Source organism: Narcine bancroftii, chromosome 5 (genome assembly GCF_036971445.1).
Source record: "Narcine bancroftii isolate sNarBan1 chromosome 5, sNarBan1.hap1, whole genome shotgun sequence".
Taxonomy (NCBI): Eukaryota; Metazoa; Chordata; class Chondrichthyes; order Torpediniformes; family Narcinidae; genus Narcine; species Narcine bancroftii.
The window spans coordinates 204,566,370-204,770,975 of record NC_091473.1 but is presented as its reverse complement, the minus strand read 5'-3'; the positions used below and the strand labels follow the sequence as shown (position 1 = coordinate 204,770,975).

Genomic DNA, 204,606 nt, shown 5'->3' with positions numbered 1-204,606 from the left:
TGAGAGAGACAGGAATTGGGAAAAGAGAGAGACGGGGGTTGGGGAAAGAGCGAGAGAGGGACGGGGGTTGGGGAAAGAGCGAGAGAGGGACGGGGGTTGGGGAAAGAGCGAGAGAGGGACGGGGGTTGGGGAAAGAGCGAGAGAGGGACGGGGGTTGGGGAAAGAGCGAGAGAGGGACGGAGGTTGGGGAAAGAGCGAGAGAGGGACGGGGGTTGGGGAAAGAGCGAGGGAGGGACGGGGGTTGGGGAAAGAGCGAGGGAGGGACGGGGGTTGGGGAAAGAGCGAGGGAGGGACGGGGGTTGGGGAAAGAGCGAGGGAGGGACGGGGGTTGGGGAAAGAGCGAGGGAGGGACGGGGGTTGGGGAAAGAGCGAGGGAGGGACGGGGGTTGGGGAAAGAGCGAGGGAGGGACGGGGGTTGGGGAAAGAGCGAGGGAGGGACGGGGGTTGGGGAAAGAGCGAGGGAGGGACGGGGGTTGGGGAAATAGAGTGATAAAGCGAGAGATGGGGATGGGGAAAGAGGTAGTGAGACTTGGGTTGGGGGAAGAGTGAGAGATTTGGGTTGGGGAAAGAGCGAGAGAGGGAGGGGGGTTGGGGAAAGAGCGAGAGAGGGAGGGGGGTTGGGGAAAGAGCGAGAGAGGGACGGGGTTGGGGAAAGAGCGAGGGAGGGACGGGGGTTGGGGAAAGAGCGAGGGAGGGACGGGGGTTGGGGAAAGAGCGAGGGAGGGACGGGGGTTGGGGAAAGAGCGAGGGAGGGACGGGGGTTGGGGAAAGAGCGAGGGAGGGACGGGGGTTGGGGAAATAGAGTGATAAAGCGAGAGATGGGGATGGGGAAAGAGGTAGTGAGACTTGGGTTGGGGGAAGAGTGAGAGATTTGGGTTGGGGAAAGAGCGAGAGAGGGAGGGGGGTTGGGGAAAGAGCGAGAGAGGGAGGGGGGTTGGGGAAAGAGCGAGAGAGGGACGGGGTTGGGGTAAGAGCGAGAGAGGGACGGGGGTTGGGGAAAGAGCGAGAGAGGGACGGGGGTTGGGGAAAGAGCGAGAGAGGGACGGGGGTTGGGGAAAGAGCGAGAGAGGGACGGGGGTTGGGGAAAGAGCGAGAGAGGGACGGGGGTTGGGGAAAGAGCGAGAGAGGGACGGGGGTTGGGGGGGGGGGGGGGAAAAAAGAGCGAGAGAGGGACGGGGGTTGGGGAAAGAGCGAGAGAGGGACGGGGGTTGGGGAAAGAGCGAGAGAGGGGGATGGGGAAAGAGGTAGTGAGACTTGGGTTGGGGGAAGAGTGAGAGACTTGGGTTGGGGGAAGAGTGAGAGACTTGGGTTGGGGAAAGAGTGAGAGATACGGTGGTAGGGGAAAGAGTGAGAGGGGGACGGTGTTTGGGGAAAGAGAGATGGTGGTAGGTGAAATAGAGTGAGTGAGCAAGAGATGGGGATGGGGAAAGAGGTAGTGATACAGGGGTAGGGGGAAGAGTGAGACGGGTGTTGGGTAAAGACAGAGAGATATGGTTGTAGGGGAAAGAGAGAGAGACGGTGGTAGGGGAAAGAGAGAGAGAGGGTGGTAGGGGAAAGAGAGAGTGACGGTGGTAGGGGAAAGAGAGAGAGACGGTGGTAGGGGAAAGAGACAGAGACGGTGGTAGGGGAAAGAGAGAGAGACGCAGGTTGGGACAAGAGAGAGACGGGGTTGGGACAAGAGAGAGACGGGGGTTGGGACAAGAGAGAGACGGGGGTTGGGACAAGAGAGAGACGGGGGTTGGGACAAGAGAGAGACGGGGGTTGGGACAAGAGAGAGACGGGGGTTGGGACAAGAGGGAGAGACGGTGGTAGGGGAAAGAGGGAGAGACGGTGGTAGGGGAAAGAGAGAGTGACGGTGGTAGGGGAAAGAGAGAGAGGGACGGTGTTCGGGGAAAGAGAGACGGTGTTCGGGGAAAGAGAGACGGTGTTCGGGGAAAGAGAGACGGTGTTCGGGGAAAGAGAGATGGTGGTAGGTGAAATAGAGAGAGAGTGAGAGATGGGGATGGGGAAAGAGGTTGTGAGACAGGGGTAGGGGAAGAGTCAGAGACTTGTCTTGGGGAAAGAGAGAGAGATATGGTGGTAGGGGCAAAAGAGAGACGGTGGTAGGGGAAAGAGAGAGAGACGGGGGTAGGGGAAAGAGAGAGACGGTGGTAGGGGAAAGAGAGAGAGGGTGGTAGGGGAAAGAGAGAGAGAGGGTGGTAGGGGAAAGAGAAAGAGACGGTGCTAGGGGAAGTAGTGAGAGAGACGGTGGTAGGGGAAAGAGAGAGACGGTGGTAGGGGAAAGAGAGAGAGACGGTGGTAGGGGAAAGAGAGAGAGACGGTGGTAGGGGAAAGAGAGAGAGACGGTGGTAGGGGAAAGAGAGAGAGACGGTGGTAGGGGAAAGAGAGAGAGACGCAGGTTGGGACAAGAGAGAGACGGGGGTTGGGACAAGAGAGAGACGGGGGTTGGGACAAGAGAGAGACGGGGGTTGGGACAAGAGAGAGACGGGGGTTGGGACAAGAGAGAGACGGGGGTTGGGACAAGAGAGAGACGGGGGTTGGGACAAGAGAGAGAGACGGTGGTAGGGGAAAGAGGGAGAGACGGTGGTAGGGGAAAGAGGGAGAGACGGTGGTAGGGGAAAGAGGGAGAGACGGTGGTAGGGGAAAGAGGGAGAGACGGTGGTAGGGGAAAGAGGGAGAGACGGTGGTAGTGGAAAGTGAGACGGTGGTAGGGGAAAGAGAGAGAGGGAGACGGTGGTAGGGGAAAGAGAGAGAGGGAGACGGTGGTAGGGGAGAGAGAATCGGTGTTCGGGGAAAGAGAGATGGTGGTAGGTGAAATAGAGAGAGAGTGAGAGATGGGGATGGGGAAAGAGGTTGTGAGACAGGGGTAGGGGAAGAGTGAGAGACCTGTCTTGGGGAAAGAGAGAGAGATATGGTGGTAGGGGAAAAAGAGAGACGGTGGTAGGGGAAAGAGAGAGAGACGGGGGTAGGGGAAAGAGAGAGACGGTGGTAGGGGAAAGAGAGAGACGGTGGTAGGGGAAAGAGAGAGAGACGGTGGTAGGGGAAAGAGGGAGAGAGGGTGGTAGGGGAAAGAGAAAGAGACGGTGGTAGGGGAAGGAGAGAGAGAGACGGTGGTAGGGGAAGGAGAGAGAGAGACGGTGGTAGGGGAAAGAGTGAGAGAGAGACGGTGGTAGGGGAAAGAGTGAGAGAGAGACGGTGGTAGGGGAAAGAGTGAGAGAGAGACGGTGGTAGGGGAAAGAGTGAGAGAGACGGTGGTAGGGGAAAGAGTGAGAGAGAGACGGTGGTAGGGGAAAGAGTGATAGAGAGACGGTGGTAGGGGAAAGAGAGAGAGAGACGCTGGTTGGGACAAGAGAGAGACGGGGGTTGGGACAAGAGAGAGACGGGGGTTGGGACAAGAGAGAGACGGGGGTTGGTACAAGAGAGAGACGGGGGTTGGGACAAGAGAGAGACGGGGGTTGGGACAAGAGAGAGACGGGGGTTGGGACAAGAGAGAGACGGGGGTTGGGGAAAGAGAGAGAGACGGGGGTTGGGGAAAGAGAGAGAGACGGGGGTTGGGGAAAGAGAGAGAGACGGTGGTAGGGGAAAGAGAGAGAGACGGTGGTAGGGGAAAGAGAGAGAGACGGTGGTAGGGGAAAGAGAGAGAGACGGTGGTAGGGGAAAGAGAGAGAGACGGTGGTAGTGGAAAGAGTGAGAGGGAGACGGTATTCGGGGAAAGAGAGGGATGGTGGTAGGTGAAATAGAGTGAGAGAGCGAGAGATGAGGATGGCGAAAGAGGTAGTGAGACAGGGGTAGGGGGAAGAGGGATACGGGGTTGGGGAAAGAGTGAGATATGGTGGTAGGGGAAAGAGAGAGAGACGGTGGTAGGGGAAAGAGAGAGAGACGGTGGTAGGGGAAAGAGAGAGAGACGGTGGTAGAGGAAAGAGAGAGAGACGGTGGTAGGGGAAAGAGAGTGAGAAAGGCGGTGGCACGGGAAAGAGAGATAGGCGGTGGCAGGAGAAAGAGTGAGAGAGAGGCGGTGGCAGGGGAAAGAGAGAGATGGTGGTAGGGGAAAGAGAGAGAGACGGTGGTAGGGGAAAGAGAGAGACGGTGGTAGGGGAAAGAGAGAGAGACGGTGGTAGGGGAAAGAGAGAGAGACGGTGGTAGGGGAAAGAGAGAGAGACGGTGGTAGGGGAAAGAGAGAGAGACGCAGGTTGGGACAGGAGAGAGACGGGGTTGGGACAAGAGAGAGACGGGGTTGGGACAAGAGAGAGACGGGGGTTGGGACAAGAGAGAGACGGGGGTTGGGACAAGAGAGAGACGGGGGTTGGGACAAGAGAGAGAGACGGTGGTAGGGGAAAGAGGGAGAGACGGTGGTAGGGGAAAGAGGGAGAGACGGTGGTAGGGGAAAGAGCGAGACGGTGGTAGGGGAAAGAGCGAGACGGTGGTAGGGGAAAGAGAGAGAGGGAGACGGTGGTAGGGGAAAGAGAGAGAGGGAGACGGTGGTAGGGGAGAGAGAATCGGTGTTCGGGGAAAGAGAGATGGTGGTAGGTGAAATAGAGAGAGAGTGAGAGATGGGGATGGGGAAAGAGGTTGTGAGACAGGGGTAGGGGAAGAGTGAGAGACCTGTCTTGGGGAAAGAGAGAGAGATATGGTGGTAGGGGAAAAAGAGAGACGGTGGTAGGGGAAAGAGAGAGACGGGGGTAGGGGAAAGAGAGAGACGGGGATAGGGGAAAGAGAGAGACGGTGGTAGGGGAAAGAGAGAGACGGTGGTAGGGGAAAGAGAGAGACGGTGGTAGGGGAAAGAGAGAGAGACGGTGGTAGGGGAAAGAGGGAGAGAGGGTGGTAGGGGAAAGAGAAAGAGACGGTGGTAGGGGAAGGAGAGAGAGAGACGGTGGTAGGGGAAAGAGAAAGAGACGGTGGTAGGGGAAAGAGTGAGAGAGAGACGGTGGTAGGGGAAAGAGTGAGAGAGAGACGGTGGTAGGGGAAAGAGTGACAGAGACGGTGGTAGGGGAAAGAGTGAGAGAGAGACGGTGGTAGGGGAAAGAGTGATAGAGAGACGGTGGTAGGGGAAAGAGAGAGAGAGACGCTGGTTGGGACAAGAGAGAGACGCTGGTTGGGACAAGAGAGAGACGGGGTTGGGACAAGAGAGAGACGGGGGTTGGGACAAGAGAGAGACGGGGGTTGGGACAAGAGAGAGACGGGGGTTGGGACAAGAGAGAGACGGGGGTTGGGACAAGAGAGAGACGGGGGTTGGGACAAGAGAGAGACGGGGGTTGGGACAAGAGAGAGACGGGGGTTGGGACAAGAGAGAGACGGGGGTTGGGACAAGAGAGAGACGGGGGTTGGGGAAAGAGAGAGAGACGGGGGTTGGGGAAAGAGAGAGAGACGGGGGTAGGGGAAAGAGAGAGAGACGGTGGTAGGGGAAAGAGAGAGAGACGGTGGTAGGGGAAAGAGAGAGAGACGGTGGTAGTGGAAAGAGTGAGAGGGAGACGGTATTCGGGGAAAGAGAGGGATGGTGGTAGGTGAAATAGAGTGAGAGAGCGAGAGATGAGGATGGCGAAAGAGGTAGTGAGACAGGGGTAGGGGGAAGAGGGATACGGGGTTGGGGAAAGAGTGAGATATGGTGGTAGGGGAAAGAGAGAGAGACGGTGGTAGGGGAAAGAGAGAGAGACGGTGGTAGGGGAAAGAGAGAGAGACGGTGGTAGGGGAAAGAGAGTGAGAAAGGCGGTGGCACGGGAAAGAGAGATAGGCAGTGGCAGGAGAAAGAGTGAGAGAGAGGCGGTGGCAGGGGAAAGAGAGAGAGACGGTGGTAGGGGAAAGAGAGAGAGACGGTGGTAGGGGAAAGAGAGAGAGACGGTGGTAGGGGAAAGAGTGAGAGAGACGGAGGTTGGGTAAAGTGAGAGACGGAGGTTGGGGAAAGAGATGGGGGTTGGGGTAAGAGAATGACGGGGGTTGGGGGAAAAGCGAAACGCAGGTTGGGGAAAGAGAGACGGGGGTTGGGACAAGAGAGAGAGAGACGGGGTCTGGGGAAAGAGTGAGAGAGACGGGGTCTGGGGAAAGAGTGAGAGAGACGGGGTCTGGGGAAAGAGAGAGAGAGACGGGGTCTGGGGAAAGAGTGAGAGAGACGGGGTCTGGGGAAAGAGTGAGAGAGACGGGGTCTGGGGAAAGAGTGAGAGAGACGGGGTCTGGGGAAAGGGTGAGAGAGAGACGGGGTTTGGGGAAAGGGTGAGAGAGAGACGGGGTTTGGGGAAAGGGTGAGAGAGAGACGGGGTTTGGGGAAAGGGTGAGAGAGAGACGGGGTTTGGGGAAAGGGTGAGAGAGTGACGGAGTTGGGGAGAGTGAGAGAGACGAGGGTTGGAGGGAGGGAGGGAGAGACGAGAGTTGGGGCGAGGGAGGGAGAGTCGAGGGTTGGGGCGAGGGAGGGAGAGTCGAGGGTTGGGGCGAGGGAGGGAGAGTCGAGGGTTGGGGCGAGGGAGGGAGAGTCGAGGGTTGGGGCGAGGGAGGGAGAGTCGAGGGTTGGGGCGTGGGAGGGAGAGACGAAGGTTGGGGCGTGGGAGGGAGAGACGAGGGTTGGGGCGAGGGAGGGAGAGACGAGGGTTGGGGCGAGGGAGGGAGAGACGAGGGTTGGGGCGAGGGAGGGAGAGACGAGGGTTGGGGCGAGGGAGGGAGAGACGAGGGTTGGGGCGAGGGAGGGAGAGACGAGGGTTGGGGCGAGGGAGGGAGAGACGAGGGTTGGGGCGAGGGAGGGAGAGACGAGGTTTGGGGCGAGGGAGGGAGGTAGAGATGAGGGTTGGGGCGAGGGAGGGAGGGAGAGATGAGGGTTGGGGCGAGGGAGGGAGGGAGAGACGAGGGTTGGGGCGAGGGAGGGAGGGAGAGACGAGGGTTGGGGCGAGGGAGGGAGGGAGAGGCGGGGTTTGGGGCGTGGGAGGGAGAGGCGGGGTTTGGGGCGAGGGAGGGAGGGAGAGACGAGGGTTGGGGCGAGGGAGGGAGGGAGAGACGAGGGTTGGGGCGAGGGAGGGATGGAGAGGCGGGGTTTGGGGCGTGGGAGGGAGAGGCAGGGTTTGGGGCGTGGGAGGGAGAGGCGATGTTTGGGGCGTGGGAGGGAGAGGCGGGGTTTGGGGCGTGGGAGGGAGAGGCGGGGTTTGGGGCGTGGGAGGGAGAGGCGGGGTTTGGGGCGTGGGAGGGAGAGGCGGGGTTTGGGGCGTGGGAGGGAGAGGCGGGGTTTGGGGCGTGGGAGGGAGAGGCGGGGTTTGGGGCGTGGGAGGGAGAGGCGGGGTTTGGGGCGTGGGAGGGAGAGGCGGGGTTTGGGGCGTGGGAGGGAGAGACGGGGTTTGGGGCGTGGGAGGGAGAGACGGGGTTTGGGGCGTGGAGGGAGAGACGGGGTTTGGGGCGTGGGAGGGAGAGACGGGGTTTGGGGCGTGGGAGGGAGAGACGGGGTTTGGGGCGTGGGAGGGAGAGACGGGGTTTGGGGCGTGGGAGGGAGAGACGGGGTTTGGGGCGTGGGAGGGAGAGACGGGGTTTGGGGCGTGGGAGGGAGAGACGGGGTTTGGGGCGTGGGAGGGAGAGACGGGGTTTGGGGCGTGGGAGGGAGAGACGGGGTTTGGGGCGTGGGAGGGAGAGACGGGGTTTGGGGCGTGGGAGGGAGAGACGGGGTTTGGGGCGTGGGAGGGAGAGACGGGGTTTGGGGCGTGGGAGGGAGAGACGGGGTTTGGGGCGTGGGAGGGAGAGACGGGGTTTGGGGCGTGGGAGGGAGAGACGGAGGTTGGGGAGAGGGAGAGGGAGACGGAGGTTGGGGAGAGGGAGAGGGAGACGGAGGTTAGGGAGAGGGAGAGAGAGAGACGGTGTTTGGGGACCTTGAGGAAAGGAGAGAGGGAGATAGGAGAAGGGTTATTACTGGGAGGGGGTTTCGTGAACAGAAACCAGAGAAGTCGATGTTCTTGCCATTCGGTTGGCGGGTGCCCAGTTGGAAGGTGAGGTGTTGTTCCTTCAGTGTGTGGATTGTTTCAGTCTTGCTGTGCATGAGACCATGGACAGAGATGTTGGCAAGGGAATGGGATGGAGAATTTAAATAGGTGGTTACTGGGAGATCCCCGCTGTTGCAGCGGACAGAGCCAAGGTGCTGAATGAAGCGATCTCCTGGTTTGCATCCTGTCTCACTGGTGTAGAGGATACCACAGCGGGATAACCTGATGCACTAGATCACCCCTGCAGATTCACAAGTGCACTTGGAAGGAATGTTTGAGGCCCTGAATGGTGGTGAGTTAAGAGGTGAATTCAGGTAATGTCTTTACAATGAAAATGGGAATCAGGACAGTGGCATGCTGCTCTTGGAGGATGTTGGAAATCTGGAACAACACAAGTGTCCCTGATGCCCTCCAGCTGCATCTCCACACGGACCGAGTTTAAGGAACATGAGCTAGATCTGAATGAGCTCTGGATCAGTCGGGAGGCGGAGGGAGTGATAGACAGGGGTTATAGGAAGACGGTCACCCCTCGGAGGCAGTAAGTAGGTAGCTGGGTGACTTAGGAGAGGGAAAGAGAACGGGCATTCAGTGCAGGGTGTTCCTGTGGCCCTTCCACTCAACAAGGTTTGCTCCTGTTGGTTGATGGGAGGTACTGGTGGTAGGGACTGACCATGGAAAATCTGCAGCACCAGGACTCTGCCACAGACTGGCTCAGAAGGGGAGTGAAGTGAAGGAGTGTGCAAAAGTTGGTAAAGGGAAAAGTCGAGAGATTCTGTTGAAGTGGTCAAGGCACTCGGACGGTATGTTGCCTCTCAGACAGGAGATAGGTGCCCATCGAATTCTTGAGAGGGAGGGTGAACAGCCATATGCCATAGAACACACTGGTACCAAGGACATAGATTGGTCCTGAAGGGTGAATATAGGGAGTTGGGAAGCTAAAGAGCAGGACCTCGAGTTGTAATCTCTGGATTGCTATCTGTGCCACAGGCCAGGAAGGGCAAAAATAGGAAGTTATGGTGGCTGAGGGGTTGGTGGAGAGGGGAGGGGGGCATCACTGGGATCTCCTCTGGGGAAGGTGCGATCTGTATGAACAAGGGCAGGTTGTACTGATATCACAATGGTGCTGCCACACACAACACTTTTCCAGACACGTGGCTCACAACAATAAACCTGATTCTGATCCTTGCAAAGAAGTTTGATTGAGCTTTTGGGGAAGGCTTAAATGAGCTTGGCAGGGAGATGGGAACCAGAGTATTGGGTCAGATGATGGAGCAGTTGGTGCTCTGGTCGTTGCTCTGTGTAGTGAGACTGTGAGGAAGGACAGGCATTGGATGAAACATCAGTGCAGCCAGTTGGGTGTGTTTAATGCAAGGAATTTTAGCAATAGAGCAGATGAAATCAGAGTGTTGGTCATTGTGGCCATTTCAAAGCTTTTATTGTCTTAGCACCAGAACCAGTGCAGTCTAACCAGAGTTTTTTTTTAATAGAGCTGCATCATTACCTTGCAGCTCAAACTCAATCTCTTGATTTATGAAAGCCACACTCCATAAGCTTCCTTAACTACCCTGTCTACCTGTGAGGCAACTTTCAGGGATCTGTGGGCATGGACCACCAGATCCCTCTGTTCTTCCACGCTACTAAGAATCTTGCCATTAATTGTACCCTGCCTTGGAGTTTGTCCTTCCAGAGTATACCAGCTCATACTTCTCTGGATTGAACTCCATCTGCCACTTCTCAGCCCAGCTCTGCATCCTATCAATGTCCCTCTTCAATCTTCAACACTCCTCAACCCTATCCACAACACCACCAACCTTTGTGTCGTTTGCAAACTTGCCAACCCACCCTTTTACCCCCTCATCCAAGTCAATAAAAAAAATCACGCAAAGCAGAGATCCCAGAACCGATCCCTGTGGGACACCACTAGACACAGCCCTCCAATCCAAATGTACTCCCTCCACCACAACCCTCTGCTTTCTACAGGCAAGCTAATTCTGAATCCACAAGGCCAAACTTCCCTGAATCCCATGCCTTCTGACTTTCTGAATAAGCCTAGCATGTGGAACCAAGTGTCAAATGCCTAACTAAAATCCATATAGACCACATCCACCACACTACCCTCATCAATATGTCCTCAAAGAGCTCTATTAGGCAAGTGAGAGATGATCTGCCCTTCACCAACCACGCTGACTGTCCCTGATCAGACTATGATTCTCTAAATGCTCAAAGATCCTATCTTTAAGAATCCTTTCCAACAGCTTGCCCACTGCAGACATTAGACTCACTGGTCTGTAATTACCTGGACTTTCCCTACTACTTTGCATCATCACTGGGAACGGGAGAAGTACCAGGGATTGGAGGGTTACAAACGATGTGCCCCTGTTTAAGAAAGGAAGCAGAGGTAAATAACGCAGGAAATTATGGATCAGTAACTTGTTCTTCAGTGGTGGGTGAGGTGTGGGAGAAGATCCTGAGAGACAGGATTTTGAGAGGGATAATTTGATTAGGGATGGTGACCATGCCTTCTTCATCGGAAGGCTGCGTCTCACGGGCCTGATAGAAGTTTATGAGGCTGTAACAAGGAATGCTGATGAAGGTAGAGGAGTGGATGCAGTGTGTATGGATTTCAGTAAGGCATTGGATGAGGTTCCCCATGCAAGACTTACTTTGACAGGGAAGCCAATGAAGCCTTGCTTTGTGGACACAGAATTGGCTGCCCAGAGAAGGGAGAGGGTGGTGGTAGATGGTTCGTTTCCTGTGTGGAGGCCAATGACCAGTGGTGTTCCACAGGGATCTGTTCTGGGGTCTCCTCTAATTTTTATAAATGGCCTGGATGAGGAAGTGGAGGCTGGGTTAGTCATTATGTGGATGACACAAAAAGTGGGTCGTGTTGTGGATACAGAGGGACATTGATAGGATACAGAGCTGGGCTGAGCAGCAGACGGAGTTTAACTTAGAAAGGTGCGAGGTGGTTCATTCAGGTCAGACAAATTCAAAGGCAGAAAACAATGTCAATGGGAGAACAACGAGCAGTGTGGACAGACCGAGAAACCTTGGGGTCTGTGTCCGCAGGACTGAAATCTGCTTCACTGGTTGATAGTAATGTTAAGAAGGCTAATGGTGTGTTGGCCTTCAGTAATGGAGTTCAAGAGCTATAGGATAAAATTACAGCTATCTTTGGTTAGATATTGTGTTCAGTTCTGGTCACTTTAGCACTGGGAGGATGAGGATGCTATAGAGAGAGTGCAGAGGAGATTCACAAGGATGTTGCCCAGATTGGAGAGTGTGCCTTATGAGGATAGGTTGGAGCGATGGAGGATGAGGGGTGACCTGATGGAGGTGAATAAGACAATGAGAGGCGTTGATTGTGTGGATGGACAGAGCGTTTTACCACAGTGGTGAAATGGCTAACACGAGGGGACGGAGTTTTAAGGTGCTTGGGAGTTGGTACAGGGGGGAATGGAAGAGGTAAGTTCTTTACACTAAGAGTGGTAGGTGCATGGAATACACTGCCAGAAACAGTGGTGGGGTCAGGTACAATGGGGTCTTTCAAGAAATGATTAGATAGGTGCATGGAACAGAGAGAAATGGAGGGTTGCACAGTTGGGAAATTCTCTGGAGTGATTAGAGTAGGTTATTAGGTTAGCACAACATTGTGGGCTGAAGGGCCTGTACTGTATTTTGGATTTCTTCATTCTATCCAAGTAAGCTGATGGGTCTGCCTCCACAATTTTGTCTGGTAGTTTATTCCATGTCCCCTTCAACCTCTGAGTTTAAAAACTATGTCTTCTAAATTCAGCCCCTGCACTGACGGTTCACCCAACCTTACGGTTCCCCAGCCCCACCTGATAGTTAGGCCCTTTCACGCATGAGATTCTCCCTCCAGGAAACAGACAGTTGATATTCACCTGATCCGTGCCCCTCATTATTTATATCATCCTCGTGCTTTCGCACTGAGGTTCCACTAAATGGGCAAGTCAACAACTCGTGTTTAGGGTCAGGTCGGATCGGACCGTTCACACTGAAACAAGAAAAGCCAGGTCAATGTGACTTTTTACATAGGGAGGTGGGACTTGCAGCACTTACAGTGTTGGTTTCCCGGGAAGGCAGTTAAACCTTACACTGAAGCCAATGTAAAACGCATCAGCTCTGATACAACCTACCTTAGCAGGCAAGTACCAGGATGAAAATGACCCCACCCCCATCCTGTAATCATCCCAATCATACTGGTAAGTGAAAGAGTTAAAAGGCAATTGAATACTGGCTTTCAGGGGCAAAAACAAAAACAAGGACCTGATTGTTGACTTCATGTATACAATCCTGTGATCATTGGGGGATCAGAGGTGGAGAGGGTGAGCAGATTTTAAATTCTTGAGAGTCACTATCTCCAAGGATCTTTCCTGGACCCAACACAGTACCTCTACTTCCTAAGGAGTTTGTGGAGGTTTGGTAGGATACCGGAAACCTTGGCAAATTTCTGCAGAGGTGTGGTGGAATGTATGCTGACCGGCTGCATCATGGTCTGGTGTGGGGTCACTAATGCCCCCTTCATGGAAAGCCCTGAAAAAGGTAGTGGCAAAACCCTTCCCGCTATTGAGAACATCTACAGGGAACACTGCCGTCAGAGAGCAGCAGCAATCATCAAGAATCCACCCCACCCAACACGCCCTCTGTTCTCACTGCTGCCATCAAGAAGGAGGTGGAGGTTCCTCAAGACTCTCACCCACCAGGTTCAGGAACCCTTTGATTGTTTTTCTTTTCCTCTCTGTATTGCACAGTTGTTTACATCTGTTTATTTGATTTGATTATGTGTACAATTTTTTTTGCACTACCATCACCCAGCTCCCCACCATGACCACCAGCCCCCCCACATCTCCATCGGGCATAGAAACCTCAAAACGGTCAACCAGTTTACCTATCTCGGCTGCACCATTTCATCGGATGCAAGGATCGACAACGAGATAGACAACAGACTCGCCAAGGCAAATAGCGCCTTTGGAAGACTACACAAAAGAGTCTGCAAAAACAACCACCTGAAAAACCTCAAAGATTAGCGTATACAGAGCCATTGTCATACCCACGCTCCTGTTCGGCTCCGAATCATGGGTCCTCTACCGGCATCACCTACGGCTCCTAGAACACTTCCACCAGCGTTGTCTCCGCTCCATCCTCAACATTCATTGGAGCGACTTCATCCCTAACATCGAAGTACTCGAGATGGCAGAGACCGACAGTATCGAATCCACACTGCTGAAGATCCAACTGTGCTGGGTAGGTCATGTCTCCAGAATGGAGGACCATCGCCTTCCCAAGATCGTGTTATATGGTGAGCTCTCCACTGGCCACCGTGACAGATGTGCACCAAAGAAGAGGTACAAGGACTGCCTAAAGAAATCTCTTGGTGCCTGCCATATTGACCACCGCCAGTGGGCTGATATCGCCTTAAACCGTGCATCTTGGCGCCTCATAGTTCGGCAGGCAGCAGCCTCCTTTGAAGAAGACCGCAGAGCCCACCTCACTGACAAAAGACAAAGGAGGAAAAATCCAACACACAACCCCAACCCACCAATTTTCCCTTGCAACCGCTGCAACTGTGTCTGCCTGTCCCGCATCGGACTTGTCAGCCACAAACGAGCCTGCAGCTGACGTGGACAATTACCCCTCCATAAATCTTCGTCCGCGAAGCCAAGCCGAAGAAGAACCAATAAGTAGTAATTCTGCCTGGCCCGCAGAAAAAATGAATCTCAGAGTTATATGTGATGTCGTGCATGTTCTCTGACAATAAATCTGAATTCATATCAAATCCTTTCCCAACCTCCATTCTAAGGAAAAAGGACCCAGTTTCTAATCTCTCCTGGTAACTCAACTTTCCTAATTCCAAAAAAACCTCTCCTATGTTCTCTGACAATAAATCTGAAATCATATCAAATCCTTTCCCAACCTCCATTCTAAGGAAAAAGGACCCAGTTTCTAATCTCTCCTGGTAACTCAACTTTCCTAATTCCAAAAAAACCTCTCCTGTGCCCTTTCCACCTTCCTTATATCCTCACTATCCTCCTTATTCCGACCGCAGCCTAGAGGAGTAACACGTGGTGTTCCGTCAGGCCCTACCTGGTCTCCATCAGCCTTTTCACATTGCCAACCTGCTAAATAGGCGGGTGAATGAGCTGTTTTGAAATACCGATAGGGCCAGTCACACTGGACCAAGAGAAACCGGTTCCGTGCCCCCTTTCATATTACCTATTTGGAATTGCAGAGGGAAGGGGAACTTGACCTCCAGCGGTGACATTCTGCATGATGTATTACATACCCGCAGGGCAGCAAAATTGGAGCATGAATAAAGCACGCGCACAAATTTATGAAAAAACAGACACAATTTAATAAGACATACATGTATAATGAGCATGGAAAAATACACACAAAATTTATAAAAGAGCTTGAGAAAATCTACTGCAGGGGGCTTCAGTCTGTTCAAACTGAGGACAAACCCACAGACCTGCTCCCTCGTAATCTGGCAGAGCCAGTGTCAAATCTAGGCCCCTGAGCCTACAGGCCACCTCTCATATAATGGGCTTGTATATACGTTTGGAGGTTTTCTCCATGCCCCTTACTGAGAGGACCACCATTCTTTTTTGATTAATGGTAAATCAGAAAAATCTAACAATACCTGCCCTTTTCCACCACCTCCACAACCCCCCTCACCGCAGAAGGAGACACAAATGCAAGAACGTCGTCAGCGCATCACTAATGGGTCCCAGCAGACTGGGTCACCTGTTCATTCTGGAGCCGATTCGATTTGGACTCCCACCACACACCCCCCCCCCCCCCCCACCCCCATACCGGTTTGGGAGCGTTCATACTGGCAATTTGTTGCTAAATTCCTGGCTTCAAGGGCCAGTGTGTAAAGGGCTTAACTCTCTTTCCCTAGCCCTCGTCTCCTTTTGTTCCGCTCCCCATCTTTCCTCTCCATTCAGAGTTATCCCCCATCGCTCCCCAGCTTTTATTCTCATCTGCCCTCCCACCTATATGATCTCTTGCCTGTGGGCCTGTGCCCCTCCACCTGCCCCTCCCTCCTCTCCTCTCCCCCTACCTTTTAAATATAAAATCTAGACAGACAACATGGTAACAGGCCGTTTCAGCCCACTAGCCTGTGCCACCCAATTACTCCCATTTGACCAACATTTTTCCTGCGGGGAAAAGACCCATGCAGACACGGGAAGAACGAACAAACTCCTTACTGACAGTTTGGGTTTCGGATGCTGGTCCTGATAGCTGGTGCTGTAATGCATTGCATTACCGTGTTTCAGGCGCCTGCCTGCTTTCTGCTTATACCTTATCGAGGGACCGGTTACTTTGCTGTATACAGATGCTGCATGACCTGCTGAGTTTCTCCAACATTTTGGGTATTAAACTACAATCGCAGCCTCTGCAGACTTCCCTGTTTATCGTGATATTCCAAGTTTGACCCAGTATGACAACCACATGACCTCCTATTTCAGTGCCTCTCCAATGGAGGGCTATGGGCTAGGTGCAGGTCAGTGGGACTAGGCAAAAAAAATGGTTTGGCACAGACTAGAGGGGACGAAGTGTCCTCTGTTTCTCCGCTATAATTCTACTATGGTTCTTCACTTTTGGAAAACAATGTCACCATTCACCTCATCAACACCACTCATGCTTTTATCATCCGCAGTACGATCCCCAGTAAAAACCTATTTGCCTGTCTGTGGCTGTATAGTATATCTCAATCCTTTCCGATGCCCCAGTATACATATCTTGGACACTTTGCCATTCTTTACCTGTATGTTGCATTTCCTCTGAGGTGAAGAAGGTGCCTACTCTGCTCCCCTCCTAATCTCCCGCTCATCTTAATCCTGTGCCCCCCCCAACCCTGGAAGGAAAGACTATCCCCCTTACCCATGCCCCTCCTGATTTTTATAAACCTCTTTCAGGTCCCACCCCTCCAGCCTCCGATACTCCAGGGAGGAACATCCCAGCCTCTCCTTATAACCCGAGCCCCCTGCGATCCCCTGGCCCATCTCGGTGAATCTTCCCCACTTTGGCTCAGTGACGTCCTTCCTACAGCCTGGAGACCAGAACTGCGCACAGTACTCCGAACACAGTCTCACCCACCTCTCGTCCAGTCATGATGGGACGTCCCAGCTCCTGGACTCGGTGCCCTGCCTTCCCTGTTACCCACCTCCCACATCTCTCAATACCCTTGGGACAGAAAAGTAATTTGCATTGTCCAGGATACTTCTCAAATGTCTGGGTACTTCCACATTCCACTCACCCACCCATGGGTGAAACCTCCACCCCGTCCTGAAACATCATGTCCTAAGGCTTCGGCCTTCCCCACCCATGGTGGAGAAGATTCTAACCATCCATTCTATCTGTGTTTGCCAGGATATCGTTTTCCCCCAATGAATATTTCACCGAGTCACTGTTTCAGAATGCCAGTGATGAGCCTGGCCTCCAGCCAGCCCATTCATCTGATGGATGCAACCCTCCAATCTTCAGGTAGGCAAGGGATGGTGGTGGGACAGGGGTCTGAGGCTGTTGTGTTTGCCAATGATCGTGAGCTCAGTGAGATGAGTGACTCCTTCAGAGGTTTGACTCGGGTGTAGAGGGCACTGGGTGGGTCACATCTCCAGAATGGAGGACTATCGCCTTCCCAAGATCGTGTTATATGGCGAGCTCTCCACTGGCCACCGAGACAGAGGTGCACCAAAGAAGAGGTACAAGGACTGCTTAAAGATATCTCTTGGTGCCTGCCACATTGACCACCGCCAGTGGGCTAATATCGCCTCCAATCGTGCATCTTGTGCCTCACAGTTCGGCGGGCAGCAGTCTCCTTTGAAGAAGACCGCAGAGCCCACCTCACTGACAAAAGAAAGGAGGAAAAACCCAACACCCAACCCCAACCAACCAATTTTCCCTTGCAACCGTGCCTGCCTGTCCCGCATCGGACTTGTCAGTCACCAGCGAGCCTGCAGTCGACGTGGACATACCCCTCCATAAATCTTCGTCCGCGAAGCCAAGCCAAAGAAGACAGGGGTAGTGGAGTGACGGAGACGGGGGTCAAGCTTCCCCCGCCACCAAATCCACTCCAAAGTGGGAGGGGAGAGCAGTCAGAAACAGCAAAATGAGCCTCGTCTGCATTCTTCTCTCTCGATCCATTCTTCCCCTCTCTCTGCACTCCCACCTCCCTCAGCTGCTGCCTCTCATTCCCTTTCTCCTAACACCTTGATCTCCTCCCACTCCCTCTCCCTGCCTCTCATTCCCTCTCTCCCAGCCCCTCGTTCTCCTCTCTCACTCCCTCTCCCTGACTTTCATTCCCTCTCTCCCAGTCCCTCGTTTTCCTCTCATTCCCTGTCCCAGCCCCTCTCTCACTCCCTCTCTCTCTCCCTCTCTCTCTCCCTGCAGCTCTCACTCCCATTCCTTCTCCTCTCGCCCGGCCCCTCTTGCTCTCATCTCACTCTCTCTCGCTGCCTCTTTCATTCCCACTTGCTTGTTTTCAATCCTAATCTCATTCTCTACTTTTTCCCCTCTCACGTTCCTCCCTCCCTGTTCCGTGGTTCCCCCGTTCCTCCCGTTGGGTTCCACTACCACCATTCACACTGTATGTCCCACCCTTGTACATAGATTGGTGAGGCGTGATCTGACTGCTGCTCACCCATCCATGATTGCCAGGTGTGTCTGGACGCTGACCCAAAACTCTGCACCACTCCATTTGCGACCCTGCCACCGATGGAAAGTGTCAGAGGCCCACAATCCCCCGAGTGCTCCCTGACTCCCTTCTGGCACCAGGAGTGAATCACAAGTCCTCTGACTACCAAAATGACACCAAAAACAACAGATCTCTGCTAATGCCCTGACCAGTTGCCAGCAGTGCATCCGAGTTCTGATCTGCAAGGAGTTTGCACAGTCATCCCCACCCCACACCCCCCCCCCACGTGACCTGTATAGGGGGGGTTTCTTCACCTGCTTCGGTTTCTTCCCACCTGCCAAAACTGTAGGGTAATAAGGCAGCACGGGTTTCTTGGGCCTCAATAAACTTCTACCATGCTGTGTCGTAAAACACAAACAACACCGTACAGGCCCGTCAACCCATGATGATGTGTCAAATTAATCACCTAGTCCTCCATGCACCCATCACTCTGTGTGGAAAAACTTTCCTCTTCCATTCCCCAAGCTCCTTAAAACTCCACCTTCTCATGCCAGCTATTCAGCCCTGGGGGAAAACCCTCCGGCCATCCACATCTCATCGTCTTGTTCACCTCCACCAGGTCACCCCTCATCCTCCATCACTCCGAGGAGAAAAGACCAAGTTTAATTAACCTTTCCTCAAAATCAATCCAGTCAGTATCCTTGTAAATCTCCCCTGCCCCCCATGGCATTTACTTCCTTCCAGAACTAAACACAATATTCCAAGAGGGGGTCTACCATTTGAATTAAATTAAAATCTCCTCTCTTGCCTCCAAGATGTGTCCTGCCAGGGCCTTGAGGAACCGTCCATTGGAATGCTCCTGACAAAGCCCAACACCAACTCTTCTTGACCCCCACATACGAGTATTCCCCACACGATGCTCCCTGTCACTGCCCATGCCCTCCTCCCTGGTGCACACTAATGCAACATACGCACTTCCTCTCATCTCGAGCATGAACTCCCACCTTGGTCTTTCCGCCATCCCCTCCTGCCCCTGCCCACCCTCTGGTTTTGAAGGCCAGTGGTAAATGCCTCAGGCATCAATGATTGTCTTTCACCTGCAGTTGAGGGAGTGAAGGGCGGTGAAATGTTGGCAGGAGTCGGTGATTCCCATTATTTCTCAGATGAGGAGGAAGATGTGTGCTATCCGATTGTGAAATGTGAAGCCTTGGAGTGGAACGACGATTCCGAGGAGAAGCAAGGTGAAGAGACAAGCGGGGGGAGGGGGGGATGGTGGAGACTGTTGTTACATCTTCCACAAACCCTGGTTATCCCCTCGTCCCATCTCCCCTTGTCCCTCTCTCTGGGTGTTCTCTATGTCCAAGGATCCTTCACAGACTGTGATATGTGGTGAGAAACACACACAGGCTGCCACACAACACCAGAGAGGTGCACGCAAGCACGCGCACACACCCCAGAGGCACATAGCAGAGGCACAGACATGGTGGAGGGAAAGGGGGGAGGTAGGGGATAAGGATGGTGGGGGGGAGGGAGGAGAGGAGGTGGAGAAGAGGGAGGTAGGGTGAAGATAGTGGGAGAATGTGAGTAGCGGGGGAGGTTGGAGGTGATGATGGGAGGGAGGGGCTGGACGAGGGTAGAAAGGGAGAGGATCATCAGGGTTGTATGTGTGTGTGAGCATGTGTGACTGTACTGGTACGTGTGGTTCATGTGGTGTCTGTGTGTGCTTGTACCTGCATGTGTACACTTAAGCCCATTCTTTGTGTACGCACATGCGTGACTGAGGTGCATGCTCCATGATTGGATGTTCAGCTGGGCAGAGGTCCTTCATTTGCTCAGCATGATCCTATTCCCCCACCCTATTCTCCACATCCCCTCTCCCTGTCTCCCCTTCCCCACAACCTCTTCCTCCTGTCTACCTTCGTCCCTCCCCATTGCCCTCCCTTCTATTTCTCCCTCCCAGTCCTCCCTCCATCCCCTCCTACCCCTACCCCACTCCACCCTCCAGAGGAGTCCATGATGCTAAAGCTGATCGCGCTGCAGAATGCAGATGGATCGTGGGGCACAGATGTGGGCCTGGAGCCACTGCTGGGCCTGAAGCTTGAGCAGGCCAAACAAGCCCTCCCCCGACAGGTAAGGCTGAGATTACCATCATCAACCGGATCCAAGGTGTCAGCAGGGGGTGGGGTGGTGGGGGGGGGGGGGGGGGTGGAAATGATTCGGAGATGGTTCCCTGGCTTGAATTCTGGCAGCCTGCTTGGAGGAGTGTTAGGTGATTTGGGAGAGCGTGCAGGGGGACTGCATCCCATCCCATTGGCCTTCACTACTGGAGGTATTGAGAACAGGGAGGTCCTGCTGCATGTGTACAGGGCACTGGTGAGTCCACACCTGGAGGGCTGCAGGCAGTTCCAGTCTCACCACTTGAGGAAGGATAGACTGGCTTTGGAGGGGGTGCAGAGAGTAGTTTACCGGGTTGATTCCGGAGGTGAGTGAGTGAGCCTGTGAGGGGAGATTGAGTCACCTGAGACTGAACTCACTGGAGTTTCGAAGGATGTACAGGGTGGGAGAGGGGAATCCTGTAGAAATCTGTAAGATTAGAACTGGGAGGGGGGGAGGGGCCAGAGCCTCAAGATTCTGGTGGGGGGCGGGTGCAGATTTAAGCAGGGGGTTGTGAATCTGTGGAGTTTTTTTGCCCGGGGAATTCGTTGAGGCTGCATCATGCAACGTGTTATATGTTTGCACAGTCGGTGGGAGGGGGGGGAGTGGTGTGGGAGGGGGTTAAGGGTTGTAGGGAAGCAGAGCCAAGTCCACAGCCAAACCAATGGCTATCTCATTGAATGGAGGAGCAGCTGTGACGGGTCGTATGGCCGACACCTGCTCCTGATGTTCTTATCGTGAGTGGAGAAGGTCTCAGCAGGATGTTTCCTCTCATGGGAGAACCTTGAAGCAAGGGAAGGGCGGGTCACCATTTAAAAAAATGAGGGTGGCTGAGGGGAGATATTTTCGCTTTCACGGGCTGGGCTTCTACCCATGTAACCCTTCCCACCTCTCCAAGTTCTCGCAGCTCATTTCAGATGCAGACCCTCTGGTCCCTATTAAATCTCTTTCCTCTCACCTTAAACCTGTGTCTTACAATTATCAACCCTGGGGAAATAGTCTGCAAGCATTTTGTTAACCTCTCTCAAGTACCCCCTCAGTCTCCAAAACACCAGGAAGAAAAGCCCCAGCCTCCCCTATAACTCAAGCTCCTCCTGTTCAAGAAACGGCCTGGTGAAACTCTTCTGCACCCCGACTGACTTACTGGTTGTGTGACTTAAACTGCGTTTGGTCTTACCTGCAGCATGAGGTCCCAAGGTCTCACTGCCTTCATCCCAAGGTCTCACTGTCTTCATCCCCACTCTTCCAGGCAGAAGTTCAGCTTAGCCAGACCAGCAGCTGGTGAAGCATAGACCCAGAAGGGAACCTGTTTTGACCAAGATGTCTCCACACTGGGCCACTAGATGGTGCCAGACCCAGGAACAGAGGCAGGTTGAAGCAGTTAATGGTGCCTGACCAACCCCAGAGCCAGTGAAAACCTTCTATCAGCACAGTTGGACGTGTCTTGGTTTGTCTACAATGGGTGCAGTACATTTTGGGGAAGAGATGGGACGACCCAGAGGGAGCTTCACTCTATGTCTGACCCTGTCCCTGGGAGTGTGTGAGGAGATGGTGTGGGAGGAGTTTCACTCTATGCCTGTCGCTGGGAGTGTGTGATAGAACAGTGCGGAGGGAGCTACTCTCTGTGTCTCCAGGAGTATGTGATGGGAGCTTTACTGTGTCTCTCTCTCGGGAAGTGTGTGACAGGACAATGCAGAGGAGCTTCACTCTGTCTGTCCCTGTGGAAGTGTGTGATGGGATGGTGCGGAGGGAGCTTCACTCTGCGTCTGTACCCGGGAGTGTGTGATGGGACGGTGCAGGGAACTTCACTCTGTGATCAGCCTGTGCTCTGGCCCTACCAGGAAATTGATTTGAGCATCTGGCTGACCATCTTGGCAGTGATCTGGCTGCACCACTTTGCTGCAGACTCCAAGAACGAGTGGGAGTTCCTAGTAGACAAGGCCATTTCCTGGATCAAGGCCAAAGCAGGTGAGGTTGGAAGGAGAGACCAGGAGAAAATTTCAACCACTGGAGGAACTCAGCAAGTCGGGCATTTACCATGAGGCAGAAGGATTGAAAGTGAATGGGGTTGGGACCCAAGGTCAAGAGGGAGAGATGTGAGGGTGGGGAAGGGGAGGTATGGGCTTAAAGGTGGACTAGGTGGGGATGATGGATGGGTGGGGGAGGTAAGAGGTAGATGGTGGATGAGGTAAGGTGGGGATGATGGACAGGTGGGGGAGGTAAGAGGTAGATGGTGGAAGGTGATAGGTGGACAGGTGGGAGGTGGGTGGTAAGAGGTAGATGGTGGAAGGTGATAGATGGACAAGGTGATGTGGGGTTGATGGACAGGTGGGGTAAGTGGGAGGTAGAGGTAGATGGTGGAAGGTGATAGGTGGACAGGTGGGGGAAGTGGCCAGTAACAGGTAGATGGTGATAGGTGGACAGGTGGGAGGTGGGTGGTAAGAGGTAGATGGTGGAAGGTGATAGGTGGATGAGGTGATGTGGGGTTGATGAGGGAGGTGGGAGATGATAGGTGGAGGAGGTGAGGTTGATGGACAGGTGGGGAGGTGGGAGGTAAGAGGTAGATGGTGGAAGGTGATAGGTGGAGGAGGTGAGGTGGGGATGATGGACAGTTGGGGTAAGTGGGAGGTAAGAGGTAGATGGTGGAAGGTGATAGGTGGAGGAGGTGAGGTGGGGTTGATGGGGGAGGTGGGAGATGATAGGTGGATGAGGTGAGGTGGGGTTGATGGACAGGTGGGGAGGTGGGAGGTAAGAGGTAGATGGTGGAAGGTGATAGGTGGATGAGGTGAGGTGGGGATGATGGACATGGGGGTGGGAGGTGAGAGGTACATGGTGATAGGTGGATGAGGTGAGGTGGGGATGATGGACAGGTGGGGGAGGTGATAGGTGGGCAAGGTGAGGTGGGTTGATGGATAGGTGAGGGAGGTGGGAAGTGATAGGTGGACGAGGTGAGGTGGGGATGATGGACAGGTCGGGGAGGTGATAGGTGGACAAGGTGAGGTGGGGTTGATGGACAGTTATATGAACTCTCTTGTCTGCTCACCAGGTCCTGACCTTGCAGAGTGTGTGAATGCTGGAAACAACCTCCTGAAAACCACGGTGGGTCTTGAGACCCTCGGACTATGAGAGGTTGACGGAATGCATCATGTCTGGGTCTCCCAAGCTGTGCCTTGTCAGCCTGCCTGCAGTGTGTGTCATTGGTGGGACCCTGCAACGTAATTTGCCTTTTTAATCCTCTCTCCGTTCTCCACGGGATGTTTTGATGAAGTTGTTGGTGTGGCGATGACCATTCTGTTCCGAATTAGGGTGTTGTCCTTGTCGCTCTCTGCAGTTCCTTTCTATGTAAATAAATCCATCTCAGCATTCAGAGGATGGTTCTCCTCTCCTTACCAGGCTGATCAGTCCATCAACATGCTACCGGCCCACTGAGAATGATCCTTTCCACTCCCCACCCTTGCGTTCACCCCATTTCAGGACATGGGGAGAGGAGGGAAAACCAGAGTTGTCTGGGGGTGTGGGTGGGGAGAGTGGAACCAGAGGGTTCCGGGGGTGTGGAATGGAGGAAAGCAAAGGGTCTAGGAATGTGTGTCGGCGGAACTGGAGGGTCCAGTGGTGTGGGACGACAGGGAGTATTAGAGAATCCAGGGGTGTGGGATGGGGAGAACAGGGTGGGGTGGAACCAGAGGGTCCAGGAGAATGGGGGTTGATGATGGAACCAAAGGGTCCAGAGATGTGGGATGGGTGGGGTAATGGGGGGTGGGGGTGGAACCAGAGGGTCCAGGGGTGTAAGACGAACAGGGAGAACTGGAGGGTAGAGGGGTGTAGGATGGACAGGGAGAACCAGAGGGTCCAGGGGTTAGGATGGATGGGGAGAACCAGAGGGTCCAGGGGTGTAGGACAGATGGGGAGAACCAGAGGGACCAGGGATGTGGGATGGGGGTAACAGGGGGTTGGGGTGGAACCAGAGGGTCCAGAGATATAGGATGCGGGGGGGGGAACCAGAAGGTCCAGGGGTGTAGGATGGACGGGGAACCGGAGGGTCCATGGGTGTAGGACGGACAAGGAGAACCAGAGGGTCCAGGGGTGTAGGACGGACAGGGTGAACTGGAGGATCCAGGGGTATAGAATGGGGAATATGGGAACCAGTGTGTCCGGTGTATGGGACATTAGGTCCTAATGTCTGTAACTCAGAACCCTGCCAAATGAAGGCTGGTAAACGCCTCCTTCATTGCCCTATCTAACTGTGTCATCATTCTCAGGGATTGATATGCCTATTATCCCCAGGTCTCTCTGTTTTACACCTTCCAGGGCCCTCCCATTCATTGTGTGGATTCACATCTTCCCTTGAGGGAGAATATAGAATGAGGGAGACTCTGTTTTTTAAAAAAAACTGGTGTGGGGATGCTTTATTTCCCCCTAATGGGATGGGAGAAACATTGGGGCTTCTGTTCTACAAAGGGGGCATCTGTGGATTTTCGTGAGCAGGTTCTCCTTCAGCTGGGGGGTTCAAAGTTTGCTGGGAGTGGAACTTTGGAGCTGAGGTCACAGATCAGTCTGGTCGAAATGGGAGCAGGCTGCGAATGGCTGAATAGTCATCATGTGACCTTGTTGGGAAAATTGGTGATGAAAGAACAATGGAAGGTCCAGCCAGACTTCTCCATTTTATGGCAGAGGGTTTATTTACTTTGCAAACATCCAATGCCTGGAGTTGGGGGGGGGGAGGGGAGGTGGTTGACTCACTATGGTCATCCCACCATGTCCCCACTCTCCCAGGCAGATGTTCAGTTGAGTCAGACAAGCAGCTGGCAAAACATGGACGCAGATGGGAACATGCTTTGACCAAGATGGTTTCACATTGGGCCAACAGAGGGCGCCATACCCAGGTCCAGAAGCAGGTTGGAGCAGATTATGGCAGCCAAACAATTCCAGCATACACAGGGCCAGAGAAAACTCTATCACTGCAGTTGGTAAATTTTGGTAAGAGATGGGATGGTGCAGAGAAAGCCTGGCACTGTGTCCCCGGGAATGTGTGACTAGAGGATGTGGAGGGAGCTTCTCTCTGTGTCTGTCCCCAGGAGTGTGTGATGGGACGATGCAGACCGAGATTCACTCTGTGTCTGTCCCTGGGAGTGTGTGATGGGACGGTGTGGAGGGAGCTTCACTCTGTGTCTGTCCCCGGGAGTGTGTGATGGGACGGTGCAGAGGGAGCTTCACTCTGTGTATGTCCCCGGGAATGTGTGACAGGACAGTGCAGAGGGAGCTTCACTCTGTCTGTCCCCGGGAGTGTGTGACGGGATGGTGCAGAGGGATCTTCAGTCGGTGTCAGTCCCTGGGAGTGTGTGATCGGACTGTGCGGAAGGAGCTTCAATCGGTGTCTGACCCCATCCCCGGGAGTGGGTTATGGTGCAAAGGGAGCTTCACTCTGTGTCTGTCCCTATCCCTAGAAGTCTGTGATGGGATGGAGCAAAGGAGAGAAAAAAGGAGAAAGCGAGAATGGGAGGAAACAAAGGGGGAGAGGGATAGAGGGGACAGAGAGGAGAGAGGGAGAAATATGGAGGGATAGAGGCAGGGGGTCTGGGATCAGGGGGTCCCAGTGAGTTTAAAGGGGGTGTGGGATCAGGGGGCCCTGGTGAGTTTAAAATAGGTGTGGGATCAGGGGATCCCGGTGAGTTTAAAGGGGGTGTGGGATCAGGGGATCCCGGTGAGTTTAAAGGGGGTGTGGGATCAGGGGATCCTGGTGAGTTGGGGTCAGTACACATGTTCTGGGACAACAAGGAGGTGGACAGGAAGTGTGAGGGTCCAGGTGAATGGACATAACCCACCTCGTCCAACCGACTGTGATTCTCAGCTACGCTGAACCCGTTTGCCTGGTTCCCCTGACCATATTAAAGAAAACCACCACCCTGCCATTTACTCACTGCCCCCTCCCCCTTCCTGTGGGGAAAACACAAAGGATCCGATTCAAGGGCAATTCCTTTCCTGGTGTTTTCAGGCTCGTCAGTGGACCTCTCCCTTGCAACATTACAGCATAGTGCGACCCTTTGAACTGTATAAACCAATCCCACCCTTCTACACCCAGGACCCTCAATTTTTATTGCATCCATGTGTCTGTCGACGCGTCTCTGAATGCCCCTACTGTCCCAGACTCCACCAGCACCCCTGGCCATGCATTCCAGGCCCCCACCACTCTCTGTGGAGGGAAACATTTCCGCTACACTATCTTCCACTTGCCTTGTCCAGACTTGCTACTGTCACCCCGGGAACGGGTGCTGGCTGTCCACCCGATTTGAGCCCATCGTAATCTTGTACCTTTCGTTCCCAAGAGAAAAGCCCCAGCTCAGCCAACCTTGCTCCGTGAAACACGTTCTCCACTCCAGGCAAGGTGCTGGTAAACCTCATCTGCCCCCCTCCCCTGACCAGAACAGAACACAATCCTCCAGGAGAAGGTAGGGAAAAGGTCAGAGAGAACAGTGACCAGGGAGAGGTCCATTTAAGGATCTGATTCCTACCCCAAACCTCAGACCCGATGCTCACCTGGTTGGAGCAGGAGGGGAACATTGGGGCTCAACCTTCCCAAGCATCTGATACAAATGATCAAACCACTTTTTATTCGTGGAGGGACGTGTTGGCCAGTATGGTGTCGACTGGGGCTGCCCGCGGCCTGGCTTGGGGATGGGGGTGTTCGACTCCTGGGCTCTCTCCCCTGCCCTGGGGCACATTCCGGGGGTTCCGCAGTTCTGTGCCCGCTCCCCTCCACCCCTTCCCTCCCCTCCCTCACGTCTCCTGCTGCAGCATGCACTGGAGCAGGAGCAGGCCAAGGGGGATGAAGAAGATGGAGGTGACGACCAGGCAGCTGATGTCCCCGCGCCGGCAGAGAGAGGGGGCCCGCACCTCACAGTCCGGCCTGGAGTCCGTCTGAGCTGCACGCAGGGCCACCCGGCTCAGCACCAGGGGCCGGATCTGGGAGATGCTCTCCTATGGAAAAGGCAGGAGGGAAGGAGGGAGAGAGAGAAGATGGGGAGAAGGAGGGGGAAGAGAGAGGGAGAGATGGAGAAGAGGAGAGTAATGGGAGGAAAAGGGGGAGTAGTGGAGAGGGAGCAGGGGAGGGAGGGAGAGATGGGGAGGATAGAGGGAGAGAGAATGAATGACAGGTGAGGGATATAGAGAGGACAGAGGAGGTGAGGATGAAAGGGAGGGGAGAGGATGGGAAAATAAGGGTGGGAGGGAGAGCATGGGTTAGTGATTGAGTCATATAACATTGAAACAGAACCTTTGGCCCTACTCATTTGTGACGACGGGTCTACCCAGGTTTAAGTGTGTGTGTGAGAGAGAGAGAGAGACAGACAGACAAAGGGAGAGGATAGAGGAGGTGGGAGCAGAAAGAAGAATGGAGTGAGAAAAGGAGGCAAGAGAATGGAGGGAGATGGACAGAGTGGTCTCCCCCAAGTGAGGATCCCAATAACTGCCTCAGTAGTAGGGAGATCTCCCTTCCATTCCCTGTAGGTGGTCCCAAAACCGGCCTGAATTCAGTCCCAGGCAAGAGCTCGGCTCTCTCCCTCACCCTCCCCTTCCCCCTCCCTCACCCTCCCCTTCCCCCTCCCTCACCCCTCCCCTTCCCCCTCCCTCACCCCTCCCCTTCCCCCTCCCTCGTTCCTCACCTCGCTCCTTCCTCCTCCTCTTCTCTCCTCTCTGTATCTCCATCTCTCTACTGCCTTTCCCATCCCCTCCCTCTCCCTTTCACCCCTCCCCTCTCCACACCACTCTCCCTCTCCCCACGTCCCCACACCCTCCCTTCTTCTCATCCCCTCCTGTTTTTCCATCCCTTCTCCCTCTCCCCTCTTATCACTGAAGCCACTCCTTTCTCCTGCCCCTCCTCCAGTCTCTCCCATTCACCCTTCCTTCTCCTCCCTCACCCTTTTTCAAAACGCTACCTTTCCAAATCTCTCCCCCTGCCCCAACTTTCCCCTCTCCTCCTCTCCCCCTCTCTCTTCCACCCGATGCCTCACTTCCTCTCTCTTTCTCTCTCTCTCTCTCTCTCTCTCTCTCTGACCCTGCCCCACACTCTGTCTCTTCACCAGCCCTCTCCTCCCTTCTCTCTGTCCTCCTTGCCCCCCTGCTGTTGGAGGACTCTATTGTGTGTGGTGCAGGGGGTCCTGGGTGTAGGTGCATGAATCAAAAAGGTTGATTTGTGGATGCAGTGGGTTATCCAATGGGAAATGGGATGTTGGATTTAGGAGCAGGGAGGTCCTGCTGTAAATGTACAGGGTGCTGGTGTGGCTGCACCTGGAGTACTGCGGGCAGATCTCGTCTGTACACGGATCTATTCTGGGACCCCCACCCCCACTCCGTGGTTTTTATGAATGACCTGGACTAAGAAGTGGAAGGGTGGCAGATGACACAAAAGTTGGAGGTGTTGTGGACAGAAGGATGACAAAGGTCATAACAAGATGCAGAGTCGGAACAAGAAGAGGCAGATGGAGTTCAAGAGGGAAATTATGCACTTTGTTTGGAGTACATGGTTTTCTAACAGTGTGGACAGGCTCGTGGATGCAAGGGAAATGGGGTGATGGCTGTGAGGTCGGGAAGGTTTAGATTGTTGAGTAGGTTTGTACAACATCATGGGCCTGAACTGTGCTGAAATGTTCCATGTTCTCACTCAACTGGTTTTGGAGGTGGTGCAGGAGGAGGGAATTCTGGAGATGAAGGGAGATTGAGTCACATGGAACTACTCTTGGAGATTCAGAAGGGTGAGGGAGGGGAATCTTACAGAAACACAATGAAGCAGGAAAGTGGTTTCCACTGGAAGGTGGGACCAGGGCAAGGGGCTGCAGCCTCAAGGTCTGGGGGGTGGGGGGGGGTACCAGAATAGACTGGGGATGGGGAGGAACCATGGAATTGCCTGCCAACAACGAAAGCCGGACGGACTTCTCCACAGTGAACCGGTTTTTGGAATGGTCAACTTCACTATAAACATGGTGGCATCGCCAAGTTGAAGGGTGACAAGGTGGTTGATGTGTGGGGAAGAGGGAGGTGGAGAAGGAAGGAGAATGTGGTGAGGGAGATGTGGGGGGAGGAGAAGGGATGGGGGTCCCTACCTCAGTGAGAGTCCTGAGCTGAGGGTCCCAGTGACGGGAAAGGGAGGATACGGGGATGTAGGGGAGGGGTATGGAGGTTCCTACCTCGGAGAGGGTCCTTGGCTCACTCTGCGGGTTGAGCTGTAGGTCCCAGTGGAATGGCTTTGTCTGGCTGCAGCTCAAATCATCCTCACTTTCTGTGGTGTCCTGCTTCACCACCTTCGGCCGCCGTCTCCTCCTGCAGCAGGATCGGTGGGCCGTGTCCACTCCTCTCCGCCTGGGGTGTGGGAGGAATGGGGAGGGGTGAGCTGAAACATCCACTGGGAAGGGGGCAGGGCCTTCTCACCACTCCTTCAGGGATGACTGTATTTCCGCTGCCCCCACCCACACCCGCTCTCTCAGCTTCTCCACTGAGGGGAGGGGTTGTGGGAATGGAGAGAGGGTGAGAAAGGACGAGGGGGAGAGAGAGCAAGGGTGAGGGGAAATGGAGAGAGAGGGGTGGGGGAACAGGGAGAGAGGGTGGTGGGGTAGAGAGAAGGGGTGGGGGAACGGAAAGAGAGTGAGGAGGGGAAGGGTTTTGGGTACAGAGAAAGGGGAGAGGATAGAGAGGGTGGGGGAGAAATGACATAGGGAGTGGGGGCATGCGGGAGAGAGGGTCTAGAGAAGGGGCACAGGGAGTTGGGGCACAGGGAAGAGTAGGGGAGATTCTGGGGATAGGGTAGGGAGCGAGAGGGAGAAGAGTGGAGGTGGAGAGAACCAGCATGTGGTAGAGAAGGGGTGGGGAGAGAGGAGCTGGGAGAGATGTGGTGGGGAGAGGAGTTAGGTGGGGGAGAGAGGAGCTGGGAGAGATGGGATGGGGAGAGGAGTTGGGTGGGGGAGAAAGGTGGTGGGGAGAGGAGTTGGGTAGGGAAGAGGAGATAGGGTGGGGAAGAGAGGAGCTGAAAGAGGAGGGGGTGGGGGAGAGTGGATGAGAAGAAGTTGGGAGGAGGGGATGGGAGAGAGGGTAGATGGGGAGGAAGAGGGTGTGGGAGAGGAAGGTGTGGGAGAGGCAGGGAGAAGGGGTGGGGAGGGTGGTGGCAATGTGGGCGTGAGGGCTTGGGGTGGGGGAAAAGTGGGGGAGAAGGGTTGGGGAAGAGGGTGGGGCTAAGTGGTGAGGGAGAGGTGTTGGGGTAGAGGGGTTAGGGAGAGGAGAGGAGGGGCAGAATGCATAGGAGAGAGGGAGTGGAGGAGAGGGTGGGTGGGGAAGAGGGTGGGTGGGGGAAAGGAGCTGGGAGGAGGGAAATGGAGTGTAGGGGTGAGGGAAAGGGGATGGGAGGGAGAAAGGGTGGGGTGTGGGGGAGAGGATGGGGAGAAGATATGGGAGAGAGGATGGGCAGAGTGAAAGGCTAGGAGAGGGTGTGGGAAAGGGAGGGAGGGTGAGTAGAGAGGCATTGGGAGGAGACGGGTTGAGTGGATGCAGAGAGGGTATGGGAGTGTGGGAGGAGGGTTGGGATAGGCGTGTGGCGAGGCGATATGGGGCAGAGAGAGCGTAGGTGTGAGAAGGGGTGGGGGAGAGATGGCTGGAGAGAGAGAAAAGGAAGGTATAGAGGAAGATGAGTGAGCCAGTAATAGGGAGTGGGAGAATTTGAGTTGGCCACATCAAAAGGTGCCAGATTGGTAGGGGACAGGTAGAAGGGAGGGGGAGTGTTGGAGGGTGTGCATGTGTGGAGGGGGGAGTGTGATAGAGGGGGGAGTGTGATAGAGGGGGGGAGTGTGATAGAGGGGGGAGTGTGATAGAGGGGGTGTGTGATAGAGGGGGGAGTGTGATAGAGGGGGGAGTGTGATAGAGGGGGGAGTGTGATAGAGGGGGGAGTGTTCTGGGCAAGAGAAGGTGGTATGCTAGGAAGAGTGTGCTAGGATAGAGAGGTGAAGGCAAGAGGGGTCAAGAGTGGGGGAGAGAGGAGAGGGTTGGAGAAAGGCAAAGAAATGGATCTTGGGATGAAGGGGTGGTGGGAGAGGGGCAAAGGTGCATGGAGAGTTGGAAGAAAGAAGTAGGGGAGAGGTGAAGGGAATGAAGAGAGGGAGGAAGAGCAAGGAGGGCAGGGAGTGAGAATGCAGGGGAATGGGCCGGAGGGAGGATAAGGGGTGATGGGCAGGGAGGGTGGAAGAGGGGGAGGGAGAGTGGGCTGGAGGGAGGTGGTGGATGGATTGTGGGGGGCGATGGAGGCATTTGGAGTCCAGGTCCAAGACAGCTGAACCCCTTCCCTGTGGTGATTGGTGGGGGGGGGGGTCTACCTCTGACTGACTGCATCCTCCACGTCTGCATCTCCATCACTGCCACTGAGACGACGGTCTGGATGTTCTCCCTCTGGCTCCGTGGTGAGGTCCTGAGGCAAAGGAGTGGATTGGAGACTGATCAACCAGAGGAACCGGGGATACCTGTCCATCCCAGGACTGTGGTGGGGGGGGGGGGGGTTTCTCATCCTCCAAGCAGCCTTTCCCTTCACCCCACCCGAAGGGATAGGGCACCAGGAATGGGAAGGGGCGGAGAGTTCATAGGGGAGAAGGAGATTTGTGGAGGGGGGGGTTAGGTGAGAGAGAGAAAACATGATGGGAGAGAGGGAAAAGGCAAATGAGAGAGGGTGAAAGAGATGGAGAAAGAGGGAAAGAAGAAAGGGTTCAAGAGGCAGAAAGAGAAGGAGGTAAACAAAGGAGGGTCAGTGCAATAGAGAGGAAAGGGAGTTAAAGAAAGGAGAGGGGATGGAAAGAGTGATGGAGAAAGAATGTAGGTGAGGAAGAGGGAGAAAGGTGAAGGGGAGAGATGGGGTGAAAGGGAGATGGAGACAAAAATAGAGAGAGAAGGAAAAAGGGTGTGAAGAGGAGCAGGGAAAATGTTGGGCAGGGTGGGTCAGGCCTCATAGGTGTGTGAGAAATCGTGTCTCACCAACATGATAGAGTATTTTGAAGAGGACTGCCAAAGTTGTCTACATTGTCTGGGTCTTGCAAGGTAGACTGCTCTGGAAGGTTAGAGGGTGTGGGATCCAGGCAGATATATGATTAGCTTGGTAGACAAGGGGGTCGTAGGGGGCTGTTACTCAGGTCAAAGGCCTGTGGCCAATGAGCTGCCACAGGTGTCAGTGCTGGCCTCCTGCTGCTTGTTGTCCACACCAATGGTTCGGATGGGGTAGGTGAAGTGATCAGTGAGGTTTGCGGGGACACCAAGATTGTTGGGGCCATGGACAGTGATGAAGGTGGTCCAACACATCGAATGATCTCCCACCATTGAGGCAAGGAGGGGCAGGCGGTGCTTAACCTGGATAGGTGCAGGGTGCTGCACTTTGGGAGGTCATGCAGGTGGTAGAACTTGGCAGGGGAGCAGTGGGATCCTGGAGAGTGTTGAATGGTGGAGGGAGACGTTTGGTAGAGGGTAGCAGAAGCATTGTTCCCTGACAACAGGGACACAGGTTAGTGAAGGAGGGGTTTGGCACTGCTCTCACTGGTTGGTGGCTCCAAGTCATAGAGCTAGGACTTCCCGTCACTGGACGAGGTGGGCGAGACTGCACTCAGCGTACTCTGGTCTCCTGGCTGTAGGAACGATATCACTGAGCTGGGGTGTGTGATAGATTCACCAAGATATTCACCTGGACTGGAGGGGTCGGGCTATAAGGAGAGGCCAGAGAGGTGGAGGCTGCAGGTGGACCTGAAGGAGGTCTATATAATCAGAAAGGGGATGGCTGAGAGGGATGGTCACTGGGATGGGATAGAAGAGAGGGAGGGGAATCTTTCCAATTCTCACCTTCCCCCCCCCCCCCCCCCCACCACCACCCCTGGAGAGAACAGTGGATGCAGAGTCACCAGATATAACCCAGGTCCAGACAGATGGGTGAGTTGAGGGTGAGGGGGGGATCAGGGCAGGAGATGGGAGGGCTAAGGTTTGTGAGATGCATCCCAGGTTGAGACAAATGAGGAGTCGAGGGTGGGGGGGGAGGGAATTGGGGAAGGAGAGGTGGGGTCTGAGATTCGAGAATCACCAGGTTGGAATGGATGAGGGGAGTCAAGGGTGAGGGGGGAATATGTCTGAGGTTCAATATACCCCAGATTAGGACAAACAGTTGGATGAGGGAATTTGAGAATGAAGGGGAACCAGGCAGGAGGGGAGGGTCTGAGTTTGAATATACCCCAGACTGGGAGAGGTGGACAGTTGGGGGGGACAGGGTGTGAAATTGGATATACCCCAGACTGGGATGGGTGGGAGGACAGGGTGTGAGATTGAATATACCCCAGACTGGGATGGGTGGGGGGACAGGGTGTGAGATTGAATATACCCCAGACTGGGATGGGTGGGGGGACAGGGTGTGAGATTGGATGTACCCCAGACTGGGATGGGTGGGGAGATGAGGTATGAGATTGGATATGCCCCAGATTGGGACAGACAGATGGGTGGGGGATCAAGGGGGGGTGGGGGATCAAGGGGGGGTGGGGTCTGAGATTGGATATACCCTACACTGGGACTGGCAGATGGGTGGGGGAGTCGAGGGAGGGGGACAGGGTGTGAGATTAGATATACCCCAGAATGGGATGGGCGGACAGGTGGTGTAATCGAGGGTGAGGGCATTGGGAGGGGCTCCTTCACCTCTATCCCACAGGGTGCCAACTGCTTGTTGCCATGAATCAATCTTTGCCCCACTGGGTCAGGACCCTCCTCCTTCTCTCCCATTTTTGCTGGTGGTGTAACCTAAAGGAAGAAAGACCACATGTCAGCTATTTAATAGGCCATTTGGCCCCTTGTCTTTCTGCTCCCCTCGCTGCCATTCTGCTCTAATCTTCACACAAGAGAACAGGCCTTTTGACCCACTTATTCCATGCTAAGCATCACATCCCATTCTATCCCATCCCCTGCGTCCATTTCCCATCGAGATCATAGAATATTATAGCACAGTAGAGGACATTCAGCCTTTGATGTTAAGCCAAACAATACTGGAAACTCCTTCCAAAAACACAAACCCTCCCTACCCATAACCCCCTTTTTTCATCCATGTGCCTGTCTAAGAATCTCTTAAAAGGCCCCCAATGTTCCATCCTCCACCACTATCCCCAGAAAGGCATTCCAGGCCCCCACAATTCTTTGTGTTTAAAAAAAAACTAATCCCTGATGTCTCCCATAAACATTCTAATCCTCACTTCGTACACATGTCTTCTGGTGTTTGCTGTTCCTGCCCTGGGAATCAGGTGCTGGCTGTCCTATGCCCCTCCTAATTTTGTTGACCTCTATCAAGTCTTCTCTCATCCTTCTATGCTCCAAAGAGAAAAGTCCCAGCTCTGCAAACCTCACCTCATAAGACATTTTCCAATCCAGGCAACATCCTGGTAAATCTCCTCTGCCCCCTTTCAATGGCTTCCACATCCTTCCAGTAATGAGGTGACCAGAAACGAACACAATACTCCAAATGTGGTCTCACCTGAGATTTGTAGTTTCACAATGACCTCTCGACTCTTGAACTCAGTCCCCTGACAAATGAGCCCAGCAACTCATAGGCCTTCTTAATATCCTATCAACCTAAGGGATGTATGGATTTGGACTCCAACGACCCTCTGTTCCTCCACACTAAGTATCTGACCAGTAACCCTGTACTGAGCCTTCTGGTTTGACCTTCCATAATGCATCACCTCACACTTACTTATCCTACTCTCCACAGATTACGCCTCTCCCCTACACACAGGGGGGAAAGGCACCTACTGACACACTCAGGTGGAGGTGGGGATTGAACCCCATTCTCTGGGCCCATGCGAGCGGCTCTGACCCCCCCTGCACCCCATGGAGTAATGGGAGCAGGTGAGTGTAGACCTGGCAACACCTCAGCTTTTCTGGCTCCATCCAAGTCCAGGAGTATCTCTTTCCCCAAAGCAATGGAGGGAAAAGGGCAAGGGTGGGTAATGGAGGGAGGATGGGGCGCATTTGGTTCCTCTAGCATTGTAAAACCCCACTCACTTGGCCCTCTTCAAGGCATGCTTGCTGTCAGATGTCAGAGGGTAAAGGCCTGTCCCCACCAGCCATGTATCAATCCCACAGCCCTGCTTTCTCCCTGCTACCCTGAATCAAACAACACAAATTCTAATATACTCACACTCTCCAGTGATCCATGTACCCCTCCACTGGCATTACATCCTCCCTCAGTGACACCTCTCCCCAGTGCCCCGTGTCACTGACTGTATCCCTCCACTGATGTTACCCCCTCCCTCAGTGACCCCTCTCCCCCATCACTCCATGTCACTGACTGTACCCCTACTGATGTTACCCCCTCCTCTCTCCCCACCACCTTGTATTACTGACTGTACCCCCACTGACATTAACCCCTCCCTCAGTGACCCCTCTCCCCCAGCACCCCATGTCACTGACTGCACCCACACAGACATTAATCCCTCCCTCAGTGACCCCTCTCCCTCAGTGCCTATGTCACTGACTGTACCCCCACTGACATTATCCTCTCCCTCAGTGACACCTCTCCCACAGTGCCCCGTGTCAGACTGTACCCTTCAACAGACGTTATCCCCTCCCTCAGTGAATCCACTCCTCCAGTGCCCCATGACATTGACTGTACCCCCAGACATTACCCTCTCCTTCAGTGATCACTCTCCCCCAGTAACCCCTCTCCCCAGTGCCCTGAGTCACTGACTGTACCCCCTGACATTAACCCCTCCCTCAGTGACCCCTCTCCCCAATGCCCCGTGCCTCTGACTGTAACCCCACTGTCATTTATCCCCTCCCTCAGTGATCCCTGTTCCCCAGCACCCCATGTCACTGATTGTACCCTCACTGATGTTACCCCCTCCCTCAGTTACCCTTCTCCCCAATGTCCCCTGTCACTGACTGCACCCTCACTGACATTAATTCCCCTCCCTCAGTGACGCCTCTCCCTCAGAAACCCCTCTCCCCCAGAGCCCCATGTCTCTGACTATACCCCCACTGTCATTACCCACTCTCTGAGTGATCCCTCTCCCCCAGTGTCCCCTGTAACTGATTGTACCCCCACTGACATTAACCCTTCCCTCAGTGACCCCTCTCCCCCAATGCCCCTTGTAACTGTGTACCCCCACTGACATTACCCCCCTCCCTCAATGCCCCGTGACACTGACTGCACCCCCCACTGTCATTAACCCCTCCCTCAGTGACCCCTCTCCCCCAGTGCCGCATGTCACTGACAGTACCCGCAATGACATTACCACCTACCTCAATTACCCTTCTCCCCAGCACCCCGAGTCACTGATTGTACCCCTCCACAGACATTACCCCCTCCCTCAGTGACTCCTCTCCCCAGTGCCCCGTCCACTGATTGTACCCCTCCCTGTACCCCTCCACAGACATTACCCCCTCCCTGAGTAACCCATCACCCCAGTGCCCCGTGTCACTGACTGTACCCCTCCACTGACATTACCCCCTCCCTCAGTGACCCCCCTCCCCCAGCACCCCATGTCACTGACTGCACCCACACAGACATTAACCCCTCCCTCAGTGACTCCTCTCCCTCAGTGCCTATGTCACTGACTGTACCCCCACTGACATTACACTCTCCCTCAGAGACCCCTCTCCCCAGCGCTTTGTGTCACTGACTGTACCCCCAGACATCATCCCCTCCCTCAGTGACTCCTCTCTCCAGCACCCCGTGTCACTTACTGTAACCCCACTGTCATTACCCCCTCCCTCAGTGAACACTCTCCCCTTGTAACCCCTCTCCCCCAGTGCCCTGTCACTGACTCTACCCCCCTGACATTAACCCCTCCCTCAGTGGCCCCTCTCCCCGATTTCCCGTGTCTCTGACTGTAACCCCACTGTTATTTATCCCCTCCCTCAGTGATCCCTCTCCTCCAGCACCCCGTCACTGATTGTACCCTCACTGACATTAATCCCCCTCCCTCAGTGACGCCTCTCCCTCAGAAACCCCTCTCCCCCAGCGCCCCGTGTCACTGATTGTACCCCCACTGACATTAACCCTTCCCTCAGTGACCCCTCTCCCCCAGTGTCCCCTGTAACTGATTGTACCCCCACTGACATTAACCCTCTCCCTCAGTGACCCCTCTCCCTCAGTGACCCCCCTCCCTCAGTGACCCCTCTCCCCCCGTGCCCCTTGTAACTGTGTACCCCCACTGACGTTACCCCCTCCCTCAGACCCTCTCCCCCAGCGCCCCGTGACGCTGACTGGACCCCTCCACAGACATTACCCCCTTCTTCAGTGACCCCTCTCCCTCAGTGTGCCTTGTAACTGTGTACCCCATTGACGTTACCCTCTCCCTCAGCGCCTCATGTCACTGACTGCACCCCCACTGTCATTAACCCCTCCCTCCCTCAGTGACCCCTCTCTCCCAGTGCCGCGTGTCACTGACAGTACCTACCTCAATTACATTACCCCCTCCCTCTGTAACCCATCACCCCAGTGCCCCGTGTCATTGACTGTACCCCCACTGATATTAATCCCCTTTCCCTCAGTGACCCTTGCGAAACCTAACGCCCGCCGCGTGGGGTAAACCCTCTCTCCGTCAAACCCCCTCCTCCTCCATCACGCTGGGGGAACAGGTGACCTATCCTCCCGAGTGCTTTGTCACACAAGGTTACGTTGCCCCTTACCCTTTTTCCAGCAACTTCCATGCCAAGGCCTTTCCACTCCCTCGGTCAGCACAGCTGTGTTGTCAGATAAATATAGAAGCACTTGCTCATCCCGGCCCGGATGTCGGTCCCACGTCTCCAGTCAGCGAGCGCCTGACGCACGGTGGCAGCGGTCGGACTGAGCACAGTCCCAGACAAGGACCTTCCAGACTCCGGCATTTCTCGCTGCAGGAGCAGCGTTTCAACATGAAACGGGGCCAAAGTGTTCCGAGATTCCGCTGTTTGGCAGCGAGAAGCGGAGTGGATGAGAACGGTCAGCTCAGGAAACTCGCACCGTTCCGTCACACACTCCCGGGGACAGACACAGAGTGAATCGCCCTTCACATCGTCCCGTCACACACTCCCGGGGACAGACACAGAGTGAATCGCCCTTCACATCGTCCCGTCACACACTCCCGGGGACAGACACAGAGTGAATCGCCCTTCACATCGTCCCGTCACACACTCCCGGGGACAGACACAGAGTGAATCGCCCTTCACATCGTCCCGTCACACACTCCCGGGGACAGACACAGAGTGAATCGCCCTTCACATCGTCCCGTCACACACACCCGGGGACAGACACAGAGTGAATCGCCCTTCACATCGTCCCGTCACACACTCCCGGGGACGGACACAGAGTGAATCGCCCTTCACATCGTCCCGTCACACACTCCCGGGGACGGACACAGAGTGAATCGCCCTTCACATCGTCCCGTCACACACTCCCGGGGACGGACACAGAGTGAATCGCCCTTCACATCGTCCCGTCACACACTCCCGGGGACGGACACAGAGTGAATCGCCCTTCACATCGTCCCGTCACACACTCCCGGGGACAGACACAGAGTGAATCGCCCTTCACATCGTCCCGTCACACACTCCCGGGGACAGACACAGAGTGAATCGCCCTTCACATCGTCCCGTCACACACTCCCGGGGACAGACACAGAGTGAATCGCCCTTCACATCGTCCCGTCACACACACCCGGGGACAGACACAGAGTGAATCGCCCTTCACATCGTCCCGTCACACACACCCGGGGACAGACACAGAGTGAATCGCCCTTCACATCGTCCCGTCACACACTCCCGGGGACGGACACAGAGTGAATCGCCCTTCACATCGTCCCGTCACACACTCCCGGGGACGGACACAGAGTGAATCGCCCTTCACATCGTCCCGTCACACTCTCCCGGGGACAGATACAGAGTAAAGCTCCCTCCACACCGTCCCGTCACACACTCAAATTCCCTATGATCTTCGATACAGCTACATGGAGAGACCGGAGCCCACTGTGGAGTTAACTAATGACACTTCATAGTGGGAAATGAGCCTAATGTTTACCCTTCACTATCAAACCCTGTCCATTTTCAGTAACACTGGTCTTCCGCCAGCATGCTGGGATTGATCAAATGGCATGAACCTACTTGATTGACTTTAGTTCTGATAAGAGGGATTTTTCTCACATACAGAAATGCACACACAGTGAATTGATTTGAATTTCTTACTGCCATGCACACCAACATTCAATAGAGTGTGGGGTGGGGTGGGTGGGAGAGGGTTAATCCCCTGTGATGAAATGTATCAAAGAAGTGTTAATTGTATCTGAGTGCAGTGGGTGAGCTGACAGTTGGTAGAGCTCAACAAATGGTGGCATGAAGTTATCTTCAGAATCGCTGTCACAGAACTACAGGACAGTGATGGAAATTCTAGGGAGCCGGAGTCAGTCCAAACCCCAGGTCTCTGTGCATGTTACAGAGTGTGAGAGATAATAGAATATAGGAAGTAAAGCTAGTATGAATTAAATAAAGAATAATAGACTAGACTAGAGGAAGTTAAATAAGTGCTGAGTAGGGATGAATTCCGATAAGAGTGAGGAAGGGTTACACAAGTATAATAGAATAAGGGTCTTATAGTGATAGAAAGAATTAGCAAGTTCTGCTAGAATTAGTAAGTCCTGGGGGATGAGATGTGTGAATAAGGACAAAGGCAGATTCATGAATAAGGACAATGACATGATGGGACCCCGACAGGATACCCCATGGCTGACAAGTCCGATGCGGGACAGGCAGACACGGTTGCAGCAGTTGCAAGGGAAAATTGGTTGGTTGGGGTTGGGTGTTGGGTTTTTCCTCCTTTGTCTTTTGTCAGTGAGGAGGGCTCTGCGGTCTTCTTCAAAGGAGGTTGCTGCCCGCCGAACTGTGAGGCGCCAAGATGCACGGTTTGAGGCAATATCAGCCCAATGGCGGTGGTCAATGTGGCAGGCACCAAGAGATTTCTTTAGGCAGTCCTTGTACCTCTTCTTTGGTGTACCTCTACACTGAAATGAACTGTATAAAAGTTGGGTGAGCCCCAGTATGTGTGTCTATTCCCAGGGTAAGGGAAAGCTCCCAACTTTGCACTGTTGTACAATAAATGTTCCTTGTTCTCAATTTTTGTCTCGAGCGAAATCTGTGAAGGTACTTCTGTTTCTCACAAATGGGAGCTCGTACGGGATCGCACTCCCTCCACTGACAGAGTGCCCGACGACGGGGATAGGTGCACCCCGGCTGATTCAGCTGGACTCCCGGATGACGGGTGACTGGTCAGTGGACGAAGCGAGTGATATCCGAGAAGAGGCATTGAGAACAGACGATGGGAGAACGATAAGGAAGCGCGTTAGGAATAGCTACTGGATCCCGGTAAGAGGAATTTTATTTACCTGCTAGTTCTTCTTTGGCTTGGCTTCGCGGATGAAGATTTATGGAGGGGTAATGTCCACGTCAGCTGCAGGTTCGTTTGTGGCTGACAAGTCCGATGCGGGACAGGCAGACACGGTTGCAGCGGTTGCAAGGGAAAATTGGTTGGTTGGGGTTGGGTGTTGGGTTTTTCCTCCTTTGTCTTTTGTCAGTGAGGAGGGCTCTGCGGTCTTCTTCAAAGGAGGTTGCTGCCCGCCGAACTGTGAGGCGCCAAGATGCACGGTTTGAGGCAATATCAGCCCAATGGCGGTGGTCAATGTGGCAGGCCCCGAGAGATTTCTTTAGGCAGTCCTTGTACCTCTTCTTTGGTGCACCTCTGTCATGGTGGCCAGTGGAGAGCTCGCCATAAAACACGATCTTGGGAAGGTGATGGTCCTCCATTCTGGAGACATGACCTACCCAACGCAGTTGGATCTTCAGCAGTGTGGATATGATGCTGTCGGCCTCTGCCATCTCGAGTACTTCGATGTTAGGGATGAAGTTGCTCCAATGAATGTTGAGGATGGAGCGGAGACAACGCTGGTGGAAGCGTTCTAGGAGCCATAGGTGATGCCGGTAGAGGACCCATGATTCGGAGCCGAACAGGAGTGTGAGTATGACAATGGCTCTGTATATGCTAATCTTTGTGAGGTTTTTCATTTGGTTGTTTTTCCAGACTCTTTTGTGTAGTCTTCCAAAGGCGCTATTTGCCTTGGCGAGTCTGTTGTCTATCTTGTTGTCGATCCTTGCATCCGATGAAATGGTGCAGCCGAAATAGGTAAACTGGTTGACCGTTTTGAGTTTTGTGTGCCCGACCTCACCAAGGCCTTCAACACTATGAGCAGGAAAGGACTTTGGCAAATACTAGAGCGCCTCGGATGCCCCCCTGCACGAAAACCAACAAGGTCGGGTCAGATACAGCAATGAGCTCTCTGAACCCTTCTCCATTAACAATGGCGTGAAGCAAGGCTGTGTTCTTGCACCAACCCTCTTTTCAATCTTCTTCGGCATGATGCTGAAACAAGCCATGAAAGACCTCAACAATGAAGACGCTGTTTACATCCGGTATCGCACGGATGGCAGTCTCTTCAATCTGAGGCACCTGCAAGCTCACACCAAGACACAAGAGCAACTTGTCAGTGAACTACTCTTTGCAGACAATGCCGCTTTAGTTGCCCATTCAGAGCCAGCTCTTCAGCGCTTGACGTCCTGTTTTGCGGAGACTGCCAAAATGTTTGGCCTGGAAGTCAGCCTGAAGAAAACTGAGGTCCTCCATCAGCCAGCTCCCCACCATGACTACCAGCCCCCCCCACATCTCCATCGGGCACACAAAACTCAAAACGGTCAACCAGTTTACCTGCTAGTATGGGAGGAGTAAGTAGCAAGGGAAACAGTCCTAAAGAAGGACAGAAAGATCAGATACCTAAAAATAGTCCGTTAGGATTAATGTTATCTGATTGGGGTGCGGGGAAAACCCGTGGGAAGGATAAACAGACCATGGTCAGGTATTGCTATCAGGAATGGGTTAAGAATCCGATAAGAGGGAGTTCGGTATATTGGTCAAAGTTCGGATCCGACGAGGACTGGATGTGTCAGGCATTGAACATCTGGCTCTACCAAAATCAAGGAGGTAATACCGAGAGCAGGGAATATGCAGCCTGTTGGCTCAGTGGATCGTTTGATCAAATGATTTTGAGTGAAAAGGAATGTAAGAACAAGAAGGATGAGGAACCTTCTGCCCCTGAAATACAAGGATGGGATGTGTTACATTCCCTTCCTCCACCTTATGCTCCCCCTGTGCCAGCTACTATCTTCCCCCTCTCACCTACACTTTACCCTTTTTCACCTTCCCCTCTTCCTCCACAGTTGGAGAAAGAGAAAGAAAGTAGGAGTGGTATGATGACCCGCTCACAGAGTACAAGATTACCGCCTCAATTGACAAGAGAGGGAGGAGACTTTGGTTATGAGGGTCATTCAGAACATCATAGAGGAGGGGATAAGCCAGAAATTAACTGGATGAGACCGTTACGAGAGGTTCCCTTGGGAGGGGATGTGGGGGGTCTCGGGTTCATAAATGTGCCTCTGACCAGTACGGAGGTGCACAATTTTAAGAAGGAAATTACCTCTCTGATAGAAGACCCTCAGGGATGTACAGAACAATTAGCTCAATTTTTGGGACCTAATATATATACCTGGAATGAATTAATGTCTATCTTTAAGACTCTGTTTACTTTGGATGAGCATGTAATGATTCGCTAGGCAGGGATTAGAGTCTGGGATAGAGAACACCAAGGGGGACCAGAGGCGATACCTGGAGAAGCTAAATTTTCCCTGGTAAACCCAAATTAGAATAAGACTACTAATGATGGTCGCACGTGAATGGATGAGTACAGGGTTAATCTAGTAAAAGGAATGAAGGAGTCTGTTCCAAAAGGACAGAACTTTAAGAAGGCATTTGAGGTTCCCCAAGGTCCCGAGGAGACCCCCCTCTGCATTTCTGAATAGATTGCGTGCGGCCATACAGCAATATGGGGGGGTTGGATATAGAATCCCCAGCAGGTGAACAGTTGGTATTGACGGGCTTTGTTACTAATTCAGCCCCAGATATCAGGAAGAAATTACAAAAGACAGAGAATTGGCATGAACAGGGAATAACACAGCTTTTACAGATCGCACAAAGGTGTAGTGCACACCTTTGGAAAGATTTGGAAAGAGAGGGGAATGATAACTGGGAAAGGACAAAAGTTGATCCATGAAAACTTAATTGTTCAATCCTTAGACGCTCTTATGTTACCTGAGGAGATAGCTGTAGTTCATGATTGGGGCCATCAACTTATTGACAGTCCTGAAGCACAGGGGAACAGACGGGCAGATGAAGCTGCCAAACAGGCTGCACTCACAGAAAAAATAGACATGCAGCTGTTACTCCCCACCCCACATGAGGTTCAAAAGACTCCCATCTTTTCACGAGAAGAGGAGGTTTATATGAAAGACCAGGGAATGTGTCAAACTGCCGATGGGATGTGGTGAACAAAGCTTTGTCTCATCAGATTATTGATCAGCTCCACCAGCAGACACATTGGGGAACACAGGCACTTGTTGATGCTTTTGTACGGTCCTTTAATTGCTTGGGAATATACACCATAGCCAAGGAAAGTACTCGGGGGTGCCCAATCTGTCAGCGAGTGAATAAGAAAGTCATACGCCAGGTAATGCCTGGCGGTCGTGATATAGCCGTATGCTCATTTCAACTAATACAGATTGACTTCACGGAATTACCTACGATAGGGGTTTATAAATACCTCCTGGTGATGGTGGATCATTTTACTTGATAGGTTGAGGCTTTCCCGACCCCTAATGATCGTGCTAGCACCATTATCCGGATATTACTAGAGTCTGTTATTCCGCGTTATGGCATTATTCAAACCGTTGACTCAGATCGAGGTACACATTTTACCTCTCAGGTACTCCATGGTGTGTGTAAAATAGATTAGCAGTTACATACCCCATGGCACCCCTAGAGTTCAGGCCGTGTTGAACAGATGAATCAGACCCTGAAAAATCAGCTCACTCGACTTCATGAGGAAACTGGCCTCTCCTGGATTAAATGCTTACCCTTAACTTTAATTAGGACTCGCACAGCTCCTCGTAAGGACCTTGCTGTCTCACCATATGAAATGATGTTTGGTCTTCCTTACATGGGATTCCACACTGATACCCCTATCCCTGAGTCTAATGACCAGTACATATCTAAATATTTACAGGGACTTTCTACTTCTCTGTATGACTTACGACAGAAGGGTTTATTAGCTCAAAACCCACCCTTGGACTATCCTATTCATTCTGTTAAACCTGGTGATTGGGTATATGTAAAAGCGTGGCAAGACCATAAACTAAAACCGATATGGGACGGCCCTTATTGTGTACTTCTGATTACAGACACTGCAGTGCGAACAAAAGAAAAGGGGTGGACTCACATACAACGCATTAAACAAGCTAACCCATGAACTAAAGATATTGATAATACACCCTCCACCTGGCGTGCAGTCTCGCATCCTCCTGGTCTGAAAGTTACGCTATGCCGGGAAAAAGTGCTGTAATGTTATTTTTATTATTTGCTGTATTGTTTTTCTGCTGGTTCCCAATTTTTGGGAAACCACCCAATTATACACAATGTATTAAGTCTTCCTGGAATAGGGGCAGCAGAGGTGATAATTACTTTGAGGAATGGACGTTTACCTTTAGAATGCAGACAGGGCACAGGTATAGACTCTATTCATAGTGGGGTACCTTATTTAGTATGGTTTAATTTAGGATCCCAACATGGACCAGGGAAACAGATCTGCCCTAGGGGAGTGGATTGGGTTCCTGCCTCTACAGATATTAAAGAGATGAATGCTAAAAAAATGGTAGAAAGAGGATGGTGGGAAAATGATAGGCAGAACATTAGTCAGGGCTATACCTGGAGTAGGGATAAAGGGGGTAAGAATGCTAATGCTCACAGACAAGCTGCTACTCACAGGTTAGGAAACAATAAACGCCCCCAACTTGGCATCTTGTAAATCATCCTTTGGGTCACGAATACATTCAGTAGGCTAAAGGCCATCACTATAAAGGGGATTCCAGTTGTAAACGGCTCAAGCTGCTCCAGAGTACCACAGCTGTTTGGCATTTAAACCGTTTAATCAGACTCCAGGCAGTTTTGGAGATTATCACCAAATAGACAGTGACGGCCTTGGATTTATTGGCTGAAGAACAATGACAGATACGAGCTACAGCTTATCAAAACCGCCTGGCTCTCGATTACTTGTTGGCTGCTGAGGGCGGCATTTGTGGATGATCGATTGATGACAACGGTCACAATGGTCAGGCGGTTGAACTTTTTACTGGTGACTTATAGCAGTTGGACTCGTTATTTTAGCCATCATGATACTTCCCTGCCTAATGACTTGTGTGCAGTGTTTAATTCAACGGACCCTTCGTCAGATCACTACAACCCAAAGGATGTAAGTTTCCCAAACTCCGTCTGATGATGCTGAGATTGCAGTTTGTTTGCTGACTCGCTGGGAAAAAGACCAAACTTCCAGTTGAGAATTTACTAAGCGTACTAAAGAAAAAGTGTGGATTGTGAGAGATAATAGAATATAAGTGTTAGTATGAATGAAATAAAGAATAATAGACTAGACTAGAGGAAGTTAAGTAAATGCTGAGTAGGGATGAATTCCGATAAGAGTGTGAGGAAGGGTTACGCAAGTATAATAGAATAAGGGCCTTATAGTGATAGAAAGAATTAGCAAGTTCTGCATATAGAATTAGTAAGTCCTGGGGGATGAGATGTGTGAATAAGGAAAAGGCAGATTCATGAATAAGGACAATGACATGATGGGACCCCGACAGGATACCCCATGGTCTTTCAAGTTTACAGAAACTGCACGTAGGCAGACAGAATTACCAAATGCCAAACCAATCCAGGAGGCAGAAGAATATTAGGGGTGGGGGGGATGGTACCTCTCTTCTTTGGCTTGGCTTCGCGGACGAAGATTTATGGAGGGGGTAAATGTCCACGTCAGCTGCAGGCTCGTTTGTGGCTGACAAGTCCGATGCAGGACAGGCAGACACGGTTGCAGTGGTTGCAGGGGAAAATTGGTTGGTTGGGGTTGGGTGTTGGGTTTTTCCTCCTTTGTCTTTTGTCAGTGAGGTGGGCTCTGCGGTCTTCTTCAAAGGAGGTTGCTGCCCGCCGAACTGTGAGGCACCAAGATGTACGGTTTGAGGCGATATCAGCCCACTGGCGGTGGTCAATGTGGCAGGCACCAAGAGATTTCTTTAGGCAGTCCTTGTACCTCTTCTTTGGTGCACCTCTGTCACGGTGGCCAGTGGAGAGCTCGCCATATAACACGATCTTGGGAAGGCGATGGCCCTCCATTCTGGAGACGTGACCCACCCAGCGCAGCTGGATCTTCAGCAGCGTGGACTCGATGCTGTCGGCCTCTGCCATCTCGAGTACTTCGATGTTAGGGATGAAGTCGCTCCAATGAATGTTGAGGATGGAGGAGAGACAACGCTGGTGGAAGCGTTCTCGGAGCCGTAGGTGATGCCGGTAGAGGACCCATGATTCGGAGCCGCACAGGAGTGTGGGTATGACAACGGCTCTGTATACGCTTATCTTTGTGAGGTTTTACAGTTGGTTGTTTTTCCAGACTCTTTTGTGTAGTCTTCCAAAGGCGCTATTTGCCTTGGCGAGTCTGTTGTCTATCTCGTTGTCGATCCTTGCATCTGATGAAATGGTGCAGCCGAGATAGGTAAAACTGGTTGACCATTTTGAGTTTTGTGTGCCCGATGGAAATGTGGGGGGGCTGGTAGTCTTGGTGGGGAGCTGGCTGGTGGAGGACCTCAGTTTTCTTCAGGCTGACTTCCAGGCCAAATATTTTGGCAGTTTCCGCAAAACAGGACGTCAAGCGCTGAAGAGCTGGCTCTGAATGGGCAACTAAAGCGGCATCGTCTGCAAAGAGTAGTTCACGGACAAGTTGCTCTTGTGTCTTGGTGTGAGCTTGCAGGCGCCTCAGATTGAAGAGACTGCCATCCGTGCGGTACCGGATGTAAACAGCGACTTCATTGTTGAGGTCTTTCATGGCTGTATAAAAGTTGGGTGAGCCCCAGTATGTGTGTGTATTCCCAGGGTAAGGGGAAGCACCCAACTTTGCACTGTTGTACAATAAATGTTCTTTGTTCTCAATTTTTGTCTCGAGCGAAATCTGTGAAGGTACTTCTGCTTCTCACACAGAGTGAAACACAAAAGTTTGCAGATGCTCTGATTATCATCAAAACTCAGGCTGGAGGAGCTTGGCCGGTCTCCCAGCGTCCACAGGAGGTGAAGATGTATTACTAATGTTTCAGGCCTGAGCCCTTCCTCAAGGAATGTGTGAAAATAGACAGGTGTCTGAATTGAAGGCTGGGGAAAGAAAGGGGGAAGAGTAGATTCGAGAGACTGGGAGCTCACTTCTTTCACCCCTTAGGCTCTGTCCACTGTAATAGCGGGGATCTCCCAGTGGCCACCCCATCCCATTCCATGCACTGCTCGACTGAGAAAAAAGACTGGAGGAAAAACACCTTCTGACTGGGCATCTCTCCTTTCACAGCCAAAATCAATCCTCACCTTTCCCTTTATCAGATCCAATTTAAATCTTTTGTCCATGAGACGTACACCTCCCCCTCCCCTCCCCACTCCCCCCCACCCCCCCGCCACCTTCCCATTTTTCCTCGTTTCTTTGTCTGGCCTTTAATTCAGGCTCTTGTCTATTTTCACACATCTTGAAAAGGGGCTCAAGCCAAAATATTGGTGAAATATCTTTACCTCCTGTGGACGCTGCCAGAAACAGTCGAGTCCCTCCAGCATTTCTGGAGGTTACACACAGCATGCGTGTTGTGTGCCGGAGCTGTTCATGAGATATTCCTGTTGTATTTGTGTGTGTCTCTGTATGTGAGTGCGTGTGTGGATGTTTGAGAGTGTGTGTGTATATAAATGATTAGTATGCCTGTATCAACCCCACACTAATCCCCTGACCCACCTCCCCCTTACAGCCCTGTATCAGTCCCACACTAATCCACCAACCCACTCTCCCCCCACAGCCCTGTATCAACCCCACACTAATCCCCCTGATCCACTCTCTCCCCACAGCCCTGTATGTCCCACACTAATCCCCTGATCCACCCCCCCCTTACAGCCCTGTATGTCCCACACTAATCTCCCACCCCACTTTCCCCCTAGTCCTGTATCAACCCCACACTAATCTCCCACCCCACTTTCCCCCTACAGCCCTGTATCAGTCCCACATTAATCACTCTGCACCCTCTCTCCCCACAGCCCTGTATCAGTCCCTCACTAATCCCCCTGTTCCACTCTCTCCCCACAACCCCTTTATCAATACTGCTGGCCACTCTCTCCCTCTATTTAAAACACAAAAGTCTCATTTTAAATTGTCATGGTTTCTTTAAACAGGAAAATTGAGGATGTTTGGCTGTGTTTCATTGTTGCCATGGTGACACACCTGATGGCACAAATATTTATAGGCAAGTGCCTGAGAACCAGATCCCCAAGCATCTCTGACCCGCCATGGGTCGGGAGGAAGGGCTTGGTCTCAACAGGCGAGTATCAGGATGGGGTGGTAGAGCATAATTTCAGGAATATTTTGCCAGCTGCCTCCTGATCCCCAGCTGGGATGGAAAATGTTTATTGGAACAGTGGTCCAATGAAAACATTCAGGAGCGGGAATTGAACCTTTGAGTGAGAGGGTCTCATGGCTCCAGAGACACAGGTTCGATCCTCACTTCCATCGCTCTGTGTGTTTGTGTGTGCCTGAGACTGTGTGTGTCTTTGTGCATGTGTCTGCCTCTGTGTGCGTCGATGTCTTTGTGTGTGTGAGTGCATTTGTGTATCTGTGTGCACTTGTGGCTGTGCATGCCTGTGTGTGTGTATGTGCATGTGTGGCCATGCCTATCTATGTGTTTGTGTGTATACATGTGTGGATGAGCGTATGTGTGGCCATGTTTATCTACATGTCCAGGGGGGAAAGGGCTTCACTGTGTAGGATGGGGAACACTCTGCTCAAGACTGCAACTAAGAGTGGTGAAAAGCTCAGATGCTCACACAAACTCTCCCTCCCCTCCATTGATGCCCTCACTACCTCCCCACCAATCCTTGTCAACATTGCCCCCCCCACCCCCCATCTAGCCAGGAATGTGATTCATGAATGAGATTCATGACCCACCAGATTATTTCCTCACTGTTATTAGGCTCCTGAATGAATCCCACAGCAGTAAAACACTGTTCCAACTGATCTCTCTCTACAACTCCGTGCAGTGTTTCTAACTGCACAAGGGCTTCCAAGATGATCCAATCATAGGACAAACCTTTCCACTGCCCCTCGGCACAATCAAAGTAAACTTGAGTTAAACAGGAAAGTCTGGAGAGACTGGGGTCAGGTGCGTATCGCTACACATGTTGGAGAAACTCAGCAGGTCATGCAACGTCCATAGGAAGCAAAGTGTAACCAACAATTCAGGCCTGAGTCCTCTGTCAAAGTGTGAGCAATAAGCAGGCAGGTGCCAGATAAAATGGTGGGGGGGGGGTGAGGGGCATGGAGGAGAGGAGGGAGGGAGGAAGGGGAAGGGGGAGGAGCACAGGCTTACAGGTAAGAGGTCATCAGTGGATGCAGCTGGGAGGGTAGAAAAGAAAGAAGTTGTTCATTTTAATAGAATTAATACGACCAATCATTGAGAGTGATAAAGGCGACCAACTCGATAATAATAATTTAATTACCTACTGACATGGTCTTTGCCCTCAGACAGCTCCAAGAAAAGTGCAGAGAACAAAACCTCACCAAAGCCTTCGACACCGTGAGCAGGAAAGGGCTTTGGCAAATACTAGAGCGCATCGGATGTCCCCCAAAGTTCCTCAACATGATTATCCAACTGCATGAAAACCAACAAGGTTGGGTCAGATACAGCAATGAGCTCTCTGAACCCTTCTCCATTAACAATGGCGTGAAGCAAGGCTGTGTTCTCGCACCAACCCTCTTTTCAATCTTCTTCAGCATGATGCTGAACCAAGCCATGAAAGACCTCAACAGTGAAGACGCTGTTTACATCCGGTACCGCACGGATGGCAGTCTCTTCAATCTGAGGCGCCTGCAAGCTCACACCAAGACACAAGAGAAACTTGTCCGTGAACTTCTCTTTGCAGACGATGCCACTTTAGTTGCCCATTCAGAGCCAGCTCTTCAGCGCTTGACGTCCTGCTTTGCGGAAACTGCCAAAATATTTGGCCTGGAAGTCAGCCTGAAGAAAACTGAGGTCCTCCATCAGCCAGCTCCCCACCATGACTACCAGCCCCCCCACATCTCCATCGGGCACACAAAACTCAAAACGGTCAACCAGTTTACCTATCTCGGCTGCACCATTTCATCAGATGCAAGGATTGACAATGAGATAGACAACAGACTCGCCAAGGCAAATAGCGCCTTTGGAAGACTACACAAAAGAATCTGGAAAAACAACCAACTGAAAAACCTCACAAAGATAAGCGTATACAGAGCCGTTGTCATACCCACACTCCTGTTCGGCTCCGAATCATGGGTCCTCTACCGGCATCACCTACGGCTCCTAGAACGCTTCCACCAGCGTTGTCTCCGCTCCATCCTCAACATTCATTGGAGCGCTTTCATCCCTAACGTCGAAGTACTCGAGATGGCAGAGGTCGACAGCATCGAGTCCACGCTGCTGAAGATCCAGCTGCGCTGGGTGGGTCACGTCTCCAGAATGGAGGACCATCGCCTTCCCAAGATCATGTTATATGGCGAGCTCTCCACTGGCCACCGTGACAGAGGTGCACCAAAGAAAAGGTACAAGGACTGCCTAAAGAAATCTCTTGGTGCCTGCCACATTGACCACCGCCAGTGGGCTGATATCGCCTCAAACCGTGCATCTTGGCGCCTCACAGTTTGGCAGGCAGCAACCTCCTTTGAAGAAGACTGCAGAGCCCACCTCACTGACAAAAGGCAAAGGAGGAAAAACCCAACACCCAACCCCAACCAACCAATTTTCCCCTGCAGCCGCTGCAACCGTGTCTGCCTGTCCCGCATCGGACTCGTCAGCCACAAACGAGCCTGCAGCTGACGTGGACTTTTACCCCCTCCATAAATCTTCGTCCGCGAAGCCAAGCCAAAGAAGAAGAAGAATCTGTACCAATTTTCATCCCTAAATCTTTTTTTTTATTCACTCAACTTGATTATATCTTCCTACACAGGGCAGGGTAAACTTCCTCACTTAAATAAAGCTCTTCTTCAACAAACTAAAAGTAACGGTGGACTGGCTTTTCCCAATTTTTGATCCTATTATTGGGCGGTCATTGTCATAAGTTAATTCTTTTGTTACATTTGGTTGTCCGCCCTTCATTTCTACCCAGAAATGGAATCAAATTTTAAAAGAACACTTCTTTGATGGCAATTTTAGGGTCCTTTTTGCCTTCCTCTTTATCTAAGTTAATGGATAATCTGATATTTAAACATGCTTTGAGAATGTGGACTCAATTTAGAAGGTTTTTTTGAGTTTGGCATTTTTCCCTTGACAGTCCCATTATATACCTTTCATTTCATTTTATATACAGCTTTTAATGATGGCACAGATTGGGCATTAAAGACTTTTTTTTATTCAAAATATGTTTGCTCCATTTGAACAAATGGTGGTAAAATTTAACTTGCCAAACATGCATTTATTTTTTAGATATTTATAGGTTAGACATTTTGTCCAGTCTCAAATCCCTGATTTTCCTCAAATTCCAGAGGCAAACATCCTTGATTTACTTTTTGATTTACAACTTTCTCATAAAGGTTCAATATCTCTTATTTATAACAATCTACTTGATTTAAGAATGGCCTCGCTAGTTAAGATCAAGAGAGACTGAGAACAGGACTTGAATTTCTCATTTTGTGCACGACCCTGTTGCAATTTAAAGTGGTCAATAGAGTAGACATGTCTAAAGTTCAATTGGCTCATTTTCACTTTGATATAAATCCTCTATGTGACAAATGTAAAATTGCTGAGGCTTCTTTAGCTCCTTTTCCAGGGTCAGTGCCAGTTCCAGGGGGGCATTAGCATGTTAGAGGGGGACAGTGCAATGCTCATAAACTCACTCACCAGGGGGGTTTGCTGTTGGTTGCTGTGACCTACCTGGCAACAAATGTTAACACTATCCACCTTGCCCCAATGTAGAAGACGAGGGTGCTGTGCTTATTGTGTCAGACGCAAGCTAGTGACGCCAAAGGGGTTTGGGGCGGGTCTGTCTGTGAGCGATAGCTGCAACCATATGGGGGCATGGCACCTTGCTCAGGGGGCAATGCCTGTGGATTCCCCCCCCCTTGCTGCTGACCCTGACCTTTTCCACTGGAATTAGCTGGGAATTTACTGGGACAGGGTCTAGTGGAAAAGGAGCACTGTCCAAACGCCAATGTCAAATTATGTCATTTCACACCAGGGATTAACCACCTCGACCCCTACTCATATCCCCACCGTTTGTGGGCTGATAAAACTTGTGGAAAAGGGACAGCAGAAAGTCACACGGTTACAATGGAAGGTCGAACACACTGATCCCCAGGGATGAGTTGTGTCCCAGTTAAGGGTGGCCTAATGGAAATGGCACAAAGGGCTTCCTATCCCCGGGAACACTGCACGGCCAATTAACTGGGATGCCAGTGGAAAAAAGGGGCTTTTGATTCACATGTTCTGGACTTGCCCTAGTCAAGGTGAAATTGGAACCTTGCCCCTTTAACTGCTCTGTTCAAATCATTTCAGAATGATGATGTTTTAGTCACTTCATCTCAAAACCCAATTTTTATCTTTTACTTCCTTGAAGCAAGACGTGCAATTTTGACAAATGGAAAGATAATTCTCCACCTAGACACGTTCAATGGTTAAATGATATTATGTTTTGTTTAAGTTTAGAACAAATTAGATATTCCATTAAAAATTCAGATCCTAATTCCCTAAAAACATTTCATGGATCATTAAGCACAATCTAAAGTTTTAGGGTGGTTGTCCCCTTCGACGCTGCGCTCCCATCACTTGATACCCACAGGTTAGGTTTTCCCCCCAACCTTGTATAGTGGTTGGGGTTTTGAATGAATGGGGGTAGGGGATTTTTGTAATTTGTATTTCAATGTGTAATTGTCACGGTGTAGAGGCTCACCGGAGGATGTGATGGGATTATTTGGAACGCACAAGGGTTTTAAAACCCTGTTTGAGTAAACGACTTTTATCGAACTTCGACTCGACTACGTCTGATCATTTGCGACACAGTTTACTACAGTTGTTTGATTTTTGTACTATTGCAAACTTCAATAAAAAAATCTTAGAAAGAAAAGAAAGAAGCTAAGGTGATGGGTGGAGGGGGTAACTCTCTGAAAGGAGAGGGAGTTGGAGCAAAGGAGATGGATGGGAAAAACCTGGGGGAAGGGTTTCATGGAAGTCGGAGAAATCAATGTCAGTGCCGTCCGCTTGAAGAGTGCCCGGACGGAAAACAAGGTGCTCTTCCTCTGATTTGCAGTGCATGTCGGAGTGGGAATGGCGTGCGTGGCGTCGTTTGTATCGGGGAGACCTGGGAGCAGGCTGGGAGGCTGTTTTGTTGAGCACCTTCTCTCTGTCCTCTGCAGATAACAGGAACTTCCCAGGGACCAGCTATTTTAATCCCACACCCCATCCCCACATGTGGGGGGTAGAGGCTGGGACCCAGAGGGTACAAGCTCAGAAGAAAAGCACCAGAGACAAGGAGAAGGTGGTGAATCTGTGGAATTTGTTCTACAAGACAACTGTGGGGGCTAAGTCCTTGGGGAGATTCAAAGTGGAGGCTGATAGGCTCTTGATTAATAACAGTGTCTAAGGTTATGGGGAGATGGTAGGAAAATGGGGGTGAAAGGAAAAATGCAGCAGCCATGATTCAAATGGCAGGACAGACTCAATGGGCCAAATGGTCGAATTCTGCTCCTATCTCGTGATCTCCTCACTCCATGGGGTACAATTTACTCTATTTCTGTCCCTTTTTCTCCCCTCTCTTTCTTCCTCTGTCTCTCTCTCTCCCTGTCTTTTTTTCTCTTCCGCCTTCTCTATTCATGTGGAATTCTCGTGTTTCTCATTCACTTTTCGGTTTGCGTTTTTATGTCTGTCCGTGTGTACACCCACGCGTTGGAATCTGCCTGTGTGTCGGTGTCCGTGTGTACTTGTGTCTGTGAGTTAGTGAGTGAGTGTCTGAGTGTGAGACTGTGAGCATGAATGTGTCTGTGATTGTCTGAGTGCCTGTTTGTGTGTGTGTGTGTCTGTGAGTGTGTGACCTTCACATTCTCTCTCTATCTCCGTCTGGCCCATCCCTTCCCTTCCCCTCACTGTCCGCCCCCCCCCCCCCCCCTTTGCCTTGTTCCCTGTTTATCCCACCTTTTGTGGCACATTCATCTCCTGGGGTCTCTTTCCCCATCATAATCTCACAGAGGGAACCCCCAATGACCACCCCTTTTCACTTCCAGCGTGCCTCCCCCCCCCTCTCTCTGTTGCAGTAACTCTCTTACCCTCTCCCCCCCAATCTTTTCACTCTGTCCCGGCTTTGGTGGGATCAGGGGTTACAGTAATTGGGCGTTGGACCCGGAGGGGCCAGTCTGCTGTGATCGTGAATCTCTCGGTAAAAGGGAGAACAGGAGAGGGAAGAATGGAGGGGGAGGGAAGAAAGGAGGGGGAGGGAAGAAAGGAGGGGGAGGGAAGAAAGGGGGGGAGGGAAGAAAGGAGGGAGGGAAGAAAGGAGGGAGGGAAGAAAGGAGGGAGGGAAGAAAGGAGGGAGGGAAGAAAGGAGGGAGGGTAGGTCTCGGCCCCTCCCCATCTCCTCCCGCTGATCTGGTACACCAACAGGGTCTGAGGAATCGGTTCCGCCTCGTCCACCCGCCGGCAGCAGCGACTGGACCCGTCCTCGCAGGTACCTCGTTCTGCTGCAGGGCGCCGGGCTTCCTACTCGCTCTCATTCACTCTCCTTACCCTCCTCTCCGTCATGCCCCCCCCCCCACCCTCTCTCCATCTCTCAACTCCTTGGCCTCTCTCAGGGGGACCTCTCCTCTCTTCAGTCTGTTTATTCATGTTTCTCTGCATATCTCTCGCTGCCCTTTTCTCTGCCCCCTGCCATTCCCACATATATTCTGTCCGTCTCCCTTTCCCCCGCTCCATCATTCTCCTTCTCTCCCTCCCTCCTGTCTCACAGCCCCTCCCTGCCTTCAGCCTCTAAGGGAGTTTCTCGTTTCCCCTTTGCTCCATTGCCTCCCACTCCTCGATGATTTCTCTGGCTGCCTCCCTCCATGCACCGCCCTAACGCTCCCTGCTCGTAGCGGCAGTCGCCCTGTCAGGGAACTGAGTCTTTCCACAGGTCGGTCTGTGTTCGATGTGTCCGTGAAACATCCCCTGGGTGGTTCGGATAGCTGTGTGTGTGTGTGTAAATGAGAGGGAGATTTCCATGTAGAGCATGTAGCCGTGGTATATCCCCGAGGGCGTGAGTGCCTGTGTGTATATGTTGATGCATGTTCATGTGAGCGTGTGAGAGATTGCATACGTGTGTCAGCGTATGTAGAGTTCTTGTTAATGTGTGCATGTGTATACAGTATTAGTGTGTATAACAACTATTTGATTTAGTGTGTGCATTGGCTTGTTTATTTATGTATTAGTGTGTGTATTGGCTTGTTTATGTATTTGTGTGTATATGCATCGTTTGTATTAATGTGTATTTGAGTGTGAACATTAGTGTGTGTGTGTGTATTAATACGGATTTATGTTTATATTTGTGTGTGCATTAATGTGTTTATTTGTGTGTGTTACTAGATTTGTCCATTAGCATGTGTGTGCATGCTTTGTTTGTGCATGCATGGTTTGTGTATGTGCATATATTCCATGATACTGTGTATTCTTTCCCATTATGTCTGTGTTTGCTGCTTTTTTATGGCACTTGCAGCAGGAACACAAACCCTTCAGCCACTGAGAGCATTGGCCATTCACACACATCTTTCATGATCTAGTTTCTCTCCCTCAGGGGCATATCTATACACTGATAAGTATCTCTCAGTCCCTCTCCCTCAGGGGGGATATCTGTACACTGACTAGTGACTCTGTCCCTCTCCCTCATCTTTCAGTATTCCTTCCACCTCTTTGCCTCTTCCATTTTCTCCTCCTTCCCCTCTCCCATTTAGTACCCTATTTCTCCCCTCTCCTCCATCTCTCTTTATCTCATTGCTCATCCCCGCTTTCCGCCCTACCCTCTCACCTCCTCCTCTACAAATCCACCACAGCTTGGGGGGGTGGGGGAAGAGAATGATGGAGAGGACGACAAAGCCTCTGTTGTCACTCTGCCCCTCCCAGAGTGAAGAATCTGTGCCGGGCAATTCCCGGAGAGGGTCGTGGATCACGGTTCGGGAGAGGGTTGGGAGTTAGTACGGATGGGATTCCCCTAACCTCAGCTCTGTACCCAGACAATGGTCGCTTTATCTTCTTGATGGAAGAAAATACTGCTTGCCCTGTGCTCAAATTCAGCTGTTGAGCTGACTGCCTGGCCAACAGCCCGTGACACCAAGCTCTCAACGAGTGAAGGTATCCCTTTCACCAAGGAAAGTAAACAAGAGCTTGCCATGCAGAGGGATTCCTGAGCCCACAAGGCAGATTCACCAGGGTGTGGGTGCACCCATCACATTTGGGGATGTGAAGAGAATGTTTCTTGAGTTCAATTTTGAAAAGAGCAGAACCCTTCCAGTCAGTAAGCCCACGGCACCTCGATGCACCCCGGCTGATGCATTGGCCTGCCAGCCCCATTCGTCTCTGGGGTGTGTGAGGACACCAGAGGGAACTCGCGAGGGCATGCAAGCTCCTCGCGGATCCGACCCCACGGTGTGCAAACCATGGGGTGAGGGAGCTTGGATGCAAAAGTGGTGAGGCTGCTCCTTCAGTTCCCCACCCGGGGTGGGGGGGCGAGGGGGGGCAAGGGAAGAGCATTGGTGCCTTGGGAGCTGTTCAGAGAAGGTTCACAGGAATTAGACTCAGGTCATGGAATCATCCCAAACACCTGCAGAAAGCTTGCTTTGCCCTGTCTGATACATCATACAATGTAAGATGATGCCAGGACTTCCCGTGACCAATGGAATAAATACAAACGTGTGGTCACTTCCTTTTCAAATCTGCACAGATTGTCGACCACATTTCCTCCATCAGTTCAGGGGAAGGGGAGAGGAAGAAGAGAGGGAAGGAAGGAAGGAAGGGGGAGAGGAGGAGGGCTTGGAGGCTTTGTGTACTGGTTGCAAAACCCATGTGTGTGCACACAGCTATGATCTCATCTATGGGCTCTTGCTCCCCCTAACATCAAAACCTGGTTGCATCCCTGCACAGGATGGTTACCAGCAGAATGGAGGTGGGAAAAGTCGAACTGGCCAGGCTTGGATTCGCCAGAGGTTGCACAGAGCATCGGACAGGGCTCCAAGTTGGACAAGCCCTTTAGTCTGTGCTGAGCATGATGCCCAAATCTGAATTAAAACTACTGTCTGCTCCTGGTGGATATCCCTCCACATTCAGGTGTCTGTCTGTAAGACTGTTAATGTTACAGCGCCAGTGACCCAGGCTCCAATCCCACTCTGTCTTAAGGAATTTGTACCTTCTCCCCGTATCTGCATGGGTTTTCCCCCCAGGGGCTCCAGTTTCCTCCCACTGTTCGAAACGTACCAGGGTTGTAGGTTAACTGGGCGGCATAGGTTTAAATGGCTGGAATTGGCTTCTACCATGTTGTAAAATAAAATGTACAGGTAAGCTCTAATATTTCCACTGCTGCCGCTGGCAGTCCATCGCGACACCCTACCCCTCTCTGTGCAAAATGTTTCCCCCACACGTCTGCTTTGCCCCAAACACAACCCCTGGCTCTCACCATGGGGGGAAAGATTCGGACAAATGCCTCACAATCTTATAAATCTCTCTTCCCTCAACCTCCTACGCTGTGGAGAAAACAGGTTACCTCTCCTCGTAGCTTAACCCTCCCCATCTCCCAGTCACCTCTCTGCACCTCGCTAAAGCCCCCACACCCTTCCTGTAATGGGGATGAATGAGTGGGGATGGATTGAAGCAAGCCCCACTCTGAGGGGGATCCCCACGGGGTGGGAGGATGCTTCTTGAGGGAGAATCTCAAAGCTGGAGTGTGGCGGAGCTGTGGGTCATGGTTTAAAATTAAAGGTGGTTGACAGCTCATGGGGATGAGGGGAGATTTGTTCTCCAGGAAGTTTGTGAGGCAGAGGGATTCACCCCTAGTGAGGGGGTAGGGGTGAAAGGTCACTGCACAGAATGAAGCTCCCTACACATCATCTGTTCCAGGGACAGACACAGAGTGAAGCTGCCTCCGCACCGTCCCATCACACACTCCCGGGGACAGGCACAAAGTGAAGCTCCCTCTGCACCGTCCCCTCACACACTCCTGGGGACAGACAGAGTAAAACTTCCACCGCACCGTCCCCTCACACACCCCTGGGGACAGACACAGAGTAAAACTCCTTCCGCACCGTCCCGCCACACACTCCCGGGGACAGACACAGAGTAAAACTCCCTCCGCACCGTCCCATCACACACTCCCGGCGTCAGACACAGAGTGAAGCTCCGTCTGCACCGTTCCATCACACACTCCCGGGGACAGACGCAAAGTGAAGCTCCCTTCGCACCATCCCGTCACACACTCCCGGGGACAGACGCAAAGTGAAGCTCCCTCTGCACCGTCCCCTCACACACTCCTGGGGACAGACACAGAGTGAAACTCCCTCCGCACCGTCCCATCTCACACTCCCGGGGACAGACAGAGTGAAGCTCCCTCCGGACCGTTCCGTCACACACTCCCGGGGACAGACGCAGAGTGAAGCTCCCTCCACACCGTCCCCTCACATACTCCTGGGGACAGACACAGAATGAAACTCCCTCCGCACCGTCCTGCCACACACTCTTGGGAACAGACACAGAGTGAAACTCCCTCGCACCCTCCCGCCATACCCTCCTGGGGACAGACACAGAGTGAAGCTCCCTCCGCACCGTCCCGTCACACACTCCTGGGGACAGACACAGAGTGAAACTCCCTCCGCACCCTCCTGCCACACATTCCTGGGGACAGACACAGAGTGAAGCTCCCTCTGCACCGTCCCGTCACACACTCCTGGGGACAGACACAGAGTGAAACTCCCTTTGCACCGTCCCTTCACACATTCCTGGGGACAGACACAGAGTGAAGCTCCCTCAACCGTCCTGACACACACTCCTGTCAAAGACAAAATAAAGAGAGGTGACTGTTGCTACTCCGACTGTATATTTGTAAGACACATCATCAACATGGAGGTGAATATCAGAAGTTTGATGAGTGAGCCTGCAGTTGAAGTATTCTTTTGTGGTGTGTATGGTGAGGAAGGTTGTGTCAGATCACTGTGACTAAGGAGAGTTGGGTGAAGAATTAGCAGACCAAACATACTCCCAACAATTTTTGGAAAGTCAAATTAGGGTCGGATGTTCCCTGGAGAATCAGCTAAATGCAATTTGCCACACCAAGAAAAAGGTGCTGGCTGTCCACTTTGGGCCCGGAACAGGTAGGACGTGATCACGCCCGGAGAGAGGGGAGGAGATGTTCACTGGGCTAGGGAGAGGTTGGACGGGGTCACATCCAGAGAGAGTGGAGGAGATGTTCCCTGGGCCGGGGAGAGGTCAGACGGGTCACATCCGGAGAGAGAGGGGAAGAAACATCCCCAGGGCCACGGAGAGGTCAGACAGGGTCATGCCCAGAGAGAGAGGGGAAGAAACATCCCCTGGGATGGGGAGAGTTCAATGAGGGTTTGAGGGTTAATATATTGAACTTTGCTAAGAAAAAGGCTAGTTGTTGATGTACTTCTCAGGCTCACTGTCCCTCATTGGATGGGGGCGCTAAGCACAAATGTTAGGACCTAATGATATAAGGGCTCAAAGCTATCTCCCATTCTGTGTCCATCTTCTCCAATGTAGAGAGGCCACAATGGGAGCTGGGGACACAAGGTGCCCTGGGGACAGTTTTGTTATGGATTATCTTATTGAGGGCAGAGCTGTAATTGACAGGACATTCAGTCTTCTGTGGGGGATGGGGCAGTGGGGAAAGAAAGTCAAGATGGTCCCTGGACACCAACAACAGACTTGAACATCCCCAGAAAAGCCCACTATCCCCACCAGGAGTGGGTTGGGTGGGGGGGTTTCTGAGCCTTTGCATTCCCCTCTGGGAGATGCCCTTCGAGGTGGAGAATGGGAATGGTGAAGGAGGGGTGAGAGTGGGCTGCTGGGGTGTGATCACCTTGAGGGGGAGGAGGCTTCTCTGTTCCATGGGAAAAGGGGGAGGAGGAAAGGGGATTCTACTGCAATCCCCAACCCATGCTTGGGGAGGATTGCAGGGTGAGGGTTGACCTGCTATTGGGGAGGAGGGGGAACCCTGCTTCTGGTTTGGATATGGGGCAGAGCACAGGACCAGCCTCTTTGACCCACCTCGGCCAATCATAGTGGCCCCCTCTCCCTTTTCTCTCTATTCCCCCCTACCTTTTTCCTCTCACTTATTTCCTCTCTCTCATTCCCAAATTCCCTCTGTCCTTCCTCTCCTGTCTCTTTCTCACTTCTAAATTCCCTCTTCCTCCTCTCCCTTTTTTCTCATTCCCCTGTACCCCTTCTTTCCCTCCTTCACTCCCCCTCTTCCTCCTTTGCTTGTCTCTATTTCCCCTCTCCCTTCCCTCCCTTCTTTCTCACTCCTCTGTCACCTCTCCTCTCATCTGATTCCCTCTCTCCCTTCTCCCCCTTTCATTTCTCCTCTCTCTCGATCTCCACCTCCCTCTCCCCTCCCCTCCCCGCTGTGAGATGAGGGAATTTTGAACCCTGCCTGGCCTGGGGCAGAAACATTTTTCCTGTTGGTTGACAAGCTGTCTTCACATACAATGTTGCTGGGACAACCAATTCAACACACAGGACAACACTGGGTCACTGGTTTCCTTAGCGACAGCAGGGAAATAGCCTCTTTTTGGGGGAGGTGGGTTGCAGTCGAACAGACAGTGACAGAGAGGGAGAGTCTGCAGATGCCTGTTTAGTGAGCAACCGTTGTCCCATCTCTGAGGCCTACCCTGCCCTCCTCTGGGGCCTAGTGAGGCTGGGTGAGTTTGGTACCGTTCCCAGCTGGGACCTTGAGTTTCAAGGCCCCTGGATTTGAGATATACTCTTGGGAAGGAGCAGGGGGAGCTAGCTCATTTGGTGGGAGAAAGAGCTCAGGAAGCTGGGACATGGGGTGGGTACCTGGGAGGGGCAGGTCTGGTGCTGGGCAGCTTGTGCGAACGGTTACAGATCAATGCACCCATGATACAGACCGAGTGTGCCTGCGTGTGCGTGGATGTGTGACGCTATATTCCCCAGGTTTATTCCATTCCCCAGGTGTGTTGAGATTCCTGTGGTAGGGTATACTCCAGGTAACACACCTCTCCAGATGTGCATGGTACCTCAGGTGTGTCAGCATTCCTGTTGTAGGCAGTGCAGATGTGCATGGTTATAGTGTCACACAGGCTCTTCAGCCTGACCTGCTTAAACCAACCATAATATCCACCCACCTGCATTTGGCCCCTATCTTTCTAAACCCATCCTATCCTTACATCGATCAAATTTGTTGCAATAGCACCTGCATCCAACACATCCTCCAGCAGCTCATTCCATGCACCCACCACCTTGGTATAAAAAAACTTACCCCTCAGGTTCCTGTTAAATCTCTCTCAGCACCCCACTCCCACCTTAAACCTATTTACATGAGTTACCAATTCATCTACTCTGGGCAAAAGACTCTCTGCATTCACCCAATCTATTCCTGTTATGATTTTGTACACCTCTGTGAAATCACCCCAGATCCTGCTGCACTCCCTGGAATAAAGCCCCAGCTTGCTCAACCTCTCCTCGTCAAGCTCTGCACCTTCTCCAGATCAGTGATATGTAGCATAGTGACCAAAACAAACACAATACTCCAAATGAGGCCTTATCTCCAGAATCTCCAGATGGGCTCAGTGGTTCAGTGTGCCGGAATTCCTATTACAGGTCATTACAGGTGTGCATGGTTCTCCAGATGGGTACTGTATCTCAGGTGTGATGGGAAATCCAGCTGTGCACCATGCTCCAGAAGTGTGCTGTTCTTCAATGTACCAGGATTGCAGCTGTTTGCTATAGTATGGATGTGGAGTACACCAGATGTGTGCTGTGTATCAGTGTGCCAGGATTTCTGCTGTATCTTACTCCAGATGTGCACTGTTCTTTGGCATACCAGGATTCCAGCTGTGCTATACACCGACTGTGCTTCAGATTTGCCAGGATTCCAGCTGTGTTGCCGGTCTCTAGATGTGCCCTGTTCCTGATTCCAGGTGTGCATAGCCCTCCACGTGAACCCCGAGGCAGCCGCTGGCAAATCTGGGCCAAACTCTACCCCCTTTGCCAAGGTGTCCAAGGAGGAGCGCAAGTGGGAAATGGCAGCGGGGAGCTTGCCTGAGCTGGAGTTGTCATTCCACAAGTTCGCTATCCATGGCGATACCAAGGCTACAGGCCAGGACATGACCGGCAAGAACTTCGTCAAGCTCTGCAAGGACTGCAAGGTGATCGATGGGAAGAACATCACCAGCACTGACGTCGACATTGTATTCACCAAGGTCAAGTAAGTAACTCTCTCTCCTATCCTTCCAAAATGTCAGCTATACCCTGCTAAGGCCTTGTGGGAACCATCCAACACTTGGGCCTGGTTGCCATGGTGGCAACTGGGCTACAGGTGATTGACCCAGAGGCCAGGCCTCTTCATGCTATTGTGACATCCAGCTCTCAAAAGTCTTTCAACTATTTTAAAATACTGATTGTTATTTTTCTTCAATTTGTCTTTTGATTTTAATGAATTTCCCTCCTGGGTAGGGCACCAGGGATAAATTTCTGACATCTTTATAGGCTTGTAAAAATTGCTTTTACACTGACCAGTGTCTCCATTCTCTCTCAGTGAGGATCTGTACACTGACTGGTGTCTCTCTGTCCATCTCCCTCAGGGGGATATCTGTACACTGATCGGTGTCTCTCCGTCCCCCTCCCTCAGGGGGGTATGTGTACACTGACTCGTGTCTCTCCGTCCCTCTCCCTCAGGGAGGTATCTGTACACTGACCAGTGTTTCTCCGTCCCTCTCCCTCAGTGGGATATCTGTACACTGACCAGTGTCTCTCTGACCCTCTCCCTCAGGGGGATATCTGTACACTGACTGGTGTCCCTCAGTCCCTTTCAGTGAGATTTCTGGATAACACCTGCACCTTTCCAAAGCTGCAACTGGGCTAACCAAGACTCGTCAACAGGGCGAAGTCGGCTCGAGTGATAACCTATGAGGAGTTCAAACAAGCTCTGAAGGAGCTGGCAAGGAAGAGGTTCAAGAACCTGGGGGAGGATGAAGCTTTAGATGCAGTGTATACCCTCATTGCCGGCAAGGAACCAGTGCTAGTCGGGGTTACGGTAGGTAAAGTATTTCACTACATCTTCTGCTCCTCTCGGGGACATTGTTCAGGATTTGGGAGGGAAACCTTCAAAAGATTTTCCACTCCAACACCATTACAACTGATGCATGCTTCATGGAATTTTATAATGGTCCAGCTGATTGGTCTGATCCCCAGTGGCTTACTGATGACACCATCTCATTCCCCATGTGATGATGAATGAGGTCTAAACCTTAGCTTGCACAAGCCTGGCAGGGACTTATTCCTGTCTGGTGGAGGTGGGAGAAGAGGGGTTTGAGTTTGAATCCCATTGATGAGAAAGTCGCCCAACCCTTGTTTCCTCAGGGGGGGATATCTGTACACAGACTGGTGTCTCTCTGTCTCTCTCCCTCAGGAGGATATCTGTACACAGACCGGTGTCTCTCTCCCTCAGGGGGATATCTGTACACTGACCGATGTTTCTCTGTCCCTCTCCCTCAGGATATCTCAACACTGACTGGTGTCTCACCGTCCCTCTCCCTCAGGGGGATATCTGTACAGACTGGTGTCCCTCAGTTCCATTCCCTCAAGGGGATATCTGTACACTGACCAGTGTCTCTCCGACCCTCTCCCACAGGGGGTACCTGCACACTGACCAGTGTCTCTCAGACTTTTCCTCAGGGAGACACTGACCGGTGTCTCTCTGTCCCTCTCTCTCAGGGGGGAAATATTGGTACATTGACTGGTGTTTCTCAGTTCCTTCTCCTCAGACATATACAGTGTGGAGGGAGCCTCATTTTGCATCTGTCCTTAGGAGTGTGTGATGGGTGGTGTGGTGAGAGCTGCACTCTGTGACTGTCCCTGGAAGCGTGTGATGGGACGGTGCAGATGGAGTTTCACACTGTGTATCGGCATGTACCTGGAAGTATGTAATGGGATAGTGAGGAGGGAGCTTCACCCCATGTCTGACCCATCCCTATGGAATACATGACAGGATTGTGCGAGAGGGATCTCTGGTCTGCTTGACTGATGCAGGTTCTGCCCGCCCATTCCCCCACCATCTCCTCCCCCACCATCTCCTCCCCCACCCCTTTTACAGAAGGCAGCCAAGGCGGGGGCTGTGGACCGTCTGACTGACTCATCCAAGTTCACTGGGTCGCACCGAGAGCGGTTTGATGAGAGTGGCAAGGGCCGAGGTCGAGCCGGCCGAGAGGACCTGGTGGAGAACACTGGCTTTGTGGCGGCCTACAAGGGTGTGGGCACGTATGATGAGAAAGTCAAAGGCTCCAAGTGATTGGATGGGGTTTTGGGGGGGGGAAGAGTGGTGCAGCGGTGAATCTCCCCACACCCCCAAAACCCACCGTGACCTACAGCCTTTTCCTCTGAACCCTCCACCCTGCCATCACTTCTGATCCTTTCCCAACTAACCCTTGCTGCTCTGCATTGCTTCCAAACCATCAAGGGGAAGTTACAACTGGTTGTAGTCAGAGGGTAGTTTTCAGGACAAGGAGGATGAGGGAGGGGTCCCCCACATTCCTGGTGACTGTGCCCCAAAGGGAGCCCAGGAAGTGTCCACAACACTCCTGGTGACTGTACCCTAGGGGGAGCCCAGGAAGTGCCCCCTACTCTCCTGGTGACTGTACCCCAGGAGAGCTAGGAAGTGCCTCCTCCTCCACTTTCCTGGTGACTGTACCCCAGGGGGAGCCAAGGAAGTGCCCCCTACACTCCAGGTAACTGTACCCCAGGGGGAGCCCAGGAAGTGCCCCCTACTCTCCTGGTGACTGTACCCCAGGGGGAGCTCGGGAAGTGCCTGCCCCCACTCCTGGTGACTGTACCCCAGGGGGAGCTTCTGGATATCAATTCCAACAATCATTCTGTTGCTCCTCCACATTCATCCCCACACAACGACATACATGTCCAGACACAAAATCTCCTGAATGCAGACAACACCCCCCACACCTATACAAACCCCAACCACATAGACACAATCCTTTCCCCCTCACCCCCATAGACACACACACACACAATCCCTACCTCCCCACACCACACACCCCACTCATCGCTTCTTCCTTCTCCTACTTCCTCTTGGTTTTCCCAAGTCCTGTCTCCCAAAGGTATCAACTCAGAAAAGCAACTCAAGTGATCACCATCTTCCCACCTCCCCATCTTGAATCCTATGTTGGCCCAAAGATATGAATACAGAATATTCTAATTTTAGACCAGGCATACCTCTTCTCTCCCTTCCCCCTTCCCCACACATCTAACCGCTGAGTTCTTCTGCTGTTTTTTTCCTCCACTCTCCTCAGTTCCATCTGGTTACACTCCCCCACCTCTTCTCTTTCCCTCCTATCAGAACCCTGCCCTGTCCCTGCAATCAGCGCTCCTTATTCCAGTTCCTGGCCCCTTCTCTTTCTTCCTCCAATCAGATCTCCTTCATAGTAAATATAGAAAGGCTGTTTCCCACGATGGGAGAGTCTAGGACAAAAGGACACAACTTCAGGATTGAAGGGTATCCGCTCAGAAGAGATGTGGCATTATTTCTTTAACCAGAGGATGGTGAATCTGTGGAATTTGTTGCTGCAGGTGGTTGTGGAGGCCAAGTTCCTGATGAGCCCAGAGCATTCAGTTATGGGAGTGGGAGAGTGGATCAGCTCATGATGGTCATTCCATCAGGTGGGGAAGGACTGAGTAGCCTATTTCTGCTCCGATGTCTTATGGTATAAGGGTAGGCACAATATCGTGGGCTGAAGGATCTGTACTGTGGTATGCTGTTCTGTGTTCTTATTCAGGCTTCAGCCTGTAACATCAGCGGCCTCTTGCTTTCCATGGACATTGTCTGATCTGCTGAGTTCCTTCAGCACTGTTGTCATCTAATCCCTCTTGTCCTCGATGTGGCTGATCTTTTTCCATCTCCTTCTTTTTTTCTCTTGTCTCTTCCCTCCCTCCCCCACCCACCAGATGTACCCAGTTCCATTATTTCTGTTGGGTCAGTCACAGTCCCCTCCCACCCTTCACATTTTGCCTGCCTCACCCAAGCTGACTATCAACACAAGGTCGATAAAATCGGCGCCAACAACACAGGTCTGTATCCAAGTTCTCGCCATGACCAGTTTCCTCATGCCCTCAAAAGTGCACGGGGTTAATGGGGTAACACAGGTCACGTGGGCCGGAGGGGCTTTCTGTCGTGCTGTTTCATTATAAAACCAGAATAGCGACTGTCTGTTTTCTGGTGTGGGAGCATTTTAAGATGAAAAGGGACACAACAAAGATGAAGGGGTGGGATTACTGGGCAGTTCTTCACTCTGCTGGAAGATAACACAAGGAATGAGCTGGCAGACAAAGTGGTGGAGATAGCTCCATTACCTTCCTTTAATAAACACTTGGATTAGAAGGAGTTGGGGCCCTAATGCAGGCAAGTGGGACTAAACCAGGAGGGCAGTGTTCACATGGACCTGATTCCGTGCTGTCAAACTTCAGGTGGAAACAGCATCTCTACATCAAGTGATACTTCTGTTAACGTTAAAAGACCTCAACTAGTTTCTACCCTCCCTGCCCCTGCCCTTCTCACACCTCACCCCAAAAGCCTTCTTATTTAAAGCAGAAAAAAAGTCTGGAGTCCCAAATTTCCTCCATTTCCTCCTGGGTGTAACCTCTTCCATTGAAATGAGCTTCTTGGTGACATTTCTCACACTTTCCAAATAGGATGTTTTTGTTGCAGAAACAGATTGAATCTCCTGCGTGGAAAGATCAAAACTTAGCTTGTCGAGCTTAACTCTTAAGTTATTTCGTTCTACATCTCGTAAGAGTGGGTGTGCCTGAATAGAAGATTGCTTTGGCCGCTTGATGACCAGCCCTTCAATTCTTGGGGGAATACCACAGATTCTGTTGAACAGGCGGGTAGAGGGGTGTCACTTCCAAGATTATAGTTGGGCCCCAGAATTGTTTTTCTCCAGGGTCATGAAAGCTTCCCCAGTTATCCCATCCAACTTCCTCATTCACTGACCACAATATGCAAAGGGTAGGGGGGGGGGGGGGGTGGACCTTGTTTAAACAAAGAGGAGAGGAGTGGGGAGACCTCTTTCCCATGAGGCCCTCTGCCAGGAAGACCTGGTACTGGAGATAGTTCGGCCAGTAATGTAGACATTAGCGCGCAATAAAACCAATGCACTGTAAGAATATTGCATGGAAGCAAAATAAAAATAAGGTAAAGAAATCCTCTTTGTTGAGTGATGTTTCTCTGCAAAGTTACAAATGACATTCAAGCACAGCTTCTTTTCCACTGGAACCAGACTCTTAAACAGAGCTCCAACTGGTAAAAGATGATGCCCCTTCCACTGTTTTAACTACTGTTTTTGACCCACTGTACGGTCTCTGTAATGACACCCCACCTGACACTCTGTCACATCATAACCCACCTCCCCGCACTGTCTCACCGTAACACCCCACCCCGGACTCCGTCTCACCGAAACATCCCACCCCGCACTCTGTCTCACCGTTACACCCCACCCCGCACTCTGTCTCACCGTTACACCCCACCCCACACTCCGTCTCACCGTATTACTCCACTCCACACTCCATCTCACCCTTAAACCCCACCCCGTACTGTCTCACCGTAACACCCGACCCCACACTCTGTCTTACCGTACCCCCCACATTGTCATCATTAACACCCCACTCCCGCACTCCATCTCACCCTTACACCCCACCTCGCAATCCGTTTCACTGTAACACCCCACCCCACACTGTCTACCCTAACACCCCATCCCACACTCTGTCTCACCGTAACACCCCAACCCCACACTCCGTCTCACCATAACACCCCACCCTGCCTCACCCTTACACCCCACCCCGTACTGACTCACTGTAACACCTGACCCCACACTCTGTCGCAGTGTCTCACCCTAACACCCCACCCCGTACTGTCTCACCCTAACACCCCACCCCACACTGTCTCACCCTAACACCCCACCCCACACTGTCTCACCCTAACACCCCACCCCACACTGTCTCACCCTAACACCCCACCCCGCACTCCGTTTCACCATTACACCTCACATTCTTACTCATTGTAAAGCAGTGGAATTCCTTCCTGAAAACTCCGTTAGGATGTTCCTACGGTTTCTTCTGACGCACGGGTTCAACATTGCTTTTGTGAGTAATCTCAGGGTTGTCCATGCTGACCAAGTTATCGACACGAGCTGATCCCACTTGCCTGCATTCAGCCTGTATCCCTCTAAACCAAGGGTTGGCAAAGTGCTGTATATTGACTCCTGGGGGTCGATGGGTCTATCCAAGGGGTCAATAAATGACTAGGCCCTTGAGAAATTTATCTTTGACAATATTTATTTTACATGCTTGGGAGTTGATGAGAGATCAAGGATTCCATGAAGAGGTCCAGGGTTTAAAAAGTTTGCTGACCCCTGCAATACTTCCCTATCCATATCCCTGACCAACTATCACTTAAACGTCCTTGCCTCTACCCCTTCCTCTGGCAGCTTGTTCCACACACCCACCACCTGTGTGCAAAGAAAGTGCCAATTTAAACCTTTCCCCTCTCATCTTACACCTGGATTCCCTGAACTGGAGGGAAAAAGCCTGTGACCATCACACAAGCCAACTCCCACCTCCCCTCCATCATTGATACTTGCTGCTCTCTCAGGAAGTGGGGCATCATATTAAAGGACCTGGTGACCAGCCACTTTAAAATCCCCTCATCATTCCTGTCTGCTGTCCTCCTCCTCCACTGCCAGGGCGAGGTCAAATGCAAACTAGAGAATCAGCTTCTCATATCTCACTGGGTTGTCCACCACGCAACAGCACAAGTGCCAAATTCTCAATTTTCAAGTCACCCACTCCCCTTTGGTCCCTTTTTCTCTCCTGCTCCTCCTAGCTCCTTTCTTACACACCCCTTCTCTCCAACATGAACATCCCCCTTTTACCGAGTTCAGTTCCTTTTCCCCTTACTTGGAGCCAGCACATCAAGGCAACTGTGACGAAGGTGCACCTACTTCCTAATTAGTTTGATTACCTGGTTGCAACCTCTCCTCGCTGCTACCTTTGGGCCGGAAGGCACAGGAGTCCAGCACCTCTAGGTTCAAGAACAGCTTTTTATCCAAGAGCTATCCTGATGATAAACAATTCTAAGATCTCTAAAGATCTGTCTGCACTACTGACATGGAACATTTTTTCCACTACTGACCAATTGTGAATATTTTGTAATTTATCTCTTCCTTTTATATTTTTTACCCTTTTTATGAGTTAGTACATAGACAAGAGAAGCACAGTATGAGCCCTTCAACCCATAATGAACTGACCTATTGCACAACAATCTAATCCTTCTCTTCCTTCCAGGCCAGAACCCTTGATTTTTCTTGCAACAATCTGCCTATCTAAGACTATGTCCCTATTATACCAGCCTCCACCACCACCCACTGCAATGCAACCCAGGCACCCACCTCCATATAGAACATTTACCTCTGACGCCCCCCCCAAACTTTCCTCTGTTCACCTTACAGAGGTCCTCTGGTATTTGCTGTCATCACCCCAGGGAAAAAGGTGCCGGTTGTCCATCTGATCTGTGCCTCTCAAATACCTCTAACAAATCATCTCTCATCGCTCCAAAAGAAAAAAAACCCCAACTCACTCAACCTTTTCCCATGAGACATGTTCTCCAATCCAGGCAACATTGTGGTCAATCTTCTCTGCACCCTCTCTGATGTTTACACATCCTTCTTATAATGAGGTGACCAGAACAATACACTAAGTGTTGTCCAGCCTGAGTTTTGTAGAGCTGCATTATTACCATGTGATTATATTTGTGTAAATTATATTGAAATTGTTAATTTTTATGTTTCTGGGAAGATACAGCAAGATTACATTGCATCTGAACATTGTATTAATGTCTCTTTCTCTTTGGCTTGGCTTCGCGGACGAAGATTTATGGAGGGGGTAAAAAGTCCACGTCAGCTGCAGGCTCGTTTGTGGCTGACAAGTCCGATGCGGGACAGGCAGACACGATTGCAGCGGTTGCAGGGGAAAATTGGTGGGTTGGGGTTGGGTGTTGGGTTTTTCCTCCTTTGCCTTTTGTCAGTGAGGTAGGCTCTGCGGTCTTCTTCAAAGGAGGTTGCTGCCCGCCAAACTGTGAGGCGCCAAGATGCACGGTTTGAGGCGATATCAGCCCACTGGCGGTGGTCAATGTGGCAGGCACCAAGAGATTTCTTTAGGCAGTCCTTGTACCTTTTCTTTGGTGCACCTCTGTCACGGTGGCCAGTGGAGTGCTCGCCATATAACATGATCTTGGGAAGGCGATGGTCCTCCATTCTGGAGACGTGACCCATCCAGCGCAGCTGGATCTTCAGCAGCGTGGACTCGATGCTGTCGACCTCTGCCATCTCGAGTACTTCGACGTTAGGGATGTAAGCGCTCCAATGGATGTTGAGGATGGAGCGGAGACAACGCTGGTGGAAGCGTTCTAGGAGCCGTAGGTGGTGCCGGTAGAGGACCCATGATTCGGAGCCGAACAGGAGTGTGGGTATGACAACGGCTCTGTATACGCTTATCTTTGTGAGGTTTTTCAGTTGGTTGTTTTTCCAGACTCTTTTGTGTAGTCTTCCAAAGGCGCTATTTGCCTTGGCGAGTCTGTTGTCTATCTCATTGTCGATCCTTGCATCTGATGAAATGGTGCAGCCGAGATAGGTAAACTGGTTGACCGTTTTGAGTTTTGTGTGCCCGATGGAGATGTGGGGGGGCTGGTAATCATGGTGGGGAGCTGGCTGATGGAGGACCTCAGTTTTCTTCAGGCTGACTGGACTCCCAGAATCACAGTGCGGCTTTCGCGCAAATAGAGGAACTACTGACATGGTCTTTGCCCTCAGACAGCTCCAAGAAAAATGCAGAGAACAAAACAAAGGACTCTACATCACCTTTGTTGACCTCACCAAAGCCTTCGACACCGTGAGCAGGAAAGGGCTTTGGCAAATACTAGAGCGCATCGGATGTCCCCCAAAGTTCCTCAACATGATTGTATTAATGTATATGACAATAAACTCTCAATAGTTCAAATCAAAACTACGAACATCAAAGCAACGAGAAACACCAGGTTGACCCCTGTCCCCCCCCCCCCCCACCATTTCCCTTTATAGGCAAGCTTGAGTTACAAGGAAAGACAGGATAGGCCGGGACTGTATTCCCTGGAGCTTAGGAGGCTGCGAAGTGACATTTATTAAATCACGAGGGACAAAGATTCCAGGTTGGGGACACAGGTCTAAGGTGAGAGGAACATTTTGAAAGATCTGAGAGGCACCTTTTTCCACACAGGTAGGTATATGGAAAGAGCTGCCAGAGGAAGGGGTCGCAACGGGGACAATTGCAATGCTTACAAAACAGATGGTAGGAAAGGTTTGCAGGAATATGGACCAAATGGGACAAACTCAAGCAGCCAACTTGGCAATGGGACACGTGGAGCTGCAGGTACCTGTTTCCATGCTGTAAAATTACAAATCTATCTTTGGACACCTCTAATTCAGACCTCATGCTTTCAGCTTTGTACATATACAAGATTTCAAGCATCCAAACATTTGTTTTTATTTAGTGTTGACACTTTCAGGTTGGGCTTGGGAGAATACAAATCCAGCTACCAGGAGCTTGAGGAGGGGTGACAGAAAGTTGGTCCTTTGCCACCAGGTTTGGGAACTGCTGTATCTCATCATCAGGCATTCAACCTGACTCAAATGACAAACTGTGGTGGTTGAGGGTCATTAACAACTGTTTTTATTCACATTCTTTCAGGGCAGCAGGAGCTCAATCACCTGGTCCATTGTGACATCATAATCACTGCCCAGGGTGGGCGTTGGAAGGGAAGATGGAGTCAGAGAGAAACCTCTGATGATGCCATTTCCCCATGGCTGCCCCGCCACGTGGTGATACAAGCAGGGCCGGTTCGCCATGAGGATGTGCGCCGCCACACAACCCACCCCAGAACCGGCTACGCGTCCTGTCACTTTGGCAGCTGGCCCTGGTGCTTGGGCGCAGCCGTCTGCACTGGCTGTGATAAGTCCAGATGGGCCGCCTTCAGGCAGTCCACCGTAAAAATTTCCTCTCTCCCCCCCAACGTCCAGGGTGAAGGTTCTGCCAGGCCGGTGCAAGACTCGTACGGCCGCTGTAGCAGTGGACCTTGTGGTCCCCTCCGCACGAAAACAAACTGGGTCAAGTCGAGCTCTTTGGGGAGAGGAAACGGCTGGGTGCCGTGGCATGCTGGTGGTTGGGGAGCTAGGGAGGCTAGTCCCCTGCATAGGTCCGCCAGCAGGTTTTTGTCTGTGGCCGTGGTGTCAGGGTCTGGGCCGAAAAACTCACCCGGCAGGGAAAGCGGTGGCCATAGACCATTTCTGCTGCTGAAGCCTGCAGGTCCTCCTTGAATGCCGTCCTCATCCCAAGGAGGACCCAGGGTAGTTTGTCCGCCCAGTCTAGTCCAGAGAGTCTGGCCATAAGCGATGCCTTCAGGTGCCTGTGGAACCTCTCCATCAACCCATTGGACTGCGGGTGGTATGCTGTGGTGTGGTGGAGCTTGACCTTCAGGAGCTTCTCCATCTGAGTCCACAGGGCAGACGTGAACTGCGGCCCTATGTCACTAGTGATGTGTGCCAGGACTCCGAAACTGGCAATCCATTGGCTGACCAGAGTCCTGGCGCACGTCTCCGCGGAGGCCTCTTTAATCGGGACAGCCTCCGGCCACCTTGTGGCCCGATCCACCACCATGAGGAGGTAACGAGCCTCCTTGGACACCAGCAGGGGCCCGACGACATCAATGTGGATGTGTTGGAATCTGCGAACCGCTGGGTCAAAGTTCTGGATGGGGGCTCGCGTGTGTCACTGTACCTTGGAGATCTGGCACCTGGTACAGTTTCTGGCCAGTTCCACCACCTCCTTCTTCAGCCCGCCACACAAACCACTCTGCGACCATCCGCACAGTTGTCTTTACCACTGGGTGAGCGAGGTCGTGGATCAGACTGAAGATCTTCGCCCTCCAGTGTGGTGGGATCACCGGGCACGGTGTGCCTGTTGAGACGTCACAGAGCAATGTGGCTGGGCTGCTGGGCAGTTATAGGCCCGAGATGGCGGTCCGCAAGGCCTGCATCCCCGCATCGTTCCTCTGTGCCTGAGCCAGTTACTCGTAATCCAGGCTGCGTGCGAGAGTGTTGATGGCTGGACGGGAGAGCGCATCTGTCACTACATTGTCCTTGCCGGCCCTGTGTCAGATGTCGGTCGTGAACTCAGACACGTACGAGAGGTGGCGCTGCTGTCTGGCAGACCATGGATCCTTGGCCATCACCAGTGCTTGAGTGAAGGACGTGATCTGTGAAGGCTGTGAACGGCCTGCCCTTGAGGAAATAGTAGAAATGGCAGGTGGCCAAATACAGTGTCAGGAGCTCCCGGTTGAAAGCGCTGTATTTGAGCTCTGGTGGGCACAGCTGCTTGCTGAAAAAGGCCAGTGGGTGCCATTGTCCATCGAGCCACTGTTCCAGAACCACCCCCACCCCCTGCTGTAGTTGAAGCATCCACAGAGAGTGACGTGTGCGCCTCTAGCCGCAGGTGCACAGTGTGGCGCTGGCTAGAGCCTCCTTTGTCGTGATGAAAGCCCTGTCTGCCTCCTCTGACCATGATAAAGTCTTCTTTCATGGCTATGAGCGCGAACAATGGACACATGGTGCATGCAGCTCCGGAGATGAAACGATGGCAAAAATTCATCATCCCCACGAACTCTTGGAGGCATTTCAGGGTGGAGGGTTTGGGGAATCATTGAACAGCCACTACCTTCTCCGGCGCTGGTGTGGCCCCAGCCGCCGAAATGATGTGCCCCAGGAACTGGAGGTATTCCTTGCCGAACTGGCATTTGGCCACATTGACCGTGAGGCGAAGCCAGCCGGGCAAAGAGTGTGCGGAGGTGGGCTTTGTGTTCGTCACAGTTGCGACTGGCAATGAGAATATCATCCAGGTAAATGAACACAAAGTCCAGGTCTTTTCCAACGGCGTTTGGTGGTTGAAGGCATGTCTGGGGAAATAGATAAGAAATGGTGTCCATTGTATGCAACCCCCATTTCTCTCCTTGATTCTCACTGTCCTCTCCTGGATCTGAGCCTACATCACGTCGCTGGTGCAGGCGCTGCCGCCGATGTCGAGTGTGGATCTGTTCCTGGGTGAGGGCCCGCAGGATGGCAGTGCTGATCAACTCTGCGTGGCCATTCAACCTCAAGTGATGGAGTATGGTGGTGGGACTGGTCATATTGTGCCAGGCCGGGGGCAGAGCGGCGTTGCAGATCGCCGTCTGGCCAGAGTTGCTGCCGGGGGTCAGCCTGCACCCTCCTGCCAAGCCAGCACACATGTTGCTGATGACCACGCTGGACAGGAACAGCAGGCCAAACTGCTGGGGCCAGCAGACCGGTTGCATGGCGGCGTTGTCAACGATGATCTCGATGAGGGGCGGTTGGCCAGCTTACTGATGCTGGCCTGATGCACGGCTGTCGGGATCCAGCCACCCACAGGCGGGCCAGGCCACAACCCTCAGGCTCTACACCGTGTCTGGGGCGCTCTCATGCTCCAGGGGCGCATTCTGACCCTCTGTGCTCTCCCCTGATGCAGACGATGTGGATGCCCGGCACGCTGTGGCAGTGGTTGACATTGACAAGGAGGTCGAGGCGGCTGCAGCAGTGGCGGTGGTCGAGCACCTCATGGCCTTCAGCACCACTGAGTTGCGTGGCTCCAAGGCGACGGCATCGCTGATGCCTGCCGTCGCCCTTGCTCACCCGCACCACCTCACACAGATGGGGTCCTGCAACGCCCGCTGCACATGGTGCATCGGCTCAGGCTCAATTACTCCACCTGGGGTCACGGCAGGTCAGCGAGTGGGCCTCTCACAGACAGCGGCCCGGGCGCTCAGCTCCAGCCCACCACATGGCCCAACTGTCACTTCAAAATAGTCGCCAGACACAGCAGCGACATCACAGTTAACGGCTGCCCTGCGAGCTGACATCATCAACAGCCCAGCTCGGCTAATCACCATACTGGCAGGTGCCATCGGCGGCAGGACATTTGGCATCAGCTTCGTGCAAGCACCGTAACGACGGGCGGTGAACCACTCGGTGGCCAAGATTGCCACATGATGGTCCGAGCTGCTTGCTGACAACACGTCAACCGCATTAAGCGTCAACCCGCTTTGGTGTCCACGCCTGTGATGTAGAGATAACGACCATAAACCAACCCATGACATTTGGCCCGTTACAGACTGGCAACGCAAACTCACGGCGGTGGCAGCCGCCACCAAGCTGCATAGTGCCCACGCAAGTAATGGCAGCCTGTTGGCAGATACGTGACCAGGATTCCCCAGGACGTGGGCCCACAGACAATGGGCGGAATGTTCTCTATTCTACATGAATGAATGTGAAGCCCAAGGTAATGAATCAGGAGTAAAACCATCAATGGAGCCACTGGAGAATGAGTTCAAGATAAAGAACAGGCCTGGAAGCACAAGGTGGGTTACAAGTGGTACTTTCATAGAATACCGTCACACATCCCAGATCAGGGTCTCACACAGAAAACTCTCACCAATCCAGATCAGAGTCTCACAAAGAACAACTTCACAAATCCCAAATCGAGGTCTAACACAGAACAACTTGACCAATCCCAGATCAGGGTCTCACAGAGAACACCTTCACCAATCACAGATCAGGGTCTCACACAGAACACCGTCCCATTCCCAGATCTGGGTCCCACACAGAACACCGTCCCAAACACAAGTCTGGGCAACACACAGAACACTGTCACCAATCCCAGGTCTGGGTCTCACACAGAACACCATCACCAATCCCAGATCAGGGTTTCACACAGAACACCATCACCAATCCCAGATCAAGGTCTCACACAGAACACCGTCACCAATCCCAGGTCTGGGTCTCACACAGAACTCCTTCACCAATCCCAGATCAGGGTCTCACACAGAACGCCGTCACCAATCCCAGGTCTGGGTCTCACACAGAACTCCTTCACCAATCCCAGATCAGGGTCTCACACAGAACACCATCCCAATCCCAGGTCTAGACCTCACATAGAACACCGTCACCAATCCCAGATCAGGGACTCACACAGAACACCATCCAAATCCCAGGTCTGGGCCTCACATAGAACACTGTCACCAATCCCAGATCAGGGTCTCACACAGAACACCTTCACCAATCCCAGTTCTGTGTGTCACACAGAAGTCATTCAAAGAGTACAGGGTGTGATGTTACAGTGAGTCAAAGCATGAAGTGAAGTTGTAGAATGAGCTCAAGAGTTTGGCGTGTGATGTTAACAGTGAGTTTTAGATGTGGGGTGTGGAGTTAGAGTGAGTCAGAGTGTGGGGAACGTTGTATCCCTGGTCTTGGTGTATTGGGTACACACCGCTCCCAGTCTGGGTGTACGGGTTACACACCGCTCCAGGTCTGGGTGTATTGATTACATATTGTTCCCAGACTGGGTGTACTGGGTTCACATTGCTCCTGGTAAGGGTGTACAGGGTACATACCGCTCCCGGTATGGTTGTACGGGGCACACACAGCTCCCAGTCAGGGTGTACAGGGTACACACCAATCCTGGACTGAGTGGAAGGGAACAATCACCACTCCATGGTCCATGCGTGCCTCTCACCTCTCCCGAATCATATCTTGTCATTGAAGTCGTCTCCTTCCCCGGAGATTATTTCACATGAATCCTGTTCCTGTGAACTCAACAAAGTTATGTTTCCTATTTTGTGTAACCGTGGCAACCTGATGTTTAGTTTTGATTTGGATGAATCTTGGGTTTCTTTCATCAGATTTGGCCTTCGGTGCGCCTCATTACTCCTGAACCCGTGCCAGGTGTTGTTGTTAACACTGGGTTGCCTCGGTGACTGAAAAGCAGAGTTGTTTGTTTTTGAGCAGACTGTTGCTGTGTCTCTGGAGAAGGCCCCAAGCCAGGCCCTTTAGCTAAGGTCAGCCACCGCCTGCAAGCTCAGTTCTGTTGGCTTGAGGTATACGGGAGGTCTGCGGTTGGATATTTAAGAGGGGAAACCTCAGCTCCTGAGGCTTGCTTGTTGAGAAATGTCTTCTGTGATCCAGCCTGCCACACTCCATGGCCTATGCCAGGCCATGCTCTTCTTGTCAGACAGATCAATCATATCGATTCTGAAGGCTCCAATAAAATGGCCGACAGCCTCTCTGAGCAGTTGACAAAATGGCTGACTGCTCCCCTGATCAGTTGACAAAATGGCTGACTGCCCCTCTGAGAGTTCGTTAAAATAGCTGACTGCCCCTCTGAGGGGTTGACAAAATGACCCACTGCCACTCTAAGGGGTCGATGAAATGGTCAACTTCCTCTCTGAGGGGTCAATGAAATGGCCTACTGCTTCTCTGAGGGGTTGACAAAATGACTGACTGCCCTTCTGAGGGGTCGATGAAATGGTCGACTGCTTCTCTCAGATGAAGACAAAATGGTCGACTGTCCTCTAAGGGGACAATAAAATGGCTGACTGGTCCTCTGTGAGGACAACAAAACATGCAACTTTCTAACTGTGGTAGAGCAATGAACTTGTTCAGAGCGGCCAACACAACATCTACCCATCTCTCAGCGGTGAACAAAAAGGTTGCCTCAGAGCAGCCTATAAAGTGGCTCACAACGGTGTGCCAACTCTTTTGGAATGTCCAACAAAACATCCAGTCGCCTGGAAGGATATAACAAAATGGCTGACCGTCCAGGAACAAAAAATGAGGATGGCCAATAAGAACCTCATGGATGAGGTGTGTGGTCATTGTCTATTTCCGCCCAGAGTTGGGGAGTCTAAAGTCAGACAGCATGGATTTAAGGTGAGAGGGTTGGAGATTTAAAGGGAATCTGAGGGGGTTCCTTCTGCACTCTGACGGCAGTGGGTGTATGGGACGACCTGCTGGAGGTAGAGGAGGGAAGGGGAGAGCAATTAGAACAGTTAAAATACACTGGGACGGTGATGGTTCAGAGGGGTACAGGCCAATGGGACGAGTTCAGAACTTGGGATGAGTTGATCTGAAAGACTGTTTCCATGCTGTAAGCACCGAGGAGTAGCAACCAAACTGATGGTTTGACTCTTCTAGAATTGAAAGGAACTGAGATTCTGCTTCAACAGAAACCAAGAAAGATCTCTTTCCAAAAATTCAATTTAATTTACACAGTTTGTCTATAAAATACATCTCTTTGTCATAATAAAAAGCTCTCTTTTAAGTTCCGAATTCTCCTGAACACTTTTCCCTTTGGTGTAAGGGGATGGGGGGTATATGGGCAGATTGGAGGGAGCCTTGAGAGATAGGCAGGAGTTGGGAGGGCCTTCACCATCACCTCCCTCCCCGGGAAGTGGTAGTGACCTTTCTCCGGACGTTTGACGATCCCACACCATGAACGCCTGGGCTGCCTTAGAATGCCCTTTGATTTCTGCTCAGCTCCTTACCCACCTGTGCACCTCGTCCATTTCACTCCCTCTGATGTCGTGATTGGGCCCTAAGCCCTTGAAGCTCAGGGCCCTGGATTCCCAGCTCCCCCACCAGAATTACCCCTTCCTCTGACCTCCAGTTCTCTCCTCACCTCCACCTGACTCTCCTCAACCTCCCATCCTCCAACCCACACTGTGACATCAGGGCTGGCTCCCAACTGTACTTCCATCCTGATGGCATAGCTGGTCGAGACATGGCCTCATGGTTCCAGAGACCGGAGTTTGATCCCCACTTCCCCTGCTGTGTGTGCACATGCACTAGAATATGTGTGTGTGCGTGTATGTAGTTTAAACCTTTTCCTGTGACTAGATGAGTTTCCCCTATCCCCTGGGGTCTCCAGTTTCCTCCCATGTTCCAGACGGTACTGTAGAACTCCCCCTCCCCCAAGTAGGTGGGTCAGGGGACAGAATCCAGTGGGGCCAGCGGTTTGGTGGGGGGTGGAGTAGCATTGTCAATGAAAATGCAGGATAGCTGTGAAAATGGGCAGCAAACAGTAGGGAGCGGAAGGACCTGCACTCCGCTCTACACAGACAACCATCGCTGCTCCATGCACCCTTCCACTCCAGGGATGGTGGTGGGTTAGTGGGGATGGGGTCCCTCCCTGCAAACAGCCCAGATATGTGCTGGGATTGAGGGAACCCACATGAGGTACCAAGGGAATTTTCCACACCTCCCATCTGCAGGAGGGAGGATCGACCAGGGAAGGGGGATCGACCAGGGAAGGGGGATCGACTAGGGAAGGGGGCTTTCCCACTGCTTCTCCCTCCCCCATTCCCCAACATGGCCTAGGGGCAGCAGGGGGGGTCATATTCTTCCCCAAGCAGCCCGTCAAAGTACAGAGGAGGGACGTCCAGACTCTCTTGGTGATTGGCAGTGGTCCCAGTGCTTCAAGAGCTGGTCAGGGACAGTGCAGGCTCATGGGTTGGGCTAATCCTTTTTAGCTGAGAGGGGAAAGGGGAAGGAGACTTCCCTCGTCTCCATCCCCTCTGGTGTTTCCTGCTGGGGTTTAGGGAGATTACAAATTGTTTGGGTCCTCGAGGGGCCAGGGCCTCATTGGGAGAGGACCTCGAGGGAATAGGATTTAGAGGGGCCGGATTCTCGAGGGGTCTGGTTCTTCACGAGGATGCCATGCTGATTTTTTCACCCCCGGACACGGTTAAGAAGGGGAGAGAGGAAGGGTCTCTGACCCTGGGACTGTGGTGAAGGTGAGGTGAGGAGAAGTTCCGTCTGGGGTGGTAGGAGGTGTCTTGAGACAGGGTGGTGAGGAGAGAATGCAGGGTCTCCGATCCCTGGGATTGTAGTGAGGCTGAGGAGTCCACTCCTCAATGAAGTATCTTCACTGATGTTCCTTCTCCGAGTGATGGGGGGAGAGAAGCGTTGGGCTCCTGGCCCAAATGCCACAATCAATCCAATGGGTGGGCCCTCTGTCCCAGTTGTGAGTCGCTCCACGTACTTGTACGTTTGTCTGGTCACTCGTACTCCGCCTTCCCTGCAGCTGTTGGGAAATGCAGTCATCACTCTGTCCTCACCCGCAGGGACATATGTACATCGAAACAGTGTGCACTGTCACATTCCTGCACTCGCACATTCACCAGCCCACTCCTGCACACACACTGATTGAAGCACTGCTGTACACACTCCCACAACACACATCTACGCAGGCACAGACATAAAAGCAGTACGCAAACACTGACACATTCCAACAGTTATGGGATAAATGGAATTGAAACAGGTGAGACTGTGGTTGAAGTACTGTGCGCAGTTCTTGTCTCCTGGCTGTAGGAAGGAAGAGGGGGTGGAAAAGATTTACTAGAACATTCCCAGAGACTAGAGGGGGCTTGGGTTATGAGGAGAGGCTGGGACTTTTCTCCCTGGAGCTTCGGAGGCTGAGAGGGGAGGCCTAAGAGAGGTTGATAAAATTAGGAAAGGTATGGAAACAGGGGGGGATGGTCATTGTCTTCCCCCCACCGCCACCACCCCCGGGTCGGGGCACAGGTGAGAGGGAAGGAGATTTAAAAGGCACCTGGGGGGGCGGGGGAGGCACCTTCTTCATGCAAGAGTGTGGTGGATGTCTGGGACGATTGTTGCGGGTGCATCATGACTGATATGCAGTTATTGTGTGGGATGGGAAAAGGTGTCCATTTTCACCCCTCTCCATCTCATCAACTCCACACAGGCCTACGAATGACTCTCCCAGCCTTTCCTTGTACCAGCAATCACCCCTCTGCATTCTGGGTCCTGGCCTGAAATGCTCTCTCCCATGCATGCTGCTCGCCTCACTGATTCCCCAGAGAGGCTCCATGCATATGGGTCAGTGTGTATGGGATCATCCCCCAGTGAGGGTCAGTATGTGGAACCAGTCTCCCAGTGACAGTCAGTTAGTGGGACCCATTCCCACAGTGAGGGACAGTGTGTGTTGGACATCTCCCCCATTGGGGAATCAGTGTAAGTGTGGGTCCGTATCCCAGTGAGGATCAATCTATGTGGCCTCCATCCACCAGTTAGGTTCAGTGAGTGGGACCTGTCCCCAGTGAGGGTCAATGTGTAGGACCCATTCCCCAGTGAGGATCAATGTGTGCATGACCAGTATCCCAGTAAACATCAGTGTGTGACCTGTTCCCCAGTGAGGTTCAGTGAGTTTGTGACCCATCTCCCAGTGAGGTTCAGTGTGTGAAACCTGTCCCCTTGTGCAAGTCAGTGTGTGTGTGTGTGTGTGTGTGTGTGTGTGTGTGTGTGTGTGTGTGTGTGTGTGTGTGTGTGTGTGTGTGGGGGGGGGAGGAGGAGACTTGTCCTCTTGTGTGAGTCTGTGTGTGGACCCATCCCCTCGTCTGAGTCAGTGTCTTTACCCCAGCTTTGTTGCATGGGACAAGGTACTGGGTATCTCGCATGGAGCAACACTGCCACCTAGTGCTCCATAGTGAAGTGGAGGCAGCAGCAGCAACAATAGTAACTCTCACTTATGATGCAGTTTTGTCGTGTCACAGTAGTTCTCCATGAACTGCTTGGATTTTAAAGCAGTTAGGCTCTTGTTGGCAGGGCTGAAGGTTATTGACCCAGACAGCTCCATTACAGTGCCATCAACACTGTCAGAGAGCCAGACAGCACCGTCACGTTCCTAGAAAGCACTCAATAGAGCAGCAACAGCCCCTTTGGCTCACTCCTTCAAGTATTGTTTGCTTCGTCCTTCTTAACACTTCCTGTCCCTCAGTGCCCTTTAGCTGTTGTAATTCTGGCAGTTTGGTTACAAAGTCTGTGACTGTCCACTTTATCCACATTCCTCCTGATTTTATAAATCTGTTTCAGGTCCCGCCGGCGAGAAATGTCCCAGCCTCTCCTCCTAATTTGATCTCTTCAGCCCCATCTGCACTCATTCCAACTCATTGATGTCCTTCCCACAGCTGGGTGACCAGAACACCACACTTGCTTCAAGTGTGGTCACACCGACACCTGTATCGTGATACCCTGACCAGCGCTTCAAACTATATGCCTCAACTTCCAATGAATGATGCTCCTGTTACCTCCCCAGGTCTGTGTCCTTCAGCATGCCCTGGGTTCCCATTATTCACTGGGTGTCCCTCCCCAAATGACAACACCTTGCACTCCATCCCCACCTTCTGGTCTGGTCCTTGTCGTAAACATCCTCACCGTACAGTGCGGAGAAACAGGACTGCAGATGCCAGAATCAATCTGCAAAATGTAGAACAGCCAGAGGGGACTCAGAGAGTCTCCGTGAGGGAGAGATGGTCAGTCAATGTTTTGGATCAGGATCCTTCGCCGAGAATGTTGACTGGGAAGCTGTCCCACCCTCTGAGACCCTACCAACTGCTTTCATGTGCTTTGGGGGAAGGAGAGGTGATTGATTGAGAAGTACACTGTAAATAGTAGGGGACTGAGGAGTGCAATGGAACAAAGAGACCTGGTAATTATTCCCTGAAAGTAGCATCACAGGTAGACAGGGTATCAAGAAGGCTTTTGGTATCTTGGCCTTTATAAATCCAAGTATTGAGTGTAGGAGTTGGGATGTTATGGTGAGGTTGTATAAGGCACAAATTTGTGCAGTTCTGGTCACCAAACTACAGGAAAGATATCAGTGAGATTTAAAGAGTGCAGAGAAGATTTACCAGGATGTTGCTGGGTCTTCAGGAGTTGAGTTACAGGGAAAGATTAAACTGGAGCGTAGAAGAGCGAGGGGAGATTTGATAGAGGTTCACAAAATTATGAGGGGATATTGACAGAGTAAATGTGAGCAGACTCTTTTTCCTGAGATTAGGAGATATAAATATGAGAGCATATGGCTTTAGGGTGAAAGGGAAAGGTTTGGGGGAACTTCTTTGGTGGGAGTGTGGAACAAGCTGCCATCTGACGTGGTAAATGTGGGCTCACTCTTAAGTTTTAAGAATAAATTGGATGGGAGAGCCTGGAGGGTTATGAAATGGGTGCAGGTCAGTGGGACTAGCGGAATGATCTGGCACAAGCTGGAAGGGCTGAATAGCCTGTTTTCTGTGCTGTAGTGTTGTATGGTTTTAAATGTTTGAGGGGGAAAATCCAAGGATGTACATTGTAAGGACCTTCCCCAAGTGAAGGGCTCCAGATCTTAAAGGAGGTAGTGGAGGTGGAAATTCCAGAGCAGCCCGTTTCATATGGAAGGAAAGTAACTCTGCCTGGGTCAGAAACTCGTGAAGAGCCACAAGATCTGTTCTGAAACCCTTGCTCTTTGTGATCTCTATAAATGACCTGAATGAAGAGGCGGGAGGATGGGTCAGTAAGTTTGCAGATGACACAAAAGTTGGAGGAATTGTGGATGGAGCTGAAGGTTACAAAATTAAATAGACAGGATGCAGAGTTGGGCGGAAAAGTGGCTAATGGAGTTCAATCCAGATAAGTGTGAGGTGATGCAAACCAGAAGGACAAACCAGAAGGCTGGGTACAGGGTTAATGGTCAGTTACTTAGAAGTGTGGGGTTGAAATCCAAACATCTTTCAACGTCACTGCATGAGTTGATAAGAAAGTCTATGGGCTTCATTAATAGGGGGATTGAGTTCAGGAGTAGAGAGGTCACGTTGCAACTCTACAAATCTCTGGTGAGACCCCACTTAGTATTCAGTTCTGGTCACCTCATTATCAGAAAAATGCTGAAGCTGTGGAGAGGGTGCAGAGGAGATTTACCAGGATGTTGCCTGGATTAGGGAACAGGTCTTATGAGGCAAGGTTAGCAGAGTTGGGACTTTTCACTTTGGAATGTAGAAGGATGAGAGGAGACTTAATAGAGGTCAACAAAATAATCCTTTAAGATCTGGAGACCTTCACTTGGGGAAGGTCCTTACAATGTACATCCTTGGATTTTTCCCCTCAAGCATTTAGAACCATACAACACTACATGAGGCATAGATAGGGTGGACAGCCAGTGTCCAATTCCCTGGGCAGGAATAGCAACCAGAGGACATATGTACAAAGTGAAGGGAGGGAAGTTTAGGGGTAATTTATTTTTTTTTATTTTTTTTTTACACAGAGAGTTGTAGGTGCCAGGATTGCCTTGCCACAGATGGCGGTAGAGGCATTTAAGAGACTCTTAGACAGACCCATGGATGGAAGTAAAATAGAGGGTTACGGGTAGGAGGGTTTAGTACTTTTTTAAGATATTTATGGCTTGGCACAACGTCAAGGGCCTGAATTGGGCTGCAGTGTTCTATGATCTAGCTCAAGTTCCAGCTTATTGTTACATGGATGGAAATATGGGAACAAAGTGCATTTTGCAAGCAGTCCAGACCGTCAACCCAACCCAACCATTACAAGGAAGAGAGAGATCAGTTAGAGCAGACCAGAAACAGTAATTTCTCTGGTCATTCAGGAGTCCAAGAACAGCATCGGGTGGCTGGGGGAATCTCCCCCTTGTGAATCTCCTGCCTGAAGGGTGGATGGGGTGAAGAGAATGCCGTCGGGGTTGGGGGGGGGGGGGGGTCCTTTAGTATCTCAGCTGCTTTCCCGAGGCAGCGGGAGTTGTGAAGAGTCGATGGAAGGGAGGTAGGGGTTTGTGTGAGGGTCTGAGAAGCGTCCACAATGATTCAGAGGGAGACGAGCAGTGTCCTTCTCCACCCCCATCCCATTACAATGCTCCCCTCCCTCAGTGGGGGAGAGACATACATGACACCCCATACACTGTTGGGAGGGGGAACAAGCCCCTCCACTTCTTCAGGGAGGAGACCCCCACACACTGCAGGGGTGGGCCTACCTTTCCTGGTGGTGGGAATGTCGGTGATGCCGGTTGGCGCTTGCAGGTCCAGGAACTCCTTGCTCCCCAACCCCATGGATACCAGCTCCTGCTGCCGCAGCTCTGCAGGGGAGGGAGGTCACCGGGGTTAGACCTCTGGCGTTCCGCCCTCAGACACCTTGTGATTGACCTTTCAACATTTGGTGACCATGGGATCAGGTTCGGCCCTGAGGTTCTGATGGTGGATGAGAGGGGATGGGGGGGAGGGCAAGGAAAGGAGGTGCGTGGAATGAAGGTGAGGGGACAAAAAGGGATGGGGCAGGAATGGAGGGGAGAGGACAGGAATATGCAGAAGGCCCATTGTCCCCTCCCCCACCTGTTAGCCCCTCATCCTCCCCTCCACCTCCCCACCATCCACCCTTCCTGCACACCCTTTTCCCCATCCACCCCTCCTCATCTACCCCTCCTTCCCCGTCCTCCCCCCACCTTCCCTGTTATTCCCTCTGTCCCTTCACCCTGCTGGGCTCACCCTTGTTCCTAGAGGCCTGCCGCCACAGGATCCGGGCAATGTCTTGGGTCCACGCCTCCTTGGTGTGAGCTGACTCAGCCTGGAAAACGTAGGCTTCGTTCGACCTCCGGCGCCGAAACCACACTTCAAAACGCAGCCCTGTGTCCCCAATGTTTTCTGTCAGTCCCAGGTCTGCTGTCTGTGGCAAAGAGAGAGGAGGGGTTAGCGAGGCTGGGCAGCGAGAGATCCTTCCCCCTCCCTCCCTCCACCCAAGGCCTGTCACAGTGTCTGTGTCCTGGTCAGGTCCGGAGCTGGGCCCAGGGTTCACCATTCGACTGTTTTGACATCAACCATCAATTTCTGTGGCATTACAAAGTCCTTCACGGCTTCTGCTGAACTGTTGCATTGTAGCCTGGCTTGGGAATTTGACTACCCAGGGTTGTACAAGGGAGCAGAAGGTGGCACGTGGACACTAGGTCTATCACAGGCTCCAACCTCCCATCTACCATGGACATTGAAGTCAGGCACTGCCTTAGGAAGCCAGCAAATCTCCTAAAGGACCCCTGGCACCTTGTCACAACTTTTCCTCACTGATATCTTCAGGAGAAGGTACAGAAGCCTGAAATCTAGCACAGGTTGAAGGACAGATTTAGAACCGTAGAACATTTCAGCACAGAAATAGCCCCCCCTCCCCCTACCAGGTGAAAGTAGGGGAATTAGTAGAACTGGTATTTCATACCCACAAAATCCAGATTTTTATTAGGGAACGTGGAAGAGACAAACCCTAAATTGGAAGTTTCGTCAAATCTAAGGAGGTTTGTTAAAATAGTATTGATGGTGGCAAGATAGTGTGCTGCAGTCACTTGGACATCAGACTACTGTCCGGATAGCAACAATTTCTGACGGAAAAAATTTACTTACAATTTGAAAAATAAGTACAATACATATATACAAATATGGAGCCCGTAAGATAGGTACTGTGGCTTAATTTTGTCTCTTCCAATCACTGATTCCTACAACCCCACCAGACGATGTAGATAACTACTTGACAGTTAAATCCTTGGTGTCCCTTGGCCTATCCTAGTACGATCCAGCAGTCTTATTCTTTTGTTCTTTTCTTTTTCCTTTAATATGTCATTGCATAATATTAACATGTTTAAGTAATGATTGATTTATATTATGGGGTTGGAAGTTAGGGGTTTTAGTTTTAATTTTAAGGGACAGGGTGTAACTTTTTTTGCAGTCAAAGTTAATTTGTACTAAAATGATGGAGGTAAATGAATGTTTATACACATGTATGAAAACTTTGAAGTATTAAAAAAAAAGAAACAGGCCCCTTCAGCCCTTCTAGTCTGTGCCAAACCATTTTTATGCCTGTCCTACTGACCAGCACCCTGACCACAGCCCGCCACACCCCTCCCATCCATGTACCTGTCCAAATTCCTCTTAAATGTTAAAAGTGAGCCTGCATTCACTACCTCAGCTGGCAGCTCAGCCCACCACTCTCTGCGTGAAGACATTTCCCCTAAACCTTTCCCCTTTCACTCATAACCCCATGCCCTCTGGTTTGTTTTTTAAATTTTTCCTTGCACTCTGGAAACTGTAAATATTTATTATCCATCTCTCATTTGAGAATGAGCTTTTTTTTGAATATTATGTCAGTTTTCAAACTCAAACTTGTTCACTGATCAACGTTCATCCAAACTTACAGGTCATCATTCCCTCCCTCCCTCCCTTATCACACATGACGGACCACGTAACATATGACATTCAAGATGCCTGCAACAAAGGTCAAAAACATAAATTGGGTATGCGGATTTGTTACACCCCGACAGCCTGCGACCCGGCCAATATCCTATCCATGGCTCTTTTTTATTTGGACTGGGATGGAGTTAGGCTGCGAGGCTTGAGAATGAGTTTACTGCCATACGCACTATAAAATGTACACATGCACCAAAAATCTTACTCACTGCAGCCGTTTTAAAAAAAATATGTGAATAGTCAACAATTTTTTTTTTTGAATATTTTACTCTTCGTTTTCTGTCAATTAACAAAGAAACAATGTCAAAGACTGCTTCAAGATGTACAGGTATCCCCCAACTATCTACATATATGTAGTGTTCCCCTTTCCGCTCCATCTCCCAGGTGAATGGCCAACCTGTTTATTCCAGTGACGTCAGCATTTGCGTGTGTGCGTCACCAGGCAGCCAGCATCTGAACGTCCGGCAGTACTTCTGGTGAGTGTGTGGCACGTCATGGTGGGGGTGGGGTGGGGGGGGCGGGATCCCCCTTAAATCGTCGGCTTAATGGGCCAATCCCCCTGCGATTTGAAATGTGCTTCCACCACCTTTGCCCCAGTAATCACACCCGGGTCCCAAGAGGGCTGCAATTTGAAAGGGGGCTTCTGTTGTCACACTAGGCCTTTTCACACTGCATTGTAAAATGGAAATTCCCTGGAAATTTTCACAGGAACCCTCCTGTGAATCTATGAAAAGGTTGGTCTGGGAATTTAAAATGGGTCTGTGGCCTCGTAGGCAGGGCTGTGGCTTTGGAAAGTTTTCCTGGACTGCCATCTCCCTATGGTGTGAAGATCCAAATGGCCAAGCAGGGAAGCCTTGTGACATCAGCGCTCGCGTGCTGTGTCACGTAGGCAATTAAAATTAAAAGATACCTACTGCCAGCCAATAGCAGGCCACTTCGACTCGTCATGACGGCAGCACAATGCAGAATGAATGGCCATCCTCGTTAACCATAATCCCTCACACAGCTGCTAATTTCCCCTATTGCACACGTTTACTTCTGTAGCCTCTCTTCACAAAGATCTGTTGAGCTGCAGTAAGTGGGAATGTCGGTGCTCGTGTACACTGTACATTCTGCATGACCATCACCGGGCCCTCAATTATTACGCCCCCCTGTACCGCATGGTTGGAACCACACATGACACTCTGAGCTCAGCCTGCCTACCCCTCCACCTTCACAGGCTCCTAAATAACAAACTCAATCAGACTCACAAGGTCATAAGAAAAGGGAACAGAAGTGGGCCATTGGGCCCGTCGAGTCTGCTCCGCAACTCTGCCTTGGGCTAAACCACTCTCACATCTAGTTCCAAGTTCCGGCCTTTTCCCATCTCCCTTGATATCCTGATCAATTAGATACCTATCAGTCTCCCCCTTAAACTCCCCCAATGATCGGGCCTCCATTTGTACTTGGCAACGAATTCCACAAATCCACGACCTTTTGGCTAGAGAAATTTCTCCTCATCACTGTTTTAAATGGGTACCTTCTAATTCTAGGACCATGCCCTCTTGTCCTGGATTCACCCACCAAGGGAAACATTTTATTCACATCTCCATTTAAGGATTCTTGAACAGGATATTGTTATTGAATATTTATTTTCTGTATTGCAGTTCGTTTGCACTGCTTCTTGTTTACATTTCTCTTTCGTACATCTTTTCTTGAGTATAGATCTTTTTTGTCCTGAAAATAAGAATCTCAGGGTTGTATGTGGTGTCATCTATGTACTCTGACAATAAATCTGAACTTTGAGGGGAGACAAATGTGCCTCAGGAGCTGAGAGATGTAAGCGCGTGGGCAGTGGGAGAAACCACAGATGCTGGGACTTGGTGCGACCTGCCCTGGGGCCGGTCAACGTCCATGGGAGCAGGAGGACGGGGGCTGAAGTTTCAGTGTTGGAGCCCCTGGGTTGGCCTGAGATCTGTCTGAGGTGGGAATCACTCCAGCTGCTGGTGCTGGAGGTCTCTCCTTGGCGCGGAAAGTGCTGGAAGCACCTTCTGCGTCCTTGGAGGAAGAAGGAGCCCAACATCCAGTCAATGAGATTGCGGCTGATCCAGTCAGGGTCCAGCTCCACCTCACTGCCTGTTCCCATGATCCATAATCTCCCGACTGTGCAAACATCTACCTATCTTTTACTTAAATGCATTCAATGAGGTACCCTCAACTGCTTCATAAAATATTAATAGAGAAATCCACAGCACAGTACAGTGCAGACCCAATAACCTACTCTAACAACTGTCTAGAACAGTAGTTTTCAAACTGTTTCTTCCCACTCACATACCACTTTAAGTATTCCCTGTGCCATCATGCTCTGTGATGAGGTCTGTGGGTGGGAAGAAAAATTTGAAAACCACTGTTTTAATCGTACCTCATTGACTCGTTATGTGCATGGTTTCATAACTCCAAAGGATTGGGCCAATGACAATATTTCTCAAGCAAAATATTTCAGTTACAATTAATTGCATCTAGAGCAGTGATTCTCAACCTTCCCTTCCCACCCACAGACCACCTTAAGCAATCCCTTACTCATCACAGAATGGCATAGGGATTACTTAAAGTGGTATGTGAGTGGGAAGAGAAAGGTTGAGAACCACTGGCCTAGAAATTCCCCACTGCATAACCCTCCATTTCTTCCAGTTCCATGTTTCTTAATAGATCCCATTGTACCTGCCTCCACCACCGTTGCCGGCAGTTCATTCCATGCACCCACCACTTTCTGTATGAAAAACGTACTTCTTGTAATCTCCCCTCCCCTCCCAGACTTACTCGCAAGCACCTTAAAACTCTGCCCCTTTGTGTTTCCAGCCCTGAGAAAAACTCCAGCCATCCACACGATCAATGCCTCTCATCGGCTTGTTCATTCCAAGGAAAAAAGACCAAGTTCACTCAACCTATCTATTCAAGGCATGCTCTCTAATCCACGAAATATTTGTGTGAATCTCCTCTTCTCCCTCTCTGTAGCATCCAAATCCTTCCTGTAATGAGGTGACTAGAATTGAACACATTATCTCAGGTGGGGTCGAACCGAGTTTCTTATTTAGGTGCTGAATTACCTCATGACTCTTGAACTCAGTCCCATGGTTAGTCAGTCAGAATTTATTGTCATTTTTAAAGCTGTAAAACAGCCATAAAAATGAGATTGCGTTGCTCCAGGACAAGGTGTTTCTTAATAACATAACACTATACACAAGACCAAGCAAAGAAGCAGGCAAAAATGGCACCATAGCAAGAGGCCACTGTGACCAACTGCCACGCAGCCATCACGAACCAGCCTCCCAGTTACAATTTAATCCCTAAAAAATTAACAACATAACATTACATTCAACTTTAAAACAAACTACTTCAAAGGAATGTACAAAATAACAGTGAATGGAACATGTTTATAGACCGAGTCTAGTCCATGGCTCAGTAAGACTGGATAGCAATGTCCATATCAGCATAGTGACTCCTGGCTCAGGCTGTTCCTCCCGTCCAGAAGCTGCTGCAGCCTTCCGCTGTACTACCGTCTTGAGGTTTCCGACCACAGATAATAGTGAGAGTTCTCCAGCCTATTTTTCAGGGAAACTCCCCTCAGTCTACAGTTCCTTGGAGCCTTGGCTCCACTGTACCCTGCACTCCTGGTCAAAATGCCCGCCGTGGGTGCCCAAGCCAGCACGTGGCCCATTGCTCTAGACTCTCGGACTACTTCCTCAACTCATCGCTGTTCTTCCAGCCCGACGCAGCACCACCACCAGCGATGCAGAAGGCCCTCGCAGCCGCTCCCCACATTGAGGCTGCTGGCCGCTGTCCTGCTGATTCCATCCTCGAGGTACCTCCGACTCCAACCTTCACCACTGATTCCTTCTCACCACACCACAGTCCCCGACACAGAGGGTTCATCCATGCCCATCCAGGCCGCAATGAACTCTCCGCTGTCAGCACCAGCTGTTCGAGTCGGACCTCGGTGACTTCTCAAGAGGTCTGGTTCCTTATTGATGTCTCCAGCATTGCCCTTCCCGTTCCCCATCATTCCAGAGACTGTCCTTGATCCATTTCAGTGTTCCTTCACTTAGGTAAGTGTAGCACCCATGCCTGGAGGGACCTCTGCGGGACCGTCTTGTATGGGTTAATGAAGCACAACACACGTTACGCCTTCTTAAGAACACAATCAACCCGTGTAGCAGCTTTTGAGATTCCTTTACTGTCAAAACATGTAAGACAGGACAAAGAGTCACCATTAGTGTCGCCCAGCACCTCTTACAGTAAGAGGAAAAGAGAAGGAAAAGAGTCCCTTTAGAGCTGCTGAATGTTCGTGGATTCACCTCCAGCGCCTCCCACAGCTTTAGTGGCTGCGCAGGCAAATCCTCAGCAACCCAAGCTTCAGATCCAAAGTGACACAATTAGGAAGGCTTCAGCACCTGAGTCCCTTTGAGATCCTTTGCCCTCAGCACCCTCTGGAATCCTGGTTTCCATAAGCCAGTCACCAACAGCCACGTCTGTACAAGTCCTTTGACTGTGAGTCACCATCAGCACACAGCCTATGTGGGTCCTTCAGCTGCTGGGCCCTGTGCTGGTCCACTGCCATGGTCATTGTCCTGTATAATCGTCTCCTCTGAGTCTCCTTCTCAACAGGTTTTTTGGTGCCCTGCACCAGTCTGCTGCTCCCCTGGAGTCTGCAACTCCTCATGGCTGGTGCCAAGCACAGGCGCTGCCATCCCGAGGTTGCAGGATTTTAAAATAAACACAGTCGGCTCCTTTAACAGGCAGTTTAAAGCCTGTACAGAGCCGTCAGTATTCAGACCAGGCAGTTGAACCCTTTGAAGCTGCACTGAGTCTCAGCTTTCCATTCTCCATTACAGCAGGTTCAACGGAACCACCCTTTTTCATTGACTGTCCTATGGACATGCTGCTCAGAATCTTCCCATTAACATTGTACTTTGCCTTCAAATTTGACCGACTGAAACAAACCACTTCACACTTTTCTGCGTTAAACTCCATCTTGATCACTAGTGACTCCCCCATTGCCCACCCCCCCCCCCCAACACCCCTTCCCCAGTCATCGACATGATCTTTGTCTGAAGAGGGCACACAAAATCATTGAGGACCCCTTCCATCCCACTCACAGCATCTTTCAGCTGCTCCCATCGGGGAAGAGATACAGGAGTAGGAGAGCTAGCACCACCAGGCTGAGAAACAACTTCTTCCCATGGGCAAAGAGAATGCTAAACGACCAAAGGAACTGCTCACACTAACCATCTGAGACCCTCATATTTATTTATTTGTATAGGTGGAAAAACCTGTCATGCATGTGTATTATTTGTCTGTATGTGTGTTATGTCTGGTTGTATATCTGTGTACTCGAGCTGGCAGAGTCCGCAAGCATCAAATCCATGCTGCTGAAGACCCAACTGCGCTGGGTGGGTCACATCTCCAGAATGGAGGACCATCGCCTTCCCAAGATCGTGTTCTATGGCGAGCTCTCCACTGGTCACCGAGACAGAGGTGCACCAAAGAAGAGGTACAAGGACTGCTTAAAGAAATCTCTTGGTGCTTGCCACATTGACCACCGCCAGTGGGCTGATACCGCCTCCAACCGTGCACCTTGGCGCCTCATAGTTCGGCGGGCAGCAACCTCCTTTGAAGAAGACCGCAGAGCCCACCTCACTGACAAAAGACATAGGAGGAAAAATCCAACACCCAACCCCAACCAACCGTGCCTGCCTGTCCCGCATCGGACTTGTCAGTCACCAACGAGCCTGCAGCAGACGTGGACATACCCCTTCATAAATCTTTATCCGCGAAGCCAAGCCAAAGAAGAAAGAAAGGAAGATATCTGTGTGTTTTACATCGAGGACCAGAAAACGCAGTTTCATCGGGTTCTACTCGTACAATCAGATGACAATAAACTTGACTACTCAGTCCTGCTCTGCATCCTATACACTTCTCTTTGCGAGCTCGGGCAACCCTCCAGACTATCCACATCACCACTCACTGTCATCCACAAACTTACTAGCTCACCCCTCTGCTTCCTCATTCAGGCCATTTATAAAAATCACAAAGGGAAGTCCCAGAACAGATCCCTGCAGAACACCACTGGTCACTGATCTTCGTGCAGAATACGGCCATCCTCTGCCTTCTCTGGGCGTCAATCCTGCTTCCTTGGGCAGAGAGTTCCACAGATTCACCATTCTCCAGGAGAAGTTCCTTCTCATCTCTTCCTAATTGAATTTTGAGATTCTGTCCCCAGTTCTAGTCTCACCAGCCAGTGGAAACAACCTCCCTCCTTCTATCTTCTCTATTCCTTTCTATCTATCTATTTCCTTCTTGAGGAAAGATATAAAATTAAGAAGTCCAGCGAGTGTAATCCCAGGACAACCTGATCAATCCTCACAGGCTAACCTCCCTCATCTCCAGAATCAATCCTCTGCAGCCCCTCCAAAGGTAGTCTCTCCCTTCTCTAGTGAGGAGACCAGAACTGCCCACAGTAACAACTAGCTGAGGTTTCAAGGCAAAATCCTGACCTGGGAATTTTGCACGCCATCCTCGCAGATTGCTGCCCATGGGACAGAACATCGTGGGCTGGACTGCTTGCAACACAAACTTTCTCACTGCTCCCCAGAGTGCGGGGACAATGAACTCAACATTGGCAGAGATGAAGTGGCTGCCAGCAATGTTTCTGGACCTGCAGGATCTGTCCAAATGTCCACTAAACCATGTAATCCTACCCACCTCTGCATGTAATCCTACCCACCTCTCCATGTAATCCTAAATCATGTAATCCTACTCACCTCTGCATGTAATCCTAAACCATGTAATCCTACCCACCTCTGCATGTAATCTTAAACCATGTAATCCTACCCACCTCTCCATGTAATCCTAAACCATGTAATCCTACCCACCTCTGCACGTAATCCTAAACCTTGTAATCCTACCCACCTTTCCAGCTCTGTCTGGAAGTTTATTCCCAGATATGAACCTGCCTCTGTCACCCTTGGATCCCCTTTAAATCTTTCCCCCATCTCACCTTAAACGTGCCCTTTGGATTTGGACTCCCTGACCCTGGGGGGGGGAAAGAAAGGAACTGAAAGGAATCACTGCTACCACACCGAAGGTCATTAAATCCTCCTTGGCCACCGTCCTAATCCCAAGGAGAACCCAGGGCAACTCGTCTACCCATTCGGGCCGGAAAGTCTTGCCATTAGCACGGACTTTAGGTGTTGGTGGAACCTCTCTACTAACCTATTAGGCCATGGTGTGGTGCAGTGTTACCCCTAAAAGCCTTGCCAGTTGTGACCATACTGCGATGTAAATTGGGTGCCTCTGTCGCTCGTGATGTGTGCCGGCACGCCGAAACGAGCTATCCACTGGCTGACCAGGGTTCTAGCACACGTCTTCGCTGACGCTTCATGGCCTGGGATGGCTTCTGGTTGCTCTGTCCACAATGGTAAACAGGTAACAACTCCCTGGACACCGGCAAAGGGGCCACAACATCCACGTGGATATGCTGGAACCTCCACATTGCCGAGTCGAAATGCTGAACATGGGCCTGCGTGTGCCTGTGGACTTTAGACGTCTGGCACCTGATGCAGTTGTGGGTTAGTGCTGCCACCTCCTTCTTGAGGCCATACGCACAGTAGTCTTTACTGAGGGGTGGGCGAGATCGTGGATAGAGCTGACGACCCTAGCCCTCCACTCCTGTGGGACTACCGGCCGAGGAGAGTTGGTGGAGGTGGGCGGAGTCAGGAAGCTGAATATCCTCGAGCTGGAGACCTGAGATGGTGATCCAGAGAGCTTGAGTTTCAGCGTCATGCTGCTGAGCCTGCGCTAGTTGCACGTAGTCAAGGCCGGGAGCTAGCATGCTGATGGCCGGGTGGGAGAGCGCATCCGCGACTACATTTTCCTTGTCCGCCCGGTGCCGGATGTCTGTAATGAATTTGGACACGTAGGACAGGTGGCGCTGTTTCCTGGCCGACCACGGGTCCTTGGCCATAGCCAATGCTTGGGTGAGGGGCTTGTGATCTGTAAAAACAGTGAAGTTCTGCCCTCCAAGAAATATCAGAAGTGGAGGATGGCCAGGTACAGCGCCAGGAGCTCCCAGTCGAACGCACTGTATTTAACTTCCGGCGGCCACAACTGCTTAATGAAAAAGGCCAACGGGCTTCGTGGTGGAAGCGTCAACCGAGAGAGCCATGTGTGCTTCCGGGCACGGGTGCACCAACAAAGTCTCCTCTGCGAGGACTTGTTTCGTTGCAGTGAAGGCCTTGTCCGCCTCCTCCGACCAGGTCTTCTCTTTCGTTGTGATCAGCGCAAAAAGAGAGCGCATGATGTGGGTAGCGTTGGGGATGAATCTATGGTAAAAATTTACCATTCCCACAAATTCCTGCAGGCCCTCGAGGGAGGAGGGTTTGGGAAAATGCTGGACGGCTGCCACTTTCTCCGGTGCCGGAGCTGCCCCAGACGCTGAGATAGTGTGCCCCAGGAACTGTTTCCCAAACTGGCATTTGGCCTTGTTACCGTGAGGCCGAATTCTGCCAGCCAGGCGAACAGGGTACGGAGATGGACCTTGTGCTCTTCACGGCTGCGGCTGGCTACCAGGATTTCATCTAGGTAGATAAAGACAAAGTCCAAATCCTACCCACTGCGTCCATGAGGCGCTGGAATGTCTGGGCCGCGCTTTTCAACCTGAATGGCATCCGGAGGAATTCGAACAAGCCAAAAGGGGGGATAATGGCAGTCTTTCCAATGTCATCAGGGTGGATCGGGATCTGGTGGTATCCGCGCACCAGATAAGACTTGAAAAGAACCGCGTGCCAAGGAGGTTGGCTGTGAATCCTGGATATGCGGGGCCGAGTACCTGTCTGGAGTCATGGCGTCATTTAGCCGTCTGTAATCTCCACAGGGCTTCCAACCCCCTGACAAATTCGGGACCATGTGAAGTGGTGCCGCCCAAGCGCTGTCCTACCGCCGAACGATGCCCAACTCCTGGAGCCTGGGGAATTCCTCCTTTGCCTGTTTTAGCTTCTCCAGTGGCAGCCATCTAGCTCTGGTGTGCACCTTTTCTGGAGATGTGATGGAAAACTCCATGGCGGGGGGAGGCAACGTTGAAGCGTGGCTCCAGGATGGAAGGGAACTCACTGAGGATCTTGGCGAACTCGTCTGTGGTGGTGGCTACCATGGCGATTTTGGGTCTGTCATCATCCGCTGTGCCCAGGCGCACTGAGCGAAAGGTGCAAGCGTTGAGCAGTCTCCTGCCCCTCACATTCACCAGTAGACCATGAGCCCTTAGGAAGTCAGCCCCTAACAGCGCGGTGCCCACTGAGGCCAGGACGAATCTCCAATGAATATTTCATCCCTGATCTGTATCTGTGCCCTACGGGTGCCATAGGTCTTGATTACGGAACCATTGGCAGCCTGCAGGGTTGAGTTTACAGCGGTATACTTGCCTACTGCTGGTGGCTGATGAATGATGTCGTCCACCCTCGCCGCCATGTCCTGCTCTAGCGCGCCCATGACAAGGTAAAATTTTGTGGCTTCGGCTGAGATGTTGCGGAGGTGGAATTGTGCCTCCGCCTGCCTGAACCACGTCCGTGGGCGATGGGGCCAGAAGGAGGGGGGGGTTTTGAGGGCTACGGCGTTCACCTCGGCTGCGTCCATCGTTCGCTGGGTCCAGAAAGAGGTCTGGGCCCGTTGGGGTCACCACTGTGGCGCTTGCAGGAGCTGAAGGAAATCACAGCTGCCACACCAATGGTTGTTAGCAACAGTTTTTATTAAAATTCAGCGTGCCCCTTTAAGGGCGGCATGAGCTCAGTCACCTGGTGCATTGTGACATCATAATCACTGCCCAGGGTGCAGGCTGGAAGGGATGCTGGAGTCAGAGAGAAACCTCTGACAATGCCATTTCCCGATGGCTGCCCCGCCACATGGCAATACAAGCAGGGCTGGTTTGCCATGAGGATGTGTGCTGCCACACGTCTACCTTATCCACACCCCTCCTGAATTTATAAAACTCAGGTCCACCTGTGTGCGCCCCCCCAGCCTCCAACACTCCAGGGAGAAAAGTCCCAGCCTTTCTTGATAACCCAAGCCCTCACCAGTCCTCAGTGATGTCCTGGTGAATTTCCTCTGCACTCCTTCTGACTTATTGACATCCTACAGCTGGGCGACCAGAACTGCACGCACTGCCCCAAGTGTGATCTCACTGTTGCCTCTATTATGAGTTCTTCACTTTTGTACTTAGTAATCTGCCCAATCTTATTCACTGCCCCATCCCCAACCGAGTCCCCACTTTCACTTCATTGAGAGTGATTTTTGAGTACAGGGAACAGAATGCCTTGTCACAGTTCCATGGGGACTTCATGGGTCCAAACCTGTTGGCTCTCTTACCTAGGTTGGGAATCACGGGTCAGAGTGAGAATGCAGGAAGGGCCCATCAGGTGGCCACAAATGGGTGCAGACCATGTTGAGATGGAGCTCTGAGGGACAGTGTGAGAGAGCTGAGGTAACATTGGGGGGTGGGGGGGTGGTTCAGTGGCACAAGAGTGGTAGAGGGGTCACTGAGGGAGCTGGGGTAATGTCGGTGGAGGTAGAGTCAGTGATACAGGTTGATGAGAGAGAGGGGTCTCTGAGAGCCAAGGTGTGAGGGAGCTAGAGTACCAACAGTGGCAGGGGCACTGGGGGAGAGGGGTCACTGAGGGAGCTGGGGTAATATCAATGGGGGTACAGTCAGTGATATGGGACGACAGGGAAGAGGGGTCACTGAGAGAAGGTGTGAGGGAACTAGGGTAACAACAGTGGAGGTACAGTTAGAGACGGGGTGCAGAGGAGAGGGGTCACTAAGGGAGCTGGGGTAACGTCAGTGGGGGTACAGTCAGTGACACGGGAGAAGGATTCTTTGGGGGAGAATGTGTTAATGTCTGGTACAGTCCTTAGTAATCCTGCATCCAATTCCCTTTGCTGGGCCTTCCTTGCTCTCGCTCTCCTGACCACTGGAACTGACAGAGAGAGTGGGTGTGCTCGGTTTGGGATTGTGTCGATAGAAGCAGTGGGATTTCCTGTGCCAAATGTTATCACTGCCTCTTTCCTCCATACCTCCACTTTGGATCGTGGATACAAAGCATGATTTTCAGGCAGAATCTCTGTGCCAGAGACTCTTGTCAGAAAGGGGTGTGGGGGGAATCTCCCAGACCTTTGTGTAGGACCGGGTCTCTTATTCTCTCACTCTTCACAGAGGAGACTACTTTTCGGGGGGAGTGTCTCTCCTCTGGAGCCAAACCTCCCTGTTTTCTCCACAGTCCTTTCCCTGCATTTGATGCAGTAAGTGCACATTTTACACTTTCTCCTGCTGATAAAGGGTGGGGGGGAGGAAAGAATGGAGCAGATGGTGGAGCAGCTCTATTCCCTCTGTTTTTCAACGCCAGAAATCAGCAGGGTCCACCCCACCACCAGCAAAGGGAGGGTGTATGTGTGTGCGGTTTGTGTGAGTGTGCAGTTTGTGTGGGTGTGTGCGTATGTGCGGTTTGCGTGAGAGTGTGTGGGTACTTGTGTGTGTGCGGTTTGTGTCGGTGTATGTGTGGTTTCTGTGAGAGTGTGTGAGTATTTAGGTGTGGGTGTCTGGGTGTGCGTGGCTTGTGTGGGTGTCTGGGTGTTGGTGTGGGTGGATCTGTATGTGGGTGTAGATTGTGTGGGTGGATCTGTAATGTGGGTGTGGTTTGTGTGGGTGGATCTGTAATGTGGGTGTGGTTTGTGTGGGTGGATCTGTAATGTGGGTGTGGTTTGTGTGGGTGGATCTGTAATGTGGGTGTGGTTTGTGTGGGTCTGTATGTGGGTGTATCGGTGGGCTTTGTGCGCGCGAGCGGGGCTTTGTGCGCGCGAGCGGGGCTTTGTGCGCGCGAGCGGGGCTTTGTGCGCGCGAGCGGGGCTTTGTGCGCGCGAGCGGGGCTTTGTGCGCGCGAGCGGGGCTTTGTGCGCGCGAGCGGGGCTTTGTGCGCGCGAGCGGGGCTTTGTGCGCGCGAGCGGGGCTTTGTGCGCGCGAGCGGGCTTTGTGCGCGCGTGCGGGGTTTGTGCGCGTGTGCGGGAGTGTGCGATTTGTGGGAGCGTGTGGGAGTGTCCGGTTTGTGGGAGCATGTGGGAGTGTGTGGTTTGTGGGAGCATGTGGGTGTGTGCGGTTTGTGTGAGGGTGTTTGTGTGTGCGGGGCTGTGGTTTGTGTGTGACACTGATGTGACTGATAATTCCAAATCAGCAGTCTCCAACCAGACGGCATCTAGATCGACCTCCAATTTGTGTTAACCCCCTCCTCCTGGTCTCTCCCTTTCCATCACAGTCTGCTCCAGCCCTCCATTGCCTTCCTTTCCTTATCTATTCTGCGCTATCTCCCATAGCCCTCTGCCCCAACTTCTCATCACCTCACCCTCGCACCTTGTATCCACCTCTTACCCAGTACCTGGGCTCCACCCCGTCCCTGACATCCCCCCCTCCCCTCCCCACTTCTCTAATTGGGGCGTCTGCCTGATAAAGGACCCAGGCCCAAAACTTTGATCACTCTTTATCTGGCATGGACCATGGATGCTGTGTGAGCTGCTGAGTTTCTTTAGCACTTTGTTTACTGCAGTGTTTGACTTCCAGCAGTTTCAGACAATCAGCTGTGCCTATGCTTTGAACCCAGCAGTTAATGTCCTCTTCCTTCCTTTCTCATCCCCCACCCCCATGCTCTCTCCTTTGCAGAATGATATTTCCCTATTAACATGCTCCAGGCAGCATTTTCTGCCAACGATAAATTTCACGGATACAGGCATGACCGTTGGGCTGGGCTGGGGAGTGTGGGCACTAGGTGTCCACCCTTGATGAGGATGGGTGGTGGGGGGAAGGGGAGCCACTTGCTTGGGTTAGGTGGGGAAGATGGTCCCACTGTGCCATCAGGCAGGTAAGGTCTGGAGTTCACAGCTGACTGTGGTGAATGGCAGAGGGGTTGCCCAGGTTGGGTCACCAGAGGAGAATCTGAAGCAGGTGGTGTCGGGGAGGGACAGAGATGAGAGGAAAGGAAAGGGAGACTGGAACAATAAAGAGGTGGGGGAGAGAGAGAGGTGTTTTTATGGAGGACCTCCGCTTTGAGGCTGGCTCCATCCGCGGAAAAAAATTTCAATTTACCTTTTTATAGAGCAGCCCTAAAAGGCTACTCCAGCACCAGTTTTACGTGGAGTGGAGCCTTGGTGCACCCTCCAGAGCTGCTGTAGGTGGGGCAACTGTTGCTGTGGTGCCACCCGTCATAAATACGCAGCGAGCAATGGCTGTCTTTGTTACCCATAATCCATAAACACAGAGCGGTTCCAGCTGCTTGTGGAATTATGAGTAAAGAAATCGGCCATTGATCATTTTCACTGTGCTTATATTTCACTCTCATTCACCTGTGAGTTATTGGTTTTGGATATTGCAAATCATCAGTGAAAATAGTCATCATCGGTGTAGCCGTCGCCACCCGCCTCTGCACCTTCGAAGCCCCGGCCTCGTTATCCTGATCTGCCACAACCGGGAGATTGAGAAGAGGGAGCGGAGCAGTAAGTTCAGGGCCCCAAAGGTGTGACAGCAGGTAGCAGTGGTGGACACACTGATGATGACTATGCCGCGATACTCTGGCATAATATGTTCATTAAACAGTCCTGGGTCGCAGGCTGACGGCGTCATCAGCCCACCCCTAGCTAGCCGCTTGCAGTGGCTAGACATTTATGGAGCAAGGCGGAGCGGTCCGCTCCACCTCTAACACAAGCCTACAGAAGGATCAGAGTCGGCACCCTGGAGCTGCTCACAGACCATTTATGACAATAGGGTTTGCATCTCGAGGACAGAAAATCTCCGCCTTTACATTCGGATTGTTTTTGCTTTATAAAAAGCCTAGAGAGGTGGGGAAAAGGGAGACTGGAGAGAGGGAGGGAGAGAACGTGGCAGATATGGAGAGACAGAGAGAGAGAGAGACACACAAACACACAAAGGGAGAGAACAGCAGAGGGAAAGGAAGTGAGAGAAAGACAGAGTATGCAAAGAGAGAGGGAGATAGAGACAGAGACAAACAGACATATACACACTCAGACAAGGAGAGCGACACAGACACACACACACAGAGTAAGAGAGAGACACACACAAGCAAAGAGTGACGTGAAGAAATAGGTAGAAGGAGAAACAGATATGAAGAGAAAGCTATTGGGGCAGAGACACAGGAAAAGAGAGTGATGTGTAACGAGGGGGAGTTAAAAGAGGGGGGAGACATAGACAGTGAGACACACAGCGAGATAGGCAGAGAGTGGGACAGAGAAGGAAACTTATCGAGAAGGGTATGCATACAGAAATAGGGAGAGAGAATGAGAGAGGGAGACGAAGAATGACTGAGCTGGAGACACAGAAAGGGAGAATCTCTGCAGAAGCTCCTCAGCATTGTACAGCCCTGGGGACTCTAAAGTAGGGGCTTGGACCCACAAGCCTGCCTCAGAATAGGAAAGACCTATCAAGCCCCAGATGAGCATGCACTAGGTGCGCGGTGGTGGGCAAAGCGTGAGGGCACAGTAAATGATCCTTCATGACTCCCCCATGGCCCAAACTGCCTTCCTGCAGCCACCAACACTCTGCCTCCCTCCTCCACCACTGTGGCAATGTGGAAGCTTACCTTGAGGGAGGTCTTGTACATGTAGGATTCGAAGCTGCCTTCTGTCTTCTTCAACTTGCTGAATACCACCAACTCCTCAAAGAGAAAGACGTGACGCTGAGATTTGCGGCGGCCACAAGATATGGTGAAGGGATCACAACGAAGGAGCTGACCCTGTTCCTTCAGGTTCACCTGCTGAGGCACAGAGCAGTCAGCGGAGCTACTGAGCATGGGGACCCCTCCTTCTGGGGGATATCCATAACTCTCCCTCAGGGGCATATCTGTACACTGACTGGTCACTCCATCCCTCTCCCTCAGGGGGATATCTTTACACTGACCAGTGTCTCTCCCTCCCTCTCCCTCAGTGGGGTATCTGTACATTGACCAGTGTCTTTCTCTTCCCTCTCCCTCGGGGGGGGGGTTACTGTACACTGACTGGTGTCTGTCCGTCCCTCTCCCTCAGCGGGGTATCTGTACACTGACCCTGGGTCTCTCCATCCCTCTCCCTCGGCGGGGGAGGGGTATCTGTACACTGACTGGTACCTCTCAGTCCTCACTCAGCAAACCCCTTTCCCTTCCTGCACTCACATCACAGCCCCGGATGGCATCCATGGCGATGAGGTCATTGCCGTGGCGCAGCTGGAAGTCTACCATTTCGGCAGCGTCCCGCAGTGTCCTCCTCTCGCAGGTCGCATCCTCTCCGCACTCCCCTAGCAGCTCCTGCAGCAACAGGCTGTAGCTGGTCAGGCGCTGAATGGGCTTCTGCAGGTGGCTGGCCAGGTCGGTCCGATCCCGCAGGAGCAGCTGCCTCCTCTGGGTGGGGGGAGGGGGGGCAGAGAGCCAGAGAGTCAGGCAACATCAAATAGTTGAGCTTCAATCAGGCCCTTCGGTCCATTGTGTCTGTGCTGTATGTGATCCCCAAATCCATATCCCTCCATTTCCTGTTCTTCACGTATCTATCTCTCAAACATTACCATCCGATCTTGAGCCACTGCCTCTATTTCAGCCTCCCACCACTCTACATCGATACCCCTCTCCCCACGTAGTCTAACATGTCAACTCTGGCATTTGCACAGCTGCGTTAAGTGGAAGAAATGGCGTAGCAGATTGCTGTGGGTGACAAAAGGACAAAGTTGGAATGTAGGATTGGGCAGAAAAGTGGCAGATCTGGATAAGTGTGAAGTAATGCACTTTTGAAGGTTTAACTTGAAGGTGGAGTTTGTGGTTAATGGCAGGATTCTTAACAATGCGGAGGAACAGAGAGATCTTGGTGTTCAAGTCTATTGATCCCCCAAGGTTGCTGCGCTAGTTGATAGGGTGGTTATGAAGGCGTGCGCTGTCCTGGCCTTTATTAGTCGAGGGACTGAGTTCAAGAGCTGCAAGATAATGCTGCTGCTGAGTGTTAACATGGCCAAGAAAAGATGATTGTGGAGTTCAGGGGGTCCAAGGTTGACCACCCTCTACTGCACATCTATAGAGTGGAGAGCACAAAGTTCCTTGGTGTGCATCTAATGGACCCACGACACCTGCTCATAAGTCAGGAAGGCGCAGCAACACCTACACTTCCTGAAGAAGTTGAGACTACAGGAACACAATTTGAGAGTGTTCTGTCTGGCTGCATCATTGTGCAAGACGGTAGCTGCAGAGCATCTGACAGGAAGTCAATACTGAGGTTCATCAAAAGATCATTGGGGCCTCCCCTTCCTCAACCTATGACATTCACCAGGAAATAGGTTAGATAAGGATGATTGGTGTAGCGGTCAGCATATCGCCTTTACAGCACCAACGATCAGCACCAGGGTTGAAATACTGCACTGTCCGTAAGGAGTTTGTACCTTCTCCCCATGTCTGCGTTGGTTTTCCCCAGGGGGCTCCGGTTTCCTCCCACCGTTCGAAATGTACTGGGGGTGTAGGTTAATGGGGTCTAAATTGGGCAGCATGGGCTCATGGGCTTAAATGGCCCGTTACCGTGCTGGATGGCTAAATGAAATAATATTTTCTTCCAGAACACAGTATCTTTGATCTACTACAAACAGGAAGGGAGTACAGGAGCATCAAAATTGGGACTAGCTGGCTGGGGAATAGCTTCATTCCACAGGATCTGAGAATTGATGAACAGTATCCTGTAACTGAGTAATTAATCCAAAATATTTATATAGTTTTTAAAATTATACCTTGATGTATGCAGTATATGTAATTATTATAACCATCCGGTACCGCACAGATGGCAGTCTCTTCAATCTGAGGCGCCTGCAAGCTCACACCAAGACACAAGAGAAACTTGTCCGTGAACTACTCTTTGCAGACGATGCCACTTTAGTTGCCCATTCAGAGCCAGCTCTTCAGCGCTTGACGTCCTGCTTTGCGGAAACTGCCAAAATGTTTGGCCTGGAAGTCAGCCTGAAGAAAACTGAGGTCCTCTATCAGCCAGCTCCCCACCATGACTACCAGCCCCCCCACATCTCCATCGGGCACACAAAACTCAAAACGGTCAACCAGTTTACCTATCTCGGCTGCACCATTTCATCAGATGCAAGGATCGACAATGAGATAGACAACAGACTCGCCAAGGCAAATAGCGCCTTTGGAAGACTACACAAAAGAGTCTGGAAAAACAAGCAACTGAAAAACCTCACAAAGATAAGCGTATACAGAGCCGTTGTCATACCCACACTCCTGTTCGGCTCCGAATCATGGGTCCTCTACCGGCATCACCTACGGCTCCTAGAACGCTTCCACCAGCGTTGTCTCCGCTCCATCCTCAACATCCATTGGAGCGCTTTCATCCCTAACGTCGAAGTACTCGAGATGGCAGAGGTCGACAGCATCGAGTCCACGCTGCTGAAGATCCAGCTGCGCTGGGTGGGTCACGTCTCCAGAATGGAGGACCATCGCCTTCCCAAGATCGTGTTATATGGCGAGCTCTCCACTGGCCACCGTGACAGAGGTGCACCAAAGAAAAGGTACAAGGACTGCCTAAAGAAATCTCTTGGTGCCTGCCACATTGACCACCGCCAGTGGGCTGATATCGCCTCAAACCGTGCATCTTGGCGCCTCACAGTTTGGCGGACAGCAACCTCCTTTGAAGAAGACCGCAGAGCCCACCTCACTGACAAAAGGCAAAGGAGGAAAAACCCAACACCCAACCCCAACCAACCAATTTTCCCCTGCAGCCGCTGCAACCGTGTCTGCCTGTCCCGCATCGGACTCGTCAGCCACAAACGAGCCTGCAGCTGACGTGGACTTTTACCCCCTCCATACATCTTCGTCCGTGAAGGCAAGCCAAAGAAAGATAACCATATAACCACTTACAGCACAGAACAGGCCAGTTCGGCCCTACTAGTCCATGCCGTAACAAATTCCCACCCTCCTAGTCCCACTGACCAGCACGCAGTCCATACCCCTCCAGTCCTCTCCTATCCATATAACTATCCAGTCTTTCCTTAAATGTAACCAATGATCGCGCCTCGACCACGTCTGTGGGAAGCTCATTCCACATCCCTACCACCCTTTGCGTAAAGAAATTTCCCCTTCAATCTTAAACCATGTCCTCTAGTTTGAATCTCCCCCACTCTTAATTGAAAAAGCCTATACACGTTTACTGTCTGTCCCTTTTAAAATCTTAAACATCTCTATCAAGTCCCCTCTCAATCTTCTACGCTCCAGAGAAAAAAGCCCCAGTCTGCACAACCTTTCCCTGTAACTTAAACCTTGAAATCCTGTCAACATTCTCGTGAACCTTCTCTGCACTGTCTCTATTTTGTGACCAAAACTGTACACAGTACTCCAAATTTGGCCTCATCAATGCCTTGTACAATTTCATCTCACACAAACACACACACACACACAAACACACACACACACACAGTGGTCCACAGAAATACTGTTACGTCTGGTTGTATGTATATAGGTAGAAGAAAATGAACTTGGATTTCAACTTTTGTAAGTGATATTTTTATCCAGGAACAAAGCCGTCCCGTCAGGACTATACGAGAGATCAGTGAGACTGCACTCGGAGTGCTGGATGCAGTTCTCTTTGTAGGAAAGACTTCAATCAGCTGGAGAGTTGGTGGAAAAAAATTCACCAGGAATTTCCCAGGGACTGGAGGTGGCTCGGGTTATAACATGAGGCTGGATTGGCTGGGACGTTTCTCCCTGGTGTGACGGAGGCTGAGGGAGGTTTGTAAAATCAGGAGGGGCGTGCATAAGGTGGACGCTCATAGTTTTTTTTCCTCAGGGTCATGATCTAAAACCAGAGGGTAATGGTCTTCAGGTGAGAAGGGGGAGATTAAAAAAGGACCGAGGATGGTGGTGTGGTACCTTCTTCACACAGAGGGTGGTAGGTGTGTGGGATAAGCAGAGGAAAGGGTAGAAGGGGTGGGGGAAATTACAATGGTCAAAAGACATTTTGATAAGGACACAGAGAGGGAGGGATATGCATTGGATGCAGACAAATGGGACCAGCTTGGGTGCAGAGCTGGAGTGGCATGGATGGGTTTAACCGCAGGGCTGACTTTCCTCCTGGAGAGCCTGGTGACACTGTCAGACAGGCTGAGGTTTCCTCACCTTGAAGAAGCTGTGTCCATGGCTTGCGAGCAGGGCATCCGAACGTGGCTTGTTCTTCACGTACAGGGCGTACAAGGTGAACTGCTCCTTCTGTGGGAAAGAAGGGACATGGTGAAGGAGTGCAGGTGAGCAGAGTCATATCACAACTGCGGTGGAGTGGGGGCAGTTCCCAAACCAGGGTACTCATGGATAAGAGGGTCCCAGGGCCGGGAAACATCTCCTGATGGAAAGAGTGAAACACGGAAGTCTGGATACGCTGTAATTGTACTAAAAGGATACAGTAAATGCTGGAGGAACTCAGCTGGTCTCGCAGCGTCCATAACAATATATTACTAACATTTGGGCTGAACCCTTCTTTGAGGTATAAATAAAAAGCTAGCAACCATCTCAATAAAGACAGGGAGGGAAAGGGGGAAGAAGGGAGGGGGAAATCCAGCCCAACAAACAAAAGGTGTAAATTGGATAGAATGAGAGGAGATGTGAGAATTGATTTTGGATCTGTGAAAAGAGAGAGAGAAAAGGTGGGGGGGGGAAGAGAGAGAGAGAACACTAGAGGAAAAGAGACAAGGGAACAAAAATGGGGGGCAGGGAAGTAACGATAACTGGAGAAGTTAATGTTAATGTCATCAAGTTGGAGGTTGCTCAGATGAAGACAATTTGTGGGAGGTCTCAGTCTGACAGTGCACAAGACCATGGACGGACATGCCAGCAAGGGAATAGGACAGGGAAATGAAATAGGTGACAACTGGGAGATCATCCAAGATCTCCCAGTGATAGTAGACCGTAACTCCCAGTGAAGCCGGACCGATACTCCCAGTGAGGCCGACCGATACTCCCAGTGAGGCCGACCGATACTCCCAGTGAGGCCGACCGATACTCCCAGTGAGGCCGGACCGATACTCCCAGTGAGGCCGGACCGATACTCCCAGTGAGACCGGACCGATACTCCCAGTGAGACCGGACTGATACTCCCAGTGAGTTTAGTCCGAAACTCCCAGTGAGATTAGATTAGATTTAACTTTATTGTCATTGAGCCAAGTACAGATACAAAGCCAGTGAAATGTAATTAGCATTGAACCAGAGTTTAAAGAATAGCGCTGTTTACAAGTAACTGTGAATATTAAACAAACAAGTATAAGAGTACTGACAGTACGATAGGGGTGCCAGACTGCTCAGCGCTGTGTGATGCAAGGTTCAGCAGGGTCACAGCTTCAGGAAAGAAGCTCTTCCTGAGGCTACTGGTTCAGGAGCAGAGGCTCCAGTAGAACCTACCGGAAGGAGGGAGAGTTAAAAAGTCCATAGTTAGGGGTGATCCTTGATAATGCTTTTTTCCCTGCCCAGGCAGCATTTCTGATAGATGTTCTCAATGGTGAGCAATTGGACCAAACCAATACTCTCAGTGAGACCGGACTTGTTGGCCCTGCTGCAATAAGGAGGCCCCAGAATTACACCCCCACATCTCCCCACCATCCCATGACTTGAACCCCTGCATCTGCTCTTCCAAAACCACTCTGGGTGAGGAAATTCCCCCACCCCCCTCCAACCATTACCCGGTGGGGTGGTCTGGTCCCCAATACCTACGTGGCGGAGGAAGCAGTCCCCAAGCCGCAGAGGGCAGGCCATGCATGCCTCCATTGCTGGCAGCAGGTGGTCCCGGTGGAAAGATAAAAGCTTTTCCAGGTTTCCAAGCACCTGGTCCCTCCTGCCCCTCAGGTCCGGAGGTGCATCTGGGTGGTCCAGCTCTGGCCCATAGCCCTTGGCCACCAGGTCCAGTGAGCCCACATACTTCCGCTCCTCTGCCAGCACCTTGGATAAGGCCCGACGGGGTCTGCTGAGGGAAGGAGGAGGGGATAGAATTCAGTGGATGAGCTTGCAGTGATGGGGAGGGGAGTGGGGGGTACTAGCAGATCCACAGTCAAGATGGTAGCCTGCCCGGGAGGAGTCGAGGTAGAGGCAAAGAGCGACATACAGAGTTTAACTGGAGCAGGATTTGCCACATGAATTGTGGAGTCCTAGGGAAATGATAGGGTCCCGGGGAATGTTTAGGGTGTAGAGGCCTTCAGGAAGAGGGGGGAGGGGAAGGTGAGGTAACAGGTGCATTATTCCCTGACAGCAAGGACACGGGCAGATGGGGAAATGAAGGAGAGGTTCAGCATGCCTGCCTTCCTCAGTCGGGGGCACTTAGACCAGGAGCTGGGCTGTCCCATCATGACTGGACAAGATATGGGTGAGAATGTCTGAGGCTGACGCGGGTCCTGACCACCACTTCATTTGTGTGAAGAATTTTCCCCTCATGCTACCTTTAAACTTTCATCCTTAACCCATGTTTTTTTAGTTTTTCTCTCTCCTAACCTCAATGGAAAAACATACCTACATTTACTCAGTCTATCCCTCTCATAATTTTAAATATCTTTATCAAATCTCCCCTCATTCTTCTATGCTGCAGGTAATAAAATCCTAACCTGTTTAACCTTTCCCTGTAACTCTGTTCCTCAAGTCCTGGTAACGTCCTAGTAAATCTTCTGTGCCCTCTAATTATTATTGATATCTTTCCTGCAGGTAGGTAACCAAAGCTGCACACAATACTCCAAATTCGGCCTCACTAATGTCTTGTATTTCACCATAACATTCTAACACCTGATTTTTGACAGGCAATGTGTCTTAAGCTCTTTTTTCATCCCTTTCTACCTGTGATGACCAAGGAAGAAACATCCCAAAGAGAGGGGACATCGGAGGGTCTCGACAAGCATCCAAAGCTACAGGCCAGAGGTCAGCAGGTGCCTGACCTGAGATGGTAACTGACCACTGCTCTCGGTGGACGCTGACCAACCCACTTAGCCCCTCACTCAGCTTGCTGGTGTTTGCTCAGCGGCCTGCAAATGTGCAATCTGTGTGTTTCCCAGGGGAGGGATGGGAGGGATCTGGCTGGGGTTCTGGAGTGCTGAGCAAGGTCAGAGAGAGAATACAGGGAGCAAACTCAGGCTTTTTGGTCCATTGAGCCCATAGCGACCATCAGCTACCCAGTCCACAAAGATCCTATTTAATTCTTCACGTGTTCCCGTCAACACCTTCCCAACCCCCCACCCCTCAGGCACTCCTCCCTCACTCACACAATGAAAGTGGGGTTCACCCCCTGACCCGCAAGCGAGCTCTGGGATGTGGGAGGGAATGAAGACCCCGGGGGAGTGAGGGAACCTACTTGATCACAAGGAGAAGTATAAAGCACACACACACACACACACACACACACACACACACACACACACACACACACACACACACACACACACACACACACACACACACACACACACACACACACAAAGAGACGTGGAGATGGGGTTAGAGACAGCAGAGGGGAGGGAGCAGGAAGGAGGACTGGAGGATAAAGTGGAGAGGAGGAGAGTGGAGAGGAGGAGAGGGGAGAGGAGGGAGGGGGAGTGAGAAGGGGACGGGTGAATAGCAGGAGCAGAGGGTGGGGACTGGGGCGAGGGAACACTTTGTTGGGAGGTTTTGAGTTTGAGGTAGGTGGCGATGGAGGGGTTGGGAAGGAGTGGGAGGGAGGGAGAGAACAGGGTAGGAGAGGAGAGATAAGGCAGAGGGAGAGGATAGAGAGGGGGTGGAGGGAAGAGGCAGAGGGTGGGGCAGAGATGGGGTGGAGAGAAAGTGGAGGAAGGTTATGGAGGGAGGGGGTGGAGAGAGGATGAAGGGAGGGGTGGAGCTAGGGAGTGGAGTGAAGCAGCAGAGAGGAGAGGAAGGAGGGGGTAAAAAGGGAGTGGAGGGAGGTGAAGAGGGAACGAGTGGAGAGTGGATTGGAGGGTAGGGGTGAAGAGAGAGGTGCAGAGAGGGAGCAGAGGGAGGGAAAGAGGAGGCGGAGTGGGGGTGGAGAAGACAGTGTGAATGGAGGAAAGGGCAGAGGCAGATAGTTGGTTGAGGGAACAAGCAAAGAGAAGGGGGTTGCCCCACCTTCCCCCCCCCCCCACCGCTTCCATCACCCACTTACCTGACCTTGCAGTGTTCTGTTGTCCTGGGAGAGCCACCCCAGGGGGCCTCGGCTAACCCCTCACCCCGCCGGGCCAGCATTACATGCTCCCGGGGTGAGCAGGTCTGGTCTACCAGCTGGGTGCTGCTGACCTCCAGCCCCCTGATCAGCACCCCCGATCCACCCCGGAGCCGCCCCTGTGACTGCTCGGTGCTCAGGACCATGGGCCGAAGCTCACCAGGACTGGCCAGGGGTACGATAGGGCTCTGCAGGAGGGGCATGGCAGCCCGGACGTCCGGGGTTGAGCAGGAGGAGGGTGGGGAAAGGGGAGGCCTCTCGGGGCCATCTCCCAATGACCAGACGCTGAGCCACTGGGCCAGTGGGATGCGGGGAGACCTCCGCTCCAGGACAGGGGTGCGGCTGGGGCCTGGGAAGGGAGCACCCTCAGGGGCTCCCCTGAGGCTTGGGGGTGAGCAGGCTAGGCGGATTGCCGCCATCTTGTTTGCATGGGTAGAGACCACCTCCTGATACTTTGCCCAGCACTGGGCCCAGCGTTCCAGGGCCGGGGGGTATCCGAGGCTCTGGGCCACCTCCCGCATCCGGAGGAACTGGGGCTCCGAGAGGTCTGGGCGGCGCTGGACCTGACGCAGCAGGCAATCCAAGGCAGAGTGGCAGTGCTCTGGAGACAGGCACTGCTCCAGGCTGATGGCTGCTAGGGATTGCAGGCTCCTCAATATCCAGCTGTAGGCCTGTAGCAGGGAGAGAAAGGAGGGGAGGAGAGAGGGGGAGGAAGGAGGTGAGGTAGAGAGAGGGTAAGAGTTGGAGAGAGTGGGGAGGGGGAGGGGAGAGAGAATGAGTGGAGATGAAAGGGATAGAGCAGAGAGAGAGAGAGAGAGAAGGGGGAGAGAAAGGGGAACCGAGGGGAGAGAGTGATGGGAGAATGGATGAGAGAGGGGGTGAAGGGGGATAGGTAAGGGAGAAATGAAGAGGGGGAAGAGAGGCAGAGATGGAGAGAGAGAAAAAAGGAGAGAGGTATGGAGAGAGAGGTGAGGGAGAGTGATAATGAGAAAGGGGGGAAGAGGGGAAGAGCAGGAGCGAGAGTGAGTGCCAGAGTCAAGGGAGAAAGAGAGAGAGGAGGTAGGGAGAAGAAGAGGAATGGAAAGTGGGAGAGTGGATGGAGAGAAGGGGAGATGGAGAAAGGGAGAGGGGCAAAAAAGTCAGAGAAAGGGAGGAGGAGGAGAAAGAGAGGGGTAGAGAGGGGTAAGAGGGAGGCACAGAAAGTGAGAGGGAGAAGGGGAGCAGGAGGGAAAGAGGGAGATGGAGAGGCAGAGAGGGATAGGGCGAGTCAGAGAGAAGGGAGGAGAGTGTAGATGACAGAGGGAGAATGGGGGAGATGAGTGGGGGGAGAGAGGGTAATGAGGCGTAGAGTGAGAAAGTGAGAGGAAAGGAGCAGGGGAGAGAGCGGGAGGAAGAGGGAAGGCAAGGAAGGGACGGAGAGAGGAAGAGGGGAGAGAGGGAGAAAAAGGTAGCAGATCAGTGATAGGCAGATTGTGTGTGTGTGTCTATATGTCAGTGTCACTATGTGTTGATACACAGGTGTCAGTGTACTGCAATGTGAACATGAGCATGCATCTGGCACACATACACTCAAACAGGCATGCGCACACATGTGTATCACACACAAGCATACGTGGACAAAGACACAATGCATATGCCTATGTCTGTGTGGACATACCAGTAAATGCTTATATAAATGTGTGTGCATATGAGATGCACATGTGTGTGCATGCCTGTTTGAGTATATGTGTGCCAGGTGCTTGTGTGTGAAGAGAGAGAGATAGAGAGATTATGTGTGTGTGTGCATGCAGGCAAGGGTAAACCTGTCTATCAATCTATTTCTATCTGCAAATATGAATATTTGTGGGTGAGTGTGCAAGGTTGTGCGCAAATATATGCCTGAGCGCCAATGTCAGAATGTCTCCACTTCAAAAATGTACATAAGTCAATCAAAACAGAGCACATGTATGTGCAGAGTCCACGTGTCACTGACTGCACTCCCACTGACATTACCCCCTTCCTAAAGTGACCCCACTCCCCCAGCGCCCCATGTCACTGACTGCAACCCCACTGTCATTACTCCCTCCATCAGTGAACCCACTCCCCCAGTGCCGTGTCACTGACTGTACCCCCAATTACATTAACCCAACTTCCTGTGACCCCTCTTCCCTGTGCCCCATGTCACTGACTGTACCCCGACATTACCAAGCTCCCTCATTGACCCCTCTCCCCCAGCGGCCCATGTCATTGACAGTTCCCCCACTAATGTTACCCAGCACCCTCAGTAACCCCTGCCCCAGCACCCCGTCCCTGACTGTACCCCCACTGTCATTACCCCCTTCCCTCAGTGACCTCTCTCCCCCAGACACAGTCTCACCATCTGCAAGAACTCATAGAGCTGGACAGCGCTCTCGATGAGGAACCTGCGCTGTTCGAGCCGGTTAGTGAACTGTTTCACCAGTGTCCTGTAATCCCTCAGCTTGTCCGCGTAGGACTGGAGGTGAGGAGAAACATCCAAGTCCCAGCACGCCATCTCTTGCAGGAGTCGCTGTGCCTTCCCGCAGTATTCCTGCTTGATCCCAAAAGAGGGGACAGGGAAGAACATTAGAAGGATCAGGCAGGCCAGCATCTGCAGGTGCAACATCAAGAGCATCCCGCCTGTGGGCACCCGTGTGGGACAGGAACCCCCCCCCCCTCGACCCCAAGAAATCCCACACCTCCTGCTGCCTCAGGAAAGCAAGCAACATGTAAAAGGACCCATCCCCAGCTCGGCCTCTTCTCCCTCTCCATTGGGGCAAGGGTACACTAGCTTGAACACACAAACCTCCTGATCCAAGAACAGTTTTGTTCCTGCTGTTATCAGGGCCTTCCACTGACCTCTCACTGGTATTTCGTTTTCTCTGCACTCTGTCCCTGTAGCACCACACTCTGCAGTTTTTAGCCCCCTTTCCACTGGCATCCCAGTTCATTGGCCGTGCAGTGTCCCTCAGGATAGGAAGCCCTTGGTGCCCTTAACTGGGACACTAATTGCTTTTCCACTGAACACAACTCATCCCTGAGGATCGGAGTGTTCAACCTTCCACTGGAACCAGGTGACTTTCTGCTGTCCCTTTTCCACTGATGTTATCAGCCCGCCGGCATCAGCAAATGCTGAGGATATGAAGAGGGGTCGCTGCGGTTAATCCCTGACATGAAATGATGTCATTTGACACCGGCATTCGGACAGTGTTCCTTTTCCACTGGACCCCATCCCAGTAAATTCCCAGTTAATTCCTGGGAGAGGGCGCCAGTGGAAAAGGGGCTTTTGACTCTTGGAAATGTCAGTGTGGTTTTTTTTTGCACTGTGAATATTATCTATCTTTCGCAATGTAGAAAAGTGATGGAGAAACTTTGCAAGTCATCCAGCATCCATTGGAAGTAAAATGTAGCGGATATTTTGAACTATTTCATCAGGCATGTGAAAAAACAGGTAGGCATCTGAATGAAAAGGTGAGAGGTGGGAGAAAGGGGGAGGAGCACAGGCTTGAATACAGGTAGTAGAACAAAAACTGAGGAGTAGAGGGCAGATCTCTGATAGCAGAAGGAAGAGGATGGAGAGCTGTAGGAAAGGAGATAAAGGGACTGGGAAAGAGAGAGGCACAGTGGAGGTGTTAACAGAAGTTGGAAAGTCCGATAATGAACCTGTTTTCTTTCTATATGTATTACCTCTTCCAGTGCAGTAATCTGTTATATGCTATTGGAATAAAATTTTTCTTTACAAAACACTTTGTTGGATGCAAGAATTTTGAGCATTGGCACATTGTACTCAGCTGTATGACAATAAACTTGTTAACCATGCTCCCTTCCCTCTCTGGTCCTGAGCACTTCACTCCAGCCTGATGTGCTGAGTCCCTCCAGCTTCTTGTTGTTTACTTGATTCAATGTGAATCAGCCTCAGCATCCCCTCTCATCGCCTCAGCATCCCCTCTCATCACCCCACCCCCCTCCCAACTCTCCACCCATCACAGGGCGCCCTCACTTCAGCTGCTCACCGTCGCTGTGCGGCTGAAATCCTGAAACTCCCGCTGCCTCTGCCGGAGCACGGGGAGCGAGTCCTCAATTGTCACATCCTTCACCAGCTGTGAGGCCTCCACAGTCGAAAGCCACTCGCTCACCTGGGGGTGGTGATGGGAGAGGAGAGCAGAGACGAGGTGTCAAGGCACGTGTGACCAGCTCTTTGGGGGGGCGAGGGGAGGGGGAAGAGAAAGGGTGGGGAAACCGGACATCAGGGCTGAGGGATGCCCTGTGGTGTGGGGGTGGGGAGATGGGACGGGAAGGGAAGACTGGGTGTTAGACCCCAAGGCCAAGGGACCTGCCCCGTGGGGGGTTGCTCACCATGGGATGTCAAGCATAGACTTGTCCCACTGGACAGGGGATCAGATGGTATGGCGTTCATATGGGCAAGATTGTGTGGCACTGGCACATAGACTGGACGTGCGTCCCAAGATGTGTGAGTCGCTGATTCAGGTGGTAGTGTGTGTACGTGCACTTCAGGATGCACATTGTCTCTTCACATGTATGTATGCAAAAGTGTATGAACAAGCATGCATGTGGAGTGTGTGGAGTGTGCATTTGCACATGTAAATATGCACGTGTGTGTTTTAACAGGTGAGAAAATGCATGTGTATGTGTTTGTGTGTGCATGCTCAGATGCAGATCTGTGTGTATGACCCAGAGACCCATACAACTGGTTGTGAATCACTCCCTCCTTGGTGTGTGAGAGAAAGGGCAGAATCCAGAGTAAAAGTGGGGGGAATTAAATAAGATCACTGTAAATGGGTGGTTGAAAGTCAGCAGGGACTGAGTGGGCTAAAGGAACCAGGTGGGCCAATGGGCCTGTCACCCTGTTGTATCTCTTTGTGATTCCACGTGTCTGTGTGGGGACCTTCTACAAATGAAGTGGGCATGGGTGAGAATGGAGTATGCATTTAGTAAATGAGCATCTGGCTCATGCATCATGCATTTGGTGTGTGGGCATCTGGAATGCAGCATGCATTGGTGCATGGATATCTGGCCGAGCATGCCACATGCATTGGTGCATGGAGATCTGGCCGAGAATGCAGCATGTGTTGTTGCGTGGGCAACAAGGCAGATATGCATCGTTTTAGTAAATGGGGTATGCCCTGGTGTGTGGGCATCTGGTTGAGAAAGCAGCATGCATTGGTGTATGGGCAGCTAGCTGGGCAGTACTTTTCGACTGGCATGTTTGTAGGTAAATGAACATCAACTAGGTCAGGGTGTGCCAGCTGTGATAAGGTGGGTATTCCAGAGGTTCCCATCTCGGCATCTCGAACAGCCCCTGTACCCTGTGATCTTGACTGGTGCTCTACTGGATATCATCTCTCTCTCTCTCTCTCTCTCTCTCTCTCTCTCAGATCTCTAGCTCTCAGATTCCCTGCAGGCCCAATATAAGCTCGAGGAACAGCCCCTCATCTTATGTCTGGCCTCAATGCTGCCTTCAGTCATTCACCTGAGGACAGGGGAGACTCAATCCAAAGGGCATGGGTTAATGGTGAGAGATTTGAGGAGACCTGAGGTGGCACATTCTTCACATAGTGGGTGTGGGTGAGTGGGTGCTGCTGGAGAAAGGTGTAGAGGGTTGAGGTGGGGGGGGGGGGCGGGATTATAATGGTTCAAATACATTTGGATAGGGACACAGATGGGTAAGGTTTAGAGGGATAAAGGCCAGAGGCAGGGTAACAGGAGGAGCTCAGGTGAACTTGGACCAGCTGAGACAAGTTGAGCGGAAGGAGCTTTTTATATGCTCCAACACCCCAGACTAACAATGAAATCCCTGGAGATATTTCTCGAAGCAGAGGTCGTTACCAACTGGTGAGCAATGGCCAGAATCCCTCTCCTCTCGACCACCACCCCCCACTCTCACGTCGGTTTGACCCAGCCATTCCCTACCTCTTGAAACTGGCCCTCAAAACGCCAGAACTCAGCCAAGCTCTCGAGGTCCTTTAGGCGCTGGTTGGATATCTGGACCAGGTGGTGGACCTCATCGTCCACCTGGTTGTAGAGGGCACAGGTCATCTTCATGGCATCCCTGGTAACAAGTCAGGATCTGGCCATTAGACAGCAGGCGAGGCTATATCGCCCTCTGAGAACCGTGCCACCTTGTGGGCAAACAGACCCACCCACCCCCTGTATCCCAGCAACTAACATCCTTGCATTTGTCAACAGCCCCTGGATTCTGCCCCCTCACCCATATGTGATGGACTGAGAGGGTATTCACATCCGCGCATGCAAGCGCATGCACACACGCGCACACACAGAGTTGCCAACGGTTTACGGTAACACCGACATTCCCCTTCACACTGTCTTCAATGGTTCACCATGACACCGACTAGCCTCCTGCACCATCTTCAAAGGCAGTTATCACCCACCCACCTCTGATCTTGATTTTTGCCTGATAACGGGTCAAACCTCACCTGTAATCCTCCGGGCTACTGCTGGTGATCATCTCCCTCTTAAGCTTGACCAGGACGGCAGCTCCTTCCCGCTGGAGACTGGTTAACCGAGTATCTTGCAGCACGTGTCTCATTAATGCCTGGTCCTCTTCAATAAAGGCAGCTACCTCCTATCACACAAACAGGGGGCCAAGAGATGCACTGGAATATTCATCAGTCTGTCTTAACAGCACATCCTGAACATACCTTCATAATGGGGCCCCACCGTCAGATCAGAGGGAGTGTGAAAATGGGGGGGGGGGAGAAGAGGGGGAGGCAGGATTGGGGTTCCTGATGAGGAGATTTGCAGGATGTTGCCTGACAAGGTTAGCAGAGCTGGGACTTTTTCCTTTGGTGTGTAGAAGGATGACAGGAGACAATAGAGGTCTACAATATTTTGAGAGGTATAGATAGGGTGGACAGTTAGTGCTTGTTTCCCAGGGCAGGATTAGCAAACACCAGAGGACATATGAACAAAGTTAAGGTAGGGAAGTTTCAGAGAGGCATCAGGGGTATGCCTTACCAGGGATGGTGGTGGTGGAGGCTGAAACATTGGGGCTATTTAAGAGAGAGAGGCACTTGGATGGTAGAAAAATAGGTTACAGTGGTAGATAGGGGTTAGTTCTTTTTTTAAGGAATGTATGGGTCAGAACAACATCAAGGGCCAAAAGGTATGTACTGTGCTATAGTGTTTTATGTTCTATGTTAAAGGAGGTGTGGGATCAGGGGGTCCTAGTGAGTTTAAAGGGAGTGTGGGATAAGGGGGTCCAGATGAGTTTAAAGGGAGTGTGGGATTGGGGAGGGAGTGCCAGTGAGTTTAAAGGGGGATGGGATTGGGGGGGTCCAAGTGTGTTTAAATGGGTTTTGAGATCAGGAGGTTCTCATGAGTTTAAAGGGGGTAGGGGATAAGTGAGTTTAAACTGGTGAGTTTTAACTGAGTTTTGGATCTGGGTCCTGGTGAGTTAAAAGGGAGAGTAGGAATGGAGTTACCACTGAGGTTAAAGGTAGTATGGAAGGTCCCAGTGAATTTAAAGGGAGTGTGGGATAAAGGGATATCTGTAGCCTTTTTCACACTAACTAATAGATTGGCCGTTCAGTGAACCAGTTAAGGAAGCCTTTTTTTGCCTTTCACACTGGACCACTGTTAACCAATTCCGTGCTTTCACACTCATAACAAGGCATCCCAGGGATAGGGGATTCTGTCCTCCACCAGTGATGTCTTAGCCACGCATCGAGCAATGGTGGACCTGCCCTAAATCCTGATCATGAATTATGATCTTGTATTTAAACAAAATTTATCATGCCTAATTATAACATAATTATGCTTTATGTACACCACAGTGTGAGCCCTCAGCCCCTGTTGTGGTGCCTAACTATATAAACCTTTACAAGTTTATAAAGTCTGTGGGAAAAAGGAATGGCGGTCCTGCCCTTCCAGAATTCCACACGGTAGGGAAACAGCTGTATGCATGGAGTAGTCATGGAGTACCCACATGGTTTCTCTGCCACACAGAATTCTGGGAGGGCAGATCCGCCATTGATCTCCACTGCTGAAATGTTCCCACGGTCCTTTAGAGATTTATAAAGGATTATACAGGCCGGCAAAGTTTATACCTTATTTTTAATCTTTTATTTCCTTCACATACCTGTACTCATGCAAAATGTCATCAGCACATCACCAATTTGTCCCAGGATACCTCATGTCCCTTTCACATTGGGCTAATCGGCATGCAGGCGTCATCAGATGCTGGGGGTGATAATACCTACCTAGGTCGCATCATCCTTGGAGTCTGATGACGCCTGCGTACCAATTAAAGAGCTTTCACACTGGAACTTAACTGATAGACTGGCCGTCAATTTCTGGGACAAGATACCAGTGTGAAAGGGGCTCATGGGGCAATTGGGGAGTGGGACACTGAGGTGGTGAGGGAGGTTCTGGGATTGGGGAGTGGGTCACTGTTGGGGTAAAGGAGGTACTGGGAGTGGGACTGTGGGAGTGATGGAGATTCTGATATCGGGGAGTAGGATTGTGTAGGAGGTAAGGGAGGTTCTGATATCGTGGAGTGGGACAGTGTGGGGGTGAGGAGTTCTGGGATCAGGGAATGGTACAGTGTGGGGGTGAGGAGTTCTGGGATCAGGAATGGGACAGTGTCGAGGTGAAGGAGGTTCCAATATCGGGGAGTAGGATTGTGTAGGAGGTTCTGATATCGTGGAGTGGGACAGTGTGGGGGTGAGGAGTTCTGGGATCAGGGAATGGTACAGTGTGGGGGGTGAGGGAGGTTCTGGGATTGGTTAGTGGGATTCTCTCTGTATATGGAAGATTCTTCCATTGGGGAGTGGGACTGTGATGGAGGAATACTGGGGTTTGGTACTAGTGAGTATCAGTTGCCAGGTCTTTCCAATAATGTCTGCTCCTCCCCTCTCCCTTCTTTACCTCCATGGATCCGGGAAGCCTCTTTGCCTCAAGGTGCGAACTGTGGCTGCGCAGGATGTTGATGGAGACTCTGCAGGCTTTGTCCAAGGAATCCAGGTTCTGTAAGAGGTATGTTCTCTGGACTCAAACACCCTGCCATGCATCCTTCCTCTGCCCAATTCCAGGCCCAGCCCCTCTGTCTACTGATGACACACCTCTCTCTTGCTCCACATCCCAGCACGACAGGACAGATATGGGCCCTTCAGCCCATTTCCTTCATGCCCAACAAGCTGGTCCCATGTGCTCAGTTCCCCTTTAAATCTCTCCCCCTTCACGTTAAACCCATGCCCTCTGGTTTTCCCACTTATTGTTCCCCTTATCCATGCAACTCCTGATTTTATAAGCCTCTCTCAGGATCCCCCCTCAGTCTTCGACGGTCCAGGTAGAAATATCTCAGCCTTTCCTTCTAACCCTAGTCTCCAGGAGTATCCCAGTGAATCTTCCCTCCTCCCCCACCCCCGCTCTGTGGCTCAGTGACATCCTTCCTTACAGCCCAGAGACAGGAGCTGTGCTCAGTACTCCGAGCATGGTCTCACCACCTCTCGTCCAGTTGTGATGGGTCATCCCAACTCCTGGACTCAGTGCCCCCTCCCGGTGAAGGCAGGTGTGCCGAACCCCTCCTTCACCACCCCATCTGCCTGCTGTCGGGGAAAGATGCACCTGTTTTCCCCAACACCTCACCCTTGTCTACCATTCACTGAGCTAGTTTTGCCCCAGTTTAACCTTCCAAATTCTGGCACCTTGCACTTTGACCCAGTTTAACTCTGTCTACCGCTCCTTGGCCCACTTCCCCAGTGGCTCTGCATCCGTTGTAACCCTCTCTACTCTTTTCATTTCATTTCCCTCTCTCACCCCTCTACCCTGCCTCCCCTCCCCTTCCTCTGCCTCTGCATCCATCCCCTGCTCTTGGCCTCCCCCTCACTTGTTTCTACAACCAGAAACCTAACCCCCATCCCTCACTTCACTCCATCGTTATCAGCCCAGCCCTTCCTACTACTGAATCCTTCCCCGACTGATCCCTGTCCTCCCCACCCCATTGACCTCTGCTCTCCATCTACTTAACTTTCCTGGCTCTCTCCTGGCGGCACCCCACACTCTCCAAACCCCCACCATGGGATCACCAAAGAACCTTCTTAACACAGCAGTGTGGTGGGACTCCCATCACCCCTCCCCTGAATCTGACAGTCATTCTGTCCCCTCCCTCCCTCCCAAATCATCCAAGGCCGCTAACAACCCCCTCCCCCAAACCTGACAGCTACACCACCCCCCCCACCCAAGCCCATCAACTGAGGGTGGGGGGGGGCACTGAACTCCAAATCCCCTCCCCTAAATAAGACAGCTACTCCGGACCCTCCAACTCTACCTCTCCCCTACCCTTCCAAACCATCCTCGGCTGAACTAAGGGAGGTGGGACTCCCAACTCTCCCACCCCAATTGAAGGCATCTCCATCCCACCCTTCCCCTCCCCTCCCCTTCACCTCGCAAATGTCAGGGTAATCAACTGAGGGTCTCCCATTCCCTGTCTGAAGGTGTCTCTGCCACCCTTCCCCTTCCCATCCCAAACAATCCACGGCCCCTAAACTCTGACTCCCACCTGAAACTACTCCGTTCCCCTCTACTCCCCCCCCCCCACCCCCCTCTCCTCCGATCCCCTCCCTCCCTCCTCCCAAACCATCCAGGACCAGTAGCCAATCCAGGGGTTCAGCACCAGACCCTGACCCATTCCCCACCTCCACCTACCAGCACCCCTCTTTCCCTTCCCCACAACAGCTCCTAGGTACCCACCAGCCGAAATTGTGCCCACTTCTGGTGGCTGTACCGGAAGCTTCCGCTGAAGAGTTCCGTCAGCTGAGCGGGCTCAACGTACTCGTGCAAGGCCTGGTCGGAGGTCAGGACCTGAACCTGTAGAGAGCGCCCATGATCATATGGAGAGGGATGAGGGATGAGAAAAGATCAAGACATTTACAGCGTTCCCTGACAGTGCCTCGACGATGTGGAACAAGAGCAGGATGGGGTTCCCCTGACTGGGGCTCTCCGGGGCTGGGAGGGGGGAGAGGGGCAAGTTACAGTTTCATAATAAGGAGATGGACATGGGGGAGGTGTATCTTTGCAATTCTCCCCCCTTCCCCCCCACCACCAAAGAGGGCAGTGGGGAATGGGATGGGGAGGAAAATGGGAAATCCATTGCTGAGCTTTGGATGTGAAAGGAAAGGAGGGGTAGACAGGGTTAGTAAAAGGGAGGGAGTGAGACAGCATGTGGGATATTGAGCTCAGACTCTGGTCTCCCCACCAGAAGAAGGGAGATGAAGAGATGGAGGAAAGACAGGAATGGAGGAATTTTGCTCCAATTACCGTATTTTTACACATATAACATATGCATTTTTTACAAACCAGGCACCCTCCCCTCCCCCGAGCGTTATATGGATGTGCGCGTTATATGAGAATATTTTTACATTTGAAAGATCGCATACAATAGCGGGTGTGGGAAAGTCAAACTGGCAATTTATAGCAAGTGTGGGAATATAATAACAGTACTGAAAGAACATACACGATTTATAGCGGGCGTAGAAACAACGTGCTGGCAATTTATAGCAGACATGGGAAATTTTGATCTTGAGAATATCTCTTTGGTATTGAATGCCATGGTATTCTTATAAACAGGACATTCTGGCTAGGGCACAGCACCTTATCAATGTTAATTTCCCTGACCTGTCCCTGAGGGAGAAGATTAACATATCAAGTGCTTCTGATTTGAGACAACATTTTAGAGTTAAAATCCTGCTCAACTCTGAAGCCTGATTTCAATCTATTTCATTGATTCCTCTCCGAAGCTTGTTAATGTGTTGGAGCAGGATATCATCTATATAATGGGAAATTTACACGTTGGGGTGGGGGGGGGAAATTAATCAGGTGTTATTTGATAAAGGTAAAGGTTCCATTTTTGTCGCGTAACACTACATTGAGAATGTTACATGTTACATACATGAAATTCTTCAAATTTGTCTTCCATAAGGAAGGAAAACAGAATCGCCATCTTGTCCAGAGCCCCTCACAGAAATGGGGCCCCAGCGAGGAATGAACTTGTAACCTCTAGTTTACAAGACTCTAGCCACCGAGCTAGCCGTGGCAGATACTGGTATGTGCTTTGTTTCATGTCCCATTTAAATGCAAATTGCCTTTGTCAGTTGGAATTTAGAATACTACACCTGCACAGTATATGCGTGTGCGTGTTATACGAAAATAATTTTATACAATTTATGATTTCTGCACATTATACGAGTAAAAATACAGTATACAGGAGGCCCCCGTGAAATTGGATATGTGCTCAGGTCGGGTCTCTGTCTCAAGAAAGTAGACAAGGGGATGGAGGGAGGGCACCAGTGGAGACTGTTTGCTCTAATTATACAGGGGGGCCCCGGTGAGACTACACCTAGGGTATTGTGCATGAGTCTGAAGGAGAGCTAGGTTACCCAAAGTGGATGAAATCAGCCTGGAATCCGGAAAGCTGCAAGGTGCCCAGGCAGAAGGTGAAGTTGGTCCTTGTTGTAATGGTGCAGGGAACAAACAGATCAGTCAGAGTAGGGAAATGAGTGAGTGAATTGAACCAACAGGCAGCCAGCAGAGCAGGGCCAGTCTTCGTAAAGTTCAAGTGCATTGTTGCACACACAGAGGAACAGGGAGAAAGTTTGTTTTGAGAGCAGCCCAGTTAGTCAATCCATACATAGTACAGAAAAGACCAAAGTTACAGAGAGAGAGCATAGAGCAAATGGCAACGTTATTTCACTGATTCAGACATCAGACAATAATAGAATAGAAACTGCCTTTGAAGCTAACAGGGGAGCGATCACCACCTTGCAAATCGTTCTCCTGACAGGAGAGGAGAAAAGTGCAGCTGGGGGAGGGGAGGGTTGCACTTTTTAATGAGTTGGTTGCTTTCCTGAGGCAGCAGAGAAAGGTGCAGATGGCGGGGAGGGGCTGTTTTTAGGGATTTCTTTTAGTCTTGGCAGAGCAGTTCCTGCGGTACGTGGGAATGCCTCTCAGGCAGGATGCTTTCAACGGTATCCCTTTTGAGGGGATGTGGCAGTGTGGGGGGGGGGGGGGGTTTGAAGGGGGAGCATGAGCCAAATTCCTTTAGGTGGTAGATTAGAGGGATCTGGGAATACAGATACATAATTCCCTGAAAGTGGCAGTATAAATAGATAGGGCTGTAAAGAGAAATTTTGTCACATTGTCCTTCATAAATCAAAGGAGATTTGATAGGTTTACAAAATTATGAGGGGTATAGACAGAGTTAATGTGAGTAAGCTCTTTCCACAGGAGAGATGAATACGGGAGGACATGCTTTTAGGGTGAAAGGGAAAAGGTTTAGGGGGAATTTCTCTGAGTGGTGAGACTGTGGAACAAGTTGCCATCTGTCATGGTAAATGCAGGCTCACTACAGGAATTGGAATGTTATGGAGAAGCTGATGAGGCCAAATGTGGAGTATTGTGGCAATTTTGGTCACCTAACTACAGGAAGGATATCAATAAGATTGAAGGAGTGCTGAGAAGATTTACTAGAATGTTGCCAGGACTTGAAGAACTGCATTACAGGGAAAGGTTATACAGATTTGATAGAGGTACATACAATTATGATAGGTACAGACAGAGTAAATGAAAGCACACCTTTTCCCCCCCGAGTTTAGGAGAGATAAAAACTAGAGGACATGTGTTAAAGGTGAAAAGGGGAAATGTTTAACGTGAACATTAGGGGGAAACGTCTTCAGGCAGAGAGGGGTGGAAGTGTGGAATGAGCTGCCAGCTAAATTGGTAATGAAGACCCAATTTTGACCTTGAAGAAAAAATTGCACTGGTAAATGGATGGGAGGGGTATGATCCAGGTGGAGGTCAATGGGTCCAGGCAGAATAATAGTTCAGCACAAACTTGAAGGGCTGAAGGGCCTGTTTCTTTACTGTAGTGTTCTATGTTTTTATGGGCTTCTGAGGGAGCAGAGGCACTGGCGACCCTTCTTTGCTGTTTTGCCCATGGAACATCGTAGAACCCCACAGTGCAGAAAAAGGGCCTCCAGCCCATTAGTTTGTGCTAAATTATTATTCTGCCTATCCCTACTGACCTGCATCTGCTCCATTGCCTTCCATAACCCCCAACATGCAGGGGAAGTGAGCTCCAACCACCTCCTCCACACCAGCTCCTTGGTCTCACTGGCTTTGAGAAGAGGTTGATGTCCTGACAATGAGAGAAGGGCAGAGAGAGTGCAGGCTTGGGAGGGTCTCGTCGGATTTCCCGAAGGAGTTGGAACCGATGGTGAAGGTGCGGGTTTGTGCGATGGTCTGTGCCACCCTCCTCAACCCTCCGCAGTTCCTTTTTAGATTGGGTTCCAACGTACCTGAAAGCCTGGCGACTGCTCCCCAAGCAATGGGCACTCCTTGCCTGTCAGCACCAGGACTGAGTGAATCCCCGTCGGGACGGCCCTCTGGGGAAATGCATTTGAGGGAAAAATGTCACAGAGTGCTGTCATGCACCCCTCCCCCCCAAGATTCAGCTTCTCCCCCCCTACCCCCAACTAGAAACAAAGCTGATAAAACAGAACAGTGGGAGGGAGCCCCTCAGCCCATTGTGTCCATGCTGACAACCTCACCAATCTCACTCACCCCCACTTCCCTGCGCACGAGCCATACCCCTCCCTCCACTCTTTCTGTGGTTCTGTGTCTGCCCTGGATCCTCACAGATGCTCCTGTTGAATCTGCTTCCTCCATTGCTCTCTATATAAGAAAATCAGCTGCCCACATCCCTTCTAAACTCCTTCCTCCTCCCCCACCTGGGAGCAGGGTTGGGGGTGGTCATTGATGAGCATGTGGCGAGAACAAAGAAAGATCAGCCTTTCAATAAAGGGTTTCCATTCAAGACATCGGCCATTCGCTTTCGCTCACTGATGCCGCTGAACCCACTGAGCAGCAAAGTGACGACATCTCTGCAACTAGGTCCTGAAAGTACGTGTTGGCAGCAAAACCTTGAGCCCCATCACACTGAGCACTGAGTAGGCCGTGTGCTCAGCCTACTGCTGTTCATACTGTTGACTCACAACTGTATTGCCAGATTCAGTTCTCAGCAATGATGAGTCAACTTACAGCGGAGGTCAGGAGGTTAACCAAATAGTGCGAAAAAAACAACCCAAGTCTCAATATAGACGGGTCAAAGGAGACAATTGTGGACTTCAGGAGGACGAAGGACAACCTATCTTCACTACGCTGACTCCATCACGGGAAGAACACAAAGTTCCTTGGTGGATATAATGGACAACTTATCTTAGATCCACAAATCCTCCTCATTAGTCAGGAAGGCACCTACACTTCGGAAGAAGGCTGAGGACCCCATCATGTCATTTTATAGGAGCACACCTGACATCATTGTGAGGGATGGGATCAGACCACAAATTGTTACAGAGGATCATCAAAACAGTTGAGAACAACCTCCACTTTATATCTATTATTTATATCACCGGGGTCTCCCTTTCCTCAACTGACGATATTTAACAGAAGTATTGCTGAAATAGGCCTCAAAGGATTATTGAGGACACTCTCCATCCAGCACACAGCATCTTCCAGCAGGAAGGAGGTACAGGAGCATCAAAAATCAGGTCTGCCAGGATGTGAGATTGATGAACGGTATCCCAAAATATTATATCTGTTTGTTTTATACTGTATTTATATGATTATTATATGTTGTATAACACAACAGTGTTTCGACTGGTTGTAGATTTACAGCCTGAAGATAATGAACTTCCTCTGAATTTCAGTACCCTCTGTCCAATGAGGCCAAGTGCACTACTAAATCTACTGTTACTTTCCATTCCTGTCAACAACCACAACTACAGCAACAACCTGTGGGTTGAGTGGGCAGGGAGGATGGCAAATCCTGTGTCACCATTCATTTAAAGAGGACTAGAATGTACAAGTAAGGATAAAACACTGAGGCTTTACCAGGTATTGGTCTCTCCACCTTTGCCATGTCAAAGGCACTGGAGAAGGTCCGGAAGAGGTTCATGAGAATGATCCCAGGGATGAGAGGATTAATGGTTAACGTACAGGGAGCTCTGGGCCAGTGCTCACTGGAATTTAGAAAAATGGAGTATCCCATCGAAACCAACAGATTATCATAAGGGCCATATAGATGGATGTCAAGAAGATGTTTCCAGTGGTGGGAGAGTCTAGGACCAGAGGGCACAGCCTCAGAATAAAAGGACTTCACTTTAGATGAGAGACAAAAAGAAATTCCTTCATCAAGATTGCAGGGATAGCTGTGGAGGCCAAGTCATTGGGTAGGTATAAAGTGGAGGCTGTTGATTAATAAGGGTGTCGAGACTGTGGGGAGAAGGCTGGAGAAATAGGGTTGAGAGGAATACATCAGCCAAATGGGGGAAGCACATGCAATGGGCCAAACAGTCTTATTCTGCTCCTATCTTTAGTAGTCTTATTATAGTTTGACAAATATCTGGATGAGAATTTGTATCCCCAAGGCACAGAAGGAAGACCACGGAAAGTGTTGGGGAAAAGGACTGATGTGGATGGGGACTGGATATTTCCAATCACAGAGCACAACTGTATGGAACAGGCCCTTCAGCCCATCTCATCCATACCAACAAATTGGTATTCTGGGTTCCTCCTATTAGGTAGCATTTGGTCCCAACCCTTCCATTCCAGAAATCTCTCCACAAGTCCTTAGAAAGATGGAATCCTACCTGCCTCTGCAACTCTCTCTGGCTGCTCATTCCCAGATAAAGACCTCCCTTGGTTTACGCCAGATTGGAGGAACAACAACTCATTTCTGTCTGGGCACCTGCATTAACATGGACTTCTCCGGCTACTATCAGCCTCCTCCATGTCTCATTTCCTGTTGCTCTCTCTCTAGGCCCTTTATTTATAGAGTGATAAAACGCGGTGCAGTCTCACCAATCTCAGTGTTTTCTGTGCAACGTAGCCGGACGACCATTAAAAAAAAGCAGCATTAAATAAAAGGAGACAAACAAGGCCAAGTACATGGATCTCACCTGGAAGATGTCCAGCGTGCTCCAGATCACTGCTGCTGGCCAGCCACTACGAGCATCCATCAGCACCCTGAGGCCTCTCTCCTGCACTTCCTTCCTGCAGAAAGAGAATGGGAAAGGGGTGATGTAGGGATAGGAGCACCTCCCTGGAGAATGAAGTGAAGTGGTTAAAGCTGGTGGTAGGGTGGGATGGGGGTTAGAGTGACAGGTGCGGTGGGGGGGGGGGGGAGAAAGCAATGTGGAAAGTCAATTGAGAGAAGCAGACATTGAGGGAGAGTAAAAGAGTGAGTGGGAAAAGCAGAGAGGGTGAGGTAGACATTGGGAGAGAGACTGAGGCAGGGAATGGAGACAGAGAGGCAGAAGGATAGAGAGAAAGTTCAAGGCAGAGAGAAAGATTGAAGGGATAGAGAACAAGATAGAGAGAGGAAATTACAGAGACATACAGGGGTGGGGGGAACAGAATCTGATGCTGGGAAATGACTGCAACTACCTGGCACTGTCCAAAGGGTTCTTATGTGAGTAGTCCAACAGGTAAACTCTGGCACTTGTAAAGAGCATAATTTACAGAGTGCGGAGTTACAGTGAGAAGGAAGATCACTTAGTGCCGAGTAAAGGTAGTGGCAGAGCTCTGAGCCTGTGGGGGTGGTGATTTCACACACTGGAGTCTACTCCCCAACTGGAGGAAGGAGATTAGAGGGGGTTGAAGGTGGGTGGCAAAAAGAAAAGCCTCCAAAATCAAGGAAAGTTCCTTTCCTGCTGCTATCAGTCTCTTAAATGGACCTCACTGGTAAAAAATTATGCTCTCCATTCACTGTTCTCTACTCCCTGCACCACCTCTATAACACCACATGCAGCACTCTTTGACTCACTATAAAACTGCTTTTGCTTTATTACTGCCCTACCTGCTTTATTCAAGTACTGCTTGACTTAACTGGATAGTCTTTCACTATTTAGGCACTCAGGGGTGCGTGCGCATGCGTGCATGTCTGTCTCTCTGTCTTTCCTCTCATATCCCAAAGACCCCGTGCGGGTCAGAATCATTGAGTTGTTCAACATGGAAAAAGGTCCTTCAATCCAACTTGCCCTTGCCAGCCAAAATGTGCACGTTCCTCTATCCATCCTGTATCCCTCTAAACCTGTCCCCTCTGTGTCCCCATTAAATGTCTTTTGACCATTTTAATTGCCCTCTACCCCCTACCCCTTCTTCTGCCAATTCGTTCAACACATCCAGCGTCCTCTGTGTGAAGGAGGTGGGCCCCCCCACCGGGTCCCTTTTAAATCCACACCACCACCCCACAAACACACCTTATTCCCATGCCCTTTGGTTTAAGAATCCTTGACCCTACATGACCATCACCTTAATGGGGCAAAATCAGCTGCTGAAAATTGCCCTTTTGGTGAGTGGGAGAATCTAGAAGAGCTGGGGGGGGGGGGGAGTTTATGGGAAATTAAATGAGTCCAATGAAGGATGGGTGCAAAGGAGCGGTCAGTGATCAGCGCGCAGACTGAGAGGGTCAAACGCCTGCTTTGTCCCCACTAACCTTTGACTCCATAGTACTTGGAAGTGCGGGGTATGAATGAGGATAGGAAGGGCTTGAGAACGCTCTGCAAGGATCTCGCAGGCACACCAGGCTGGTTCCTCTCACGAGTCCAGAATCTGCAGTTTCCTCTCACACTGCCACTTCTCAAGGAACTGTTGGAGGTCATTTGCTACATCCAGTACATGGATGGGAGGGGTATGGAGAGCTACAGTCTGGGTGCAGGTCAAGAGGAAAAGGTACAATAATCGGGACAGCGTGGTTAGCGCGGCAGTTTGCGCATTGCTATTACAGCGCTAGTGACTCGGGTTCAAACCTGGTGCTGTCTGGCAGAAGTTTGTACGTTCTCACGTGACCCGTGTAGGTTTCCTCCAGGTGCTTCACTTTCCTCCCACATTCCAAAGACATATGGGGTTGGCAGGTTAATGGATCACATGGGGGTGCATTTGGGCGCCACGGGCTTCTGGGCCAGTAGGGCCTTTTGGTGTAGGTTGAAGTTTCTTTTGGCAGTGTGGGAATGTAACTGAGTTGTCTCTCTAAATTTAAAATTAAACTGAAGGGTTCCTTCACCCAATGAGCAGTCAGGACTGGGGACTTGCCAGCAGTGACTTGAGGGGAATGGGTTGGAGGCATCAAAGAGGAGGTTTGGGAGAGAGGAGGAAGCAGAGGGCGATGGTGAGGGAGCCATGACATAAGAAATGCCAGAGAACACTGCAGCACAGAAAAAGTCCCTTTGGCCCATTCAGTGTGCCTGACTACTTATTCCACTTGATCCTATCGACCTGCACTCACTTATGTAAAGAACAGAAGGATGACAGGAGTGACTGTAGGTCCGATTAGAGATAAAGGTGGGAAGATGTGCCTGGAGACTGTGAAAGTGGGTGAGGTTATCAGTATTCACCAAAGAGAGGGACCTTGATGATTGTGAGGACAATATGGGTGGGGTACATGTTCTGGAGCACGTCGATATTAAGAGAGAGAATGTGATGGAGCAGTTCAAATGCATTAGGACGGATAAGTCTTCGGGTCCTGATGGACTATTCCCCAGGCTGGTCCACAAGGTGAGGAAGGAGATTGTTGAGCTCTGGCTAGGATCTTTGTGTCCTCGTTATCCACAGGAATGGTACTGGAGGATTAAAAGGTGGCAAATGTTGTCCCCTTGTTCACAAAAGGTAGTAGGGAAAGTCCAGGTAATTATAGACCAATGAGCCCTAATATCTGTGGTGGGCAAGCTGTTGCAAAGGATTCTTAAAGATAGGATCTATGAGCATTTAGAGAATCATAGTCTGATCAGGGACAGTCAGCGTGGTTGGTGAAGGGCAGATCATCTCTCACTAGCCTGATAGAGCTCTTTGAGGACATATTGATGAGGGTAGTGTGGTGGATGTGGTCTATATGGATTTTAGTTAGGCATTTGACACTTGGTTCCACATGCTAGGCTTATTCAGAAAGTCAGAAGGCATGGGATTCAGGGAAGTTTGGCCTTGTGGATTCAGAATTGGCTTGCCTGTAGAAAGCAGAGGGTTGTGGTGGAGGGAGTACATTTGGATTGGAGGGCTGTGTCTAGTGGTGTCCCACAGGGATCGGTTCTGGGATCTCTGCTTTTCGTGATTTTCTTATTAACGACTTAGATGAGGGGGTAGAAGGGTGGGTTTGCAAGTTTGGAGACAACACAAAGGTTGGTGGTGTTGTGGATAGGGTTGAGGAGTGTCGAAGATTGCAGAGGGACATTGATAGGAAACAGAGCTGGGCTGAGAAGTGGCAGATTGAGTTCAATCCAGAGAAGTGTGAGGTGGTACACTTTGGAAGGACAAACTCCAAGGCAAAGTACAATTAATGGCAAGATTCTTAGTAGCGTGGAAGAACAGAGGGATCTGGTGGTCCATGTCCACAGATCCCTGAAAGTTGCCTTACAGGTAGACAGGATCATTAAAAAAGCTTATGGCGTGTGGGTTTCATTAGTCAAGGGACTGTGCTTAAGAGCCGCGAGGTAATGATGCAGCTCTACAAAACTCTGGTTAGACCACACTTAGAAAACTGTGTCCAGTTCTGGTCACCTCCTGATAGGAAAGATGTGGAAGTTTGGAAAGGGTGCAGAGATTTACCAGGATGCGACCTGGTTTAGAGATTGTGCATTATGAGCAGAGATTAAGGGACCTAGGGCTTTACTCTTTGAGAGAAGAAGGATGAGAGGAGACATGATAGAGCTATACAAGATATTAGGAGGAATAGATAGAGTGGACAGCCAGTGCCCCTTTCCCAGGGCACTGCTCAATACAAGAGGGCATGGCTTTAAGGTAATGGGTGGAAGTTCAAGGCAAGTTCTGGGTTTTTTTTACCCAGAGAGTGGTTAATGCATGGAATGCACTACCTGGGACAGTGGTGGAGGAAGATACATTGGTGAATTTCAATAGATGATGAGGCAAGCATACGGAGGAATTTAAAGTGGAGGGTTTTGTGGGAGGCAGAATCTAAAGGTCGGCACAACATTGTGGGCCAAAGGGCTTGTACTGTTCTATCCCTGTACCTGTTCAATCTTAAACATCAAAATCAAGCATGCATTCACCACTTCAGATGGCAACTTGTATCCACAATCCCACCATTCTTTGCATGTTCTTCATAAACACTTCAAAAATCTACTATTTTTTGGACACAGACTGTCAATCTTTTGTTCATAGTTTTGCTATTATCTGATTCCACCTGCATTGAATTCGCCCATCGTTATTGAATGAAGATCTACTGGGACTGAAGAGGGCGTACAAAATCAGTGAACCGGTGCGGACTCGAAAGGCCAACATGGCCTGTTTCCGCTCCGTAAATGGTTATATTTCACCTTTCGCCCTTAACCTATGTCCACGAGCTTTTGTCTCACCCAACTTCAGTGGCAAAAGCCTGCTTGCATTTTATCTATCTATACGCCCCTTATAAATTTGTATACCAACATCAAATTTCCCCCCATTCTCTGTCACTCAGGGAATAAAGTCCTAAACTGTTTAACCATTCCCTGTAACTCAGCTCCTCAAGTCCAGGAAACATCCTTGTAAATCTTCTCTGCACTCTTTCCATCTTATTAATATCTTTCCTATATCTTTGGCTTGGCTTCGCGGACGAAGATTTATGGAGGGGGTAAAAAGTCCACGTCAGCTGCAGGCTCATTTGTGGCTGACAAGTCCGATGCGGGACAGGCAGACACGGTTGCAGGGGAAAATTGGTTGGTTGGGGTTGGGTGTTGAGTTTTCCTCCTTTGCCTTTTGTCAGTGAGGTGGGCTCTGCGGTCTTCTTCAAAGGAGGTTGCTGCCCGCCAAACTGTGAGGCGCCAAGATGCACGGTTTGAGGCGTTATCAGCCCACTGGCGGTGGTCAATGTGGCAGGCACCAAGAGATTTCTTTAGGCAGTCCTTGTACCTTTTCTTTGGTGCACCTCTGTCACAGTGGCCAGTGGAGAGCTCGCCATATAACACGATCTTGGGAAGGCGATGGTCCTCCATTCTGGAGACGTGACCCATCCAGCGCAGCTGGATCTTCAGCAGCGTGGACTCGATGCTGTTGACCTCTGCCATCTTGAGTACTTCGACGTTAGGGATGTAAGCGCTCCAATGGATGTTGAGGATGGAGCGGAGACAACGCTGGTGGAAGCGTTCTAGGAGCCGTAGGTGGTGCCGGTAGAGGACCCATGATTCGGAGCCGAACAGGAGTGTGGGTATGACAACGGCTCTGTATACGCTTATCTTTGTGAGGTTTTTCAGTTGGTTGTTTTTCCAGACTCTTTTGTGTAGTCTTCCAAAGGCGCTATTTGCCTTGGCGAGTCTGTTGTTTATCTCATTGTCGATCCTTGCATCTGATGAAATGGTGCAGCCGAGATAGGTAAACTGGTTGACCGTTTTGAGTTTTGTGTGCCCGATGGAGATGTGGGGGGGCTGGTAGTCATGGTGGGGAGCTGGCTGATGGAGGACCTCAGTTTTCTTCAGGCTGACTTCCAGGCCAAACATTTTGGCAGTTTCCGCAAAGCAGGACGTCAAGCGCTGAAGAGCTGGCTCTGAATGGGCAACTAAAGCGGCATCGTCTGCAAAGAGTAGTTCACGGACAAGTTTCTCTTGTGTCTTGGTGTGAGCTTGCAGGCGCCTCAGATTGAAGAGACTGCCATCCGTGCGGTACCGGATGTAAACAGCGTCTTCATTGTTGGGGTCTTTCATGGCTTGGTTCAGCATCATGCTGAAGAAGATTGAAAAGAGGGTTGGTGCGAGAACACAGCCTTGCTTCACGCCATTGTTAATGGAGAAGGGTTCAGAGAGCTCATTGCTGTATCTGACCCGACCTTGTTGGTTTTCGTGCAGTTGGATAATCATGTTGAGGAACTTTGGGGGACATCCGATGCGCTCTAGTATTTGCCAAAGCCCTTTCCTGCTCACGGTGTCGAAGGCTTTGGTGAGGTCAACAAAGGTGATGTAGAGTCCTTTGTTTTGTTCTCTGCACTTTTCTTGGAGCTGTCTGAGGGCAAAGACCATGTCAGTAGTTCCTCTGTTTGCGCGAAAGCCGCACTGTGATTCTGGGAGAATATTCTCGGCGACACTAGGTATTATTCTATTTAGTAGAATCCTAGCGAAGATTTTGCCTGCAATGGAGAGCAACGTGATTCCCCTGTAGTTTGAGCAGTCTGATTTCTCGCCTTTGTTTTTGTACAGGGTGATGATGGTGGCATCACGAAGATCCTGAGGCAGTTTTCCTTGGTCCCAACAAAGCTTGAAAAACTCATGCAGTTTGGCATGCAGAGTTTTGCCGCCAGCCTTCCAGACCTCTGGGGGGATTCCATCCATACCTGCTGCTTTGCCACTTTTCAGTTGTTCGATTGCCTTATATGTCTCATCCAGGGTGAGAACCTCATCTAGCTCTAGCCTTAGGGGCTGTTGAGGGAGCTGGAGCAGGGCGGAATCTTGGACTGAGCGGTTGGCACTGAAAAGAGATTGGAAGTGCTCTGACCATCAGTTGAGGATGGAGATCTTGTCGCTGAGGAGGACTTTGCCGTCTGAGCTGCGCAGTGGGCTTTGGACTTGGGGTGAGGGGCCGTACACAGCCTTTAGAGCCTCGTAGAAACCCCTGAAGTCGCCAATGTCCACGCTGAGCTGGGTTCGTTTGGCGAGGCTAGTCCACCACTCATTTTGGATCTCCCGGAGTTTGCGCTGAAGATGGCTGCATGCGGGACGGAAGGCTTGTTTCTTCTCTGGACAGGACGGCTTTGTAAGGTGAGCCTGGTGGGCAGCTCGCTTCTTTGCCAGCAGCTCCTGGATTTCCTGGCTGTTTTCGTCAAACCAGACTTGACATCGACATAGCCGCTCTCAGTGAAGTCCGCCTGGCAGATGTAGGCAGCCTCATCCAACGCACCCCTACAGCCGACAAGGTTGTCATCCTGGGCGACTTCAACGCTCGTGTCGGCAAAGACTCAGAAACCTGGCCAGGAATCCTGGGCAAGCATGGCTTCGGCAAGTGCAACGACAATGGGCGCCTCCTGTTGGAGCTCTGCGCAGAACAGCGGCTTGTCATTACAAACACCCTTTTTCAACAGAGGGACAGCCTTAAGACCACCTGGATGCATCCCCGATCCAAACACTGGCACCTCCTGGACTACATCCTGGTGCGAGAAAGTGACAAACGAGATGTGCTCCACACCAGGGTCATGCCTAGCGCGGAATGCCACACTGACCACCGGCTGGTTCGCTGCAAGCTCAACCTTCACTTCAAGCCAAAGCCCAGGAACAATAAAGCCCCCAGAAAGAGGTTCAATGTTGGAAACCTGCAGTCAGACGAAGCGAGAGGAAACTTCCAGGCAAACCTCAAAGCAAAGCTCGACGATGCAACCCGCCTCACGGACCCGTCCCCTGAAACCCTCTGGGATCAGTTGAAGACTACCATACTACAATCCACTGAAGAGGTACTGGGCTTCTCCTCCAGGAAAAACAAGGACTGGTTTGACGAAAACAGCCAGGAATCTTTCCTACATGAAGGTGGCCAAAATGGCACACTGAATTTATCTAAACCAGTGATTTTCAACCTTTTTCTTTCCACTCACATACCACCTTCAGTAATCCATATGCCATAGGTGCTGTGATTAGTGAGGGATTACTTAAAATGGCATGTGAGTGGAAAGAAAAAGGTTGAAAACCACTGCCCTAAACAAAGATGTGATGGACTACGGACTAGATGGGCCAAAACCCTGGTTGAGTGCCCTAAAATACACGTCAGAGAACCTTGCCTTGAACTGTGGAGACCTGTCCTGGAGGTGATATGGGTCCATGGAGCTTTGGGATCCATCTGTAAGGCACCACCTGGTCCTTAGGAACCAGAAGGGTGACATGAACAGCATTCCTATGTGTCTAGAAGAGTGTGGATGGGTTTTCTGTGCAGTGGGCCACGCGCACACTTGGTCTTGGGAACCAGATGGGAGAAGCGAGAATTTCTGCCCAGTGACCAAGGATTGCGGGACGGTCTTTCTAAGCAGTGGGCCACCAGTGCTTTGGCATACTCTCAGTAAAGAATCTCCCTGCACTGAGGAATCAGCAAGATGAAGTGAGCAGTCTTCCCCAGTGGACAGTAGAGTGTGATGTCTTTTGAAGAGGGTTTGTACAGACATGGCACCTCATGAACAGGTTTGGCCAGACATTCCTATGTATACATGAAGCACATGTAAACATGTTGGTGAAAAATCAATGTCAAGGATCCATGTGACGACAGTATGCAGTCCCCACTCCCCCAATCGTGCTCACCTCGAGGTGCTGTGGAGGTACATCAAGAAGCTGGCCAGTGCCGTGCTGGTGCACCTTGGGTTCTGAAGGATGGGGTTTGCCGTCACCACAACCAGCAGAGCCCGGCCTTCTCGATCCTTGTTCCCTGCAGTGCCAAGGGTGCAATGAGGGAGTGTCTGCAATGAGGGCCAGAGGACACAGTGGCGAGGGAAGGTGGGAGCAGAGTATACAGCGGCATCGGATGGGGGGGGTGGAATATAGTGACATCAGAGGGAGGTTTGGGTGTACGTTCCCATTACACACTCGGGGTTGGGTGTACATTACCATCACACATTCGGGGTTGGGTGTACATTGCCGTCACACAGTCGGGTGTACGTTCCCGTCACACACGGGTTGGGTGTACATTGCTGTCACACAATTAGGGTCGGGTGTACGATCCCATCACACGCTCGGTCAGGTGTAGTTGGGCATACGATTCCGTCACACACTCGGTCAAGTGTAGTTGGGCATACAATCCCGTCTCACACTCAGGGTCGGGCATACGTACCCATCACGCATTCGGGAATCGTGTGTACATTCTGTCACATACTCAAGGTCGGGTGTATATTACCATCATACACTTGGGGTTGGGTGTATGTTCTTGTCACACATGGGTCAGGGGTACATTCCTATCACATAATGGTCGGGTGTACATTCGTCACACATTCGGGGACGGGGTGGGTATACATTTCCGTCACACACTCGTTGTCAGGTGTACGTTCTCGTCACATACTCGTCAGATGTACACTCTCGTAACACACTTGGAGATTGGTGTACATTACTGTCACACGCTCGGGGTCGGATGTACATTACCATCACACTCTTGGGGTTGGGTGTACATTCCTGTCACACATTTGGAGATGGGTTGGGTGTACGTTCCCATCACACTCTTGGGAATGGGTCAATTGTACATTCCCATCACACACTCAGGGACAGTTCGGGTGTACGTTCCCATCTCACACTCGGGGACAGGTTGGGTGTATGTTCCCATCATATATACTCGGGGATGGAGTGGGTGTACATTTCAGTCATACACATGGGGAAGGGTCGGGTGTACATTTCCGTCACACACTTGGGGAAGGGTCAGGTGTACATTACTGTTACACACTTGGGGTCAGGTGTACATTACTGACACACACGGGGTCGGGTGTACATTCCTGTCACACACTCCAGGTCGGGTGCACGATCCCGTCACATACTCGGGGTCGGGTGTACAATCCCGTCACACACTCGGGGTCGGGTGTATGTTCCCATCACACTCTTGGGGATGGGTCGATTGTACATTCCCATCACACACTCGGATGGTTTGGGTGTACGTTCCCATCACACACTCTGGGACGGGTTGGGTGTACATTCCGTCACATACTTGAGGATGGGTGTACATTCCCATCAAACTCTACCTCTCTCCCCATTCCCTCGTCCAGCCCCAACCTACCTGGGAGAGCGATAATCTCGGAACGTAGTACATCCTGGTCAATATTGAGCCCACTGGATGGTGCAGTTTGGATGGAGAGGGCTTGGTCAGAGTGAAGGGTCTCAGGCCGCACTGTGGAGCCAGCATCACCTCTTTCCACGGTGTGCGGAGCATGCCACATGTCATCCGGCAATGCAGACGCAGAGATCCCCAGGTGTCGAGGTGAGAGCACTTGGCTTGGAACATGTGGGGGAAGCTCAGAAGATCGAGGGGATGGGATGTCAGAGTGTCGATGTGAGAGGATGTCGGAGGGTGAAGGGGAGGCGATGTCAGAGGGTGGAAGGGAGAGGATAGAGGGTAGAGGGAAGTGGATGTTGGAGAGTGAAGGGGAAGGGATGTTGGAGGGTTGAGGGGAGGCGATGGAGGGTGGAGGGGAGGGGATGTCGAAGGGTCGTGGTGAAGAGATGGAGGGTGGAGGGGATGGAATGTTAAAGGTACGAGGGGAGGGAATGTCAGAGGGGCAAAGTGAGGGGATGTGGGGTGGAGGGGAGGCGATGTTGGAAGTTGGAACTGAGGGGATGTTGGAAGTTGGAGGTGAGGGGATGTTGGAAGTTGGAGGTGAGGGGATGTTGGAAGCTGGAGGTGAGGGGATGTTGGAAGTTGGAGGTGAGGGGATGTTGGAAGTTGGAGGTGAGGGGATGTTGGAAGTTGGAGGTGAGGGGATGTTGGAAGAAGGTGAGGGGATGTCGGAAGTTGGAGTAGTGGGGATGTCGGTAGTTGGAGGAGAGGGGATGTCGGAAGTTGGAGGAGAGGGGATGTCGAAGGATTGAGGGGAGGTTATCTCAGTGAGTGGAGGTGAGGGGACATCGGAGGATCGAAGTGAGGCCAAGTCAGACAATGAGAGCAGATGGCCATCAGACACATCTCTCAGTGGGGGCTGGAGAACCGTGGACAATGGTGTTGAGAGGTCACCGGACAATGGGGTTGGGAAGACCCTGAACTGTGTGGGTAGGACATTCTCGGACGGTGGGGGTGGGGGTGGTAGGTCCTCAGATAGCAGGGGTTGGAGAACCGTGGATGATGTGTTTGGGAGGACATTGGAAAGTGAGGGTGGGAAGATCCCAGACTGTGGGTGTGGAAGGTCCTCAGACAGTGGGGAGTGGAGAACAGACTTTGAAGTTGGGAGGACCCCAGAAATTGGGGGTGGAAAGATCTCAGGTGGTGAGGTCAAGAGGTCTTTTGACGATGGGGATGGGAGGACCTTGGACAATGGGGGCTGGTGGACCTTGGACGGTGAAAATGGGAGGGCCTCGGATTGTGGGGTTGGAGGCTGTTTTATCTTGGATAGTGGAGGTGAGAGAACCTCAGACGGTGAGAGTGGGAGGACCTCAGACAGGGGGGTTGGAAGGACCTTTATTGGTGTGGGTTGGAGTATCTCATTTGGTTGAGGTGGGAAGGCATCACAAGGTGGGGATGAGACGACCTTAGACAGTGGAAGTGGAAGGACCCTGGATAGTGAGGTGGAGTGGATCTCGGACAATTGTGGTGGGAGGACAAAAGACGGTGGGGGTGGGAGGTCCTTGGACGATGGGGACAGGATGAACTCAGACGATGGAAACAGGAGGAATTCAGATGGTGGGGATGGGAGAACCCTGGATGGTGTGGGTGAGAGGACCTCGGACGGTGTGGGTGGGAGGATCTTGGATGAAGGGGGCAGGAGGACCCTGGGCAGTGGGAGGATCTTGGACAAGGGGACTGGGAGGACCTCGGACGGTGGGGGCGGGGGAGGGAGGACCTCAGACGGTGGGGGCGGGGGAGGGAGGACCTCGGACGTAGGGGGCGGGGGAGGGAGGATCTCGGACGGAGGGGGCGGGGGAGGGAGGACCTCGGACGGAGAGGGCGGGGGAGGGAGGACCTCGGACGGAGAGGGCGGGGGAGGGAGGACCTCGGATGGGGGCGGGGGAGGGAGGACCTCAGACGGGGGCGGAGGAGGGAGGACCTCGGATGGAGGGGGCGGGGGAGGGAGGACCTCGGATGGAGGGGGCGGGGGAGGGAAGACCTCTGTCAGATGGGATGGGAGGACCTCAGATGTTGGGGATGGGAGGACCTCAGATGTTGGGGATGGGAGGACCTCAGATGTTGGGGATGGGAGGACCTCAGATGTTGGGGATGGGAGGACCTCAGATGTTGGGGATGGGAGGACCTCAGATGTTGGGGATGGGAGGACCTCAGATGTTGGGGATGGGAGGACCTCAGATGTTGGGGATGGGAGGACCTCAGATGTTGGGGATGGGAGGAACTCAGATGTTGGGGATGGAAGGACCTCAGATGTTGGGGATGGGAGGACCTCAGATGTTGGGGATGGGAGGACCTCAGATGTTGGGGATGGGAGGACCTCAGATGTTGGGGATGGGAGGACCTCAGATGTTGGGGATGGGAGGACCTCAGATGTTGGGGATGGGAGGACCTCAGATGTTGGGAATGGGAGGACCTCAGATGTTGGGAATGGGAGGACCTCAGATGTTGGGGATGGGAGGACCTCTGATGTTGGGGATGGGAGGACCTCAGATGTTGGGGATGGGAGGACCTCAGATGTTGGGGATGGGAGGACCTCAGATGTTGGGGATGGGAGGACCTCTGATGTTGGGGATGGGAGGACCTCTGATGTTGGGGATGGGAGGACCTCAGATGTTGGGGATGGGAGGACCTCAGATGTTGGAGTTGGGAGGACCTCAGATGTTGGGGTTTGGAGGACCTTAGATGTTGGGGATGGGAGGACCTCAGATGTTGGGGATGGTGGCTGAAGGACCATGGCTCGCCTTGACACAGGTGCCCTTGATTGCCATTGAGCTGTTCCTCTCGTCATGGAAGCTTTCCAAAGCCAGTCCCCCTGGTTTCCAGACAAGCAGACCTCGTGGGATCCTGTTGGAGGCAAAAGGAGGGGAGTGGTGAGCAAGAGCCAGGCCTGTGGCTGCGAAGGAAACTGTGGGCATCCTTTTTGGTAACTGGACATAGCTGCATTCCATCTTGGGCTATCCGTGTCAGAGGGAAGTGGAGAAACTCTCCCCTAGCTTCCTCCCTTTGACACACCTGGGGTTCCCACTGCTGGATGGGTGGGCAGGAGGAGACTGCTTGACCTGCCGTGGGAGTGCACGAGTTCAAGCTCATTGCCCCGAAGTACAATGAGGGAGTTCGCATTGCCACTTGTTCCTTAGTACACTTGTTAGAAAACATAGTGCAGGGTGACAGAGAGGGATCGGTTAGAGCGGTGCAAGGGCATCGTTATTTTAGTGGTGAGATGCATTCAGGAGTCTGATAACAACGGGTGAAGAGTTTGGTTATCGATTTGCAGGGGGAAGGAGAATGGATTCACTTGTGTCTATTGCTCTCGTTACTGGAGGCTTGGTCTAATTGCAAACATTACCACCCCAACCCCTTATTTTTGGTAGTTCCACTGGCATTCACTGAGGTCCTGCTCCCTCTTCACTCCAAGAGGTCATCCTACTGGTCTTAATCTTGGTTTAATGTAGGACCCAAGATGGAATTTTTTCCCAGGTTTAGGACGAGGTTTAGGGCTGGGCTGTCAATTTGTATGCCTCTGTGTTTGCTCTCTTCTTCTCTTGGTCTCACCATGAACTGCCCATGACTTCATTCTCTTCAATCCCCTTAAAATGGCCCTTAATAAGATCCGTGCCCATCTTCATTTCAAGGATCTAATCTGATTTAATCTGGCATTCAATGTCGATGTCCAACATTTATTGGGTGATTTTATCATTTTTTAATGGCAGTGGAATGGTTGTATGTGTGATAAGTTATGTGGTGTGTGTCCTTCGGGTTAGGTTTAGGACTTGGTTTGTGGTTAGGATTAGGTGGTTATGGTAAGAGGGTTTAGGGCACGAATTATCATTAGGGATTAAGGGCTGGGTTTACAGTTTAGCGGGTTTAGGGTTGAGGTTAGTGTTTAGGTGAACATTATGATTATGTTTAGGGTTAGCGGGTTTTGGTCTTGGGTTGGCTACAGGCTTAGGATATTATGGTTATAGTTTGGCTTGGGGGTAAAGGTTAGGGTTAGAATTTAGGGTTATGGTTACGTTTAGGGTGAGGAGTTTGGGGCTCGGGTTAGGAGGCATCAGGTTAGGGGTTTGGGTCAGATTTAGGTTGAGGGGTTAGGGTTTGGGTGGCAAGGTTAGGTTGAGTGTTTGGGGGTTCAGGGCTCCAGTTTGGAGGTTAGGGTTTGGGTTAAGGTATCAGGGTTAGTTTGAACATTTTGTTGGTGGGGGGGGGAGGTTGGGATCAAGGAAAGGAAACATGTGCCACAAGGGGAGTCTCAGCAGGTCTTTTGGACCCTGCATCCAGTCTACATTGGTTCCACAGGTTGTCAGATCAGAATTGGGCCATTCAGCCCATTAAGCCTGCTCTGCCCCACAAACCATGGTTGACATATTCTCCGTCACAATCCCATTCTCCTGCCTTCTCCCCACAAACTGACCCCCTTACTGATCAAGAACCTGTCAACCTCCGCTTTAAATCCGCCCAATGACCTGGCCTCCACGGTTGTCCATGGCAATGAATTCTAGTGATGCAGAGGGAACTTCATTCTGTGTCTGACCCAGTCCCTGGGAGTGTGTGACGGAACAGTGTGGAGCGAACTTCACCCTGTGTCTGTCCCTGGGAGTGTGTGACGTGATTAATGGGATCATGAGGAAAACAGAAGAGGATCTGTATGGGATTTGTATGGGACTACTATTCATCAAGGCTTGATGGTATAAGGTAAAAACATCATGAGTTGGGACCGGAGAAGGAGTCACCCAGTACTAAGGAGTAACAGGAATGCAGGTGAGACCTTGTACGCTCAAGATAAGTTTGGCAATAACAAGCTGATGAGCAGCAGACTAACAGAGAAGGGTAGCAACAGCTTATTCATTGGACAATGTAATGGTATGATAATTTACTAAGTGCGTGTCCTGAGGTATAAAAAAAACACCACTTGCTGATATCGGGAGAATGCGCCTTCTCCAACTAACACTGTTAGTTGCAAGTGTTACAATCCGGTAATAAAGAACCTTGATTTCGACTCAGTCTGGTGTCTGACTCACTCATTCTCGAACAAAGCAGACCTAACAATGGTCAGCATGACCAAATGGCCTGTTTCCATGCTATCTGGCTCCAAAAATGAACATCTCATCCTACTTACTGACCAAATATCAGGGAAGCTGACCACCGAACCACAGTGCAGAAACAGGCAGAATCTAGTACCTGCTGAACTGTTATTCCATCTCGTCCCATGGACCTGCACCCGGACCTTAGCCCATTCATGTACCTCTCTAAATTTTTCTTAAATGTCAAAATCTGACCTCTTACCTTTTTCAGTGAAATCCTTGGTGTGCTCCTGTTGAGATACTTCTGAATGGCGCCCCGGGCTTGATGTTTCCTCTTGATCTCCAACCTCTCGTGATGTCCCCCCTTCACCTCCCTGGTTGGGTATGGTTGTAGCTGCTGTTAAATAATCTGACCTTCTCACCTCCCCTGCCTCTTTGATTTCCCGCACAGATGAGAAACTTGGCGCAGTGGGGTTGGCCCACTTCCCGGCTTTTGAGGGGCATGGCTTGTCCCACCAGCAATCCCGTGGGTTCAAATTTTCTGGGAGATTGGTGGGCCCCTGACAATGGTCCACTGGTAGCTGAGCTTGCGAGAGGCAACATTCTGTTGTCCGGGAGATGGTTGTCCCAGAGTATTCTGGGCTCTCAAACCATGACCCTTGCAGCGATGAGTTCAACTGGCCATCTTCTGGATAATCTGCCAATGAAGTATCAGATTGTTGTGCCCTGGCTGATGGCATTTTGCATTCAGCCAATGAACAATTGGCCCCAACCACCTCTGGATCTTGTTCCTTCTGGACTTGCATTGCTTTCAGTCTCACTGGTTCAGCCAGTGAATGACCGGCCCTTCTGATCTGTTTGGCCAAAGGCTGTTTGATCCCAGTGTCCAGTGCAACCTTCTCCCCCAATAGATGCTGAGCTCTTGTCCAGGGCTGATCCTGAGCAGCCAATAACTCTTCCTTCCTGGCTACCATCGTGCCCTGATCAGCTGCTCCAGGTCGAGGGTTCGTTTTTGGCGTGGTCCGTTCAGTCAATGAATGCACGAAACCGATTTCCATAGCACACTGCTTGGCCCGAGAATGGTCAGTCGTCACCTTCAGATGGGCCAGTTCAGCCAATAATTGTTGGGTCAATGAGGCTGGTTGGCCAAATGAAAGTTCAATCGTCGATTTTACTGTACTCTTTTCAGCCAAACTTATGCCGGGCTGAGGTTTTTGCTGCCCATTGGCGGCCAATGAGGGCATCTCTTCCGCCGTCTTTGGCGAGTTCCTTCCTGCCGCTGGCGGCTCAATCCCTTGGTCCAAGGTCGGGTCGCTTGCGGATTTCGCTGAGTTTCGTGCAGCCGTCGACCGGTGAGCCCCACGTTTTGGGGAGCCCACCCGCACCAGCGACTGCCAGCTCCTGGTTCTCGGTGAGCCACGACCAGCCAATGGATGCTGAGCTCCAGTTTGGGGCAACTTCCTCTCAGCCAATGAATGGCCCTTTGCCGCGACAGCCGCACCACTGGCTGCCAATGAACGGTCGGGTCCCTTGGGCGGGGCACACCCTTCTGTTCTACCTGACGCACTATTCACCTCGGCCAATGGTTGGCCCGAAGTCTGGGCAAATCTGGCGCGAACGAACACCGCCGGCTCGGAGTCGCCACCTGACTGGCTCGCCACCACCTGATTGGTGATGCCCTCAACGCCTTCCAAAACCTGCGCTTCTCTCCCATCAGCGCGTGGCAACGGGCTGTCATCCCCTCCGCCGCGCTCGACGTGGACCAGCCGACGCGTCCATTCCCGTTCGACTGGTCCTCCCTCTGGCGGACGATACCCTGTGGTGGAACCCTTGATCGGCATCTTGCTGCCGTTCCTCCGCTTGCTCCCGCCCGGGCAGCAGTCGGGCTTCCGTCGGCGGCGGCGGTGCAGCCAGGCCCCGCGGCGCACATGCCCACCGGCTCGCCAATGTCGCGCGGCCGGCAGTGTGACCGTGCGCGAGGCGGCGGCTGCGCAGACACGGCGGCCGCGCATCAATGCTGGGGCCTGAGAGGAAGTTTCCAGCAGCTCGACGTAGTCTCCCTCATCGCCCTCTTGAAGGTCGTCGTCACCGCAAGTTGAAGCCTCGCCGTCAGGAACATCATTGTCCCCATTCGATTCTTGCCCGTTGCCCAGGCTCCTCTTCAAGCTGGCCTCGGCCCTCGGCTCGGCATCAGCTCCATCGCCTGAAGGGCGTCTCCTCGTACCAATAGCGGGCGGGCGAGGCCCGGGTCCATCCTCGGGCTCGAGTAACGGGTAGACTACCTTCCTCCATGGTAATCTCTTCAGCCGGCCTCCCTCGGACGCCAGGCACCACTCGAGGCCGGGCCCACCATCAGCCAGGCGTCGGTTGACACCGTCTAGCCACTCGACGGTAAAGAGGTGAGGGTAAGAGGTCTCAGGCACCGCCTCTGACACCGGGCCTTCGGGACCAGACCACCTCAGTAACAAGCGAGCTCCTTGTCCAGGCTGCTGAGGAGCCAGTTGCAGGTAGAAATCTCCGGGCTTGAGCTGGCACCAGTCCAAGGCCGCCAGCTGGACCAGTACTTGGCCTCGCTGGCACAGAGGCCAACCGGCGTGAGTGAAGCGGCGGCCGACGTACGGCTCCTGCAGGGGGGTGGGGGGGGGGAGAGAGAGATAGAAGGGGTCAAAAGAGGGTGGAGAGAAGGGGTCAAGAGAGGGTGGGGAGAAGGGGTCGAGAGGGGGGAGGGAGAGGCAGGGATTAGATGGGGAGGGGTAGAAGAAGGTAAGAGATACATAATTTTATACGGATACATAATTCCCTGAAAGTGGCGTCACAGGTACTGGGGAGAGAACAAAGTGAAAATAATCTAAGAATAGAGTGGACCCACTGGTCTTTCCCTCGCTCTATTCTGATCAGCCTCCTTTGCTACCAGGATAGAGAGAGGATTTTACGGGTTGTGGCAGTGGGTGCAAAGGCTAGGAGGGTCTGGCGGAATATGAGCGAGAGAAGGCTTTATTCTGCCTGTACATAAGCGCGGTGTAGGAGGAAATTTGACCTGGTTAAAAAGAGCCTTAGGCAAAAAGGAATTGATTTACCCTCCTTCACCTGACAATGGAAAGAAAGTTTTTTAGGGATCCAGGGAGGCAATGTACTTTGTTAGAACTCTGCCACGCATCGGGATTAAATGTAAATAAGGTGGAAAGGGAATCAGGGGAAAGATGGACCGTAAATATTGTAATTCTGAGGAATACGAGAGGGGTATGTGGTTTTTTTCCATAAAGTTAGTTTAAAGATGAATGCATATTAGAAGTAAGAATGAATACAGGGAGCTCAAGGAAAGGGAGGTAGATGGGTGCATTACGCACGTCTCAAAATGGCGGGGGATTGGCACCAATAGCTTGGTTATTGGTGCCGGGGAGAGGGGGGGGTGAATAAAGATTAACTGGGAGGGAAAAAAAGAGGGAGGAATTTATGTGGTGTTTTTTGTTTTGCTATCAAGGAAATTTAATTAACGGTATTTTCAGATGTACGAGGGTGGGGGGGGGGATAAATACAGACTCTTATGTTACATGCATGTTAAAAAGGATTATAATGTTTGTTTGATGAGTCTATGAAAATTGAAATAAAATATTCACAGGTAGACAGGGTCATAAAGGGAGATTTTGGTGCGTTAGCATTTGTCAATCAAAGTATTGAGGATAGGAGTTGGGATGTTATGGTGAAGTATAAGACTGGTGAGACCAAACTTGGAGCATCATGTGCCATTTTGGTCAGTTACCTGCAGGAAAGATAGCATTCTGACTGAAAGAGTGCAGAGAAAATTTACAAGGACATTGTCAGGACTTGAGGAAAGTTTGGGATTTTATTCCTTGGGGCATCAAAGAACAAGGGGAGATTTGATCAAGGTATACACAATAGATACAGGCTTTTCCCACTGAAGTTGGGTGAGACAAGAACAAAAAAATGGTGACACTGCCAGAGCTACTATAACGGCAGCACTGCTGGTATGGACACGGCAAGAGCAGGGAGCAGAGACATAGTGCTCCTCTGCAGGATCCAACTGCCTGGTCCTTATGCCATTGGTTCCACACAGACTTTAAACAGCCTGTTAAAGGAGCAGACAATGTTTTATTTAAAATCCTGCATCTGTGAGGTCTGTGCCTGAGATGGCAATGCCTGTGCTCGACAGCGGCCATGAGAGTTTGCACACTCTACAGGAGCAGCACAGGGCACCAAAAATGGGGAGAACACACCCTGTTGAGAAGGAGATGACCACATCAGTGTCTGAAGGACCCCCAAAGACTGCAGGCTATTGGCGACTTGCAGGCTATTGGGCACTGAAAGTTTCTGATCATATCAGAAGTTTGGATCTGGAGCTCAGTATTGCCAACGGATAGAACAGGGATCTGTGCAACTCCACAGTCTGCACGAGGGCTGGAGGTGAATCCACAGACACTGAGTGACTCTGAAGGGACTGCTTCTCTTTCTCTTACTGTAAGGGGTGCCGGGCAATATTAAAGGTGACTTTGTCAAAAGACTAAAGGAAATTTTATGTAATATTACATGTCGATAAAAGAATTCTTGAACTAGAGGACATAGGTAAAGGGAGAAAGGTGAAATGTTTAAGGGTAACATCAGGGGGATCTTCTTCATGCAGAGAGTGTGGAATGAGCTGCTGGTGGAGGAAGGTTTCGATTTTTAAGAGCAGATTGGGCAGGTTCATAAATGGGAGGTATATGGAGGGCTGTTGTCTGAGTCCAGTTCAATACTACCAGGCAGAGTAAACAAATATTGGTGAGGCCAAACTTGGAGTATTGTGTGCAATTTTTGTCACCTACCAACAAGAAAAATAGCATTCTGACTGAGAGTGCAGAGGAGATTTACAAGGATGTTACTGGGTTTTGAGGTATTGAGTTACAAGGAAAGTTTAAACAGGTAAGACATTATTCTCTGGAGTGTAGTGGTTAGCACAATGCCTTTAGAGTGCCAATGACCCAGGTTCAAATCTGTCGCTGTCTGTAAGGAGTTTGTATGTCCTCTGTGTCTGCATGGGTTGAGATGGAGAGGGGGATTGGAGGGTGGGTATGTAGGATGAAATGGAGAGGGTATGGGGTATATGGGGAAGGTTATATGAGGGATCAGAGGTGGGGATGAGATGGGGAGAGGGATTGGAGGGTGGGATGAAAGAGGGATAGGAGGGTGGGTATGTAGGATGAAATGGAGAGGGGGTAAGAGGGTGTGGGGAAGGTTATATGAGGGATCAGGAGGTGGGGGTGTGGAAGAGGAGGCGGAGTGATATGAGTGCCAGGGCATCCTGGTCTGTGAAACTGATCAGAGCTTGGATGCCAGACCAGCAGGTTGTGCAGACTATTGGGTGTAATACCTTCTGACATACACAGCATAGAAACAGCCCACTGAGTCTGTGCCTGAACATGATGCCAATCTTAGTGAAACACAAAAGTCTGCGAACACTGTGATTGAAGAAATGTTGGAGGAAGTTAGCTGGTTTTGCAGTGGTCATAGGAGATGGATATATTGCCAACATTTCAGGCCTGATTCCTTCTTCAAGAGATAAGCAAAAAACAGGAAAGGTCAGAATAGAGTCAGTTCTGGCTGGGGGAGGAATCCAGATCAACGAAAGGTGTTAATTGGATACGATAAAAGGAGAGGTGAGAATTGATTTTGGCTGTGTGAAAGGAGACAGGGAAAAGGGAGAAAGGCACGAGCTGAGGAAAGATGACAGGAAGAAGTGGGGAGGTTAAACAAAAGCCAGATAAGTTGATTTTAATGCCATCCAGTTGGAAGGTGCCCAGTCAGAAGATGACGTGTTGTTCCTCCAGTTTGCGGGGTGGTCTCAGTCTGGCAGTGCATGAGACCCTGGACACACATGTTAGCAAGGGAATGGGATGGGGAATTGAAATGTGTGGCCTTTGGGAGATCCACACTATTGTGGAGAGAGCTGAGGTGCTCAACAAAATGATCTCCCAGTCTGCGCCCAGCTTCTCCAATGTAGAGGAGATCAAATGAGAGCACTGCACACAGTAGATGACCTCTGCAGATTCAGTTTTATTTTTACAATTTGAACATACAGCATGGTAAGGACTGTTTGGGGCCCTGAATGGCAGTGAGAGCCGGTGTGGGCACAAGTGGAGCATCTTCTGCAGTCACAGGGGTAGGATCCAAGGGAATGATTAGTGGGAAGGAGGAGTGGACAAGGGAGTCACGGAGGGACTGGTCCCTGGCAGAAGGTGGAGAGGGGAATATACGTCTAATGATGGGATTGTAGTAGGTGGCAGAAATGGTGGAGGTGGTTATGTTGGAGGAAGATGCTGGTGGGGTGGTGTGGGGTCGGAGGGGCCAAGGCAGCTGTGCAGGTAATGGAGGATATGCGGTAAGGATCAAGCTTATGGTAGTAGAGGGAAAGCCACATTGATTGAAGAAGAAGGACATCTCTGATGATCTGGCGTGGAAGTCCTCATCCTAGGTGCAGATGCAAAGAAGGAAATGAGAGAATGCAATTCTTACAGGGGACAGGGTGGAAAGAGGAGTAGTCAAGGTATCTGAGGGAGTTGGTGCATTTTTAGAAAATGTCCGTCAAATTCATCTCCTGAGGTGGAGACTGAGAGGTTGAGGAAAGGGAGAGTCTTGGTTGAGGTGGACCAAGTGAATTTGAGGTTGGGGTGGAAGTGGCAGCAAATTGGATCAGGTCCACAAGCTCATCATGGATACATGAGGTAACACCAAAGTAGTCATCGATGTAGAAGAAGAGTTGAGGGGCCTTGCTTGTAGCCTGGATTGCTTCATGCAGCAGGGCAGAGGGAGTGCAGGGGCCCCAGAAGTGAGGGAAAGGAAGTGCTGGGGACCAGGAGAACACTGAGGTGGAGGGCAGGGCAGCAGTGCATGACCCCAGGGGAGAGGGCAGAAATATTACGGAGGGGCCTAGGGTGGAGGATGGAGGCAGAGGGAACACAGGGCCCCAAGGAAGGACAGAGGGAGCACATGGTAGGGATATAAAAAGAAAGGGCCCCAATGAGCTGGAAATGGAATCCTGCTTGGTTTGGAAGCAAAACGTCAATCATTTGGTGTTATTTGGACCGTTGAGCCCAACTAGGATACTTCTCCAGACTCTCAGATGTGTGGTATTATAAATTTTCCAGTGAATTTGTGTCTGAAGAAGCAAACCTCTCCTAAACTTGGCGGCCAGTGGGGGCCGACAGGGTGACCGGTGCGGGCTGTAACAGCCCTGCTGGCCGATCCAGCACCTCACCAGGCTGCTTTGGCCTTCGGGGCCGCTCGTCAGCACCAGCGGCTCAATATGCAGAAGAGCAATGGCTATCTTCCCTATCCATTATTTCCCATGCAGCTGGAACCATTCTGGGAAATACAGAGCAGTTCCAGCTGCATGGTGAATTATGGGTAGGGAAGATGACCATTGCTCTTCTGGACATTTATGACAGGCGGCGACATGCCAAAGCACAGCTCTGTATAAAAGCAGCGCTGGAAATGCCCCATGAACGGGTAAGTTTAAAATTTTTATCCACCTCTACAGACAGCCTTGAAACAGAGGCCCAGCATGAAAACACCTAGGGTTGGAAACAGCATCTAGGGAGGAGAGTGGTGAGGGAGCACAGTAACCATTTGCTAGTTAGTCAGAGGCTGAACTAATGGGATTTTGAAATGAACAGAACTGGAATATCAGTGTTTTACTGTACTCGCCTACCCATTTCCCTGCTGTGCCATAATCATAACCTAACATCTGCAGTTTTCTCCCCAAAACTCCACTACAAAAGTTCACACACAAAGCCCATGTATCCTGACTAACATTTGCTGATACTCACACAGGCCAGTTGCTGGATGGTTTGTAGGATATGCTTGGCAGGGATGAAGAAATCAATGATGAAGCGCAGAGCATCATGCTGAAAGATTTTCTCCAGTACATCGAAAACCTGGCCAAGAAGAGTGGCAGCTGTTTCCTCAAAGGGAGGGTAGAGAGCGGAGAGTAATCTCTGGATGCAGCTGTCCACAGCTTCAGACTCCTGCAGAGAAAAAAAATAAAGATGCTTCTTGGGAAAATAGCTGTGCCTTCAGTGATAATGCAACGACCAATTCCACTGACCATCTCACTTGGGCCAAAGCTCCAGTCTCTAGTTTCAGTCCCACGACACTTCCCTGAAATCGATGTAGGTTTGGCCAATTGAACAAGCTAAACTCCGTCTGCATTGGGATAGAGATTGTGAAGGCATTGATAATGATCTTCTGGGTATTCATTGCATTCTGGCATGGTTGGTGAACTGGAGGATTATGAATATCACTCCATTAAAAAAGGGAGAGAGGCAGCAAAAAGGAAATTATAGACCTGACGTTGATGGTGGGAAAGCTGATGGAGTTGATTGCAAGGATGAAGTTACAGAGTACTTAGAGGTGCATGAAAAGGTGAGCTCAAGTCAGTCTGGTTTCGGAGGAGTCACATGATAGAGTAGTGGCCGGTCGGGTTGAACCAGCCCTCTCCAGAAAAAAAGTTTGGAAAAGACAAGAGCTCAACGAATATAAAGCTCAAGAAATAGAAGATAAAGTTACAGAGAAGAACAAGAAGATGGCACCCAAGAAAGAGAAAGTAAGAACAACAGGAAAAAAAGAAAAATCACTGGAAAAGAAAGAAGGCCTTATCCGCACACAGGAGCAGGGAGCTACGATGGTGAAGAGCAGCCGATCTCCGAGGTTGGTGAGTGCCATGCGGTTGCGACCTCCCAACAGTGCGCAATCAAAGGAAAAAGTGAACACCGGCAGGTGGGGTCTCAGCCGGAGGATCAAAATAACGGCGAGGGAAGGAGCGAGGAACCAGATGAGGGAGAGCGACAGCAGGGTAACAGACAACAAGAGGATCAACAGCAGGAGGCCCGACAGACAGACAGCCCATGAAAGGAGGACCAACATCAAGAGGAGGCCCGACAAAGACATAGAAGTAATTCATCAGAAAAAGCAGAAGAGACACAGATACAAAGAAGAAGTCACAAACACAGGTACAGATACAGAAGAAGAAGAAGAAGAAGAAGACCAAGATCTTCACAGGGAAATAGAAGGTAAAACGGATGGACAAAATATTGATAAAGCCTTTTTTGAAGAAAAAATGATCATTAAAAGAATATATCATTTGAATTTACTGGAATTAAAAGAAAAATGAAAAGAGCAGAAGATAAAATGCAAAGTTTAGAACTGGTCATGACAGAAATAGGGAAAAGAGTAGAAAATGTGGAGGAATGGGAAACTGCTGTAGAATTGGAAGTAAATGATTTAAGAGAAAAATTTGAAGAGAGTGACAAAAATTAAGGAGATACAAGAGAGTTGTTATCTCGGAAAATTGATATGTTGGAAAACTATAGTAGGCGAAACAACATAAAAATAGTGGCCCTGAAGGAGGATGAAGAAGGCGCAGACATGAAGGAATTTATAAAAGGATGGATCCCGAAGGTTTTGGGAACGACAGAATTGCATGAAGAAATGGAAATAGAAAGGACACACAGAGCACTAGTACCGAAGCCGCAGACACATAAAAAACCAAGATCCATCTTAGTAAAATTTTTAAGATATTCGACAAGAGAAAATATACTAGAGCGGGCAAGGAATAAAGTTAGAAAAGATAATAAGTCATTATTAAGGGACAAATTTTTTTTTTACCCAGATACAAGTTTTGAATTCTTAAAGAAGAGGAAGGAATTTAATACAACAAAAACGATTTTTTGGAAAAAAGGTTATAAATTCATGTTAAGACATCCAGCCGTACTTAAAGTATTTATACCTGGGGAGTAAAACAGACTGTTCTCGGATCCGGAGAAAGCACAAGAATTCGCAGAACGTTTGCAGGAGAGAAGAGATGTAACAAGAAAGAAGACCGGCGATAAAGTATACATAAAGATGTAATAATATAAAGTAAAAATAATGTATATGTAAAGATGGAAAAGAGAAGGGAAGAAAGGAAGAAGGGGGGGGGGAAAAGAGAGAGCTTTGTTTATATGTATAAAAAAAGTATTTTCTGGGGGGTGAGAATAGCTGTCACTGCGAAATCAGTTGATGCTTGCGAGCAAGATCACAAACCAAATGGAAAGGGGAGTTGTGGTTGCCCGGCAAGGGATAAGGGGGAACTCAGAGAGGGGTGGGGTGGCTCATTTGGGGTTAAGGTGTTATTGGGTGTGGGAATTGTTGGAGTATTTCATGTTTTAAATGTGTTGTCAAAAAAAGGGAAAACTAAAAGATAAAAATGGGAAAAAGGTGGATGGAGGTGGCGAGGAGGCGGAAAAGAGATGTAAACAAGATATTAGATGGCCACTTTGAACTATAAACATTAATGGAATACGTAACCAAATTAAAAGGAAGAGTCTACAAAATTTGCTGAGAAAAGAAAAAATAGATGTAGCATTTGTGCAGGAAACCCACCTAACTGAAGTGGAACATAACAGATTGAAGAGAGACTGGGTAGGACACGTAGCGGCAGCATCATATAATTCAAAAGCTAGAGGTGTAGCTATATTAGTTAACAAAAATGTACCAATCAAGATAGAGGAGGAAATAATAGATCTGGCAGCGAGGTATGTAATAATATAGTGTCGGATTTATTCAGAATTTGCTCAATATATATGCACCTAACGATGAGGATCAAAAGTTTATGCAGGATATTTTTTTGAAGATTGCAGACACACAAGGAAATATATTGATAAGAGGGGATTTTAATCTTAATTTGGATCCATTGTTGGATAAAACTGGACAAAAGACAAGCAAAAAGAATAAAGTAGCCAAATTTATGGTTAAATCAATGCAGGAAATGAAACTTATGGATATATAGAGGAGGCAGCACCCAAAAGAGAAGGAATATTCATATTATTCGAGTAGGCATAAAACATACTCAAAGACTGATATGTTTTTGTTGTCGGCCCATATTCAAGGGAGAGTTAGAAAAACTGAGTATAAAGCTAGACTACTTTCAGATCATTCACCCCTGCTATTAGCAATCGAACTGGAGGACATCCCACCAAGAACATATAGATGGAGGTTAAACCCCATGCTACTTAAATGGCAGGAATTTAGAGAGTTCATTGAACGCCAAATTAAAACATATTTTGAAATAAACACAGAATCGGTGAAAGATAAATTTATATACTTTGGGACGCAATGAAAGCTTTCATTAGAGGACGGAAATAAGTTATATAACTAAGATGAAAAAGGAATACAATCGGGAAATAGAGCAACTGGAAGGGAGATAGCAAGTACAGAAAAGGAACTAGTGAAAAGAGACGATATAAAGAAAAAGAGAGAATTGGCGGACAAAAAAATAAAATATGAAACATTACAAACGTACAAGGTGGAGAAGAACATAATGAAAACAAAGCAAAAGTATTACGAATTGGGAGAAAAAACACAAAATATTAGCCTGGCAACTTAAAACAGAACAAGCTAAAACAACTGTATTGGCATCAAGGAAAAAGGACAAACAAATCACATATAACCCAACAGAGATTAATGAAAACTTTAAGGAATTTTATGAATAATTATACCAAACTGAGAATGAAGGGAAAGATGATAAAATAGAAGAATTTTTAGCTAAAATTGAACTGCCGAAATTGCAAGAAATGGAACAAAATAAACTGATAAAACTATTTGAAATAGAGGAAGTACAGGATATATTAAAAAAAGCTGCCGAACAATAAAACACCAGGAGAGAAGTGAAGGAGGAAATAGCAGAGGCTCTGGCAGTCATTTTCCAAATGTCATTAGATATGGGGATAGTGCCGGAGGATTGGCGCATTGCGCATGTGGTTCCGTTATTTAAAAAGGGTTCAAGGAGGAAGCCTGGCAACTATCGGCCTGTAAGTTTGACGTCTGTGGTAGGTAAATTAATGGAGAAAATTCTTAGAGATAGTACTTATAAACATCTGGATAGACAGGGTCTGATCAGGAGCACTCAACATGGATTTGTGGGAGGAAGGTCATGTTTGACCAATCTGATTGAATTTTTTGAAGAGGTGACTAGGAATGTGGATGAGGGTAGCGCAGTGGATGTTGTCTATATGGACTTCAGTAAGGCCTTCGATAAGGTACCACATGGAAGGTTAGTTAAGAAGGTGCAGTCTTTAGGTATAAATTTTAAGATAGTCAAATGGATTGAACATTGGCTGAATGGGAGAGGCCAGAGAGTGGTAGTGGATAATTGTCTGTCAGGTTGGAGGCCGGTGACCAATGGTGTGCCTCAAGGATCTGTATTGGGCCCATTGTTGTTCGTTATATACATTAATGATCTAGATGATGGGGTGGTGAATTGGATTAGTAAATATGCAGACGATACTAAGATAGGTGGAATAGTGGATAATGAAGAAGGTTTTCAAGGATTGCAGAGGGATTTGGGCTGCTTAGAAAAGTGGGCTGAAAAATGGCAGATGGAATTTAATGCTGATAAGTGTGAGGTGCTTCATTTTGGTAAGAAGAATCAGAATAGGACATATGTGGTAAATGGGAGAGCATTGAGGAATACAGAAGAGCAGAAAGATTTAGGAGTAACGGTACATCGTTCCCTGAAGGTAGAAACTCACGTGAATAGGGTGGTGAAGAAGGCTGGCCTTTATCAATCATTGCATGGAATATAGGAGTTGGGAGGTGATGTTGAGATTGTATAAGACGTTGGTGCGGCCTAATTTGGAGTTCTGTGTGCAGTTCTGGTCGCCTAATTATAGGAAGGATATAAACAGAGTGGAGAGAGTGCAGAGAAGGTTTACCAGAATGTTGCCTGGGTTTAAGCATCTGGAGTATGGGGAGAGATTGGACAGATTGGGTCTTTATTCTTTGGAGCGTAGAAGATTGAGAGGGGATTTGATAGAAGTATTTAAGATTATGAAAGGGATAGACAGAATGGATGTGGATAGACTATTTCCGTTAAGAGGAGGAAAGATTAAAACAAGAGGACATGAGTTAAGAATTAAGGGGCAGAGGTTTAGAGGTAACATGAGGGGGAACTTCTTTACTCAGAGAGTGGTAGCTGTGTGGAATCATCTTCCAGGAGAAATAGTGGCGGCGGAGTCAATTGTATTATTTAAGAAAAGGTTGGACAGGTATATGGATGAGAAGAAGATGGAGAGTTATGGGCATTGTGCAGGGAGGTGGGACTAGAAAGGGGTGTTTGGTTCGGTGCGGACTAGAAGGGCCTAATGGCCTGTTTCCGTGCTGTAATTGTTATGTTATGTTATGTTAGGATGGATTTTCAATAGAATTTTATAAAACATTTAAAGAGTTATTAATTCCTCCTCTCCTAGAAGTAATAAATCAGGTAGAAGAAACACAAAACTTGCCAGACTCATGTAAGACACCAATAATTACAGTAATACCAAAGACAGGGAAGGATCCATTAACACCAGCATCATATAGACCAATATCTCTACTTAACTCAGATTATAAGATAATAGCGAAATTATTAGCAAATAGATTGGCCGACTGTGTACCAAAAATAGTAAAAGATCAAACTGGATTTATTAAGAAAAGACGAACAGCGGACAATGTTTGTAAACTTATTAATCTAATTCATGCAGCTCAAGGAAATAAAAAACCAATGGTGCCTGTTGCCTTAGACGCAGAGAAAGCCTTTGACAGGATAGAGTGGAACTACTTATTTAAAGTATTACAGAGGTTGAATCTGCCAGAAAAATATATTAATTGGATTAAAGAATTATATAATGGACCATTGGCAAAGGTAGTAGTAAATGGATATGTATCGAACCAATTCAAATTAAGTAGATCAACTAGGCAGAGATGTCCATTATTTTCCCCCCCCCCCCCTCATTGTTTACCTTAGCAATAGAACCATTGGCAGAGCTGATAAGAATAGAAAATAAAAGGGATAAAAGTAAAGGAAAAGGAGTATAAAATCAGTTTATTTTCAGATGACATCATAGTATACCTAACAGAACCAGAGATATCAATAAAAGAATTACGTAAGAAATTGAAGGAATATGAGAAATATCGGGGTACAAGGACAACATAAATAAAAGCGAAGTGATGCCAATGAGTAATGCGGATTATACAGAACTTAAAAAAGAATCACCATTTAAATGACAAACACAAGCAATCCGATACCTAGGTATCAGGTTAGACAATAACTTAAGCCACTTGTACAAACTAAATTATCAGCCATTAATAAAGAAATTACAGGAAGACTTAGAACATTGGAAAGAATTACCGATACTTATTTCAAACGTTACCAATTCCCTTAACAGAGAAATTCTTTGTTGAACTAAAGAGAATAATAAGGAAATTCTTGTGGAAAAGGGGGAAGCCGAGGGTAGCGCTAGATAAATTAACAGAGAGGTACAACCAAGGTGGTTTGCAGTTACCAAACTTCAGAAATTATTATAGAGCCGCACAATTAAGGTATTTATCAGATTTTTACCAGACGAGAGAAAAACCAGACTAGACTAAGATAGAACTAGATAAAATAGGGGAGAAGGTACCAACATATACTTTATAAGTGGGATGATAAGCTGGTGCAATATAAAAGCTCACCAGTATTGCATCATTTATTTAATATATGGAAGAAGATCCACATAGAAAGGAAAAAAATGAATTACCAAATACCAAAATTGCTATTGACGCAAAATCCACTAATCCCTTTTACAATAGATAACATTTCCTTTAGAGAATGGGAGAGAAAAAGAATCAAAAGAATAGAAAATTGATTTTTGGGAAATAATTTATTAACATTTGAAGGACAAATATGGAATAACTCACGGTACAATGTTTGCATACCATCAACTGAAAGCTTATTTAAAGAATAAATTGGGAAACAGATTGGGATTACCAGAAGGAAGCAGCTTTGAATATGTGATTACAGATACAATGATAATTAAAAGATTTATAGCAAATATATACATTAAGCTGCAAGGTAAGGAAAAAGATGAAATAAGCTATAAACCCAAACAAAAGTGGGAAAAGGACTTAAAGATAAAGAATGAAGCATGGGAAAAGTTATGTTCTGGAACTATGAAGAATACAATAAACACAAGATTACATATGATACAGTATAATTGGTTACACAGGTTATATATCACTCCTCAAAAGTTAAAAGAATGGGATCCAACATTATCAGATAGATGTTTTCGCCATAAGAAGGAAATGGGAACAATACATGCAATTTGGGCATGTATGAAAGTGAATATGTTTTGGGAAGAACTAAATCAGATATTAAATAAAATCACCAAAAAAAATACCAAAAAATCCAGAGATCTTTCTTTTCAGTAACATAAGAAGTAAAGAATTAGGCCTCAAATTGGATAAAGTGCAAAAAAGATTCATTATGATAGCCTTAGCAGTAGCAAAAACAATGTCAACTTGGAAAATGGAAGAGAGCCTGAGAATACAGCAATGGTACATGGAAATGAATAAATGTATTCCACTGGAAAAAATAACAAATAATTTAAAAAATAAAGACACATTGAACAAATTTGGGAACTGTACATGGAACATAACAGAGAGAGCTTGCCTCGGACATCCATCCCCTAAAATAATAAGACAAAACTACTTGATTCAGTGTGTAAGAGTAGATGACGCATTTTTCTTGCTTGTTTTCCCTTTGTGTGAAGACATTGTTTTATGGTTTTATTGTATTGTATATGTTGAATATTTATTGGTTTTGGAGGGGGGAGGGAAGGGGGGGAAAAAAAGGGAAAATGCCACTGTGTATATTTAATGAGAAACGTTTGTACATATTTTGGTTGATAATGGTTCACAGTGTGAAAAATACTTTTTTTTAAAAATCAGCTTGGTTTCCTTAAAGGAAAATCATGCTCAACAAACCTATTAGAATTTTTTAAAGAGATCACAAGTCGGATAGACAGGGGAGGTGCAGTGGATGTTGTGAATTTGGACTTTCAAAAAGCCTTTGACAAGGTGCCACATGTGAAGCTGCCAAGATGAGAGCCCATGGAATTACAGGAAGGATCCTATTCTGGTTGGCTACCAGTCGTGTTCCGTGGGGGTCAGTGTTGGGCCACTTCTTTTCACGTTGTACATAAATGATTTGGATTATTTGCTAAATTTTCAGATGACACCAAAATAGGTGGTAGGGCGGGTGGTGCTGATGATACAGAAGGGCTGTGGAGACTTGGATAGATTAGGAGAATGGGCAAAGAGGGGGCAGATGAAATACAATGCAGGAAAGTGTATGGTCATGCACTTTAGTTGAAGAGATAGACAGGCAGACATTCAAAATTCCAAGGTCCAAAGGGACATGGGAGTCTTAATGCTGGTTACCCTAAAGGTTAACCTCCAGGTTAGGTTGGTGGTGAAGAAAGAATGCAATTCATTTCTGGAGGAATGGCATACAAGAGCAGGGATATCACGTTGAGACATTAAGGCACTGGTGAGACCTGACTCAGAGTATTTTGCACAGATTTGGGAGCTGTATTTGTGCTGGGGTTGGAGAGAGTTCAGAGAAGATTTACTAGATTGATACCAGGAATGAAAGGGTTAGCATACGAGGAACTTTTATCGGCTCTTGGACTGCACTCGGAGTACAGAAGGATGAGCGGGGATCTTGGAGATTTTTCAAATGCTGAAAGGCCTGGACAGAGTAGATGTGACAAGGTTGTTTCTGTGGTAGACAAGTCTAGGACAAGAGGGCACACTTCAGGGTAAAATGGTGTCGATTTAAAATAGATGCAGAAAAATTTCTTTGGTCAGAGGGTCGTGAGTCGGTGGAACTTATTGCCACTGGCGGCAGTGGAAGCAAAGGCATTGGGTGTTTTTACGACAGAGACTAACAGGTATTTGATTAGTCAGGACATCATGTGTTACATGGAGAACGCTGGGATGTGGGGCTGAGTGGAAGGATGGAGCAGGCTCGATGTGCTGATGTGCTACTTCTGCTTCTATATCCTGTAACTTAGGAAGATGACAGCAGGGGCAAGCTGGGTTAGCAAGAAGCCGCAGAGTTCAGAAGCAGGATTGTGGACTGTCAGTGTGGATCAATTCATTCTTTTCCCTCCTCGCTGGATCCATATGTTCCTTTGGCATGGGTGTAGATCCTAGAGTTCTGCATTCATCTACATCAGTGGTTCCCAAACTTCTTTGGGCTACCGCCCCTTTGGCTTCCAGGCCACATCCTGAGTGCCCCCTCCCATATAACAGCACTGGGGGGAGGGTTAGTGGCTGCGCTGAGCAAGGGATGTGTAAAGGTTAAAACCTTCTGTTTATGATTAATATAATAGACATTAATGGCTAATATAGGAGGGGGCGATGGCGCCAGCGCTGAGTAGGGGGGGTAGTGATGCTAGCGCAACATGGTGGCCACCGAGACCAGCTCTTGAGAGAATGCCTTGTCACCATTTATTTTGCTTATTACTGCCATCCCGAGTCTGGCCAGAAAATTACTACACTGGCTTCTCAATTAAACTTTGCAGCAGACTGAATAATAACAAGACTGAAGGTTCAGAGACCCTCCCCACCCCCCCTGCCCCATAGATCTTTCCTCTGCCCACAAGGGGGCAGCAGTGCCCACTTTGGGAATCATTACATGGAATTTGTGACACAACCATATTTAACCAGCTTTGTTTCTTCAGATATTTTCCACCTGAGATTTATAGACAATTGTTTTGAAACTAGTATTGACTTCCAACATCTGCATCTTTTGTAGAACAGTTCCACAAATTGTATGAAAATTAGTCATGTCCACATTAGTTTCTTCACATCTCAAGTCCAATGTTTAAAATGTCATCCCACTCTGCTTCTGGGTTCTTGTTAGGGTAGAAAGGCTTCAATGTATCTTTAGTTTCTTTAATCATCTAGTGGTGGGAGTGTTAAAAAATCTATTTCTTTGTTAAATTCATTATCACAAGCAGGGACTCCTAAATTAGGATCTCAGCAGAGATGGGAAATAGATTTGAATATTACGATAGACCAACAAATGTGGGAAAATTTATGTAGGGATTATATGACTAATACTATCAATGTAAGATATAGATTAGTTTAATACAAATTTTTTACATAAGTTATACCTTACACCATAGAAGTTGAATAGATTTAAATCAGATTTATTAGATCAATGTTTTAAGTGCGGTGAAGATGTAGGATCTTTTTTACATTCAACATGGTCTTGTCCCACTGAGGGACCTTTTTAGGTAACCATAGCTAACTTTTTGAAACAGTGTTCTTCTGTTAATCCAGATTTATTTTTACTAGGAAATATTGAAGGTATAAGTCCTAAATTAAAATTATTAATTTATCAACTGAAATTTCTTAAATTAGCAGTAGCAAGAAAATGTATTACAATTACTTGGAAATTGAATACATCTTTAACTCTGCCAAGGTGGCATGCTGAAATTCAAAGTTGTATTCCTTTGGGAAAAAATAATTATAATTTAGGAAATAAGTACTCTATGTGTTTTTACAAATTTTGCGCCCATACGCCCAAATAATGGGATTGAATTTGTAGCAATATCCTTTTTAATCCCTCTATCCCTGTGGGATTCTCCTCTATATGTTTATGTTAGAACTGATGAGTTGTACTGCACAACATCTCTGCAATCCAAAGATTCTTTTTTTATTTTATTTTCCTTTTTTTGTCTTTTTATACCTATAAAAATGCTTAACTTTTGTTTTTCAATTTGTATATAGGTTGTTTTTGGGGGGGAGTTGAGTGAGATGGAGGAGTTTTTGGGTGGGGTGAAAACCATCATGTATGTAATCAATTTGATCCTTTTTGATATCTGCATTATATAATAATTGTAGTTACTGCATGTATGGAATAATATCGTCTTCAACACATTGACTGGATCATTACAGGAGAGGCCAGTGTGTTCCAAGAAAATAGTCAGAAGGAACCATCGTTTTCCTTATCACGAAGATATTTCTATTGGGGTTTTTAGACTGTAGGCATGTAATGCCACAATCAAGGAATTTTTCCACTACATGGGCAGTGTAAAACGGAACATTCATGAACTTTGAGTCAATTCCTGCACCGCGATTTATCCTGCAGGAACCCCCACAACTTTTCGGAGGAAGCCTGCAGTATAAATTGTACTGGAAAAATTCATTGCCAGTCATCCACTCTACTGCACGTCCAACCACCAGGACTGTTGCACTCAGGTCATCTTTCTCTTTGGCTTGGCTTCGCGGACGAAGATTTATGGAGGGGGTAAAAAAGTCCATGTCAGCTGCAGGCTCGTTTGTGGCTGACAAGTCCGATGCGGGACAGGCAGACACGATTGCAGCGGTTGCAGGGGAAAATTGGTTGGTTGGGGTTGGGTGTTGGGTTTTTCCTCCTTTGCCTTTTGTCAGTGAGGTGGGCTCTGCGGTCTTCTTCAAAGGAGGTTGCTGCCCGCCAAACTGTGAGGCGCCAAGATGCACGGTTTGAGGCGTTATCAGCCCACTGGCGGTGGTCAATGTGGCAGGCACCAAGAGATTTCTTTAGGCAGTCCTTGTACCTTTTCTTTGGTGCACCTCTGTCACGGTGGCCAGTGGAGAGCTCGCCATATAACACGATCTTGGGAAGGCGATGGTCCTCCATTCTGGAGACGTGACCCATCCAGCGCAGCTGGATCTTCAGCAGCGTGGACTCGATGCTGTTGACCTCTGCCATCTTGAGTACTTCGACGTTAGGGATGTAAGCGCTCCAATGGATGTTGAGGATGGAGCGGAGACAACGCTGGTGGAAGCGTTCTAGGTGCCGGTAGAGGACCCATGATTCGGAGCCGAACAGGAGTGTGGGTATGACAACGGCTCTGTATACGCTTATCTTTGTGAGGTTTTTCAGTTGGTTGTTTTTCCAGACTCTCAGCACTCAGGTACTTGCAGTCTAAAAACCATAATTATCATGTGCATTAAAAATTGGTTTGTTAAATTTTAACCCCACAAATTCTGTGAGTGTATTTTGTTTTGGGTCTCAAATACTTGGGCAGCGATTTGTGAATTTTGTGAAGGTGAATTTGTTACCTGAACAGGCGGAAAGAGTCACCTGTACTTCAGTGCAGCTTCTCCTTCCTGAGATGGAGCACCCAGAACTAAATGCAGGGTCAGAGATTTTGTAATCTGGTTTCATGATATTAAGTGGAATGTCCCATTAACAATCTTGTCCTTAAATTTAAAATTCAAGAGAACATGTGGGCTGATGCTGCAGCTGGATCTGCCACAAGCCTGGCCAAAGTTGTGTGGCTTGAGTTGTGTTTGTGGAAAATGTTTGAAATAATGTAACAAGAAATTATTGTCCCTGTTGGCTTCCTGTGTAATGAGTGGGAAGGGGCTGGCTCTGGCAGGGATTAATTTGATGGGAAAGAAATGGATGCATAGTAGTTGGATGAGTGGATAGGCCCTGGAGGGGTTGTGTGATTGGGAAGGGCGTAGAGCTGGCTAGGATTCTTGACTCTGCACAGCCATACTTTCAAGGGCTCCCTCTGTTCTGGAGAGAAGCCCTGTGATTTCAACGTTGGGAAGCCCCCCTCAGTTGGCCCCCGCACCCCTCCTGTTTTACAAGCAGGAATTTCTGGCTGGGCTCTCTGAGTGTTTTGTTCTTTGATTGGCGAGAGAGTCAGGAATTGTTGACTATTCTGCACAAAGGGAGTGCAGGACATTAACCCTGGATTAACCCATAGTTGTGAGAAATACCAGTTCATATTTGCATACTCACTATCACTTAAGAAAGTACCCAAAGGGGCATGATTGGACTACATTTTGGTGACAAAGCATGTACTGAAACATCAGATTCGGCTAATTTAATTTTATGGAGCATCTTAAAGGGATGAGATTTAGCGATTGAATTCCAGAGCCAACTGAAAGCATGACTGCTAATAAAGGGGCCCTCCCAGAGAGATCCTTCCTGCACCACCAAAACATCACCCACAACACACGCTGTCCTTGGGTCGGCTGCGGATGGGTGGAGACCGTCACCCACCTCTTTCCCAAATGCAGATACACTAAGAGGGTGTGGAGAGGGATGCAGGGAGCTCTGTCATGGTTCATCCCCAAAGGAAGCATGACAGAGGACTCCCTGGCCTACAGACTGTTCCTGGGACCCACTCAGTCTGACGTCCAGAACTGCTGGAAGACCATCAACTTGGTGAAGAATGGTCTTTGGACAGCCTGAAACCTGGTGGTCTTTCAGCATGCTGAGATGTTAGTCCAGGAATGCTGCCACCTGGCACATTTCCAGGTTTCTGGACTAGGTGCTGAGGGATGCACTTGAGGCTTGGTGCAGCCAACATGAGGGCACAGTGGGGAAGGAGCACTGTTTAGACCCCCCATTATCAGGCTCTGAGGGGCTGAAACTGAGGGGAAGATCCTTAAACCAACAGAGAGGGGGGGGGGAGAAACAACAAGATGCCACAGGGGTGGTGTATTTATAATCTGAGTCACTGTTCCTTTACCCTACCTGATTAGTACCTGCTGATGAGGATCCATTGGCTGAGAGTGATAGTACAGATTCTATCACCAATGTGTATATGTACAGATTGTAGTGTAGGATGACTGTAAAAGACTGGAGCATATCACATGTAGGTCGACCAGTCCAGAATGACCTGGTCTGGCTAGCAGCAATCCTTTAAGACCTGCCAGTAGGTGTGGCTACATTCTCAGCCAATCACAGTCATCCTTCACTACAATCTGTACATATACACATTGGTGATAAAATCTGTACTATCACACTGAGGGATGGACAAAGTCCCAGATCTCCAGTTTGATTGTGATTGGTATTGAATGGTTAGAATATAGAGGTAGAGATATCCTAACACAGGTGTTCTGAGGCTTGGAGAGGCGCCAGCTTGAGCACCATGCGGTCTCAAGCTGCCATCAGGAAAGAGGTAAGGTCTCCAGATCTGAGGAAGAACCTTCTCATTATTGTAGTGATTCAGTGCAGGTTCACCAGACTGAATCTACTGATGACTCTGAGAAAGACTGGACACACCAGCTTGTTGGTGACTGTGTGGCCAGACACAATTCCAATGGCATCTACAAGTTTACCGATGACACCACAATTGTCAGTAGAATCACAAACGGCAAGAGGAAGCTTACAGGAGGGAGAAAGATCAGCTTATTGAGTGGTGTCACACCAACAACCTTGCACTCAACGTTAACAAAACCAAGGAGTTGATTGGGGTCTTCAGGAGGAAGTCAGGGGAACACGACCCTATCCTCATCAAGGACTCAGTAGTAGAGAGGGTCAAGAACTTCAATTTCTTGGGTGTCAACATCTCTGAAGATCTGTTAAAGCCTTTGTGTCACGAAGAAGGCTCGCCAGCAGCTAAACTTTGTGAGGAGTTTGAAGAGATTTGTTATGTCACTGAAGACTCAAACTTCTACAGGAGAGTATTCTGGCTAGTTGCATCATTGGTATAGAGGCATCAACGGTCAGGACAAAAATAAACTCCAGAGGGTCGTTAACTCAGCCTGTGACATCACAGGCATCAGACTTCAGTTCATCAAGGACATCAACAAGAGGCAGTGTCTTAAAAAAGCAGCTTCTATCCTCAAAGACTTCCACCGCCCATGCCATGCCTCTCCATTCTGCTACCATCAGGAAAAAAGTACAGGAGCCTAAAGACGAGCACTCAGCGGCTCAAGGACAGCTTCTCCACTGCCATCCGATTCCTGAATGGTCAATGGACCAAAGACACTGCCTTACTTTGGCTTCTTGTGCACTTTTAAAATTTATTTTTGTAAGGTCATTTATATGAATCTTTGCACTATGATACTGCCACAAAACAATGAATTTTGTGACTTGTTCATGAAAGTAAATTCTGATTGGTACCAAAAGTAGTGCAATAATGCAAATAAATAAGTGTAGGAATGTCAAATAATACAGGGTGTAGAGAAAAGTGCAATCTCATAGTGAAGGGTACAGAGAAACACAGTTAAAACTGTGCCAGGGCATTATCTTTTCCCAGTAGATTGCAGTAGAAAAGAAACTTGAATAAGTAAGGGAGCAGGGAAAAGTACAGCACAGAAACAGACCCTTTGGCCCATGATCCCAAAATAAACTCTGCTGTGTGCACCTGATACATTATCTCACTGTTGTTACGACTCACTAGAGTCATATCTCCATAGTTGACGTAGTAGTTATCACAGCACTAGTGATCGGGACCAGGGTTTGTTCGAATCCTGCACTGTCTGTAAGGAGTTCTCCCCGTGTCTGTGTGGGTTTTCCCTGGGGGCCACCATTTGAAATGTAATGAGGGTGTAGGTTAATGGGGTGTAAATTGGATGGCTCGGACTTGTGGGCCAAAATGGCCTGTTACCATGCTGTATGTATGTAATGAGGACCTACAACCATAATGGGGACAGAAGTATTGGTTGCAACTCGGGTTTGGTTGGGGAGCGGGGACGTTAGGCTGCCGAGACCTCGGGCTGCCGACAGAATGGGGCCCACTGTATGCAGTATTTTTAATACAAAATATGACCTTGAACAATAGTTTTAATTTTAAATTTTTTTTAATAAATTTGGTCGTATGTCCAGGTGGACGTAACTCGCGTAGGTTGGAAGTCGAGGACTACCTGTATCTGCTTCCACCACCTACCCTCGCTCCCTGTGTGCAAAAACAACTTGCTGCCCACATCTTTAAATTCCCCCTGTCCTACCCCCCACAAAAACTCATTATGTGACATTTTTATTCTGTGGGAGAACACCACGATCTGATCAGAGGGTTTTATCATTCACAGACATTAATTAAATTTTTATTTAGACTTTAGAAGAGGAAAATCAGAGGTGTGTGATCCAGTGATCATTGGGGGATCAGAAGTGGAGAGGATGTTCAAATTTAAATACTTTGGAGTCATGATCGTGAGAGACCTTTCCTGGACCCAATGTTGTAATGTCATCATGAAGAAAGCACGCCACTGCCTCTACTTCAGGAGATTGCGGAGGTGTGGTATGTCAAAAAACCATGGCAAACTAATACAGATGTGTAGTGGAAAATGTGCTGACTGGCTGCATCACAGAAAGCTCTGCAAAAGGTCATGGGCACAGCCCAGTACATCACAGGCAAAACTCTCCCTTACCATTGAGAAAATCTACAGGGAATGCTGCTGTCAGAGAGCAGCAGCAATCATCAGGGATCCACACCTCCCAGGACATGCTCCATTCTCACAGCTGCCATCAGGAAAGGGGTAAAGGTGCCACAAGACTCAAGCCACATGGTTCATGAACAGCTGCTTCCCCTCCACCATCAGGTTCCTCAATAACAGACTCAGGGACTTGTTTAAGGACTCTTACTTTGCACTTAATTTTTTTATGTATATGCAGTCTGTTTACATTTCTTTGTTTAGATTTGTCTCTTTTGTTTACATATCTTTTTATTGAGTTCTGTTTACAGTTACCAATAAATAGAATTTTTATCTGGTCTGTAGGGAGAAGAATCTCAGGGTTGTGTGTGATGTCATGCATGTATTCTGACAATAAATTTGAACTTTGAAAAGGATTTCCTCTGCCTACTATATGTATCTCATAATTTTATAAACATATACCAGATCTTCCCTGAGCATTGGCTCCAAAGAAAACATCCAAGTTTGTTTCATAGCTCAAAACGGCAACAAATTCCACAAATCCATGAATCCAAGGAAACCCCCTTCCCCATCTCTGCCCCAAATGGCCACCCTCCATTTTTAAAGCCCCTTTTCCACTGGCGCCCTGTCCCAGGAATTTACTGGGACGCCGGCGTCAAATTACATCATTTCACGTTGGAGATTAACTGCCTTGACCCCTAATCATATCCCTGGTGATAAAACCAATGGAAAAGGGACAGGAGAAAGGCATCCATTCCTAGTGGAAGGTAGAACACTCCGATCTCTGGGGATGAGTTGTGTTCAGTGGAAAAGCAATTAGTGTTCCAGTTAAGGGTGGCCCAGTGGAAATGGCACAAAGGGCTTCCTATCCTGGGGGGGCATTGCACAGCCAATTAACTGGGATGCCAGTGGAAAAAGGGACTGTGCCCTCCTGTCCCAGACCCACCCACCAAGGAAAACATACACATCCTTTCAGCATTCGAATTAGATCCCCTCACATTTAAATTTTTCAAATCTTTGGTCTCCTTTTTGAATTATTTTCATAACCTTTAATGGTAATGATAATTAATTCATCTGTGATTCTCGTAGATTTTCATTTCTTTTTATTTTTACCCAGTGAGGGAGGAGAAGAGTTCACGGAGCTTGCTCTGCATCCTGCTTGTTCAGGTGTGAGGACCATTACCCCCAAGGGGGGTAGGGACCTACAGTAACCACAATTGCCTCCCCTTCATATTGTAGTGAGCTGACACAGCACAGACTATTGTCTCTGTTTTGTACTGAGAATCAGCCATCCAGCATGGGTCATGATGATACTGTTGTGTGACCTGGGCTTTTTCCTTGTATGATGTATAATTTGAAGCTTGTTGCCAACTCCTCACATCACAAAAATTACCTCATTTCCTGTTCTTCACAACCCTGGCCTTTGGGAAGGAAGGGGTAGCAGGCTTCCTTCTTTAAGTGCCTGGATAATAGAGCCTGGAACAGTAGATTAATTGAACTGTCATACCCCACCTTTGCTTTGCAATTCAGTTCTGGAGGACAGATGTGCTGCGTTCCAATCAGCTTCCAATTGGTAATGAAATTTCAACAATCTCAGCTGTTCCAATAACTAGCTATTGTAAAATAAATTGTTGAGTTATCTGCTCACTGTTATCTCCCGTGGCATAAATTGGATGTAGGGTAGATCCCCCTGCTAGTACCCTGAAAGTGGCCATGCAAGTGGCTAGGGTAAAGATGGTGGGAAGGACATCGAGCATGACTTACAAATTTTAAACTCCATAATTACATTACATTCAATTCAAAAGTTATTTCAACAAGTTATACATGTGGTATATAAAAAACTATCCCCCCCCTCCCCAAACTCCAAGAAAAAAAAGAAAATAGATAAAGAAGGACCGGAGAATGCCAAAAAAATAGAGGATTTATATCATAAAGCCTAGTACTGGAGGTTACCAAGAAGTGAGGTCTTCAGAGAGTCTATTAAACATACAAATCCACATTTTGTAAATATGAGCGCCAGATTTTCCAAAATACATGATATTTGCTTCATAGACTGTAAGTAATCTTCTCAAGTGGTATACAACTACAAAGTTCTGCGTGCCATCTTTCCATATCTAAATCTGTATCTGACTTCCATGATATTGCTATACATCTCCTATAAACTGTTAAGGCAATTTGTACAAATTCAACTTGATTTTAATTTAGGTCTTAGAACCTTAATATTACTCAAAAAGAATAACAATGGATCCTGTAGGAACTTAAACCCCGTAATCTGTTCCAACCAGAAATATTTAACTTTAGGACACTGCCAAGTAGAATGCAAAAAAGATCCAATCTCATATCCACACCCAAAACACAAATCTGATAATGCAGGATTCAGTCTATTTAGTTTTTGTGGAGTCAAATATAACTGATGCAAAATATTATATTGAACTAACCTATATCTTACATTTATAATTTTTACCATATTATCCTTACATAATTTCATCCAATCTTTCTCATTTATTTGTCTGTTTAAATCCACTTCCCATCTTAATCTCGTTTTATGCACCCCTATTTTGGGGGCTTTCCTTTGAAGTAAATTATACATCACAGAAATAAATATCATCAATCTATTTATCAACCTATTTTATTAATCAAAAATGCCTTAACTTGATAATAGCAAAGGAAAGTATTATTAGGCACATTAAATTTATTCTTACTTTGCTCAAATGTTAAAAATCTTCCAGCTTCAAAACAACCCTCTATCCTCTCAACATCCACATGCAACCAAGTCCTCAAAAAAAGATTATCCATAGAAAATGTTTGTCTGTTTTGACAAAGAGGCATTTTTTGTGAAACTAAACCTTTCATACCTATTTCAAAATCAATCTTATTTCATAACTCAATCCTACTTTCTACCAACAATTTAGAGTTTCATTTATAGATAAAATCTTGTAAATTTATTTCTCCAATTTTACTAAGTTAACCCAAGCAGGGGTGTGAGTAGTTCTCATCCTGCGTGAGAAAGTATAATCCGGCTATGGAGGTGGTGTAGAGGAAGTTCACTGGGTTGATTCCAAGAATTAGTTATCTTGAAGAGATAGAGCAGCCTGGGAGTACACTCATTTAAAAAGATGAAGGAGACTGAGCACTGGCCGCCAGACAAACCTATAAAACCCTGATATGTGTCTTGTACCTTTGTTGTTAATGTCTTGAATGTTGTGTGTAACTAGTTAGTTAAGTGTTAAATGTGGTGGGTGGGGAGGGAGTGAGATGAAAAAAGCTTGAACTCTGCAGAAAACAAATAAAATGGATCATTGTAAATTGTAGTCAGTGCTGACACTGTTAATATTGGCACTGATAATGTTGATAACTGAGTTTAAGTTTGGCAAATCATAAATAAAATATTCAAATAAAGATGAAGGGGAAATTTTATAGAGATGTACAAATTTACATAAGATAGAAGCAGGGAGCATGTTTCCACTGATAGGTGAGACTAGAATGAGAAGACATAGCCTCAAGACTAAAGTGAGTCCATTTTCAAGACCCAGATGAAGGGGATCTGCTTCTCCCAGAGAGCAGGGAATCTGTGGAATTCTCTGCTCAAGAAAATAGAAGCTGCCATATCAAGTATATTTAAGACAAATATTTTTGCATAGTATGAGAATTAAAGTAACAGGTGGGTAAGTGGAACTGAGTTCATGGCCAGGTCAGTCATGATCTTATTGAATGGCGGAGCAGGCTCGATGAGATAGATGATTGACAACTGCTTCTACATCCATGTTCTTATCAAATAGTCTGATGAAACCACTGTCAATACTGTTTGTGTATGGCTGGCCTGCCCCTTGCTGAATGTACCTGTGGCTCCTCCCCCCAATCCCCCTAATAAAGGCGGCAATGCTGTAACCTCTTACCCAGAACAAGCTTGTGTCTTGAGTCAGCAACATGAGATGTGCCTTCTATTTATGGTAATTGATGCACCATCAATAATCACAAAAGACTGGAGTTGTGAAACTGATAGGCTTCATTTAACTATAGACTGGAACAGCCATCAAGCTCATTGACTGATCAAGGTAGAGTGGAATTGGGTAGGATTAGTTTCGGGAGGTGTGGTCAGCTGGCAGCAGCCAATCATAGCATAACAGTGGTCTAACTTTCAGTCAGGTAACTTCTAATCTTTGGAGTTATTGATAGCTCATCACACTCCCAGGGTGGGAAGAGGTCCCTCTTCTTTCCATCGATAGTGTGGTGACGGTGCAGTCATTAAATTAACATCCTCATAAGCCAGAGGTCTTGACCAACATTCCAGAGTTGCAAGTTCAGGTATGGAAATTCATTGAAAAATTTGGAAGCTGAGTAACCGCTAGATTGTAGAAACTCTACAATATCTGAAGTATGGGACTTCAAACTGACGCAATCAAGTTGAGCAAAATCACACAACCTGCCCGACATTAACAAGCACTGAATGCGGATTACTGAAAGTCACTCCATGCCCAATTCAAGAGGAGTCTACTGTCCAAATTAATGCACAAATTAGTTGAAAAATACCCTGAAAGAGTGGTACTCTCAAAAATCATACCTTTCAGGCAAGCAGATTTCTCCTCAATGACAAGATGTGACGTCTCCTGGTGACAGGAGAGACCTGCCTGAGGTAGTGGTACAAGCAAATGCAAGTAGGACAGTAGACTTGTTCCAAATTCCATAATGTTTGATAACATGAGCATAGGCAGGGACAGCATTACTCATGATTATTATCAGACTCCTGAATGTATCTTACAGTCATAACATAATCTTGCTTTTGCTCTGTACTAACCAATTTCTCTCCAACCTTGCACTTGTTTTTACTGGTCTATTATGTCTGGGTTGACTGGCTGGACTGCTTGCAAAACAAGCTTTCTCTATATGGCAATGAATTTACTGTGTACTGTTTCCATGCTCGGCTGATAAATCAATACTTAAATGTTGAACAAAACTTGCAAAGTGGCAAGTGGATAGAGTGTGAGGATATTTAATGTCCACCAGCAGAAGTGGCTTGATGTTACTTCCACTAATTGATGCTGGACAAGTCCTTTGGCATTGCTGCCAGGGAGGTATCAATGGGCAAAGGATAAATTTACTTGACCATTAGCTTGTGCCAGGACATGTATCCATGGAGGAATTGTTAATCATATAGCATCAAATATGACCTTTGGCCCAACTCATTGAAACCACCTACATTGCATTCTGAGCAAATCCTTCAAAGCCTTTCCTATCTTTGTATCTGTCCAAATGTCTTTTGAACTCTGCAGTTTAAAGATAAAGGTTCCATTATTGTCACGTAATACTACATTTAGAATGTCTATCATAAGGAAGACAGAGTCACCACTTTGTCCAGCTCCCCTCAAGAAATGAGGCCCCAGCGAGGAAGAAACTCCTGGTTTACCAGACCAGTGCTCTAACCACTGAGTCATTGGAGCCTCTATTCAGTTATCGGAGCCTCTGCATCAACTCCTATAGCTTCCCCTGGCAGCTTGTCCAGATAAGGGCTACTCTCTGAGGGAAAATCTCTCCTCTGTCACCTTATACCTATATCCTGTAGAAATGTCTACCCTGGGAAAAAAGACTGAACGTTTACTTTATCTATCCCTCATGATTTTATGAACCTCCTAGTGGTTCTCCCTCAGCCCCTGACACTGCAGAAATTAAAGACAGCCTATTCAAGACCTCCAACCTCAGCAACATTCAGGTGACTCCCCTTCTGACCTGCTGATATCTTTCCTCCAGCTGGGTGACCAGAAAGTGACTGCCACCTTATCCTTGTGGAGACCGTGTCTGTTCTTCACAAAGATTACATTATCTGATGTGGGACTATAATTGTGCCACATGGTTATAATAAATCTGTTACTCCTCAAAGCTGTGGATGGACACCTGAGGTGCTGTCAGCTATCATCCGCAGAAATATCCTTCACTGTAACCTTGTGGCACAACATTTTACTGTTGTAATCAAACCTTGGTGCAATGAGAGTAGAGAGGCAAGCTAGGAACTGACGATATGCCAACTTAAGTTTGCAACACGGGGCTTTGCCAAACAGTGCACAATGGCTTAAGCGAGGGGATTCTCCCAACTCACACATCAGACCCAAGCTTCACAATCTGGCCCAACTAGATGAGATTTGGTGGTGGCAATTAAACAGCAACATGGAGAGAGAGCAAGAGTCCAGAAACATTCTTGAGCTTAACAATGGTGGGTCTCAATTATCATGGTAAATACAAGGCTGTTCATAACCACCTACAGTTGGAAATATTGAATGGAAAATCCACTTCTTGTTTTCACTCACAATCTTAATGCAGATGGATTCCACGTTATATCAAGACAAGACTGGACACTATCTACCTTGCTCAGCGTTCACTCCATCACTGGGGCACCATGACTCTGCTGTGCTTCCTCCACATAATGGATTACAGTTACTTGCCCACAGCAAGTGGACACCTACTCCCAAAACTGTGGCCCCTTACTGCTTCTTTCTTCTGGCTAACTATCCTGTAGGATGATGATGGTTCCTTTCAGCTAGTTTGTGGGGTTTGATATGAGGATACGCCACTCCTCAGGAAGGAACAATATGTGCGTGTTTGAATTTTAAGTGAGTAGGGGGTTGCACAGGTCCAGATCCACTCATTCACACATCCCCTCCTGGATCCAGCGGCATGGTGAGGTTCAAGACGGCTGGCGAAAGTTCTGTTGCAGTGAATGGTCAGACCAAGCTTCAATGCAAGGGATGACCTTTCCGCATTTCACGACACTTTGGGCAGCTAATACACTGGTTGAGCTTGGAAATAGGAGAGGTAATCTTTCTGAAAGCCTGAGAGAATAAGTCAGGATAGATGCTGAGATGTTTCAACCAGTAGAAAAATTTGAGACAAATGAGGTGCGTAGAAACTTCTCATGGGTGAACTTCTCATGAGTTCTCTCCCCCAGGAGCTCTTGGAGGCCAGATCACTGGAGGCATTAGAGGAAAGTAACTTTGTGAAATATTGGGTAAATTGAGGGCTTTGGGGAACATTTGTGGAGTTTAAGCCTTGGTCAGATAACCATGACAAGAATAGGCTCAAGGAGGCACTTCTATTTTATGAATGGTTATTTGAAAAATATAGGGCTATGGGAAGTGAGTGAAGCTGTGGTATTGATTTAGATTTGTACAGGAGGCTGGGGGAGTGGGAATAAGTTTGGTGATTGCCGCAGAGTTAAAGTGAGGATGGAATTTGCTTGGTATAAATTTGTCTGGTGCAGTCTCCTGCGTTCAAGTGGGTGGGACTCGGCAGAAACTGGCACATGCAAGGTTAAAGGGAAGTTGTTGCTCTCAAGGGACAGTGCCTCGTGTCCCCAACTTTCAGGCTTGTTGTTTCCTGCAACTGCTGCAGCTGTTCTGAAGCCCAAACAAAAAACATTGTCCCTTGAGAGTCTGAGGTCTGGTTAATGTGTTGAGAGGAGGCAGACAGTGGGAGCATTCCAGGCCAAAGCCATCATGGTCAGCTGTCTGCTTGGCGTCTGGCCAGTGGAGACTTCCACATGACTCCAAAAATCATAAACCAAAGGCTACGCTGGATGCTACAGTAACTAATGGGTGGCATGTTAACCAGTGAAGACTAGAAGGCCCTATTTTTCTCTGTAACATCATCACTGATCTTTCTTTCCCATCCTATTCCCACAAGATTCACAACTCTTTAAAAGAGGAAATTATTCCTAGTCTCAAACTTAAAGGGTAGCACGGTTGGTGTAGTGGTTAGTGCAACATCTGCGTTCGGGACCGGGATTCGAATCCCGCGCTGTTTATAAGGAGTTTGTACGTTCACCCTGTGTTTGCGTGGGTTTTCTCCGGTTTCCTCCCATCATTCAAAAACATACGATGTAGGTTAATGGGGTGTTATTTGGGCAGCACAGACTCTAGGGCTGAATTGGCCTATTACAGTATGTCTAATTTGAAAAGTAAATCTGGCTCTAGATTCTTCCATGAAGAGAAGCATTCTCTTTGCATTTATCCTATCAAGTCTCTGAGCACCTAGTGCATTTAAATAAACTTATCTCACTCTTTGAAACTCTGAACAAATATAGACCTAACTTCATATCTTGATGAAGGGCTCAAGCCCAAAACATTGGTTATGTATCTACCATTGCTATAAAAAGGACACTGATCTACTGAGATTCTCCAGCATTGTGGTTTTACTTCAACCATAGTGTCTTCAGGCTTTCATGTTATACTACAGACCTAACTTTTTAACAATATTTTATTTAAAATCCCATATCTGCAGTAAATATACTTATTATAATAGTACAAATATTGGAAAACTAAAATTAATTACTAAAATTAACTAAAATTAATTACGATCATGATGGTTTTCACCCCTTCCCAGAAAAGCCTTCCAAACCCCTCTCCCCCCCAAAAGACAAAGTACAAAATGCAATATAACTTTATAGGCATAAAGAAAAAGAATCTTTGAATTGCAGATAAAGATGTTGTCCAGTACAAATCACCAGATATAACATGAATATATAGAGGCGTATCTCACAGGTCTAAAGGTATAATTATGAATTTAATCCTATTGCCTAAGTGTACCGGTGCCAAATTTGTAGAAACATAGAATACTTATTCCTTAAATTACAAGTCATTTTTTCCAAAGGGATACAACTTTGAATTTCAGTATGCTGCCTTGACATTGTCAAAGATGTATCCAATTTCCAAGTAATTGCAATACATTTTCTTGCTACCACTAGCTTAACAACTTCCAATATTTCCCAATAAAAATAAGTTAGAACTTTACAGACAAAAAATTCCTGTAACTTGTTCCAAAAAAATTCCGTAAAGCTGCCCAAAAGGGCCTCACATTGGGACAAGACCACATTGAATGTATCAAAGATCCTACATCCTCACCACACCTAAAACATTGATCTGATAAATCTGATTTTAATCTATTCAACTTCTGTGGTGCAAGATATAATTGGTGTAAAAAAAAATATATTGAACTAGTCTACATCCTACATTAATGGTATTCATCATGCAGTCGCTTCATAAATTTTCCCACATTTGTCGATCAATTGTAATATTTAAATTTGTTTTCCATCTCTGCCTAGATCTGCGTAATCCTAACTTAGGGGTACCTGTTTGCAATAATGAATATACCAAAGAAGTAAATTCTTTAACATTCCCCTTCTGATAAGATGTTTAATTTTAGTTCAATTTGGTAGACATATTAGGTCCAAGTTTATCTCTCAAATATGCTCTTAACTGAAAATAACACAAAAGAGTATTATGTGGTATAATGTAGAGGGCCAAGCGATCGCACAGTTAGACAGGCCAAATTGTCGCCCCAGTCATCCAATTCAAAATGGCGCAGGTCCCCCTTCACTCCCGAAGAGAAGCTCGTGGTTGACACGTGTGGCCCAGGGGACACCCCCACTTCTGGGTGCACACCACCATTTAGAGAATGATGCCGTAACGCGCTGACATCACTTCCAGAAGCTGAAAGTGGGTGTTCACCTGCGCGCAATGCGAGAATTCAAACAATAAAGTAAGTTACTGGTTCACCCTTGCACCATGTGGATATCTTTTGATTCCGTAGCATATACTACAGTGGTGACCCCGACGGTTCCAAAGTTTTTGGAACCCATCTTGAACGCGACATAATGCAGGATGCTGCTACCACTACAGTCACAAAGGCAACGACCAATGCAGTGGGCATTCATTTGCCACCCTTCTGGGCAAACTAGCCACATCACTGTTCCACATCAGAAGCATTGCCTCAGAGGACACCAAATTCTGGCATGTTGTCAGCACTCTGGACACCACCACCACAGCCAAAGTAAGCTCCTCCATGGAAATCCCAACCATGGAGTGCACGTTCGAGTAATTCTGGCATTTCCACCATGATTCCCTGGAACTCAGCCAACACAAGCACGCCAGTCACATCCTAAATATGCAAAGCCTGGCTGATAGGAACCCCTCCAAGTTCAAGCACAAAATGGTGGCCCTAGCAGATGGACAAAAAGACTGTTTCCTTTTCGAGGCCCTTTCTAAGCTGCTGGTACACGTTTCCTTGCCAGTTTCTGACATGGATTTCAGCTCCCCACACCTGGTAGCCAAGAAGGCAGACAGACTTTTCCACACCCTAAGGGCCTCCTCCATCCTGAGCTACGGCACCCGCCTGGTTATAATGCACACCGTGGACACAGTTTTCCTGTGGAAGTGCATGATTGCAACAGTAGGGCAGGAATATTTCCTCCAGGCACATGACTAGATGCCTTTTGGTGGGCACTACCACCTTCCAGTTGTACCCCCTAACTCTGTGGCAGAATGCTTTGGACTAAAACGAGTATGCCCGCCTACTGGCCAAGTACCCAGCCCAACTTCCACGACGCCAGACTGCCATATGGCATGGAGCACCACAGAGACCGCTGGGCCTCCAGTGCATGCACGGGCTCAGCGCCTCCCACAAGACAAACTCCAGCAAGCCAAGACTGAGTTCGCCAACACCTTCGGACATCAGAGCTCAAATACAGCATGTTCAGCCGCGAGCTGTTGGCCCTGTACCTCACAATACGACATTTCCAATACACTAGAAGGCAGGGTTTTCACCACCTTCACAGACCACAAACCATTCACCTACACACTCAGCAAAGACTCAGACCCATGGTCGGCAAGACAATAGCATCGCCTCTCCTACATTTCAGAGTACACTACGGACATCCGTCACGTCGGAGGCAAGTCCAACGTGGTGGTCGAAGCATTATCCAGACCCACCATTGCCACTACCTCAGGGGAGCTCAATGTTGCTCAGCTGGCCAAGGACCAAATGGAGAACACAGACGTCCAGGCCTACCAGACTGCCATCACAAGCCTGAAGGTTAGCGATTTCTGCCGCTCACCAGAAGGCCCATCTCTTCTGTACAACGTATCCACAGGTTTCCCCAGACCCATCCTACCCACAACCTGGCGGCGACGGGTGTTTGACCAAATGCACAGCCTGTCCCACCCCTCCATAAGGTCCACAGTCCGCCTGCTGAGCGACGTTCGTGTGGCACGGCCTCCATCGCCACATGACCTTGTGGGCTAAAACCTGTTTGCAGTGCCAATATGCCAAAGTGCACAGGCATACCAAGGCCCACTCCAGACTTTCGAGTCAGTGCAGTGCCAATTCGAGCACATGCACATGGACATCGTCAGCCCACTCACTGTAAGCCAAGGTATGCGGTATCTGTTCACAACAATCAACTGTTTTACACGTTAGCCGGAAGCCATAACCCTACCCACATGCGACACAGAGACGTGCACCAGAGCCTTTTTATCCACTTAGGTCGCATGTTTCGGAGTTCTGACCCACATTACCTTGGACTGAGAGGCCCAGTTCACTTCCTCGCTCTGGCCTAACCTAATCAAGTTCTGGAGCAGCCAGTTGCACCACACCACAGCCTAACATCCTCAGGCAAACGGCCTAGTTGAGTGTTTCCACTATCACCTGAAGGCAGCCCTAAAAGCTCAAATACAAGGCCCAAATTGGATGGACGAACTCCCATGGGTGCTCTTAGACATCTGCTCAGCACCAAAGGAAGACCTACCAGCCTCGTCCACTAAGATGGTGTATGGCTTCTCACTTACCATCCCCGTGGACATTCATTTCAAATCCCCCCCCCTCGGCCCACAGCCCAGCGCGCTAGATGATTTCTAGAAGTTGAGGGTGCAAGCAGGTAAGCAGATGCCACTGCCACCTTCCCAACACAGCTCTCCACCCTGCCCCATGCCCACGGACCTGTAGTCCACTGACTACATTTTCATACAGAGAGGACAACAAGGAACACCCCTACAGTGTCCCTACGAAGGCCCATTCAAGGTGTTGCAGTGGGACAGTGTCATCTTTACACTAGACATTGGTGGACAACAGGACAGGTTCACAATCGACCACCTCAAGGCAGCACATCTGGACTCAGGCCAGCCCGTCTTGGACCCACAGGTCAAACAAAGAGGCCGCCCACCCAAAGATTGTATGGTAACCTCCTCAGAGGATGGCAGCGATTCTGGGGTGGGGGGGGGTGCTGCAGCGGGCCGAGCGACCACGCAGTTAGACGGGTCGAATCACTGTCCCAAACGTCCGACTCAAAATGGTGTGAGTACCCCTTCACTCCTGAAAAGAAGCCCACGGTTGTCAACACGTATTGCCCAGGGGACACCCCCGCTCCCGGATGGTGCACCACTGATCAGAAAGTGACGCCACAACGCACTGACCTCACTTCCGGGAGCCGGCGCACACGTCACTGGAAGTGAGTGTTCCCTGCACACAGCGCGAGGAATTCGAACAATAAAGCGAGTTACTGGTTCACCCTCACACCACATGGATGTCTTTTGATTCCATGGCACTGCTGCAGCAGACACTAACAATAGTACATTTATTTCTTAATTGCTCAAATGACATTAATACATTCTTCAACATTGAGGATCTCTTTCCAAAATCTACAGACCTAACTTGTTATAACTTCCATACAAGATAATCTCTCCACACCAGGAATCATCTTGGCCAAATTTGGAGTGACCCTCATGAGACTGCAGATGCTGGAATCGGGAACAACAAACAATCTGCTGGATTGTTCTCTTCTTTGCCCCCTTTTCCCTTCTCCCCTCCCAACTGCATCTACCTATTGCCCCTTAACTGTCAGCCTCTCCTCCTCTTCCCACCTTTTTATTCAGGTCTACCTGTTTCTCCACATTGCTGGGGAAGGGCTCAGGCCCAAACTTGTTGATTGCCTTTTAATCCCCATGGATGCTGAGTTTCTTCAGCACTTTTTTTGTATTCCGCTGGACCCCAGCAGCTGCAGATTTTTTTGTTTAACTCTTTGGGAGGAACCCAGTGGGTCAATCAGTACCAGGAAAAAAGATCAGAGTCAGATTTATCATCATGAAATTTGTTGTGTTGTTCAGTACAGGGGCAATAAATCGGAAATCTGTAAATTGCAATCCGTAAATACAATATTTAAAAATAATTAATTAGTACAAAAAGATTTTTTTTTAAAGCGAGGTGGTTCATTGTCCATTCAGAAATCTGATGGCAGAGAGAAAGAAACTGGTTTGTAAGAATTTTTTTACCAAAACGTTGGGTACTTCTTTCCTGATGGGAGCAGTGCAAAAAAGGGCATGGCCTGGGTGGTGAGGGTCCTTGATGATAGAGACTACTTTCTTGAGACACCACCTCTCAAAGATGTCTTTAACGGAGTGAAGACTGATGCTCATCATAGCTCTGGCCAAGTTTACAACCCTCTGTCGCCTTTGGCATTGGCACCTCCATAACAGTGATGCAACCAATCAGAGGGCACTCCACAGTACATCTGTGGAAGTTTGCAAGAATCTTTGGAGACATATCAAATCTCCTCAAACCTTAAAGAAGGCAAACATAAAAGAGGTGGACAACAGAAGAGATTCAAAGACCTCTTAAAATCCAACATGAAGAAATGTAACATTGACATCAACAATTGGGAAACTAATGCCAAGGCCAGGAAACTCTGGCAAACCATCATCTGAGAAGGAACAGCAACCTTCAAAGCCAACAGATGTAGAAAACTAGAAGAGAAGTAAATGGAAAGAGAGACAGTAAGAACCAAAGTCCGATCTGCCATCTGGAATGACCTGTCCTGAATACGGAAGATCTTTCAAAGCCAAGATTGGACTCATAAGCCACCTGAGAGCCCATAAATAGATCAATGGAATGAAGGCCATCATCTTCAGCCTAAGAAAGAGCCACAATGATAACTACGTACAGTTGTATCAAGTCTTCCCTGCTTTTTATTCACTACTCTGGAAATAAAAGCAGACATCCCACTAGCCTTCTTAATAGATTAGTGTAGTTTTGACTCATGTTTGAGGGCGCTCAGATCCTTTTATTCTGCACTTATCTGCAGTTCGTTAATTTAAGACAATAATTATTTTATATTCTCCCAAATAAAACAATTTCACTGACCTGCCTTTTGCCCACTCACTTAATCTACCACTGTCTCCCAAAATTATATCCTCCTCATTGCTGGTTTCCCACCCCCACTTATTTCATCATCCACAAATTTGACTGCAGCACTTTTGTTTTCCTTCTTTGAGACAACGTTTGTCTGCCTGTGGTCTGTGGGTTTGCTAGATGTTAGTATGGAACCCAACCCCAACCAACCAATTTTCCCTTGCAACCGCTGCAACCGTGTCTGCCTGTCCCGCATCGGACTTGTCAGCCACAAATGAGCCTGCAGCTGACGTGGACATTACCCCTCCATAAATCTTCGTCCGCGAAGCCAAGCCAAAGAAGAAAGAAGAAGTATGGAAGTTAAATGTTGGTGATGTAGTAAACAAGCAATAGGAAAACCCAAGATTGTGAATTTGAAATCCAAAAAATACCCCAAAATTTCTGAAAAGAAATTACAGCAAAACAACTTTGTGGTCATCTATGATTCTGTTATAGGTGGTTCAAGATACACAAGTGAAGACTGTTGGTGGTTACCTTCAGATAAAATCTTTCTTGAGGGACAAATCAGCTCCATCCATGACTGTAACCATGTGCAGTGAAAGAGAGACCTGATTCAAAAGGGGAACATAAGGAAGTTCATCTTGGCGACATATTTCTTACTCCAAACTGAAGGTCCTAAACTGGGTGATGTACCATCAATAATCACAAAAGGCTGAGTTGTGAAACTATCAGGGTTTTATTAGCTAAAGAGTGGAACAACCATCAACCTTGCTGACTGATTGAAGCCAAGAGAAAGGGGGAGCATGCAAGGTGCTATGGGTAGGATCAGTCTTGGTAGGTGTGTCCAGCCAGCAGCAGCCAAGCATGGCTTAACAGCAGTTCTCCACACCAGGCCTTCACAAATCAAGGCAAAGGTGGGAGTCAGACCTAGGAACAACGATTGATGAACAGTGCTGGTCAGACCTGTGTCGGAATAGCATGATCACAATTATTAATTTCTCCACTGCAAAAATTTAATGAGGCTAAACCAGAAATTTCAGACCAATACTTCAGATGTGGCATTGAAGCAGGAATCTTTGTGCATGCAACCTGGACATGTACCAAGGTGAGACCCTTCTGGATGGAACTAGGCCAAGTCCTAGAAAATAAATCATTGGTAAAGAATTCCCACAGGACCCAGAGCTGTTTCTATCGGGAAATAGGATGGACACAAGGCTCAAGATAAAGCTGTCTACATTCCAAATCCAATTTGTAGTAATCGCATTGGCAGTGGCCAGGAAGTGCATAACGCTTACCTGGAAATCTGAGTCTCACTTGGGCATTGCACGCTGGAATAGGGAAGTGCAAAGCTGTTCCCCTGGAGAAAATTACCTACAACGTCTATGAAAAAATGTAACAACTTCCTAAAAATTTGGCAACCATATTTAAATTTTATAGGAGCACAGTTATCGTGTGGAGGCACATCTTGCCTCCCCGTATATCCTTCTATTGAGGGAGGGGTGGGGGGTCCATTCCAGTCCAATCAAGCAAAGTCAAGGAAAATGTACCAGCCTAGGTGTTGGCGATTGGGCCGTGACAAATCCCTTATTGTGGGCGTCTTGAATGTTGTACGTAATTGTGGTCTGTTGAGTGTGGGGAGGGGGAGAGAGGCCTCAACAGCAAATTTGGTAGAAAATGGATAGCAGTAATTTGTGATTGATTACTGGAAATTGTTATAGAATTTGAGTTTGAAAATGTATAAATAAAATATTTTTAAAAAAGACATTTCTAATCTTCTCTGTATCGTTCCAATTTTAGTATATGTGTTGCCGAAGCGAGCACTTGTGTGGCATTTCTGATACATGGCTCAGGTCCAAATTGTTCACAGCCTTTTACTTCTATGTGATCTGTTGAGTTTCTCCAGCACATTTGTGTAGTGCACAAGACCCCAACATCTGCAAATGTCCTTGTTTATACCCATGGGTGAAAAGGGTTGCACACTGCTGCTGTAAATTAATAATAAATATTTATGAAGAGCTGTGGTCTCAATGCTGATCCTTGTGGCACCCTATTGATTACTGGTTGGCTCTATGAAATCAACCACCGTTATCCAAACCCTCTGCTCCTTTAGTTTCCTAATACAGTATTAATTCCCTCGGTACGGTGATAGCATTCCATTCTTCTCCATTGTATTTCAACATTTATGGAATGTTCATAATATTGTCTACCAGAAAAACTGATGCAAAATATCTGCATGCAGTTTTGCAATTTCCCTGTTCTTCATAACTTTTTCTCCTTCTACATTCATTTATTTTAAGTACTTTCCCAGATTATCCTAGTCGTCACACTAAATGGCATTTTTTCCAGATTATCCCAAACTCCACTCCGATCACTGCCTTTTCCGGATTATCCCAACCTCCTCACTGATCACTGCTTTTTCCAGATTATCCCAACCTCCACACCAATCACTGCCTTTTCCGGATTATCCCAACCTCCACACAGATCACTGCATTTTCTGGATTATCCCAACCTCCTCACCGACCACTGCTTTTTCCTGATTATCCCAACCTCCACACCAATCACTGCCTTTTCTGGATTATCCCAACCTCCATATCAATCACTGCCTTTTCCAGATTATTCTAACCTCAACACACCTATCACTGCTTTTTCCAGATTATCCCAACCTCCTAATCAATCACTGCTTTTTTTGGATTATCCCAACCTCCACACCGATCACTGCCTTTTCCGGATTATTTCAAACCTCACCGATCACTGCCTTTACCGGATTATCCCAACCTCAACACTGATCATGGCCTTTTCCGGATTATCCAAACCTCACCGATCACTGCCTTTTCCAGATTATTCCAAACTCCTCTCCGATCACTGCCTTTTCTGGATTATCCCAACTTCAACACCGATCACTGCCTTTTCCGGATTATCCCAACATCCTCACCGATCACTGTCTTTTCCGGATTATCCCAACCTTAACACCAATTACTGCCTTTTCCGGATTATCCCAACCTCCTCACCGATCACTGCCTTTTCCGGATTATCTCAACCTCTACACCAATCACTGCCTATTCCGGATTACCCCAAGAGCCTCACCGATCACTGCGTTTTCTGGATTATCCCAACCTCACCGATCACTGCTTTTTCGGGATTATCCCAACCTCAACACCGATCACGACCTTTTCCGGATTATCCCAACCTCAACACCGATCACTGCATTTTCTGGATTATCCCAACCTCCTCACCAATCACTGTCCTTTCTGGATTATCCCATCTTCCCAAAGATCACTGCTTATTCCAGATTATCCCAATCTCCACATGGATCACGGCCTTTTCCAGATTATCCCAACCTCAACACCGATCACTGCTTTTCCGGATTATTTCAAACCTCACCGATCACTGCCTTTACCGGATTATCCCAACCTCAACACTGATCATGGCCTTTTCCGGATTATCCCAACCTCACCGATCACTGCCTTTTCCAGATTATTCCAAACTCCTCTCCGATCACTGCCTTTTCTGGATTATCCCAACCTCAACACCGATCACTGCCTTTTCCGGATTATCCCAACATCCTCACCGATCACTGTCTTTTCCGGATTATCCCAACCTTAACACCAATTACTGCCTTTTCCGGATTATCCCAACCTCCTCACCGATCACTGCCTTTTCCGGATTATTCCAAATTCCTCTCCGCCTTTTCTGGATTATCCCAAACTCAACACCGATCATGGCCTTTTCCGGATTATCCCAACCTCCTCACTGATCATTGCTTTTTCCAGATTATCCCAAACTCCACATGGATCACTGCCTTTTCTGGATTATCCCAACCTCAACACCGATCACTGCTTTTTCCGGATAATCCTCACCTCCTCACCCGTCACTGCCTTTTCCGGATTATCCCAACTTCCTCATCGATCATTTCCTTTTCCGGATTTTTCCAAACTCCTCTCCGATAATTGGCTTTTCTGGATTATCCCAACCTCAACACCGATCATGGCCTTTTCTGGATTTTGCCAAACTCCTCACCGATCACTGCCTTTTCGGAATTATCCCAACCTCTTCACCGATCGCTTCCTTTTCCGGATTATCCCAACCTCCACATGGATCACGGCCTTTTCCGGATTATCCTAACCTCAACACCGATCACTGCTTTTTCTGGATTATCCCAACCTCCTCACGGATCACTGCCTTTTCCGGATTATCCCAACCTCTACACCAATCACTGCCTATTCCGGATTACCCCAAGTGCCTCACCGATTACTGCCTTATCTGGATTATCCTAACCTTACCGATCACTGCTTTTTCGGGATTATCCCAACCAGAACACCGATCACGACCTTTTCCGGATTATCCCAACCTCAACACCGATCACTGCATTTTCCGGATTATCTCAACCTCTCACCAATCACTGCCCTTTCTGGATTATCCCATCTTCCCAATGATCACTGCTTATTCCAGATTATCCCAATCTCCACATGGATCACGGCCTTTTCCGGATTATCCCAACCTCAACACCGATCACTGCCTTTTCCGGATTATTTCAAACCTCACCGATCACTGCCTTTACCGGATTATCCCAACCTTAACACTGATCATGGCCTTTTCCGGATTATCCCAACCTCACTGATCACTGCCTTTTCCGGATTATTCCATACTCCTCTCCGATCACTGCCTCTTCTGGATTATCCCAACCTCAACACCGATCACTGCCTTTTCAGGATTATCCCAACCTCAACACCGATCACTGCCTTTTCCGGATTATCCCAACCTCCTCACCAATCACTGTCTTTTCCGGATTATCCCAACCTTAACACCAATTACTGCCTTTTCCGGTTTATCCCAACCTCCTCACCGATCACTGCCTTTTCCGGATTATTCCAAATTCCTCTCCGATCACTGCCTTTTCTGGATTATCCCAACCTCAACACCAATCATGGCCTTTTCCGGATTATCCCAACCTCCACACCGATCACTGCATTTTTCAGATTATCCCAACCTCCTCACTGATCACTGCTTTTTCCAGATTATCCCAAACTCCACATGGATCACTGCCTTTTCCGGATTATCCCAACTTCCTCACCGATCACTGCCTTTTCCGGATTATTCCAAACTCCTCTCCGATCATTGCCTTTTCTGGATTATCCTAACCTCAACACCGATCACTGCCTTTTCAGGATTATCCCAACCTCAACACCGATCACTGCCTTTTCCGGATTATCCCAACCTTAACACCAATTACTGCCTTTTCCGGATTATCCCAACCTCCTCACCGATCACTGCCTTTTCCGGATTATTCCAAATTCCTCTCCGATCACTGCCTTTTCTGGATTATCCCAACCTCAACACCAATCATGGCCTTTTCCGGATTATCCCAACCTCCACACCGATCACTGCATTTTTCAGATTATCCCAACCTCCTCACTGATCACTGCTTTTTCCAGATTATCCCAAACTCCACATGGATCACTGCATTTTTCAGATTATCCCAACCTCCTCACTGATCACTGCTTTTTCCAGATTATCCCAAACTCCACATGGATCACTGCCTTTTCTGGATTATCCCAACCTCAACACCAATCATGGCCTTTTCCGGATTATCCCAACCTCCACACCGATCACTGCATTTTTCAGATTATCCCAACCTCCTCACTGATCACTGCTTTTTCCAGATTATCCCAAACTCCACATGGATCACTGCCTTTTCCGGATTATCCCAACTTCCTCACCGATCACTGCCTTTTCCGGATTATTCCAAACTCCTCTCCGATCATTGCCTTTTCTGGATTATCCTAACCTCAACACCGATCACTGCCTTTTCAGGATTATCCCAACCTCAACACCGATCACTGCCTTTTCCGGATTATCCCAACCTTAACACCAATTACTGCCTTTTCCGGATTATCCCAACCTCCTCACCGATCACTGCCTTTTCCGGATTATTCCAAATTCCTCTCCGATCACTGCCTTTTCTGGATTATCCCAACCTCAACACCAATCATGGCCTTTTCCGGATTATCCCAACCTCCACACCGATCACTGCATTTTTCAGATTATCCCAACCTCCTCACTGATCACTGCTTTTTCCAGATTATCCCAAACACCACATGGATCACTGCATTTTTCAGATTATCCCAACCTCCTCACTGATCACTGCTTTTTCCAGATTATCCCAAACTCCACATGGATCACTGCCTTTTCTGGATTATCCCAACCTCAACACGGATCACTGCTTTTTCCGGATTATCCTCACCTCCTCACCCGTCACTGCCTTTTCCGGATTATCCCAACTTCCTCACCGATCACTGCCTTTTCCGGATTATTCCAAACTCCTCTCCGATCATTGCCTTTTCTGGATTATCCCAACCTCAACACCAATCATGGCCTTTTCTGGATTTTGCCAACATCCACACCGATCACTGCCTTTTCCGGATTATCCCAACCTCCTCACCGATCACTGTCTTTTCCGGATTATCCCAACCTCAACACCGATTACTGCCTTTTCCGGATTATCCCAACTTCCTCACCGATCACTGCCTTTTCCGGATTATTCCAAACTCCTCTCCGATCATTGCCTTTTCTGGATTATCCCAACCTCAACACCGATCATGGCCTTTTCTGGATTTTGCCAACATCCACACCGATCACTGCCTTTTCCGGATTATCCCAACTTCCTCACCGATCACTGTCTTTTCCGGATTATCCCAACCTCAACACCGATTACTGCCTTTTCCGGATTATCCCAACCTCCTCACCGATCACTGCCTTTTCCGGATTATTCCAAACTCCTCTCCGATCACTGCCTTTTCTGGATTATCCCAACCTCCTTACCGATCACTGCCTTTTCCAGATTATCCCAACCTCCTCACCGATCACTGCCTTTTCCGGATTATCGCAACCTCCTCACCGATCACTGCCTTTTCTGGATTATCCCAACCAATCATTGCCTATTCCGATTATCCCAACCTCCTCACCGATCTCTGCTTTTTCCGGATCATCCCAACCTCCGCACAAATCTCTGCCTTTTCCGGATTATGAATATAGCAGTGTATTGTCATGAACATGAGTACAACGTACAGATGCACTTAAATTCGTACTTGCTGCAGCCACACAGGTGTTTAAGGTACACCATTAATTGTTTATATTATTTTACAGCTATAATTTAGACAGATGAGGAGAATGGGCAGAAAAGGGGCAAATGAAATACAATGTTGGGAAAGGGACGGTCATGCACTTGGGTAGAAAACATAAACAGGATGACTTTTATTAAATGGGGAGAAAATTGAAAATACCCTGATGCAAATGACCTGGGAACCCTTGTGCAGGATAGTCTGAAGGTAAACTTGCAGGTTGAGATGGAGGTGAAGAAGGCAAACGCAAGGCTGGCCTTCATTTCAAGAGGAATAGAATATAAGAGCAGAGTTGTGATGTTGAGCCTTTATAAGACACTGGTGAGACCTCATTTGGAGTATTGTGAGCAGTTTTGGGCTCCGCATTTAGGAAGCGATGTGCTAACATTGGAGAGGGTTCAAAGGAGGTCCACTGGGATGATTCCGGGAATGAAAAGGTTATCATATGAGGAGTCCTTGACAGCTCTTGGTCTGTATTCATTGGAATTTAGGAGAATGAGAGAGGGTCTCTTTGAAACATTGTGAATGTTGAAAAGTGTGGAGAATAAATGTAGAAAGGTTGTTTCTCATAGCAGGAGATTATAGGACAAAAAGGAAGAACTTCAGGATTGAAGGGTGTCCACTTAGAACAGAGATGCGGAGGAATTTCTTCAGCCAGAGGGTGGTAAATCTGTGGAATTTGATGCCACAGGTGGTTGTGGAGGCCAGGTCATTGGGTCTATTTAAGACAGAGATTAATAGGTTCTTGATGAGCCAGGGCATCAAAGGTTATATGGAGAAGGCCAGGCAGTGGGGCTGAGTGGGGAAACAGATCAGGTCATGATTAAATGGTGAGCAGACTCGATGGGGTGAGAAGCCTATTTCTTGTCCCATGTCTTATGGTCTTAAGACCACAATATGTCAGTTCAACTCTCCACAGCAACCACATTTGATGATGGCTGCATCATCACAGTAAATGCACAGAGGCAAAGTGACTGTAGGGCCCTCTCCCAGGCTTCTTCTGGGGTGGGGCGTTCTACCTTGCCCACTACTAAACCCTTGTGGTCTGGGGTACCGCCTTGGGTCCTCTGATCCACAAAAATGGTGCCAGTCCTGTTCTTCAGGATAGGGGGTTGTCAGACAGAGGGAACCTGTGGAGGAGAGCTAAAAAACGGGTCTCCACACCTCCCAGGTCCACACCAGTGGCTGCTATGCTGTTAACATGCCACCAAAAATAAAATTTAAATATTTGGAGTGCCACCTTTAGATTCTCAGTAGACAGGAAAGTCTGCAGATGCTGTCATTGTAGTGCAATGTACAAAAGTGCTGGAGAAATACAGCAAGCCATGCAGCAACTGTAGGAAATTAAGGGTAACCGACATTTCAGGCCTGAATACTATGTCAAGGTATCTTATAAAATATTTTAATTAAATAAGAGAGGAGAGTGGTGAAGTTGTGATGGTTGATGTCTCAGCAGCAATTGGAAATAAAAAGATCCAGAGTGGGTAAAAGGCCAGAACAGGTTGTCCAAGAGGAGGAAGAAGGCTTAAGGCAGGAGAAGGGGGTCTTTCTTCAGTGGGTGGCAGAGAATCTTGGTTGAAGAAGGCAGAAATTATAGAAGAGTGACTTGTTTGGAACTCGCTTGAGGTGAAGGGGAATGAAGGTGAGGCCTTCACTGCTGACAGAGCATTCCCTACCTTGACGAAGGGCTCAGACTTGAAACTCTTTACTCCCTATATATGCTGCATTACCTGCTGAGTTTTTCCACATTTAGAGAATTCTCATACTGGACAATGTATGCACCCTTGGGCTCTGAGTGTTAGATTTTGTTTAGTCCCAGCACCTTCACATTGCTGGTGCACCCGGTCAGCATTGCCAGAATCGAGAACCAACAGGCAGCAAGATGATGCTATGATGTTACACAGCTGTTCTCTGTGACTCCCCACCCCTCTGTTGCTCCCTTTTCTCTTGTACTGACTGATGGGACTCTTTTTCTCTCGTACTTTAAGGGGCGCCGGGCAATACTAATGGCAGACAAAAGTTAAATGTATTATTACATACAATAAAAGGAACAATCCTTGAAACTCATTCCAGAGCTTTGACATCCTTCCCCCAGGAATGCAAGCATTTTTTTAGTTCCTCTTGGATAGGAGGCAAGAGGTTCAGGAAGCAGCTGTCCTCGTGATCCACAGTGGCAGGAAAAAAAATAGTTCTATGAGGACAAGAGGGAGGAGTGGTGCTGGGCAGGCAAGGATGCACAGATATACAAACACAAGACTTGATAATCAATTGACATAAAAATAGGAATGGAGACTATCGTTACGTTCAAAGGGCATTTGGCGAGTACATAGGAAAGCTTTAGAAGCCAAAAGCAGGCAAATGGGACCAGATAAAAAGGGCGGAAGGGCCTGTTTCCGTGCGGTAGAACTTGATGACTCTATAGCCTAAATATGCTAACTTGCTCGGAAGAGCTCGGACAACTGAGTAAGCTCCCCAAAGCAACAGTCGCCACAAACTTTGTCTTGTTCTGCAAAACAAGGAGAGCTCTGCTTAAGTGCACATTCCTGTCAATTAAATAATTCACTGGCTTCCTAAAGAGCCTCTGTGTTTTGGCCAGAGTGTGCAAGTAAGCTTTTATTTATTCAGTCACGAGATCGCTGGCAACAGCAGTATTTATCTCCCATACACAATTGGCCTTAAACTAGGCAGGCAGTGCCCAAGCTGGGGGTAAGAATTCCTTCCTTCTCGCAAAGAAACAGATGGCTTTTCTCCAACAACCTGTCAGTTTCATGATCGCACTGACTGACCTGGGCTTTCCTCCATCCCAGATTCTATTTCATTATTTGAAACTCTCCCCTCAGCTACACCTTGACGTTTAGCTTACATCTCTGGACAGACAGTCCAGAACTCTGGGTTCCTGCTCTGGTAACTGAGCCATTGTGCTATCAGCTGCTGGCTATGCTCGCTAATGTTGTTCACATGCCTTAAAAAGGCAACCAGCATCATAAAAGATTCCCATCTCGCTGGCCATACCCTCTGCTCACTGCTACCTTTAGGCAGAAGGTGCGGAATCCCAAAGCCGGTAAAACTGGGTTCAACAACAGGATCTCTTTTTTTCAAGCTTGTATCGCCCGAACAATAACCCTGAACAAGACTACCAAAGATCTATCCGCGCCACTGACACACCACAAAAATGTCCTTTTGGAACAGAGATGAGGAGGAATTCCTTCACCCAGTCAATGGTGAATCTGTGGTTGCTGTAGCAGCCAAGTTATTGGGTAGATTTATGACAGAAGTTCTTGATTAGGAAGGAAACCAAGGGTTAGGGGGTGAAGACATGGCTGTCACTTCTACAGCCAGGAGGAGACTGTGTACCACATCTTTCTGGAATGTGTGAGGGTGCAGCCCCTCTTTGCCTACCTGATCTGTAGCCGCCCGGTGCAGAAGGTGGCCGGGTGTTCAGTGGATCTCCTTGTCCGGTTGCTGTTGGGGTTGGTGAAACTGGCCATTCACAGGTCGGGGTGGCGGGGGGAAGCTGACTGCCTGCCCGTCTTTCATGAATGCGTCTGGGGCCCACGCGGCATTGGAACGGGAACACGCGATGTCTGAGAGGATGGTGGCTGAGTTCCGGGAATAGTTGGGTGTCCCCCCCCCGCCCCACAGTGTGAAGTGAATGATGAAAATAGTGTTTTAATTTGATGTTTAATTCTGCGTAATAGAGAGGTGGTCGTAATTACTGCTTCTCACGGTTTTGTTGCCACGTGTTTGCTTTTAGCTATAGGCCTATGAGTGTTTTGTGTTTGTCATGGAGTTTGAATAAAGTTTGTCCGTATATAAAAAAAGGGGTGAAGGCAGGAGAATATGAGTGAGAAAGGTAATAAATCACCCATGATGACAGTCCAATTCTACTTGTGTGTTTTATGATCTTACGCATATTTTTTTTACACTTCCAGCTACTACTAGGACTATTTATTATTTACTTTCTGGTCCTTTTAAACTTTTTTTTCTTTCTCTTTGCGGCATCTTAATTATACTTAAATTATTTTTGGTGTGTTTTATGTAACTGGGAAGCTGCAGCAAGTAAGGAATCATTGCATCGACGCTTGTGCATGTGACAGTAAACTCACTCATCAGTTCATGCACAGAACCTAACATGAAGGAAAGCTTAACGGAAAATCAAGAACCATGACACTTCAGTGTTACTGAACTGGTGTCACTTGTACAAGGAGTTTCCAAGCCCAGATTGGTGGAATCTGCCAACATGGCATATATATGTTGCGATGCTGAAGATTAAATGTCATTGGTCTTATTCTAGGCCAGCCCTTTACAACCCTTTTATTTGGCTTTGGCCCCCTTCGAATTCTGCTCAACGTTTATGGGGCCCCTTCCCTGTGAAGTAGTCAAGTTTTGGTTTCTTCCATACTTCTCTGTGACTAACTGCATTAAAAAAACATTCATGTTACATGAGGTGAAAAGAAAATAAGGCTCTTACTTAAATGTGCTGTGCCCCCCCCCCCCCCCCAGTGGGGGAGGGATGGCCTTTGAAAATGGCTGCTCCAGGTTGAGTGACGCTGGTTCTCAGAGCCAATATCGGGCACATATACATCAATGGCTCACCATGTGGTAGCTTAGGTTGAGTGCTGATCTGCAACAATGAGCCAGTAATGTCTAACTCTGGCAATTTACCAATTTATATACCCTTTTGACTCGAAGGGTCAACGACCATCTAGCAAACAATGTGCTTTGAAGCGCGGAAAGAACATCCCTTGCACCAAAGCTTGGTCCGGCCATTCACTGCCACAGAACTTCCCCAAGCCGGCTTAGACCTCACCATGCAGCTGGATCTGGGAGGGGACGTCGAGAGGGTGGGTCTGGACCTGTGCAAACCCCTACTCATCTAAATCCATTCACCCACACACTGTTCCTTTCTGAGGAGTGGGGTATCTTCATATTAAACTCCACAAACTGACTGAAAAGAACCATCATCATCCTATGGGATGGATACCCAGAACCCTTTCGACTCAATGCAATGGAAGGTCACCCGTTACAGAAGGGATTGTCAGGTGCCTGTTGTTTGCTCCCAGTCAGCAGGTGGAATTCTGTGCCTGTCCCTAGGTTCTCTTTTGGACAGAGAGGGTTAGAAAACTCAAGTTTCTGGGAGACCCCATCTCCTGGAACAAACATATCGAGGACACTGTGAAGAAGACGAGCCAACCCTTCTACCTTCAAAGGAGACTGAGGAGATTGTTGTCGGATACTCTATCAAACTTCTGCAGGTGCACTTATGAAAAGCATAGGGAATTTGAACATCCAAAAACTTGATAGCCAGGGCCATCAGAGGCTCCCACCTCCCAATCATTGATTTAATTTGTGTGAGACACTGCCTCAAGAAGGCAGCCAACATTGTAAAGGACCCCCGTCACCTTGGTCACAACCTTTTTTGCTGCTGCCTTTGGGAAGAAGTTTCAGAAGTCTCACGACCTGCTCTTCTAGCTTCAAAAACAGGTTTTCCCCCCCAACAGCCATCAGGTTCCTGAACCTCCCCTATGACCTGGACCTTAAACTACGATGGAACCTCTCTGCATTATTGAGATATCACCCTTTTTCTTGCACTGACTGCAACTGTGAATATTTATTTATCCATCTTTTTATATTAATGAGAACAAGAGTTGGCCATCTGGCTCATCCAAGGATGACGTGTGGACTGCCTTCAGGAGAGTGAATCCAAGGAAAGCATGTTTTCCAGATGGGGTATGCAGCCAAGTACAGGTACTCCCCGACTTCTGACCATAATTAGGACCAAAGGATAGGTCATATCTCAGAATGGACCCATGTTGGAATTGCGTACATTTGTTTAAAAAATATAAAGAAAAACTGTAAAATTTATGTGTTTATGTTGTATTTGACAAACTATAACAGGGATGCAGGGCATGTAAGAGCCAAAATGTGCGTATTTACCTTCTTAGTCAGGGTCCCAGGGTCTTTAGGCTGGGCGCAGCCATCTTGATTCTTGTGTGCATGAGCGAGTCTTTTGCATAGTTGAGTTCGGTTGGAGTACGCGTGGTGGGTTCACAAATTGGAGTTCAGTTAGCGCATGCATGGTGGGTTCATGTGTTGAGTTCGGTTGGTGTATGCACGATGGGTTCGTGTATTGGAGTTTGGTTGATGCATGCATGAGAGTTACGTGCCCTGACAATATTGAATTCATGCCCTTAATTCTCATGCATTATATGCCCTGTATCCCTGTTATAGTTTGTCAAATACAGCATAAACCGTGTAAATTTTACCTTTATATTTTTTTAAACAAATTTTCAGTACCAAGTCAGATAGGTCACAAGTCAGGGAGTACCCATGCTGAAAATCGATGCTGACCAATTTGTCAATGTATTCACACTTCAACATTTCACTCCGGCAGAGTGTAGTACCCACCTATTTCAAACAAGCCTCAATCTTAACCTGAAGAGTAACCTGCCTAAATGACTACTGACCTTTGGAACTCACATCCACAGTGATGAACTGTTTTGAGAGGCTGATGTTGAAGCATATCAGCTCCTGTCTGCAGGGCATAATGGATCCCATTCCAGTTTGCCCACCACAGCAACAGATGCCATCTCACTGGCTCTACACAAAACACTGCAACACCTGGATATTAAAAACATATACAGCAGGATACTCCTTATTGACTACACCATCATCCCCTCAAAACTGATCAGCAAACTCCAAGACCTGGGCCATTGTGTAATTCAATCTCCATCAAGTCTGGAGCACACAGGGCTACGTACTTCACCCCCTGCTCTACTCGTTTTACACATATGACTGTGGTTTGGTACGATAACACCACTACATTTGCTGGCGATACAGTGGTGGGTTGTATAAAAAGGGCTGATGAGTCAGCATACAGGAGGGAGACTGAAAACTTGGCTGAATGGAACCACCGTGGAGAGGAGCGGCCGATCTCCGGTGTTGGTGAGTCCCCAGAGGACCGGTGTCCTCCCGACTGACAGACTCCAAAAATGGCTCTCAGAGCCAAGAAGAGTTGCGCATGCGCAGTGTGCAAGTAAAAGAAAAGGTTAACGCCGGCGGGAGGGGGACTTGGCTGGGGAGCGGCCAGCTGAGAGACGCTCAGTATCAGGGCGTTTGGCTGGGGGAAGCAAGCAAGAAAGAAAAGAAGAGTGGTGAGAATGAAGGGTTGGAAGAGGATGAGCAGCAACGGGGCGACCGGCAGGGGGTCGGCCTGCAGCAGGGGGCCCAGCAGCGGGTCGACCTGCAGTGGGAGGCCCAACAAAGGGTCAACCTGCGGCAGGAGGCCCAACAACAGGAGACACAGCAGCTGGAGGCCCAGCAAGGATACAGAAGCAGCTCACCGGAGAAGGATGAAAGTACAAAGACACAGAGAAGAAGATGACACAGACATAGATACAGACACAGAAGAAGAGGAGGAAGACCACCAAGAATTTCAAAGGAAAGAAGGAGGTAAAATAGAAGGACAATGTTTAGATAAAGCCTTTTTCAAAGAACAAATGAGGTCATTAAAAGAATGGCTATCATTAGAATTTAGTTCAATCAAAAGAAAAATGAAAAGAGCTGAAGACAGAATCCAAAGCTTAGAGTTGGTCATGACTGAAATAGGGAAAAGAGTAGAAAATGTGGAGGAATGAGAAGCTGCTGTAGAAATGGAGATAAATGATTTAAGAGGGAAGTTAGAAGAGAGTGGAAAAAAATTTAAAGAGACACAAGATTTATTGTCACAAGAAATTGACGTATTGGAAAACTACAGTAGGCGAAACAACATAAAAATAGTTGGCCTGAAAGAAGGCAAAGAAAGGTCAGATATGAAGGAATTTATAAAAGAATGGATCCCGAAGGTGCTGGGAAAGACAGATTCACATGAAGAAATAGAAATCAAAAGGGCACATAGAGCGCTAGTACCGAAACCGCCACCACATCAAAAACCGAGATCCATATTGGTAAAATTTCTAAGATATATGACAAGAGAAAACATACTGGAGCAGGCAAGAAAGAAGGTTAGAGAAGACAATAAGCCGTTGGAATATAAGGGACAAAAATTATTTTTTTACCCAGACATAAGCTTTGAACTTTTAAAGAAGAGGAAGGAATTCAACACGGTGAAAACAATGTTATGGAAGAAAGGGTATAACTTTATATTAAGACATCCAGAGGTACTCAAAGTATTCATTCCTGGGGAACGGAATAGACTGTTCTCGGACCCAAAGAAAGCCCAAGAATTTGCTGAACATTTGCAGGTCAGAAGAGAGGAGGAGGAGTGACAAGAAGGATGACCAGACAAAAATATGTAAAAATATAAAGTAAAGATAATGTATATATATAAAGATTTAAAGATGGATAAGAGAAAGGGAAGAAGGAAAAAGAGAGAGGTTTGTTATAGTATAGGAAAATAGTGTTCTCTGGGGGGTGGGAGAATAATGGTCACTGCGAAATCGGTTGACGCTTGTGAGTAAGTTCGCAAACCAAATGGAAAGGGGAGTTGTGGTTGCCATCAAGGGACTGGAGGCAATCCAAGAAGGGGAGATTCACTTGGGGTTATTGCTTGTGGGGATTGTTGGAGTATTTCATGTCTTAAATGCGTTGTCATATATTGAGATTAAAAAGGAAAACAAAAAACAGTAATGAAAAAAGGGAAGGAGGTGGTGAAGAGGTGAAAAAGAAGTGAAAATAAAGATACAAAATGGACCATGTGACTATAAACATTAATGGAATATATAACCAAGTTTAAGTGTAACCCATTGGGAAAAAAAATCACATTTAATTTAAAAGACAAAGTTACAATGATTGAAAAAACCCGGGACCCATATATGGAACATAACAGAAAGAGCAGGCCTTGAACCACCACCACCTAAAACGGTAAGAAGATAAACACGATCAGATTGAATGTGCATAAGTAGATGATGCGCCTTTTTTGTTTCTGTTCCTTTTGTATAAAGATATTGTTTTATTGTATTTTATATGTCCAATATTTACTGTTTTTGGAGGGGGGTGGGAAGGGGGAAGGGAGGGATGGGGGAAAAAAAGAGAAAATGTCACTGTGAATAAGAGATGCATCTGTAAATCTATTGGTTGATATGGTTCGTAGTGCAATAAATAAAGAATTACAAAAAAAAACTTGGCAATGTCCTAATTTTGGTTAGGATTATATAATTTTTTGGAATGAATTATGGGAATAAAATTCCCACAGGATCCAGTTATTTTTATTGAGTAATATTAAGGCTATAAGGCCAAAATTAAAATTAATTATCTATCAAATAGAATTTGTACAAATTGCCTTAGCAGTTTCTGGTAAATGTACAGCAGTATCATGGAACTCAGAAATAGATTTAGGTATGGAAAGATGGCATGCAGAACATTGTAGATGAATTCCATTAGAGAAAATTACTTAGTCTATTTGATAAATATCATGTTTTTTGGAAAAATATGGAGCCCATACTTACAAAATTTTGGGTTTGCATGTTTGATTGGCTCTCTATAGACCTCACCTTGCTAACCTCCAATAGACTTTATTGTATAATTTTTTTTTATTTTCTTGGCATTTTCTTTTTCTTTTTTTCCTCTTTTTTAGAGATGGGGGTTGGGGGATGGGAACGTGAGAGGATGGGTTGGGATGATATATACATGTATAATTTATTTTGAAATCATTTTTAGAACTAAATGTAACTGTTATTGTGGTTTAAAAGCATTGCAAAGCAGACACCCTTCTCTCAGGACACTGAATCAGCAAGGCTGCATTTGTTTGCGTAGTTCCTTTGTTCTGACTCTGCTGCGTGCACCCCCTTTTTTTTTGCTCAAACTCTCTTGCTTTGCCTCCTTCGCTGTTTCTGTCTCATTTTTTCTCTAATTCTGACACTGTTTCTTGCATTCTGATGAGTTTATATTTCCAAAGGTCTCGATGGGGTAGACATAACTTTTTTTCCAAGGGTGAAAAAGGTTATGTTTAAAGTGGGGGAAAGGGGGTGGGCGGCAAAGTTTGAAGGAGATAATGGGGGATGTGGCGCAGACGATGTGTTTTTGCCCCCACCCCATTTTCATTTAACATCCGGGGATCTCCAGCCTCAAGGGGGATTGTTGATTTCACCAGGATTTATGCTGATTTTGTGTTCTTGTATTTAAGAGATGGGCAGGGGAGGGAGGAGAAGGGGAGAAATGGACTCTGTAAATCATATTGTGTGGGAAAAGAATAATGTATCATTTGTTGAATTTACATGAGTCTTTGAAAATCAAAAATATTCTTTAAAAAAAGTTTGAAGGAGATGCATGTGACGAGATTTTTTAACCCAGAGTTGTGGGTGCCTGGAACAGGCTGCTGGGGTAGAGGGAGAAGCAGATAGAACAGAAGTGTTTAAGGGGCTTCTGGACAAACACATGAATGTGGGGGGTGTATATCCTCCCCATTCCACAAACTTTTCTCTGCCTCCCTTTTCCCTTTCTGTCTCTTGCTTTCTGCCTAACTTCCCTCTCTTTCTCTCATTCTGTGTTGTACCTGCTCATTGCCCTGATTGTATGTCACTTGTTCTCTCTTTTGCTCTTTCCTGCCCATTGGCCTGACTGCCTCTTCTAGCTCTCCTCTTCCCCCTCCTTCCCATTGCCCTGACTGCCTCCATCGCTCTCCTCTCCTGCTCATTGCCCTGACTGCCTCCATCTCTCTCCTCTCCCCCTCCTTTCCTGCTAGTTGCCCTGACTGCCTCCACCTCTCTCCTCTCCCCCTCCTTTCCTGCTAGTTGCCCTGACTGCCTCCGCCTCTCTCCTCTCCCCCTCCTTTCCTGCTCATTGCCTTCTGCCTCTTCATATCTCCTCTCTCCCTCCTTCTTTCCTTCCCATTGCCCGGACTGCCTCTCCCTATCTCTCGCCTCAAACCCACCCCCACTCCTTCTCTGCCCTGACTGCGCCTTCTCTGGTTCCCTCCCTCTCTCCATTCTGTTCATTCAAGCTCTCTTATGCCCCACGCTGATCCCCTTCTAACTTTCTCCTCTCTGCCTCCCTGCTTTATGTCGCCGTTCTCCCTCTTTCCACTACTCCGCCACTTTTCTATCCCTGTCTTCCTCTCACATCTGACTCCCTTGCCTCGCCAGCTCCTGGCCCCAAGCCTCCACTGCCTGTTACCCTCTGCGGATGCTGCCTGATCCCCTCTTCCAGCGGCTTGTTTGATTCCGCTCCAGACCTCATTGCTGGGAGGCTCATGCATCTCCAACTTTTTAATTCTCTCTCCGTTTTGTTCCCTCAAGCCAAACCAAAGTTAGTTCCCCGCCGCCACCGATCGGAGGCTTGTACCCCCATTAAGGTTCAGACGAAGAGAGGAATGTGATCAAACTCACCATGGCCACAGCTCATTTCTCTTTTCAACTTCATCCTTGGGACCCGGGGTCAGTGAGCCACATAATGGCGAGGTGTCCCCCTATTCCCTGGTCGGACACATAGAGTCTGCTCCTGCACTCCAGTGATCGCCGGCTCCCCCTCTCTGTTCCTGCTTGGGGGGGGAGGGGGAAGAGGAGGAAGGGGGTAGTTTTCCAACTGCTTTGATAGTTTTAAATCGCTCAATATTCGGCAAGGGCCGAGTGGGGGGGAGGGGGGGCGAGTGTAAGGAAAAGCGGGAGGGAGGAAGGGGGCTTCCGACGCCCAACAGAAAAGGCTCTTGCTGGTGCGTGTGTGGCCGCTGCTGGCGGACCTGCCTTTTAATGCCTGCTGATGAAAGGGAATCGATTCCTCCTGTGCCTCGGTCTGAGCTGCCGTGCCACGCAGCAACTTTCCACGCTCAAGCCATGAACAGCAAAGTCGCCCGAGTGCTTCTCCCCCGGGAGGGCAAGTCAGTGGAAAAATAGGGCGCCGGTGTTCCCGAGACACCCTTGGGCAGCCCCTCGGGAATGAAAGGTGACTGACTGGGCCACGTTGGCTGAAGGGTGAGGATATTGAGACCCAAGGAGAATGAGGATCTTTTTTGAATATAATATTTAAATTATATCAATAAGTAGAAAACGATAAAATTCAAAAATTACACCCCACCCCCTTTTCCATTGGCACCCCATTTAATTGGCCCTGCAGTGTCCCCTGGGATAGGAAGCCCTTAGTGCCATTTCCACTGGGCCACCCTTAACTGGGAGACTAATTGCTTTCCCTCTGAACTCAACTCATCCCCAGCATCACCCTCAACGTTGTCCATAGGATGGCTGCAGTGGGGTGGAGACCATGCAGATTTGCAGGGGGCTCTATCACGATTTATCCCTAGCAGCAGCTTGACAGAGGACTCCCTAATCTACGGACTGTTTCCGGGGACCCACTCTGAGTCCGACATCCAGAACTGCTGGAAGACCATCAACTCAGTGAAGGACCCTTTGGTCAGCCCAAAACCTGATGGTCTTTCACCACACTGAGATGTCGATCCAGGAATGCCTGCGACATTCCAGGCTGCAGGACTACGTGTTGAGGGACGCACTGAGGCTTGGTGCAGCCAGCACGAGGGCACGGTAGGGAAGGAGCACTTTTGAGACCCCTCCCTATTACCAGGGTCTGATACTGAGAGGAAGCTCCTTAAATTAACAGAGAGGAGGGACTAACAACAAGGTGCGACAGGAGTGATGACTGAGTGTTAAGGCAACAAAGTTAAACGTGGAATGTACATTGATGAGCTGACTGCCAAAATGTAAAAAGTTTCTGAACAGCTTCTGTAAATAACTTACTTACAAAAATTTGTCAACATCTTATCCAACAGGATTGAAATATGAATGTTAAGTTTGGAACAGCTTTTGGTCTGGTATTGTACATAATTTATGGGAACTATAGTTTATTTTTGGGGAAAAAACACAACTCATCCCCAGGGATCGGAACGTTGTACCTTCAACTGGGAACAGGTGAATTTCTGCCATCCCCTTTCCAGCATCAGCGAATGCCAGGGATGTGAGTAGGGGTCGAGGCGGTTAATCCCCGGAGTGAAATGACATCATTTGACGCTGGAGTTGGACAGTGTTCCTTTTCCACTGGACCCTGTCCCAGTTAATTCCTGGGACAGGGCACCAGTGGAAAAGGGGCTCATGAAAGAAAAAGAAAGGAAGATAAATCAAGGATTGCGCTGAGATGCACAATTAAACACACAGATCATTAACCAATCTACATATTCAATTTAGAGAAGATCTCCACAGGAATTAAGAGAAAGGAAGAAGACTATTACATAATTATGCCTAATATTTGCATAAACGGGCACCATATTTCAAGAATAATTTTTTCTAAAAGAATACAGCTCTGAATTTCGACATTCCATCTTTCCATACCCAAATGTGAATCTGATTTCCAGGGAATTCCAATGCATTTTTTTGCCACTGGCAATGCAATTTTAACACTCCACTTGATATATTTATAATTTTAATTTAGGTCTTGTCCCTTGTATATATTCCTCAATAAAAATCAATCTGGTTTTGGAGGAAATTTGCTACATTTGTAACCTCCTCTAAAAAGTTCTCTAAATCACAGTGTCCTGATACATGAAATTCCCTTTTTGCCTGCTTCAAGGCAGACAGATTCGCCATCAGCAGGAATTGCTTGAAGTGCCTCTTACAATCAGAGAGAGAGAGAGAAAACCAAAAGAGAGGTGTCCGCCCCCCCCCCCCCCCCCCCACCCCCCAGAGTCATTGAGTGTCTGTAGATTTGCCTCCAGTGCTTCCGCAGCCTCTGCAGAGTCTGGTCCAAACCACTGGTGACTCGAGCTCCAGATCCGAAGCTCGGACACGGCATCTCCTTGCATTCCGGTTCCGATACGCCTGCCAGTTCAAGCCAGTCTCAAGCAGTCTGCAGCCCGGCACGAGTCTCCTGACAGCCATCTCCAGCGGCCCACAGCTTCCGCAGGTTCCTCGCCTCAAGTCGCCAGCAACCCACCACTTGCACTGGTCCATCAGCCGCAGAGCCTCTTCACTGGTCCACCTCTGTGGTCACAGTCCCATGGGAAGGAGGGGAAAGGGAAAGAAGTAAAACACAGAAGTTTCCTAGTGGCCAACCAATTCAATTCTATGCCCAAGTCCCGCACTGATGTCCATGTCCTTGTGTACTGTCAACCCAAGACCATCCATAAATTGGAGGAACAACACCAAATTTTTTGTATTGGCACTCTCCAACCAGTTTCTGCTAGCCTACTGCCTGTTCTCCCTCTCTTCCCACCCCTCGGTCTTTCCTCCAGTTTTTCAACCCCCTTCCCTCTCCATTTACAAACCCTCCCCCCTTTACCTTCTGCCTGTGGGACCGTGCTCCTCCCCCTTCCCACTATTTTGTTCAGGCACCTGCCTACATTTTGCTCATACCTTGAAGAAGGGCTCAAGCCCAAAACGTCAGTGATGTATCTCTATCTTCGCTATATAAAGTCTGCTGATTTTCTCCACCACTGTGTTTTCACTAAAGTGAAAAGAAGCTGGGGGAGGGTCCCCGAGGTAATCATGGGACAGATGGTGTGAGGCAGAGAGAAACTATTAGGAAGGGGGGGTAGGGAGGGGAAAGAAAAGTTAGAGAACAAAATAAATAGAGGAGAGAATAAAGAAGAGGTGGGAATGGCGGAATCAGATGGGGATGGGGTCACCGAAAATTAGAGGTCAGGTTCATATTGTTAGGATTAAGGCTATGAAGAAGGAACGTGATGTGTTAATCCTTAAATTTCATTTACACCTTGTCCCAAAAGTGAATGAGGCCAAGGAATTTTCTGCCATATACATTATTCCAGGTAGTACCTAGACACTGAAATTATTACTTGCTGCAGCCAAACTAAAATAAAACTGTAAAATAGTCAACTTGATTGAGTTTATAAAACAGATAGACAATAAATATTTGCTGTAATCCTAGTGCAAAATATAGTACAGGAAGATCTTTTATGTTATTGGAGAGACTGATTACTATAAAGGGGAGTTTAAGAGCCTGACAGCGGTTGGAATAAAACTCGCCTTGAACCTGGAGGTGCTGGTCCAGGCTTCTAAATGAATGTCCACTCCTGGAAAATGGCCCTTACTGGAAAAGATTATACCCTTGTGCTAGTTTTAACTACTTTTCACTCTCCCCTGCACTCTTTTAGGTACTTTTCCCTGGACCCCACACTATTTTAAATTTAAATGTAAATTTAGACATTTTACAGCAAAGTAAGAGGGCCTTTTGTCCCAAGAGCCTGTGCCGGCAAAATACCTCAATTAACCTACAACCTTGTGCGTTTTGAAGGGTGGGGAGAAACAGGATCACCCAGAGGAAATCCACGCAGACATGGGGAGGTCGTACAAACTCTTTACAGACAGTGTCCTATTGGAATCTGGGTCGCTGGTGCTATAATTGCGTTGTACTAACCAGTACACTAACCGTGCCACCCTTATTTGGCTGATTGTAAACACTGTTTCTTACTATGTTAACACACAGGAGACCAGATATTGGAATCTGGAGCAACATCTGCTGGAAGAACTCTTCCTTCCTCTGGACCACCCCACCTCTTCCCTTCTTTTCTCCTATCACAGAGCATCTTTCTCAGCCCTTTGCCCTTTCCCACCTACATTCACCTACCATCCCTTGTTTGACCCAATTATTCGGCTGTCCACATGGTTCTTGCTATTCCTTATGAAGGGTAATGGCCTGAAACTTTGATTGCCCATTGACTTGCTGAGTCCATCCAGCACTTTGTGCATGGAGCAACTCAGCAGGTCGAACAGCATCCATGGGAGCAAACGAATGGGTCACCTTTGCAGACCATGAAGGGTTCTGGATGAAATGTTGGCCCTTCCTTTTCTCCCATAAAATTCTGCTCAACCTACTAAGACCTTCCAGTAGATAGTTTAGTTGCTCCCTGCACTGTTGCTTTATTTACCATGATGAAGGATAAAATGTTGGCTGACTCTTGGAATCTGTCTGACCCACTGTGTCTCTCCAGCTTCTCATTGTTTTTGAGAACCTCCTGGATCTTAACCCTCCCATACCAGATATTGCATTCCCATGACTGCTCAGCATAGTCCTTCCCTTCCGAGAAACATCAGAACTGCAAATGCTGGAATCTTGAGTGGTGGGTCTCAGCAGGTCAGACAGCACCCATGGAGAGAAATGGACAGTTGATGTTTTGGGTCAGGACCTTTTTCAATACAGTGCTGGGTGTGTGTGTGTGCGTGTGTGATATGGTTTGCCCAACATAGCTAACTGAATTGAATGGAATTGTTTACATCACATGTACTGAGATGCAGTGAAATGGCATCCAGACATACTTAATAAAACCAAAGTGAGTCAAATATGTTTTTTACTTATAATTGATGGTTTCTTTCCATTGGCAATTATTGCACCTACCTTCTGGAATGGCCGTTCACACTGGAATGACCAGAATGTCAACAATTCGGATCTCACTGTGTGTTCACACTAAATACCTGAGGTGTGGTATTTTTGGAGGCTGGACGTGGGACGCCACTGCGTTGACATCATCCGTGATGTATACAGCGTTGCACATCATCAACTAGGTCTCATTCATTAGCCCATTGCTGCCAAACGCCTGCAGTTGTATTTAGACTGCAGGCATTCCATGAAATTCTCATTCTGATATTTTACCTCCTGGACCTTTTACACAGTCTGTGTTCCAGAATTTTTGGAACGATTTTCTGGACACAGCAGCTGTGTAAAAAACATTAAAAATGCAGGATGCGGTGTTATTGTGAGTCAAAGACGGTGTGATGTGTTACAGTGAGTCAAATAAGGTTTTTAGACTGCAGGCATGTAACGGCACAATCAAGGAATTTTGCCACTACATGGGCAGTCTAAAAAGGAACGGGCAAGAATTTTGATTCAATTCCTGCACCGCGATTCATCCTGCAGGATCTTAATGACTTTTCGGAGGAAGCCTGCAGTGTAAATTGTACCAGAAAAATTTGTTGACGGCCATCCACTCCACTGCACATCCGACCACCGAGACTGTTGCACTCAAATACTTGCGATCTAAAAAGGCACCCACTGTGAACGGCCACACAGGCAGTTAACTTTTTCTGCAATTTTCTTGACATTGCAGTCTAAAAGTCATAAATGAGGGCGCAAAGCTGTGATACAGACAGTGAAAGACTGCGAGGGGTGTTACAGTAAGTCAGAGTGTGGGTTTGGTGTTACAGTAAGATAAAGAGTGTGGCTGTTACAGGGTGTAAAATAGCTGGGTGCAGTGTTACGGTCACAGAGTGCTAGGTACAGTTTTTCAGTCAAATAGATATTTTTTTACGTAAAACTTATGTTTTTTTTCCATTCAGAATTGTCT

At 49.3% G+C, this 204,606-nt stretch overlaps 4 protein-coding genes across 21 annotated transcripts; 2 read left to right on the top strand and 2 right to left on the bottom strand.

Annotated features, from left to right (window-relative positions):
* The first annotated feature begins 9,002 nt into the window (after positions 1-9,002).
* LOC138764631 (von Willebrand factor A domain-containing protein 5A-like) lies at positions 9,003-23,128 on the top strand. 3 transcript variants are annotated; one of them, XM_069940798.1, is made up of 5 exons: positions 9,003-16,457; positions 18,771-18,848; positions 19,568-19,737; positions 21,603-21,729; positions 22,808-23,128. In XM_069940798.1, the coding sequence occupies exons 1-5, from the start codon at positions 16,202-16,204 to the stop codon at positions 22,885-22,887; spliced, it is 711 nt and encodes a 236-aa protein (XP_069796899.1). In that variant the 5' UTR covers positions 9,003-16,201; the 3' UTR covers positions 22,888-23,128. The 3 variants fall into 3 exon arrangements, with proteins under 3 accessions (XP_069796899.1, XP_069796898.1, XP_069796900.1); XM_069940797.1 differs by having other exon boundaries at positions 9,004-16,457; positions 18,711-18,848; XM_069940799.1 differs by lacking the exon at positions 18,771-18,848 and having other exon boundaries at positions 9,008-16,457.
* Positions 23,129-26,346: 3,218 nt separating this feature from the next.
* LOC138764630 (uncharacterized) lies at positions 26,347-37,534 on the bottom strand. Of its 5 annotated transcripts, none has more exons than XM_069940792.1 (5): positions 37,435-37,534; positions 33,448-33,549; positions 31,110-31,201; positions 28,941-29,112; positions 26,347-26,736 (listed from the first exon to the last, which is right to left on the bottom strand). In XM_069940792.1, the coding sequence occupies exons 1-5, from the start codon at positions 37,453-37,455 to the stop codon at positions 26,536-26,538; spliced, it is 588 nt and encodes a 195-aa protein (XP_069796893.1). In that variant the 5' UTR covers positions 37,456-37,534; the 3' UTR covers positions 26,347-26,535. The 5 variants fall into 5 exon arrangements, with proteins under 5 accessions (XP_069796893.1, XP_069796894.1, XP_069796895.1 ...); XM_069940793.1 differs by lacking the exon at positions 37,435-37,534 and adding an exon at positions 37,095-37,145; XM_069940794.1 differs by lacking the exon at positions 37,435-37,534 and adding an exon at positions 37,081-37,128.
* A 15,742-nt stretch (positions 37,535-53,276) lies between these two features.
* LOC138764629 (tubulin polymerization-promoting protein family member 3-like) lies at positions 53,277-69,643 on the top strand. Of its 5 annotated transcripts, XM_069940787.1 has the most exons (5): positions 53,418-53,497; positions 54,616-54,679; positions 62,148-62,434; positions 63,109-63,262; positions 64,322-69,643. In XM_069940787.1, the coding sequence occupies exons 3-5, from the start codon at positions 62,250-62,252 to the stop codon at positions 64,514-64,516; spliced, it is 534 nt and encodes a 177-aa protein (XP_069796888.1). In that variant the 5' UTR covers positions 53,418-53,497; positions 54,616-54,679; positions 62,148-62,249; the 3' UTR covers positions 64,517-69,643. The 5 variants fall into 5 exon arrangements, with proteins under 5 accessions (XP_069796886.1, XP_069796888.1, XP_069796891.1 ...); XM_069940785.1 differs by lacking the exon at positions 54,616-54,679 and having other exon boundaries at positions 53,277-53,497; XM_069940790.1 differs by lacking the exons at positions 53,418-53,497; positions 54,616-54,679 and adding an exon at positions 54,315-54,391.
* Positions 69,644-78,405: 8,762 nt separating this feature from the next.
* LOC138764627 (uncharacterized) lies at positions 78,406-198,952 on the bottom strand. 8 transcript variants are annotated; one of them, XM_069940777.1, is made up of 21 exons: positions 198,695-198,948; positions 150,129-150,326; positions 142,571-144,932; positions 137,231-140,131; positions 135,778-135,901; positions 127,486-127,579; positions 124,825-124,911; positions 121,223-121,339; positions 119,399-119,497; positions 116,947-117,095; positions 116,423-116,561; positions 114,505-114,627; positions 112,851-113,045; positions 110,438-111,165; positions 108,016-108,265; positions 106,435-106,524; positions 102,457-102,681; positions 101,890-102,063; positions 85,487-85,664; positions 84,979-85,080; positions 78,406-80,244 (listed from the first exon to the last, which is right to left on the bottom strand). In XM_069940777.1, the coding sequence occupies exons 1-21, from the start codon at positions 198,695-198,697 to the stop codon at positions 80,219-80,221; spliced, it is 8,364 nt and encodes a 2,787-aa protein (XP_069796878.1). In that variant the 5' UTR covers positions 198,698-198,948; the 3' UTR covers positions 78,406-80,218. The 8 variants fall into 8 exon arrangements, with proteins under 8 accessions (XP_069796878.1, XP_069796880.1, XP_069796881.1 ...); XM_069940779.1 differs by having other exon boundaries at positions 101,890-102,060; XM_069940780.1 differs by having other exon boundaries at positions 108,016-108,262.
* Between the last annotated feature and the right edge of the window lie 5,654 nt (positions 198,953-204,606).

Coding starts and splice junctions, on each gene's coding strand:
- LOC138764630 (XM_069940791.1), bottom strand. CDS start 37,085: ATGGGGTACACAGTTACAAGGCACACTGAGGGAGAGGGGTCACTGAAG. Junction 31,202..33,447: donor TGGCACCCTGTGGGATAGAG/GTGAAGGAGCCC, acceptor CCTTTGCCTCAG/GACCTCACCACGGAGCCAGA. Junction 29,113..31,109: donor GAGGATGCAGTCAGTCAGAG/GTAGACCCCCCC, acceptor CCCACACCCCAG/GCGGAGAGGAGTGGACACGG.
- LOC138764627 (XM_069940777.1), bottom strand. Junction 144,933..150,128: donor CCATCCAGCAACTGGCCTGT/GTGAGTATCAGC, acceptor ACCCCCCTGCAG/GAGCCGTACGTCGGCCGCCG. Junction 106,525..108,015: donor GGGACTGCTTCCTCCGCCAC/GTAGGTATTGGG, acceptor TCTTTCCCACAG/AAGGAGCAGTTCACCTTGTA.
- LOC138764631 (XM_069940797.1), top strand. CDS start 16,202: ATGTCTGGGTACTTCCACATTCCACTCACCCACCCATGGGTGAAACCT. Junction 16,458..18,710: donor TGCAACCCTCCAATCTTCAG/GTAGGCAAGGGA, acceptor TTTCACCTGCAG/TTGAGGGAGTGAAGGGCGGT. Junction 21,730..22,807: donor CTGGATCAAGGCCAAAGCAG/GTGAGGTTGGAA, acceptor TCTGCTCACCAG/GTCCTGACCTTGCAGAGTGT.
- LOC138764629 (XM_069940785.1), top strand. CDS start 53,429: ATGTGGGGGGTAGAGGCTGGGACCCAGAGGGTACAAGCTCAGAAGAAA. Junction 62,435..63,108: donor ATTGTATTCACCAAGGTCAA/GTAAGTAACTCT, acceptor ACTCGTCAACAG/GGCGAAGTCGGCTCGAGTGA. Junction 63,263..64,321: donor CAGTGCTAGTCGGGGTTACG/GTAGGTAAAGTA, acceptor CCCCTTTTACAG/AAGGCAGCCAAGGCGGGGGC.